This window comes from Oncorhynchus clarkii, chromosome 29 (genome assembly GCF_045791955.1).
Source record: "Oncorhynchus clarkii lewisi isolate Uvic-CL-2024 chromosome 29, UVic_Ocla_1.0, whole genome shotgun sequence".
Classification (NCBI taxonomy): domain Eukaryota; kingdom Metazoa; phylum Chordata; class Actinopteri; order Salmoniformes; family Salmonidae; genus Oncorhynchus; species Oncorhynchus clarkii.
Window position 1 is genome coordinate 14,363,660 of NC_092175.1, and position 236,099 is coordinate 14,599,758.

Genomic DNA, 236,099 nt, shown 5'->3' on the forward strand with positions numbered 1-236,099 from the left:
ACTAAGCAGAGGTGATTTGATGATGTTGACATGGCGCTGGAATAGTGGAGGCAGCTCCTGTTTTCTTTGCGACTTGCGGTAACTCTCTGTGGTTCTAAATCAATAGTTTAATGGTCTGTAAATGTCAGAAACATTAACTTGCTTGACCGTGCTGTAGGTCATGTAACTGTTGTTACATGCAATATGCTTTGTGGACTTCACCGGACAGAGGTTGCTATCCGATTTTGTGATAAAACAAAGGTGTGGTTGAATTTATTCTGCCACTGTGTCTTCTTATTGTCTCAGCGTTTAGGCCGACAGGCTATATCACGGTCGCAAGACATATGAACTAACAGGTTATAGAGCAAACAACGCAATCATCACAACACCGGTTGTAATATGGCTTTTTTTTTGCGGGGGTGGGGCTTGGCTTCCCCAGTGATATTTACCCACGCACCACTACTGACATCCACACTCATCATATTACATTGGTACCATGTGTGTAACACTCAATACGATGAGAGAGAATTGTGTGAGCTTCGCTCCTGTTGACACCCAGATCATTTTGATCTGAATTTCCAACCACATTTTAGCATGGAACCTTTTTTGCATAGTGGTGCTTTTCCATCAAGATCCCTGCACCAGTGTGTCGCCAGTGTCTTATGTTAAAGTAAGCTCTAGTGTTATTGTGTTTACATCAGAAGTTTGACACCAAAACTGCATTTCCAAAACTGGGGGTCGCGGCCTGATTTGAAAACGGGGTTGCGAGAGAAACTCTGAAAGAAATGTGTGGTTAAAGTAGTCCTGTCTAGCTAGCTAGCTTACAAATGTTGCTCATATTCTAATAACACTATCTACCCAGCATATAGTTTATAATATGACTGCCTTCATATATTTGATTTAAATAATCAACTTTGCTTACCTTATTAATAAATTGATAAATAACTCCTTTGTTAATCTAAGAGTGTATTCTTTTATTAAACACATTATTTCCTCTTGCATCTAGCTAGCATTTAGTTTGCAACAGCAAAGGTTTTGATGAACCTTGCTGTTTGCCACTCTGACCTCGGCAACAATGTTGCAAAATACGAATTCGATCTCCCCTTGCTATAGAGAGTTAGCAGTGTCAACGGTCAGCTAGTCATTTTTCTGATCAGGCAAAATCATGCAGCATTAATATGGATATAAATGTCAATGCAAAACAGCTAAATCAAATGAAAAGGGACCTAGTTAGTCATTTCAGAGTTTGATTTGGCTGGGTTAAGTTTTGTTAGCTGTTGTTTGCTCAAACCACATAACATAGGTTATTTGCTTTCACAGGGAATATACAGTACCAGTCAAAAGTTTGGACACACATACTCATTCAAGGGTTTTTCTTTATTTTTTCTTTATTTTTACTATTTTCTACATTGTAGAATAACAGTGAAGACATCACAACTATGAAATAACAAATATGGGATCATGTAGTAACCAAAAAAGTGTTGAACAAATCAAAATATATTTTATATATTTTATATATATATATTATAAAATATATATTTTTAGATTCTTCAAAGTAGCCACCCTTTGCCTTGTCAGCTTTGCACACTCTTGGCATTCTCTCAACCAGCTTCACCTGGAATGATTTTCCAACAGTCTTGAAGGAGATCCCACATATGCTGAGCACTTGTTGGCTGTTTATCCTTCGCTCTACGGTCCAACTCATCCTTGTCACCTATACTCCCTCTCTGCCCTCTAGGTCATCAGGCTACTGATTATCCCGCACACCTGTCACCATCGTCAAGCACACCAGCGCCTTATGTCACTCACCCGGACTCCATCACCTCCTGGATTATCTTCCCAATATCTATCACTACCCTTGGTTCTTTCCTCAGGTGTTTTTGACTCTGTTTCATGTCGATGCGTTGTTTGTGTTTCGTGTTAATTGTTTTGTTTATTTATTAAAACACTCACTCCCTGTACTTTCTTCCCGACTCTCAGCGCACTCGTTACAATCCCAAACCATCTCAATTGGGTTGAGGTTAGGTGATTGTGGAGGTCAGGTCATCTGATGCAGCACTCCATCACTCTCCTTCTTGGTCAAATAGCACAGCCTGGAGGTGTGTTGGGTCATTGTCCTGTTGAAAAGCAAATTATAGTCCCACTAAGCGCAAACCAGATGGGATTGGGGTATCGCTGCAGAATGCTGTGGTAGCCATGCTGGTTAAGTGTGCCTTGAATTCTAAATAAATCACTGACAGTGTCACCAGCAAAGCACCATCACACCTCCTCCTCCATGCTTCACGTGGCAACCACACATGCAGAGATAATCCGTTCACCTACTCTGCATCTCACAAAGACACGGCGGATGGAAACAAAAATCAAACATTTGGACTCATCAGACCAAAGGACAGATTTCCACCAGTCTAATGTCCATTGCTCATGTTTCAAGGCCCAAGCAAGTCTCTCCTTATTATTGTTGTCGTTTAGTAGTGGTTTCTTTGCAGCAATTCATCCATGGCCTGATTCACGCAGTCTCCTCTGAACAGTCGATGTTGAGATGTGTCTCTTACGTTAACTCTGTGAAGCATTTATTTGGGTTGCAATTTCTGAGACTGGTAACACTAATGAACTTATCCTCTGCAGCAGAGGTACCTCTGGGTCTTCCTTTCCTGTGGCAGTCCACATGAGAGCAAGTTTCATCATAGCGTCTCACCTTTATGCTAAGGGTCAAAATGCACTTTCAATGGGTTATGACTTCCAACACCACCCCAGCTATTCCTACTGAATCACTACATTGGTGGCAGGCAGTAGTGGGATAACCCCCCAGTCTCTCAGGCCTGTGTTGGACGTGATTTTCGTTTAGCTTGTTCGTAATCAGATATCTCTATCAATGCTGAGCTCTTTAATCACATTGTTGTTTGCTGATGTGTTTTCTTTCCCTAATGCACTGTATCATCTGTAGATGTTGACTCACATACTGTAATGAATGACATGCCTCTTAGCCTCTTAACTACTACCACACAAACACACACAGAGGTTAGGAGAATTGGGCACCGGAATCATTTGAAATAGTGATAAACAACTGAAAAACGGGTCTGTTTCATTTGAGGAAGTGAGTAATATGCGATGTCCCGGTGCTCGTTTACGCAATAATGATTTGTAGTCGTTACAGAAGATGGATGCAACCAGCTCCAAAGCCTTCAGAATTGGGTCAACATACTGTAAAGTATACATGGAATTGTTTTAAGAAGGTTATACCAAGGATGATTTTGCTATTTGATTTGGAATTGTAAGACCCCTTGAAGTATAAAAAATAAAATACAAAAAAAAATATTTGATGAACATTTTTCTTTGGCCTTACTGCTACAGTATTAGCTTATACAAGTGCATTGAATGACAGATTCACTACATGGAAGAACAGATAGTCCCTCCCAAAAAATTGGAAGGAAGTTTGTTCTGAAATGTCGCTCCTATTTCTGAGAGATATTAGAAATATCAGGAAATTGTATCATTTTTTAGATGTATTCAACCCCTTACTCTTGTCACTAAACAGGCTCTATATATACAGTACATTACAATCATACCTTATTTGTCACATGCCCCGAATATACACAGGTATAGTAGACTTTACAGTGAAATGCTTACTTACAAGCCCTTTACCAACCATGCAGTTTTAAGAAATAAGTGTTAAGAAAGTATTTAATAAAAGAAACTGAAGTAAAAAAGAGAAATTGAAAAATAAACAATTAAGGAGCAACAATAAAATAACAGAAGCGAGGCTATATACAGAGGCTACCGGTACAGAGTCGAGGCAATTGAGGTAATACTGTATGTAGGTAGAGATAAAGTGACTATGCATGGATAATAAACAGAGGGCAGCAGAAGCGTAAATATGGGGGTGGGGGAGGGGGATAATGCAAATAGTCCAGGTAGCCATTTGATTAGCTGTTCAGGAGTCTTATGGCTTGGGGGTAGAAGCTGGAAAGAAGCATTTTGGACCTAGACTTGGCGCTCCGGGTATCGCTTGCCATGCAAGTAGCATAGAGAACAGTCTATGACTAGAGTGACTGGAGTTTTTTCCCATTTTTAGGGCCTTCCTCTGACACCGCCTGGTATAGAAGTCCTGGATGGCAGGAAGCTTGGCCCCAGTGATGTACTGGGCCGTACGCACCACCCTCTGTAGTGCCTTGCGGTCAGAGGCTGAGCAGTTGCCATAACAGGCAGTGATGCAACGAGTCAGGATGCTCTCGATGGTGCAGCTGTAGAAAGTTTTGAGGATCTGAAGACCCATGCCAACTCTTTTCAGTCTCCTGACGGGGAATAGGCGTTGTCTTGCCCTCTTCACAACTGTTTTGGTGTGTTTGGACCATGATAGATTGTTGGTGATGTGGACACCAAGGAACTTGAAGTGCTCAACCTGCTCCACTACAGCCCCATCGATGAGAATGGGGGCGTGCTCGGTCCTCATTTTAATTTAGTCTTCAATCATCTCCTGTGTCTTGATCACGTTGAGGGAGAGGATGATATTCTGGCACCACACTGCCAGGTTTCTGACCTCCTCCCTATAGGTTGTCTCATCGTTTTCGGTGATCAGGCCTACCACTGTTGTGTCGTCGGCAAACCTTAATGATGGTGTTGGAGTCGTGCGTGGCCTTGCAGTCATGGGTGAACAGGGAGTGTTCCCCCCCCTGGGGGTCCACCGTGTTGTGGATCAGCATGGCATATTTTTTTTTATCCATTTTAGAATAGGGCTGTAACATAACAAAATGTGGAAAAGGGTAAGGGGTCTGAATACTTTCTGAATGCACTGTATTTACCCCAGTGGTCAAAATTGGTTGGAAGAGATATTTTCATTGTTTTTTGACTGTCTTTTCATCCAAAAAGTATTGTGTTCACATGCTGTTTTTTGTTATTTCCTGTCAATTCATGTCCAATTAAGATCCTGCTGAGGCAAAGATCCTGCAATGGCTTGTTGTATTGTATCTCCTTTGGTGCTTAGTAATGATCATAACAACTCAACGATATCGTTTAGATTTGGTTTTTATTTAATCCATGTAGATGTATTTTTTGAATCCATACTATCATTCACAGCATGCACTATGATCATGTTATTTTTCAATTTACCTGTGATTCCCCCCTTTCTGAGGAAGTGAAGGGAGATAAGTATTTATTTGTCATATTGAATATTGTGTTATGGTGCAATGCTCAATGGCCTGCTTCTTGACATTTGTACTATCATGTTGTCCACTAGGGTGTAGTGTCAACCAAGAGAATAATGCCAAATACAGCATGAGTGACAGGGACCAGTTCTGACAGGGGAGTCAAACTCAATTCCTGGAGGACCCAGTGTCGATGGGTTTTCACTCCTACCTTCTATTGGATTGATCAATTAAGGTAATTGATTGGTTGGGATTAGGAACTCCCCTGACCTTGTTAATAGGTCTTAATTGGACATTAATTGAAAGGAAATAACAAACACCCTATGAGCACAATACTTTTTGGTTGAAAAGACAGACAATTTTGATCACTGGGGTAAATACAGTGCATTCAGAAAGTATTCAGACCCCTTCCCTTTTTCCACATTTTGTTACGTCACAGCCCTATTTTAAATTTGTATTTTTTTTTTTTAATCCTCAATCTACACGCAATACCCCATAATGACAAAGCAAAAACAGGGTTTTTTAAATTTGCAAATGTATTTAAATAGAAAACAGAAATACCTTATTTACATAAGCATTCAGACCCTTTGCTATGAGACTTGAAATCGAGCTCAGGTGCATCCTGTTTCCATTGATCATCCTTTAGATTTTTCTGCAACTTTATTGGAGTCCACCTGTGGTAATTCCTTTGAATGGACATGATTTGGAAAGGCACACACCTGTTTATATAACGTCCCACAGTTGACAGCTCATGCATGTCAGAGCAAAAACCAAGCCATGAGATTTAAGGAATTGTCCGTAGAGCTCCGAGACAGGATTGTGTCGAGGCACAGATCTGCGGAAGGGTACCAAAACATTTCTGCAGCATTGAAGGTCCCCAAGAATACAGTGGCCTCCATTGATTGAACTCTTTGGCCTGAATGCCAAGCGTCACGTCTGGAGGAAATCTGGCACTATCCCTACAGTGAAATATGGTGGTGGCAGCATCATGCTGTGGGGATGTTTTTCAGCGGCAGGGACTGGGAGACTAGTCAGGTCCTCAGACTGCGACGACGGTTCACCTTCAAACAGGACAACCACTCTAAGCACCCATCCAAGACAAAGGCAGGAGTGGCTTCGGGACAAGTTTCTGAATGTCCTTGTGTGGCCCAGCCAGAACCCAGACCCCAGATCGAACATCTCTGGATAAATCTGAAAACAGCTGTGCAGCTCGAGAGGATCTGCAGAGAAAAATGGGAGAAACTCCCCAGATACAGGTGTGCCAAGCTTGTAGCGTCATACCCGAGAAGAATCAAGGCTGTAATCGCTGCCAAAGGTTCTTCAACAAAGTACTGAGTAAAGGGTCTGAATACTTATGTAATTGTGATTTCATTTATTCTTATATTTATAAATATGGAAACATTTCAAAAAACCTGTTTTTACTTTGTCATTATGGGGTAATGTGTGTAGATTGGGGGGGGGGGAACTATTTAATCCATTTTAAAATAAAGCTGTAGTAGCAGCTACAGCTGTAGCTGTAAAAAGTCAAGGGGTCTGAATACTTTCGAAATGCACTGTTAACTTATTTCACAGTTTTGTCTTAGTTCTCTTCTATGTAGACACATATATGAACAACTTGTTTTTGCTTTCTAATTGTATGTACAAAATCCGACAATAATTAGAGTTTAGTACATTTGCTAAATAAACTAAGATTGAAAAATATTGTAGACTATTCAGGCCTCTTTTTAGTTGTATTAATAGTCTGAGTTATGAGTGTTGATTTTACAGTAATCTCCTAAAGATGATCAGTAAATCCTCATATGCATAACATAAGACCTCACATTTTCCTCACTCACTTTCCTCATTAGCCAGAGAAGGAAATGTATTTTGGAATCTTATTGTCTTACCATGTTCCCTCCATTTTGAATCACACATTGGGTTTATAGTTTAATCATACTCTCTCCACAATTGAAAAAAAAAATGAAAGTACTAACTAACTACAGTCATTAGGAAGATTTCATAAGTTCCATCACAGGTTCCATCATCAATAAGGTATGTGAAGATTACTATGCTCTCCTAAAAGCATTGGCATTATGGTATACACTTCAAAGTGAGCTGTTATAACTCTTCAGAAGGTTACGATATCCTGTTCTCAAGAAAGACCAGCAGTTTCTAACAACAACCCACTTATCTTGCTACATGATCTTTTAGTCACCCACACATGACACTGATTTCCAGTTTGATAAGTACAGTATTTGGGTGGGGAATTTCAAACACACACGCTTTTGCTAATTTAGCACAAATCAGTTTAGAAATTAGTTTAGTTTCAATGAGTAACTCAGCGAGGGTCCTCTCTTCTTGTGTGCTGTACAGGGACCACCATTTTTAGACAGGGGTTAAAAATGAAGACATGTTCAAAATTAACCCTATACATTTTCATATGCCACTCAGTGATGTAGTAGTAAAAAAAAAATAGGTGGCTAAACTCCGATCTCCGATCATGTTGAAAAAAGTAACTCTTCCGATACTTTCAATGCATTCTTCTGCAAAAGGTGGGTAAACTGTTTGGCAAAGAAAAAGCCGAAAAACTGTGTTTACTTGCGTTAACCTGCAACTACAACACTGTGAGATGTGCCTCTAAATGCAACATTCCAGATCCAACCCAAAATGAGTATATTTACATTGTTCAAAAAGGTGCTTTCGGGCAACTTCTGCCACCAATCAACAATGAACATCAGATACAGTAACAAAAATACAAAAAGCTGAATTACTGTACAATGACTTCTTTACTTCTCCCCTGTCAGCAAGTGCAGCAGTTTTGAGTTTACAATGAAGAGAGTAGAGCACACTAAACAGGGACATTTCTGTGTTAAGGTTTCGGTTTTCTCAGAACCTTATCCAAGTGTGTGATCTCCTTTTATATGAAACCACATTTTAGTTAGAAATGACTTACTAATGGAAAGTATGATATGGAAGTGATAATATATTGGCCCTTCTCAACTGACTGGAATCAAGTTACTAGCTTGTCCTATTACTAGCTTGTTCAACCTCTCTTTTGTATCGTCTGAGATCCCTAAAGATTGGAAAGCTGCCGCGGTCATCCCCCTCTTCAAAGGGGGAGACACTCTAGACCCAAACTGATACAGACCTATATCCATCCTGCCCTGCCCTTTCTAAAGTCTTCGAAAGCCAAGTTAACAAACAGATCACCGACCATTTCGAAACCCACCGTACCTTCTCCACTATGCAATCCGGTTTCCGAGCTGGTCATGGGTGCACCTCAGCCATGCTCAAGGTTCTAAACGATATTATAACCGCCACAGCCGTCTTCATCGACCTGGCCAAGGCTTTCGACTCTGTCAATCACCGCATTCTTATCGGCAGACTCAACAGCCTTGGTTTCTCAAATGACTGCCTCACCTGGTTCACCAACTACTTCTCAGATAGAGTTCAGTGTGTCAAATCAGAGGGCCTGTTGTCCAGACCTCTGGCAGTCTCTATGGGGGTGCCACAGGGTTCAATTCTCGAGCCAACTCTTTTCTCTGCATATTTCAATGATGTCGCTCTTGCTGCTGGTGATTCTCTGATCCACCTCTACGCAGACGACACCATTCTGTATACATCTGGCCTTTCTTTGGACACTGTGTTAACAAACCTCCAAACGAGCTTTAATGCCATACAACACTTCTTCTGTGTCCTCCAACTGCTCTTAAATGCAAGTAAAACTAAATGCATTCTCTTCAATCGATCGCTGCCCGAACCCTCCCACCCGACTAGCATCACTACTCTGGACGGTTCTGACCGAGAATATGTGGACAACTAAAAATACATAGGTGTCTGGTTAGACTGTAAACTCACCTTCCAGACCGAGATTAAACATCTCCAATCCAAAATTAAATCTAGAATCGGCTTCCTATTTCGCAACAAAGCCTCCTTCACTCATGCTGCCAAACATACCCTCATAAAACTGACTATCCTACCGATCCTTGACTTCGGCGATGTCATTTACAAAATATCTTCCAACACTCTACTCAGCAAACTGGATGTAGTCTATCACAGTGCCATCCGTTTTGTCACCAATGCCCCATATACTGCCCACCACTGTGACCTGTATGCTCTCGTTGGCTGGCCCTCGCTACATATTCGTCACCAATCCCACTGGCTTCAGGTCATCTATAAGTCTGCTAGGTAAAGCCCCGCCTTATCTCAGCTCACTGGTCACCATAGCAACACCACCCGTAGCACGCGCTCCAGCAAGTATATTTCACTAGTCATCTCCAAAGCCAACACCTCTTTTGGCCGACTTTCCTTCCAGTTCTCTGCTGCCAATGACTGGAACGAATTGCAAAAATCACTGAAGCTGGAGTCTTATATCTCCATCACTAACTTTAAGCATCAACTGTCAGAGCAGCTTACCGATCACTGTACCTGTACACAGCCCATCTGTAAATAGCCCATATTGTTATTTTTTTTTGCTCTTTAGCACCCCAGTATCTCTACTTGCCCATCATCATCTGCATATCTATCCCTCCAGTGTTAATGCTAAATTGTAATTATTTCGCCACTATGTCCTACTTATTGCCTTACCTCCCTAATCTTACTACATTCACCCACAATGTATCTAGATTTTTCTATTGTGTTATTGTTACGTTCGTTGAAAGATGGATTGGACCAAGGTGCAGAGTGGTAGGCGTAAATGTTTCCTTTATTTTAAATTTCACCGAAAAAACAACAAAATACAAAACCGAACATATAGTTCTGCAGTGCTAGACAGCAACTATGCAAAAACAAGATCCCACAAACTAAAGGTGGAAAAAAGACTGCCTAAGTATGATCCCCAATCAGAGGCAACAATAGACAGCTCCCTCGGAACCATACCCGGCCAACAAAGAAATAGAAAAACTAGAATGCCCACCCAAATCACACTCCGACCTAACCAAATAGAGAAATAAAAAGGCTCTCTAAGGTCAGGGCGTGACAGTTATTGACTGTAAATTTTTTTATCCCATCCCTTTGTTGTTTTTGTCACAGTGCTTCACTTTATCTTGGCCAGGTCACAGTTGTAAATGAGAACTTGTTCTCAACTGACCTACCTGGTTAAATAAAGGTGAAATAAAATACAAATAAAAGGTTTGGGACTAATAGCTGATCCGACCAAGCAACGACCTTCGGTAGGGCATGCTCATGTTTTAGCTTCAAAATACCAGACCAATCAGCCAAAGAATGGCCACACAGAACCTGTTTAACAAAATCAAACATGCATTCTCACAGCACAAGAAGCAGACAGCACTTTGAGATATCAGCTGATGTAAGAAGGGCTATATAAATACATTTGATTTGATAGTAACAAGACCTTAAAGGGAAACAAAAAATAACCCCCATGAATTACAGTGAGTGTGTACATAGAACAGGTCAGATCTATTAACCTTGTCCCCTGTCTCAATTGCTGAGAGAGAACCGGCTGGATGACATTAGGTCTGTATCGGTAGGTATTGTAAGTAAGTGAACAATATATAACAGTTGAAAGGCCAACTTCCCTATTTTGGCCTATTTGTGTGTATACCCTTCATGTTGCGGTGAATTACTTTCTGACTGAGGTCATGAGGTCCAGTAGGGGCCTCTTCATGCTAACTGAAGCCTGTGAAGTGTGAATATGCCTCTTCCTGTGTGTCCTCACTGTAAGGACAGTTCAGCCCGGAAGAACACACAGTAGCCTACAGTAGGCCAGTGGAGGCTGGTGGGAGGAGCTATAGGAAGACGGGCCCATTGTAATGGCTGGAAGGGTATAAATGGAACAGAGTCAAACATGTGGTTTCCATATGTTTGATACCATTTTATTCCATTCCAGCCATTACAATGACCCCTTCCTCCTATAGCTCCTCCCACCAGCCACCACTGCAGTGCGTGTGTGTGTTTGTGTTTCAAGTTTTATAGTCCTATGTAAGGGATGCACATGGTATACACCGTCCAATGAGGGAACAATATTGCTCAGCCCTCTGTTTCCTGTAGTCCACAATCAACTCCTTTGTTTTGCTGACATTGAAGTAGAGGTTGTTGTCTTGGCACCACACTGCCAGGTCACTGACCTCCTCCCTATAGGCTGCCTCATCATCTTCGGTGATCAGGCCTACCACCGTCGTGTTGTCAGCAAACTTAATGATGGTGTTGGAGTCGTGCGCGGCCACGCAGTCGTGGGTGTACCCCTGAGGGACCCCGTGTTAAGGGTCAGCGTGGCGTATGTGTTGTTTCCTACCCTCACCAAAGTGTGTGCCCTCAGGCCTGGAGGGAAGCTAAAGCTACCCAAGAATAGTAAAGCCCCCTTTAATGGCTCAAATAGCCAAACAATCAGCCTGTTACCAACCTTTTAGTAAATCTCTGGAGAAAAAAAATAGTGTTTGACATGCCAGTGGCTTTGAGCAAAGCCAGTGTGTCTATGTATGCGAATGACTCAACACTATACGTCAGCTACTAAAGCAACTGAAATGACTGCAACAGTTTCAAAATGGGTGGCAAGGAATAAGTAAGTCCTAAATATTTCCGAAACTAAAAGCATTGTATTTTGGACAAATCATTCACTAAACCTCAACTTCATCTAATAATGAATAATGTGGAAATTGAGCAAGTTGATGTGACTAAACTGCTTGGAGTAACCCTGGGTTGTAAACTGTCATGGTCAAAACCTATTGATACAACAGTAGCTAAGATGGGGAGAAGTCTGTCCATAATAAATCACTGCTCTGCCTTCTTAACAACACTATCAACAAGGCAGGTCCTATAGGCCCTAGTTTTGTCGCATCTGGACTACTGTTCAGTCATGTGGTCAGGTACCACGAAGAGGGACTGAGGAAAATTGCAATTGGCTCAGAACAGGGCAGCATGGCTGGCCCTTAAAAGTACACATTATTAAAAGTAACATTAGTGACATGCATATACATCTCTCATGGCTCAAAGTGGAAGAGAGATTGACTTCATCACTACTTGTTTTTGTAAGAGGTGTTGACAAGCTGAATGTACAGAAATGTCTGTTTAAAATACTTGCACACAGCTCGGCCACCCATGCATACCCCACAAGACATGCCACCAGAGGTCTCTTCACAGTCCCCAAGTCCAGAACAGACTATGGGAGGCGCACAGTACTACATAGAGCCATGACTATATGGAACTATATTCCGCATCAGGTAACTGATGCAAGCAGTTGAATCAGATTTTTTAAAACCTGGTAAAAATACACCTTATGGAACAACGGGGACTGTGAAGAGACACAAACAAAGGTACAGACACATGTATACATTGCGATATTGTTGTATGGTGGTTTAAACATTTTGTGTTGTAGATATGCGGTGGTGTAACAATGTTACATGATGCACTGTTTTATATTTTGTTGTATATGTAATGTAAGTGCTTTAATATGTTTGGACCCCTTGGCAGCAGCTAATGGGGATCCCTAATAAATACAAATACAAATATTGTTCCTGGGGGAGGCCCGTCAGGAACTCAAGGATCCAGTTGCAGATGGAGGTGTCCAGGGCTCTGAGCTTGTTGTCGAACTTGGAGGGAACAACAGTGTTGAATGCTGAACTGTAGTCAAAGAACAGTACTTTCACATAGGTGTTCCTCTTGTCCCGATGTGTTACGTCAGCCTCGGAGAGAGAAAGCACCTGGTCGTACCAGGGAAGCGAGAGTCTTCCTGGATGGATCGGCATCGTCTGCCTCGAAGCAAGAATAAAATGTGTTAATGTCGTCTGGGAGGGAGTCATCGTTGGGCACCACACAGCTGGATTTGCATTTGTAGTCCGAGATGGCCTCAAACATCAATTCAAGTTTGAGTCTGTATTGTCTTTTTGCATCCCGAATGGATTTCCGTAGCTCGTACCTGCTTGCCTTGTATGTGTTGCGAGCCACAGAGTCATCTTGGTTTGTTCTGCTGCAGTACGGGTTCTAAGCATGGTACGAATATCTCCATTCATTCAGGAATTTTGGATGGGTTATGTCCGGATTGTTATTGGGGTACAACATCATCAACACATTTCCTAATGAGCAGAAAAACAAGGAAAATTTGGCCAAGTGGGGACATTTCCCCGGTCTCCACATGGAAAAAGTCAATTTTAGGCTTAGGGGTTAGGGTTACGGTTAGACTTAGTGTTAGTGTTATGGGTTCGGGGTTAGGAGTCAGGGTTAGGGGTTTGGGGTTACGGTTAGGTTAGGTTAAGCGTTAGGGTTAGGGATATGGAAAATAGGATTTTGAATGGGAATCAATTGTTTGGTCCCCACAAGAATAGTAAAACAAACGTGTGTGTGTAAATATATATACTGTGTGTGTGTGTGTGTTAATTTGTCAACTATTAAAACACTAAGACAATGTTCTGATGGATGGAGCGAGACATGATGTCCCAGATGTGCTCAATTGGATTCAGGTCTGGGGAACGGGCGGGCCAGTCCATAGCATCAATGCCTTCCTCTTGCAGGAACTGCTGACACACTCCAGCCACATGAGGTCTAGCATTGTCTTGCATTAGGAGGAACCCAGGGCCAACCTCACCAGCATATGGTCTCACAAGGGGTCTGAGGATCTCATCTCGGTACCTAATGGCAGTCAGGCTACCTCTGGCGAGCACATGGAGGGCTGTGCGGCCCCCCAAAGAAATGACACCCCACACGATGACTGACCCACCGCCAAACCGGTCATGCTGGAGGATGTTGCAGGCAGCAGAACGTTCTCAGACCCCATGTCATCATGTCTTCATGTCTCGCTCCATCCACCAACGCCACGTTGCACCACAAACTGTCCAGGAGTTGGCGGATGCTTTAGTCCAGGTCTGGGAGGAGATCCCTCAGGAGACCATCCGCCACCTCATCAGGAGCATGCCCAGACGTTGTAGGGAGGTCATACAGGCACGTGGAGGCCACACACACTACTGAGCCTCATTTTGACTTGTTTTAAGGACATTACATCAAAGTTGGATCAGCCTGTAGTGTGGTTTTCCACTTTAATTTTGAGTGTGACTCCAAATCCAGACCTCCATGGGTTGATAAATTTGATTTCCATTGATAATTTGTGTGATTTTGTTGTCAGCACATTCAACTATGTAAAGAAAAAAGTATTTCATAAGAATATTTAATTCATTCAGATCTAGGATGTGTTATTTTAGTGTTCCCTTTATTTTTTTGAGCAGTGTATATATATATATATATATATAGAGAGAGAGAGAGAAATTTGTCGAAGTGAGTAGTAGATAATTATGACTGTAAGCAATTTGAGTTAAACTTTTTTTTTGTTCACTTTAAGCACTTGCCCCTGCAAAGGTCTGTGCAAAGCTGTGACGCTCAGTGTTGTGTTATTAGTGGGTATTTGTTGTTTTTCAGAGAATTGCGAATACAATTCCTTGAAAGCAGAGAGAGAACTTGTTAGAAATCCTGAAATAGCTGAAACTTGGGCTATTTCTTTGTCTGAGTAACACTCAGTTCATACCAGTCATTTGTTCTGAATAGAAAAGAGAACTCATCCAGATAGATTTTCATTTTTTTCTCTCTCTTGCTCTCTTTCTGTGGGCTTGCGCATGTGGGTGGTGAGCACACATGAATGGTTAGCTACTGCTCATCAAGCCACTTCAACACCACACAGACCTTCTTGGCTGTCAGACACAAAACCAGTCAGACATCAAATATGGCTATGAATGTGATGCTGTGACTTGGAGCTCTATTCTATGAGACACAAAGACCAACAATGCATTTTCTGCACAAACCTCTGCCCTACTTACTCTTTGGTAAGTACTTTTCTTCTCATTTTGTGTTAGAACATTTTACAGAAAATTTAAAAATCTCCACATGAATTCTGTAAAAGTCTAAAGACTACATCTAAGAAATGTACATTTCCAGCACATGGTGTATCCCATCCTCCATTCCCCAATCTACTGTATGTCAATGAGGTTGTCTTTTGAACTATTTCCTCATTCTAGACTCCTCCACTCAGTATATCTAATTTTGAGTAAGCAGGTGTCCCAGGAATGATGACGATCTTCGATTATCTGTTACTGCTGTTTTGGTTACTGCTGTCTTGGTTACTGCTGTCTTGAATACTGCTGTCTTGAATACTGCTGTCCCTTTTTTTTAGGTGTTCTCTTTGAATATTTTACCACACTCTGTTCCCCTCTCCAAGTTTCTCCAGGTATGTTTGAACTATTCTTAGATAATGTCTTCCAGACAAAACACTGTTTAAAACAAAACATAAATGCAAAGGCGTGCATATATAGTGACATAGTGCATATATACATACATATGTGTGTGTACATACACATATATGTAGGTCCAGTGTTTTTTGGGGGGGTAACGTTAAAAGTAAGAAATGTGTTTTAATCAGTTTTGTGGAGTAGTGAACTATATGAAGTTCAAATAGTAATTATAATGCATTTTGCAGTAGCTTGGTGCTAAATTAACTAAACTAAAAACTTGGCAGTGTTTTCAGTAGTTCATTACTTTTGTGCCATGTAGCGGTGCAGCTAACTACTGGAACTACCTATTGCTATTTTGCAAAAAGAGAAGAAAATCTGGGTGAAATAGGCAATCATTTTCTTTGTTTTTCGGCATCAGACCTGCTTAATTCTCACTTGACACATACAGTGCCTTGCGAAAGTATTCGGCCCCCTTGAACTTTGCGACCTTTTGCCACATTTCAGGCTTCAAACATAAAGATATAAAACTGTATTTTTTTGTGAAGAATCAACAACAAGTGGGACACAATCATGAAGTGGAACGACATTATTGGATATTTCAAACTTTTTTAACAAATCAAAAACTGAAAAATTGGGCGTGCAAAATTATTCAGCCCCCTTAAGTTAATACTTTGTAGCGCCACCTTTTGCTGCGATTACAGCTGTAAGTCGCTTGGGGTATGTCTCTATCAGTTTTGCACATCGAGAGACTGACATTTTTTCCCATTCCTCCTTGCAAAACAGCTCGAGCTCAGTGAGGTTGGATGGAGAGCATTTGTGAACAGCAGTTTTCAGTTCTTTCCACAGATTCTCGATTGGATTCAGGTCTGGACTTTGACTTGGCCATTCTAACACCTGGATATGTTTATTTTTGAACCATTCCATTGTAGATTTTGCTTTATGTTTTGGATCATTGTCTTGTTGGAAGACAAATCTCCGTCCCAGTCTCAGGTCTTTTGCAGACTCCATCAGGTTTTCTTCCAGAATGGTCCTGTATTTGGCTCCATCCATCTTCCCATCAATTTTAACCATCTTCCCTGTCCCTGCTGAAGAAAAGCAGGCCCAAACCATGATGCTGCCACCACCATGTTTGACAGTGGGGATGGTGTGTTCAGCTGTGTTGCTTTTACGCCAAACATAACGTTTTGCATTGTTGCCAAAAAGTTCCATTTTGGTTTCATCTGACCAGAGCACCTTCTTCCACATGTTTGGTGTGTCTCCCAGGTGGCTTGTGGCAAACTTGAAACGACACTTTTTATGGATATCTTTAAGAAATGGCTTTCTTGCCACTCTTCCATAAAGGCCAGATTTGTGCAATATACGACTGACTGATTGTTGTCCTATGGACAGAGTCTCCCACCTCAGCTGTAGATCTCTGCAGTTCATCCAGAGTGATCATGGGCCTCTTGGCTGCATCTCTGATCAGTCTTCTCCTTGTATGAGCTGAAAGTTTAGAGGGACGGCCAGGTCTTGGTAGATTTGCAGTGGTCTGATACTCCTTCCATTTCAATATTATCGCTTGCACAGTGCTCCTTGGGATGTTTAAAGCTTGGGAAATCTTTTTGTATCCAAATCCGGCTTTAAACTTCTTCACAACAGTATCTCGGACCTGCCTGGTGTGTTCCTTGTTCTTCATGATGCTCTCTGCGCTTTTAACGGACCTCTGAGACTATCACAGTGCAGGTGCATTTATACGGAGACTTGATTACACACAGGTGGATTGTATTTATCATCATTAGTCATTTAGGTCAACATTGGATCATTCAGAGATCCTCACTGAACTTCTGGAGAGAGTTGCTGCACTGAAAGTAAAGGGGCTGAATAATTTTGCACGCCCAATTTTTCAGTTTTTGATTTGTTAAAAAAGTTTGAAATATCCAATAAATGTCGTTCCACTTCATGATTGTGTCCCACTTGTTGTTGATTCTTCACAAAAAAATACAGTTTTATATCTTTATGTTTGAAGCCTGAAATGTGGCAAAAGGTCGCAAAGTTCAAGGGGGCCGAATACTTTCGCAAGGCACTGTAGTTTTTGTCTTTACTAATAGGCTAAACAACACACTGAGTTATCACTTGACCCCAGAGTCATCTGTTCTTGCAATTTGTATTCTATGACATTGTAGATTTAGATATTATATTTTTTCCCGAAGTAGCGTACTATTATTTGAAAGTATCTTTAGTTAAGTAAACTATGTTTATCTTAAGGGTAGCTTTAGTGTAGCTTAACTTCTTCAAGTGTGAAGTAATTATTAAACTCAGCGAAAAAAGAAACGTCCCTTTTCAGGACCCTGTCTTTCAAAGATAATTAGTAAAAATCCAAATAACTTCACAGATCTTCATTGTAAAGGGTTTAAACACTGTTTCCCATGCTTGTTCAATGAACCATAAACAATCAATGAACATGCACCTGTGGAATGGTCGTTAACAGGTAGGCAATTAAGGTCACAGTTATGAAAACTTAGGACACTAAAGAGGCCTTTCTACTGACTTTGAAAAACACCAAAAGAAAGATGGCCAGGGTCCCTGCTCATCTGCGTGAACATGCCTTAGGCATGCTGCAAGGAGGCATGAGGACTGCAGATGTGGCCAGGGCAATACATTGCAATGCCTTACTGTGAGACACCTAAGTCAATGCTACAGGGAGACAGTATGGACAGCTGATCATTCTCACAGTGGCAGAGCACGTGTAACAACACTTGCACAGGATCGGTACATCCGAACATCACACATGCGGGGCAAGTACAGGATGGCAACAACAACTGCCCGAGTTACACCAGGAACGCACAATCCCTCCATCAATGCTTAGACTGTCCGCAATAGGCTGAGAGAGGCTGGACTGAGGGCTTTTCGGCTTGTTGTAAGGCAGGTCCTCACCAGACATCACCGGCAACAACGTCGCCTATGGGCACAAACCCACCATCGCTGGACCAGACGACTGGCAAAAGTGGTCTTCACTGACGAGTCGTGGTTTTGTCTCACATGGGGTGATGGTCAGATTTGTGTTTATCATTGAAGGAATGAGCGTTACACCGAGGCCTGTACTCTGGAGCGGGATCGATTTGGAGGTGGAGGGTCCGTCATGGTCTGGGGCAGTGTGTCACAGCATCATCGGACTGAGCTTGTTGTCATTGCAGGCAAGACATCCTCCTCCCTCATGTGGTACCCTTCCTGCAGGCTCATCCTGGCATGACCCTCCGCCATACTGCTCATTCGGTGCATGATTTCCTGCAAGACATGGCAGTGTTCTGCCATGGCCAGCGAAGAGCCCGGATCTCAATCCCATTGAGCACGTCTGGGACCTGTTGGATCAGATGGTGAGGGCTAGGGCCATTCCCCTCAGAAATGTCTGGGAACTTGCAGGTGCCTTGGTGGAAGAGTGGGGTAACATCTCATAGCAAGAACTGGAAAATCTGGTGGAGTCCATGAGGAGGTGCACCGCAGTACTTAGTATCTGGTGTGGCCACTAGCTGCATTGACTGTTACTGTTGATTGCGACCCCCCCCCCCCCCCCTTTGTTCAGGGACACATTATTCCATTTCTGTTAGTCCCATGTCTGTGGAACTTCAAACTTCAGTTTGTCTCAGTTGTTGAATCTTGTTACGTTCATACAAATACTTACACGTTACGTTTGCTGAAAATAAACGCAGTTGACAGTGAGAGGACGTTTATTTTTTCGCTGAATTTAGTTTGGTAAACTATGATTTGAAAGTAGCTTACCCAACACTAGTTTTAGTTGACCCATCACCCTCTTGCATGATTTCTGCAACAAAGCTGATCTTATTGTTGGCATTAGAGTAGGCACCCAAAGGACATGGGTGTGGACCCATGTTCCTGTAAGTGTTGTCTGGAAACTATGGTAAAAGCACAACACGATTTATATGGTATTTCTGTTATGGTAACACTGTTTCCTTTGTACAAAGTAGTTATTGCATCACCGTATACAGCGTACCTAGTATCTAAAGAGAGTTGTCATGGAAATTCTTACACAGGGACACTCAAAGTCAATCTTAAATTAATTTTTGTTTATTTGTCAGTGCGCTGGAGAGGTTCCAACCAACTCAATGCACCACAGTAGACGTCTGTCAGAAACCTCTGCCAGTGCAGTCCCAACAGTTGTTTTATATACGGCTATACACAGAGCTTATATTTGCATAATTAATTCATCATTACCGTTTTGTTCTATTCATGTGACCGACCAATACTGTTTCATAACATTTGACAGACCAACACCTCACGAGGTTTCTCCTCTCGAAGCCAAGATCTTGAAACTGAGATATCTTTCGTTTGTTCTCAAAACAAAGTCTGGGCGTACTGCCAAATTGCAGCTACTGATAGTTGTGATTTGTACAGTCAGCCACTTGCATGAACACAGATATTGCTTTATAGAACAGCACATGAATAGAACACAGTAATTAGTTATAAGAATAGCACAAACATAAAAATTCCCCTTACAGGGTCTTGGAAAATGTTTACTTTATATTTTGACATAATATCTGTTATTTCTTCTGTTTATTTATGGTGTCACATCATTAAATCTTTTGATACATGATGTATTGACAATACTGTACATTTCAGTGTCCTGTGGGTCCAAGAATATCTCTTCATATTACGGACACTGTGTCACATCCCAAGGTAATGACATAACCATTCCAACCACTAAGATTTTGTTCAGATACAGTTGAGAGGGTTGATAAATCTTTATTGTGACAATCTTGTTGCTCTTTTCAACCTTTCTTTTCAGAGGGAGTCCGTGAATTAGTTTGCTTTGTACCTATGGGCTTAAGTAGGAATGGCTGGGAATGTGTGTGGACACCTAGAAAGCATCTTGTCTACCAAACACACAGATACACACTCATTATAGAACAGTAAGTAGTATCAACAGAATTCAATAGCACAGTAATTTAAGTCTCTCTATGGTTGTATTGTATCATTGTAGACTAGACAAAATAGCAAAACATATACATAAAATAAATAATAAAATACTAAATCCTATTCCATTTGATATTCTTCACAGGAAAATGATTCACCATTGCAAAATGTATGCAAACATATCAGGTACATCTCAGACTTTTAATAATCTGTCAAAAAAGCGCAACATGACGGCTCATGTGTTTGACGAGAGTGATCCGAAGAGCTGCACAAAGAACGTTTTCAGAGGTTCACCTCAACAATTGGGTCTGTTTATGTTAATCATCTATGCATCTATTCCCTTCCATTATGTGACATAAGGATAGCCTATGGGTTTACAGCAAGCATAAGATGTGACCAGTCCTTTTTATCTATTGCTGAATCAAAATAGAGTATAACAATGATACGTTATCACATAGCCTATGTTGTCTTAACATTGCAGTTCGATGCGGCCCTCCATCTAACGTCGACTTAAATCGCCATTCAAGACAGCTGGATATCCAGGCCTCCTGGAGGAAGGAGGAGAACAAATATATTGCGCTGTACTCTGTGAGGTACAAGGACCTGAAGAGCCAGTCATGGAAAGAGGTGGGCTTTAAAAGTCAGATCTGAAAGGTACTGGCTACATGCAGCTAATAAAGAGATGCAGGTAATTGCCAAAATAAAGCAAACACTTGAGTAACTGGGCAACCACACACTTGTGGTTCCTGAGTTTATTAAGCAATTAACATCCCATCATGCTTTGAGTCATGTATACAAGTATCCCAGTTGCCCATTATTTTGGCTACCATGGCTAGAAGAAGACTTTGAAAAGGGGACTTCAAAGGACCATAGGGGGTTTAAATGATGTGTGTGTGCACTTTTGGTTTTACTACCATTCTGGGGACCAGAAGACATCACAAGGATAATAAAACAATGAAAATTTGGACAAGCGGGGACATTTCGCCAGTCCCCAAAAGGAAAAAGGCTATTTTAGGCTTAGTGGTTAGGTTTAGAGTTACAGTTATGATTATAATTAGAGTTAGGGGTTAGGGTTAAGAGTTAGGGGTTAGGGTTAAGAGTTAGGGGTTAGGGTTAAGAGTTAGGGATAGGCTAGGGATAGAATTAGAGATATGGGTTAGGATTAGTAAAAATAGGATTTTGAATGAGAATCAATTGTTTGGTTCCCACAAGGATAGAAAAACAATCATTCAAGCATGTGTGTGTGTGTGTCTCAGCCACCAGATCGAAACCCAATTGAACCCTTATGGGCGCCTGAGACAGCATTTTCCACCACCATCAACAAAACACCAAATTATGGAATTTCCCATGGAAGAATTGTGTCGCATCTCTCCAATAGAGTTCCAGAGACTAATGGAATCTATGCCAAGGTGCATTGAAGCTGATCTGGCTCGTGGTGGCCCAATGCCCTATTAAGACACTTAATGTTGGTGTTTCCTTGATTTTGGCCGTTATAAAATAGATTATAGACTTGAAACAAACTGGCATGAATAGTGAAACTCTTGGGGCCAGTTCACCGGTCACAAAATAAGACTAGTCCTGAACACAGATTAAGCCTAGTCATTGGAGAATCTTCATTGAAAATTCACTTCAGTCCAGGATTAGGCCTAATCTGTGTCCGGGAAATCTAACCTAGTTTTCCAAGACTGGAGAAGACCATGTAGGATATACAACTTTACACAGTTTTTTTCTCTTAAGGTATACTGACCTAACCTCTCATTTGTGTTCTCTATAGCCACCAGTGCAATCCAAAGATAGCAATAGGTGCTCTCTGGGTAATCTTAACTCCTCACTGTCCTATGTGGTGCAAATACAGTGTGTGGCCAACAACAAATGTACCCAGTGCCCCTGGAGCAAGAATTTCACTGTTCCACCTGGTGAGTTTACCTTTGACCTAAAGCTGCAATTTAGAAATCTTCAATGGTCTTACCAAAAATAGTCAATCAATTCTCTACTCTACTGATCTACTGACGTTCAACATCGAAAAACAACGTGTCCGTTTCATTGAATCTTTTTTAGAACTTACTGATAAGCCTGTCATTGAGATGGTAGAAGATTTTCCACAAACCAAAGGAAGTAGATTAGTGATCATAAAATGGAAGGTAACTTATACAATACTATGTTTGTTAGTTAACCTGCATGCTTCATAAACACAATATCTACAACAGCTGTAGGTATAAAGTAATACAATAGTTTATTGCACTACACTATACGTGACACATGTTGTATAAATCTATGGGTAGGCCTGTAACCTTGCACCGACAATTTGCATTCCAGTTTGCAGCCAGTGAGTTAGCGGAGGGCTACAGTGTGACAGTGGGGAAGGCCTCAGGAGAGGACCCCATTGAGGCCTTCAACACCAGCAGGACCCTACTCCGACTGGCCCTGTCTCACTCAGCCTACCACCTCACTATCACAGCCTTCAACAAGGCGGGGAACTCACCTGCAGCACAAAGGACTATACCTCCACTGGATGACAAAGGTAGAAATAGCTACCGTTATCTACCGTTATATAGCTACCGTAGCTACCGTTATCTACCATTACCCTCCAATATCGGGATCATACACTCAGGCCATGTTAGGATTTATTAACTATTTTTGCCTGAAGTATTATTAGTTAAGTTCAGTTTTTGCATCGGAAATGATTTACTAGTTGCTCTCCTGCTTAACAGTACACTGTTAAAATGATGTGTTTTGTAACATTAAAACTAGAGGCAACTGAGCTGCCCCCCCAGTGTTGAGACGAAACCTTAACTTCGCTGGAGTTTTGAAACGCATGGGTGTAAGGGGTTATGAGACATATTTAACATGTACTTAACCATTCACCCTAAAGTGTTCGGAACCATGACACGGTGTGTTGCAATACCACTTAATCAAGAATTGTGCAACACCTTGCAACAGACTAACGCGTAAAAGGTTGACAACACTATTATGGTGTTTCGAGTCCCGTTTAGTGCATAATTAGAACCCTTCTATTTTGGAGTCATTTCCTCTCTCCAAAGCTCCTAAGCATGGTGTTTTGTATTATGGTGTTTTGAATCCAAACAATGTAAATGGGAGTCTAGTTGAGTGAATTCCTTTTCTGTTGCCATTGCCACATACTTTCTTGGGTTGTTTTGGAGAGTATTACCTGAACGTTTGGTGTGTTCTTTCCTGAGTTTGTGAAGGACCTGAATACAGTGGTGGCGTACACAAACTTGCTTGTTTTTAATACTTGACCATAGAGTTTGCTAGATGGCACACCTGACTTGAGTCCCCTCCCTCCAAATCCATTTCCCAGACTGGGGGAATTCTAAACAGTAGGGCAGCACAGTGTTTGAAGTTCACATTTGGCCTTTAATAATCTAAACATTTGTCTTCTGATATGGGGGCCCAAGTTCCTCAAATGGTAAGTTGCTGTGTGGTTGAGTGTGACAAATTCCAGATCAATTTGCCATCTTACAGAATTCCTATTCCGACTTGAGATTTGAGTTGATTTAACATGGACTTAAACATGTTTTGACTTAAATCCATGTTTTATTGAGTCCATGCTAAGTCTACTTATCTCAAGTCTGAATTGGGTACCCAATGTGCTGAATGTAACAAGGGTGGTTCAGCACAACAGTTTAGTCCTGCAGACTGGCTGAGTAGACTAAGGGAGTGTTTTGATAAGCAGGAGACCTGGGTTCACATCAATCTTCTCACATAAAGGCATACTTTATACATGTTACCTCATGTTATCCCTGCTATAACTTACATAGCCCAAAACACTATGAATGTAACATCATTTATAATTTCACAATGGGCCTGGCAACTGTAGCCTATAATTAGTGCCCTAGGAAAAGTATTCATTTTGATCCCACTTTAAATGACGTGCCACTTATAAAGGTTTCATAAAGCCTTCATAAGCCTTCATAAGCACTACATAAAACAAAATAGGATTGTATGTGTTCACAACAATGCATAAACCAAGGATGACTAGTGTAGTCAGCGCACATGTGATGTGATTCGGCCTCCAATGAAATGGGTGGAGTAAAAGGCCAGCAACATGTATTATTTGGAGCCCCATGAAATGATACCATATATACATTCTACTGACCCTACTGAGTATTCCTTACAAAACTTTTACTGTAGCACCCATAATAGTTATTGCTCTTATAGGCTGACCAGACAGCTCATGTCGCAAAATAAATGTAGAAATCCATGTTATTCAATTATTGCACCCACACTGCTCGCGCACGCCAACGAGCGTCTGCATTGCCATGGGCTAAAATAGAAGTCGTTCCTATTTCTGAAACAGATCGCACTGCAAGTCCTGCCTCTCGTGGTACCCACGTGCCATCTCCTCATTGGTTATACCCATGTGGGTGATTGAAAGACGTAATGTTTTGCCAGTTGTCGTGGTAATACTATGAAAGTGTAGATGCCAATCACCATATAAGTTCAAAGATGAAAAAGCCTAGGAGGAGGAGAGAGGACTAGAAATTATTCAGTTGTGTGGATTAATTGTCGGAGTAGAGGACCTTGTGCATTTCAGGTAAAATAACAACTCAATGTTTATATCCCAGGACAAATTAGCTAGCAACATCAAGCTTGCTATATAGGACAAATTAGTTAGCAAGTGCAAGCTAACTAGCTAAATTGCCATACATTATTAATGCTTTTTGACCTGTCCCCAAATTAATGTCATTGGCTCAGAGTTTGTTTTGATATTTTAACCTGCGTGTCGTGATGGTGTTTGGTGTAGGGGGACAAAATAAATGTATGCACGATAGCGCACGATGGCGCACGTGCACAGCCGGTTTGGGTTCCGTGTAAGTCTATATGTATTCCATATTCCAAGGAAGTAGCTACTCTTCCTGGGGTCCAGCAAAATTAAGACAGTTTATACAATTTTAAAAACATTACCATACTTTCACAACACACTGTGTGCCCTCAGGCCCCTACTCCACCACTTCCACATATCTACAGTACAAAATCCGTGTGTGTGTACGCATGTGTCTGTGCCTGGTTTGTGTTACTTCACAGTCTATGTTATATAAGGTGCATATGTAACTGTCTTTTAAATTGAATTGAATTGCTTGCATCAGTTACTTGATGTGGAATCAGTTACTGAGTTCCATGTAGTCATGGCTTTATGTAGTACTGTGTGCCTCCCATAGTCTGTTCTGAACTTGGAGACTGAAGAGACCTCTTTTTCCCTTTTTGTGGCACCTAACCACATGACTGAACAGTAGTCCAGGTGCGACAAACCTAGGGCCTGTAGGACCTGCCTTGTTGATAGTGTTGTTAAGAATGTAGAGTAGCGCTTTATTATGGACAGACTTCTCCCCATCTTAGCTACTGTTGTATCAATATGTTTTGACCATGACAGTACAATCCAGGGTTACTCCAAGTAGTTTAGTCACCTCAACTTGCTCAATTTCCACATTATTTCCTCAATTTCCACATTATTTCTTACAATGTTTAAGTTTAAGGCTTAGTGAATGATTTGTCCCAAATACAACACTTTTAGTTTTAGAAATATTTAGGACTAACTTATTCCTTGCCACCCACTTGAAACTAACTGCAGCTCTTTGTTAAGTGTTGGTCAGTTCAGTCGCTGTAGTAGCTGACATGTATAGTGTTGAGTCCTCTGTATACACAGACACACTGGCCTTACTCAAAGCCAGTGGCATGTCATTAGTAAAGATTTTTAAAAGTAAAGGGCCTAGACAGCTGCCCTGGGGAATTCCTGATTCAACCTGGATTATGTTGGAGGCTTCCATTAAATAACGAAAACATGTGTTTTTCCGGCAGCAGACTATAATGTCAAAAGCTGCACTGAAGTCAAACAAAATAGCCCCCACAATATTTTTATCATCAATTTCTCTCAGGCAATCATCAGTCTATTTGTGTAAGTGCTGTGCTTGTTGAATGTTCTTCCGTATAAGCATGCTGAAAGTTTGTTGTCAATTTGTTTATGGTAAAATAGCATTGTATCTGGTCAAACACAATTTTTCCCAAAAGTTTACTAAGGGTTGGTAGCAGGCTAATTGGTATTTGAGCCAGTAAAGGGGGCTTAGGTAGCGGAATGACTTTTGCTTCCCTCCAAAACTGGGGCACACACTTTCTAGGAGACTTAAATTGAAAATATGGCAAATAAGAGTGGAAATATCATCTGCTATGTCCTAAGTCATTTTCCATCCAAGTTGTCAGACCCTAATGGCTTGTCAATGTTGATAGACAACAATAATTTGTTCACCTCTTTCACAATCACTTTACTGAACTCAAAATTGCAACGCTTATCTTTCATAATTTGGTCAGATATACTTGGATGTGTAGTGTCAGCGTTTGTTGCTGACATGTCATGCCTCAGTTTGCTAATCTTCACAATTAAAGAAATCATTAAAGTAGTTGTCAATGTCAGTTGGTTTTGTGATGAATGTTTTTACACTGCTGCTACTCTCTGTTTATTATCTATGCAGGGTCACTTTACCCCTACCTACATGTACAAATTACCTCAATTACCTCGACTAACCTGTACCCCCACACATTGACTCGGTAACGGTAAAATAAAATAACAATAGCGAGGCTACATATAGGGGATATGTAGCCTCGCTATTGTTATTTTATTGTGCAACATTTTTTACTTTAGTTTATTTAGTAAATATTTTCTTGAAACTGCATTGTTATTTAAGGGCTTGTAAGTAAGCATTTCGCAGTCACTTTTCTACTGTTACGTGGGGGACTTTTATTTAGAATATTTCAGAAATTCCATGACCCAGAAGTACTTTTGTAGTGTTGCTGACGAGAAGCAGATCATGTGATGAGTTCGCAAATCAAAGACCCACTTGTGCTACCATTGGACAGCAAAAAAACAAGTAAGTTAGCCTTTTATTTATTGTAATTTAAATTTGTTTGTTGTAGTTCAGTGTTGAATTAGATTGCATACTGTAGCTACCTCAATCGTTATTTCGGTGACTTCACAGCAATTGATAGTTAGCCAAGATTTTGCTAGCGAGCAGGCTCAGCGAAATACAAATCCCCCTAGATACAACCACATCTCATAGTCAAAGTCGTGCGATTTGTAAATGAAAGAGGAAAATAATAATACGAATTGAATGGAGTTTCCCATCATCCCATTAGAGTTTCTGGCGACTTTATTCAGATGGTGTGACAAAGGCATTTCCTAACAGAACTGCTAACTTTCTTTATTGTTACTTTTAAGGTTGGAACCAACATGCAGTACCTCCAGCAGGAAGATAGGCAAGAACCATTCGTCTGCCAGCTCAGGGACAAGCTACACTATTCACAGCCCTGTGTAATGTTCAATGTAATTGCTGGACTTTTTGAAACTTCATTTATTTGTATTGTTTAAAAAATGTACAAATAAAAGGAAATGTATGGTTTAAACAGGTCTTTAACATTTATTTGTTTTGGTTGTTAGTGACAATTCCCTAAGTGTTAATACATGTATGTGTGTTTACATCATTAAGCCTTTATGTATGCGTTATGATTATGACCAAATGTGTCTGACTTTATAGTAGGTACAGCGTCATATGATACAAGGCATCTATGTATGTGCTATGAATGACTAAAGGAGTCGGACTTTAAATTAAGTACGACGTCATGCGATACGTTTCCCTCAGGAGACTGAAAATATTTGGCGTGGGTCCTCAGATCCTCAAAATTTTCTACAGCTGCACCATCGAGAGCATCGTGACCGGTTACATCACCGTCTGGTATGGAAACTGCTCGGCATCTGACCGTAATGCGCTACAGAGGGTAGTGTGTACGGCCCAGTACATCACTAGGGCCAAGCTTCCTGTCATCCAGAACCTATAAAATAGGCGGTGTCAGAGTAGAGCCCATAAAACTGTCAGACTCCAGGCATCCAAGTCATTGACTGTTTAATCTGCTACCACACGGCAAATGGTAGCGGAGTGCCAATTCTAGGACCTAAATGCTCCTTAACAGCTTCAACCCCCAGCCATAAGACTGCTGAACAATTAATCAAATGGCCACCGGACTATTACATTGACCCCCCCCCTCCTCCATTTGTTTTGTACACTGCTGCTACTTGCTGTTTATTATCTATACATAGTCACTTCACCTCTACCAACTTGTACAAATTACCTCAACTAACCTGTATCCCCGGACACTGACTCGGTACCGGTACCCCCTGTATATAGCCTCCACACTGACTCGGTACCGGTACCCCCTGTATACAGCCTCGTTATTGTATTGTTATTGTGTTACTTTTTATTATACTATTTTATCCTTTAAAACTATTTTTTTACTTTAGTTGGTAAATGTTTTCTTAATTCTTCTTGAACTGGACTGTTGGTTAAGGGCTTGTAAGTAAGCATTTCACAGTGAAGTCTACTCTTGTTGTATTCGGCGCATGTGACAAAGTTTGATTTGATTTTGTTGTGTGCATGTTTGTGTATTGACGAACATGTAACTTGGTTCCAGAAGAAAGACGCATTCAATTTCGTTAGGGGGCTTTCATTAAGGTAATTGTTCCTTGGTGTAACGTCGTCCCCAGACTATTGCACACACTGCACATATAAGCCTGGAACATCAACCATTCAAAGTTGACCTTAGTGGGAGTGACCAGAGAATGGCTAAACCCGTATCTTCTTAAAATGTATTTTAAACCTAACCTTAACTAATGAAGGCCTAGTTTAATGTGTTGGTCCACCAGACCATTTGGGGCAGAAGTGTCTGGGAACAAGATTAGGTGTTATGTGACTAACATGACATCCCTTTAGAACGTGTGCCATCCTTCAGCACAACATGTCACCCATTATAAAGCACATGTCTATATCATATTCAACATAGTGGATTATGTCACATATGGCATTGGTGATTGTCACAGTCATGCCACATGTATGAACCCTTTATAAAGCATGACATACTTTAGGTGCTTTGTAACACATTTAACGTGCTGCTTATGAACGCTTAATGAAGCCTTAATAAGCTGAACATCATTTAAAGCGGGACCAAAAGGGTCAATTAAAATATTGTCTGAAAATCATCACCAATCAATATTTACAGTATAAAGAATTGGCATTTGAAAACCATGTGATTGTATAAGAGAGACGCAGTCTGCCATTTGTGTTTTGATGTTGCCTTCTACATGCACTGAAACACCAACAATGGTTTTCACAAGACTCTCAAAAAAAAGGTTCTACTAAGCTACATGGAACTGAAGGTCAAACTAAGGATCATTTTGCAACTTGATTTAGAATTTTAAGACCCCTTGAAGTATCTCCCAAAAATGTTGATAAAAAATTGTATTTGCCGTTATTGCTACGAGCCCATACAAACGCATTGAATAACAGATTCACTACATGGAACAATAGATAGTCACCCCTAAAATGTATTTATTTTTGGCACTTAAGTCTCCAAATACAGTACCAGTCAAACGTTTGGACACACCTACTCATTCAAGGGTTTTTCTTTATTTTTACTATTTTCTAAATTGTAGAATAATAGTGAGGACATCAAAACTGTTAAATAACAAATATGGAATCATGTAGTAACCAAAAAAGTGTTGAACAAATCAAAATATATTTAATATTTCAGATTCTTCAAAGTAGCCACCCTTTGCCTTGATGATAGCTTTGCACACTCTTGGCATTCTCTCAACCAGCTTCATGACGTAATCACCTGGAATGCATTTCAATTAACATGTGCGCGCCTTGTTAAAAGTTAATTTGTGGAATTTCTTCCTTAATGCTTCACAGTGAGAACCACACATGCTGACATCATCCGTTCACCTACTCTGCGTCTCACAAAGACACGGCGGTTGGAACCAAAAATCTCAAATTTGGACTCATCAGACCAAAGGACAGATTTCCACCAGTCTAATGTCGATTGCACGTGTTTCTTGGGCCAAGCAAGTCTCTTCTTATTATTGGTGTCCTTTAGTAGTGGTTTCTTTGCAGCAATTCGACCATGAGGCCTGCCTGACTCATGTAGTCTCCTCTGAACAGTTGGTGTTGAGATGTGTCTGTTACTTGAACTCTGTGAAGCATTTATTTGTGCTGCAATTTATGAGACTGGGATCTCTAATAGTTTGGGTCTTCCTTTCCTTTCTTGTGGCGCTCCTCATGAAAGCTAGTTTTTCATAGCGCTTGATGATGAAACACCACATCTCAGCTTAGGTGCACTACTTTTCATGGTTTCATGACACAATGATGGGGTTTCGAGTCTTTCTATTTTAACAGTGCTTGAAATCAGCCTGTTGAAGTGGGACATCTCAAAGACATCTCGGATGCAGGAGAAAGGACCTTGACGTGTTGTTTGGCTTGTCTCTACAGACTTATATGGGAGGCTGAACGTGACATTCAATGGCAACACGTCCTTCACTGTCTCCTGGGTGGATGACCTGATCAAAACCTACTCCTGCTTCTCAGTGGAGTGGTGGAGGAGAGGAGAGAAAGCTGCTCACAAGTCCTTCTATGAGGATGAGAACAACTATGAAGTCATACACTTGGAGGGTAGGGTACATACCTCTCTTCTGCGTTAACATGAAAGCAACAGTGGATTCACATATCCAGACACAGCATATTATTATAACCAGAACTACACATTGCATATGTTTGACAGATTTAAGCCGCCTACCCCCAGCTTGTCCTGATGAAAGATGTTTCCCCATTTAAAACCACTCTTGTTGCTTTTTGAATTATAGAGCCATTAGAGCTGTATAAGAAGTACACATTCACTCTGCACACAAGGCCACATAAAGAACCCTGCAACCTGAAGTTCATCAATAACAGCGAGAGCACCTATGGGAGCATCCAGTCCTTCTTCACTGAAGGATGTGAGTCTAAAATTAAACTGATTTTAAGACCACACTTAACATTTCCTTGGGGTTGTACTAGATTAAACCAGTGCTGGAGTAGAACACAAGGGGCATCTCATCGTCACACAAACACATACCATAAGCGCAGACACAGGGAGCCACTTCACTGCTGGTTGCAGTATAAGTACATTACACCTTAGCACCTGTATGTCTAAATCAAACAACCCTACCAATTAGTCATCAATACATTGCAATAAGATTCAGTGTCTTTTCCTCTCAGCCCCCATCAGTGCCCCAGGGAACATCAGCAGCAGTAATGTTAGCCAGAGTTCCATGGTGCTGGAGTGGACGGCTGTCCCCGAGGAGGACAATAGAGGTTTCCTGCTGGGCTACTTCCTCCATTACACAGAGAGGCTGCAGGACTGGACAGATACTGAACCAAGTAAGATTAATTGATGTGGTCTTTATTTGGATGCTCACAAACAGGTGCCAAGATGATGTTGGCCCAAGAGACGTGCAGTGAGTGAGTATTCATACAGTAGAATGTGAGCAGCGTGCGACTTCTCCTACTGTCTTTTCCATGTCACACGTAGACTGTTTCATAGTTTGTGACTAATATCTGATAAATATGTACACTTCTTTTTTTTTTTTTTTTAAGTTAAGCCTTCCTGCACACTAACAGATATTCTTACCACCACGTCTAGTTCCCGAAAGGCTAGAGTTTAAAACGAGAACCGTTGTTGAAGTGTTAACTTCCTTAAAATGATTCTTGTGAGGTTACTACTTCTTATTCTGAATGTGTCACTGACTTTAACTATTGGTGTTCTCGCTGCAACAGACATCACTGTGGATGCTGGTTCAACCAGCTATGAGTTGGTAGACCTACAGAGCAGTACTGTGTACCGGGTCCAGTTGTCTGCCTTCACTGGTGCAGGAATGGGAGTGAGAAGCTCAGCTGCATACTTTGAAACCAAACCTGAAGGTTTGCTTGTTGATCTATCAACAGTGGTTATATTGCAATTAACATCTCTGATATCCCACATTTTGAATGGCAGACCAGTACTGTCTTCTGTCCCTCCCCAGCATCCCTGACTGTGGGTGGTGTGATAGCGGGGGCCATTGTTGGAGTAACTTTACTCTTACTGGTGGTTCATCTCGGCTCTCAGTTGTTAAAAAGGTACAGTCGTCATGTTTCTAGGTCAAAGGTGTATTTATATCTATTCGTTTTGCTTTGTTCTTAACTGTTGTCCAGTGAAATTCAAGTGATGGAATTAATTACATGTCAACGTGTTGTATTTTCAGAGCAAAGAAACTACTTTGGCTAAATATCCCCAATCCAGGTAACAGCAATGCCATCCAGAAAATAGATGGGGTCTGCGATCTGGTAAGAAAATGATATAATAATGCAGGAGAGTTTCATAGCATTTTTACAGCATGTCTCAGATCATGCCCTGTTGCTGTTGGTTTTCTTCCGCCTCCGGGACAATAAAAATTGATTGATTCTCATAGGAACTCCTGGAGCTCATCAACCGACAGATGTTGAAGGAAGAGGAGGGGGACTCCAACAGTCTACACATTGTCAATGGAAGAGAAGAAATGTCTCCCGTTGGCAACCTCCATCGCAATGCTGACTCATGTCTACACCTCAACACAGACCATGGGGAGAGCCAAGGGCCTTCTCTGTCAACCATAGCCACAGACAGAGCTCAAGATCCAACTTCTGACACCATTACATCTATTCCCACAGACATGAGACAGACAGACCCTGTCCTCATCAGTACGGTGGCCCACCAGTGCCACCCGTTGGCCTTTCTAAGTGATTACACCACCATGGAACTCTTCCAACAGGCTATGCCACACTGTGTTCCAACCAATACATCGTCATCATCATTGTCATCATTGGAATCCCAGGATCAGTCAAGCCAGATCAGTCAAGCCAGATCAGTCAAGCCAGGCCAGAGTTAGATTACATCCACCAGACACAACGCAGCACCAGTCCATCTCTGAACACTAAGGTGGTTCTTTGAGAATGTTTACTGTAGATTCTAGAATCTGCTTTTCTCACTGAGATGCTGTGCAACCATTCTAGGCCTTTCTCTATGTAACAGAGCCACCGGCTGCCATCAGTGTCACCCTGTTAACCAGCATATTCTTAGGTGTTTGAGCGGTTCTGGACTGGTTCCGACTGACATGTTGGTGTAAAAAGCGCTCTGTTAACGCCGTAGGGTCCCGTGACCTATAATGCCAAAAAGCCTAATCTGCCTGCTCTCCGTATCCACTCTCTAAGCAGAGCTGACTTGAAGTGTCAGGTTTCAGACCCCACATTTGCATAGGCAGTGAGGTGTCACATTTCTGGCCTATTCAAACAATGAATTGATTATCTCTTCCCCTGAGCCCAGCTTGGGAGATGGCAAATGAACAGTGGACAGTCTAGCGAGGCCATCCATTATGGATTCATCTCACTGTGATATTCTCAGACGGATTTAGCGCTCTCAACACGATGGGATTGTCATAACTCTGGAATGAGAAAACGTTTAATGATGTAGGGGAACTCATAACAAACTCAAGCTGTTATCCGGTCAATACATGTATTGATAGCTGCTATGTGGTAGCCACAAGATAGTGTGTTGAGGGATTGTCCAAGAAGCAGACATTGCACAAGAGTGGCGTTGATTGACTGCTCTTTATATGAATGGGACTTTTTAATGGTTTTAAATGAAATCATGGATTAGAAACCATTTTATTCTCTGTTTATGTAAACTGGCATAGTGGACCTGTTTTGGTGTTTTCTTGATGGAGGAAAACGATGTCTCAGACGCCGCTGCTGAGACTTCCATAAGTGTTTAATTGGGTTGAGATCTGGGGACACACCCTTTAAAACACCCTATGCTCCTTTGAGACCCCTCTTACAAAGTCACTGAGATCTTGTCTTCTAGCCATGGTAGCCAAAATAATGGCCAACTGGACATTTTTATACATGACCCGAAGCATGATAGGATGTTAATTGCTTAATTAAGTCAGAATCCACACCTGTGAGGAAGCACCAGCTTTCAATATACATTGAATCTCTCATTTACTTCATTTTGGCAGTTACCTGTAGATACACTATATATACAAATGTATGTGGACACCCCTTCAAATTAACGTGATTTGTCATTTCAGCCACACCCGTTGCTGACAGGTGTATAAAATCGAGCACACAGTCATGCAATCTCCATTGACAAACATTGTCAGTAGAATGGCCTTACTGAAGAGCTCAGTGACTTTCAACGTGGCACTGTCACAGAATGCCACCTTTCCAACAAGTTAGTTTGTCAAATTTCAGCCCTGCTAGAGCTGCCCCGGGCCAACTGTAAATGCTGTTATTGTGAGGTGGAAACGTCTAGGAGCAACAACGGCTCAGCCGCGAAGTGGTAGGGCACACAAGCTCACAGTGCTTGAGGTGTCACTACAGACCCGGGTTCGATCCCAGGCGGTGTCACAGCCGACCAGGAGGCCCGTGAGGCGGTACACAATTGGCCCAGCGTAACCCGGGTTAGGGGAGGGTTTGGCCGGCAGGGATTTCCTTGTCCCATCGCGCTCTAACGACCCCTTGTGTTGGGCCTGGTCCCTACAAGCTGACTCCGGTCGCCAGCTGGACAGTGTTTCCTCTGATACGTTGGTGCGGCTGGCTTCCGGGTTAAGTGAACGGTGTGTCAAGAGGCAGTGCGGCTTGCAGGGTCGTGTTTTGGAGGATGCATGGCTCTTGACCTTTGCCTCTCCCGAGTCCGTAGGGGAGTTGCAACGATGGGACAAGACTATAACTACCAATTGGATACCAACAAATTGGGGAGAAAAGGGGGTAAAAGTACAACAACAAAAAATATATGTACTTCCTCGGTTGCAACACTCACTTACGAGTTCCAAACTGCCTCTGGAGGCAACGTCAGCACAACAACTGTTTGTCGAGAGCTTCATGAAATGGGTTTCCATGTCCGAGCAGCCGCAGAGCACGTCGGCTGGAGTGGTGAAAAGCTTGCCGCCTTTGGACTCTGGAGCAGTGGAAACGCATTCTCTGGAGTGACGAATTCCGCTTCACCATCTGGCAGTCCGACGGACAAATCTGGGTTAGGCAGATGCCAGTAGAATGCTACCTGCCCTAGTTCCAGTGAAGGGAAATCTTAATGCAACAGCATACAATGACATTCTAGATGCTTCTGTGCTTCCAACTTTGTGGCAACAGTTTGGGGAAGGCCCTTTCCAGTTTCAGCATGACAATGCCCATATGCACAAAGCAAGGTCCATACAGAAATGGTCTGTCGAGATCGGTGTGAAAGAACTTAACTTGACAGGCCTGCACAGAGCCCTGACCTCAACCCCATCAAACACCTTTTGGATGAATTGAAACGTCGACTGCGAGCCAGGCCTAATCGCCCAAAATCAGTGCCCGACCTCACTAATGCTCGTGGCTGAATAGAAGCAAGTTCTTACAGCAATGTTGTGCAATCTAGTGGAAATCCTTCCTAGAAGAGTGCAGGCTGTTATAGCAGCAAAGGAGGGATCAACTCCCTTTTAATTCCCATGATTTTGGAAAGAGATCTATCTATTAGAATATCGATGGCAAGACCTGAAATGGTTGTCTCGCAATGATCAACAACCTATTTGACAGAGGTTGAAGAATTTTGAAATTAATAAATGGGCAAATGTTGCACACTCCAGGTGTGAAAAGCTCTAAGAGAGTTACCCAGAAAGACTGCTTCTACATAGTATTGACTCAGGGGTGTGAATAGTTACAGTACCAGTCTAAAGTTTGGACACACCTACTCATTCAAGGGTTGTTCTTTATTTTTTACTATTTTCTACATTGTAGAATATTAGTTAAGACTTCAAAACTATGAAATAACACATATGGAATCATGTAGTAACCAAAAAAAGTGTTATGACAGCTTTGCACACTCTTGGCATTCTCTCAACCAGCTTCATGAGGTAGGCACCTGGAATGCATTTCAATTAACAGGTGTGCCTTGGTAAAAGTTAATTTGTGTAATTTCTTTCCTTCTTACTTCGTTTGAGCCAATCAGTTGTGTTGTGACAAGATAGGGGTGGTATACAGAAGATAGCCCTATTTGGAAAAAGTCCAAATTATGGCAAGAACAGCTCAAATAAGAAAAGCCAATTGGAACTCCATCATTACTTTAAGACATGAAGGTAGGTCAATCCGTAACATTTCAAGAACTTTTAAAGTTACTTCAAGTACAGTCTCAAAAACCGTCAAGCTCTGTGATGAAACTGTCTCTCATGAGGACCGCCACAGGAAAGAGAGACCCAGAGTTACCTCTGCTGCAGAGGACAAGTTCATTAGAGTTAACTACACCTCAGATTTCAGCCCAAATAAATGCTTCACAGAGTTCAAGTAACAGACAAATCTCAACATGAATTGTTCAGAGGAGACTGTGTGAATCAGGTCTTCATGGTCGAATTGCTGCAAAGAAACCACTACTAAAGGATACCAATAAGAAGAAGAAACTTGCTTGCGCCAAGAAACACGTGCAATGGACAGTAGACCAATGGAAAACTGTCCAATGGTTTGATGAATCCAAATTTGAGATATTTGGTTCCAAGAAGGAAAGTGATGGAGTGCTGCATCAGATGACCTGGCCTCCACAATCACCTGACCTCAACCCAATTGAGATAGTTTGGGATGAGTTGGACTGCAGAGTGAAGGAAAAGCAGCCAACAAGTGCTCAGCATATGTGGGAACTCCTTCTAGACTGTTGGAAAAACATTCCAGGTGAAGCTGGTTGAGAGAATGCCAAGAGTGTGCAAAGCTGTCATCAAGACAAAGGGTAGCTACTAATCTAAAATATATTTTGATTTGTTTAACACTTTTTTGGTTACTACATGATTCTATAATATGTGTTATTTCATAGTACAATGTAGAAAATAGTGAAAATAAAGAAAAACCCTTGAATGACTAGGTGTGGCCAAACTTTTTTTGACTGGTACTGTATGTTTATGAGATATTTCTCGTAAAAATGTAAAAAGAAAAACATGTTTTCACTTTGTGTTTATGGGGTATTGTGTGTAGATGGGTTAGAAAAAAAACTCCATTGAATCCATTTTGAATTCACACTAACACAACAAAATTAATGAAGTCAAGGGGTATGAATACTTTCTGAAGGCACTGTATGTATTTATTTATCCAGGGAAGTCATATTGAGATTTTTCAAATGGGCCCTGGCCAAGAAAAGCACCAAATTGTGTGTTACACAGAATTAGAAATAGCAGGAGTCATGATAAAAAAAAGGTATTGCGCCAGCAATGTTTCTACTGTGATTAAAATCCTCAATTGTAATAAAATGGTCAAGAGTTACAGGATGACGAGACAGCATTGCTAAAAGCACTCTTGGCTAAAAAAGGGCCTAAAATTGCCACGTTCATCATGATTTTCCCCCAAATTGTTTGTGATACAAATGTTTTTTCAACTTTTTCAAACATCCTTCCTCCCAATTAAGTTTATATGTGAGAATTGACAGAAAAATCTGAGATATCCCCCAAAAAATCCCCTCCTATGTCGTGAAATTTCCCTCTTGCCAAACTTAGACCTTGACCTTTAGCTTGCCTCACCTCAAACAAATTATTTGAACATCCTATTCTATTGCACGCCACATACTTTTTCTTTATTTCATACTTAAAGATTCCAAACAGATATTGCAGGCAAGTATGGGTGAGGCCTAAAACCTCTAAACTAGAGTATGGCTATGCGCAACACTGTTCAATCTACACACACATTGTACAAAACAACACTTGCAATGGCACGTCCCCATGTAAAAAAAAAAAAAAAAGTGTTAAAAGCAAGTATGCTGAACACCAAGTTAGCTGTCTGCAGATTGTTATCAATTCTAGAGATGAAGAGCGGAGTTTCACAGAGATATGATCTTTAGAGCTGTCAGTGAGAAGTAGGTCAGTGTTCCAAGACAGGCTCGGTGACATGCAGATAGTATGCTAATTTTCACAGTGATAATAAGCATTCAAACAAAAAGCTGAAGATTACAGTGAAGGACTACAATAAGACACAAATTCAGTGAACCACACTTACGATTAAGGCTGGATTTGGAAATCAGTAACTATACCACTATACCACCTACACTATACCGCCTTCTCACCTTCATAGGTTTGTGCTTGTACTCCATCCTCTCTTAATATCTGCTGCTCTTCATCCTGGAGGTGCACCTCTGCCTCCTCTCCATGCTGCCATACCTTGCTTTACTTTTTGTATTTCTTACTTCTGTAAACAGACAACACAACCATTAATAACCACCAGATTTATGTAGTCCTAGAAGAAAGAATTTTCTGTGCAAATTTCCCAGAGACCACCACAATGCATGGTTGAAGTTCCACACGTGTACCTCAAGTTATGATTTACACTCTATGAGCTTGCTTGTGGTGGTGTTAGGTGTTGTTGAGTGTTATGTTGAATGGTCCTGTTGTTCTACATGATTTTACTGTACCTCTTTAGTGAGGGAGATCTGGCTTACCTTCTGGGACTCCTAGAGCGATCCCTGCTTTTCCTTCCGTGTTCCCTGAAAATAATTCACACCAACAGATCATATAAATAACTGGGAGATTTTGTCAATATTTAGAGCTCTCAGACAAGCCTACTGATTTTGTCCAAATGTGTACATAACTTCAGACCCCATTTTCTATAGTGTTTTAGCTGAACAATTTAGCTGGCCTATTTTTATTCCATCAGTCTTGCCACACCCCATTTAAGATCTGTGTATAACTATAAATCAATTAGCAAGGAATCAGCTATATAGGGTTGGGCGATATTACGGTAGCATCGTCTATCGACGATGATTGGCAGCTATCATCAATGGTGACGACATTGTGATGTGACAGACGATGGTTTAGCCTATTTTAACTTGACTGGTGGCACTCAGTAAAGAACAGAGTCTCGCAGCACACAAGTGACATTCCGAGTAATTTGGCTATTCCTATTTTTCCTATTTTCCTATTTTAGCATGTAAATCTTGGTAGGGCAAACTCACCCCCAAATGTTTGGGGATGCATGCCAGCAAAGCCGCTACCCAACACTAAGCAATACATTAATTGCACTATAACGGTGACAGGTGGTGCTCACAAACTGTTAAGGCCTACATAAAGCTGTCCCAACAGCAGTCCCAGAACCTTACCACTGCTACACCTGGCGATCAGCGGAGCCTTGTCTGGCAGCGAAACAGTTCTTTCAGCCTCATTTACTGCCTTTAAAAAAACACAGCTGATATGGCTGACTTGCTTAAACAAATGTGGTTTCAACTGACAATTGAGATGTACAAACTATGGCATAAGGGGACATCGAGCGGAAAAGAGACAATCCATAATTTCGATTAAGACAATGAGTGAGCTAGGACGGACGTAGTCAAAGTAACTATTTGTTCGGCACTTTTTAAATGTACAGCAACATAACATGGGCTATTCTTACAGTATTCTCCCTGTACACCAAGTCAGAACAGTAGGATAAATAAAGGGGGCATATAAGCTGACAATTAAAGCTCTTACAAAATTTGATGACTACACTTCTCTAAAACAGGCTATAAGCTAAATGTGCACTACCAAGTCAGAACAGTAGACAAAATAGAGGTTTAACTTTATTTTACTATTTTCTACATTGTAGAATAATAGTGAAGACTATGAAATAACACATATGGGATCATGTGGTAATCAAAATATATTTGAAATTCTTAAAAATAGCCACCCGTTGCCTTGATGACAGCAGTAAGTTCACATTTCCTTCCATCCAAAATGCAAATTATACCTTGACATTCAGCGGGTGTCTTTTTTTTGTACGGGATCTCCTATATGGGCATTTAAAAAAAAAAAAGTTTTATCGTAGACATGTAATTTCACTGTAAATGGTATTACCTTTTAATGTGTTATGACCGCAACCAGTCATGCTTTCATCTGATTGTCAAACTTCATAAAGTATGTTACCTGCGCATGTTCATATATATATAAAAAAAAAAAAATCCACCATCCGAACTACGCATTGTGCACCCGCCATTTGAATTGTTTATTTTACCTTCAATTAATGAAGCAAGTCATTTAAGAACAAATTCTTATTTACAATGAGGGCCGAACCCAAACGATGCTGGGCCAATTGTGCGCCGCCCTATGGGACGAACCAGGGACTGCAGTGACGCGTCTTGCACTGAGATGCAGTGCCTAAGACCGCTGCGCCACTCGGGAGCCCAATGGAAAGGGACATCTACTACAAACACCATCAGTATAATGACATTCAGCCTACAAAGTGGCTTGTATTCATGGAGGATGCCAAGAGAAGCCAGGCTCCGTGTTTTATAATTTGCCATCAAATTTGCAAGAGGGTGAATCTATTTCACCAGAGAAAGCATCCAAGTGAGACAAACAGCGCCCCTCTGCTTTAGTATCTGTAGCCCATGTCTCTGATGTTTGGCCAAAAAGAATATGACGGCATCAGATACATACACATTCTAAAACAGAGGGGCGCAGTTTCGCTCGGATTCTTTCTCCGGTGAGATTGAGGAGTGGTCAAAATTAGGGGGGCGGGGGGGTCAATTCAGATTTCAGGGAGGGTTACGTTCTGTGGGTGTCACAGAGTAGACTGATTGATACCTATGGGTCTTGAGTCCATGAAATGGGGTAAGGCTATACATTGCAATAAGAACGTTCAATACGTACAATAGGCTGACTAGATGGAGCTGATTTCCCACAGTTAAAAGTCCAGCAATCAGAGCTAAGACGCTAATGTTTGTGGAAACTCTTCACAGTTGTGTTCAGTGGGTGTTACGGAGTAGGCTGACACCCCATTTCATGGACCCAAGATGCATATGTAATGTTGTACTTTGCATAAGTATGTCCCCAATGCAATGATGAAGTCTAATACAGCCACAGAGCAATTTCAACTGATTTATTTTACTTTGGTGTCAAATTAACTACTTGTCTTCTGTTCAATTTATTTAAAACAGAATTCCAACCTTTTTCAGCATTATCTAGTCCAAATATATTCTTAATCCTAATACATGGCTGTATTGTTTTAAGAAGCATTTCTTACAACTATCTTCAACATATTACTGTCACAGTCTCTGGCATGAGGAATTCAAGCCTTTGGGAAAGAAAGGAGAGAACGTCATTCAATGAAAAAAACTATTGTAAAGAGCATTAGTTTATTTCTTATTTTCCACAGGTTAACTCAGAAACAGTATTGTTATATACAAAATCAGGAATGTTGAATGAATGCATATCAATCATCTTACTGTAGCCGTTTCCAGAGAAACCTTTGAAATAGCTATACATTAAACGGGTTGTGTCTGCGTTGCAATTTATTGCTGGTTTTACAAACTCTGAGTGACTAATGCCATGATTAATTGATTTCTTAACTTTTTAAAAAAGTATTTACATTTTGATTAGTAATGTCTAAAAAGTCACAGGAGACTGAGCTAAATAAATAAAAACAAGGTGGGAGAATGAAGAGAAGACCAGTTTATCTTGGATATGGCAGACAGGTGACCCCCTAGGTTTTAGTCCCAGATTGTACAAGGTCTAAATATGACATTGACCCAAGAAATCTCATTAGATTGTTCCTATTCCCAGAAAGAAAGTAACACAGTGCCCACAACAAAATAGCACAAAAGCATAATTACAATGTTCTAATTTAAAACATGATGATCTTGCAAGGGGGAAATGCAGGAGAGAAACCTTAACAAGTCAATATGTTACCTCTCTAGGCTAACATTGTCCAATGACAAATATCTGCAGTTATGCGCGTGCCACTGGGTCTGCAGTTGCTAAATAAAAATGGTACAGTTTCATTTGGGGGCAATGCTCAGTTGGAATTCAAAATGGAAAAAAGGGGAGCAAACATTGACAATGTTTTCTATTCGAGTCACAAGTTGACAGTAACATGAGTATAATCTTTAGCTGTACGCATAAAGTAACATTGAATTACATGCATACCTTTTGGAATTTGCAAAGGATTTGGATAACGACATTGCCATTAAATGTGTGGGAAAAAAACAAAACAATGATCAATCTCTGATAAGCACTTTATATACGCTCTGTCACAATTCAGTGTTTGCATTACAATCGATTGACAAAAAAGGTTCAGTGGGGTAATAACGGGGTAATAACTTAGTAGAGATCTTTGAATTGGATTGTTTGCTTTCTATAGGAAATATTTCTAAAAGGTTTCCTGGATTCAATTTTCAAAATAGACAATTCATTGGGTGAATTCATGCAAACAACACATACATCTATAGACTGTTGATTACACCAAGTGGACATAGCGTAAAAGGTTTTAAATGCATTTTTATAACTTGACACTATCCAATTAGAAACATTACAAATGACTTTGCAGCTCGGATTGAGGTTATTTTACACTGGGGTAAAAGTTACTAATGTTTGCACAGATACACGTAACCAGTTGGTTTGAACAGTTTTCCGAGCAGTCAAGTTTGGGAAGGCCTGCAACTCATATGTAAGCCTAAGGCTGAGTGACGCAAGAGCATTCACTATTGTACAATGCAGACTTTTACATTTTACTTTCTTTGCTAAAAATGTAACTCCCCATGTTGTTTTTTCATTAGAAAAGATTCTTTACAATATAAAATCCTGTATAACAATCAGCGATCACTAAAAGGGTTTCTTCTTGCGTTTTTTTCCCCCTTTTATAGGTCTAAAAAAAATGCAATTGGATGTCTTTCTGAATGAAAATAAAGCCGCTGACTATTTCTATTAAACCATTGTGTCGAGTCACACGGGGTGTACTCAAGAAGAGAGCGTTTAGTTTGTTGTGAAGAGAAATATGTGAATATTGCTTGGGTCTCAGGGTAGTCACTCCCTCCACCCCCTTGTTCAAACAGTTCAAGGTCTATGGCACTTAACAGCTCAGTCCCCCCCAGCGTAGAGCAAAGAGTCCATGCATGAAACACTATCCCAACACAAAAAGAGAGTGAAAAACCTAGATTGATGTCTAAAAAATATGATTTTTATACACAAAAAGGCAAACTATGGTTGTTTTCCCACACTTAAACAAAAATATGTTAGACAGACATAAACCCCTTTTTAATCTCAAACCGTTTTGTGAGTGTTTTCTAGTTACCAGTGGCTGAGTTGAGGGAGAAGCCCTTTAAAATCTTACCAACATGAGTGGAAGGGGCCCAGAGACCAGGCCTAAACCTGCTCGGAGTCTTGAGTGGAAGGGGCCCAGAGACCAGGCCTAAGCCTGCTCGGAGTCTTGAGTGGAAGGGGCCCAGAGACCAGGCCTAAACCTGCTCGGAGTCTTGAGTGGAAGGGGCGGAGTCTGACAGGCTGCATTTCAAATCACACCCTATATCCTTTGTATATAGTGCACCACTAGTATGTAGCGCACTTTGGGGAATAGGGCATTACTCTCATCAGCACCTCCCAAACACCTGACCATGGTCTCAACACATGTTTTGGTGACCTGACATTACCACTCTGCCTCCTGACCCACTATCTCACATCCTGGCTAGGCTAATTAAGCCCAAGCAAAGACATTCCTCTATTGTTACTCCCAGTCAGTTTCCCCACAAAATAAATATCATGATCTGTTCCATATCCCAGTCCCAATTCCATTTCACATACGAAGAGTGTTTTACAGCATCCAAGTAGTCAGCAACCGGAGTAGCTGATTCAGTGACGGAGTGAGTGTCCTCGTCTGTCAGGAGTTCAGTGACGGCACAGGCAGGTCTTTTCAGGCGAGGGATATTCCAAGCCAGTGGTTCCACGGAGGCTTCTAAAACTGTTCCTAGACTGCGGACAGTATATAATAAATGTATGCAGTGTGTGGCTCACAGGCTTTATGGAGGCAGAAGAAATTCATTGTCCTTCTCAACTATCCACCATGTGCAGGACCTGGTCGAAAACTGTCACAATTGCAAGTAGGCGGGGGATTCTTAAACATTGTTCTGAAAGCGCAACCCAGCACTACATTCATCTCCACAAGAAAGCACATAACATTGTCCCCCAGATCAAATGTCGCCTAGGTCAAATAAGTGGTCTCAGCATCTATTAAATAAAATAAAAAATACATGATTTAAAAAGGAGGGCAGAGAGAGACAGACGGAGCCCTGCCCTCTAGTGGTCAACTACAGTTAATGCTCAACTACAGCAACTACAACTCCGGAATGATGTAGGAATATTATTTTCTTCAAAAAAATGAAAGTCTAACGATACAGAAAGCACTTTTTGTTGTTGTTGATCTCTGTGTCGTTGGAGCACACGCCGTCTCTGCAGCGCCCTCTGTGTAAAAAATAACCGGCTATCCCACAGTGACTTCTTCTTTAAGACGACTAAGTCGACAACGCATGCTTCCAGATGTTTGCTCCCCCTCCCCAGGTCCCTCTCCTCCCTCACTAAGTCCACTTGATGCAGTGGTTCGGCCCCCGTTATCCCAAAAGCTCTAGAAGGTTCTCTTCCCCATAAAGCAGTTCAGCTCTTTTATTTATAGACCAGGCTCCTCTGTATATAAAAACAAGAGGGATTGGAGGTCGTCGCTCCACAGTCCCGTCTGTCTCTCTCTACGCCGCCAACTCTCGGACGATGATCATATCCACAGTGGTGGGAAATGTCTTCAGCAGGGCCACGGCATTCCCATGGTCAACGTTCACAAAGCTATATCCGTTTGCCTGGGGGGAAACAAGGAGAGATATAGCTCAACACCGAGATGGCAACTTTGGCTCTGATGTGTATGGTATTTTGTACTAGGTAAACGTGTTCAGCAAATAATCGCTACAGTAAAGATTTATATTGATGGGGAAATAGAGGGAATGGTATTATTGGGTTCACCTGGAGGATCTTGTCTCCAGGCTGGAGTATCTTGGAGGCAGGTCCCTCAGGCTGGACCCTTGTCACAAAGATGCCCTGAGAGAGAAGAGAGAGACGAATCATGCCCATCTGGTTAACACTAGTGACGTTTCCTCACCGATTGTTTGCAAAATCTGTACAAATGCAGTAACAAGCTGAGTTGCTCTACGGTGAACTACTAACATAATGCAATGCTTAACTTAGAGGCCTCAATTGTGTAAGTGTTTAGAGTACATGTCACATGCAGTAGGCTGGAAAAATAGACAACACCATATTGCTATGGGAAAAAGAGGGCTGATGAGTGAACATACATTATCGTCCGGACGAAAAGGGTTTCCCCGTCCTCCTACTCCTCCTGATATACTGAACCCGAGCTCTGGGTTCTTCTCCACTTTGACACGAAACTGAAAAACAGACACCAGCAGACATTACCTTCACAGGGGACGTTACTTTGAATATGAGTCGCATACAGTACATTCGGAAAGACCCCTTCCCCCTTTCAACTTTGTTACGTTACAGCCTTATTCTAAAATGGATTAAATAAAAAAAAATGTTCCTCAATCTACACACAATACCCCATAATGACAAAGTTCTTGACATTTTTGCAAATGTACTAAAAATTAAAAACAGAAATACCTTATTTACATAACTAATTAGACCCTTTGCTATGACACTTTAAATCGAGCTCAGATGCATCCTGTTTCCATTGATCATCCTTTAGATTTTTCTGCAACTTTATTGGAGTCCACCTGTGGTAATTCCTTTGAATGGACATGATTTGGAAAGGGACACACCTGTTTATATAACGTCCCACAGTTGACGGGGCATGTTAGAGCAAAAACCAAGCCATGAGGTTGAAGGAATTATACGTAGAGGTCAGAAACAGGACTGTGTCTATGCACAGATCTGTGGAAAGGTACCAAAACATTTCTGCAGTATTGAAGGTCCCGAAGAACACAGTGGCCTCCATCATTCTTAAACGGAAGAAGTTTGAAACCACAAAGACTCTTCTTAGAGCTGTCCGGCCAAACTGAGCAATTTGGGGGAGAAGGGCCTTGACCCAATGGTCACTCTGACAGAGCTCCAGTGGTCCTCTGTGGAGATGGGAGTATCTTCCAGAAGGACAACCATCTCTGCCGCACTCCACCAATCAGGCCTTTATGGTAGAGTGGCCAGACGGAAGCCACTCCTCAGTAAAATGCACATGACAGCCTGCTTGGAGTTTGCCAAAAGGCACCTAAAGACTCTCAGACCATGAGAAACAAAATTCTCCATCCTTGATGTTTCCGAAATAAGTCTATATAACACACTGCCGTTGATAGAACAGAGAGATCCTTCATGAAAACCTGCTCCAGGGCACTCAAGACCTGACTGGGGTGAAGGTTCACCTTCCAACAGGACAATGACCCTAAGCATACAGCCAAGACAATGCAGGAGTGGCTTTGGGACAAGTCTCAATGTCCTTGAGTGGCCCAGCTAGAACCCGATCGAACATCCCTGGAGAGACCTGAAAATAGCTGTGCACTGACGCTCCCCATCCAACCTGACAGAGCTTGAGAGGATCTGCAGAGAAGATTGGGAGAAACTCCCCAAATACAGGTGTGCCAAGCTTGTAGCGTACCACCCAAGAAGACTCATGGCTGAAATCGATGCAAAAGGTGCTTCAACAAAGTATTGAGTAAAGGGTCTGAATACTTACGTAAATGTGTTATATATATATATATATATATATATATAAAAAATTAAAAAAAATGAGCAAAAAAATATATAAACCTGTTTTTGCGTTGTCATTATGGGGTATTGTGTGTAGATTGAGGAGGAAAAATCAATTTTAGAATAAGGCTGTAAATTAACAAAATGTTGGGTCTGAATACTTTCAGTCTAGCCAGTTAATTTATGTAATAAACAAACCACCATTAACAATTACTAAGTGTAATGCTATGCATGCTTTAACACAGTGGTCAACAACCCTATTCCTAGATGGTGTAGTTCAAGCTCAGCACTAAAACACACATATATGTTTGACCTAATCATCTTAGTTAATCAAGGTTTTGATGATGAATGAGGTTTGTAGTTGCGGGCTAAACACCCTATAGCTCTCCAGGAGTAGGGATAAGGAGCTTCGTTGAACTGTAACTCTCCATCCATCCACCCCCCCCCCACCCTACCTCCTGCTGCAGTGTGTCGTGGTCGGCCCGTGGTGGAGGGGGCCCCTGGGGCTGCTGGCCATGGGAGACCTTGAGCATCAGGTAGTCGATGAGCTGCTCTCTGGAGGGGTGGCGGGCCATGGGCGTCTGGCACGACGTCATCTGGCCACGCACCGGACCGCCCAGCTGACCGTTCAACGAAGGCACCTGGCAAAAACACACAGACAGACAGGTGTTGTTAGAGTTGACGTTCCAACAAAATTGATTAAAAAAAAGAGAGAAGAAGAAGACGTATCTAAAACGCTCACCAGACAATACACTTTAATGTTCAGCAGGGTTTGGGAATACACAGTACTCAAATTCATACTTTCACAGCACTTAGAACAAGAGAACAATAGACTAGGCTATAATCCAGCAAGAGAGAAAAAATAAGGGTAAGCTAAACTGCAGGCCCGGCATACAGATGAACATGTGACAGAACAAGAGTGCAAATTTCAGTAGAAGCTGCTGATTTACCAGCAGCAAGGTGCTCCGTCTAAAGCAGCAGGCCAGGGGGATTGGATCCACTGACTCATTGCCACTGCCCCCAAAGCAACAAAATCATGGAAATAATTGTCCTCTGACTAGTGTGGAGGATGAATTTCAGAGATGAATCAATGAGGTTTTATTAGATGGTGGTGGGATTTTTGGCAGGTTCCACTGATGTAGCTGGGCCGGCAAGGGTTAGGCTTTCTTCACTGTGACTTAGGGCAAATCTGAAATGACATCCTATTCACTATATACCATGTAATAGGATAGGCTAGACTAGGGCTCTTGTCTATAGAGGTACACTATATGTGCAATAGGTTCTTTACGGAGCGACTGAGGAGTCATTATCAATGCCGGGTCTGAAGGACCACAACAGAGTCCACTTCACCTTGGTAAACGTCGAGGTAGAATGTGAAAAAGTCGATATATAACCCCAGTTCAAAAACATTTGTCCTTAGTATTCCTATTCGACAGTGAGATCCATTTTCTCTCCGTATCTACATCCAGGCAGATAGACAGTAAGTCTAAGAACATTGAGTAAATTGAACTCAAGCAAAAAAATACATTGCGTTAGTGCGTTCGAAGGAGACATTTATATGAAAGGCCTCATCTAACGTCTGATAAGGACTTGCAGTCCGTATAATAAAATGGCTCTCTATGAGTCACGCTGTGGTTCTCCGTACGACATCTCTTGGAACAGACCATTTCAAATTCTCCCAGACAGCCGACTGACCTCATTCTGCGGCTCTGTCTGAGCCGGTTACTGAAAAGAGACAGTTGCGGTACCACCGGAGAACCTGCAGGTGGCAGGAGGAACTCCCCAAAATGTCTACATTTTTCTCAAATTCAATTCTCTCAGTGTAAATGGAATTTTATCTCAGTGTAAATGGAATTCTCTCTCAGTGTAAATGGAATCGCAAAAAAATGGGCCTGTTCTAATTATTTCACAGGTCATGGAAAGGGAGAGATTTCTGGATATCAAATATTTCAAATGAGCCTTTTCACATTCAGTCCTCAACTGAGAAGTTCATACGGAAACACTGTATACTGTACATACGGTAGAACTCCACTAATAGTCTTGCATATTACTCTATTAAATCGCAATTCCTCGACTAGTCCACGGACACCGTACCATACAGTCTCTAGCCTAGCGATGAAGGTCAAGAGCCCACTGGGGCCCGGACTGAGGAGCTTTACTACGCTGAGCTTCCCCCACCGTACTCCACCCAGCATAGCTATTAATAATACCAGTATAACAGACGCGGCGCTCCTCCAAACCTCACTGCGAGGCACCGGGGACCCTGGTGGAGGCAAGAGGGGCCACCGTGAGAATAGATAGGCCTGAACAATAATCTCTTTCAAGGCAGATCTTGTTAATTAGAACTCATTAAATCACTGGTGGGGAGGAGGATGGTGCTTCTAGGTACTGCTACTGGGTCAATATCTTAATTCTCAGCGAGCTAGCTCTACTCAGGGTATTGGGCTGGGGCAGGGCAACGTTCTACTTATAGCGGTAGAGAAAAAAGCGATGGGTCAGGGAATGCATGTGCTGAGATGGGACAGACAGGCACTTCCAGTTATGGTGGGGTTGTATGATCGATTTGTAGAATTATTGCCCTCGTTTTGTTAAATTACTCCAAACTGTATGTGCCTATGACTATTCCATGGGCTTTATGGTCTGCATTTCTAAATTATAGTAGCAAAACAAACCAATTTGAGGAGACCATCTTTGAGGAATGTGAAAATGATCAAACTAGTATTTGCCACATGTGCCGAATACAGCAAGTGTAGACCTGACCGTGAAACGCTTCCTTACAAGCCCTTAACCAACAGCGCAGTTCAAGAAGAAAACATTCACCAGGCAGGCTAAAATAAAAAAGGTCATCATTAAAAGTAACACAATAGGAAGACGGTTGATTGGTTCAGGGGTATCCTCTACATATAGTGTGCACTTACTTGTCGGAGGGTGTCCATGGTGTAGCCCTGCTGCCCTTGAGGTCCAAACACGTCATCCTGAAGAGGGAACCATGTCAGATGATTGGTAACAAAGCCCATGTCCTGTCTGTGACAAACACACCTCTCCTATTTTAGGCAAGTCCCTGAAGCCGTGTACTATTAGATAATGTTGAGGTCATTCTTCATTTTGAAGCTGAATTAGCCGTCCATGTTCTGGTCGAGGCTAATAATGTTTTGTCGCATGTTAGGTTAACAAAAAATCAAATATTTCTCCAGGTAATTCCAACACCCATGAAACGTACATCTATAGAGAACGTTCTTAACAATGAAGATGATTATTCCCTACGTCGGGCACTAGAGCCGAAAGTAGTGTCCTTTAGAGAATAAACAGAGGAAAGGAAACGACGATTCATGAAATCGTAAGACTACACGTTGAGTGGAAATCAGTAGGCCGCCATTTGACACCACGAATCAACCTAACACCCCCCCCCCACCCCCACCCCCCCCGTACTTACCTTGGACAAACACAGTGCTCATCGCCACAGAGAAGTGAAAAGGGTTATGAAGTGATCAACAGTGGGAGTGAAGAGGAGGCATTAAAGCGAGCTGATGACGATTGATGAGTCAGCGTGTCGTTAAAAAGGGGAGAATCAATAGTCAGCGTGTCGTTAAAAAGGGGAGAATCAATTTGATTGAGGAGGGAGGCACGCTACCTGATTGGAGTGCGTGGGTGGGTCTGGTGGATAAAGCCCTGGGATAAGTGAATTATAGGTTGGGAGGGAAACCTTGTTTAAAAAAGGGGGCATTTTGTACCGTGCAACATGCTAATATTATTATACTACTGCTCATGATCCCAGGTGATATTTATTTAGAACGTTTCGACCCTTAGGTCTTCATCAGGCATCCATATCCCAGGTGGGGGTGGAAGGTCCTGTATATAGGGGCAGTACAGTGACATCATGCCAATGATCATTTTGAAGGACTAACACAGTTGGAAAGCCTAAAACCAAAAGTAAAAGCAAAACATGTCCCATCATGCTTCACCCAATACTCACCATTGGGGGAAGGCATTTAAGGACATTAGCAGGAAGCACTAGTACATTATTGATACTGACCCACAATTGAAACCCATTTTTAAATATCCCCCACATATGGTTTTTAAAAGATCTCCAAACGTGAGAGATAGTATGGATAAATCTGAGTCCCCACCATAAGTCCCCACCATAGCAAAGGGAGAAAGGGGCAAGGTTCCGGAGGGTAATTACAAATGTGGCCAATGTGCTCAATGCAGATTTGGCCTGAGTTGGCCTACAATGAGTTATCCATGAGTTGGCCTACAATGAGTTATCCATGAGTTGGCCTACAATGAGTTATCCATGAGTTGGCCTACAATGAGTTATCCATGAGTTGGCCTACAATGAGTTATCCATGAGTTGGCCTACAATGAGTTATCCATGAGTTGGCCTACAATGAGTTATCCATGAGTTTGTCTACAACTCCAGCACCTGCGGAAAGTACCTGGATGTGCGATGTTCTTCAGCTTTTTTTTATACTATTAATCTACACATCCAACTGTACTATTCAACATGAATGTTATTTCACATCAGAGATGACACTTGTAGCATATACAACTAATCAAAGGCTTCCGACGCAATGTCGTCACTGGATAAATTAAATTCCTCGACGCCAAGCCAGTGAAATAGCTGTTCGGTATCTCACTGTCAATTGCATCCTACCATATGTCCTATAATGACACAAAGCCACTGCCTGACAGAAAATAGGTTCTTAGAGAGAATATCTTTATAAGGATAACAACACTGCTTCACCCCTACTACTGGTTGGATTAAGGTAGGCTACTTGTCTGCTGTAAATTGAGAGACTAGTTTAGCCAGGTCTCAATTGCTCTTTGAAAGATGCCCTTCTACAGCGCTAGGACTTTCCTCTACACGAATCCTTGATAGAGATTGTGAGTTTCCCTACAAACAGTTTGTGGTAGAGCGGACTAGTTTATGTGCACAGACAAAGGATGCCCCCTTTCAAACAAGTTAGGTTGCGTCACACTACAGCAAGGAGCTATACAGTTCAAAGCCCCTGTCCCAATAGTTCTAAATGGCATCCTTCCTTGAATCCTTCTGTGAAGTCATCCCAGATCTGAGGGTTGAAGCGATGGAAGCAAACAAGGTGGAGAAAACTTGTTTCCATCCAGCACAGATCAATGGCAACATCAAGGACTGAACATCACAAAAAGGCCACGCAACAAAATTATCAATCTTAACTGAGGAAGTCATTGTATTCTGAATGGAGCAACGAGGGAGCCAAGGATGCCTTTGAAAAGTATTGGAAAAGGGCCCCAAGCTGAAAAGCAGTATGAGGTAAGAATAAGATCTGCCTGGATAGGAGGCAGCTAGGAGCTAGGAGGCTGAGCTGTAGTCTAGCTCCAGTCCAGTCCAGTACTCACACAGTGGCCCTGGGCTCCATAGGGCCGTCCGTCTGCGGCAGCACTAAAGACCAGAGAGCCTTGGCTGCCAGAGTGGTGCACGTCCCGAGAGCTGCCGTAGTGGGAGCAGCTCAGCGGGGCGTAATTGGAATTATAGGACCGAGACAAGGCGTTCTGAACAGAGGAGGGCAACACACCACATTACATATACAGTAGGGTTTCCGTTAGCCGGTTATAGCCGGCTTTCGTCCAAAATATATTTTGTTAAACCGATAAATAAATAAATATTGACCCTGCCAATTGTCTGGGAGAAGAATAATAAATCCCATTGCAAAATAATGCTTTCTAGCCTATTCATTGATAGAAATACATTTGTCTGGTCATTTCTATCAATCTATAGGGCATCTTATTTATCTTATTTATCACATGCTTACAGCATACAGATACAGAGCCCTTGAGTGGAAAAATATATGTGATTTCTGTCATTCTGAGCACCGTGGGTGGACGCCCTAATCAGGTTACGCACCCAATCCATATGGGTCTGGTAAATTTCACCACATTAAAATGTTGTCGGTCAAAATGTCCGGGCGCCACATTTTCCTAACGGAAACCCTGACATGCAGCCAACACACACATATACAGGCAAGACGCGTACAATTGAGTGGGCATGCATTTCACTAAGTGGTAATGAATGATAAAACAATGGAAATAATATTGTTAATGTTAACATTCCACATGCTCTAACAGCAGGCAAGCATGCAGCGAATCACAAAACATTGGATTTCATACATCGAGTTAGTAGCAGCTTGTTTGCTTGTTACTCCAAACATACTGATGCAACATGGACATGCTGAAGAAACAATACGTGTAATACGTAGACCCTTGATAAGCCCAAACAAGTGCAAACTGTTTCAATTTCAATATGTAGCTTTCCAGTACAAAGCCGCTCCGTTTATCAGGAGTCGACTGCACTGCCACATGTTACAGTCAAACTCAGACCACAGAATCTGTTAACGTGGTTGTGTTCTTTAAGGAGATTTCAGCACGTAGCAACTTGATGCTCTACAATTTAATTAGGAAGGAAATGGAATAAAATTAGACGAATCTCGCTTGTGAACAAGTGATTAAATGGCATCTCCCGCATCATGTCTTCCTCTGTCTGTTCTGACGGGCCTCGAATAATTAAGGATCAAGTGAGTAATCTCTCCTTTTCAAACCGAGGCCATTCATTCCGCGTTCTAAGTCACCTCACTGATTAAACCATGCGTCTGCGATAACATCACGGCGGTCACTTTCATGTCTGCGTTCTAAAAAGGTGCCCACTGTGGTGATGAAGTGGACAAGGAGAATGCAGACTGTAGCCCCCCCCCCCTCAACCGGTGGTACCTAGGGAGCCACGTATTCATTACTTGTCCCATTCCTTTGCATAATTCTGAACTGACGTTCGAGGAATGGGACAAGTAACGAAGGTAAGAGAGTGAAAACAGAAACGCCACTATGATGTGGGTCATGAGGTTTCTGAATGGACGGTGTGAGGTCATCTCGGCAATGACGTGATCAAATCAAACGGACCTAATAACAACCTGGGCCGCTGACATCAGAACAGTGTGATGATCTTAACACGTTCTCAATCAAAAACACAGGTGACCTCTATTAGAGCTGGGACGATAAAAATCGGCACCAACCAAACCGACATTTATCGAGGACATTTTACTGCTTTCGACAATAATGATAAGTAGCCTTTACTAGGAATGAAATAAGTCTGCTAATATGGGCTATTGCTTACAGAACAATTGATAACTACCATATTCAAAGTAATTGTAGTAGTTTTAAAGATAATATAGACAATTAACTGGTGCACTTAATGGTATTCACTTTTTAACGTTGCGATAATTCAGTCAATGTAGAGAGAGATGGATTTTTGTCCATATCACCCATGTTTGACCTCTTATCGTGGCTATGCCTTTATATCATACTGGATTTCTCTTAGTGGCAATTAAGACTATTATTAAACATACTGAATGAAAAGTACAATCAAATGGATTGCTCATTAAATATTCATCAAATACTCTACCTTTTCCATCTTCTTGGCCTCGATGTGGCGCATCACCTGATCTCTCCAGTCCACCGGTACCCTTCCTCCTGCTCCCGGTCCTCCCGGCCCATCCAGCAACGAGTGCTCAGACTTCACCCTGGCGTTGGGCCTCTTGCTGGGGCTGACGTGCTGGTAGTTGAAATCGCTGACTGACATGGTCCTCTCGGGCAGCTCGTGGGGCTGTGGCCTGGAGCTCTGGGGCCTTGGGGTGCTGGGCCCGTCAATGCTGTAGGTACGGGCCGACAGAGGCCTCTGCATGGCCTGAGCCACGGCCAGCGGCCCCCGGCCCAGGGTGTGGATGTCCCTGTACGTCATGTACTCTCCCTCGGGCACCTGCATGCGCCGGGGGTCCCCCATGGAGGAACTGCTGCTGCTTTGCCTCTGAAGGGTGCCGCTCCGTGGCTGACCTCCGAGTGGCAGGTGTCTCTCCTTAGCCCACATATCACCGGGCGTGGGCCCCGTGGGCGGGCCTCTCTGCTGGGCCTGGAGGAGGTAGGGAGGAGCCTGGTTGCGGTTGGAGTAGTTGGTGTTGGCCAAAGAATGCTGGGGCGGAGGAAGGAAGCCCTGGTCGGGGAGGACGGGGGTCCTCTGGGTCCACAGGCCGTCTTTGGGCATGGTGCTGCTGGAGTACTGGACATTGTACTGGGGCGGCGGGCCCATGGCCATGCCAGAGGGGACGGGGTAGCGGCCGGTGCTGACGGGGGGCTTGGAGGAGCTGGAGAGCAGGTCGGAGGAGGAAGCTGAGGAACCGGAGTAGACCTGGAAGGGCTGGTCGTTGAGCAGGGAGGCTGACTTGCTGCGGACGATGCTCTGGCCCTGGGCTCCCGGGCCGGCTCCGGCCATCCTGCCCACAACGCCACCCTCATAGGAGCCCCCCTCAGCGTCCAAGGAGTACAGCTTCATCCCCCCCGCCTCGATGTTGGTGATGCTCTGAGCCTTCGCCACTACAGGAGGGGAGCATCGTTTCTCCGGGGACAGCTCCTCCGTGCTGCGAGACAGAGACATGTTGCTGCTGGCCGTCACGCCCGCAGAAGCCGTCCGCACCATCGACGTGGCAGAGTCCACCCTCATAGGCGACACAGCCAGTCCCTCGCTGGAGTGGCTATTGAAGTGGTCGCCCAGCTGGTTGCCGTTCTTCAAGTGGTCCGTGATGGGCGCCGTAGAGTTGTCATTGTTATAGGGGGGAGGCAAGTGGTTAAAGTCCTCCTTGGCGCTTGAGCCGTTCGGGCGGTCGTCTGGTTGGACCACCATGTTGTCCGGGTGAGGTGGCAGCTTGGCCAAATTCATGTTGATCTGGTCCCACTTGGTGTAGGCGTCACCCATGCCGTTGTTGTTGCCCTTCTCGATGAAGGCCAGCCTCTCCATGGACAGGTCATAGTCAACCACCATCTTCTCGGGCTTGGACTCGTAGCCCTGCTGGGTCTTCAGGAGGGCCTGCAGGGACGTGGCTGAGCCATTGCCGTTCTGGAGGAGAGGGGTGCTCTCCTTCCGCTGGTTCATGTTTACATCCTCTTGCCTGGAACAGGAAGCGCAACATATTGGTTTGTTGTTGTTGACGAGTATTGTGCCATACAGAGTATAAGGGGGCGGCGGCAGGTAGCCTGGTGGTTAGTGTTGGACTAGTAACCGAAAGGTTGCAAGTTCGAATCCCAGAGCTGACAAGGTACAAACCTGTCGTTCTGCCCCTGAACAAGGCAGTTAACCCACTGTTCCTAGGCCGTCATTGAAAATATGAATTTGTTCATAATTCGACTTGCCTTGTTCAATAAAAGGTCAAATAAAATAAAAAAATACAAATAAATAAGGAAACAAATAGACTACCACGCAGCTTAGCAGGAACCCCGGCATACATCCCAATGACTAGGAAATCCCACCGGCTTATTTACATTGAGTGTGAGCACACCTAATAGCAAGGAAATCACACCCTCCATCCTCAAGAAACCTAGAGAGGAACCATACTGCGCCCACCTGCTTTTGGGTAGGAAGGGCATCTTGGCCTCTCTCTCGGGGGTGCACAGGGAGTTGTCCTGGCTGCTGTCCGTGGTCAGAGACACAGAGTCCGACATGCGCGACGGGGACGAACAGTTGCTGTTGTTCTGATTGCTGTTGGCCACCGTCTCGTCCAGCAACGAGTCAGCGTCTTTACCGTCATCTGTCAGACGAAGAGAGGAGAACTCGGTCAGCGTGTACACATTGTTCTGACGGGCTTTACGACAATTTCGGGGGGTATACTACCAAGCGGTGTCCCCATGATGTAACAAACGTGTCAATACTACATAGAACTACTTAACTCAAATGAGGATTTGTCCATAAGTAACAACTTTGTTACATATGGACAAACCCTAACCTGAGTTAAGTACCAGCGTTCTAACCATGTACTACTTCTAGAGGTGGTGAATCCCGCAAGGAGCCGCTGGTCTGGGTGGTACCTTTTTTGTTCTTACTTAGGGCCACCACTTTGGGCTGGTTGATGGTAATCTCGATCAGAGGAGGTCTCATCTCCGCCATCTTCATCTCCTCCTCCTCAGACGAAAGCTCCTCGGAGTCCTGCAGAGAAAAAGACTTGACACACACACACACATTTATTTATAATTATTTTTTAAATCACAAAATAAATGTGCAAGGGTCATAATGTGTATGGCCAACGAGGTGTGTAGCATGTTTCCGTAGTAGCGTACCTCCAGGGTGTCCTCATGGTTCATGGTCCTGGTGTTGTCGGAGGTTCGGAGAGAGGTCTTCTGGGAGTTGTAGGATTCAGAGGTCTCCAGGGGTGCCGTGGAGTCCTGGACACAGACAGGCGCTTTGGGCTCCATCTCCACTGGCTTGCCGTTGGCACAGGGAGCCTCAATCACCTGGTTAAAACCCCAAAACAACAGAAGGTTATATAAAGGAGACGTGTTTCTATCACAAAAAAAGAGTCATTATTAGGTTACGTTATTTGTTACCCATTTAACACAACCGCGAATTCCTGTTGATCTCAGGTTTATTACGGCTGATTGTAATTCCACTAGTTTCCAATATATTATGTTTAACATATCAAATCAAATGAAAATATTTGAAAATACTTGTGAACATGTGGAGCAGTCTTTATTTTCTCTCATGCAATCGTCCAATACAACACCACAGGGTTCCTCAACTGGAGGCTCGCGGGTGACTTTATTTGCCCCCCCCAAAGTTTTCTGAGCAAAAAAAATGTATTAAAAAAAATTGTCCCGCAGCTGAATCTAGTTGATCCCTGCAATACACTGTATGTATACAAGTTGTTTGTTGTATTTACGGAAAGCAGAGAACTAGAAACTAGACTAGACAGTGTGTGTGTGTGTGTGTGTGTGTGTGTGTGTGTGTGTGTGTGTGTGTGTGTGTAGTTTGCATGTCTGCCAGTGTTTCCAGACAACAGGGCTCAGATGGAGGCCAACCTTGACTCCCACGTCCTGCACTCCCACATGGTTACGCTCGCTAGGTCTGGCATCCTTCCCTGACTCGTTGCCTGACTCGTCCTCCTTCAGCCTGTGGGCGACTGACTGGGCCGTCTTCACCATGTTCTTCAGCTCGTCTGGGTATGGTGTCGGGTAGCGCTTCAGGTTGCCCTCCTGGAAACACACACACATGCGTCACACACACACGTGCATAGTGGAGAGAGAACGCGACACGCGCATTAAAACCAGTGATCACAGAAGGTCCCTCGACCACGGGGTAGGAGGTCGGTAGGGAGGGGGAGTTGGGTTTGCCTGCCAAGCGGAGGTGACGCCACCGCTCCTCAGTCAGACTGACCGTTTGAAAGGCGGTGTGCCTTTTCCCGGCAGGCCAGCCCCCTCAGTCTGCTGGAGAGACACTGCAGCCAGGCGGCCATATTGTGCCAGTGGGAGACGGTGTGAGACGGCACAATTGGTGGGAAGGAAATGATTCAGAACCACCGCACCATGAGCTTCAGGCAGCTTCCATTTCACAACGAGACGGTAGACACCAAACAACTAAATGGAAATTCTGTAGAACTTGGGTGCAGGCACACACATCTCTCTTGAATACAAGGGACAAAGGGAAAGGCCAATCTTTTATGGGTTGTAGCTTGAAGCACAAGATGACTAACAGATCTAGGCTTCGTGCCAAATCGCACCCTATTACCCTATGCAGTGCACTACTTTTGACCAGAGCCCTATGGATTCTGGTCAAATACTGTGCACTAAATAGGGAATAGGGTGCCAGTTGGTACACAACCTAGATTTTCCATTATAAGAAGAGGAGATTGAAAAAAAGCTTGCGTTGGTGCCAGAAAGCCCATTTGTAACCCTTGCTCCAGTGTTTTAACAGCCTTAACAACTTAGTAATGAGAACTGTGTAATGTGCAAAAGCAATGAGAGTACAGAGCAGCGTTATTTGACCCTGGTTCTCAACGGGGCCAAATGGACATCGTTTGTCATCTCCTTTCATTAGCTTGCATTTGCATAGTGTCACCCTCAGTTTGTCATCCGCGCTAGCTACAATCTATAGCACAGCAAGTTAGAGTTTGTTTTTCTTGGCTGTGTGCATACACAAGGGTGTGTGCTTGTGTATGTGTTCGTTTGTGTCTATGCATGTGTGTGGGGTACTGACCCGTGGAGGCGTCTCCCTCTCATCCTTGTCCTCGTCACACTCGAAGGCCACCTGGGCCCGCTGCTTCCTCTGCTCCTCCCACAGGGAGGGGTTAAAGCTCTCGCTGTCAGAGCTGGGGATGTCTGGGGAGGAGAAAGACAACCAAACGTCAACCTTTATGCAGAATTCCAATGACATTTGTTAAACATACATCTAGAGATAAAATAATTGAGTAAAATATGAAACCTTAGAAGTTATGTACCACTAATTAAAATATTGTCCCCTGCCTAGAGTAGGTTTTTCAGTTTCCCCCCTGAAACCACATGGTATGCGGTATCAATATCACTTGATAGCCTCAAAAATGTGTGTTAGGTAAATTCATAGTGTTGACAAAACTGGTGGGAATTCTGTTTGTTTTTGACAGCTTAGCCCAGTCATGTTTCTGGACCAGTTTTCTCTAAGCCTGGGCTGCGTTTGAAGCAAAGATTCCACTTCAGAGTAGTACAAAAGTAGTCTTGCTAGGAAACAGATTAAGACGTTTTAGTCTCTCTTCCTCCAGAATCTATTTAGTTTCAATTTTGGAGATTTACCTCTGTCTAGGCAAACAATGGGAGCTACAAAAGGTAGTGCGTACAGCCTAGTACATCACAGGGGCCAAGCTTCCTGCCATCCAGGACCCGTATACCAGGCGGCGTCAGAGGAAGGCCCTAAAAATTGTCAAAGACTCCAGCCAACCTAGTCAGAGACGGTTCTCTCTGCTACCGCACGGTAATCGGTACCGGAACGCCAGTTCTAGGTACCAAGAGGATTCTAAACAGCTTTACCCCCCAAGCCACAAGACTCCTGAACATCTAATCAAATGGCTACCCAGACTTTCTACACTGCTGATACTCTGTTATTATCGATGTATAGTCACTTTAATAACTCTACTTACATGTACATATTACCTTAATTACCTCAACACCGGTGCCCCCGCACCGGTACACCCTGTACATAGCCTCGCTATTGTTATTTACTTTTTTTATTTTGGTATTTTCTTAAAACGGCATTGTTGGTTAAGGGCATGTAAGTAAGCATTTCACTGTTGAATACTATATTTCCTTCAGTGGTAGGTTTTTAAATCCAAAAGTAACATAACATGTAGCATATTTTCAGTATTTTCACGAGATTTAAATTTTCCCTGCAACTTCACCAGACAGCCTCTGTGTCAGACTTCATGGTAATTTGATCCGACTGCTATTTGTGGTGCAGAAAATATGAAATTGCCGCTATTGCGCTTGAAAAGGGCTCGGATTTCTTATGCGGCTTCCACAACACTTTTGACAACCCCTGGTCATTCCAATTAACGGGCTGAGTAGATCTGACGGGTGCCACAAAAACAGTGCACTGATAACGGATTCACTATTTCCCCTCCAAGAGCTAGCACCTGTGGCTCTCCTGAACACCGATTCTGCTTGTTCACTATAAAAAAAAAAGTCATAGGTGAGAAAGTCACTATGTTTTTGCTTCTCTTTGCACTTGATCTAGCTTGCATGGCGCAAGGAAACAAATGGAACTGTCCCAAAAGTACAAGCCATGTCCACCCAGCCCCGTTCAAAATGTCAAGCTAAATCAGCTAAAGAAAATATATATATTTTTTTAAATATCTAACCTGTAGTATCCTCGACCAACAGGAGGTCAGAGAGAGCAGGCTGGCTAACTGATGTAACAGTACACCTAGTGCCCCAGGTAACAGGTAGTGCCCAAGGTAACAGGTAGTGCCCAAGGTAACAGATGCAGAGAGGGAGGGGTAACGGATAGTGTTTCTACACGGTCCTCCTCCTCCTCAGAGTAGGCCGTGACTGACGTCGATGGTGGCCCAGTTCTATTCGATTGATGAACGTATTCGGAGGAGAAACGTGGCATTCGTGTATCTAAACACATACTATATAGATCCGTGAATACCTCGAGGAGAGATGCATTGTCGAGATGTTTGAACAGGACCGAGCCTACAGCAGATATTTTTAGTATTAGTCTAGGTTAGCAACACGCTGCTCGAGCCGCATGCGCATCAACCACCTTGCAACTTCCTGGCTATTTATAGATGTAATATATATATATATATATATATATATATATATATATGTATATATATATATATATATATATATATATGTCCAAACGTTTGACTGGCACAGTGTGTGTGTGTATATATATATATATAGTGCCTTGCGAAAGTATTCGGCCCCCTTGAACTTTGCGACCTTTTGCCACATTTCAGGCTTCAAACATAAAGATATAAAATTGTATTTCTTGTGAAGAATCAACAACAAGTGGGACACAATCATGAAGTGGAACGACATTTATTGGATATTTCAAACTTTTTTAACAAATCAAAAACTGAAAAATTGGGCGTGCAAAATTATTCAGCCCCTTTACTTTCAGTGCAGCAAACTCTCTCCAGAAGTTCAGTGAGGATCTCTGAATGATCCAATGTTGACCTAAATGACTAATGATGATAAATACAATCCACCTGTGTGTAATCAAGTCTCCGTATAAATGCACCTGCACTGTGATAGTCTCAGAGGTCCGTTAAAAGCGCAGAGAGCATCATGAAGAACAAGGAACACACCAGGCAGGTCCGAGATACTGTTGTGAAGAAGTTTAAAGCCGGATTTGGATACAAAAAGATTTCCCAAGCTTTAAACATCCCAAGGAGCACTGTGCAAGCGATAATATTGAAATGGAAGGAGTATCAGACCACTGCAAATCTACCAAGACCTGGCCGTCCCTCTAAACTTTCAGCTCATACAAGGAGAAGACTGATCAGAGATGCAGCCAAGAGGCCCATGATCACTCTGGATGAACTGCAGAGATCTACAGCTGAGGTGGGAGACTCTGTCCATAGGACAACAATCAGTCGTATATTGCACAAATCTGGCCTTTATGGAAGAGTGGCAAGAAGAAAGCCATTTCTTAAAGATATCCATAAAAAGTGTTGTTTAAAGTTTGCCACAAGCCACCTGGGAGACACACCAAACATGTGGAAGAAGGTGCTCTGGTCAGATGAAACCAAAAATTGAACTTTTTGGCAACAATGCAAAACGTTATGTTTGGCGTAAAAGCAACACAGCTGAACACACCATCCCCACTGTCAAACATGGTGGTGGCAGCATCATGGTTTGGGCCTGCTTTTCTTCAGCAGGAACAGGGAAGATGGTTAAAATTGATGGGAAGATGTATGGAGCCAAATACAGGACCATTCTGGAAGAAAACCTGATGGAGTCTGCAAAAGACCTGAGACTGGGACGGAGATTTGTCTTCCAACAAGACAATGATCCAAAACATCAAGCAAAATCTACAATGAAATGGTTCAAAAATAAACATATCCAGGTGTTAGAATGGCCAAGTCAAAGTCCAGAACTGAATCCAATCGAGAATCTGTGGAAAGAACTGAAAACTGCTGTTCACAAATGCTCTCCATCCAACCTCACTGAGCTCGAGCTGTTTTGCAAGGAGGAATGGGAAAAAATTTCAGTCTCTCGATGTGCAAAACTGATAGAGACATACCCCAAGCGACTTACAGCTGTAATCGCAGCAAAAGGTGGCGCTACAAAGTATTAACTTAAGGGGGCTGAATAATTTTGCACGCCCAATTTTTCAGTTTTTGATTTGTTAAAAAAGTTTGAAATATCCAATAAATGTCGTTCCACTTCATGATTGTGTCCTACTTGTTGTTGATTCTTCACAAAAAAATACAGTTTTATATCTTTATGTTTGAAGCCTGAAATGTGACAAAAGGTTGCAAAGTTCAAGGGGGCCGAATACTTTCGCAAGGCACTGTATATATATATATATATACACACACACACACACACACACACACACACACACACTGTACCAGTCAAACGTTTGGACACACCTACACATTCAATGGTTTCTCTTAATTTTTTGCTATTTTATACATTGCAGAATAATAGTGAAGATGACAAACGATTAAATAACACATAAAGAATGATGTTGTAACTAAAAAAAAGTGTTTAACAAATAAAAATATATTTGATAATTCTGCAAAGTAGCCACCCTTTGCCTTGATGACAGCTTTGCACACTCTTGGCATTCTCTCAACCAGGTCAGGAACAAAGGGACAATGTATCCAAGACCCCTTGATAAAGTTGCTTGGATTCCAAATTTGAGTTGTTGACCAATAGCATTACTGTTGCGTTAACCTTCAGGATGTTACCACACCAGAACCTACCCAGAGGTGTTAGACAATGGAGGATGGCAAGAACAACACAGAGAAGGCTGATTTTCTGAGAAGACAATAACACCTTTTCAATAGAGTGTAAAGAGTCACTTTGGGGGATGGGCTACCCTACACAGTATAATAAAATATTGATTACAATCAAACCTTCTGTTTGATTATAATAGTTGTATCTGGGTTTCATTATTCAATGTCTTGGCTTGATGTGGGTCTTTCAATTAATCACTGGAGAATAATATTTTCTTCGTTGGTAGGTTTATAAATCAAAAAGTAACATCTTTCCTGCAGCATATTTACAGTATTTTCACGAGATTAAATTCTCCCTGAAACTTCACCAGACAGCCGCTGTGTCAGATTCTGTGGTAATTTGATCCGACTGCTATTCGTGGTGCTGAAAATCAGATATAGCCTCGATCGAGCTTGTAAAGGGCTTGGATTTTATATGGGGCTCCCTTAATACATTTTTTTTGGGGGGGGGGGCTGGTCTAGGTTGTCTAGTGTAGGATGTATTGTAAAAGTGAACAGAGCCTACCCCACAGATAGTAGGCCTTAGTATTAGTCTAAGACTCGGTTGTCTAGTACTCACAGTCCTCTGTCCTGGTCTGCTGGGGGAACATGTAGTTGGTGAGAACTGTCTTGTGGGTTTCTTGATCCTCCTCCTTCTGCAGAGGGATGAGGGGCTTCGACTGTGGGGGGAGGGGAAAGAGACAATATAAGACCGTGCTATAAGAGTAAATGTTGAACATCCTTATGGCTTATGAAAACTGTCAGGAAAATGCAATTTCTTGACAAGTAATAGTTTGTCAAATAAGCAAGGGAGAGGACAGTCATTAGGAATCTAATCTGAATATGTATTCACTGGGGTTGTCACAAGTTACCACAGCCACAAAGTAAAAACAATCGTTTGCATTTTTGGTCTTCATTTAAGGTTAGGCATACAATTAGCAGTGTGGTTAAGGTTAGGTTTAAAATCACAATTTAAGAGAAATTGTAGAAATAGACAGAGTGTATGATGTTGTGGCTGTGGTAACTAGTAACACACATTCACTGGTGGAAATCATCCATTTAATTTGGTTTCCAAACCTACTAAAACCTTTGGACAGTAACATTAAGAGATGATCAGAGGTGTATTTCTTTGGAGGAGATCTAGTGTGGCAGGAGTAGGGCTGGGCAATATATCACATTTATTTGAATGTATGTTTTTACGTGATTTTCCAAATGCCTGTATCGCAAGAATCAAGTCATCTTTTTGTTTTTATGCGCCTTTATGTCCGCTAATTCTTGTGTTGTCTTTTTGGTCTCGTCTCCTTCGCTCCTTCTGTGCTGTTTGCACCTTCCCATTTACACCAGAGATTTGTACACCAGAGATTTGTATCTAGCGCTCATGTCTCCGCAGTATGTGAGAGAAGCTGGAGCGGAGCGTTCCCAATTTGACTGGAGCGTGGAGCGAGATTCCCAAAGGCTGGAGTGTCGGCCTCCTCGCCCTCTGCAATTTCGCTCCAGTAGCGCTCCCTTCACGAGCTCAGGGCATGCCCGGACCAGCCTGCATTTGTAGTCTACTTGTGTGCTGCTATAGCCCCTTGCTTTAGCTACTGTCATGGAGTTAATAAATATTTTCATAACGAAACTGATAAAAAAAACCACAGGTGCTAAATCAAGGTGACTTGAGGACCAAGAGCAAGAGAGGGAGTGTGGTGATGTAGTGTCCACAACTAAAGAATCATTGCGGAATCTGAAAGACAAGTATCCCAAAAGCATGATGGTGTACTTTCTAGATGCACATGCTAAAAGAAAGGAACAAGGTGGCTAGATAACTAAGCGTGTCATTGCAGCAAAGTATTTAAAAAACGTTTAGTTCAGAATCTAGTTTATCATGGTCAGAGTCTTTAGGTACCTTTTGGCAAACTCCAAGCGGGCTGTCATGTGCCTTTTATTGAGGAGTGGCTTCCATCTGGCCACTACCATAAATGCCTGATTGGTGGAGTGTTGCAGAGATGGGAGAACCTTCCAGAAGGACAACAAACTCTACAGAGAAACTCTGGAGGTCTGTCAGAATGACCACTGGCTTCTTGGTCACCTCCCTGACCAAGTCCCTTCTCCCCAGATTGCTCAGTTTGGCCGTGGTTCCAAACTTCTTCCATTTAAGAATGATGGAGGCCACTATGTTCTTGGGGAACTTCAATGCTGCAGAAATGTTTTGGCACTCTCCTCCAGATCTGGGCCTCAGCACAATCCTGTCTCGGAGCTCTATGGACAATGCCTTCAAACTCATGGCTTGGTTTTTGCTCTGACATGCATGAGCTGTCAACTGTGGGACCTTATATAGACAGGTGTGCGCCTTTCCAAAACATGTCCAATCAATTTAAATTTACCACAAGTTGACTCCAATCAAGTTGTAGAAACATCTCAAGGATGATCAAAGGAAACAGGATGCAGCCGAGCTCAATTTAAAGTCTCATAGCAAAGGGTCTGAATACTTCGGTAAATAAGTTCTAGTTTAGAATAAGGCTGTAACGTAACTAAATGTGGAAAAAGGGAAGGGGTCCGAACACTTTCTGAATGCACTGGAAACCACTCAACCAAAACATGCTTGTTTTGTTTTAGAGAGCGCTTCTCCCTCTCTGGTCAAATCTTCTCAGCACAGCGAACGGTCAGCGGCTTTTAGTTTTCAGCTTTGGAGAAAGGCCCTCTGTGCCATATGGTGTGTCTGCAGGATTAGACGCCATGGAAGTGTTTTATTACGTTTAATCTGAGTTTTTTTTGGCGGGTTGTACTGTGTCCAACGGGATTAGTCCATGGCTGGCTGTCGGGAGCTGTCGGGTTGCACCACTACACTTGGGTCGCTCGTTTTCTTGCCCCAGAAAATGACCACCAATCCCCATGCTTTCCACAATGACCACCATTGTCTGTGAGGTAACAGTGGGTAAAGCTATCGATGCCTCCGTCAGCATTGGCTGATTGTTAGGCGTAAAAAATCACAAGATGAAATATGCCATGGCGTGGTATCTGGAGTTACTGTAGGGGTTTTATTATGTTTTATTATGCCGTTTGAGAATTGACATGGAAGTGCACTGGCTCCCACACGTTTGAGAACATCTCAGAGACCACGTGTGTGTGTGTGTGTGTGTGTGTCATTCAATTACAGATTACAATTACAATTCTCATGACACTGCAGGGAAGCTTTAGAAACAACAGGGTACAACAAGCACCTTGATGGTCCATACAAACAATGAACAGAGATTTCCAAACAAGTAAAGAAATAAGCCTATATGGAATACAGTACAAAGCACTGAAAGCCCCTTAGTTGAGGTGAAAGCCAAGAGGCTGTGTACACACCTGGTTCTCAGACAGCCACATAGCAGTCATCTGGTTGAGCTTCGTGAAGCTGTAGGGAAGATTCCTCAACCTGGAGACACAAACAGAGAAAGAATTACAGTTAAAGTCACCCTGCACATTACCGACCTGAGAAAGATATGGGACAGATATCAACTGGCAACGAAAAGCACTATTTAGAGAATAGGCTGTAATATTACGCATCCATAACAACTTAACTTAAACCACACTTAATTGTACAGATACTGCTATCCAATATTAATAATGCCCCAAATCTTTAAGTGCTATTGTCTAACGTCTACAGGATAACTTTTTAAAGAGCACAGAGAATCGGATAGACTGTTTGTTGTGTCGTAAAAATTTCCAGTTAGATTTTTATTTGTTTCTTCCTGTGAAGCACATCGAGTTGCATTCCATGTCTGAAATATGCTGTATAAATAAAGCTTGATTTGATTACATCTTGAACAGGTAGGAAACAGGTGCTGTGTCAAATGTGTCTCCAAGGCCAAAGTGGGAATGAGAAATAAGTGGTCCTGGGGTAATAAACAGGTCTCTTTCTCGCTGTAAAAACTGGAGGATAGGAACTCATTTACAGCGGGTTACAGGGTTACTGCTGAGTCATGGTAAAATATATTTAGTGCTGCTGGCAGTGAGAGGACTGGAGCGGCTAGTGCGTCTGTGGCCATGCCTGGAAAAACACCTGGAAATAACCCCTATTCCTTCCTGATGGAGGTTTTGTGAGTGTCTGAAATCAATCCACTCAATCTTCCTGGTCCAAACGTTATCTTCCTGGTTCAAGGCTTTAACTCCTGTATCATTATTCACCAATTATTTACTTCCAGGGTCTCCGGGAGTTTGGGTAAGTGTGTGCAAAGTGGGGGAATGCATTCTGATGATTTTCTTCTCCATTGTTGACACACACACACACACACAGCGCGTGTGTGTTTCTTCAGCGCCTTATATAATCCACTTTGGTGGCGGACGCAACAGAGAGAGATTGCTCTGGTGCCAGCGCTGGTTCCAATAAGCTGGATGGACATGTTTTACAAGGCACCATGTGGCAACAGTAGAGTGGCTTTGCACAATAAAGGGAGCAGCTGGTAGACCGGTACCCATTTTAACTACTGCGTTAAACTGGTGTTTCGACTGTTCGAGTGCTCCAATGAAAACCCTCTGAGAACACCAGAACCAATGGGAAAAGTTAGAGGAGATCAGACTGATTTGAGTGATGTTCACAGCAACAACATAAGCGAAAGTTGCCGTAATACATTGTGTCGTCAAGTTCCACAAATTAAAGATTGGGTTAACGTGATGCTGTGAAGCTTGGGCTTTTGCCATAGTACCACATATGGATGTTCAACCATTTGTTTTATTCATAAACATCTCCATTTCAGCTGCATGTGAACCAGGCTAAGTAAAGTAAATACTGTGTGTGGAAATGTGTGACGCCTCCCTGGGGGAGGGGGGTTTAGAGCATATGCGTAGCCTCTCCTGCAGCGTCTGTGACTCTCCATTCAACCCTGACAAATGTGCTGCCTCCTCCCCACTAGGTCTACAGATTAATTTGCACTGCAGTCATATTTTCAACAATGCCTATACTCATTTGTAATCCATGTTTTATGTGATTAACGTTCCCCCATCTTAGCTGGGATAAGGAGTGTTGCGGGTTGAGAATGTTGGTGACGAGGGCCCAAACAGGAGTACAGGGGGGATGTGACATGGGAGAGTTGCGCCGAACCTGGATAAGACTGTGCGATGAAGAATGACAGACTTTCTCAATAAAAGAGGCCCCATCAACACTGGTCTCCTGCCTATCTGGCTGCTTTCCAGAATGCATCAACAATCTGACTGGACTGCCACCCGGCTGAGACGGGAGGAGTAGAGACAGGAGGCTAGACTCACTTGTTGTCACTGAGGTTGATGACCTTGAGCTTGGTCATGTCTCCCATCTCCTCGGGCAGAGACTCCAGCTTGTTGGAGTGCAGGAACAACACGGTGGCACTCTTCCAGCTGCCCATCTGAGTGATATGCAGATAAGAGGGATAGGACAAAGGGATAGGACATCAGCACACAGCTGGGGCCGGACACGATAAGTTGATGTGAAACACACACACACAATTGATGTTTTGTACATAAGCACACAGCACAGCGTGCACATAACAACACAAACCGACACTCGTAAACACACTGCGTGGGACTCCAATGCTCACCTCTGGGGGCAGCTGTGTGAGGAAGTTGTGGTCAGCGGCGAAGGTGCGTATGCTGACACACTGTCCGATGGAGGAGGGCAGAGCCTCAATCTCGTTAAAACTACAGTCCAGCTCATCCAGGGCTGCCAGCCTACCGAGGTGGAACAAGAGGAGGAAGAAGAAACAGAGGGAAAGGAATTGGACAGGCAGAGGAAGAGGAGGAGAGAAAATAGGTGTTTAGTGTGGAGAGGGCTTTGGTTGATTTATTCATTCTAGAGGCATTTTATCATGAGGGACAGGAGACAGCTTTATACCATAGTGAGGGAAGTCCTATAAAACTGTATTTTTCCTGCTCGAACTATCCAACAGTCCTTGGAATCTTTATCCCCTGTCAAATGTTCTATTTCTGACTGACTCAGCTACCATAACTATCTAGGACTGCACTACATGGCATATGACCCTTCATGAAAAAAAGAGTGAGCGATTATTCTGTGACTGGAAGACTCGCTGGAGAAGAGGGTACTCTATATCCAAAACTCTTCCATACTGTATCTGGTTCTCATTATTCTGTTTTTTTCATGCTAGCATACAAGCTAGCACACACTAAATATATATGGTGTTTTTATTCCAGCATTAATACAAAAAAGACATACTGCGTCTGCGGATAGATGTTTCACATGTGAAATTTAAGCTGGAGTTGAGCCAGAGTAGCCTCCGCTGAGGTCCCAACAACCGGATGTTCCGGTTATTGTCTGTGAGTATAACAGAACTGATGTTGCAGGCGAAAGCCTGAGAAAAATCCAATCCGGAAGTGCCTCCTGTTTTGAAAGCGCTGCGTTCCAATGAGTCACAATTGAGCAGTGAATGGGCTATCAACCAGATTACTCTTTCTCCGTATTCCCGAAGGTGTCTAAAGCATTGTGACGTAGTTTTACGCATTTATGTTGAAGAATACCCGTAAGCGGCTACATTGCGCAAGTGGTCACCTGATGCTCCCAGAGAGATTCTCGCGTAAAATACAGAGGTAGCCATTACTCCAATCGGTCCTACTGAAAAACGAATTGTCCTGATGGATATATTATCGAATAGATATTTGAAAAACACCTTGAGGATTGATTATAAACAACGTTTGCCATGTTTCTGTCGATATTATGGAGCTAATTTGGAATATTTTTTGCCGTTTTTGTGACTGCAATTTCCGGGCGATTTCTCAGCCAAACGTGAAGAACAAACGGAGCTATTTTGCCTACAAAAATAATATTTTTGGAAAAAAGGAACATTTGCTATCTAACTGGGAGTCTCGTGAGTGAAAACATCCGAAGCTCATCAAAGGTAAACGATTTAATTTGATTGCTTTTCTGATTTCCGTGACTAAGTTACCTGCTGCTAGCTGGACAAAATGCTATGCTAGGCTATCGATAAACTTACACAAATGCTTGTCTAGCCTTGGCTGTAAAGCATATTTTATATCTAGTTTCAGACGCTTATTATACGCAAGCTACATTAGATAAAGCCAGAGTAAGCATATGCGACTAAAAACGTTGCCATGCGACCAGCAGTTTCATTTTGGGAACACTGTGCACCCAATAGAATATCTCTCAGATAATAATTGTTGTAATGATAAGGCTTCGCTGTGCCATTGTTTCCGAGTGCCCTAAAGGGAAAAAAAGTGCAGATTCGTCAGTGTCATGGTTGCACCATTACTACAGCGAAAACAGCTGGCTTCTAGCCCAAACAGGGCAAAGGATCGGATCCATATTAACAAATAAAAACCTTCCTATAAAAACCACATTTTACATTCATAAACCATGTCGTGGGCCATTCTAAAACTACTTGCATGCCGCTAACAAAAATCGTGATTTTACACAAATGTAGAAACTTATATTCCACAAATGACTTTGTAAAATGATAAGACAGGTATTCGCATCAACATTTGAGCTTTTATAATAAACTGAAGTATTTACAGTGTTACATATTCATTTCTAGAGCACAACATGTTCTTCAAAAGTAGCTAGATTTCATATAGGCTATCTCAAAACAATTAAAATAAAGATTTGCTACTAACTACTATTTTGGGAGCACCAGTGATACCAATGAAAAATATTAATTTAGAACCCTGGCCACCAGTAGACCAGAAGGCATTGCAGGGGCGCTGCAATCAAATCAAATAATTGTATTTGTCATATGCTTCGTAAACAACAGGTGTAGACTAACAGTGAAATGCTTACTTAACTTCTCTAGGGTTGGGGGCAACATTCTCTAGGGTTGGGAGCAGCATTCTCTAGGGTTGGGGGCAGCATTCTCTAGGGTTGGGGGAGCATTCAGAATTTCGGATGAAAAGCATGCCCAAATTAACGGCCTGCTACTCGGGCCCAGAAGATAGGATATGCATATAACTGGTATATTAGGATAGAATACACTTTAAAGTTTCCAAAACTGTTAAAATAGTGTCTGTGAGTATAACAGAACTGATTTGGCAGGCGAAAACCTGAAACATGTGGTACCAGTACCGAGTCGATGTGCAGGGGTATGAGGTAATTGAGGTAGATATGTACGTACATCCACAGTATCAGTCAAAAGCTTGGACACACCTACTCATTCAAGTTTTTTTTTAAACATTTTAAAATTATTTTCTACATTGTAGAATAATAGTGAAGACATCAAAACTGCCAAGAGTGTGCAAAGCTGTCATCAAGGCAAAGGGTGGCTACTTTGAAGAATATAAAATATATTTAGATTTTTCAACACTTTTTTGGTCACTACATGACTCCATGTGTGTTATTTCATAGTTAGTTTTACAATGTAGAAAATAGTACAAATAATGAAAAACCCTGGGATGAGTAGGTGTGTCCAAACTTTTGACTGGTACTGTAGCTCGGGGTAAAGTGACAAGGCAACAGGATAGATAAACAGTAGCAGCAGCGTATGAGTAAAAAAAAACGGGTCAATGCAGATACTCCAGGTAGCTATTTGTTTAACTATTTAGTAGTCTTACGACTTGTGGGTAGAAGCTGTTCAGGGTCTTGTTGGTTCAAGTCTTGCTGTATTTATGCCGCTTCACACGAAGTAGCAGAGAGAACTGTCTGACTTGGGTTGCTGGAGTTCCTGGTATAGAGGTCTGGTATAGAGGTCATGGATTGTTTTATATTGAAACTTTATTTAACGAGGCAAGTCAGATAAAAAAAATTTTTGTTTACAATGACGGCCTAGGAACGGTGGGTTAACTGCCTTGTTCAGGGGCAGAACGACAGATTTTTACCTTGACAGCTCGGTGATTCGATCTAGCAACCTTTCGGTTACAGGCCCAACGCTCTAACCACAAGGCTAACTGCCGCCCCGATGGCAGGGAACTCGGCCCCAGTGATGTATTCCGCCTTGCGGTCGGATACCAAGCAGTTGTCATACCAAGTGGTGATGCAGCCAGTCAAGATCCTCTCAATGGTGCATCTGTAGAACTTTTTGAGGATCTGATGACCCACCATGCCAAAAACCCTTCCAGCCTCTTGAGGGGGAAGAGGTGTTGTCGTGTCTTCACGATAGTGTTGGTGTGTGTGGACCATGTTAATTCCTTAATGATGTGGACACCGAGGAACTTGAAGCTCTTGACCTTGAAGCTCTCGACCATCTACAGGCCCGTCAATGTGGATGGGGGCATGCTCATCCCTCAGTTTTCTGTAGTCCACAATCAGTTCCTTTGCCTTGCTGACTTTGAGGGAAATGTTGTCCTGGCCCCACACTGCCAGGTCACTGACCTCCTCCCTATAGGCTGCCACATCATCGTCGGTGATCAGGCTTTACCACCGGCATGTCGTCAGGAAACTTAATAATAGTGTTAGGTGAACAGGGAGTACAGGAGGGGACTAAGCATGCACCCCTGAGCGACCACCCCGTGTTGAGGGTCAGCGTGGCGGATGTGTTTTTGCCTACCCTCACCACCTGGGGGCGGCCCATCAGGAAGTCCAGGATCCAGTTGCTGATGGAGGTTTTTTGCCCCAGGGCCCTGAGCTTAGTGATGATCTTGGAGGGCACTATGGTGTTGAACACTGAGCTGTAGTCAATGAACAGCATTCTCACACAGGTGTTCCTCTTGTCCAGGTGGGAGAGGGCAGTGTGGAGTGCAATAGAGATTGCGTTATCTGTGGATTTGTTGGGGCGGTATGCGAATTGGAGTGGGTCCAGGGTGTCTAGGATGATGGTGTTGATGTGAGCCATGACCAGCCTTTGCAACCATTTCATGGCTACAGATGTGAGTGCTACGGGGTGATAGTCATTTAGACAGGTTACCGTGGTGCTCTTGGGGACTGCTTGAAACATGAACGTATTACAGACTGGGTCAGGGAGAGGTTGAAAATGTCAGTGAACAGCTGGTCAGCTCATGCTTTGAGTACGTGTCCTGCTGCAGCTGACCCTGTGCCTCAGTATGTGTGTACGCATGCATGGGTTGGGAAAAGGCAGAAATCTCCAAATCTACATTTCGCAGAAAAACGGACAATAAAGTTCTATTGAAAACAGAGAAGCTAGGAGAAAAGGCTGCATACGCAGCTGGGGATTTCTGCGCTATGAAAAATGTAAATGCATGCTTTTCCAAAGGCAAAGTAAGAGGGACCTGCTGCTTGCTGGCCAGTCACCAAAGGCTGTGGGATAAAAATAGCTGATAGAGGAGAACAACTTGTGTTCTAGTACTATCATTCCCTATATTCTCTATGCAGTGGTTCCCAAACTTTTTATAGTCCTGTACCCCTTAAAACTTTCAATCTCCAGCTGCGTACCCCCTCTAGCATCATGGTCACTCTCAAATGTTGTTTTTTGCCATCATTGTAAGCCTGCCACACACATACACTATACATTTATTAAAACGTGTGAGTTTTTGTCACAACCCGGCTCATGGGAAGTGACAAAGAGCTCTTATAGGACATGGGCACAAATAATAATAACCAATCATTTTGCACTTTATTTAGCCATCTTACATATAAAACCTTATTTGTTCATCGAAAATGGTGAATAACTCACCACGTGTTAACGAGCAGGGTGTGCTTGAAAGGATGCACATAACTCTGCAATGTTGGGTTGTATTGGAGAGAGTCTGTCTTAAATCATTTTCCACACAGTCTGTGCCTGTATTTAGTTTTCATGCTAGTGAGGGACGAGAATCCACTCTCACATAGGTACGTGGTTGCAAAAGGCATCAGTGTCTTAACAGCACAATTTGCCAAGAAACTCTGAGCGCAGCCCCATCCAGAAATCTGGCAGTGACTTCTGAATAAATTCAATTTTCAAAGAACCACTTGTTGCAATTTAGATGAGGCTCTGTTCTTCAGATATCAGTAAGTGGACTGAGGCAGGGCATGAAAGGGATAACAAATCCAGTTGTTTGTGTCATCTGTTTTGGGAAATGACCTGCATAGTTGCGCACCCAGCTCACTCAGATGTTTCGCTGTACCACATTTGACATTGTCCGTCAGCTTGAGTCAGGGAGTAACTGCTTCCATGCGCGTTACCACTCCACTATGTCTCCCTGTCATGGCTTTTGCATCATCAGTGCAGACAACACATCTTGACCACCAAAGTCCATTTGATGTCACAAAGCTGTCCAGTACTTAAAAAATATCCTCTCACGTTGTCCTGGTTTCCAATGGTTTGCGGAAGAGGAGGGCTTCCTTAATAGACCCCCCATAAACGCAACGGCCGTATACCAGGAGCTGTGCCAGGCCCTGTCACCCAGCTATAATGCATATAATTCACTGGCTTGTAATAATAAGCAGTAATTGTTTCAAAACATCTCCTGCCATGTCAGTGATGTGTCGTGAAACAGCGTTGTTTGATGAAGCCATTGTCTGTATAGTTTTTTGGGGCCTTTTCCCCCAAGCATTGTCCCAGCCATATCCACAGCAGCAGGTAGAATGAAGTCCTCCACAATAGTAAGGGGCTTGCCTGTCCTAGCCACTCGGTAGCTCACCATAAAAAACGCTTCTAGCCCCTGCTTAATAATGTTATCTGTTGCTTTTATACATGTCTTACTACTGTCTTCATTCTCGCTCAGAAAACTTGTGGCTTATTTTTACAAATGGTCATGTTTTGTTTCTGAATGTCTGAGTAAGACTGAAGGTTTCCCGTGAGAGAGTAATGGTTCATGTGATTGGATGTTAATTATTTGACTAGACTTGACATTGTATTGTTACTTCGCTGAACACTAGATGGTTTCATTTTATTTTGGGCAGTGAAACGAGACTACTCAGGCGAGAAAAATACCTCATCCAAATGTGTATACTGTTTGAAAACGTGAATGGAAAAAATGAATAATAATTGTGTGAATCACATTTGTATTTGGCGTACCCCCGACAGCATTGCACATAACCCAGTTTGGGAATACCTGCTCTATAGCAACCAAGTATAAAAAGAGGAATCTGATTCCCCTGCTCAGAAGTCAAGACCAGGGACAAACAAGAGTGTAGGACATCAAACACAACTCAAGATCTAAAGCAAATTCAATTAAATACAAGATTAAATGCATTTAATCAGTTTGCTTTACAATCCTGGTTTGGGATTAAACCACGGTTCCCCTTGCAATCACTTATTTATAATCCCGCCAAGAAACTTTTCCTAATCCTGGACCAGGAAATACAAGATAACATACTAATTGGCAATGTTGGGAAACAAAAACAAAAATGGACCAGAAGGGGAAAAAGAGAAAAGAGAAATGTCAAAAATACAGAAAAATTATAAACCAAGTTGCCAAGATCTTTAAACGCAATTTGGCTACCACACATACTATGTTGATGGTTTAAAATAATAATGTAATTTGTCTTTGTTGCTCCATACAGATGATCACGTCTGTAGTCAGAGTTCAAGTCTTACGTTGGTAAATTAGAGTGTGCGGCTTTTCCTTTTCTTCCACAGAGGTCAAATCTAAACTTGGTCAAGTCCCAGCCTGTATTGACTTCCGTGTTACCAGGAAACAGCAGTCAACTGCCAACAACTGGCCTAACCTGTCGTAAGTAGTTGAGTATTGGCGAAGCAGACTTAAACGGCGGCTTTAATCTGTCAATACGGTTTTAGGAGGTTCCTGGGGTCAGGGATTACCATTGCACCCATCCACAATAGAGCAGTCAGGATTTGTTCAATCACCTAAATCATTGGGAGTAACACCTCAACCTCTACAATCAATGTGAACCAATCAGGATGGGTCTGGTTGTTTTAAAACTATGGCAGTAGTAGTACTCACCCTCCGACAGAGTCGGGAAGATACATGAGCTGGTTCTCATCCACTTTCAGAGCGGTTAGTTTCTTCAGGGAGCCTGAGAGGGAGGGAGGGAGAGATGGAAGGAGGAAGAGGAGGAGGGAGAAGAGGGAGGGAGGGAGGGAAGGAGGAAGAAAGAGAAAAGAGGGGTAGAGAGTGAATAAGAGGGCGGTAGGACGAGCGAGATAAAGATAAAATAATACATTAGGTAACAGCACACTGCTACAGTGCACACACAAATTGATTCTGATTCTCTGCTAGATCACCAAAAGGTGTATGCATTACAGTAATGCAACAGATTAATAATTAATACCAGCAACAATACTGTAACTGGCTTTACGGCCATCGCTTGGGGCTTAATAAATTGCTTACTGAATCCAGCTGTACGCATTTGCTTCATCTTATTTTAATGGGAAAGCAAAGTATCTCCCATCAGAATGAGAGCTGAATGCTTAGACATAAAATTCCAAGAGGGCTATCATATATTTAGATGTTCAAACCATATCACCGTATAAATTAAAAAATGGCGGCTGGAACAGAAAACTGCTTTGGTGAAGAATCATGCTTCTGGAAGTCCACTTCTTCAATATGCATCCAGGTGAGTCATTCATTCCAGAATGAGATTCAATTAAAGCCAGTATTCCTCTTCGCCCCAGAATAACAACCAACGATGTCCATTAGACACACATCAACAATGGCATGGCAGAGGCCCCATGGTCTGGTCACTGGGCTTCGTCATACAGCCTTTATCACGAGGTAAAGAGATGGGCACTGTTTGTGTATTCATGCCGGTCTATCTGTTGGTCTTTGTCCATCTTTCGGTCTGTGGGTATATACAGTCTGTGTGTGTAGCCACTCACCTATGGATCCGGGCAGCTGTGTGAGTGCGTTGTTGGAGAGCAGCAGGTCCTGCAGGCTCTCACAGCCACAGATCTGCTCGTCCACCATCTCCAGGTTGTTCTTGGACACGTCCAGGTAGGACAGCTGCTTCAGAGAGCCCAGCCTCTGGAGAACAGAAACATGCGTGAGTACACACACACACACACACACACACACACACACACACACACACACACACACCACACACCACACACACACACACACACACAGCTATGTCTTACAATACTTGGGGACTTTAGGGGACCAAATATTGATTCCCATTATCCCGAACCCTGAAGCCTAAAAAAGCTAAATGTCCTCACTTCAAATCATTTTTGTTGGTTTACTATTCTTGTGAGGACTTCTGGTACTCAGAAGTATAGTCAAACGTGTACACACACACACGTGTACAAACAAACAGATCGACAAAAGTACAACCTAATATGAGCCTGCTTTCATGGAAATGAACGAAAGACAAAAGGAAAGGAGAAAGAATGGTCTGGCTGCCGTGTTTTGATGAGCGTTTGGTTTCTTAATTAAACAGTCATTTCAATGTCATTATAACAAACACTAGCGCAGTGAAATGCAGTGTACATCACAGCATTCCTAGGCATGGTTTATGAGGCATTCTTTAATAATGTTCTACAGTGAGGCCAGGCAGTATTCAGTAATCCTAATCTAGGGAGAGCCTGTGATTACGGGGTTGCTGTCGAAATGCTTGCGGCGCGCTAATGTTTTAATTATGACCTATTTATCAAACAAGCTGGCCATTTCCATGAGCGAAAAAGAGCGAGAGGCATTACGCAACACGTACTGATGACGACGAGCCACAGCAAAACAATTGTTTGGGTCACACAATGACGTCGAACCAACAGATTAATTGGTCTGTGGATCCGTCATTAGCGACATGACTCTTATGACGTTGGACAGGGAGCAAAACGTCTTTAATAAAATCGTACTGTGTTGGCTTTAACAGTTTTGAGTTAACACACAGTTTGTGTCTCTGGGGAATGTTTTACCACCATACTGTATGTAGGACAGGACAGATGGTGTGAAGGTGCACAGGAAGAATAAGCCTGTGGGGAGTTGAATGGCAGTTTATCATCTTACCCCTGGTAGGAACGTCAGTCTGTTTCCATCCATCCACAGCTCTTTGATTCCAGTGAGCTGCTCCAATACCTCAGGCTGGGGGTAGGGGCAAGAGAGGGAAAGAGAGTCGGGAAAGACAGTGAGACAATGGAAAGAAAGAGTGGGGAGAGCGAGAGACACAGAGAGAGGGACAGAAAGGGAGAGAAATGAGAGCTCAATTAATTTACAACCATTCAGGAAGCCAATGACTTTAGAGGACTGAGGTTCAGCCGAGGGCAGGACAGAGAGACACTCACCACTTCAGTGAACTCGTTACTCCCCAAGTCCAGCCTCTCCAACTGGGTGAGCTTGTGCATACTTCTGCAGAAAGAGAGGGAGAGAAAGAGATTGATGTTGAGCTAAGGAACTGGGAATAGTCAACCACAACAGCAGCATCAAAGGATTACCCTGCCATTCTGCAGGGTTACTTAGAAATCCTTTAAAAAAAAAATTGCCGCCATCTCCGTACAGAGATCGAATACAAAACATACATAGAAAATGTATGACGAGTTAATTATTGAGTATTATGTGTGAGTGTGTATGCACAGTGCCTATAGAAAGCCTACACACCCGTGACATTTTGCTGCCTTAAAACTAAATCTGAAAAGGGATTAAATAAATAAAAAAAATCCCTACAGATCTACACAACCTACTCCACATTTTCAAAGTGAACGAAAGTTAGAGAAAATGTTTTAAAAAAATAATAAAAAATATGACTGACATAATTGGATAAATCTCCATCCCCTGAGATAATTGGTGGAAGCACCTTTGGCAGCAATTACAGCTGTGAATCATTTGGTTCTACCAACTTTGCACAACTCTTAAGGCAACATACAGCCATTGTTAATGTCAAAATTGCTCAAGCATTAGGTTGGGAATCATTGACGGACAGCAATATTTAAACCTCGTCTCTGATTTTTAATCATATTTAAGTCAGGATTGAGAGTAGACCACTCAACACCTCTTGGCATGTCTTTGGCATAAAAATGTGTAGAATTGTCTTGCTGAAAAATACAACCACCCCAGGATTAGGTTTTCAGAAAACTGAGGCAGGTTTTCCTCAAACTCCTTTCATATTAGTTTTGATCCTGACAAACTCCCCAGTCCCTGCCGATGACAAGGATATAACATAACATAACATAACATGGTGCTGCCAACACAATACTTGAAAATAAAATAGGGTTTCACTCTGTGTTGTTGGATTTGACCCAACCCTGTAGTTTAGGCAAAAACGTTACATTATTTGCTGTGATGTCTTGCAGTATTACTTAACAGCCTTGTTGCAAACAGAATGGATCATTTGGATTGGAATTTTTATTTTTTTAAATTTTAAACACAGGCTTCTTTCTTTTCACTTTGTCATAGAGGCCAGTAACGGAGTGAATGCAATGTTGTTGATTCTTGAGTATTTCCAAGTATCATGGTGGCAGCATCATGTTATGGGTATGCGAGGTCAGTACAGGTGCATCAAAGCTGGGAACGAGACTGAAAAACAGCTTCTAACTCAAGGCCATCAGACTGTTAAACAGCCATCACTAGCACAGAGGCTGTTGCCCTATATACATAGACTTGAAATGACTGGCCACTTTAATAATTGGAACACTAGTGACTTTAATAATCTTCACATATTTTGCATTACTCATCTCATATGTATATACTGTATTCTATACTATTCTACTGTATCTTAGTCTATGTCACTCTGAAATTGCTCATCTAAATAGTTATATATTCTTCATTCCATTCTTTTACTTTAGATTGTGTGTATTTTAGATATTACTTGTTTTAATATTACTGCACTGTTGGAGACAGAAACACAAGCATTTCGCTACACCCGCAATAACATCTGCTAAAACACATGTATGTGATGCATAACATTTGATTTGATGCTCGTCATCGGCAAGGACTGGGGATCAAAATAAATATGAAAGGAGCAAAGTCCAGGTAAAGACATGCCAGAATGGCTTTCCAAGAGATGTTGAATGGTCTAGTCTCAGTTTTGCCCTAAATCTGCTTTAAAAGAATATTGATGTCAATCAACTATTACCAAGCAAATGTAATGAGCTTGAGCAAATTGACAAAAACAAATGGATATACACAGAGTATACAAAACATTAGGAACACCTGCTGTTTCAATAACAGACTTAACAGGTGAAAGTTATGCCTTATTGATGCCACTTGTTCACTCTACTTCAATCAGTGTAGATGAAGGGGAGAAAACAGGCAAAACAATGATTTTTAAGATTGTGTATGTGTGCCATTCAGAGGGTAAATGTGCAAGACAAAAAGTTTAAGTGCCTTTGACCGGTGTATGGTAGTAGGTGCCAGGAACACCGGTATGAGCGTGTCAATAACTGTAACGCTGCTTTCACGCTCAACAGTTTCCTGTGTGTATAAAGAATGGCCCACCACCCAAAGAACATCCAGCCAACTTGACAACTGTGGGAAGCATTGGAGTCAACATGGGCCAGCATCCCTGTGAAACACTGTAGACATCTTGAAGAGTCCATGCCCCAACGAATTGAGGCTGTTCTGAGGGCAAAAGGGGTGCAACTCAATATTATGAAGGTGTTCCTAATGTTTTATACACTCAGTGTATGTTGCCCTAAAAATTGTGCAAAGTTGGTCAAATCTTATTACAAATGATTCCCAGCTGCCAAAGGTGCTTCCACCAAGTATTAACTCAGGGGACTGAGACTTCCAATTATGATATTTCATTTTTATTTGTAATTTTTTTGTGTTAAATATTCATTCACTTTGAAAATGTGGAGTAGGTTGTGTAGCCCTGTAGGGGTAAAAAAATAAATATATATTTATTAACTTCTTAGGGCTGGGCTAGGCCCCTTTTTTCTCCACTTCCTGTCTGAATGACGTGCCCAAAGTAAACTGCCTATAGCTCAGGCCCTGAAGCCTGGATATGTATATAATTGGTACCGTTGGAAAGAAAACACTTTGAAGTTGGTAGAAACATTAAAAATAATGTAGGAGATTATAACACAATAGATATGAAAGAAGAAAATCCAAAGAAAAAAACAATTCAACTTATTTTTGGAGAGACCATCCTCTTAGAAATGCAAGAGTAAGACAATTAGCTCCCTGGATGCTATTCCTATGGCTTCCACAGGGTTGTCAGCAGTCTATGTTCAAGGTTTCAGGCTTGTAACTTCAAAAACAAATAAGAAATATCAGTTTTAGCAGAAGGACAGTCTTGGAAAATCGTGTTTGCGTGCGACATGAAGACATTACGCACCTGCTAAAATCATTTCCCTATTGAACATAGTTCTTTCCGTAAGAAATATTATAGTTTGATTACATTTTAGGATATCTGAGGAGTAAATATAAATATATTTTGACTTGTTGAAACAAAGTTTAGGGGTAGATTTTCAGATTCCTTTCTCTGCATGTTGAACGAGTGGATTACTCAAATCAATGGCGCCAACTAAATTTACTTTTTGGGATATAAAGAAGGATTTTATCTAACAAAAATGACACTACATATTATAGTTGGGACCATTCGGATGACAAATCAGATGAAGATTATCAAAAAGTAAGTGAATATTTAATCGTTATTTGTGAATGCATGAAACATGTGCCGGTGGACAAATATTTTGATGTGGGGCGCCATCCTCAAACAATCGCATAGCATGTTTTCACAGTAATAGCTACTGTTAATCAAACAGTGCTGTTAGATTAGCAAGAATTTAAGCTTTCAGCCAAAATAAGACACATGTACATAAATGTTTAAAATCCATAATATTTCTGATTATTTATTTGAATTGCGCACCCTCCAGTTTCCCCGGAAGTTGTCCCGCTAGCGGCTAACTTTCTATATGCACTGTATGTTAGTGATGTGCGGGTTAACTCATAACCCGCAGTCCCTGCGGTTATATCAGCGGGGTGGGCGGGTCTAAGGTAATGAAATATTGTGTTGATTAAGGGTGGGCTGGTTGAAAACCATTAAAAAAATCCATGAATGTATCATTCTTGCGCAAGTTCTAACTACAGGCTACATTGAGGTTCTCTTTCATTTTTTTTTTAGGTTATGTGGCATTAGTGCATAAGCCTAAGCTTTAGGGCCTAACTGTACACGAGCCAAATAGCCTTCACTCCAATCACCAAATGCTTCTGGGAACTAAAGAGGCAAAAAAAGACAATGTCAGAGTTGAATTCAATAAGAGAAAAGCTGTGAAATGAAGAGCTGAAAATAAAGAGAAGGGAGGGATAGAACAGTAATGTTTAGGAAAGATTTGGTGAAGTGGTAAAAGAGGACGATAGCAGTGCCAGCTACTGTACGTTAAGTGTGATGATTGTGAGGCGCTGTACAAATTCAACTGTCACATGACGGGGAAGTCATATTGACCTATGGCACGTCAAGGGGACCTGTAGCCTACTGTACCGATGGGTTAAATGGATACGGAAATCTGGACACTGACTGTAGGACTATAACCTCTTACATAGCCTTAATATGAACTCCTGCCGAATAAAGCATTACTTGCAGTAAAATGAATGATACACCAAATGTAGGTAAAATGTTCTCTCTGGAACAAGAGTGGAGAAATATGATTTTCTTCCAGCATCTTAAGAGAACAAAAATGTGCAGTAATATACCGTCTGTAGAGGTGCTATCTTTATCAGCATCATAAAAGCTGATAGCATGTCATCCACATAGAATATGCACCCAAGCTGAACTGAAATCTTATCAAAAACTTGTTGGGTCGATTTCAGAGCTTTCTATTTCCTTACAACCTGTCAAACGGATGTTATTTAAACATTTTGCACAGAAAATCTTTGCAGTTTTATTTTAAAAAAAGTTTGCTTTTGTATTTTCTCCTCAGTCCCTAAACGTCTTTGCACCACGAAAGAAGCAGAGATGACAGAGAACTTTACCGATGTCAACTAGATTGAAGCACTCATTCTATCGATTTATGACGGCCTGGTGAGCAAGGGTTAATTTAGTCTTCTAGGGCAACATACGAGGACAGAAGAGGAGCTGCATGAAATGTAATTATAGATTATACAAATTATAAGCAGAAACATATCTAAATCAGGCAAAATAAATCCTACACCCCCTGTCAATAAAAACATTCTGCAGTCTCTGACAGTACCTTACAGTGCATTTTCTATAATAGCGGGTTAGGGTCGGGACTCAGATTTTGTATGACGCTAGAAGCTTGGCACACCTGTTTTTCTTCTCTGCAAATCCTCTCAAGCTCTGTCAGGTTGGATGGGAAGCGTTGCTGCATAGCTATTTTCAGGTCTCTCCAGAGATGTTCGATCGGGTCCAAGCCCGGGCTCTGGCTGGGCCACTCAAGGATATTCAGAGACTTGTCCCGAAGCCACTCCTGCGTTGTCCTGGCTGTATGCTTAGGGTCATTGTCCTGTTGGAAGGTGAACCATCACCCCAGTCAGAGTCCTGAGCGCTCTGGAGCAGGTTTTCATCAAGGATCTCTCTGTACTTTGCTCCGTTCATCTTTGCCTCGATCATGACTAGTCTCCCAGTTCCTGCCGCTGAAAAACATCCCCACAAGCATGATGCTGCCACCACCACCCCTGTCATGTGCCTTTTACCGAGGAGTGGCTTTCGTCTGGCCACTCCACCATGAAGGCCTGATTGGTGGAGTGCTGCAGAGATGGGAGAAACTCTGAAGCTCTGTAAGAGCGACCACTGGTCATCTCCCTGACCAAGGCCCTTCTCCGCTATTGCTTAGTTTGGCTGGGCGGCCAGCTATAGGAATTATCTTGGTGGTTCTAAATTTCTTCAATTTAAAAAGGAGGAAGGCCACTGTGTTCTTGGGGACCTTCAATGCTGCAGAAATGGTATCCTTCCCCAGATCCATGCCGACACAATCCTGTGTCTATGGACAATTCCTTCAACCTCATGGCTTGGTTTTTGCACTGACATGCACTGTCAACTGTGAGACCTTATATAGGCAGGTGTGTGTCTTTCCAAATCATGTCCAATCAATTGAATTTACCACGGTGGACTACAATCAAGTTGTAGAAACATCTCAACGATGATCAATGGAAACAGGATGCACCTGAGCTCAATTTCGAGTCTCATAGCAAAGGGTCTGAATACTGATGTAGATAAGGTATCGGTTTTTTATTTTGAATAAATTTGCAAAAAAGATTATATAAACCTGTTTTCGCTTTGTCATTATGGGGTGTGTAGATTGATGAGGAAAAAACAATTGAATCCATTTTAGAATAAGGCTGTGACGTAACAAAATGTGGAAAAAGTGAAGGGGTCTGAATACTTTCCGAATGCACTGTATGTGTATGCAAACTTTCACCTAGTGTCCCTGTAGTCTAGTTTCTTAAAATAATAAAACAATAAATACTGCTTTATATCACACAAGGGCCCTGTTATAGTAGGCTCACTCCCAGGTCTCCTTCTTACCCATTTAAGGCCGATTTCGTCACAGGAAAAAGCATCGCAAACATTTGACACAGATATGGTTATGTTACACCAGGGGGCCATGAAAAATGTTATGACACATGCCAAAGACATTTGTTCAAATAACGTCCTGGAATTGATGCTGGTCTAACTTTACTCCATATCCAGGCTTGCTTTTCATTCAGAGTTTTATCGATTTCTAACAAATTGGCAGCAATAGATTTTCAGGTCTGGGGGAATTCATATGCATCTAGTGACAGACTTGTGGCAAGATATTGATGGGCGATTTAACAACCATGAGATCATCTGGCCAACATCCATCCCACTTCACTGACAGGTGCTACAGATCCATGCTGTGTCGATCGACGCATATAGATACAGGAGAACTGGACGCTATACGACATAAGCTAAATTACATGAGTATAACATAACATGTTATTGCATGTGTTACTAAGACAAACAAAATCTAAACACGACCTATAACACGAGACAAAATGTGATATAGGCAATGGTTTCTCAGTGAGGATAAACCTCTAGGGTTGCGTCGCAAATGGACCCTATTCCCCTTATAGTGCACTACTTCTGACCAGAGCCCTATGGGGCTCTATGAAGGGATTAAGGTGCCATTTGGAACACAGCCCTAGTCCTCAAAACACTCGTCAAACCAAACGCAGCTCGGCGCTAGCCTTGATAGTTACGCGCTTCCCCCCATGGAGGCTGTTTTGTCTTCACTGCTCCTCAAAACATCCCACTTTAATCCATACCATGTACCTGTCTGTACAATCAAACTACACAACGAGCCGGTTTCATGGCAATCTCTGGGTTTGGTGTAGTAATAAATGTTGGGGTCAATATGAAAACATGGCCTGTGTATTCGGACCGTGATATGGAGAAGGAAGGCTTGATGAAAGCATGTGTTCCTGCTCTACCAGGCTCTGTTTCAGAGCTGCTGTCAGAGACACTGGGTTTGGTACAGGGTCCCAGAGGAATAAGTGAGTAAGAAGAGGAACGCGTGACGGTGCTTTCGTCAAAAAGCGTCTGGGGTAAGATGAGTGTGTGGGTGCGTACGTGCAGTTGTGTGTGTGTGTGTGTGTGTGTGTGCGCCCTAGCATTTTGTGTGTATGTGTTTATTTATATCCAGGGATGTTTGTGCGTCTCTGGCATCCATCCTGCCATTAGGCCTTCTGTTTGTCAGAGCTCCAGCCCCTAACAGGCCTGGCTGTTGTCTCAGACACAGAACACAGAGGACCAGTCAGCTAGGGGACAACAGAAGAACTGGACCTAGATACACCGGATAGGCTTCAATTAGACAGAGATAGAGGAGAGACACAGAGACAGGGTAGAGAAAGAGAGCAAGGTAACGAGACCGAGCAGAGGGGAAGAGCGAGACAGAAAGAGAAAGGGAGACTTCAAAACCACCTGCGGCCCTCTGGATCCTCTTAATAATCATCGTTTTTAATGTGAAAGAAGAGGCTTTCAAAAGATGAAACGGAACAGGAGCTACGGTTAGAATTTCATGATTTTTACATGACTTCACGACTTTTAACCACATTTCCATGATCAACAAATAGGCGGCGTAGCTATGCAAGTATAAAAAAGTAAGCAAACATGTGGTATCAACACTGGGAGGCTAACCTCTGATCCCATGTATCTCCTGTTGCTGTGCAAGGCACTTAACCCCCCCCCCAACAAAGTAGAATACATGTTAGGTAACTATATAAAACATGTGGTCAGTCAGCTTGGAGAGCTACTGCTCAAACACATCAGTGTCATTTTATCGAGGTCTGGTTGAGCAGCTCATTTCTGAAATGTGGTTTGTTAGAGGGGGACTGGAAAGAAACCCAGCACACAAAGTAGCTCTCCTGGAGGATGGTTGACCACCCTTGTTGTAAAACATTGCAACATTACAACTGAATCCATTTTATGCCTTTATAAAATCATTTCTTCATTCAATGTATCAAAGTTCAAATGGCTACAGAAGGCAAAAAATATTTTAATACAGCTGAAGCAAGCCCACTTTTTTTTTGTTTTCTTCCAGGAACTGCTCCCTTATAGTACAGTCAACTGTATCTTAACTACCTTAGAAGTGTTTTGTGTGCAGGCTGACTAGCATCTACTGAGCTGCAATACATTGGAAGCCCAAATCAACTGGAAGTATTGCTGCCACATAATCCAAAAAAGGCTACATCCAATAATGTTTCAAAATATTACTGTTCGTGATTCAAAAATTTGATTAAACTTGAGCAGAATCCCAAGGAACACAATGGCGAAGTGAGCTGTTTGTTTTGTTGGTTAAATTATTCATTTGAATCGTTCCAAAAAGGAAATCAACTTTGTATGGCCTTACAGTATTTGCGAGTGTCAGTGTAAAGTTTTTGGGAAAATGACAAAAAAATGAATACATGCTAATAATAGCTAAACCGATAACTAGTCAGGCTACAATATACACTAAACAAAATTATAAATGCAACAATTTCCAAGATTTTACTGAGTTACAGTTCAAATAAGGAAATCAGTTCATTAAAATAAATGCATTAGGCCCTAATCTATGGATTTCACATGACTGGGAATACAGATATGCATCCGTTGGTCATAGATACCTTAAAAACAAAAGTTGGGTGTGGATCAGAAAACCAGTTAGTATCTGGTGTGACCACCATTTGCCTCATGCTGCAGGACACATCTCCGTTGCATTGAATTGATCAGGCTGTTGATTGTGGCCTGTGGAATGTTGTCCCACTCCTGTTCAATGGATGTGTGAAGATGCTAAATATTGGCGGGAACTGGAACACGCTGTCGTACATGTCGATCCAGAGCATCCCAAACATGCTCAGTGGGTGACATGTCTTGTGAGTATGCAGGCCATGGACAGTTTCAGCTTCTAGGAATAGCGACATGGGGCCGGCCGTGCATTATCATGCTGAAACAAGAGGCGATGGCGGCGGACGAATAGCACAACAATGGGCCTCAGAAACTCGGCACGGTTTCTCTGTGCATTCAAATTGCCATCGATAAAATGCACTTATGTTAATTGTCCATAGCTTATGGCTGCCTATACCATAACCCCACTGACACCATGGGGCACTTTGTTCACAGCATTGACATCAGCACACCGCTTGCCCACACAACGCTATACACACTGTCTGCCATCTGCCGGCCCCAGTTGAAACCGGGATTCATCCATGAAGAGCACACATCTCCAGTGTGCCAGTGGCCATTGAAGGTGAGCATTTGCCCACTGAAGTTAGTTACGACGCCGAACCGCAGTCCGGTCAAGACCCTGGTAAGGAGGACGAGCCCCCAGACGGTTTCTGACAGTTTGAGCAGAAATTATTTGGTTGTGCAAACCCACAGTTTTATCAGCTGTCTGGGTGGCTGGTCTCAGTCGATCCCGCAGATGAAGAAGCCAAATGTGGAGGTCCTGGACTGGTCGAGGTTACATGTGATCTGCGGTTGTGAGGCCAGTTGATCAGCTTTAATATTGTTGATAGAAGCCACAGTGTAATTGTCTGCATCATTTCCAATCCCCTATATACTTTTTGGTAAATATATATATTTGTTTTATTATTTTCCCGGTAACCCCATCATCCCTAATTGGAGTAAACTAACAGACAAAAATACTTAGGCTTCTACTACCTGGTTATACATACTATATACAGTGCATTCAGAAAGTAGTCAGACCTCTTGACTTTTTCCACATTTTGTTAATTTACAAATCCTAAAATGTATTAAATAAAAAGGGTTTTCTTCAATCTACACACAATACACCATAATGACAAAGCAAAAACAGGTTTAGATTTTTTCTCTCAAATGTATTAAAAATAAATAAATCACATTTACATAAGTATTCAGACACTTTACTCAGTACCTTGTTACAGCACCTTAGGCAGCGATTATAGTCTTCTTGGGTATGACGCTATAAGCTTGGCACAACTGTATTTGGGGAGGTCCTCCCATTCTTCTCTGCACTGCAGATCCTCTCAAACTCTACCAGGTTGGATGGGGAGCGTCGCTGCACAGCTATTTTCAGGTCTCTCTAGCGATATTAGATCGGGGTCAAGTCCAGGCTCAGGCCGGGCCACTCAAGGACATTCAGAGACGTCCCGAAACCACTACTGCGCTGTCTTGGCCGTGTCTGAGGTCCTGAGTGCTCTGGAGCAGGTTTTCAACAAGGATATCTCTGTACTTTTCTCCATTCATCTTTTCCCCAATCCTGACTAGTCTCCCAGTCCCTGCTGCTAAAAAACATCCCCACAGCATGATGCTGCCATCAGCATACTCCACCATAGGGATGGTGCCAGGTCTCCTCCAGATGTGACGCTTGGCATTCAGGCCAAAGAGTTCAATCTAGGTTTCATCAGACCAGAGAATCTTGTTTCTCATGGTCGGAGAGCCCTTTAGGTGGCTTTTGGCAAACTCCAAGCGGGCTGTTGCGCATTTTACTAAGGAGTGGCTTCCGTCTTGCCACTATCATAAACGCCTGATTGCAGCACTCCACCAGAGACGGCTGTCGTTCTGGAAGGTTCTCCCATCTCCACAGAGGAACTCTGGAGCTCTGTCAGAGTGACCATCGGGTTCTTGATTACCTGCCTGACCAAGGCTCTTCTCCCCAAATTGCTCAGTTTGACCAGGCGGCCAGCACAAGGAAGAGTTTGGTGGTTACAAACTTCTTCAATTTAAGAATGATGGAGGCCACTGTGTTCTTGGGGACCTTCAATGCTGCAGAAATTGTTTGGTACCCTTCCCCAGATCTGTGCTTCGACACAATCCTGGAGCTCTATGGACAATTCCTTCAACCTCATGGTTTGGTTTTTGCGCTGACATATCAACTGTGGGACCTTTTATATAGACAGGTGTGTGCCTTTCCAAATCATGTCCAATCAATTGAATTTACCACAGGTGGACTCCAATCAAGTTGTAGGAACATCAAGGATGACCAATGGAAACAAGATGCAGTTGAGCTCAATTTCGAGTCTCATAGCAAAGGGTGTGAATACTTACGTAATTTATTTTTTCTATATTTGCAAAAATGTTTTTATTTTATTTTTTTTTTTTTAACTTTTTGCTTTGTCATTATGGGGTACTGTGTGTAGACTGACAAGAAAATAAATGAATGCATTTTAGAATAAGGGTTTAACATAAAATGTGGAAAAAGTCAAAGGGTCTGAATACTTCTGCAACATGCTCTGGTTAGGCCTAAAATTAGCCAATGTGACCCATCAGAAGTGCCATGGTGTTTCCTTGGCATCTCTATATAGCTGACCATCGATGTACAGTTTATCAAACACCCTAGAGACGCTGCCCATCAATATACAGAACCAGTCAAAAGTTTGGACACACCTACAAGGGTTTTTCAGTTTTTTAAAACTATTTTCTAAATTGTAAAATTATAGTCAAGACATCAAAACTATGAAATAACACACATGGAATCATGTAGTATTTTGTAATCATGTAGTATCATGTGGTATTTTAGATTCTTCAAAGTTACCACCTTTGCATTGATGACAGCTTTGCACAATCTTGGCATTCTCTCAACCAGCTTCACCTGCTTTTCCAACAGTCTTTAAAGAGCTCCCACATATCATGAGCACTTGTTGGCTGCTTTTCCTTCATTCTATGGTCCAACTCCACCCAAACCATGTCAATTTGGTTGAGGTCGGGTGATTGTGTAGGCCAGATCATCTGACGCAGCAATCCATCACTTTCAGTCTTGGTCAAATAGCCCTTACACAGCCTGGAGGCGTGTTGGGTCATTGTCCTGTTGAAAAACAAATGGCTAGTCCCACTATGCCCAAACCAGATGAGATGGTATATCGCTGCAGAATGCTGTGGTAGCCATGCTGGTTAAGTGTGCCTTGAATTCTAAATAAATCACTGACAGTGTCACCAGCAAAGCACACCCACACAGCTCCTCCATGCTTCTGCGGAGATCATCCATTCACCAACTCTGTGCCTCACAGACATAGCGGTTGGAACCAAAAACCTCACATTTGGACTCATAAGACCAAAAGGACCGCTTTCCACCAGTCTAATGTCCATTGTTCGTCTTCTTGGCCCAAGCATCTATTCTTCTTATTGTTGTCCTTTAGTAGTGGTTTCTTTGCAGCAGTGATTCAATCAGTCTCCTCTGAACAGTTCATCTTGAGACGGGTTTGTTCATTGAACTCTGAAGCATTTATTTGGGCTGCAATTTATGATGCTGCTAACTCTAATGAACTTATCCTCTACAGCAGAGGTAACTCTGGGTCTTCCTTTCCTGTGGCGGTCCTCATGATTGCCAGTTTCATCATAGCGCTTGATGGTTTTGCGACTGCACTTGAAGAAACTGTCAAAGTTGTTGAAATGTTCTGAATTGACTGACCTTCGTGCCTTAAAAGTAATGGACTGTCATTTCTCTTTGCTTAATTGAGCGATTATCTCCATAATATGGACTTGGTCTTTTACCAAATAGGGCTTCTGTATACCACCACTACCTTGTCACAACACAACTGATTGGCTCAAACGCATTAAGGAAAGAAATTCCACAAATTATCTTTTAACAAGGCACACCCGTTAATGGAAATGCATTCCAGGTGATTACCTCATGAAGCTGGTTGAGAGAATCACAAAAGTATGCAAAGCTGTGATCAAGGCAAAGGTTGGCTACTTGAAGAATCTCAAATATAAAACATATACACTGCTCAAAAAAATAAAGGGAACACTTAAACAACACAATGTAACTCCAAGTCATTCACACTTCTGTGAAATCAAACTGTCCACTTAGGAAGCAACACTGATTGACAATAAAGTTCCCATGCTGTTGTGCAAATGGAATAGACAACAGGTGGAAATTATAGGCAATTAGCAAGACACCCCCAATAAAGGAGTGGTTCTGCAGGTGGTGACCACAGACCACTTCTCAGTTCCTATGCTTCCTGGCTGATGTTTTGGTCACTCTTGAATGCTGGCGGTGCTTTCACTCGAGTGGTAGCATGAGACGGAGTCTACAACCCACACAAGTGGCTCAGGTAGTGCAGCTCATCCAGGATGGCACATCAATGCGAGCTGTGGCAAGAAGGTTTGCTGTGTCTGTCAGCGTAGTGTCCAGAGCATGGATGCGCTACCAGGAGACAGGCCAGTACATCAGGAGACGTGGAGGAGGCCGTAGGAGGGCAACAACCCAGCAGCAGGACCGCTACCTCCACCTTTGTGCAAGGAGGAGCACTGCCAGAGCCCTGCAAAATGACCTCCAGCAGGCCACAAATGTGCATATGTCTGCTCAAACGGTCAGAAACAGACTCCATGAGGGTGGTATGAGGGCCCGACATCCACAGGTGGGGGTTGGGCTTACAGCCCAACACCGTGCAGGACGTTTGGCATTTGCCAGAGAACACCAAGATTGGCAAATTCGCCACTGGCGCCCTGTGCTCTTCACAGATGAAAGCAGGTTCACACTGAGCACGTGACAGATGTGACAGATGTGAGTCTGGAGATGCCGTGGAGAACGTTCTGCTGCCTGCAACATCCTCCAGCATGACCGGTTTGGCGGTGGGTCAGTCATGGTGTGGGGCGGCATTTCTTTGGGGGTGTGGGGTGTCATGGTGTGGGGTGGCACCTCCATGTGCTCGCCAGAGGTAGCCTGACTGCCATTAGGTACCGAGATGAGATCGTCAGACCCCTTGTGAGACCATATGCTGGTGCGGTTGGCCCTGGGTTCCTCCTAATACAAGACAATGCTAGATCTCATGTGGCTGGAGTGTGTCAGCATTTCCTGCAAGAGGAAGGCATTGATGCTATGGACTGGCCCGCCCGTTCCCCAGACCTGAATCCAATTGAGCACATCTGGGACATCATGTCTCGCTCCATCCACCAACGCCACGTTGCACCACAGACTGTCCAGGAGTTGGCGGATGCTTTAGTCCAGGTCTGGGAGGAGATCCCGCAGGAAACCATCCGCCACCTCATCAGGAGCATGCCCAGGCGTTGTAGGGAGGTCATACAGGCACGTGGAGGCCACACACACTACTGAGCCTCATTTTGACTTGTTTTAAGGACATTATATCAAAGTTGGATCAGCCTGTAGTGTGGTTTTCCACTTTAATTTTGAGTGTGACTCCAAATCCAGACCTCTGTGGGTTGATAAATTTGATTTCCATTGATCACTTTTGTGTGATTTTGTTGTCAGCATATTCAACTATGTAAAGAAAAGTATTTAAGTATTTAATAAGAATATTTCATTCATTCAGATCTAGGATGTGTTATTTTAGTGTTCCCTTTATTTTTTTGAGCAGTGTATTTCAATTTGTTTAACAATTTTTTACTATATGATTCCGTGTGTTATTCCATAGTTCTGATGTCTTCACTAGTAAAAATAAAGAAAAACCCTTGAACGAGTAGGTGTCCAAACTTTTGACTGGTACTGTACAGTTTATCAACCACCATAGATAGAGAAGCTTCTACTCATTTGTCTGCATTTTTTATTTATTTTTTACATTGGGTAAAGTATTTTCCTTCTTTCTCTGATTTCTTTACGGAGGTGGTCGTTCATTCCATAGTTTGTGCCTTTGAGCTGACTTCCTTTCTTTGTACCTTGATTTTCTGCTGGAAGTGCTGAAAACAAGCTACTATGGGGCACGGGCCATGGTGGGATGTGCTTTCTATTCTATGTACTTGTGAAAATGTAATTCATTGTAGCTGGTCTAGTGAAATTGTCAGATCAGTAGATATGAACTTGTGCACAGACGCCTCACGGTTTCTAGATTTAACCTTTTCAGTGCCAGAGAATATTAAGTTATCCCCTCATACTGCGTATCTAGCACGGTCTCTTGAAGGACTCTGTTTACTTAGATTTCCAATTTGTCAACAGTGCCCCTTAGCGTTTTATTCTCTTTGAGCATATCCTCAAGTTGTTTGTTACTGAAAGCGATGGCAATGTTGAAGTCAGCTAGGTTCTTTCTCAATTCATCTAAAAACAGACAGCTTTTGAGTTATGGAGACCAGAACACTTACTTTGGACGCGTTGACGTCATCGCCAGTGGAGTTGTTTAAATCCACCGTGTCACTGGATGAGTTCCTAAATCTTTTGGCAGGCTTTATGGCAGAGATCCCGGTGTCTTGGTTATTATGGCCAGCCTGAGTTAAGGAATCCCCGCAATCCATGTCGCAGTCGGAATGGTAGTATTGGTCAATGAAAGATTCCAGATCCCACAGGCTGTCATGTGATTTATCCAGCTTCTCCAGTTTGGGTAAGCTCAAAGTTGTTAATAGCACATTTTCTGGATTTTTTTGCACACTGCAAGGTATTGGTAAACTTTCATTAGTAGGGTTTGCAGGAGAACTGCCTATTGCAATATAACATATTTATCAGAAATGTTTGTATTTTGGAGTGCCGCTCCGCCATGCTGCTTACCTGCTCCTCCCGTACGGTTGTACGTACTGCCAATTTTTCTAAAACGACGTTGGAGACTGCTTATGGTAGAGAAATTAACATTCAATTCTCTGGCAACAGCTTTGTAGTCAGCATGCCAATTGCGCGCTCCCTCACACCTGTCAGGTGGATGGATTATCTTGGGAAAGGAGAAATGCTCACTAAAAAGGGATGTAAACTAATTTGTGAACAGAATTTGAGAGAAATAAGCTTTTTGTGGCTATGGACCATTTCTGGGATCTTTTATTTCAGCTCATGAAACATGGGACCAACACTTTACATGTTGCTTTCATATTTTTGTTCAGTAAAAAAGATGGACTTCACATTAATCAAAATACTCAACTTAATTGAGCGAACAGTAGGCCTAAAAGCCTATCTTATTGGCATCAGCTGAGAGCATCGGCCATATCCCTGGTGAGCGCGCACTGCGCATATCCACTCTATCATTGTTGGGTCAGTGCCACATAAAAGTTGGTTTTCGGACAATCATTTCCTCCTCCAGTTTAGATGAACGTCATTCTAAGTCGTCTCTCTCCTTCTCATTGGCCTCTTATATGGACATTGTTTTTATTGATCTGTTTATCAGTGTCAGCAGAGTAGGCTACCCTGTAATTTGCCATAATAAAAACAGATTCTGCTTATGTCTCCAGTCATATAAAGTGAACTATAACTGCATGAAATGTGTTTTTCCTGTGCAAAGAAAAACTTCTGATATAGCCTATAGCCCAGGTCTCTACACTATACACGCTCAGCCATGCATTGAACAGTCTTTTTTGCAAACAGTGATTGAGTTCTATTATTTGCCTAAAGTATGACTATCCAATCTACTCATCACATAAGTCTGTAAATGTGATGACGCATGGAATGCTTTATTATAAAAAGGTGCATTCTTTTAAATGGTGAAAATGTACTTCCCCAAACTTAACTCACGCTCCGCCTGCAAAGGCTAGTGATTTAGCTGTTCATTACTCGTCTTGTTGGCTGAGGAAAAGTAAACGTGGACAGTTATTCTAACAGCTTCAAAGTGAGCGGTAAGGACACACGGCGTTGCATCCTCGACTTGCATGTTCTGTTAAGATTAATTACCATAATCTAAATGCGAGTTCGGTCATTCTGAACACCGTGGGTGGGCGCCCTAATCCGGTTACGCACCCAATGCATATGGGTCTGGTAAATTAAAATTCCATACGGTGAAATTCAATGCCACAGAGAAAAAGTGAGAGAGACTGAGAAAGCAAGAGTGTGTAGGGGAGAGAGGGAGAGAAAAGAGAGAGCGAGATAGAGGACAATAGAAAGGCACTTGTCCTTTTTTCTCCCTCCCACAAACATGGTTGCTCACAAAGAGCCACCTCTTGTTCGTCCGTGGACTGTGAGCTGTGAGGTCTGCAAGGGCTTTGATATGGGGAAAACAACATGTGAAACAGAGACAGAGAAAACTTACTTTGGCAGCATCTTTAACTGGTTCTCTCTCAGCTCCAGGATCTGCAGTTTAGTCAACCTGAGGGAGAGTGAGAGAGGAAGAGGAGAGCGAGAGATAGAATACAAGTCAATGACATAACACTCACTGTGTATACTCAAAGTGAAATCTATTGACCAGCCTTCAGGGACATGGGATAGTGTTGTTTTACTGGATGGTTTTGTCTAAAAACAAAGGCTTATCCTGGAGCTGGATCACTGGGGCCTGACCAACGATGTGAGCCATACAGATATGTAATTCAAGATTCCACATGACTCCTGCTAGTTTGAAACCCAGCTGTGATTCAGCTGTAAAGTGGGGGAACTGAGCCCAAGAGAAAGCTACATAAGGTCAGTAGCAAGGTTGCCTCCCATGTCATAAACCTATATGATCTAGCCATGATTACATACTATATCTTACAGTAAGTTCGGAAAGTATTCAGACCCCTTCCCCCTTTCCAGATTTTCTTACGTTACAGTCGTATTCTGAAATTGGTTTCATAAAAAAAATTCCTCAGTCTACACACAATACCCCATAATGCCAAAGCGAAAACAGGTTTGTAGATTTTTTGCAAATGTATTACAAATTAAAAAAACTGAAATACCTTATTTACATCAGTATTCAGACCCTTTGCTATGAAACTAAAAATTGCGCTCAGCTGCATCCTGTTCCCATTGATCATCGTTGAGATGTTACTACAACTTGATTGGAGTCCACCTGTGGTAAATTCAATTGATTGGGCATGGTTTGGAAAGGCACACACCTGTCTATATAAAAGGTCCCACAGTTGACAGTGCATGTCAGAGCAAAAACCAAGCCATGAGGTTGAAGGAATTGTCCGTAGAGCGAGACAGGATTGTAAAAGAGGCACGGATCTGGGGAAGGATACCAAAACATTTCTGCAGCATTGAAGGTCCCCAAGAGCACAGTGGCCTCCCGAGTGGCGCAGCGGTTTAAGGCACTGCATCTCAGTGCTAGAGGCATCACTACAGACCCTGGTTCGATTCCAGGCTCTATCACAACCGGCCGTGATTGAGAGTCCAAATAGAGCGGGGCACAATTGGCCCATTGTCATCCGGGTTAGGACGTCATTGTAAATGAAAATTTGTTCTTAACTGACTTGCCTGGTTAAATAAAGGTTAAATAACATTTTAAAAAATACATTCTTAAACGGAAGAAGTTTGGCACCATCAAGACACGCCCGGCCAAACTGAGCCATCAGGGGAGAAGAGCCTTGGTCAGGGAGGTGACCAAGAAGAGTTCTTGGTCACTCTGACAGAGCTCCAGAATTCCTCTGTGGAGATGGGAGAACCTTCCAGAAGAACAACCATCTCTGCAGAACTCCTCAGTAAAATGCACACAACAGCCTTGCTTGTAGTTTGCCAAAAGGCACCTAAGATTCTCTGTTCTGATGAAACCAAAATTGAACTCTTTGGCCTGAATGCCAAGCGTCACGGGACAATGTCCGTGAGTGGCCCAGCCAGAGCCGGGACTTGAACCCATTTCGAACATCTCTGGAGACCTGAAAAAAGCTGTGCAGCGACGCTCCCCATCCAACCTGACAGAGCTTGAGAGGATCTGCTGAGAATAATGGGAGAAACTCCTCAAATACACGTGTCAAGCTTGTATCATCATACCCAAGAAGACTTGACGCTGTAATCACTGCCAAAGGTGCTTCAACAAAGTACTGAGCAAAAGGTCTGAATACTTATGTAAATGTGATTTAAGTTGTTTTATGTTTTTTTTTATACATTTGCAAAAAAATCTACAAAACTATTTTTGCTTTGTCATTATGGGGTATTGTGTTTAGATTCATGAAAAGAAGAAAAATAACAATTGAATCCATTTTAGAATTAGGCGGTGTAAAGTAACAAAATTTGGAAAACGTAAAGGGGTCTGAAAACTTTCCAAATGCACTGTACATACAGTTGTGATCTTCACCCTGGGAGAGATGAGTTATATGATAAAGAGTTAGTCTATAGAGACAGGGGAGTGTGGAAGTTGAAGCAATTGAAGAAGAAAGAGGGTTCTAGCAGTTGATTTTATCTCAAACTTTAACATCACACTGCATTCATACACATATTGGTTCCTCTGACTTCTAACCTCACACACACACAAACTGCAACACACACAACTGCAACACACACACGCTACTGCAACACACGCAACTGCAACGCACACACAACTGCAACGCACGCACGAACAACTGCAACGCACAACTGCAACGCACGCACGCACGCACGCACAACTGCAACGCACGCACAACTGCAACGCACGCACAACTGCAGCGCACGCACAACTGCAACGCACGCACAACTGCAACGCACGCACAACTGCAACGCACGCACAACTGTAACGCACGCACAACTGTAACGCACGCACATTCCCAGTTTAAAACATTTCCATGGGGAGGTTAAGGTCCCCAACTCTGAAGATGAGATAAGAAAACATGGATTCATGCCCGTCATTCCAACATCACTATAAGGTAACAGCTTCCTGTCTCGAGGGAATAACCTACCTTGTCATGCTATTTTTTGTGACTAAAATTTCACCCCTTGAATCCATTTTCAATACCTGCCTGCTTCCTTGCATGTAAGCACTTGTGTACTTTAAGGCCAACAAATGCAGTGTATTTGCTTTTGGAGGTTTGCTCCCCTTATGCCCTCAGAACAGCCTCAACTTGTCGGGGCATGGACTACAAGATGTCGAAAGCGTTCCACACGGATTCTGGCCCTTGTTGACTACAATGCTTGTCACACTCGTGTCAAGTTGGCTGGATGTCCTTTTGGTGGTGGACCATTCTTGATACAGACGGGAAACTGTTTAGGGTGAAAAATCCAGCAGCGTTGCAGTTCTTGACGCATAACCCGTTCAAAAGGCACTTAAATATTTTTGTCTTGCCCATTCACCCTCTGTCTCAAGGCTTAAAAATCCTTCTTTAACCTGTCTCCTCCCTTCTAAACTGACTGAAGATTTAACAGGTGACAATAATAAGGGATCATAGCTTTCACCTGGATTCACCTGGTCAGTCTATGTCATGAAAAATGGCATGTTCCTAATGTTTTGTACAGTCAGTGTATATGAATTGTGATTGATTGATTGATTGACTGATGTCTTACCTGCCGAAGCTGGCTGGAAGGAACTCGAGGAAGGCGTCATTCAGGTAGAGCTGTGACAGGCTGAGGAGCTGGGTGAAACCCTCTGGGAGCCTGCAGGGGAGACAGGAGCAACATGAACCCGTCACTAACATAAATCACTAACATTGTAAAGACAGAGGAAATAAAACTGGAGACACGCACAGGAGCCGGACGAAACAATACAGGCCATTAGTTGTAGGACAGTGTTATTTTTCTATTTTTAAAAGAACCATAAAAAAAGAGACAAATTACTGTATCTACGCACATCTCGGCTAAATGTGGCATAGGAGTCGGGCAGAAAACTATATCAATAAAACTCAAATCAAAGTTTAATGGTCACGTACACAGTTTGGCACACGTTTTAGCAGGTGCAGCGGAACGCTTGTTACACTAGCTCCTAACAGTACAGAAGAAAAATGCAAAAAAGTACACAAATGTCACGCAAATAGACAATAAGAGGTTTTATTATTTTACAAAAAAGTATTGTGTGTCCAGTGTCCAAGACAATTTCCCCTTTGGGAACACTAACGTTTATCTTATCTTTGTAATGGAAAGTATATGTCTGCCAACTTTTTGCTGTTCCCAAGAAATATCCTTTTTTGAACCATCTTGCTTTGAATATGATCTTTACTCATTGTCAGTGGTAGCATTAGCTCAAATGAAAATCACATTTGACAAGAGCAAACATTCACTTCAGTCAGTGAGAACAATGAACACGAGGGGCCTTATTTCGTGACTGGTCTAGCCAAAGGTGTTTACGAAATGAACATTTCAAGGCCGTAGTCATATCCTTCGGCGTGTGTAGGTAAATACACAGGTGTGGCTTTTAAAGTATTTGAACCGAACTTACTTGGAGATGGGATTCACACTCGCTTCAACGATAGCCAGGACTTTGCAGTTCTTGATATTTTCTGGAAACTCCTGGATACCTAGAACACGAAGCAGATGTACAGTTACATCATGTCAACATTTAGGGGGTTTAATTATTTAACCATGTTACAATTCCTGGGGGATATTTAACAGAGCAGTATCAAAACATCTCCCTATCTCATAGATCTAAAGAGCAATATCGACTTGATCGTATAACTTATTCAATATTTTCAATATCCCACATTCAACTCCGGCTTGTTTTTCTTTTATAAACAGGAAAATCAACCGCTTCTACAGTAGCCTATACATTGCCTTCAGAATGTATTCATACCCCTCAACTTATCCCACATTTTGTTGCCTTACAGCCTGAATTCAAAATGGAGTCAATTGATTTTATTCCTCACCCATCTTCACGCAATACCCCATAATGACAAAGTAAAAACATGTTCAAAGAAATGTACTGAAAATGAAATCTCATTTAAGTGTTCACACCCCTGAATCAATACATGTTAGAATCACCTTTGGCAGAGATTACAGCTGTGAGGTGGTCTGGGTAAGCGTAAGAGTTTTGAACACCTGGATTGTACAATATTTGCACACTATTCTTTTAAAAAATTCTTCAAGCTGTGTCAAGTTGGTGGTTGATCATTGCTAGACAGCCATTCTCAAGTCTTGCCATAGAGTTTCAAGAAGATTTAAGTCAAAACTGTAAATAGGCCACTCAGGAACATTAAATGTCATCATGGTCAACTACTTCAGTGAGTATTTGGCCTTATGTTTAAGGTTATTGTCCTGCTGAAAGGTGCATTTGTCTCCCAGTTTGTTAGAAAACATTCCTCTAGGATTTTGCCTGTGCTTAGCTCTATTCCATTTATTTGTATCCTACAAAACTCCCTAGTCCTTGCCTATGACAAGTATATCCATAACATGATGCAGCCACCACCATGATTGAAAATATGAAGAGTGGTACTCAGGACATTGTTACATTTCTTTGCCACACTTTTCGCAGTTTTATTTTAGTGACATATTGTAAACAGTTTTGTAATATGTTTTGTCCTGTACAGGCTTCCTCCTTTTCACTCTGTCATTTAGATTAGTATTGTGGAGTAACTACAATGTTGTTGTTCCATCCTCAGTCTTCACCCATCACAACCATTAAACTGTTAAGTCAACATTGGCCTCATGGTGAAATCCCCGAGCAGTTTCTTTCCTCTCTGGGAACTGAGGACACCTGTATCTTTGTAGTGATGGGTGCATTGATACACCATCCAAAGTGTAATTAATAACTTCACTATGCTCAAACGGATATTCAATGTCTGATTTTTTTTAAATTTTAATATTTAACTAGCAATAGGTACCCTTCTTTGTGAGGCATTGGAAAACCTCCTTGGTCTTCATGGATGAATCTGTGTTTGAAATTCACTGCTCGATTGAGGGACCATACAGATGTGTGGGGTAAACAGATGAGGTAAAAAAAATCATGTTAAACACTATTATTACCTACAAAACGAGTCCATGCTCCCGAGTGGCGCAGCAGTCGAAGGCACTGCATCTCAGTGCTCGAGGCGTTACTACAGACAACCTGGTTCGATTCCACACTGCATCACAACCAGCAGTGATTGGGAGTCCCATAGGGCAGCGCACAATTGGCCCAGCGTCGTCCGGGTTTGGCCGTCATTGTAGGCCGTCATTGTAAATAAGAATTTGTTCTTAATAAACTGACTTGCCTAGTTAAATAAAGGTTAAATTACAAAAATAAATTATAACATTTAAGCAAATGTCTTACTCCTGAACTTATTTAGGCTTGCCATAACAAGGGGTTGAATACTTACTGACTAAAGACATTTCAGCTTTTCATTTTTAACACATTTCTGATAATTACACTGTGTGTTGGCCAATGACACAAAATGTAAATGTAATACATTTTAAATGCAGGCTGTAACACAAGGGGTATGAATACTTCCTGAAGGCACTGTATATGATTGTATGTGAATATTTATCAAAAATAGCAGGCTAACATATTGATCTTGATTTGTGAATTGCCTATCCCTCAGAACCCACATCTAATGTGTTGACACAAAACATACAGATGTACGCCATCATTTTCCATTTAGACCAGGGATGGGCAACTGGCCCCCACCCCCAAATGTTTCCTATCCCTGATTTAGGCCAACATTTAAAAAAAGATACCCTCCAATCTTTGTAAAGCATGTTGACAAATGTTTCAATAAGTGGTGGGCAGAGGATAACATTTTTTTTTGTTTTGTTATGATGTGTCAAGAAAACTTTGAATTATTATGAAAAGGGGATCATGCAGCAGGAGAGTGGCGTAGACTAGTACCAGCCAGCCAATCAGTCAGTTAGTCCTCTGTGAGAAGTGTCTGGTCTTAGCTCTGCATTACAGCGCCTGAGCTGCACCTTTCCTCTGTAAACAACCACAGGGCTGAGTGCTCGAGGAGTTGACACATTAGCAGAAAGAAGCTGACAGAGTGTGTCTGGCAGTTCTCACCAAAAACATCCGCTCGACAGTGGCTCAACTCGAGGGGGGGGGGGCGGGTCGTGAGCATGTCTCAAGGTTTATTTCCATATACTTTGATTCGTGTTCACAACACTTAGCCCTGAGTACTAGGTGAAGGAGGGTAAGCTTCTATTAAGTAAACAGACATGGCCTTAAGTCACTAAAAACTCCCCAGATGTTCCTTACTCTGTTTGATTAGTCTGGTACGGACTCCACTGTGGTGGATGGACACAAAATACCAAGTGGAGATCAAGAAACAATATGGTGCTACTTTACTTTCTTTGCTACTTGTTTATTTAGCTGCCCGTCCCTCAGTGCACTGGAGCAGTAGAACAGAAAATGGTGTGCGTGTGTAGCAGTGTGTGTTTGAGAATGTCTGTGTGCTGAGGCTGGACTCTGATCTTTCAGTTTCGATCAGAGATAATGCAATAACTGTAATAAAGGCAGTACGAGTCATTGTCTCAAAGCACAGCAATCTGAAGGGACTGGCCATTACAGCATTTATATCAAACTCAACAGTGCTCAAATGAACAGGTGGCAGATTATTTGGGAATAGTGTTCTAGTTGTTTTTCAGATATGATATTTTTCCCCAATCACGACAGCTAGATGAAGTGAACAAACTGAAAAACTAAATGTCACTCAATAGTAAACGTGTGCTGATGCAACTCTGCGGTTTTAGAATCTTAGAGAACGTCTGGGAGGCCCGTATTTGGTGTTAATCCCATTTGATCAATCCAGAAGCCATCAACACATACACATGCTTTCTCTCACACTGACAACTAGCAGTGAGCGGCTCCTCCATTAGACTGGAGATGAGAGACAGCTCTGGGGAGCTTCATTCACAGTTGGCACCGGTTCAGTCTCAAATGACACCCTACGTAGTGCACCACTATTATATACATTTTGGCCAGTTGTTGTAGGTAGGTGCTAGGCCTACATATTCTAGTGTACAGAATCATTTGCAGGCCTCAGCTTGTCCTGTCATAACTTCCTTGTATTTTAGTGTTTTTTTTACACAAGGGCTTTGTCAGCGGTGTGATCTTCTGTTGGGTGTAAAAAATAAAATAAAAAGTGGTGAAACGGGCACTTCTGTGAGGCATTGAAACTTTTAAGGGTTTTCTTTGTTTTAACTTCTCAATTTAAAAAATGGAGGAATGATGGTTGAACCGACACAGAGACACTTTTTACATAATCTAATCCACTTTATGTTTCAGTAATTTTCTTTGACAACAGAGGGACACTAAGGGGCAATTAGTTAAGTAGACTGAACATCCCACTGCTGATAAGACACTGACTTGCACACAAACTTAAAACAACGGTAATTCAACGGCAGGGCTTTTTCACTTTCAAGCTGGCCGGTATGGTCTGGTCTCTTCCAGTCTAGCACGCGAGTCTAGTCCAGAGACGGTAGAAACAGTCTCAAACTATTATTGAACCATCCATCTCTAACTAGCCATTGTCAACTTCAACATTCTTTAGTCATACTGCACAAATATGGAGAAGCGGGATGGCTCTTCAGTCAAAATCCACTTTTCAGAATGAGTGGCTTGATAAGTGATGGATAGGCCTAAAATAAAAGTTGAATGGGAGACAGCAGTCATTCTAAACATAAACACCGTACCCAAAGGGGCTAAGGGGTAGGCTGCAACTCCTTAAAAGACCTCAACAAAATTATATTATGTTATTGATCTGGTCATACAGTGCTTTTGTATTGAATGAATGGTCATTCTTGTCATATTATTTTTGAAAGAGTGGTCATTCTGGTCATTGAGCTTACTGTTCTTGCTGACGTCCAGCTCCCTGAGATTGACGAGGTTGGCGATGGCCGCAGGCAGCACCGTGAGGTCATTGTCTGGCATGCTCAGCCTGTGGAGCAACTGGCAGTTGAACAGTTGCTATGGAGGGAGGAAGAGAGAGAACGGGAGAAAGAGCGAGAGATAGGGAGAACGAGAGAGAGGGTGGGGAATAAGACAAGTTGACTTCGCAGCATGACTCAGCCAGGACTCTGGCTTGTAAAGGAAGCTGCAGCTCATTCACAGCCAAGCATCAAGTCGCTGGGCCCCAGCAGCCAGCCGATGCTGACTTCGTTACAACACACTTGGAGAATTATAGACTGATTGAGTGTGTGGGGAGAGGGGTAAGCACAGGGCAGTACTGTGGATTGGCTCCGTTCTATCGGCAGGATATTCTCGCCTTATATAACCACTACAATCATCCCTTGGTAATGTACTCCGTGTTGTAAGCAGCAGGAGGAAAAAAGGCCCAACTGACATCAGAGGGCGCAACTTGATCAAGTCCTACAGCCTGGTGCCGTCCTTACGGACTGATTTCATTGTGTCACTCTACTGAGATAGTGTTTGCCAGGGAGTGGTCACTGCAATTTGGAAAGGTTCATGTTTCTAAACCATTAAATACACATTACAGGACCACCTTTGTTTATAAAAAAAAAAATGATCAGGGTATTTGGGTGTGTATCATTCTGAAATGATCATGAACACATCCATCTGTGTGTGTCTGCGTCCTACTTTGGGCAGTTCCTCGATCTGGTTGGCGTCCAGGTAGAGCTCCTCCAGGGTCTTCTCCAAGCTGAAGATCTCCTTGGGCACAGTCTCCAGGCTGCAGTGGGAGTAGTCCAGAGACGTCACCGCCTCCTCCTCCCCCCGCAGGCAGCGGCACGGCACCAGACGCACAAACAGGTTCCGCTTGCTCGACATCCTCAGGCACTGCAGAGAGAGGGAGAGGAGAGTCAGGTGTCAAGACAGCCCAGTGAACTACTGGTGCATCTTGGGGCTAAAGCTACTACAGCTAACGTCCTAAGGCAAGAGAGAAATGTCAGAGGGAGAGTGTCAGATTGAAGAAATTGAACTAGTGGGCAGGTAAGGCAGGTTTTTTTTTGTGATTACCTACCAGCTTATGAAAAAAAAAAACTACTAACATTTTGAAAACATCTACTGCAGAATTTATTTTGCTATAAAATGTCATGCTTCTATTTTTATTCACAAATGCGAGTGAAATGCTTGCACTCTGGAGCCCTGACTAAATCGCCAGCCTGGGCACTAGATGTTTGAGTGCTCTGGAAAAAAAACAGTAAAAAATAACTGTTTTTATGGCCATCCCTAGTATGGCTCCACTCGGTGCTTCAATAACAGTCCAAGACGTTTAACCAAAACGTACAAAGACGATCTAAGGGCGAAGGCAGCGTCCGTTATGATCTGCTAGTTTTCCACAGCCGCCCTGAACTATGGGCATAAATTGCACTGGAAGCAGTTACATAACAGGGCTGGCAGAATTATCGCGTAACCGACAATTATTAACAACCGTGAGCTTACATTTTTTTTGTCATAATTGGCTTAATACATTATTTGAGTATTTTTATATTCAAGTTAATAGTTTACTCAAACACAGTTTTTCATTTTTACATAAAGTGGGTACATTTGGCAATAATTTTACGAGCAGAACGGCACGGTCAGGAGGAGATGCTTCATTTCCAAAACGTCCAAGCGATCAAAACCATTCGGCTTTGAGACAGGGGTGTCACCAAATCTGTGTGGTATTCACTAGGTATGTCTTAGCAAAGATGCATTAGTGGCGCAGCGGTCTAAGGCACTGCATCTCAGTGCTTGCGGCGTCACTACAGACACCGTGGTTTGAACCCAGGCTGTATCACAACCGGCCGTGATTGAGAGTCCCATAGGACGGTGCACAATTGGCCCAGCGTCGTCCGGGTTTGGCCGGTGTAGGCCGTCATTATAAATAAAAATGTGTTCTTAACTGACTTGCCTAGCCATATAAAGATTATGTTTTCTATTTTACAAACTACAAAAACATCTCACAAATAATTAATTATGACAATAACCATGGCCATTTGCTCGTTACCCAAGATTCCATAATCGTCACAACCCTATTACATAGACTAATCGTTTGTTCTCCGAGACCATATTGACACATAAGCAGGATCTGCAACGCATTATCATTTACATCTGTGTTGTGTTGAAAGTGCTGGAGCAAAAGGGCCGGCTATCATCAACACAATGCCCTCTGAGCGTTGTTTAGTATGGAAACACATTGCAGATAAACGGGCCCCTTTAAAATCTCTTCAGAAAGAGAGCTGTGTACATTTTGGTACAGAACGTCACTAGATAATGAAAGCAAAGCTCTTCAACAGGTTTCACATTACTTTCAATAAAGCTACAGAGCCACAGCACGGTAGTGGCACTCATCTGGCCCAGAGAAGAGACCTAATCTGGACAAGCAAAGCATACCTCATGGATATGCCTCCCCACTCCCCATTATTTTACCGGAGGTATAAACAGTGAGCTGGCACTTGAATTTGCATATAGATTACTCTGTTGCTCGTCAGTGCACTGACAATGCATCTCCATTTAGACACTAAGCCTAAGGCAAACATATGAAAAGGTCAGAGCAGTGTTTTCTACAAGCAGCCAGCCAGACAGACAAAGTAGCCAGCCAGACAGACAAAGTAGCCAGCCAGGCTCCCTGTGTTAAGACATTTTTGTCAAACAAACTATTTTGGTTTCCTCTGGTACATTCTAATGCCTAGATTCCGTCCGAAACACATAGCAACATTTTGGAATACTTAATTGAGTTTGAGTACCTCCCAGATTGGAGAAAGGAGTTGTGGTCTTGTGTTTACAATTTAAATTGACAAATTGTGACGGCAGTTCTTCAAACGACAAAACGGGTTTCTAAAATAAACAGAACAGATGTTCAATTAAGTTCTGGGTCAATGCCTGTTAAGAGAAGAGACAAAACCTCAATTAAATTCCTGAAAGAAGTTCAACAAGTGTTTTCAACTCTGTGAATTGCGGTACGTCATTTTGTTTAATTAAAAAGACTTGTTTTGCAACTGACCCACAGATTTCTTATTAAAGAATCCTGTAAGAGTCTGCCGACTTCCACAGGCTTCAAGCTTCCTTTTAAGAGCCATTTTCTCAGTTACCTGCGATACAGGTATGATTGAAGAATGAAGCAGGTGTTAGTCATGGGCTTTGCTACCCAGAAAGCAGCAGTTGATGGCTCCATTGTCAACACTTTGACCGCAATCAGTAGATCTATATCAATGTCTTTAAAAATACCATAGGCCTATAAGTATAGTTAGCTTTTAAAACATTTCTTGGCTGTTAAAAGTCAAATAGTTATCCTAATTTCAGCTTGTGACAAAACAATCAAGTATAGTGTGGAGAATCATTGTACCATCTAAACCGCTGTGAAATATATTTTCCATAACCAAAAATATTGTATTTTCAGCTGTTTGAAGCTGGTCTACAGAACCGAAAGTAAAAGACACAAAAACTAAACGTAAGAACGGAAAGCATAGAAATAGCACACACGGAACAGATCTACCGCTTCTTAGATGAGAATGACAGATCTACAACTCACATTTCCAAAATGTCATAAATATGCCTCTGATTAATTGTTTTATTTATTATGCTTTCAGATACAAAATGTCAAATACATGTCAACAATCCTTCCTCCAAAAGGACCATTCTATGGATTAAATGTTGTGAAAAATCTAAGAAAACACTGGTTTTGTGAAGAATCAGGGCCTTCCTCCTTGGAAAACTGCTTAGGCAAAGTTTAACAAAACAGCACTTGAGAACGGACTAAATTGACGCCAGCTAACCATCTAGGGGACTGCTCAGAATCATCTCCGGGACCCAGTGCCGTTCCGAGGACCTGAGGTTGAGGAACATCTAGCAGGTGAAGGTTGAAAATAGCGTCATCAGCTCATTGTGAGGCCAGAAGGCAAAATCAAAATCTCAGCTATTTCTTCCTCCACTAATGGCTGTATTATTGCAAACTCTGCCATTGTGAGAGCCTCTTGTTCGAAATGTTTTATTATAGAGCAGTTCCTGTTGGAAGGCGTCCAAAGAAACACCACTTTCAGTCAGGCAGAGCAAGCAGCATCTACAGCAGCTCAATACGGCAGAAGGCTGCAGGCTTAATTGTGTTGTATTGAAGGATAAACAGAAACAACGTTGTGACGCAAGTCATCCTCCAGAGAATCCAGTCCTTGACTATCGCACTTTGTCATGAAACAACAGTTGGCCCAGGTATGAAACGGCTGACGCTCGACTACTCCTCAAATCAGGAAACTAAAAGGAAACTGCTGGGCGGATTATAAAGAAACATGTGAACGGCTTACGCTTTCTTCCCAATGCGCGCTCTGCACTCGCTTCTTTGAAGGGGCCACAAGATTCACAGTGGATATTATTGGTCTGATGACAGAGTTGGCTATGGCTGGGGGGCTTTATGGCAGTCCAGAGTACAGTATTGCACTATGGAATGTACTCTGGTCAACGGAGGCCTTGTTCACTGGAGTGCGTGGAGAATGTGACTTACTCCCGCTTCATCTTCATCAGCGCACCGCATCGTAGCACAACATGTCCGACTCAGTCAGTGAGTCAGTGAGTGAGTGATGTAGGGCTAGTGCATGGCCATCTCTAATAGCCTGTAGAGACATGGGGCTGTCACAGCCCACCATGCTCTCCTGGGTTAGAGAAACTGAACAAGACTTCCACTGCCACCACTCCTCACTGGATTACCTACAAATCACACTAATAGTTCAGGGGGGGAAAGTGAGCAGAACAGAGTTAGTGAAATAAAAAGTGTGAGAACGAGGCAAGTTAAGAGAGTTAAGTTGCAAGTGCACAATTTGGGAGAAGGGCGGAAAATCGTAGCCAATGAGTGCGTGAGTACAAGTAATAGGCTAGTACGCAAGTCTGAGAGACAGAGACAGAATTGAGTAGCCTATAATAAGCGGGAACGAGAAGGCCTAAATGAGTGAAAGCGGGCCCGTCTCAGGGGGCCTCTCCTAGAGCTGGGCGATACGGACCAGAATCCATATCGCAATGAGTGTAACCATTTTTTAAAATAATGATGAAATCAGCCATCAATAATTGTTTGGTGAGGTGCTAGAGCTGGGCGATACGGACCAAAAGTATTATCGTGATAACTACAAATTTTGCACAATAAAAATACACGTGTATTTCTTTTTATTTTTTAAATATGTTTTATTTTTTTAATAAACATGTTTTAAATGGACAGTTATTTTAAAATTAGCAGTAGGGCTCTAGACCATCCCCCAGTAAGCTGGTAGCCTATGATTCAAAAAGTAAGCTAATTCATCTAACATATTCAGGGAATGCATAATTTACATTTTGATGTGCAGCCTTACAAAATAGGATCCAGATATATTTTTGGCTTTTCAGAGAATTTGACCACATCGGGAAGTGGGAACTCAAAACACTTAGCTAGATTGCTAACTCTAAATATGATATTGTTGCTATATATATATATATATATATATATATATATATATATATATATATATATGATATAAATGTATGTTGTTTTATGATGATACCATCTATCTTTTCATATTTGTGCAAATCTTTCTAAAACAGAACACACCAATCAATCGATAATCAATCAACGAAGAGGGAAGAATATGTAGGCTATAAGAATATGTTGAAGGCTGGCTGTATAGCGTGCAGATGACTGAACTGCTCACTTTTGTGTCTGCAGGTATACAGACAAGTAGGCATAAAAGGTATGTCAATTGGTATGTTATGCAGATCACATGTACCATCCTCCGCCCTTACCTCTTCAAATAAATTCTCATAGGCCTCGACATTATGGTATGTGTATGAAAACCATTATGAAAACATTTTTTTCATTACCACAAAAACCAAGGTATGAATACTGTTGTGTGCATGTTTTGTTAAACATCTGTATAATTACTGTTTGATGAATATAACAGGAAACCTGTTTGATCACCATGCACTGGAAGATCATTCTGACTATGGATACGGAGAACGTCAACAAGCCAGAGGAAAGGTGAAAGGGGGATACCTAGTCAGTGGTACAACTGAATGCCTTCAGGATATACCCATTGGACTTGGGGCTCTGCTGGGAGTTTACCTCATATTTGCATGTTTTTATTCTGCTTTGCAACAAAAATCATAATAAACATTACCAACTAAAATATTGTGTTATTGTTGTGTGTATTAATAATAATTATAATTATTATGGCGGGGGTAGTTCAGAAACTAACCCCAAAAGGTTCTTCAAAAAGGTTATTCCCAGGATCCATTGAGGGGTTCTTTGAAGAAGCATTTTAAAGGGTTCTTCCAACTTATAGGGGTTCCCCCCAGTTTCAATTTGAAGAACCCCTAAAAGGATAGACCAGGCACCTTTTCGAGTGTAAGAGGTGAGAAATACATGATAGACCTCACAAAAAGCTGTGACTCTCCTTTCTCTAACTAGAACTGCATGTTGAGCAACGGTCAAATGCTTGTGCTTCCCAGAATGCTTTTCTCCGTCCTCCGTGCGCAGCGACAAAAGGGAGCAAGAGATGCTCGCTCACGCAGCAGCCAACAGCGAAACAGGGACGGGCAGATATTTTTGTAGCATAGGCTATTACCGTTGACCAAATAATAGTTTTAGAACAATCTGCAGGAACGTCGTGTAGCAAATTCACAGACATACGCAAAACGTCTCGGTAAAAGGAAGGTAATGTCGGTGTCTGTAATTTTTGGTTTATTGCTCTAGCCTCTCCTTATCAGTCAAAATAACACACACACACACACACACACACACACACACACACACACACACACACACACACACACACACACACACACACACACACACACACACACACACACACACACACACACACACACACGACTGGGCCTCTGACGTCTGCACACACTGAGGGCCAAACAGAGGGAAATGATTGCGTGCCTCAAGGATAAGAGGTCAAACTTAAAATGTATGCATGCATGACCAAGCCTTAGATAAAAGTGTCTGCTAAATTGCATATATGATTCTATATTATGAATGCATTCAATTACTACTGTTACCGGGGTTTCCCAGGGAACCCATGCACCAGTCTGTACTATCCAGATACTAATCACCATGCCTCGTTCTACACACTTTCTCCTTCTGTAATCTCTATACTGACCTACTGTTACTGGCATCTAGCCGTATCATCATGGTTGTTATTTACCAGGGGCTTTCCCAGATAAGTCGGCCTGTCAGGACCCAATCATTGGAGGACCGAGGCATATTTACTATTAGACTGTCAGCCATCAGCAGCTGTTGCGTTGATTTCACACACGAGCACACACACAACCCTAAGGGCCTGTCAGCATCCTACATTGTGAGTAATCAGGTATATCAGAGGAGAACAGTGTGTGTGTGTGGAGGTCTGGACTCCATTCACTTCACAGCATGATGGAGTAGCTGGCTGACTACTTATAAGGCTATTCATGACGCAGAGAGCCTTCGCGACGTGAGGAAGAGGGACGCGTGTGAACGGCAGAGAGAAGGAAACGTCATGTCAAAAGGAAGGCAGCGCGCGAAGAGATGACGAACATACTTCAATCGCAGAGGTGAGACTGGACTTCAGGAGGGGCGGATACAGAAACTAAAGCAGGTGAATAGAGGATTAGGTTACAAACAGGGGGGGGGGGGGGGGGGGGGGGAGCGAAGTACACTGAAGAGGAGCCGGTGGATTGGGGAAGGGAATAGGCTAAGGCTAAGCTACAGTGTTAGCATAGCGAGAGAGCCTTAATCAGAGTTAGTGCTAGCTAGCTCCCTGGGAGGATATGCTGCCTGATAGGCTGCTCTCATTAACAAGAAACGTATGCTGCCTGTTGCCTCACCACAGTGCAACATACGTCTTTTCTATGGTTTAGCTAGCCTCTGGGGGCTGATGCAACCTTCAATACTTGCTCCGGCCCTAGTCCACAAAACTTTCCCCAGGCCTTGCCTTTGGAGAGAGCCTTCATGTTCAGAGCATTTCCAGACATGCTAAGCTCTCGGTATTAACAGGTTTTCCCTCTACGTACTCATTTACATGTCTACAGTAGCCCTCATCCTCCACACCTACTGCAGCCCTCATTGTCCACATACAACACCCATTCTGCCAGCCACATTCTATTAAAAATCCCCAAAACACTTCTTTCCAGCTCGCTGCGGCTAGCGACTTGAAAAGAGCTGCAACAAACACTCAAACCGGACCGTTTTATCTCAATCTCTTCATTCAGACTCAATCATGGACACTCTTACTGACAGTTGTGGCTGCTTCGCGTGATGTATTGTTGTCTCTACCTTCTTGCCCATTGCGCTGTTGTCTGTGCCCAATAATGTTTTGTACGGCTGCCATGTTGTGTTGCTACCATGCTGTGTTGTCATGTGTTGCTGCCTTGCTATGTTGTTGTCTTAGGTCTCTCTTTATGTAGTGGTGTCTCTTGTCGTGATGTGTGTTTTGGCTTATTTAAACATATATATTTTTTATGAATCCCAGCCCCCGTCCCCGCAGGAGGCCTTTTGCCTTTTGGTAGGTCATCATTGTAAATAAGATGTTGTTCTTAAACTGACTTGCCTAGTTAAATAAAAACAAATATATAATAAACATTTTTTTTTATTTTTTTTAAGTAGTACGTGTGTCAATAATAACTGCGTTAAGTAACAGTGGAGTGGCTCAAGTGAGAGGTGTGTCAATGGTCTCTTTTTAAAGCCCCAGGCCACAGGCATACAAACTCCTTGCAGGCCTCTGCGTGGTTGGTTGTGTAGGTTTGTGTTCGTCTCTGTATGCTTGTGTCTGTCACTGGTCCAGTGTAATGGTGAATGAACTGGGTCAAAGGGCAGGTCCTTAGTCTCCCCCATCTCTCCTCCTCTCCTCTCCTCAGAGCAGTAAAAGCTCTTCCCCCTTCAGACAGTAACCCATGTCTCGCAGGTGAGTGGCGTCGTCATGGCAACTGATGTTAGGGGCGGCTAAAGAGACCCCCCCCCCTTGAGTCACACATACACAGTGTGGTAGAAACCTGCTTTGTGTTGAAAGAGTGAGATCCTTCAGTTCACATTCTTCCAACCTACCCTGGTGATGTTGACTATTTTCAGTGTTAAACACAGTCAATTATTTAAGCTAGGACACGGACACATACAAAACGCACACACAAAAATTGGCACCTGCTGTAGTTGTCTTATCCAAACATAGCTCAAGTGGCCAATAAAGCTGGTGAATTAGAAAAGGTGGTAGCTAGGTGAGAGGCAGGAGGAGGAGAACGAGCGATTATCTCCCACTGCAGTACTCTGCCATCAGACAGACATGTCCCCGGTGCCAGAGTCAGTGGTCTGGACAGAGAGGGCGGGGTGATAAAGGAGGCAGGAGGGGCTGCAGCTGACCTGGAACCTGAGCAGATAGAGAGAGCTTCCTGTCTCCAGGGCTACCATTCATCTCCCCATCTCTCACTGTCTGTGTGTTCATGTTCACACGCACTCTGGGCATGTGCAGACCTCCCAACAGTCTCTGCCGGCCAACTGAGACTCGCTGACCCACTTCAAGTTCATCCACTGAAATACACTGGGAACCAATTAGAAAACACTCCGGTTAGCTCTCTCTCGCTCCCTCTCTCTCACCTAACCTTACCTAACCTTAGGGGGAGCTAGGGATTCATTTGCGACTGGGTGTCCCTGGCTGGTTCCCGAAATGGCACCCTATTCCCTTTACAGTGCCATAGTTTTGAACAGGGCCTATCAGGAATAGGCTGCCATTTGGGACCCGTCTGAGCTGTTCAAATGAGAGAAGGGAAGTAGTCGGTGAATAGCGCGTGTTTGTGTGTAGAGCGGAAATGTGAGGCGCACAGGGTCTGATGTGACAGGATAGCGTTATTTATAGAAGGTAGTAGCACTTATCTGGTTAATATGCTAGAATGTGATTAGACTAGAAGTCTTGCAGTCTTATGGAAGGAGCTTTATGATCCTGATTCTGTAGGCTGCTGCAGGAATGCTGCCTGCCTGCTGGGTCAATGACAAAACTCGTCACCCAGAGAATTAGGCCCAAAGAAAAGAGAAAAAGAAAGTTGAAAAAAAAAAAAAACACAAAAAAATAATCCTACGGTGGGAGGGAAGGAGAGGAAAGAAAAGGCTGCTTCCTCAATGTGAAGGAACAGCGGCGGGCCAATGGCTAGGAGGCCTGGCTAGCTGCCATGTAGTTTCATGATTTCACCGCAGACAATGCAGTCTTCTTGATAATGAACTTGGTCACAAACACTGTAGTACGCCTCCACTGAAACGTCTGTCAACGTCTGTCTGAAGTAGAAACAGTATAGCGGCCAGGTTAAAGCCAAGCTGACGTTGAACAAAATCAAAATGCAACTAATGTTAGGTGACATTAGATCAGGCCTACTTGTCGAGGTTGCGATCTCATCACACAGGTGTGCGTGTCACCTCGGTCGCCCGGTGTGCGTGTCACCTCGGTCGCCCGGTGTGCGTGTCACCTCGGTCGCCCGGTGTGCGTGTCACCTCGGTCGCCCGGTGTGCGTGTCACCTCGGTCGCCCGGTGTGCGTGTCACCTCTGCACTGGATTCACCCTCAGCGGGCACCGCAGGAGAGGTGCAGGCAGCTCCTCAACAATTCAGGGATGATATTGGGTTAGGGAGGTCCACACACACACACGGTAGGCCTACTACTAAACACACGGTACACACACACACATCCAGCTCTTCCTCGGCTTATGACTCTGGCCAAGAAAACGACCGCACTCAAGTCTCCACTGAGGCACTTGACAACGTGGGAATGCACTAGAAAGGCCCCAGAGTGGAGAAAATAGAAGTGACTTTCAATGGAAATGGGTGGAAAGATGACACTGTTGTAGGTATCAGTGGCAGCAGCATGGGGCCGAGGGGAACCGGCTCTTCCAGTTTCCAAGGTTTTGGTTCTCACCAGTGTCCTCGATTCTCTGCGGTCTTATGGGACCGGGGAGAACAAAACCATTATTGTTTTTCTTTGAATCTCTGGTGCAATGAGGCTTAGTAATCGGATCTTGGTGACAAACACAAAGGGCGGGGGGCGAACTGAAATGAAATCGAAACTGCAGAAATGATAATGGACGTATATTCATAGAGTTTGACTGCTCTAATAATCCCTGTGCACCGTCAACGGATCTACATTTATCCTGCTTCTTGATTGTCCAGCGCTTTAATAATCACTAGACAGTCAGGGAACATAGAAAATTCCCAAAACGTTGACAATGCGGCCCAGAGGAAAAATGAGTTCGACACCCCTACTTTAAAAGCCTCTTTCCTCCCCCTCTACAGTTCACATACACACTAACCTTCTCACGCCGGGCTAGCTAGAAGACTAGATTATCTCTCCCTCACACACGGACTCTTGATACATGCGCATATCTCTTTATGATTGAGTTCTCCATTGGAATGTTTTCACTAACATCATGTCTTGGTTCTGTCACTCACTGGCACAACATGTTTATGTATCTCTCATTCGCTCTCTCCCCTTCCTCCCTTCTCCCCCCCCTCGGTCTCTCTTGCTAGGATCTGGCAACGGTCCTTCCTTCAGTATCAGAAAGGTCTTGGAACACTCGGTTTTAACTGAGGATGTAGTCGGCCGGCTACTGCAGGACTGATCATTATGAAAGCAAAAACCACAGGCTAATGTTGCAGCACACATCACTCTGGGCCATCCTTGATTATGCCATTCCATACGGCCCAACTAACAGCCATCCTCATATAAAACACAACGTACCCTACCTTACAAGATAACAGTGATGGGGGAAAAAAAAAAAAAATCTACACAGTTCCATATTGGGATATTATTTTTGACAATATCGCAATATTTCTGCACTAGATTGCTGTACCTGCACCAAAACAAGGCACTTTAATTTCCATGACTGATGAAAACGTGTTTTGTCATGGCTCACTCGTCCCTCTGCAGCAGACATATGGTGAGAAATATGCTTGTGACATCGAATCGTGTATATAAAAAAAATACTTCACAGTATCGAATCGCAATACATATACAATCGTGAGAATCGCAATACATATCGCATCGGACACCGAAATATCAGGATATAATTTTCATGCGGTCGCTGGCAATTCCAAGCCCTAGAAGATAAGATGTCCAATACTGCCTAATTTGAGCAGCAAATTCACCTGGGTACGTCTTCATTTGAATTCCCTTTGAGATGCCTATCATAATTATTCTGTTCAATAACTCCCAGTACGTTAACGCTGCTTTAGATATGCATGGCCCCGGGCAGAGGAATGCAGCCTTATATCTTTCACCTTATTGGTTCAGTCTCTCAAAGCTCTGGGGTCACCAGGATGTCATAGCAGCCCCTGAGACTGGAAATACACAGGCACAGGATCGGCTAATCAAACATAAACACTGCATGTTTGATTGACAGCCTGTCAGGCTTTTTTATAGGCTTAGAAGACCCACAAATACAGATTGAATTCCAATGCTAAAAAAGCACTTCACATTGCAATGGAGAGAATTCGCCTCATCCACCACAATGCAACACCAACCTGAAGCCTCTCAAGCTAGCTAGTCAAGCTACATCTTTATTAGCAACACAGGAGGATTTGCCCACTACCCAGTGGGTCCTTTTGACCAACATTTGGGGAAACACCAGTGTCAGTCCTAAATCAAGTTAGAGGCAAAATAACAAGACCATGGTAAACACATGGTCTTGTTATGCTCACTTGGTAAAGAAAATGTGTGTGTGTGTATTTGCTTTCTAAATGGCAGAAACATGAGAGCATTGGCCAATCACACCATGTCCAAAGGCCAAAGACAAAAATATGAGATAAGAGAGCACGTTAAATCGCACTGGATATCATCCACAGATCTAAATGTCAAAGTGGAGTCTCTACTGCACAGATAGCCTACGCTGCACAACACAAACTGGGCCCTTCATTTGTTAGAGCAATGCAATATGAAATGCAGCTTTTAAAAGAGCATTAAAACGACATTAAAAACAAACAAGTAAATGACAAACAAGTAAATACAAAAATCATGAGGCGGCCACCAACCTGTTTCTTTTCCTGAGATGGCAAAATGTTTAGGCCTAGTTTGCAGATTAACATGCATAGGACACACCTGGTTTCTTAATCGTGGTCCTGGGGACCCAAAAGGTTGTGTACACAACCGTTCAAACATTTGGGGTCACTTAAAAATGTCCTTGTTTTTGAAAGAAAAGCGCATTTCTTGTCCATTAAAATAACATGAAATTGATCAGAAATACAGTGTAGACATTGTTAATGTTGTAAATGACAACTGTAGCTGGAAATGGCTGATTTTTAATGGAATATCTACATAGGCGTACAGAGGCCCATTATCAGCAACCATCACTCCTGTGTTCCAATGGCATGTGGTGTTTTGCAATTATGTTAGCAGAGCTGAAAACTGTTGTCCTGATTAAAGAAGCAATAAAACTGTTCTTCTTTAGACTAGTTGAGTATCTGGAGCATCAACATTTGTGGGTTCGATTACAGGCTCAAAATGTCCAGAAACAAATAACTTTCTTCTGAAACACGTCAGTCTATTCTTGTTCTGAGAAATGAAGGCTACTCCATGTGAGAAATTGCCAAGAAACTGAAGATCTCATACAACGCTGTGTACTACTCTCTTCACAAAACAGCGCAAACTGGCTCAAACCTGAATAAAAACAGGAGTGGGAGGCCCCGGTGCACAACTGAGCAAGAGGACAAGTACATTAGTGACTAGTTTGAGAAACAGAGTCCTCAACTGGCAGATTCATTAAATAGTACCCGCAAAACACCAGTCTCAACATCAACAATGAAGAGGTGACTCCAGGATGCTGGCCTTCTAGGCAGAGTTACTCTGTCCAGTGTCTGTGTTCTTTTGCCCATCTTAATCTTTTATTGTTATTGGCCATATGGCATTTTCTTTGCAACTCTGCCTAGAAAGCCAGCATCCCAGAGTCGCCTCTTCACTGTTGACGTTGAGACGGGTGTTTTGCGGATTCAAATGATCAACTCATCAAGCCTCTGGACCTGGGTCTGAGTGGAATCAGGTGTGTAACGGACAAAAACAAAAATATACATCGCTTTGGGTCCCCAGGAGCAGGATTAAGAAACACTGATGTAAAGTTGAGCGAAGCCACTTGGGTGTGTGACTCTGTGACCACTTCCTATGTGAGACGAGCAGACAACGGCGAGAGCGCGAGCTCCGGTGAACAACACTAGGCTGAGCATGCAGCATGGGAGCTCAACCTTTAGACCGGTTTCACTTTTGTTCTCCACCACAAAATACCAGTAACAAATGCCAGTTTCAAAGAAAAACGAGTGTGTACAATGGATGGGTATTTGGGTACCCATCCCTAGTAATATTGGGTACTCAATATTGAGTACTCAAGTACTCAAGTACAGATACACTAAAAACATAACATTTTCACTGGACTTGACATAGCCTAGCCCAGGGGTAGGCAACTAGATTAAGCCGTGGGTCAGGGGGCCTGAACAGAATTAGAATAATTTGTACACTGCAAATTGATCACCACTAAGCCCAAAAATATATTATTATTTTTTAAATACAATATCTTAATAACATTGAGATATGATCACATCATCTCTCAACTTTCCTTCAATTCTGACCAGTTTCCCAGTCCTTGCCGATGAAAAACATCCCCACAGCATGATGCTGCCACCACTATGCTTCACTGTGGGGATGTGGTTCTCTGGGTGGTGAGAGGTGTTGGGTTTGCACCAGGCAGCGTTTTTCTTGATTGCCAAACAGCTCAATTTGAGTCTCATCTGACCAGAGTACCTTCTTCCACCTCCTTTGCCTGGTCCGTCAGTTTTGGTGGGCGGCCCTCTCTTGGCAGGTTTGTCGGGTTGCCATATTCTTTCCATTTTTTAAAAATGGAGCTCTTTGGGATGTTCAAAGTTTCTGACATTTTTTTATAACCCAACCCTGATCTGTACTTCTCCAACAACTTTGTCCCTGACCTGTTTGGAGAGCTCCTTGGTCTTCATGGTGCCACTTGCTTAGTGGTGTTTCAGACTCTGGGGCCTTTCAGAACAGGTGTGTATATATACACTGAGATCATGTGACAGACCATGTGACAATCAGATTGCACACAGGTGGAATATTATTTAACTAATTATGTGACTTCTGAAGGTAATTGGTTGCACCAGATCTTATTTAGAGGCTTCATAGCAAAGGGGGTGAATACATATGCACACACCACTTTTCCGTCTAGTATTTTTTTTGAAAGAAGTTTGTCTTTTTCCACTTCACAAATGTAGACTATTTTGTAAATGTCCATTACATGAAATCCAAATAAAAATCTATTTAAATGACAGGTTGTAATGCAATAGGAAAAACACCAAGGGGGATGAATACTTTTTCAAGGCACTGTAATCTGACATATGGAATTGTTTTAAGATCAAATCAACGTTTGTCAAGTGCAACAAATACAACAGGTGTAGTAGACCTTACAGTGAAATGCTTACTTACAAGCACTAAACAATGCTGCGGGAAAAAAAATTGAAAAAAAAGGTGTGTGTGTGTAGGTAAGTAAAGAAATAACACAGTATAAAGACATTTGAAAAAAGAGTAGCAAGGCTATATACAGAGACCTGTTAGTCAGGCTTATTGAGGTAGTATGTACCTAATACAGTGGGGAGAACAAGTATTTGATACACTGCTGATTTTACAGGTTTTCCTACTTACAAAACATGTAGAGGTCTGTAATTTTTATCATTAGGTACACTTCCAACTGTGAGAGACGGAATCTAAAACAAAAATCCAGAAAGTCACATTGTATGATGTTTAAGAAATTAATTAGCATTTTATTGCTTGACATAAGTATTTGATCACCTACCAACCAGTAAGAATTCCAGCTCTCACAGACCTGTTAGTTTTTCTTTAACCTGTTGCGTCGACCAAACCCGGATCCGGGATTCTATTTACAGACCTAAGCTCATTACCATAACGTAACGTTAACTATTCATGAAAATCGCAAATGAAATGAAATAAATATGCCATCTCTCAAGCTTAGCCTTTTGTAAACAACACTGTCGTCTCAGATTTTCAAAATATGCTTCTCAACCATAGGAAAACAATAATTTGTGTAAAAGTGGCTAGCTAGCGTAGCATTTAGCGTTAGCATTAGCGTTAGCATCCAGCACGCAAGATTTCAACAAAAACATAAAAGCCTTCAAATAAAATAATTTACCTTTGAAGAACTTCGGATGTTTTCAATGAGGACTCAGTTAGATAGCAGATGCTCAGTTTTTCCAAAAAAGATTCTTTGTGTATTAGAAATAGCTCCGTTTTGTACATCACATTTGGCTACCAAAAAAAAAACGAAAATTCAGTCCTCAAAACGCGAACTTTTTTCCAAATTAACTCCATAATATCGACTGAAAACATGGCAAACGTTGTTTAGAATCAATCCTCAAGGTGTTTTTCACATATCTCTTCAATGATATATCGTTCGTTGAAGCATGGTTTCTCCCCTCAATCAAATGGAAAAGTACAAGCAGCTGGCGTTTGCGCACCGAATTCCACGCAGGACACCAGGCGGACACTTGGAAAATGTAGTCTCTTATGGTCAATCTTCCAATGATATGCCTACAAATACGTCACAATGCTGCAAACACCTTGGGGAAACGACAGAAAGTGTAGGCTCATTCCTTGCGCAATCACAGCCATATAAGGAGACAATGGAAAACAGAGCTTCAGAGAATCTGCTCATTTCCTGCTTGACGCATCATCTTGGTTTCGCCTGTAGAATGAGTTCTGGGGCACTTACAGACAATATCTTTGCAGATTCTGAAACTTCAGAGTGTTTTCCTTCAAAAACTGTCAAGAATATGCATAGTCGAGCATCTTTTCGTGACAAAATATCGCGCTTAAAACGGGAACGTTTTTTATCCAAAAATGAAATAGCGCCCCTAGAGATCCAACAGGTTAAGAAGCCCTCCTGTTCTCCACTCATTACCTGCATTAACTGCACCTGTTTGAACTTGTTACCTGTATAAAAAGACACCTGTCAACACACTCAATCAAACAGACTCCAACCTCTCCACAATGGCCAAGAACAGAGAGCTGTGTAAGGACATCAGGGATAAAATTGTAGACCTGCACAAGGCTGGGATGGGCTACAGGAAAATAGGCAAAGAGCTTGGTGAGAAGGCAACAACTGTTGGCACAATTATTAGAAAATGGAAGAAGTTCAAGATGACTGCCAATCACCCTCGGTCTGGGGCTCCATGCAAGATCTCACCTCGTGGGGCATCAATGATCATGAGTAAGGTGAGGGATCAGCCCAGAACTACACTGCAAGACCTGGTCACTGGCCTGAAGAGAGCTGGGACCACAGTCTCAAAGGAAACCATTAGTAACACACTACGCCATCATGGATTAAAATCCTGCAGCGCACGCAAGGTCCCCCTGCTCAAGACAGCGCATGTCCAGGCCCGTCTGAAGTTTGCCAATGACCATCTGGATGATCCAGAGGAGGAATGGGAGAAGGTCATGTGGTCTGATGAGACAAAAATAGAGCTTTTTGGTCTAAACTAAACTCGCGGTGTTTGGAGGAAGAAGAAGGATGAGTACAACCCCAAGAACACCATCCCAAGTGGAAACATGATGCTTTTCTGCAAAGGGGACAGGACGACTGCACCGTACTGAGGGGAGGATGGATGGGGCCATGTATCGCGAGATCTTGGCCAACAACCACCTTCCCTCAGTAAGAGCATTGAAGATGGGTCGTGGCTGGGTCTTCCAGCATGAAAACGACCCGAAACACACAGCCAGGGCAACTAAGGAGTGGCTCCGTAAGAAGCATATCAAGGTCATGGAGTGGCCTAGCCAGTCTCCAGACCTGAACCCAATAGAAAATCTTCGGAGGGAGCTTAAAGTCTATTGCCCAGCGACAGCCCCGAAACCTGAAGGATCTGGAGAAGGTCTGTATGGAGGAGTGGGCTAAAAATCCCTGCTGCAGTGTGTTTCAAACCTGGTCAAGAACTACAGGAAACATATGATCTCTGTAATTGCAAACAAAGGTTTCTGTACCAAATATTAAGTTCTGCTTTTCTGATGTATCAAATACTTATGTCATGCAATAAAATGCAAATTAATTACTTAAAAATCATACGTGATTTTCTGGATTTTTGTTTTAGATTCCGTCTCTCACAGTTGAAGTGTACCTATGATAAAAATTACAGACCTCTACATGCTTTGTAAGTAGGAAAACCTGCAAAATCAGCAGTGTATAAAATACTTGTTCTCCCCACTGTAGGTATCGTTAAAGTGACTATGCATATATGATGAACAGAGAGTAGCAGAAGCGTAAAAAGAGGGGTTGGCGGGTGGTTGGACACAATGCAGATAGCCCGGTCAGCCAATGTGTGGGAGCACTAGTTGGTCATGCCAATTTAGGTAGTATGTACGTGATTGTGTAGTTAAAGTGACTATGCATATAAAATAAACAGAGAGTAGCAGCATCGTAAAATATGGGTTGGGGGGTGGCATATAATGCAAATAGTCTGGGTAACCATTTGGGGTTTTTAACCATTTTTAGGGCCTTCCTGACACCGCCTGGTGTAGAGGTCCTGGATGGCAGGCAGCTTTGCCCCAGTGATGTACTGGGCCGTACGCACTACCCTCGGAAGTGCCTTGCGGTCGGAGGCTGAGCAATTGCCGTACCAGGCAGTGATGCAACCGGTCAGGATGCTCTCGATGTTGCAGCTGTAGAACCTTTTGAGGATCTCAGGACACATGCCAAATCTTTTTAATTTCCTGAGGGGGAATAGGTTTTGTCGTGCCCTCTTCACGACTGTCTTGGTGTGTTTGGACCAATCTAGTTTGTTGTTGATGTGGACACCAAGGAATTTGAAGCTCTCGACCTGCTCCACTACAGCCCCGTCGATGTGAATGGGGACATGCTCGGTGCTCCTTTTCCTGTAGTCCACAATCATCTCCTTAGTCTTGGTTACGTTGAGGGATAGGTTGTTATTCTGGCACCACCCGGCCAGATCTCTGACCTCCTCCCTATCGGCTGTCTTGTCGTTGTCGGTGATCAGGTCAACCACTGTTGTGTCATCAGCAAACTTAATGGTGTTGGAGTCGTGCCTGGCCATGCAGTCGTGGGTGAACAGGGAGTACAGGAGGGGACTGAGCACGCACCCCTGGGGAGCTCCAGTGTTGAGGATCAGCGTGGCAGATGTGTTGCTACCTACCCTCACCACCTGGGGGAGGCCTGTCAGGAAGTCCAGGATCCAGTTACAGAGGGAGGTGTTTAGTCCCAGGATCCTTAGCTTGGTGATGAGCTTTGAGGGTACTATGGTGTTGAACGCTGAGCTATAGTCAATGAACAGCATTCTCACATAGGTGTTCCTTTTGTCCATGTGGGAAAGGGCAGTGTGGAGTGCAATAGAGATTGCATCATCTGTTGATCAGTTTGGGCGGTAAGCAAATTGGAGTGGGTCTAGGGTTTCTGGGATAATGGTGTTGATGTGATCCATTACCAGCCTTTCAAAGCACTTCATGGCTACGGACGTGAGTGCTACGGGTCTATAGTCATTTAGGCAGTTTGCCTTTATGTTCTTGGGCACAGGGACTATGGTGGTCTGCCTGAAGCAGATGGTCATACTATGAATAATTTAGCTATTTGATTTGACATTTTAGGACACTTTTAGGTATCAAAATATTATATACTATTATTTGATAAAATAGAATTTGGCCTTTATTACTACAGCCAGAGAAATGCATTGAATAGCACATTCAAAAATGGCAAAAAATACAGTAAAAACATGTATCATAATCAAAAAGGTTTTGAAGGTTTTGAAGCTCAGGAAATATATATATTATTTTACACATATACTACATGCCCAAAGTATTTTGACACCTGCTTGCTGCTATAACAGCCTCCACTCTTCACGGGAAGGCTTTCCACTAGATGTGGGAACATTTCTGCGGGGACTTGCTTCCATTCAGCCACAAGAGCATTAGTGAGGACAGTCACTGATGTTAGGTGATTAGGCCTGGCTCGCAGTCGACGTTCCAATTCATCCAAAGGTGTTTCGATGGGGTTAAGGTCAAAGCTCTGTGTAGGCCAGTCAAGTTGTTCCACACCAATCTCAAACCATTTCTGTATGGACCTCGCTTTTTGCACGGGGACATTGTCATGCTGAAACAGGAAAAGGCCTTCCCCAAACAGTCGCCACAAAGTTGGAAGCACAGAATTGTCCAGAATGTCATTGTATGCTGTAGCGTTAAGATTTCCCTTCACTGGCACTAAGGGGCCTAACTACTCCACCAACAGTTGGCACCACGCATTGGGGCGTGACACACACGTGAGCACACCCATCTCTCACTCCCTTACGCCCACCATCTCTTTCTCTGTCACTCTTTTCTCTCACACCGGCTTCACCCTGTCTTTTAGACCCAGGCCTGGGCAGAAAAAGAGAGCAAAGCGTGGTGCTGTGCTCTTGTGCTATATTGGTCATAAATAGCAGCCTGTTTAAAAAAGCCCTCCTGCCGGGAAGTCTTTAATTAAACATGCAATGAAGTTAAAACGGCAAGCAATGAGCGGGGTTCGTGCAGAAACAAACGCCTACGGGCTCAAGTGAGACACCCATAAACAAGGACCTCAGCTGCTTTCAACAGCAAGGTCATCATAACAAAAAAGGGCTTTCGGGAAACTAATACTCAAGTCCATTTTCAGGGGAAGTTGTGTGAGAGCAGTGAAGGAGAAACATCTTTCACCAGCAGCTAGAGGCAGACAGTACGTCACCATGAGACAAAACGGACTACCAGAACACTGCCGATGGCTTGAATGCCAGAACGTTTGTCCTGGCTATGGCTCTTCTTCAGTTAAAAACATATATCATGCATTACAGCAGGGTTCCCCATCTGGCCCAGTTCTCTGAGTATTTTTTATTATTATCGTTGGACATAAAAGACTTGAGTTTTTACACCAGCAAATCAGCTCCAAGTGGTTTTAATTTTGGAAAGTATTCCCGACACATAAGAGTCATATATGTGATTGTACAAAGGTTTGGAATGATTATGTTTTAGTCAAATATTATATCTGTTTGGGTTTCTTGTGGTCAATTTGTAGTCTACAAATGATTTGTAATTATGGTCCGACCCCTGACCATCTGCTCAAGAAAAAGTTGATGATCCCTGTCCTACATTTTCTCTATTTTTAGAGCAGACCTCCAAAACACTAATATATGGAGTCACATTCATGTAGCCTAGAGTCACAGAGCGAGCAGACATTAGTAACACCAAGATGACCAAACAAACTAGGGTCAAGAGAGAAAGTGACATTTCAGGCAGAGGGACCAGCACCTCGCCTGAGGTCACTGTGTACTCCCTGGGACCTGACCTCCCAACATCCTCCCGGCTTAGATATTACGACTGCATACACATGATATGACAGTCTCAGACCTTGCCTGGCTGGCTTGTTTTGAATTCCAGCGCAGGAGGGCAGACTGCTGTCAGTGTATGAGTGCCACCAGTCAGGGATATGAGTGGGAGTGGTCAAGAGCTCAGTGCGGAATACAGGCGGGCAGTGACATCTTAATCATCTGGGTAGAAATATGATGTGGAAGAGTTACCAGCAGCGTGGGAGAGAGGGGCCCACCTTGCCTCAGGCTCATATGTCACCGATTACCTGAGGAGATCTTATCTGATGATTCACTCCTACACAGGGGAGAGAGGGGTGTGTGTGTGTGTGTGTGTGTGTGTGTGTGTGTGTGTGTGTGTGTGTGTGTGTGTATGTATCTCTGCATTTGGGCAAGACTGAATAAGATCTGTAAACCAGACAAAGGAGTCCCTTCCCCACCAATCAAAACATCCCAAAACCCTGTACTGTTGCTCCACCTTGTCAGAGCTAAGGCTGAGGAGAGACTCGACTACCCCGGGATGGATCGAAATTTGAAAGCAGCTTCCCCTGTGATGATGCCTTGTAGGTGAGTGAGAGCGAGATGCAGTTCAGAAGTGTGTGTGAGAGAGAGTGAGAGAGAGAGACATAGTTCCCCCAGTCTTTGTAGTTAGGTCAGACACATTCAGGTCAAGTCAACGCTTACAACATCACACAAGAATCCTGCAGAGTAGAAGACCAGAAAATGGCTTATATATCCCCCAATGTCTAGTTTGAAATCACGTAGGCTACTTTTAAAACGCTTTATGAAGCACTGACACTGTCGTCGTTTTGCCTGATCGTCGACAACACAAAGCGCTACAGTCTCCATAAATAGCCTAGCATCTGTTGGAGCAACAGTGAATATTTAACGACCAATCGAATGAACCGCTCCATGTGAGACACCAAAACATGGCACCAAACACACAACTCTTCTCCCATCAATGGCTTTATAAAACAAGGATTTTACTGTTGACTGTCAACACACCTACAATGAGACATCTCTCCCAATCAAGGCCATTACACTGAAAAGATAACAAATAACACTCAAAGCTTTAAAAAAGGGCTCTTTGTTTACGGCCATCAAAGCTGTGCAGACAGAGATATACTTCATTTATCCCTCTGTATCCATTGAAATGCATTCATTATCCAAGTAATTTCTCATTCCAAACTTCAGCCTTCAGGAATTTGCTGCATTTGAAAAGCAGCAGTGATACGGTCTGTATTCTTAATGTCCCAGGGTGCATTTGCATGACATGGTTTGTATGGGCATCAGGTTGCATCGTGACTTCCCTTGGACTCTCACAATACGGATTAGCATGAGGTTTATCATTCCTTTATCATTTGGGTGAAGACGGTAAGTCAAGAAGCCCAAACCAATCCTATGATGAGCATTGCTGTGTGAATGAGGCGGGTTAAGTCCTGTAATTGTCTCCATGTAGCTACAGCCTGTGGCCTGTGCTTGCACAGCTCTGTAATCATGTGCTAGCCCTGCTGTGCCACAGGAGTGAAAGGGGCCATTAGACCACGACGAACACTGTACTCAGGGAAAATGGCTGGAATGTACGGACTAATTTCCCTTTTCAAGGAGGGAATCCCTGTTCTATCTAGAGTCTGAATCTCTCTGCGTCGCGAGGATCGAAATCTAGGCCAAGTCCAGTGGTTCCAAATGAATCAGTTGATTACAGCATGGTGTTTTGCAACAGTTGCAGTGCGTTGGATTCCTGCATGGGTCATACTGAACTCAATACATGTGCAAGTTGCTTTGGAAAAAACAACCATACCTCAGCTAATGCTTTGGGGTGGACAGAACATGATTCAGCTACCTTTTCTGTGAACTTGTGTGAGAGATCCAGGAAATCCCTGTGATGTTACAGGGAGAGAGTGACGTTACAGGAAATGAGGGATTAGGCTAGGTAATAACCCAGAGCTTTAGAACCAGTTCGCTAAGAACCAAGGATCAAGTTTGAAAGCTTGCCTAGCTACCCAGACTCCTTGCCCTGGCCAAACACTATGCCACGCCCACAGACGTCAGTTCCTTCTCTGCAATGAGTCTGTATCTGAGTACATGTCCGACCTTTCACCAAATGCAAATTCATTCAGGGCCGTCTGATTGGTCCAGAAACCGATCGGTTGGGCCTGAGCCCAAGCACACGAGGGTAAAGCTTTGACACTGATTCGTTAGACTACCCCTCGTCACCACAAACGACTAAAAGATGGCAGTCTCAGACTAAAGTCTGTAGCGAACCACAGAGCAGCAGAATTTAGTGTGAGGAGTCAGGCTTATGGAAAGCCTAGGTGGTTAGAAAAAGTTACGCAAAAACAAAACAAAAAAGCCCAGTAATAGGGAATAGGGTGCTATTGCCATTAATAAAAGAGAGAAGTGGGTTTTGTCCAAATCACGAGGGTTAATGGAACATCATTCCGTCTCGCTCTGTCATGTACAGTTCAAGTGCTGACGCCTGAGGCTGATACGTCAACAACTTGGTGGAGACATCAAAAAAAAACATATGCTGCTACCACTAACAGGAAGTGAAGACAGAACAGGTCTTCAGATGTCTCCTGTCTGACTGTAACATGCAAAAGAGTAGCAGAGCCCCTTTAACCATTAATAACTGGTAAATCAGATATTTCTATTAAATCTGCCCAATCGTCAAGGCAGGGTTTCCTTAGCAATGGGTCGGGACCCAAAATGGGCCCTGGGCACGCGATAGGTGTGTTGCGAGTAATGAGAATGCATCTATAAAATCACACTATTCCTTCTTAATGCAAGTTGTTGGAAGACAATTTGGGTCACAGAAGGACAGTACATTTTTCATTTGGGTATTAATCTAAAAAATAAAATAAAAAGTTTAAACTATTGGAGGCTGTGTAATCTGACCCAAGTTCTGTGTTTAGAACCTCTACCGTGAGCAAGTAGTAAAGGTTGAAAACATGAGCTTCGGGCCGGAGACCCGATTTGTAGAGGCGCACCAGTCAAGATGCGGAGAGGAGTGGAGCAGGATACTGAGCAGCAGAGAGGAGAGTAGGCAGTTAAGGCATAGGTCAAGGAAAGGAAGAGAAGATTAGCTAGAGGAGGAAGCATGACAACAGCCATAACACGAGGGAACACATTCTCTGTCTCTCTTTTTCTTTATTTCTTGCAGTCTAACTTTTTCTTCCTGTTCTTGCTCTCCCTCTCTGCCGACACAGGTTTGATGACAACTCTCTCACTATGTCCAGTGACTGGTGTGGGTAGGCTATATGCTACCTGAACTAGTTGTGCAGGCGTTCCCAAACTTTGGGCTGTAACCCCATTTTGATATTTAAAAAAATGGTTTGTACCCCACCATGTAAAATAATTGATGTAATCAAAAGGCCAATGTAAAAAAAATAAAAAAAATTGGGGCTATGACAGTCTATTACAAATCAGTCTGGCAGTACCTCAATCTGAAGGAAGTATGGTTTGATGTGACTGAAATGCATCTGAAAACCTATTGGAAAGAAGATCAGCAAGCCATAATTGTGTATTATATTCTGTGCAAAAAAATGATAATGATTGAAAGTAAACGGCCTATTTCTCAGGACCAGATGCTAGAATACGCATATAATTAACAGATTAGGATAGAAAACACTCTTAAGTTTCCAAAACTGTCAAAATATTGTCTGTGAGTAGAACAGAACTGATATTGCAGGCAAAACCCTGAGAAAAATCAAACCAGGAAGTGGCCTCTATTTTGAAAACTCCATGTTCCATAGCCTCCCTTTGCTCCATTTAAAGGGATATCAACCAAATTAATTTTCCTATTGCTTCCTCAAGGTGTCAACAGTCTTCATACATAGTTTCAGGCTTTTATTTTGAAAAATGAGCCAGAACGATAACATCGCGTCAAGTGGTCACATGAGTTTTGCGAGTTTGGATAGGTATAGCTTTTCCCTCTCACACCGTGAAAGACATTTGCAGTTGATATATTATCGATTATATATTTTAAAAACAACCTGAGGATTGATTATAAAAAACGTTTGACATGTTTCTGTGGACATTACGGATATTATTTGGAATTTGTCTGCGTTGTCGTGACCGCTCTTTCCTGTGGATTTCTGAACATAATGCGCTAAACAAACGGATATAAAAATAATCTTTATGGAACAAAAGGAACATTTGTTGTGTAACTGGGAGTCTCGTGAGTGAAAACATCCGAAGATCAAAGGTAAACGATTCATTTGATTGCTTTTCAGATTTTCGTGACCAAGCTTCCTGATGATAAGTGTACTTAATGTTTTGTCATGCGATCGATAAACTTACAAACGCTTGGATTGCTTTCACTGTAAAGCATAATTTCAAAATCTGAGACGACAGGTGGATTAACAAAAAGGCTAAACTGTTTGCAATATTGCACTTGTGATTTCATGAATATGAATATTTTTAGTAATATTATTTGACTGAGGCGCTATGCTATTCAGCGGTTGCTGATGACAATTATCCCGCTTAAGGGATGGGTAGCGTCAAGAAGTAAAAACGTTCAAAAGATAGTCATATTTGTAGGAAGAAAACCGAAACTCTGGTTATTACAACCACACCTAGCGGCTACCGGAGGTTACTAACGTACCCTGTTTTTTGGGGGTTGTTTTTTTGCAAGATCCCATTTGCTAATGGGGTCACGACACTTAGTTTGGGAAACTCTGTATTAGGGGGGGGGTGAATCATTATTTCCTGGTTGGCTATGAGTCAAAAGGAAGAACAATCATCACACAGGGATTCACTGCCTTGTTTGTCAAAGGGAAGGCCTTCGGTCTGTCAACTTAAAACTAGTGATAAAACAACCTCTGAGGTAAAGCAACATGATGACCACCAAGCTTACATAGAAGCAGCCCAGAGTGGTTTATGGATGATATGAAACTTCAACACTATTCAGAGCAGTAGGAGCAGACAAGGGAAGGCCTAGACAATATCCATGTAGGCACTGCTAAAAAAAAAAAAGAAAGTAGGTAAATGTACAGCCTAACAAATGGCATCACCACCATATTCTGTCGTGACACATTTCTCTTGTCAATTAGCCTATATGGGGAAAATAACACACACTGACCTACACCTGACCTCTGTTGGGAGTCTGGCTTGGACACATACTTCCGTAAGGTCCACGGCATATCTCCCCCCCACACCACACCACACACTAGCAAGCACGCAATCACAAGCAAGCAAACACACGCAAGTATCGGCAGAAACCAAATCCGGGGACACAGAAAAGCAGACTTCCAGTGGGAACAGATTAACTGCTTCAAATTAATTTAGCAGGGTAAGGAAAGACACTTGCAGTTTGCACAGTCAGAATCTATATCCAAAAGTCTAGAAAGCCCTCACACTAATCCATCAGGTAAAACGGATACAAACTAATTCACCTGAAATGTATCCAGCCTGTCCACCACACGCTATTGCTAGCCAGTTTGCACATTCAGTTTGGACATTCATGCATTGATTCAAACATGTAAATATTCAACATACAGATAAGTCTTGGGCCTAGTATAAAATGCAAGATAAACCAGGTGCCACGTTATTTGCCAGTTCCTTCCAGATAAGCAGCACAGCTAGCTCCGTCTGTCGTCTCTCATTGCATGTGGCCTCGGCCTTATCGACCGAGCATACAGTGACAGGGCACAGTTAATTTGTGTATCACCCATGTTCATGCATTCAAACAAGAGGCCTCAATGTTGGATGCAGATTAGGTTACACTACACAAAGGTAACTCAGTGAAAAAGTCAGGCTAAGACATACACAGGCTCGTTCTACCACCACATTGCTGCTGTGTGTTGCTTTCAAGCAATTGAAAAGCCGTCTAACAATTACGTCTGCAATTCACACCTGCACACACACTTTATCTTGGCACGTTTCTTCCACCCACTGTTTGGCGTACCCCCCCCTCCCCCAAGACGTTTAATGTGTTTCAAGCCAAGCTGCAGGGAAAGCGATCCCTCCATAGGACAGAGCTCAACAACATGGCAGTCAAAAAAAACACAAAAAAAGCCACAACGCCACGTCTGGTTAATATCGAACAGTGTTGAGGCCAGGCCAGGCCAGGCACCCTCCTGCAATGGAAAATGCACTGGAAGGGAGCATAGGGAAGAAGTGTGTTGGGATTAATGTTGTCATCACAGAGGAGCTGCTGCTGTTCTGAAGCTTATAATGCACAGGCATTCATCAGCACAGTGCACCCCCAGCATTCAACCTGGATCTCAACCAGCCATTTTCTCCATTTCTTTCTCCACCACATGTTCGTTGCGTAGGTCTTTTTCGCTCCCCTATTTCCATTTCTCACTCTGCCTCCATTGTCCTTTTCTGGCACTCTTTCATCTCCCACTTTTTCCCTCTCTCTCGTGCTTTTCCTCGTTGTCCTTTCTCTGCTCTTTCTTCCTACCTTTCTCTCCCACTATCACTCTCTCTCAGCAGCCCAGCACTTAGCCAACAACGAGGCTACACTTCCCTGTTTGAAGTTAAACAGTGGCTTAAGAGGATTTATTGATCTCTGGAGAAGCCGGCTGCGTTTGATGTTCTGTTCTACACTTGATCCAAGCAACGTAGTGCAGGTATTTGTTGATTAAAAAAGGGAGCGAGAGCGCCAGGAGTCTAAAATGTGCTATTGAAACACCAACATTGATGAAAGGGACAAGGAACTCATCAACCAACCATCCAAATGTTATTTATTTAGAAATCTTCTCTTGAAGTGCTTCACAGTGACCCGGCCTACATGAGTCTTCCTTCCTCATATAGGCCTGAGCCATGAGTCTACTCTTTTGTCAGAGTGTTTGATCTCCCGTACAGCCTCATTCATTAGGGCTGGTGGGGCTCTGAAGAGGGGCCGACTGGAAAGCAGCCCCAGTTCAACTGGGCACTCTGGAACAGGCCTACATGGAGAACCTCTGGCCCGGGCAGACAGGCTAATTTCAGCTGCTGCCCCAGTTACAACAATAACAGTTCTGTAGTGTAGACTACAGTACCATCTGCCTGGATCAGACTCCGTGGGCGGCAGGGAGAGAAAGGCAGAGAAATGGTGCATGGAACATAATCCTGCTTTGGTCCAAAAGAGAGTCTGCTGTTTCACTTGGAATGGGTCACAATAAGAGAAATAGCCTTTCTCCAGACCTCAGATAAATGAATCAGGAATGTTACTAGGAAAAATACCTTTTTGGTCAGTAATGAATGACAGGTTTGGACCAGTTCTTGACAAGCTGTCAACCAGGCAAGTTATTGACTAAATAGATGTAAAAAATCAAATAAAAAAAAATATATATTTAACCATTAATTAACTAGGCAAGTCAGTTAAGAACAAATTCTTATTTTCAATGGAGAACGGTGGATTAACTGCCTTGTTCAGGGGCAGAACGACTATTTTTACCTTGTCAGCTCGGGGATTTGATCTAGCAACCTTCCGGTTACTGGCCCAACGCACTAACCACTAGGCTACCTGCCTCCCAATGTAATACCTTTGTTACTGATGCAATCTTTCTATCACAATGTGCAATCTGCGTATCCCTCTATAAGCATACTAGGGATAGCACAATTACTGTATAACCGTGTAACCGACGGTTACGGATGAAGACTCATGAAAATAAAATAACCGTCAAAACCGTTTCCTTTTTTTTATAAACCACTGTCTGAAGACGGGACGGCCGGGCATTTGAGGTAGTTTTTGAAATAACATGGACTCTACTGTGATGAAACTTTGTTGCAAAAAGCAAGGTGTTGTAGCAAACGATAATAGCACACGTAGAATGTTCATTTAAATTATGAGCCATTTACCAGAGCCATATACTTACGGGGTGGGGGTGTTCGTAAATTCACTCTGTATTTTTGGACACCGATTTGGCAATTTAATTTTTTTTACACCTTTATTTAATCTTTAATTAACTAGGCAAGTCAGTTAAGAACACATTCTTATTTTCAATGACGGCCTAGGAACGGTGGGTTAACTGCCTTGTTCAGGGGCAGAACGACAGATTTTTTCCTTTGTCAGCTCGGTGATTCAATCTTGCAACCTTACAGTTAACTAGTCCAACGCTCTAACCACCTGCCTCTCATTGCACTCCACGAGGAGACTGCCTGTTACGCGAATGCAGTAAGCCAAGGTAAGTTGCTAGCTAGCATTAAACTTATCTTAGAAAAAACAATCAATCATAATCACTAGTTAACTACACATAGTTAATGATATTACTAGTTTATCTAGCGTGTCCTGCGTTGGAACACCCTACATTCATTGTCTACTTTCCTTTTCTTTGAAATATAGATATATATATATATATATATATATTTATTAATTTTTTTGCCATAATCGATGTGGTGCGTATTCGTGAAAAAGGACTGTCGTTGCTCCAATATGTACCTAACCATAAACATCAATGCCTTTCTTAAAATCAATACACAGAAGTATATATTTTTAAACCTACATATTTAGCTAAAAGAAATCCAGGTTAGCAGGCAATATTAACCAGGTGAAACTGTGTCACTTCTCTTGCGTTCATTGCACGCAGTCAGTGTATATTGCAACAGTTTGGGCTGCCTGATATGCCAGAATTTTACTTAATGATGACATAACATTGAAGGTTGTGTAATGTAACAGGAACATTTAGACTTAGGGATGCCACCCATTAGATAAAATACGGAACGGTTCCGTATTTCATTGAAAGAATAAACGTCTTGTTTTCAAGATAGTTTCTGGATTCGACCATATTAATGACATAAGGCTCGTATTTGTGTGTGTCATTATGTTATAACTAAATCTATGATTTGATAGAGCAGTCTGACTGAGCGGTGGTAGGCACCAGCAGGCTCATTAGCATTCATTCCAACAGCACTTTCGTGCGTTTCAGCCAGCAGCTCTTCGCAATGCTTCAAGCATTGCGCTGTTTATGACTTCAAGCCTATCAACTCCCGAGATTAGGCTGGTGTAACTGATGTGAAATGGCTAGCTAGTTAGCGGGGTGCGCGCTAATAGCGTTTCAAACGTCACTCGCTCTGAGACTTGGAGTGGTTGTTCCCCTTGCTCTGCATGGGTAACGCTGCTTCGAGGGTGGCTGTTGTCTATGTGTTTCTGGTTCGAGCCCAGGTAGGAGCGAGGAGAGGGACGGAAGCTATACTGTTACACTGGCAATACTAAAGTGCCAATAAGAACATCCAATAGTCAAAGGTATATGAAATACAAATGGCAGAGAGAGAAATAGTCCTATAATTCCTATAATAACTACAACCTAAAACTTCTTACCTGGGAATATTGAAGACTTATGTTAAAAGGAACCACCAGCTTTCATATGTTTTCATGTTCTGAGCAAGGAACTTAAACGTTAGCTTTCTTACATGGCACATACTGCACTTTTACTTTCTTCTCCAACACTGTTTTTGCATTATTTAAATCAAACATTGAACATGTTTCATTATTTATTTGAGGCTAAATGGATTTTATTGATGTATTATATTAAGTTAAAATAAGTGTTCATTCAGTATTGTAGTAATTGTCATTATTACAAATAAATACATTTAAAATATATATTTTCGAAATAAAAAAAATACATATATAAAAAAAAAAATGGGTATCATCTTTTTTTGGTCCTCCAATAATCGATATCGGTATTGACGTTGAAAAATCATAAATCGGTCGACCTCTACTCTGAACACTCCGAGAGCGAAACACTGTGCACTTACAAAAAAGCCAATCTGACAACCCTGAATTTACGAATGCCCAGATCGCACTCTGACACTCCAGATTGAATTTACGAACACACCCCTAAACACTCAGTTTTAGTATTAAAGAATATACATTCCCTATGGCCGCCAGTCCACCCATTATACCATCAAAACTTCAGGGTTTTGTGCCATTTGAACAGTTATTATAGAAAGCTTGGTCATTTGGTTGGCAAATTACCGTCATCTAAAATTACACGACCATCACAGCCCTAAAGCATACAATCCAGTGTTCCACTATATGCATTCAGCAGCTGTATGTAGATACAGTGCCTTGCGAAAGTATTCGGCCCCCTAGAACTTTGCGACCTTTTGCCACATTTCAGGCTTCAAACAAAGATACAACACTGTATTTTTGTGTGAAGAATCAACAACAAGTGGGACACAATCATGAAGTGGAACGACATTTATTGGATATTTCAAACTTTTTTAACAAATCAAAAACTGAAAAATTGGGCGTGCAAAATTATTCAGCCCCTTTACTTTCAGTGCAGCAAACTCTCTCCAGAAGTTCAGTGAGGATCTCTGAATGATCCAATGTTGACCTAAATGACTAATGATGATAAATACAATCCACCTGTGTGTAATCAAGTCTCCGTATAAATGCACCTGCACTGTGATAGTCTCAGAGGTCCGTTAAAAGCGCAGAGAGCATCATGAAGAACCCGGAAAACACCAGGCAGGTCCGAGATACTGTTGTGAAGAAGTTTAAAGCCGGATTTGGATACAAAAAGATTTCCCAAGCTTTAAACATCCCAAGGAGCACTGTGCAAGCGATAATATTGAAATGGAAGGAATATCAGACCACTGCAAATCTACCAAGACCTGGCCGTCCCTCTAAACTTTCAGCTCATACAAGGAGAAGACTGATCAGAGATGCAGCCAAGAGGCCCATGATCACTCTGGATGAACTGCAGAGATCTACAGCTGAGGTGGGAGACTCTGTCCATAGGACAACAATCAGTCGTATATTGCACAAATCTGGCCTTTATGGAAGAGTGGCAAGAAGAAAGCCATTTCATAAAGATATCCATAAAAAGTGTCGTATAAAGTTTGCCACAAGCCACCTGGGAGACACACCAAACATGTGGAAGAAGGTGCTCTGGTCAGATGAAACCAAAATTGAACTTTTTGGCAACAATGCAAAACGTTATGTTTGGCGTAAAAGCAACACAGCTGAACACACCATCCCCACTGTCAAACATGGTGGTGGCAGCATCATGGTTTGGGCCTGCTTTTCTTCAGCAGGGACAGGGAAGATGGTTAAAATTGATGGGAAGATGGATGGAGCCAAATACAGGACCATTCTGGAAGAAAACCTGATGGAGTCTGCAAAAGACCTGAGACTGGGACGGAGATTTGTCTTCCAACAAGACAATGATCCAAAACATAAAGCAAAATCTCCAATGGAATGGTTCAAAAATAAACATATCCAGGTGTTAGAATGGCCAAGTCAAAGTCCAGACCTGAATCCAATCGAGAATCTGTGGAAAGAACTGAAAACTGCTGTTCACAAATGCTCTCCATCCAACCTCACTGAGCTCGAGCTGTTTTGCAAGGAGGAATGGGAAAAAATGTCAGTCTCTCGATGTGCAAAACTGATAGAGACATACCCCAAGCGACTTACAGCTGTAATCGCAGCAAAAGGTGGCGCTACAAAGTATTAACTTAAGGGGGCTGAATAATTTTGCATGCCCAATTTTTCAGTTTTTGATTTGTTAAAAAAGTTTGAAATATCCAATAAATGTCGTTCCACTTCATGATTGTGTCCCACTTGTTGTTGATTCTTCACAAAAAAATACAGTTTTATATCTTTATGTTTGAAGCCTGAAATGTGGCAAAAGGTCGCAAAGTTCAAGGGGGCCGAATACTTTCGCAAGGCACTGTATATAGGTTTGTGTCTGTGTCCTCAGACAAGTTTGCTGTCACTCAGTCAGAACGCGCACCGGCGGTTCATCGTTTTCCTCTACCCTCGCCCGCTTGTTAGATATTATGGACATTAATAGCTTGACGATCATCCTATGGTCCTCAGACACTTGATCTAAAGATGTACCTTACATGAATAGCCAATCCCTGCAAAACGGTTCATGATAGTGCTAACAGGAGGCAACAACAATCTAAATGATCAGATCAAAACATCTGAGAAGTGATAGGGTAAAATCATGACGCAAAGTGAGTAGATTACGATACTTATCCTACTACTCGCCATACCTCTAGTAAAGAAGTTGTGTGACCAAGTGTGGATGAGTGCATTGAATGATTGATCTCCATCAATATGACCTTTTTGACTTGGGCTGGCGTTATCGCCTCGCTATTACAGCCGTTAACAGCCATTCGACCCACTGACTAATAGGCTACCAGCTCACTAACGATACAGTGGCTTATAAATCAAGAGTTCCTCTTGGGCCACAGCTATAAACAGTACAGTTCGCAATCATGCAAGGACGGAGAAGGACGACAAGACATCGTCTAATGTAACCATTTTCTCACAGGGCCTGAGAGGCTACAGTACTGTAGCATGTTACAGTACAGTATATGTACTCCACAAACGTAACCATTTCCTACAGGGCTAACTTCAGTTGAACATGAGGCAGGTGCTAGTTAACCTATCAACCACCAAGCAGACTATTGGCCATAGATTACACCTCTACATTCGACTGTTTTCAAACACAAAATTACCCCCTGCTGCCGACCAGTGGGGCTTGACACTACACAGAGTCAAGGTGACAGTAATCAATAGGCTTTAGATAGTGAATAGATGAATAGTCATTGTGGTGTTTATATACAGAGGCTTACACAGATAGCCTTCAACTTCAAGTCACAGTGACCATTGATTTGGTGATTTACCTTTATCCCACAAGTCAAATGATCATACAAATAGACATCCTTATTTCTAAACAGAGAATCAGTGCTATATTTCAAAGAAACACACCAAATGGTCTACTAGAGTAACACATGATGCAAAAACGTGGGATGGGGTCAGTTTGCAATTAGGTGGTTTGGCTCTTGAAAGCATTTTTAAACCTCCTGCGACACTAGGTTTTCTGAAAGAACTCGCAAAAGGTTTTTATGCGACAGCAGTATAGCATAAGCACAGGTTCTCCTTGCAATATGTCTACCCTGGGCTTGGTTATTAGCAGAGAGCTTAACCCCGACACTGTGTTGATTGAAGAGTGTGTCGGCGTGTATTAAGAGTGTGTAGGTAGGCCCACATTTGCATTCGAGTGGTTACATCCTCTTCCTCTTGGTGATCTTACAGATCCATGACGATCAGTTTTCACTACCTGAGAACATTAGACTGATACTCCCAGAGGAGAGTGATACACCCAGAGGGCTGCTTTTTCTGTTGGTGTGTTCATGCAAAACATGAGTAAAACCTGACAAGCGTCAACAAGAGCAGTATCCCACCCTGTTCCCCTGGCGCCCAAAAGATAGTGCACATCTGACACGTTGGCCGATCAAACACAGGGTAGGAAGCTCTTCTGCATCACTCAAACCAGCATCATGTTTCCTCTCAGAGAGGGGAGAGGGAGAGCGTAGTTTTATCTCGGCCCTGATTGTGTTGATCCCCTTTTCAAACAGCTGCACGCATCACAAGCGGTGGCGGAAATGAAAGACTTAGCAACGGGGTCTTGAATCAGACCTCTTTAGGTGAGCTATCACAGAAACTAGAAAGTCACCCTTTCCAGGACTTGTTGCATATTCCATATGCTTGACAAAGCTAAAGTTAGACCAGTAACCAAGCAAAGCTATCTAGGATTATATAATCAAATTTTTTTTTGCCCGATTCAGTTTGGTCTTTCCCAAATTCCTTTCCCCCCCCCCCATTTAGTTTTTCTAGGTTTCCGTTTCCCCCATTTTTAGTTTTTTTTTTGCGCTCAAAAATCACACTAATTAAATAGAAGAAAAACGAACAAAATTGGATGTTCTAAGTCTACAACAATCCTTAAACCACATCAGGAGACAACGTTTGAGTAGGGATGTGACAAATAAAATTTAAGAAAATGGACCAGTTCTCCATTAAAATTATAAAAACACATCATACAATTGCATGTCAAATCCTATTGTGTGGTGTGACCGCTAGGGGGAATGAAGTTATACCGCAATTATACAGTAGACAACATCTGGAATCTGCATTGAGCAAGCAAAATCTTGTCACAGACATCCGTTGATTCATGTTGACCATAGCGTTCCTTCCATTTATTATGTGCATTAGCAACTCAAAAACAATAAATAAACCTAGCCAGGTGATCAGTTATTCTCCCTACATTCACTCTTTCCTCAGTTACTTGACTCTTAAATTTAGATCCAACCACTCATTAATTGAATCAGATGGCTCTTTCATCACAAAACCCACTGATATTGCCAACTATTTTAATTACTTTTTTCATTTGCAAGATAAGCAAACTTAGGCAAACTCAGCAACAAACACTGACACTACACATCCAAGTATATCTGAGAAAATTATGAAAAGTCAAGAAATGTACTTTTGAATTCCGTAAAGTCAGTGTGGAAGATGTAAAAAAAAGTATTGTAGTCTGTTGACAAGCCACCGGGGTCTGACAATAGATGGAAATTACTGAGGATAATAGCGGACGATACTGCCACATCTTCAATTTAAGCCTACTAAAAAGTGTGTGCCCTCAGGCCTGAAGGGAAGCAAAAATCCTTCCACTACCCAATACTAGTAAAGCCCCCTTTACTGGCTCAAATAGCTGACCAATCAGCCTGTTACCAACCCTTAGTAAACTTCGGGAAAAACATTATTTGACCAGATACAATGCTATTTTACAGTAAACAAATTGACAACAGACTCTCAGCACGCTTACAGGGAAGGACACTCAACAAAGCACAGCACTTAGCCAGTCATCAGTCATTTGTGTGAGAGAAATTGATGATAAAACAATTGTGGGAGCTGTCTTCTTAGACTTTAGTGCAGCTTTTGACATTATTGATCATAGTCTGCTGATGGAAAAACTTGGGTGTAAAGCAATAACACCACCTGCTATAATGTGGATAAAGAGTTACTTGTCTAACAGAACACAGAGGGTGTTATTTAATGAAAGCCTCTCAAACATCATCCAGGTAGAATCTGGAATTCCCCAGAGTAGCGGTTTAGGCCCCATCCTATTTTTACTAATGACATGCCACTGGCTTGTGTGTCTATGTATGCGGATGACTCAGCACTATAAACGTCAGCTACTACAGTGCCTGAAATGACTGCAACACTTAACAAATAGCTGCTGTAAATTTTGGAATGGGAAGCAAGGAATAAGTTAATCCTAAATATGTCCAAAACTAAAAGCATTGTATTTGGGACAAATCCTTCACTAAACCTCAACTACGTCACATAATGGATAATGTGGAAATTGAGCAAGTTGAAGTGACTAAATTGCTTGGAGTAATCTTGGATTGTAAACTATCATGGTCAAAAAAAATATTGATACAACAGTAGCTAAAATGGGGAGAAGTCTATCCATAATAAAGCGCTGCTCTGCCTTAACAACAACACTAGTAACAAGGTAGGTCCTACAGGCCCTAGTTTTGTTGCAACTAGACTACTGTTCAGTAGTGTGGTCAGGTGCACATGCATACGCACACATTGTGATATTGTTGTATGGTGGTTTTGAACATTTTGTGTGGTGGTGTAGGGATGTTATATGATGTACTGTTTCATCTTTAGCTCATTCAGTACAAACATAGATCACTGTTGTATCTTTTATTTTATATGTTATGTGGGTGCTTTGGTGTGTTTGGACCCCAGGAAGAATGGGGATCCCTAATAAAGACAAATCTACACCAGGGGTTCCCAAACTTTTGATATCTGAAAATTCTCATGACCACCAACCATGTGGGAAAAAAAACGTAATTTGCAAAACATTAACATTATTTCTGATTGTATTCTCAACTCACCATCATATACTTTTAATGTGGTGCTATGAAAGTAAATTGCAAATTAGTCTGACAATGTATCTTATCTCACGACCACTAATGAGATGGGTGTGCTTTTTTTTTTTTTTTAAGTTCCCCCTTTATAATTTTCCCCTAATCCGACCACCCTCCCCTAACGTGAATAAACTAAATGGACAACACCACTTAGGCTTCTATTTCAAACGTATAGATAATTTGTCCTTTGTTTGTTTTTAGTCCCATCCTTCAGCTACCCTCAACCCCTCCCATCTATCTCTGAAGCCCACCCAGTTTTGATTTCTATTTGCCATAGTTTTATCAACTGTGCCGTTTCAAAAGATCTGAACCTATATACATTTCACGCACACAGTATATTTTTACATTCGTTATCTTGTTATTTTTAGTCCCACCCTTCAGCTACCCACAACACTCCATCTCTGAACACCATGCAGTTTTGATTTCTATTTGCAATATATTTTTCAGAGATGGGTGTAGTTGATGCATGATGCGTCTGAGCTTCTCAAAGTCATGGGGTTTGGTCGACAGTGCACACCATCTCTCCTGTCACATACAACATGGATCGATATTTGTTTTTAATGCAGAAGAGAGCACTGAAATCGCGTACCATGAGTTTTAATGCGCAGAGGGAGAAGGCACAGTATTCCCTTTGAGTCAGTAGCCAAAACCCCTCCATAGATACCCATGAATGTGTTGTCTACAGCATTTGGTCACGACAGCTCGATCTGCTGCTCGATGACTGTCATTTCAACAGTCAGGATCACTGTCAAAACGATTTCGCTGATTCGGTCACGCATCCTTAGATTTTTTTTGTATTTCCCCTGCATGCTTGCGTTCAGTTCATTCAGTTCCCAAATATGTCTGTTACATAGGCAAGGAGACACATTTTCTTTTAAATTACACAGAAAGTCTGTTTTTTTACTTCCATTGCAAATGACAATAGTCCCTCTCTCAATTTAAAAAATCTTACTAACAATCCCCCTCGAAAACCACCAAGCCTCAGTGTGAAATAGAACATTGTCATGGTCTGATCCCATATCTCCACATAGTTTTGTAAACAGGAGTGCGCAATGTAGTTTGCGATCAAAGTTACCTGCAGCATATTCCAAGATGGCGTAGCAGTGGGATGTCTGTTTTGATTGTCTTGTCCCGTCTGTTTATATATTGTTTTTCTTCGTATGTATTTTTTAAAATTTTTAATCTCAATTTCCATCTACAGACTGGACATACTCTCCTGCAACCCGCCAATGTGGTATGGATCTGCTATTTTTTATACTTTAGAACCGGAACTCCCTTCAGAAGCTAGCCAGCTAACTAGCTACTAGTCAATTAGCCACTGCTAGAGTTCATCACCGATAACCCGGACATCTGCCAGCCTCAGCCCGGTCAATTCCTGCCAGTCTGCACAGCACGAAATTAACCCAGAGCATATCGGACTGCTTTTCTCTACCACGTCTTTGGATTCCTACCGCAAGCTCTGAACCTTTACTCCGGATCATCGCAGCTAGCTAGCTGCTATCCGACTGGCTACTCCTGGCTAACGTCTCGGTCCCGAAGCAAGCACCAGTTAGCCTTGAGCTAGCCTCAAGCCAGGCCCATCTCCCGGCTAGCCAAAGAGATCCATCAGACAATTCCTGGGCTTCAATACCTCTTGACAATTGGCCTGGACCCTTTGCTGCCGACACGGAGCCTCGCCGATCAATCACTACTGGTCTGCCGAAGTAACCGTCCAAGGGAGTTTCAACAGGCTCTCCCGTTGCGACGTCCCCGAGGCCCATCTGCTAGCCGCCTAGCAACTCACTGGACCCTATGATCACTCGGCTACACATGCCTCTCCCGAATGTCAATATGCCTTGTGTATTGCTGTTTTGGTTAGTGATTATTGTCTTATTTCACTGTAGAGCCTCCAGCCCTGCTCAATATGCCGTAGCTAGCCCTTTTGTTCCACCCCCTACACATGCGGTGACCTCACCTGGCTTAAATGGTAACTCTAGAGAACAAAAACCTCTCTCCGTCACTAAATGCCTAGGCTTACCTCCACTCTACTCACATCCTACCATACCCTCGTCTGTACATTATGCCTTGAATCGATTGTTCCGCGCCCAGAAATCTGCTCCTTTTACTCTCTGTTCCGAACGTACTAGACGACCAGTTATTTTAGCCTTTAGCCATACTCTTATCCTACTCCTCCTTTGTTCCTCTGCTGATGTAGAGGTTAACCCTGGCCCTGCAGCCCCCAGCATTACTCCCGTTCCCCAGGCGCTCTCATTTGTTGACTTCTGTAACCGTAAAAGCATTGGTTTCGTGCATGTTAACATTAGAAGTTTGTTTTATTCACTGCTTTAGCACACTCCACCAACCCGGATGTCCTAGCCATGTCTGAATCCTAGCTTAGGAAGGCCACCAAAAACCCTGAAGTTTCCATCCCTAACTATAAAATGTTCTAACAAGATAGAATTACCAAAGGGGGCGGAGTTGCAATCTACTGCAGAGATAGTCTGCAGAGTTCTGTCATACTACCAGGTCTGTGCCCAAACAATTCAAGCTTCTACTTTTAAAAATCCACCTTTCCAGAAACAAGTCTCTCACCGTTGCCACTTGTTATAGACACCCTTCAGCCCCCAACTGTGCCCTGGACACCATATGTGAATTGGTCGCCCCCCCATCTATCTTCAGAGTTCGTACTGTTAGGTGACCTAAACAGGGACATGCTTGACACCCCGGCCATCCTACAATCTAAGCTAGATGCCCTCAATCTCACAAATTATCAAGGAACCTACCAGGTACAACCCTAAATCCGCAACCATGGGCACTCTCTTAGATATCAACCTGACCAACTTGCCCTCTAAATACACCTCTGCTGTCTTCAACCTGGATTTCAGCGATCACTGCTTGCATGTGTAATGGGTCCCCGGTCAAACGACCACCCATCATCACTGTCAAACGCTCCCTAAAACACTTAAGCGAGCATTCCTTTCTAATCGACCTGGCCCGGGTATCCTGGAAGGATATTGACCTCATCCCGTCAGTAGAGGATACTTGGTTGCTCTTCAAAAGTGCTTTCCTCTCCATCTTAAATAAGCATCCCCCATTAATTTTTTTTAGAACTAAGAACAGATATAGCTCTTGGTTCACCCCAGACTGCCCTTAACCAGCACAAAAACATCCTGTGGCGTTCTGCATTAGCATCGAACAGCCCCCGCGATATGCAACTTTTCAGGGAAGTCAGGAACCAATATACTCAGCCACTTAGCTTTCCTAAGGCTAGCTTTTCAAACAGAAATTTGCTTCCTGTAGCACTAATTCCCCCCCCCAAAATGTGTGACACTAAAGTCCATGGAGAATAAGAGCACCTCCAGCTGCCCACTGCACTGAGGATAGGAAATACTATCACCACCAATAAATCTACAATAACCGATCATTTCAAAAAGCATTTTTCTATGGCTGGCCATGCTTTCCACCTGGCTACCCCTACCAACTTGCCAAACCCCCCCCCAGCTTCTCCTTCACCCAAATTCAGACAGCTGATGTTCTGAAAGAGCTGCAAAATCTGGACCCCTACAAATCAGCTGGGCTAGACATTCTGGACCCTCACTTTCTAAAATGATCTGCCGAAATTGTTGCAAACCCTATTACTAGCCTATTTAACCTCTCTTTTGTACCGTCTGAGATCCCTAAAGATTGGAAAGCTGCCGCAGTCATCTCCCCCTTCAAAAGGGGGAGATACTCTAGACCCAAACTGTTATAGACCTATATCCATCCTGCCCTGCCTTTCTAAAATTTGCGAAAGCCAAGATAACAGATCACCGACCATTTCAAATCCCACTGTACCTTCTCCACTATGCAATCTGGTTTCCGACCTGGTCATGGGTGCACCTCAGCCACGCTCAAGGTCCTAAACGATATCATAACCACCATCGATAAAAGACAGTACTGTGCAGCCGTCTTCATCGACCTGACCAAGGCTTTCGACTCTGTCAATCACCGCATTCTTTCGGCAGACTTAATAGCCTTGGCTTCTCAAATGACTGCCTCGCCTGGGTCACCAACTACTTCTCAGATGGAGTTTGGTGTGTCAAATCGGAGGGCCTGTTGTCTGGACCTCTGGCAGTCTATGGGGGTGCCACAGGGTTCAATTCTCGGGCCGACTCTTTTCTCTGTATATATCAATGATGTCGCTCTTGCTGCTGGTGATTCTCTGATCCACCTCTACAACACTCCTTCCGTGGCCTCCAACTGCTTTTAAATGCCAGTAAAACTAAGTGCATGCTCTTCAAACAATTGCTGCCTGCACCCTCCCGCCCGACTAGCATCACTACTCTGGACGGTTCTGACCTAGAATGTGGACAACTACAAATGTCTAGGTGTCTGGTTAGACTGTAAACTCTCTTTCCAGACTCACATTAAGCATCTCCAATACAATATTAAATCTAGAATCGGCTTCCTATTTCGCAACAAAGCCTCCGTCACTCATGCTGCCAAACATGCCCTCGTAAAACTGACTATCCTACCGATCTTCGACTTCATTTACAACATCGTCATTTCCAAAATAGCCCCTAACACTCTACTCAGCAAACTGGACGTAGTCTATCACAGTGCCATCCGTTTTTTTACCAAAGCCCCATATACTAGCAACCACTTCGACCTGTATGCTTTCGTTGGCTGGCACTCACTACATACCTGTCGCCAAACCCACTGGCTCCAGGTCATCTATAAGCCTTTGCTAGGTAAAGCCCCTCCTTATCTCAGCTCACTGGTCACCATAGCAACACCCACTCATAGCACACGCTCCAGCAGGTATATTTCACTGGTCATCCCCAAAGCCAACACTTCCTTTGGCCACCTTTCCTTCCAGTTCTCTGCTGCCAATGACTGGAACGATTTGCAAAAATCTCTGAAGCTGGAGTCTTACATCTCCCTCTCCAACTTTAAGCAGCAGCTTACTGATCACTGAACACAGCCAATCTGTAAATAGCACACCCAACTACCTCATCCCTATATTATTACATAACCTCTTGCTCTTTTGCACCCCAGTATCTCTACTTGCACATCATCATCTGCACATCACTCCAGTAGTAATGCTAAATTGTAATTATTTTGTCTCTATGGCACATGTATTGCCTACCTCCCTACTCTTCTACATTTGCACACACTGTACATCAATTTTTTTTTCAATTTTTCTTTCCTATTGCGTTATTGACCGTACGTTTGTTTATGTGTAACTCTGTTGTTTATGTCGCACTGCTTTGCTCTATCTTGGCCAGGTCGCAGTTGTAAATGAGAACTTGTTCAACTGGCCTACCTGGTTAAATAAAGGTGAAATAAAAAATATATTTTTTAAATCTCAGAGTTCTGCGCTAAGCTCTTTTGCCGCCAGCTTCTCTCGGTGTATCCATTATAGCTCAGTGGGTGTATCATAAAATGTATCCATATGGCAGAGGGAGACAAATTCATAACTAGAGTGCAGAGGCCAGCCTTCCGTCCCGCCATAGATGGAGCCCCATCTGTGCAAAAGCCCGCCATTCGATCCCATTGAATCTGTTTTTCGTCAATATAGCCAAGCAGCACATGAACATCACCATTGCCATTTCATGCACGGTTATCATGATAACAATGTGTTCTCGCGAATAGAATCCCCCGACATGTAGAGAAAACAAAAGTCAATGAATGGGCATCTCGGCCCTCACAGCTAACATCAGGTGGGGAGATTGAGTTCTTCAGTCAGTTTCCTCTTGATTGCTAGCTAGAGCATAAATTCCTAGTTTAACAGTGTTATCTGACAACAGTATTGATGCGAGTTTCTGCGTCTCTGCCTCCCCACACATTGTTTACACCATATTAATTGCGGCCAGTAATATCAGTCTCTGCAATAGTGTGTGGTTTCATAGCGTAGTGGGCTTAGCCAATTACCGTGGGAATGATTCAAGTGAAACGGTCAAGTGCCGTCTTTTCCCCATGATCTAAGAGCGCTCTCTGGTTGAATTTAAAATGTTGGATTTGAATAATTTTTTATTTAGATTAAGGTTAACCACATTACAATGACTGAGTCAAAAGATGTTACAATGTTAAATCAGGATTTTGGAAATTCTCCCGCGACCCCATTTTCATATCAGGTGACCCCACATTGGGTCTTCACCCCTAGTTTGAGAACAGCTGTTCTACACACACACGTACTGCACACCCAAGCTCCCATAAGCCTACGGAAATGACTGCCTATGCAAACATTTTTTAAATGAAAGGATACACAAAAACTGTAGACAAGCTACATTGCTTGCCAAATCACAACAGCTATATCACACATTCAAAATGGACTGGTTGATTAAAGTAGGGAATATATTTATCTACCTCTACCACTCCAGTATCCTTGCACATTGTAAATATGGTATTTGCACTGACCCCAGAACTGTATATATAACAAATACAAATATAAAACACACACACACTTTAACCCTACATATATGTACATGGCTACCTCAATTACCTCATACCCCTGCACATCGACACCGCACTGGTATATTTAGAACATGAATTAATTTTCTAATAACTTCAATACAACGGATTTCCTACTAAGTTCAACAAATACTTAAATATTGTTGAATTCTGTTTTAATGTCTGGATTCTGTTAACACTGATTTTATGAGGCCCTAGCTATGCAGACTAGGCTATAGAGAATCCCTGGATTGCATTGTTACAGGAAGGATCTGGGAAAGGTAGGCACTTGGATAACAAATGGAGGTTGTCCAAAAAAAACGCTTCTTTATCATTCAATGCCACCATTGTTCAGAGTCACGATGTTATCCAGAGCCATGTTGTACAGAGCACGGATCAAGGTCAAGCCCAGTAGGTTGCTTATCATCTCTGTATGACTTATCGTAGCCACACATGGCTTTAACCAGCAAATCGGGAATGTTGACTATAGTAAACAGGAAAATATAAACATGGGCGGTCTACACTGCAATGCTTTTCTTACCTTGTCATTTATGACCTAGGCCCCTGGATCCCAGCTGATGGCAGGTGAGAGACCCAACAGCAGCACAGGTGCTTATCTGGAGAAGGGAATAAGCAGATTTGCTGTGTTAAGTACAGATGCACTTACGGTAAATCTTGTCAATCTAAGCGTTAAGACTAAATTACCTGTTATTGGCCCATTACCCATATATTATTAGTAGGGTTTTTACATTTTAGAGGCCCCCCTGTTGGCCGTAGTGACAAAATGTTGCTTTTTTAAAAGCTACTTTCATGCAATTCTACACATTTTGTCATGCGGTGGAGAGAAAAATGTACCGTTTTGTAATTTCCTTCAATTCTACAGTTTATGCTATCTGAGTGACTCAAACATTAAAACAAAATCAACAGGGGCCCCATGCCATGAATTTTTGATTCTCCCTGGCTGTCTAGCTTTTCTTTTAGGGATTGTCAGTTCTCAAAGATGGTCTCATAAAAAATATATAGGTCCATTATCTTTTCTACATATCTGGTTTTAGTCATTTAGGTTTACAATTGAGTTGTTTTTTCTATGCAGAAAAAAACCCTGATTAGGCAGGATTATCTGAGCCAAGTTATCTTTATCTACTTAAACCAATATGGAGAAAGATAGGGGAGTCTGATGTAAGGCTTTTGAAAAAGATCTCATAGTAACACTAGGTGTCCAGGATTTCACCATCCCCCACTCTGAAGCTGGGGCGGCAGGTAGCCTGGTGGTAAGAGCGTTGGGCCAGTAACCGAAAGGTTGCTGGATCGAATCCCCGAGCTGACAATGTAAGAATATGTCGTTCTGCCTCTGAACAAGGCAGTTAACCCACTGATCCCCGGCAGGCCGTCATTGTAAATACAAATTTGTTCTTAACTGAAAGCTCTGAGGCAGTGCATATGTCTACATTTAATTTGGTGTCGCTTTGTATATTGACTTTTGTGAGCCCCCCCCCCACAAATTGAAATTCTACAATAAACTTAAAACATACAAAATAACCTATATCTTGGGCAACAATTACATTTATAAAACAGAAAGGTAAGCTGTGTTTACAATTTGATTCAATAGTCATTGTAACCTAATAAGCTATCTTTACTGCATGCATGCGAGCTAAATAGAATGTAACTAGCCCATTATTATTATTATTGTTGTAAGGACATGCCTGAATACAGTATTGGTGAATGAAACATTTGTGAGACGTCAGATGGATGACAATAGCTCTATTATTATGACTAAGGCAGGGAGCGGGACGAGAAATATGCATGACATCGTAGGCAAACAACTGGATTGCGGCATTATTTTAACTTGTCACAAAGAAATATATCCTGTTTGACAAAGAACCTCTAGTTCAAAACGAGTCAGAAAACTTTTATTCTGAATAAAGCATATCGCAGTATGATAATCCTCCACTGTTGTTGTGGGCAAATTAATGATACTATCCTATTCCATTATGGTGGAATAACTAGGCTTTTTTTAGGCTACATATGTGGTTTGTCATCTCAAAAAACATTGCTAGATTAGCTGTATGTTCAAGATTGGGGCTAAAGGATGCTTTATCCTAAACTACATTATGAAAATATATCCAAACACCTCTTGGAAAGCCATAGGAATAAAGTAGCATTAAAATACACAGCCTAGTGTAGACTAGAGTGTAGCCAGTAAGGCCCATACTGTGGATAGACACTACACAGTGTAGAACATCCACACAGGATGGGGCTCAACAGTACACATGGATATTTCTGCCATTGAAAGTATACATTTTGGGGGGGGTGGAAAAACCCTTTCAGTGTAAACTTAAAGCAGATATTAAGTATGTAGAAGATATAGTGGACCTAGATATTTGTAAATAATATAATCGTTAAGAACTAACAAACACCAAAATAAAGAATTTAAAAATTCCCATAACAATTTAGCAGAATTTATTAGAAAAATAACAGCATTAGCCATTGCAAAATGCATAGAGTTGCAGAAAATTTGCTTCTCTCAGCTACATGGATTTTTCTGTAGAATTTAAGGAAATTGGCACAAAAAAAGCCAGCCCACTACCTAAGCCCCTTTTTGATGCAGAAAAAACCCTGGGATGATAATGATCATTCCTCTTGGCCCAGCGTAGCATGCCCTACATCAGGCCAGTATTGTCTGCCTGTTCATGTCATTGCGGCCCGTGGCCTTGCCAGCTGATCTGACACAAACCCAAATCAGCCCTGGGCTCATCCCCACCCCCCGACTATCCCTGTGCCGATACAGCACAATGGAGCTACAGTGCAACCCAACGCAGTGTGTGTATGTGTGTGAGGGGTTTTAATTGCACACAGGCCCTGACTCTCACAGTCAGCTGAGCACACTATTGGGCTGCATCATCGCCACTTATTACATTCTGCTCCACTTCCTCCGTAGAGCTTTTATGTCTGTCATGTATTATGGATTTACTATGGCAACACACACGCAGCATCCATTTATAGGCCTACAGAATACACACACAGTGCATGTATATGCAAAAACACAAGAACTCACGTATGCACCACTCGTAGGTGCACACTCACAAGTACAATGGGGTTACTGTAGTACTCTCCCTTTGGTGTGCTGTGAAGTGAATAAGAGCCTGTCTGCCTGACCTGCACCTAGCAGACACCATCACATACACAGGGCAGATCATTAGAAAGACTGGAGCAGTGGAGGACACAGTGTGGTGAGGGGAAGAGCAGGAGATAGCCACCATTACAATGGACGCAGTGTGTACCGCATAGGCCTGTCTGTCATTCCTGGCACGTGTTTCGGCTACATGTAATATTGTGGTGTGCTTATGCATAAATATGCTCCTAGAATGTCTCTCTGTGTAGGCACTACATATAAAATAAGGATGTGGGTTTGTGAATATGTAACAGCCATGCAGTAGTAGTGAAAAGGGGAGGAAGGGAGAGAGAGAGGGAGCGTGAGTGAGACAGATGTTCTCTAAAGTGGGTCACAGAGGCAGGCAAATTAGTAGGGAGAGGCAGAGTGCACAGATGTGAGTTCAATTTGACAGACTGGCATGTCAAATGTTTCACAAACTGACACCTCCCAACAAATATTAGGGTTATATTATAAAGTCAACAAAATATTGCGAATCACCTACCAAGAATGTTTTTTTGGCTGAAATTAAACGGGCTACTGGCTACTTTTCAAAATGCGCATTGAGGCATAATCGGATGGTGTGGCGAGCGATGGCAAACAACCAGCACATCAAACAGAATATTCAGCACAAGATGCTGAATTCAACATCATTGCGCACAGTCTATTGAAAATGAAATCAGGCACAGATTCAGAATGGTGTGAGATGATAAGAGGAGGAATGGAACTAGGAGTCATCACATCAATCTAATGGTTAGTTCTGACACTGTCATCTGTGAGATAATCGTTAATTTAGCCCAACACAGCCAAGTGAAGGGGATTTTGTTTTGCCTCTTTCAACAACAACTTGTGTATAGCTACCAAGGCTTTCACCCCTCTAACACACATCATTATTTTCTACAAACAGACGCAAACAAATCTCTCAATGCCTCAATGGCTCATTTCTGTATACAAACAAATCAAATTCTCTTCTCCATTTTTGTCCCAGTATCACTCTCTGAAATGTCTTACAAAAGACACTTACGGTAAAGCACACCCAAAGGAAGCCCAGAATTGCAAAAAAATGGGCCGCCATTTAACGTTAGCATCAATATTTCTGAGAAAACTATAGTGCTACATCGTCCGCTTTTCACTTATCTGCTCAGACATAGGTCTATCCATAAACGTACCGTTTTTTACTGTATAGAATCCTGCTGTTGGCCATTTTAATCAAACAACCCAGTCTCCTCAGCAACATACGGGTCAATGCCTGTAGATGAGCTGTCCTGGTCTGACCCAGGGTTTCCGTTGGGTCTGAGCGGAGCGACTGGTGTTTAACACCATCATGTGTCCGAGTCCTACAGAGAACAAGGCTCTATCCTCACAAACCCAACAACCGTTTCCATCCCTGCTGACTTGGCACACAAAATGAAAACCTTTTTAAAATGTTGATTGCTCTTTCCTCCTTCGGCAACCCGAACACAACCACCCGCCCACAGCAATGAGAAAATCGCATTCCACAAACTCCAGTGAATTACTGCCCTGGTTTTAAGACACCTGCTCCTGCACTGCTCCTGCATGGGGTGGGAGTTAAGTTAGGGAGCTGGAGCTATGAGGTTTCCATTTACACCAGCCAGCCATCAAGTGAAACTGGCCAAATGCCATTCTCTTGACTCAGGGACAATAGCAGTAGGCCTACAGTATGTACTTCAAATCGACTTGGGGTTTAATAGGCTGAACACCTTAAAGGGCATTTGTTTACTCAGTGCAGAGTGTAATCTCAACTAGTGATGCACTGATATGACAATTTTTGGCCGATACCCAATATTTTCCTTGCAAAAAAACCCCCAAAAAACAATACCGTTAACAGATAAACATTTTAGTGGCCTTTTAAGCATTCTAGTACAGTTAAATAGTTAACACACGCGGACACAGCGGTCTAAGGCAATGCATCTCCGTGCAAGAGGCGTCACTACAGTCCCTGGTTCGAATCCAGGCTCTATCACATCTGGCCGTGATTGGGAGTCCCATAGGGCAGCACACAATCTGCCCAGCGTCATCCGGGTTTGGCCGGGGTAGGCAGTCATTGTAAATAAGAATTTGTTCTTAACCGACTTGCTTAGTTATAAAAAAAGGTTACACACACCAAAAAATGATTTTGTTGGCATTTACGCATGTCCCCATTACCAGTAAAACATTATCAAACCTATTTCTTTCACTTACTTGCTGTGCTGTTTCGTTGTTCATTTCTTCAGTTGTTTCACTCTCAACCAGGATTTCTATAGAACGCCGTTTGGGTCTTTACGCGTCAAAAAATATAATTTTATTTTGAAGGCAAACAACAAATTCCACTATTGTGCCTAATCCTTATTGTGGCTAGCTCCACAACAGATAACCCGTCCGGTCGAGCCTCACTAGCCAGATGATGCTAGCTGGCGGCTTATAACATTAGCTTTGAGAAACAGGGTTAAGTAGCTGGCTAGCTATTTATTTTCATGAACTGAAGTTCAATTTCAATAGGCAAACAACAAGTGGCAACCTAGCTAATACTTTCTACTGGTCATTGTTTTCAGGCTGGTTGTATTGGTGCTAGCTAGGTACCAAGCTAGCTACCCCAGAAGTTGCGGTCAAACAAAAGATGCTTTATTACCAACTCGGAAATTTTAAAACACATCGTTCGTGGCGGGTGCTTGCAGACTTTTTTGTAGCTTTGACAGTGGTACTGCATCTTTTTTGACACGCAAAGACCCAAACGGGGTTCCATAGAATGCATGTCGTGAAGCTAATAGCAGTGACTATTACTGTGCAACTCTGTTAGGGCAACATCAGACTAAATAGTGTACTTGGTAGTGTGTACCGGTGCTCGACCAGGCGGCGAAAGCCCACATCACCCACGACAGAGAACGGTTGATTGTCAAGGACAATGAATCCCATTATCTTGGATTTAATGGATTTTGCCTTTGGAGTTGTCTCGCTAAAATGTTACTCTTTCAAATGACTGCTTGACTTGTTGACTGCTCGATCCACACAGCAGACATTGTGGGCTAGTTTAGGAATGCTGTGTTGCACGTATAGCGCAACATTTTACGTGCCGTCATTACGTAATGTACCTACGTTATATAGGTGCGCATGTCGGCTTTGACATCGGTTTTGCACATCGGGCGTTAAACTAGACATTGGCCGATACCAATGTTGGCATTTTCTAGCAATTACGGTATGTTCACCGATATATCGTGCATCTCTACTCTCAACCCTGTGAGTGTATGCAGGCTTTTGACTACGTCGAGCTTAGCGCTATACCACCAACTAATTGTTGAGACCTAGTGCTGGGGCTGGGACAAAATCCCCCACGGACACTGCAGCCCACCGAGACCGGGAGCAAAAAGTAACTGTCATTGTGTCCCACTATGCATATGTATTGGTTTTGTTGACAAAGCCACACAACCCAGTGAACATAGAGATAAAAGCATTCTCTTGGGCCTCCTGATGACTTCCAGTTTGAGAAATGTCAGTTAACTGGCTGTTGATGAGTTGAACAAAGGGCAGATGTAAGGGGAATCAGTGAAAGGGGTGGACAGTGAACTTGACAATGTCAAAGCCAAAATGACTGAAATAGGCCCCATTTCTAGAGAGGAGCCACAGGGGAACAGTCACTGATGTGCTACAGGGGGGACATTTATACATTAGCAGTCGAAAAGGCCAGACCCTACTCCCTATAGATGATGAATGGGGTTTCAATGTCATTTCTAAAGTGATTCAGATTAAAGAGAGTGTGGGAGAGAGAGCAGGGAGTGTGGGAGAGAGAGCAGACTTGTGCTTATTCTTAAGGACGCAGATAGAAAAATCCAAAGGTTCCAAAGCTGCTGTCACAGGCAGCAGAAAAATGGGTGATAGATACACTGAATCAAAATATAATTTGTGCACACACAATTTGAGGGAAATAAGGTTTTTGTGAGTATGGATAATTTCTGGGATCTTTTATTTCAGCTCATGAAACATGGGACGAACACTTGATATGTTGCATTTATATTTAACATGTTATAGATATTTTTGTTATACAGTACCAGTCAAAAGTTTGGACAGCTACTCATTCAAGGGTTTTTCTTTATTTTTACTATTTTCCACATTGTAGAATAATAGTGAAGACATCAAAACTATTAAATAACACATACAGAATACTTCCATTTTTGCAGTAATGCTGCAATTAGTTGGTTGTAATTTTGAGTTGAGCAGACATTTCCATATATTGTTGTTGTTTGCTGCATGTGACCTATCTCCACCAGTCCTATTTATGATATAATTTCCAAAGATAAATTTTTATGAAAAATATTTTAAAAATATCAAAAACAAGACATTTCTAAGTGACCACAACTCTTGAATGGTAGTGTAGAACTTTTCAAAGAAACGTGGGTCATCATTATTTGGTCCGTAAAGGTTAATGAGCCATATTCATTTATGGCCCAATAATATATTTAAAATAATCCATCTACCATTCAGATCTGTTTCGACAATTCGCACATACTGATCAAAATTACTGTTAATGAACATCACCCCTTTAGAGTTTATTTGCCCATGGGAGAAGTATTTCACCCCCTAGTCCTTTTTCCACACAACTTCATCTAAAATTGTTGAATGAGTTTCCTGTAAACAATAGCTATATTACTTCTTTAAGCCAGGTAAATATTGTTAGTCTTTTCTTACTATCTCCTAAGCAATTACAATTACAACTGGATGTACTTATTTCACCAATTACCATAATGAGATACAAGTTTCAAATCTATTTTTCATAATACAGTGCCTTGCGAAAGTATTCGGCCCCCTTGAACTTTGCGACCTTTTGCCACATTTCAGGCTTCAAACATAAAGATATAAAACTGTATTTTTTTGTGAAGAATCAACAACAAGTGGGACACAATCATGAAGTGGAACAACGTTTATTGGATATTTCAAACTTTTTTAACAAATCAAAAACTGAAAAATTGGGCGTGCAAAATTATTCAGCCCCCTTAAGTTAATACTTTGTAGCGCCACCTTTTGCTGCGATTACAGCTGTAAGTCGCTTGGGGTATGTCTCTATCAGTTTTGCACATCGAGAGACTGACATTTTTTCCCATTCCTCCTAGCAAAACAGCTCGAGCTCAGTGAGGTTGGATGGAGAGCATTTGTGAACAGCAGTTTTCAGTTCTTTCCACAGATTCTCGATTGGATTCAGGTCTGGACTTTGACTTGGCCATTCTAACACCTGGATATGTTTATTTTTGAACCATTCCATTGGAGATTTTGCTTTATGTTTTGGATCATTGTCTTGTTGGAAGACAAATCTCCGTCCCAGTCTCAGGTCTTTTGCAGACTCCATCAGGTTTTCTTCCAGAATGGTCCTGTATTTGGCTCAATCCATCTTCCCATCAATTTTAACCATCTTCCCTGTCCCTGCTGAAGAAAAGCAGGCCCAAACCATGATGCTGCCACCACCACGTTTGACAGTGGGGATGGTGTGTTCAGCTGTGTTGCTTTTACGCCAAACATAACGTTTTGCATTGTTGCCAAAAAGTTCAATTTTGGTTTCATCTGACCAGAGCACCTTCTTCCACATGTTTGGTGTGTCTCCCAGGTGGCTTGTGGCAAACTTTAAACAACACTTTTTATTGATATCTTTAAGAAATGGCTTTCTTCTTGCCACTCTTCCATAAAGGCCAGATTTGTGCAATATAGGACTGATTGTTGTCCTATGGACAGAGTCTCCCACCTCAGCTGTAGATCTCTGCAGTTCATCCAGAGTGATCATGGGCCTCTTGGCTGCATCTCTGATCAGTCTTCTCCTTGTATAAGCTGAAAGTTTAGAGGGACGGCCAGGTCTTGGTAGATTTGCAGTGGTCTGATACTCCTTCCATTTCAATATTATCGCTTGCACAGTGCTCCTTGGGATGTTTAAAGCTTGGGAAATCTTTTTGTATCCAAACTTCTTCACAACAGTATCTCGGACCTGCCTGGTGTGTTCCTTGTTCTTCATGATGCTCTCTGCGCTTTTAACGGACCTCTGAGACTATCACAGTGCAGGTGCATTTATACGGAGACTTGATTACACACAGGTGGATTGTATTTATCATCATTAGTCATTTAGGTCAACATTGGATCATCCAGAGATCCTCACTGAACTTCTGGAGAGAGTTTGCTGCACTGAAAGTAAAGGGGCTGAATAATTTTGCACGCCCAATTTTTCAGTTTTTGATTTGTTAAAAAAGTTTGAAATATCCAATAAATGTCGTTCCACTTCATGATTGTGTCCCACTTGTTGTTGATTCTTCACAAAAAAATACAGTTTTATATCTTTATGTTTGAAGCCTGAAATGTGGCAAAAGGTCGCAAAGTTCAAGGGGGCCGAATACTTTCGCAAGGCACTGTATATGTTTGTAAATGTACCATTAAAAAGTACCACACTGTAGTGATTGAGTGTCCATAAAGCTGTACCATATTAGCATTGCTACTAAGTAACACTCCAATTGTTATCCACTATTCCACCCGCTAAAGCCCCTTGCCATCCCAAGATGGGATGTCCTCCCAGTGACCGGCATTCTACCACCGACCCCTCCCCCCATGAAAGGCCAGGACCCATCCTTCAAAAAGAGCACACAGTGCCACCCACAGAATAGAAGCAGATCAACCGCTAAAAGCCTTTCCAATGCTCTCACCTCAATTTGCTTTATAAATAGTTTTTAACTCTGTTTTATTTATAACCTAACACTAACAGACAACTAGAAAAAGCTCAAACAGACAGCTGAACAGAAAGACATATGCACACAAGCAGTTATTTAAAAACCTTCTTCATATGCCGAGTCTCCTTACACATCTGGACAGCCAATACATCTCTGATGCTAGACAGGACTTCAGTGATGTATGTTCTTTCTCACTTCATCGGACCTCGGCGCAAATTCGTCACTCCTCCCCAACTCATGGCTGTCCTGTTGACTTGTACCAGACTGTGGACCTTCTCCTTTCCATAGGAAGCCTGATGTCAAATAATAACATGTTTGGACAGAATGTAAACATTCTGCATTCCCTTCTCTCCCTCAGTCCCACGAACAAGGATTTCAAGTTTAGAAGCCAGAACCCATCAGTAGCGATTAAAACACTACACCCAGATGGTTGAATATCTTAATTTCCATCATTAACAATGAATATGCGTAATAATATCGACCCGTAGCACTAACATCTGTAGCCATGAAGTGCTTTAAAAAAGGCTGGTCATGGCTCACAACACCATTATCCCAGAAACCCTAGACAAACTCCAATTTGCATACCGCCCCAAGAGACCCACAGATGATGCAATTTCCATTGCACTCCATACCGCCCTTTCCTTTGCTGTTCTGGGATTTATTTGCGCTTTTCGCACCAAAGTACGTTCATCTCTAGGAGACGGAACGCATCTCCTTCCTGAGCGGTATGATGGCTGCGTAGTCCCATGGTGTTTATACTTGCGTACTATTGTTTGTACAGATGAACGCGGTACCTTCAGGCGTTTGAAAATTGCTTTTTTGATTTTCCCATGATGTCAAAAAAAGAGGCACTGAGTTTGAAGTTAGGTATTGAAATACATCCACAGGTACACCTCCAATTGACTTGAATTATGTCAATTAGCCTATCAGAAGCTTCTAAAGCCATAACATCATTTTCTGGAATTTTCCAAGCTGTTTTAAAAAAAAGGCAGAGTCAACTTAGTGTATGTAAACTTCTGACCCACTGGAATTGTGATACAGTGAATTTTAAGTGAAATAATCTGTCTCTAAACAATTGTTGGAAAAATGACTTGTGTCATACACAAAGTAGATGTCCTAACCGACTTGACAAAATGATTTGTGGACTGGTTGAAAAATGAGTTTTACTGACTGCAAGCTAAGTGTCTGTAAACTTCGACTTCAACTGTATGTGAGAATGCTATTCATTGATTACAGCTCAGCATTCAACACCATAGTGCCCTCAAAGCTCATCACTAAGCTAACACCTTCCTTTGCAACTGGATCCTGGACTTCTTGACGGACCACCCCCAGGTGGTAAGGGTAGGTAATAACACATCTGCCACACTGATCTTCAACACGGGGGCCCCTCTCCTCCTGTACTCCCCGTTCACCGATGACTGCATGGCCAAGCATGACTCCAACACCATCTTTAAGTTTGCTGACGACACAGGTGGCAGGCCTGATCACCTACAACGACGCGACAGCCTATAGGGAGGAGGTCATAGACCTGGCCATGTGGTGCCAGGACAACAACCTCTCCCTCAAAGTGATCAAGACAAAAGGAGATGATTGTGGACTACAGGAAAAGGAGGACCGAGCACGCCCCCAGTCTCATCGACGGGGCTGTAAGGGAGCAAGTTGAGAGCTTCAAGTTCCTTGGTGTCCATATCACCAAACTATCATGGTCCAAAACACACCAAGATAGTCGTGAAGAGGGCATGACAATGCCTATTCCCCCTCAGGAGACTGAAAAAATTTGGCATGGGTCCTCAGATCGTCAAAAAGTTCTACAGCTGGCCTCCCGGGTGGCGCAGTGGTCTAGAGACTCTGATGTGCCACCAGAGACTCTGGGTTCGAACCCAGGCTCTGTCACAGCCAGCTGCGACTGGGAGGTCCATGGGGCGACGCACAATTGGCCTAGCATCATCCGGGTTAGGGAGGGTTTGGCCGGTAGGGATATCCTTGTCTCATCGCGCACTAGTGACTCCTCTGGCGGGCCGGGCGCAGTGCACGCTAACCAGGTCGCCAGGTGCACAGTGTTTCCTCCGACACATTGGTGCGGCTGGATTTCGGATTGGATGCGCGCTGTGTTAAGAAGCAGTGCGGCTTGGTTGGGTTGTGTTTCGGAGGACCTTCGTCTCTCCCGAGCCCGTACGGGAGTTGTAGCGATGAGACAAGATAGTAACTACTAACAATTGGATACCACGAAATTGGGGAGAAAAGGGGGTAAAATTTAAAAAATAAGAAGTTCTACCATTGGGAGCATCCTGACTGGTTGCATCACTGCCTGGTATGGGAACTGCTCAGCCTCCGACTGCAAGGCACTGCAGAGGGTAGTGCGTACAGCCTAGTACATCACAGGGGCCAAGCTTCCTGCCATCCAGGACCCGTATGCCAGGCGGTGTCAGAGGAAGGCCCTAAAAATTGCCAAGGACTCTAGACTGTCTCTATGCTATCACATGGCAAGTGGTACCAGAGCGCCAAGTCTAGGTCCAAAAGACTCATGAACAGCTAATCAACAGCTAATCAAATGGCTACGTTATTCTTCTTAATTTTTATTTTTTAATAGGCATTTTCTTAATAAAACTGGGTTGTTGTGGCTGGCTATAGGGCTTGTCAGTAAGCATTTCAATAATGTTTTATTCGGCGCATGTGACAAATCAACATTTTATTTGATTGTTACCTATAAATCAGGATTGCCATTGCATTTTTCTCAAGCAGATCCTTACCCCCTAGCAACAGATGTGGGCTACACACACACAACCCCTCTCCCCACAATCAACTACAAGTTCAGATGCTCAATGGTTGTTACATACCAGAGCCCAACTCAAGGAAGGACTTGATTTACAAATGCATATAGTTACAGCTGTTTGAGAAAGCACGCAGGATTGAGCAGAAATGGGGAGATTTGATTTACCAATGTCAAGTCCTAGGTGATGAGATCAGATACCACCCCTTCCCCTGAAAAACACACACACACAGGCCTCCATTGTAACCATTTTCCCAAGCCTCTCAGATCTTTATTTTGTGCCACCAGGGTCACAATAATATGCCCCTTCTCTGATTGTCTGAATGTGACCACCTCCCCATGGGTTACTGCAGCCAGTGTTGCCAGCACTGCCACAACCGGAATCCCCACCAGCTAGGTACAAGGTTGTCATTAGCAGCTTTGAGAATGTCCTTGTATATTATGCTCTCCCATCAGAGGGATCTGGCTTGGTAGAACCAACCCTGCCAGGCAGGCTCAGAATCTTGAGGGGGCTGTGCTGCTCAGTAGGCCTCTGTCCACATTCCTCTTTATGTTTTGGCTGCATATAGCCAATTTACAGGAAGTTCATAAAACAGATAAGGACTTCTCTTTAGTGTATGGGTCGCTCAGGTGGGTGTCTAGGGTATAGGGTTGGGGACCGTTCCATCATGATAGGACAACAAATAAATAAAATTAGATGTATAATTTATATAGAAATGTATATCCCTCAGCTGCACAAAATTGTGTTGCCTGTTTTCGTAATATTTCAAATCAATACATTTCTCAAACCTTATGATTTGTTTAGTTATCCAGATTGAATGTTACGATTATATGAAGTGCTAATATATAGTCTAACTATATATATATATATATATATATATATATATAACTATAGTCTAACAAATATTGAATATTACGATTTTATCTTGAGGAAATCTGCACCGCTGTGTTCAGTCCGCCATCTTTTTTTCGAGAGCCAAGTCTGCCTACAGCCTACCCTAGTACTTTGTGATAATATGCAGACCATAACTCAAAATATGTTGATTGACACAAAAACTTTATTAAATTTACTTAAATTGTTCCCTCTTTCACGTCTCTCCCAAAGATGATCTATTGCCAGCAGCGTCTGAAAAGCATATTCCTCACGTCCTCTCTTCTCGCCTCCGTCAGAGGGGAGGGACCAGTGGCTTCCTCATCCAATGGATTTTGAGAATGAGGAGGCTGCAAGGAGTATGCAATTGAGATTCTCCCTGTTGGTATGCATGTGAGAGAGAGAGAATAGAACTCCGATGGGCCACACTCTTGTCTCGTTAATGATGTCATTACTGGTTACAGCGCACACTATAATAAAATAAGGTACTTCTATACAAAAGGTTGTTGATCAGTACATTAAAATAAGTCCCAAATTGAAGAGAAAGACATTTTCATAGGGATACAGATGACATCAGCCAAAACCACCTCAATAACTCAATGCATGCACACTCCTATTGAATATGCATTCACCTGTATTGTGAATAGGCCTAGGCTACATCTTGATTTACCCAGTTAATCAATAGAGATACCATTATGTTACATTGTATAATTTATTCATTAGGCTAATGCATACATCAAAGTCAAAAGTCTGGTATCGTGACAACACTAGTCTCATGTGAGTGAATTTATTTAACAAGGAGTTGAAATCCACTTAATTGTTGTGTGGCACATTATTTTCTTCTGTTGTGTTTCATAGGCCTATAGCCAGCCACGAAGTCGCGCTCACAGGCCATTTACTGTTCTTTGATTGATGACAGAACAGCTCGTGTTTACAAAAAGGTGTCAATCTCCTTCAACCAAATTCTTGTTTGTATTTTCCTAGGATTTGAATCCCATGTCAAGACTTTCCAGTGACTGGTCGGTGTAGCCTAGTGATGGATAGTTTTCGAACTAACGTCTCCTTCTAAACAGATCTGTGATGAACTGAACCAAATTGCATTGAGAGAGCCATTGATTTGGCTCCCTAATAATTTATGAAAACAGATGAAGATGTTGAATCTGGAGGCCTCCCAAGTGGCACAGCGGTCTAAGGCACTGCAGTGCTTGAGGCGTCACTACAGATCCGGGTTCGATCCCAGGCTGTATTGCAGCCAGTAAACGGGAGACGCACAATTGGCCCAGCATCATCCGGGTTAGGGGAGGGTTTGTACGGTGTGTTTCCTCTGACATATTGGTGCAGCTGGTTTTCGGTTTAAGTGAGCAGTGTGTCAAGAAGCAGTGCGGCTTGGCAGGGTCGTGTTTCGGAGGACGTATGGCTCTCGACCTTCGCCTCTCCCGAGTCCGTACGGGAGTTGCAGTGATGGGATAAGACTAACTACCAGATGGATTTCACGAAACTGGGAAGGTATGTGAACCCCTAGGCTAATGACTTCTCCAAAAGCTAATTGGAGTCAGCTAACCAGACGTGGAATCAATGAGACGAGATTCGAGATGTTGGTTAGAGCTGCCCTGCCCCGTAAAAAAAAAAAAAAATTTGAGTATGCCATTCACAAAAGGCATTGACTGATGTCCGAACCATGCCTCGAACAAGAGATCTCAGAAGACCTAAGATTAAGAATTGTTGACTTGCATAAAGCTGGCAAGGGTTACAAAAGTATCTCTAAAAGCCTTGATGTTCATCAGTCCACAGTAAGACAAATTGTCTATAAATTGAGAAAGTTCAGCACTATTGCTACTCTCCCTAGGAGTGGCCGTTGTGCAAAGATGACTGCAAGAGCACAGCACAAGAAGGCTCAATGAGGTTAAAAATGATCCTAGTATCAGCTAAAGACTTACAGAAATCTCTGGAACATGCTAACTTCTCTGTTGACGAGTCTACAATACGTAAAAACTAGAAGAAGCCACTACTGTCCCCCCCCATTGATGCCTGTCTGAAGTTCGCAAAAGAGCACCTGGATGTTCCACAGCGCTAATGGCAAAATATTCTGTGGACAGACGAACTGTAAAGTATGGTGGAGGAAGCATCATGGTTTGGGCTGCTTTGCTGCCTCAGGGCCTGGACAGCTTGCCATCAGACAGAAAAAAAATATTCCCATGTTTATCAAGACATTTTGAAAGAGAATGTAAGGCTGTCTGTCTGCAAATTGAAGCTCAACTGAAGTTGGGTGATGTAACAGGATGACCCAAAACGCAGAAGTAAATCAACAACAAAATGGCTTTAACATAAGAGTCTTGACCTCAACCCGATTGAGATGCTGTGACCTCGAGAGTGGTTCACACCATACATTCCAAGAATATTGCTGAAACGAAAGTTTTGTAAAGAGGAATGGTTCGAAATTCCTTTTGACCATTGTGCAGGTCTGATTCGCAACTACATAAAACATTTGGTTTAACCAGTTATAACCAGTTATTAAATCCAAGGGTTCACATACAATGAAGATATATAATTGTGTGTTTAATTAGATCAAGCAGACTATCTATTGTTGTGACTTAATTGAAGATCTGATCAAATTATGACCAATTTATGCAGAAATCCAAGTAATTCCAAAGGGTTCACATACTTTTTCTTGCCACTGTATATTGATAGGCCTACTGATTTGATTAAAATTGTCGACAACAGAGTAGTCAATTGCTGCTTTCTGTGTAGCAAAGCACATGTTTAACACCTGCTGAATTTTTCAATCATACATGTAGGTCTATTCATGGGCGTCTGACTTTGTATAAAAATGGGGGCGCACAATCTGGCAAGGGTCTAGGGGTCTTCCCCCTGAAAATGGTTGAAAGAGTAGACTAGATTTAGTTGTCACAAATTCAAAGGGTAGACGAGTAATCTAGTTGGAAAAACTAGTCTAATCTATCACCTTCCCTCAAAAGTCCCACCCACAGTGATTGATCAACAAGTCTGACTCTGAAACCCTACCAACTCCGTGACTCACAAACATCCTGCCCCATTTTTTTTCAAAAGTAACAATTGTCCCAGAAATGTCACTTAACAGAATGCTAACAAGTACTAAGGCATTCTCATAGCGGATGCTAGGTAAATGCTAATGAGCGCATGTAAACATTTACTGTTAGGACAGAACACCCAGCTCATAAAGTTATGCAGGTATCTCAAAAACACACAGTTTGCAGCACACACTCAAAACAAACATTAAGCAGCAGGGATCTTAATCCAGAAGGGGATTGTATTTGCTGCTCTTAACAAGAAGCTTAAACTGGCATGCTAACAGAAACCAGATGGACAGAATTTATTTGGCACATCTTAGACAGCTAACTTAGTTATAATCTATATAGCTGACAAACAGTCGTGAATTTCATACAAGTGTAAACTGATCTCACTTAAGTTCTGCTGCAGGAGTGACTTACCTTTGCTCATTGTGCTTTTTTGTAAACAAACACGTGACTGGCTCAAATCGCTTTTTTGGGAACCCCGAAACCCTAGTATACTGCCCAAGCCCCATTTTTCAGAACATTTTATTGCAAAGTCATGTCTTTCTAGTCAATATCACAACACATTTTACCAATCAGTGAGGTAAAGTTGTTAAAATATTCAATAATTTAGCAGTGTTTTTCAGATGGAATCACCAATATTGAGCTCGTTCTGCAACCCCCCCCCCCCCCCCAGTGAATACACTAACACTCGAGAGAAAAGGTTCCGTACATCTTAATAGAAACATTCCATTGCACTTACACACTCACTCAGACCCGACGCATTGCTCTGTAGTAATGGATCTGGAGGATGCGTCTAAATATTTCCTTTCCAGGGGGAGAAAAAGATCAGGTCATTGCGAAGCAGAAGATGGCTCCATGGAAAATGCCATAAATCACTACGGTAAGGTTTGACTGGTGAGAGGGGCCTTAACTTCTATGCATCATTGTTGCCGTGTCAGCTTTTTGCCATGCTGAGGAAGCAATGAATCTAGAACTATTTGTTGAGAGAGAGCGAGTGCTAAAATAGAGGCACAACAACCAATTATGTCCAGAGATAGAAACACTGAGCAAGGCAAAGGGAAAATACATGGAGTGTGTTTACAACAACATTGTCAGGGACATAACATCTTGTTCTGAGTGTCTAGCTTTGTATTGCTCCACCGATATCCTATTTTGTAAATGCCCTTTGATATTCTTCTGTGTTGTTTTGCAACTACAGAGTGACATGCATGGGTGGTTAGAGCAATACAGCCCAACACACGTTCTTGGTCATCAAGCAAGACAATATCAACATCTTCCTCAAATCAGAAATGTGGGAGTCTGCCAAAAATAGCCACAACGTCTTCCATTGGAGAATAGTGTGTTGGGTTTAGTGGAAAATCTTGGCGAATTCAAGTCAATTTCACATGAAATCTCTCTACATAATCCTCTTACACAGCTGGTTATTTGCACAGGCGAGCCAGTGGAACTGGCATGATCAAAGATGGGCTTACACCCATAGAAATAGAATGAATAGAGTGGGCGTCCCCATTCACATCAATGATAGCATAATGGTTGGACTGGTGGCCATTGTGAGCAGAGCCATATAAATAGAGAGTTAGGCCAGGTTTTAGAACAGCCGACATGTTAGAACCCATATAAAACTTTATTCTTGAAATGTTGGCGATGTAACAATACGAGAGCGCCTATGACAGTTCCCTAAGAAATTACCCGCTGTAAACAAGCAAAACAGAGCAGCGAATTTAACATACATTTGTATTGATTAGCATTTGGGATAATGCATATCCAAGTCTTTACTGTGTTGTAGTGTCAACAAATTGCATATCTGGGTCTTTCTATAAATAAAAATGGGGCCAACGTGCTGACATTAGGATCAACATTTCAAAATGGGTTGAAACAACAACAAAAATATATATTTTCCATGCAGTACCACATGTACTTAGAGGAATAAAATGTAATATATGCAAACTGACCCACAACTCCACCTATACACAGTGAATAGTCCTGAGCCTGAATATACAAAACATTAAGAACATTTTCCTAATATTGAGTTGCACAATCCATATCTACATTTTCTCAAGGCTTAAAAATCTTTATTTAACCTGTCCCTTCATCTTCACTAATTGAAGTGGATTTAACAAGTGATATTAATAAGGGATTCACCTGGTCAATCTGTCATGGAAAGAGCATGTGTTCATAAATACATGATCAAGTCAAATTCAAGGACATTTTCAAGCACTTATGTCATTTTCAGGGACCTCATGTTATACAATTGTATAATTTATATAATTCTACATAAGGCCTAATATAGAACCCCTCCATCCCCACAAAAAGCATGAAAAAAGCATAAAAAGAAAAAGTAGGCCATTACCACTAAGAATAATTCATGTTATAGACCTTGACAATGCATTGATAATCAAATTATTATTACGTTCTAAAATATGTGACAATGATATGGACATTGGCTCCAGAAAGATCGCCATGCCTGCATCCAATGTGGCCAACGCAGGCACACATAATAAATCCATGAATAGCGGTAGCATTAATCTCACCATCACTGTTTTCATAATGTGAAAGTGGCCAAAAACCAGGTTCCCTTTTTTAATGGAGGGATGTACGGAAAGCCAAGTTGAAGTCAACATGTGTTGTCGTCCTCATAACAACCACGTGATTTAACTGCAACAGAGTAGCGCAACACCCTTCAATTAAAGCGGCGAGAAACAAACTAAAGCGGCCACATCTCTCACAAAAACTGTAAAAAAATATATATTTTGTTTTAAATCGTGGAGCAAGAACTTCTAAATTGGCTACAATAATTACAAGGACTTTTCAAGCACCAAATTGAGGAAATGTCTGATTTTAAAGGTAGGCCCATTCCAGTAAACTACTTCAAGCCAGGTATTGTTTAAAATTGCAGGTCTAACATGGAAAACAAAATGTCATGTTATTTCATTACCAGATGAATAAGCCCACTAGGCTACGTAATTTGTAATCATTATATCCAGAATAATTCATAGGAATAGCGTTGAGTGTTGCTCAATAGTCTATTTTACACAATTGCGCAGTGTCCAATCCGAGACACAAAAACATGAAATCATTACCTTGATATTTTCTCTGTTAAATCTAATGACAACCTGCTGTAAATCAAGCAGAAAACAGATTATCAACAATTGGCTAGGGATATTAGATCCAACATGGATCCAGCCACAAACCGTCTTCACCGGCATAATGAATGAGACACCAATATATTCTGGACATTCCTCGCAAACACCTTTTTTCAGCATCACATGCGCCATCACAACTGCTGTTCATCCCTTGACAGTCATTCGGAAAATTCCTACCTAGATCTGATGACGATGTGTGAAAATATCACAACGTAACTAATCAGCTGGACACCAGATACACATCCAACAAGTATTACGCAGAAGTATTGAAGAACCACTTTATTGTTAGTATCAATATAGGTTTTAAATATCAAGGTGACTCGTTCGTTTAGAAGCATACGATTTTGCAATCCGATATATTATTTTGGATTTGTGTGCCCCATCCCCACAACATACTGCTGCTGTGTCATTTTGGGAACATGATGAGCATGAGGGGTAAGGGAAAATATATAGTATGCATGGAAACCATCCTAATTATCTAATGTAAATGTGCATTATGTAACACTTTCACCTACAATAGTAATTAGCCTAATGTAAGCCCTGCCTATGGCTTCAAAATCTAAGTGGAAAATGAATTAATCATAGAAACATTTCAATTGTAATAGGTAGGGCCCTAACGAGTTTATTTTCAGAGACAAAACGGGCTGAATCACTGAGTCAGCCAGGTGTCGGGAACATATCCTCTTTGTTCAACACCATCAGAACAAGACATCTTGTCTCGTGGAACATGAAAGCAGGAATAGTGATACAAATTAGAAATACAATTTAAATCGAATTACATATCGGGATATTATTTGACGATACACCGTATCTTTTTGACAATATCGCAATATTATTTTTGAGCTAGTTGACTAACTGCACCAAAACTCAGTATTTTCCCTTCCTTTCTCCATATTTTTACATTTCGAGCCAATCCGTTGTCAGCACTTTAATTACCATGACTGATCAAAGCCATGAGAAAACAAGTTCTCTCTTGTCCCTCGGGAGAAGACATATGGTGAGCAATATGTTTGGAATATCAAAATGCAAAAATCACATTCATGAATTGCAATACATACCATATCGGCACCTAAGTATCGTGATAATACTGTATCGTGAGGTCCCTTGCAATTCCCATCCCTAAGCAGGAAGTAAACAAAAAGGTGAACAAAAAAGTTGAGATGGGGGAAGAGTACTTCCATATTGAGTCAATGTGGAGGTATTGGTTCTATTTGAATAAAAATTAATGAAAGCAAGAACAGATAATTATTTTGTTTAGGCTACATGTGGCTTTGGCTATCATCTAGAGCAGTGGTCACCAATAGGTCGATCGCGATCTTCAAGACATTCTTAGTTGTTTACCAAACATTTCTGAAGAAAAGCCAATGATAAAGGCATTAAAGGCCTGCGCTGTTGGCAGTAGGTGCACTTGATTCAAAAGCCCTGCACATCGGGTAGGCAGTGTTCCCATTTTGAATCATTTCATTAGTCTGAAAAGAAGATGAGAGAAAAAAAAAGTGAGAAAAAAAATAGCCTGACCGGGAGATCTGTGGCTAAATCGAATGGCCCACACAGTAGGCACAATCAGATAGCTTAAATCACTATGCCTACAGCTTCCACGACCCCGGCCACAGCAAAGTTTGATACCAGCCTACATGAGATTTCATAACTTTTAAAACCATGACCAGAGAGCGACTCAAAGAATACAGCAAAGAGCTGCTGTTTTTATGAGTGAGTTCATGTCTAAGTTTTTAATTCAGCACTGTCACTGTTTTTATTCAACACTATTACAAAACATGCCTCTCCCTACTTCCACTCGCGCTGCAATGAATGAGTAGTCAAGTGTATCGATAGCCCTGCGTTTTCATAAGGAAGAAGGTGTCCCCTCTCTCTGGTCAGCCTCATCGGAAGAAAGGAAGGAGAGCAGGGACCATGAGAGGCGGACCATCCGCTGCTCTCTACGCTGAGACTTCAGTGCATTCAAGACAACTGGGAACTCCAAAAATAAAAAATAAAAGCGAACCGGTCATCCAATCCAAGTCGGAAACTCTGGCATCTTTCCAGAGCTCAGACTTTCTGACCTGAAAATCACTGACGTCATGATTTGACCTCTTTCACTTGACCTCAGTCATTTTCTATTAAAAAAGGTATCTTTACTTTTACTAAAGAATGACAATTGGGTACTTTTTCCACCACTGCCAAAATACAAGTGGCCCACTTCCTTATAGCAAGGCTTGGTTGGTCAAATCTGATTATACAATCAAATCACCCTCAAACTTTATCTTATTAAACCTTGCATTGGTAACCGGTATGAACATGCCAGGAAAGGAAATGCTACAGCCTACACTTTGCCTACAAGACTACAACAAAATCATGGTCAGTCTCAAACCAAAAGCACAATCAATCTTACCAATGAGCCAAGTCAAAGAACAAATAATTCAACATGGGCCAAATTTGAATTGGCTGTTCTACAGGAATGCAATCTGAGAGGGAGCTGAGGACCATTGTGTGTAATATGCTCACTCACGTCTACTGCTGTACATTGCTATGAAATTCTAAACTACCTGTAAGAGGATGGTGCTGTTACCAAGAAGCTTAAACTTACAGGCTAACAGAAACCAGATGGACAGAATTTTTTTGGCACATCTTAGATAGCTAACGTAACAGTTATAATCTATATAGCTGACAAACAGTAGTGAATTTCATACAAGTGTAAATTGATCACCTCACTTAAGTTCTGCTGCAGGAGTGACTTACCTCACAAAGCTCTCATTTCGCTCCTTGTGCTTTTTTGTAAACAAACGTGACTGGCTCAAATTGCTGTTTTGGGAAACCATCCCATGTCTTTTTCCAAATACCCTGGTATACCGCCCAAGTCCCATTTTTCAGCACTCGAGAGAAAGGGTTAAAAACAGACCCTGTTAATGAGAGGACTTGACCAGTGTTACCTGAACTGTGCCTTGTCTTGCATTTTCCCTTTACCAGGATGACTCAGGATGTCAAATCAACAGGATCACCTTTGGACAGTTCTAATAACCTGAGGTGTTAGTTTGGCCTGGGTAAGTGTGTGTGTGCTGGTGCCGAGTAGTCAGCCTGATAATCCAGTGAAGATGAGCCTGCCTACTAAGAGCCTACAATCCCCTGAATCAACCTTATCTTGTTAGCTAGATTCATCACCTGCTAATTGCCTAAACTCACTAACCGTAAAAGCAACACAAAGCAGTCATTTTTAAAAAAGACAGGTTTTACTTGGCATAGACAAAGCATATGGTGACTCACAGATAAAGCTTGTAATGGCCTACTTATCCAGGGTAAATACAAAATCATAGATGTTTGCATATTAAAAAGAAATTCACAGCTTCATGGTTTTATAAAATGTTAACCTCCCATTTTAAAATCCCAGAGTCATTGTAGGGTTCCGGTCTAGCTAGCTAATCATTCTAGAATGACATTGGATAGCTCCATTTTTAACACTAAGGTTACCATATCAGATAAATCCGTCGTGAGATTAGCCTCATTAAAATACATTATCAAAACCAGCAGATCGAAGTTAGCCTGGGATTCTAGCTAATCGTATTAGTAAAGGTGAAAGCTAATGAAAATGCCAAGATGTCGAGTACAGGTCAAGACATCTGTCCTAAAACACGAACTGAAGGTATTCGGCAAATGAAGTGATGAACAACATGCATTTAATCTCGTTATTTACAGTTCTTTGTCCTCTTATTTCCTTCCGCATTATACTGATTGTCAATAAAGAGGACTCGTGCCTTTATCTGTCACGCCTATGGAACGACTGCATTATCCAATACGTTAGCCAGCATGAAACATTGTCATATAGTAATTAATTGGGTTGTTGGTCGCCTACTAGCTAGTAGGGTTACCTAGTTAACACAGAAAGTACACGGTAGATTTGACATTGCAGTTTAGGAAAACAAAACAATAGTAATTGTCATAGTGATATTCCAGTCTGTAAAACTAACAACCTAACAGCATATCGCTAACTAGCCAAAGCCATTCCATTAGTAATTGTGAGTTTGCCAACACTTTCGTAAGGAAATCCACCTGTGAAGAGTGCAAGTTAGCGAGAACACACACACGCCAACCGCTAGTTTGCTAGCTAGCTAACACGTTACAACAGTGGTTATGGTATAACAAGTGTCGTTAACTGACTTCACTTACCGTAAAATGATGTCGAATTAGTTATATAGTCCAGAAATTGCTGAAAAAACACGAAACTTTTAAACTGTATCAATTCGCTGGCCGACTACGTTTTCCCCTTCAAGGATCCACTCAAAGTACACTTAGCGTTAGCTAGCTAGATAACTGGCTAGCTATCCAGTTAGCAAACGCATTCTTTCGCGAGAGACCAATCCCCTCGAAAGTTGTTTAGCATTCCGAGTTTGCGTCTCGCTGAAAAACAGTGTCCAGTGTGTCAGACAATAAACAAAAAGTAATGACTAAAATAAAACGGGGGACACAAGTATTCGATTTGATAAGATATTTGGGTTAAAAATATTAAAAAAGGAACATTAAAATGAATCCAAAATGTCCACAACAGCCAATGAAATTGCTACAGGCAACAACAACAAAATCCACCACCACGAAAGAAGAATCCTTTCCTCTGAAGAACGCTGCGCCGAAATGTTTTCAATCCTAATCTCCCGTTATTTTTGCCATTCAAAAAATTATACAATACATCTTGTTTGTAGCAAGAACACGCTACAATTCACGACGAAACACAGAGTTGGCCACAGACTGTCAAGCCAACACCAGTGTATGCTGCTGTATCGTTGGCCCAGTCAGTAAATCCAGTGGGGGCAACGACAACCCTGCATCTGATGGACATGTTGATGTAACCAATGGAATGGGTGTATCAGTCGTTCGTAAATTATGTTCACCAATACGCTTTGTGGAGAGGTAGCTAGGACATATTTTACAGTATATTGTTCGCTGTTGTGATACTTACTGCTCACAATTACTTGGAAGGTTATTTTAGATGTTATTTTACAACAGAAAACAATGTACATTTGTTGTTGTGTGAACAAGACTTGCATTAGGTCCATTGAGGGATATGCACATGACAAAGGGGTACAGTCACTCAAACAGAGTAAAGTGATGATAGTGATGGAATGTGCCACTGATGCATAATCATAATCGAGTTATTTTCCCTCCCTTCTTTGATGTAATAACCGCTGATACCATTTGAATAGATTAAAGTAATTATCCAATGATCCCCTGTGAAGATAGATTGGGAAATAAGCGTTGTTTTGACATGACAAATAATTACTCCCAAATACAACAGAGAGACTGAAGAACATCAATGTAGCTACAAGTGCAAAAGCATATACTGCATTTGAACGAATATGTTTTAGACGTCACCTTGTGGGCAAATTCGATTTCAAATTGTGATTTTTCTACGATGTTCCAGCCTTTAGCCAAAGAGTGGTCTCCCAGACGAGGATTACATCTACCTCTGGACTGAAAAGCACGCCCAACTGAGAATCTCCATTGAAGTGCTTTTTAGTTAAGGCTTAATCTTGGTCCCAACCCTGGAAACTGACCGTAATGTACAATGGTCAGTATAATGTGATGATGTATGATGTTTTGTCTCCCCCTTGTGGACACACACACACACACACACACACACACACACACACACACACACACACTCACAAAACAGTATTTGTATTAATTAAGGATCCCCATTAGCTGCTTCCTGGGGTCCAAACACATTAAGGCACATTTAAAAAAAAAAAAAAAAAAAAAACAGTACATCATATAATGTCATTACACCATTACACCACTCCCTGTATAACAAGACTTTGTGGCCTCACACAGTTTCCACTTCATCAAGTTCGCTGACCCCTTACAAAAAAGATTGCAGTTTTGAAACTGTAGTAAAATTGCAGTAACTGCAGTTGACTGAGGTATTTTGGATGCAGTAATTGCAGAATACTGCACCGTAAGTGCAGTTACACTGCAAAATTACAGCAGAATTTGTATTTTATTTTGGACGCAGTATTTTCAGCTCTACTGCACACTACTGCCGTTAAACTGCAGTTATACTGTACTCTGACTGCAATCTTTTTTCATAAGGGACAACACGACAGTAGTAGGCCTGATTACCAACAACGACGAAAGAGCCTAGGCACTCTGACGGCATGGTGCCAGGTAAACAACCTCTCCCTCAACGTCAGCAAAACAAAGGAGCTGATTGTGGACATCAGGATGATCCAGGCTGGGCATGCTCCCATCCTCCTCAACGAGACTTCCGCGGAGTCTGTCAAAAACGTCAAGTTCCTTGGCATAGACATCTCAGAGGAGCGGAAATGGTCAAACGACACAGACACTGAAGTAACTCTGCCTGTCCTCGAGGGCCCTCACAGTGTTCTACAGGAGCATCATTGAGAGCATACTGTCGGGCTGCATCACAGCCTGGTACAGCAACTCCATCACCGCTGGAGCAATGGATTTTTTCGGGACACTCTTCTGTACAGCCCAGCTGTGTGGAATGTACGGCTTGAAGTGGTCCTATGGACAGATACTCCAACCTCCGCTGTGGAGCTTTGCAGCTCCTTCAGGGTCATCTTTGGTCTCTTTGTTGCCCCTCTGATTAATGCCCTCCTTGCCTGGTCCGTGAGTTTTGGTGGGCGGCCCTCTCTTGGCAGGTTTGTAGTGGTGCCATATTCTTTCCATTTTTTAATAATGGATTTAATGGTTCTCCGATGGATGTTCAAAGTTTCAGATTTTTTTTTATAAACCAACACTGATCTGTACTTCACCACAACTTTGTCCCTGACCTGTTTGGAGAGCTCCTTGTTCTTCATGGTGCCGCCTGCTTGGTGGTGCCTCTTGCTTAGTGATGTTGCAGACTCTGGGGTCTTTCAGGACAGGTGTATATATACTGAGAGCATGTGACAGATCATGTGATACTTAAATAAAGTCCACCTGTGTGCAATCTAACTAATTATGTGACTTCTGAAGGTAATTGGTTGCACCAGATCTTATTTAGTGCCTTCATAAAAAAGGGGGTGAATACATATGCATGCACCACTTTTCAGTTAAACATTTTGTAGAATGCTTTGAAACAAGTCATATTTTTTCCTTTCACTTCACCAATTTGGACTATTTTGTGTATGTCCATTACATGAAATCTAAATAAAAATGAATTTAAATTACAGGCTGTAATGAAACAAAATAGGAAAAACGACAAGCGGGTGAATACACAAGCATTTCGCTACACTCGCATTAACATCTGCTAACCATGTGTATGTGACAAATAACATTTGATTTGATTTGATTTGAATACTTTTGCAAGGCACTGTAATATTACACACGTGGTAGCATTCAAAGATGCTTGCCAATCAAAGGGAACTTGCAGGCTTAAATTCTCTTTCTTCTTAAAACTATAGATGCATAAAAAAAGGAATATGGTAACTCAAGATGAATGGTGAGTGGACTGGATTGACTGTGCCATACCTTAGGATTCATTATTCCTCTCTATTTTAAAACGACTGACAAAGATGCCCATGGAGTAGACCTCGGTCCACAGGTAGCCATAGTACTGGCCATTGTAGCCCCCTGCCAAGTGACTGAAACTGGTTGTCATATTAGTGCCTGGAGGGAAAGTAATACTTTTGTGTTCTTTGAGAACAATACATCCTTACAGGAGGAACATTGCTTTAAATTGTCCATTCATATTTGAATTAAAATGGCATTATATTGTCACTGGTGTGAGACCTGGAGTAGCGGGGATCCCCAGGATGTCTTGGTAGTGCTTGGAGAACACCCTGACAGTGTCCGCTTGGGACTTGGTGTGCAGAGAATGGTCCACTTTACTGAGCACTACCTGATGCTGGTTCATCAGGTAGTGGGAGTGGGAGTATATTGGATGTCAAGTTATTTTATGGTTTTTTAACAAATATTTTAGATTTGAAGGGAACAGACATGCATGCTATCCAGTAGATATATACAGTACAATAGATCCAGTAGGATAGATCCAGTAGGATAGATGCACTACTTATGTCTTAGTTAACTTATTACATATGAATGGGTGAATTGGTGGAGAGGTTTCTACATGTGTGACATCTGACCTGTATTGGCGACTCGGGAGGAAATGAGTTTGTTGAGCAGATTGTCAGAGATGGGGTTACTTCTCCCATACCCAGTTCTCCAGTATCTGAAATGAGACCTCCACAAAGTCTGTCTCTCCAAGGGTCCCACTGAACTCTGAGAACGTCATCCAGGGAGGGATTCATGGAGATTAGAAAACACTGTCGATTTTCAGGACCAGGCTGGTGATTATTGCGTCGAGGGTCAGTGTTGAATGTGCACCCAATGTGCCTACCCTGGAGCAGAGCTTGTGCATGATGTGGCCAAACTCACGGAAGAAGGTCTCCAGCAGAGAGGGCAAGCATTTCGTAGGCTTGGTTAAGTTGGCCACCACGGTCACTGCCAGCATCCTACGTTTCCCATCAGCCCACCGACAGCCGGACTGGAGCCCGCAGAAAGGACACAAGATCAACGATTCAAAATCAAGCACGGTGTGAATCATGCTCTGGACCTTATAATTAGCCACAATAGTATGATATCTGCTACGGAAGCTTTGAACAAAGCAACTAGCTCTGCATCCCTACCAGGAGTGTACAACTATAGCCCCAATAGCCCCATACAGTCCTGCTGATGTTCATTCTTCCGTGGCCTTTCAGCTGGACTATCTGGGATGCAGGTTCAAGTAGAACTGGCCAATCTTCTCCCCGGTGGCCGTGTCCAGTACGGAGTAGAGGCTGACGTTGTCGTATCACACGTGGGCGTTGTTTACCCTCTTGAAGGTGAGCCCCAGCAGGTCCTGTTAGATACTGAGCAGCCCCTCCGTCACCACCTCGGGAAGAAAGTACTCGATCAGCTTGTCCTTGTCCGCGGCAAACTTCACCTGCTCCACCTGGTTCATGTAGTAGGGCATGTCCCAGGCATTGATCTGTCCATCAAAGGCTTTTCACCGCATTGCACAGTCCCTGTTCTTCAGGGCCAGGATGTACTTCCTTTCCTTCAAGCACACCGGCTTCAGTTTCTCCTAGAACTCACCTGTAAAGTAGAAGACGTGGAAATGATATCAACATGGAGTGGATGCTACCTCACCTCGATTCCAATTAGCTGTTTAATTTTAAAGTTTCTTTCCACAATTTGTGATTATAGTGCTAGAAAAGTTATTGAAGCACAGAGGCTGCTGACTCATAAACATATTCCGGATCTGACTATTGGTAAGACATTACATATTTATTAAATATCTATTGCATTTATATCTGAATACTGTGTAATACAGCTCTACATTGATTTATTGATAGGCCATGAATACAGAAAGCATGCCACGTGTTGGTATTCAAGTACATTCTTGGCGTGGGTACTCATTGCTAGTAGCTGTGCCACCTTTGACCTCAGCTCAATCAGCTGCTCCAAAATGACTGTGTTAAACCTGCAACAAGACGTAAAACATTAAACTTTCAGGAAGTCTGGCACATGTGGTCATAAATACTGCATGTTGACTTCTATGAGAACTCTCTGAACTCTATCAATACATTTTTGAGACTTGAGAACAAGGGTATTCAACAGCATAAACTTGTCGTGGGGATAGAAATAGATGGTCCTGAAATAGATGGATAAACTTTTAAAAAATTAAACAAATTATAGGGTGCCTGGATTTCTGAAGGAACTGCACCCCTTGGCACCCTTATAATTCCAAACTTTGTTATAGTAGATGCCAAGTGGCATACCAACATTGCAGATTTAAAAGATCAATCAACCAACCAAACAAACAATAAATCAATGAATAAAACAATATATTAATCTATTATCAATATGATTTGTAGAGCACTTTTGTACAAGTGGACCAATAGCAGGAGGTTACCTCCTTACACCTGCTGTAAAAAGCAGTCTCCATCTTCCTCTTCATTTTTATTTATTTATTTATTTCACCTTTATTAAACCAGGTAGACTAGTTGAGACAAGTTCTCATTTACAACTGCGATCCGGCCAAGAATAAAGCAAAGCAGTTCGACACATACAACAACAGAGTTAAACATGGAATAAACAAACATACAGTCAATAATACAGTAGAAACAAATCTATATACAGTGTGTGTGTCACGTCCTCGCCATAGAGAGGCTTTTATTCTCTATTTTGGTTAGGCCAGGGTGTGACTAGGGTGGGCATTCTAGGTTCTTTATTACTTTGTTTTTGACAGAGTGTGGTTCCCAATCAGAGGCAGCTGTTTTTCGTTGTCTCTGAATGGGAACCATACTTAGACAGCCTTTTTCCCACCTGTGTTTTGTGGCTAGTTAGTTTCTGATTAGTGTCTGCACCTGACAGAACTGTTTCGGTTTTTGACTTTGTTATTTTGTTCTAGTGTTTTTTTGAGAAATAAAATATCATGAACACTTAACACGCTGCGCTTTGGTTCGATCATCATTCCGACGAGAGCCGTGACAGAACTACCCTCCACAAAAGGACCAAGCAGCGTGGTCATGGCGGAGAAGGGATCCTGGGCACGGGAGAGAAGGGAGTTTAGGAGATCGTGGACATGGGAGGAGATCATGGCAGGCGACAAAAGCCTGCCATGGAAACAGGCGGAGGCAGATAGAGAGGAGCGGAGAGATCAGGAGTTACGGTAGAGACGGGAGCACGAGAGGCAACCCCCCAAAAAATGTAGGGGGGGGGCACACGCATTGGCGAGCGGGGCAAGCGGAGTTGGTCATGGTTCCAGTGCCATGTTTTACGGTTTTACGCACCGTGCTTTCAGTGCACTGTCACAGCCCGGTGCGTGCAGTACATGCTCTCCGTACCAGCCGCATAAAGAGGGGTATCCAGCCAGGAAGTGTGGTGCCGGCTCAGCGCTCCTGGTCTCCAGTGCGCCTCCTCGGACCAGGATATCCTGCGCAGAGGCTGCGCAAGCTGTCTTTGGTGTGCCTGCACAGCCCAGTGCGTCCTGTGCCAGCGCCTCAAATGTGCCGGGTTAAAGTGGTGATTCAGCCAGGAGGGGTTGTGCTAGTGTAACGGATGTGAAACGGCTAGCTTAGTTAGAGTGGGCGCTAAATAGCGTTTCAATCAGTGACGTCACTTGCTCTGAGACCTTGAAGTAGTAGTTCCCCTTGTTCTGCAAGGGCCGTGGCTTTTGTGGAGCGATGGGTAACGACGCTTCGTAGGTGTCAGTTGTTGATATGTGCAGAAGGTCCCTGGTTCGCGCCCGGGTATGGGCGAGGGGACGGTTTAAATTTATACTGTTACACTAGCTCTAAGCTCCAGACCTCCAGTGTGCTTTCAAAGCCCAGTGCATCCTGTGCTGGTGCCCCGCACTTGCTGGATTGATGTGGGTATCCAGCCAGGACGGGTTGTGCTTGCTCCACGAACCAGGCCTCCAGTGTGTCTCTCCAGCCCGGTGAGTCCTGTGCCTGCTCCACGGACCAGGCATCCTGTGTGTCTCTCCAGCCCGTGGAGTCCTGTGCCTTCTCCACGGACCAGGCCTGCAGTGTGTCTCCCCAGCCTGGTGAGTCCGGAGCCTCTGGCGACGGTCCCCAGCGATGATCGGCGGCCCGGTTCCTCCAGTGAAGGTCAATGCACCAAGGCCGCCACCAAAGCAGAGGGATCTGCGGGCGGAGGGGGGTCTACGTCCCGACCTGGAGCCGCCGCTGTGAAGGGATGCCCTCCCCTTTAGAGTCAGGTTTTGCGGCCAGAGTCCGCACCTATGGGGGGGGGGGGTACTGTCACGCCCTGGCCATAGATAGGCTTTTATTCTCTATTTTGGTTAGGCCAGGGTGTGACTAGGGTGGGCATTCTAGGTTCTTTATTTCTTTGTTTTCTATTTCTTTGTTGTTGACAGAGTGTGGTTCCCAATCAGAGGCAGCTGTTTTTCGTTGTCTCTGAATGGGAACCACACTTAGGAAGCCTTTTTCCCACCTGTGTTTTGTGGGTAGTTAGTTTCTGTTTAGTGTCTGCACCTGACAGAACTGTTTCGGTTTTTGACTTTGTTATTTTGTTCTAGTGTTTTTTTGAGAAATAAAATTACATGAACACTTACCACGCTGCGCTTTGGTCCAATCCTCATTCCGACGAGAGTCGTGACAGTGTGCAAAATAGGCCATGATGGCAAAGTAATTACAATATACCAATTAAACACTGGAGTGATTGATGTGCAGAAGATGAATGTGCAAGTAGAGATACTGGGGTGCAAAGGAGCAAGATAAATACAGTATGGGGATGAGGTAGTTGGATGGGCTATATTACAGATGGGCTATGTACAGGTGCAATGATCTGCGAGCTGCTCTGACAGCTGGTGCTTAAAGCTAGTGAGGGAGATATGAGGCTCCAGCTTCAGTGATTTTTGCAGTTTGTTCCAGTCATTGGCAGCAGAGAACTGGAGCGTACAGGTCGCAATGATGTGTAGTATATAGGGCTTTGGTGACAAAACGGATGTCACTGTGATAGACTGCATCCAATTTGTTGAGTAGAGTGTTGGAGGCTATTTTGTAAATGACATCGTCGAAATCGAGGATCAGTAGGATGGTCAGTTTTACGAAGGGTATGTTTGGCAGCATGAGTGAAGGATGCTTTGTTGCGAAATAGGAAGCCGATTCTAGATTTAATTTTGGATTGGAGATGCTTATGTGTGAGTCTGGAAGGAGCGTTTACAGTCTAACTAGACACCTAGGTATTTGTAATTGTCCACAAGTCAGAACCGCCCAGAGTAGTGATGCTGGATGGGCAGGCAGGTGCGGGCATGATCGGTTGAAGAGCATGCATTTAGTATTTATTACTTGCATTTAAGAGCAGTTTGAGACAACGGAAGGAGAGTTGTATGGCGTTGAAACTCGTCTGGAGGTTTGTTAACATAGTGTCCAAAGAATGGCATCAGAGGATAGTGGTGAGGGTATGCCAGTCACCTTGTAATGTCTGTCCGCTGTCTTCTCCAGCCCATTCAGATAGCTATCCGCTAAAAAGCAAGAGTCAAAACCCAAATATTCTGAGAACATGGGAAGGATATATGAGGAATACATGACAAGGATATGACTACAAGGATATACACAGAGGACAAAACATTAGGAACACCTTCCTAATATTGAGCTGCACCCCCTTTTGCTCTCAGAACAGCCTCAATTCATCGGGGCTTAGACTCTACAAGGTGTCAAAAGCGTTCCACAGGGATGCTTGCCCATGTTGACTCCAAGTGCTTCCCACAGTTGTGTCAAATCGGCTCTGGATGTCCTTTGGGTGGTGGACCATTCTTGAAACACACCGGAAGCCCCGATGAATTGAGGCTGTTCTGAGAGCAAAAGGGGGTGCAACTCAATATTAGCAAGGTGTTCCTAATGTGTTGTCCTCTCAGTGTATATAGCCTGAGTGTGAAAAACCCAGCAGTGTTGCAGTTCTTGACATACTCAAACCAGTGCACCTGGAACCTATTACCTTACCCCGCTCAAAGGCACTTAAATATTTTGTCTTGACCATTCACCCTCTGAACGACACACATACACAATCCATGTCTCCAATTATCTCAATGCTTACAAATAATTATTTAACCTGTCTTCTCCAATTAATCTACACTGATTGAAGTGGATTTAACAGGTGACATCAATAAGGGATCATAGCTTTCACCTGGATTCACCTGGACAGTCTGCCATCGAAATAACAGGTGTTCCTAATGTTCTGTCCACTCAGTGTATGAAGGACAATCATGAATAGTTCTTTCATTTATTTTAGTTCTGGTTCTGCTTGCTTAGTTTGTTTTCACTGAATGTTAGTCGTTGTTTCTACGTCATTCAGATTTTGGTTGAAGTTGATTGAGAGTTCACTGAGTTTTGACAATCATATGATTTCCATGAGAGAGAAAAAATAGTCACATTGGTATGAGAACTCTACAGTGTTGAAAAGTGTAGACCATTACACTTTTAGCTCTGCAAACCACATAACAGCCACATTTCAAATTTTCAACACTTAAGTGCCACTGAGAAATCCTGTCCCTTATGTACAGTATGTGAAACTCCAAAGCTTGTATCACCTTCTGTATATCCTTTGAAAAAAGCAATCATTTTCTCTTCCCTAATGTGATAGGACGGTCTAAGAATCTCTTGGCCTCAGGCATTAGAGTGTCCAGCTGCTTCTCCTGCAAGAAAACATCAGACCACTCTCTGAGGATGCACTTGTACCAAGTTGGCAGCATATTCAATATTTCTCATCTGTCCCATTGAACTGTGGCGCAATTTCTGTATGTGTGTGTGTGTGTGTGTAGTTCTGTCAGTCCGCCAGGTGTCCACCTCAGGCAGGCGTTGGAGCAGTACCTAGACAGCTTCCAGGGCCATGTGACAGTTAGGACTTCATCTGGACTCATTGAAACTACTTAAAGACAAATTCTATTTTGGTATTTGTTTCATTAGTCCAAGTGCAAAAGGCATCATGACGGCTGTATTTCTGTATATTGGAAGTTTTTTTTTTCAACATTTTGTTATGTTACAGCCTTATTCTAAAACATTTTAAATTCATTTTTCCCTCATAAAGCTACACACAATACCCCAAAATGACAAAGCAAAAACGTTTTTTTTTTAAGAAATGTTTGCAAATGTATTACAATTAAAAACGGAAATATAACATTTACATAAGTATTCAAACCCTTTACTCAGTACTTTGTTGAAGCACATTTGGCAGAAATTACAGCCTCGAGTCTTCTTAGGCATGGCACTACAAGCTTGGCACACCTGTATTTGGGGAGTTTCTCCCATTCTTCTCTGAAGATCCTCTCAAGCTCTGTCAGGTTGAATGGGGAGCGTCGCTGCACAGCTATTTTCAGGTCTCTCCAGAGATGTTCGATCGGGTTCAAGTCCAGGCTCTGGCTGGGCCACTCAAGGACATTCAGAGATTTGTCCCGAAGCCAATCCTGCATTGTCTTGGCTGTGTGCTTAGGATCATTATCCTGTTGTAAGATAAACCTTCACCCCATACTGAGGTCCTGAACACTCCGTTCATCTTTCCCTGGATCCTGACTAGTTTCGCAGTCCCTGCCGCTGAAAAGCATCCCCATAGCATGATGCTGCCACCACCATAGGGATAGTGTCAGGTTTCCTCCAAACGTGACGGTTGGCATTCAGGCCAAAGTGTTCAATCTTGTTTCTCATGGTCTGAGTCTTTAGGTGCCTTTTGGCAAACTCCAAGCGGGCTGTCATATGCTTTTTACTGAGGAGTGGCTTCCGTTCAGCCACTCTTCCATAAAGGCTTGATTGGTCGAGTGCTGCAGAGATGATTGTCCTTCTGGAAGGTTCTCCCATCTCCACAGAGAAGCTCTGTCAGAGAGGCCATCGGGTCCTCCCTGACCAAGGTCCTTCTCCCCCGATTGCTCAGTTTGGCCAGGCGGCCAGCTCTATGAAGAGTCTTGGTGGTTCCAAAGTTCTTCCATTTAAGAATGAGGCCACTGTGTTCTTGGGGACCTTCAATGCTGTAGAAATTTGTTGGTACCATTCCTGAGATATGTGCCGACACAATCCTGTCCTTTGACCTCATGGCTTGGTTTTTGCTCTGACATGCACTGTCAACTGTGGAACCTTATATAGACAGCTGTGTGCCTTTCCAAATCATGTCCAATCAATTGAATTTACCACAGGTGGACTCCAATCAAGTTGTAGAAGTATCTCAAGCATGATCAATGAAAACAGGATGCACCTGAGCTCAGTTTTCGAGTCTCATAGCAAAGGGTCTGAATACTTATGCAAATAAGGTTTTTATTTGTAATACATTTGCAAACATTTCTAAAAACCTAAAAACATTTCTAAAAACCTGTTTTTTCGCTTTGTCATTATGAGGTATTGTGTGTAGATTGACGAGGGAAAAAAATATTTCATACATTTTTTTAATAAGGCTATAACGTAACAAAATTAGGAAAAAGTCAAGGGGTCTGAATACTTTCTGAATGCACTGTATCTTGAAAACTTAATTGCTAAAATGCTAAACATTTTGGGCCTATATCAGCAATGGACTAATAGTTTATTGGTGGAGTTTTCCTTTAAGTACAAAGGGTAATAAATAGTCTGGAGAAAACACTGTCTCCTCTCAGTGCTTTGGCAGTACACCCTCTTCCAGATGATTAATCCAAATAATTTGATTGATAATGACATAATGTTTCATTATGTTGATGACTAGTTGAGTATGTATGATATGTGAACATGATAGTTAGTGGAGTAACAGGGGTTTTAACCAGGATCAAGCCACTTGGCATCAGCTGCTGCCAGACCGTAATCAGGTCAAATTACAACTGTAGGCTAAATATAAACCAGTGGTATCAAATGAGGCACATTTAGAATGAATGAACTCTAGCCAAAGCCAACAACGTAACACCTCAAAATAAAAATGATTTTACTCCTGCTCCATTTTTTATCATAAATTATTTTGGCTATGTGTGTATGTGTGTATGTGCATATTGTACTTATAATAATAGTTAGTTCATAGGTACTTAAAGGAAGGATTCACCCATTTTGAATGTTATATAATTTTGGGGCATTTCTGAGCAATGTTGGGGGTCATTTCATGTTTATCTGAGCTATTGCCGTTCAAGCAGGCAGAAATACTGTAGAAATACTGTATATGATGAAACACTTCTTTCTGGCCAGTATTGCAAGTTGTTATTAACTACACTCTAACAACTGTCAATGTTTCCCTAGCACTACACACGCCCGAACAAGGAGAGGCATCGACTTCGGCAGAAGTCGTGACACCAGGTTTAAAAAAATAAAAATAAAACCCTATTTTCTACATTGTAGAATAATAGTGAAGACATCAAAACTATGAAATAACACATGTAGTAACCAAAAAAGATTTAAACAAATCCAAATATATTTTATACTTGAGATTCTTCAAATTAGCTACCCTTTGCCTTGATGACAGCTTTGCACACAGTACCACAGTAGGAGTCACAATACCAAGCAGTCAAACAAGGAAATGGTTCCAATCGTTTTTCCACCGGTCATTCCACGGATTTCAGAACTCGGTCCACCAGAAAGTGGAAAGCAACACTTTTGCAGTTCTACTACTTGAGGTCTTTCAAAAAAAAGCAGCGTTAGAAAGGATTACCTATACATAATGACCAGCTCATGCTATATACAGAAGCGAGCTACATGGCAAATCAATCCGAACTCATCTCTCGGCATGTCCAGCCCATCCATTATCTCAGCCAATCACAGCTAGTGGGAAGTTTCCTGCCTTTTTCCATGGCTAAACCAACTTGGCTCGTAATTTAACCATTTTATCTGTATTTACAGATGGCATACAAGTTTGTTATTAAGGCCACATAAGGTTCACAAAAATAGAGTATCACAGTATCATAATACCCATAAAACCTAGCAGTCAAACAAGGAAATGGTACCAATAATTTTTCCACCATAAATTTTTCCCATCGGGCATTTTAGAAATGCTTAAAATATGGGTTGTGTTTCGTGTTGGCTTACACTGGAGTGATGTTTTGATAACCGTGTACATCTCTTTAGGTCAAGATGACTTTTATCAATATATTTGCATGTATTTACCCCCCCAAATGAAATGCTAATTAGCTGCTAATGTGGCAATCATAAAGAACTACACATGCCATGATGATCTGGACGAGACTGCTGAATCGAGGCAATGTGAAAAATCTCTGGATTAACTGTCTGTTAGCTAAATTTTGTGATGAATATATTGGCTAAATTTCTTTCACAGCACAATGCTGTGAACTGTCTTGTGACAATTTGAAATTGACACAATACCTGTTAGCAAAGTTATCAGCTAGAGATGACGTGCAGAAGCTTGCAGGGATTTGTAGTCTTGCATGATGTCTACTTTGATGCTAATTAGCGTTTGCGAATATGAGAGTAAATAGAGACGAATATATTGATAAAAGTCTCCTTGTCTGAGAGATTTACATGGTTATCAAATTGTCACACCACAGTAAGCCTACACGAAACACAGCCTTTATTTTAAGTGTTTCTAATATTCCCAAAGGGAAAAATGAATGGTAGAAAAACGATTGGACCACGATTGGACCCATTTTCCTGTTTGACAGCTAGGTTTTGTGGGTATTATGACACCTCCACTGTGGGGCTCTATTCATGTGGAATTAACAAACACAACCACGACTTTAACAATAGCCTACTTGCACAGCGTTCGACACACTACAATTCGTACCGAAAACATGATAGCAGCAAGTTCATGACGTTTTCTACGTGCAATTCGCAAAACCCTCTCTTATTCAACCTCTCCCCTTCACAGCTCCAGTAGTGCTACTGAATTGGTTTACTTCCGTTGTAAACTGCGCAGGCGCCAGAGATGCGCTCAATCAGAGAAGTTCTCATGACGCGATAGCAGGGACAGCTGCAAAATATTTCAGGTAGGTGGGCGCACTGGGCGGGGTCGTCGAATGGCATCCCTTGACTCAATGTTGTTATTTACAATGTTACAGTACTATATTTAGAAGGATAGGAATGAGCAGTGGAGCTGGCTTTGTTTTTCTCCCTTGCATAGGCAGCTTTATGATAGCGATGCTCTGCCATTATAGGTTGCAGACTGCACTGCATGGGTAGAGAGACGCACGGTCGGTGATGATCAGGGAAGATAATGTATTTGGACACGCTATGTACATGATAAATAAATGTCTGTCATCAAAGACTGCTATTTACTTTAGATAAGGATGCATTAGGTTGACATGGGATGAAAATCTCAAGTCCCTACTGGCATTAACAGCTACACCGCATCATCCCATGTCATCACTACATCTTTTGTTATGAGGCTGATGTCAACAGAACAGAGGGCTAGAGTTGCCTTGCTTTGAAATGTCAAACAAGCATGATGATACATTTTAGGGTTTTACAATTTATGCACGGTTGCAAAACTGTCAATGATACAATAGAGGTAATTCATTCAAATGTATGTTTGTATTATGCCATTCCAAACATTGATTGTGTCATAATTTATTACAGTGCAATGTCAAGAAATATCCCATATTCTCATATCTAATAATATGGGTAAATATGGGTTCCCTGTTGTGTAGGTTATGTATCATTTATAATGGCACACCTGGTTGTGCTTGATGTTTCTGCAGTACTACTGTACAGTAATGCAAGATCCTCAGTATTAGTATTGTAAATATGTTTCACCATCCCAAATTAAAATGAGTAGACAATAGATATGAAAAGACTACCAAATCCCCACGCTAAACATGTGTATCACATAGAAATCTGAATTATGTTGAATAATCTGAAGGAATCATGATTACTGAACTGTAAAACACATTTCAGTTGAAGGCATTCATTGGTGCAATTGACTAGGTATCCCCCTTTCCCTTACTCATACAGAATGGCTTATACACACACTCAACTCCCCTCTTGAGTTGTCTTGGAAACAGACCTGCTTACCACAGGCAGTATTGTATTATATTTGGTGCAATGTATTATCAACTTGGCTCCAATGTACCACATTACAGTGGCTTGAGCTAATCATACCGTAAGGGAGTCCAATAACAATAGAACTGTCATAAAAAAAACACATTTGTGACACTTATTCTAGTTTGAATGAACGCTACAGCCTCTCAATGTGTGGGATTCTATTCTATGTATCCCTAAATGCTGTAATATTTTTTTTGCAGCAAAATGGCAGTGGAGAAGCGCTTGGCATTCTCTATTGTGCAGTTCCTGCGAGATCAAACTCACTGTGGCGCTTTGAATTCCGATGAGCAGGAAAGCCTCGAAGGTAGATCAGCTTAGGATCGCTGTCCGATCACAACGTTTCTTAAAACCGCTTATGAAAATACTGTACCCTGCTCTCTCCAATTCAGGGATTTGTTAACTTTGTTGGTGACTCAGTTGTGGGTGGACTACAATAACATGTGCACTGTCGTCTTATCAATTAGACCCACAGATAACTGCCAAAAGAAAATAAACACCTACATAAATGGTCATAATAGGGTGTTGGGCCAAGACGAGCCACCAGAACAGCTTCAATATGCATTGGCATAGATGCTACAAGTGTCTAGAACTCTCTTGGAGGGATGCGACATCATTCTTCCACAAGAAACTCCATCATTTGGTGTTTTGTGGATGGTGGTAGAAAACGCTATCTCAGCCACCACTCCAGAATCTCCCATAAATATTAAATTGGGTTAAGATCTGGTGACTGAGACAAACACACACAACAACGACTTTAAAACACCCTATTCTCCTTTGAGACCACTCTTTCAAAGTCACTGAGATCTCTTCTTCGAGCCATGGTAGCCACAATAATGGGCAACTGGGCATTTTTATACATGATGCCTAATCATGGGATGGGATGTTAATTGCTTAATTAACTCAAGAACCATACCTGTGTGGAAGCACCTGCTTTCAATATATAATTTGCATCCTTCATTTACGCAAGTGTTTCCTTTATTTTGGCAGTTACCTGTATAACAATAAAATAAACAGCTCAGTGTTGACTATTGTGTTATTACAACACAATTGTTTCCCCTTGTAGTTGCAATACAATGTTTGGAGACCACCTTCAAGATCAACTCCAGTGACTGTCATCTCGCAGCACCACAACCTCTCACTGAAATATTCCTCAATTCTCTCCTCAAGGTGGGGTTACTCTCTGATTCTCTACCTTATTTCAAACTCTTTTACCTTAACTACAACATCAACTTGTCTGTGTGCAGTTCATCAATCATTATCAAATCAGTAACCTCACAATCAGTAAACTAAGATGATGTATAATGTATATTAGGCTTTATTGATATCTTACTTTATCTGTCATTGTATTTTCCTCAGAATGATCAGAATAATCCGGTGCCACCAGAGACGTCCCCATCACCAGAAGACACAGAGAGGGCAGAACAACTGAAGAATGAAGGTACCTGGCACTGTTTTAATATGTAGTGTAGACGTATGATAAATACACTTTGGATGAGTGCAAACTCAGTTTAAGTGCACTTCCGTTTTCCTTCAGATTGACATTGTTTTGTAATGTTGTAAATTCTGATAGTAGACGTAACCTGTTTATCAGGCTGAACTAAAACAGCATTTCATTTTCAGGGAATAATCACATGAAAGAGGAGAACTACAGCTGTGCGGTGGAATGCTACTCAAAAGCCATCAATCTGGACCTCCGAAACGCTGTCTACTACTGTAACAGGTACACACAACCGCTTCTGAAATGGAGAAGTATCAACACTGTATTCAAATGAGAAATATATAACACAACACCTAAATTAAGTCTGTATCTATTGTGTTTTTATACCAACTATATTGCTAATTATTGTGTACAACTGTGACAATAACTCATGTTATTCTTGTACTATACATAGATAATGCAGTCACAGTTACAGTACTGTCTGAGCTGAAAGACATAGTGGCATACACATCTGGTGAACCAGACTACTAGACAGGCACACAGCTGCTGCAGCCTTTGCATGTGCCTGCCTTATTGATCTGAGTGCAAATAAATAAACCTGAGCGTCTGGCTGCTGCTGCTGTTGTCATCACCGCAGGGCTGCCGCCCACAGTAGACTGGGTAACTATACAGAAGCAACGGGGGACTGTGAAAGGGCCATAGGGATTGACCCCAGCTACAGTAAAGCCTATGGGAGAATGGGGTGAGTTAGACATGGGAGAGTAGTGGAAATGTTGTTTACAATGTCTAGTCATGTATCATTTGAGGAATATGGTATTGCTTTTTGGAACTTTGTTAACAGAGCAATAGCAGTATCTGATGATAATGCAAGACATTTGGCTTGAAAATAGCTATTGTTTTGCTCTGGAGTTAAATTTACTGCACTTCTCCAATGTCTCTTATTCCCTGTGTGTCTCTAGATTGGCATTTACTGCTATGAATAAGTACCCAGAGGCCATCTCCTACTTTAAGAAAGCTCTGGTGTTAGATCCAGAGAACGACACCTACAAATCCAACCTGAAGATTGCTGAGCAGAAGCAAAAAGAGGCAGTCAGTCCTGTAAGTAGTGCTGTTTTACCTCCTTGTGTGATTTCATATCTGAAGGTCAATCTAAAAAAAACACATGTAATAATATATCATTACTCCCCTACAAATACTGTCACTACAGCTCCAATAATGGACACTTTATTTACATGTGAACACAACTCTAGATTTCTTCATGTAATATTAAATGTGTATCTTATATCCCACGGGTATTCAAGTATGTCAAGATATCCCAATTGTGTCAACAGCTTTATCAGACACATTTAATATTCCTGCTTTTAGCAGTGGTACAAAATTATATCATACTGAACCTACAGACGGATTTATCTTGTCCGATTCAGCGTCAAACTGTACTATGAAACAAAGAAAAATTATATAAAGAATGATAGTCAAACGCTTTGGAGCACCTGAAATTAAATTTGAAGCAAAAAGTCAAACTTGGCTCCATCATTCATTGAATCGGATGGCTCATTCAACACAAAACGCACTGGTATTGCCAACTTCTTTAATTCTTTTTTCATTGGCAAACATAGACATGACAACAACAAATTCTGAACCTAAATGACCAAATTATGAAAGACAAGCATTGTTATTTTGTTGTCGATCAACAATGACAAGCCACCTGGGTCTGACAACTTGGATGGAAAATGACTGAAGATGATAGCGGATGATATTGCCACTCCTATTTGCCATCTCTTCAATCTACATGAAAGTGTGTGCCCTCAGGCCTGAAGGGAAGCAAAAGTCATTTCGCTACACAAGAATAGCAAAGCACCCTTTACTGGCTCAAACAGCCCACCTATCACCCTGTTACCAAACCTTAGTAAACTTTTTGAAAAAAAAAAGTTTGACCAGATACAATGCTATTTCACAGTAAACAAATTAACAACAGATTTTCAGCACGGTTATAGCAAAGAGCATTCAACATGTACAGAACTTACACAAATTACTGATGATTGGCTGAGAGAAAATTATATTACAAATATTGTGGAAGCTGTTTTGTTACTCAGTGCAGCCTCTGACATTATCAATCATAATGACTTTATGACTTTAGATCCCTTGCTATAATATGGATAGAAAGTTACCTGTCTAACAGAACACAGAGGGTGTTCTTTATTGGAAGCCTCTCCAACATAATCTAGGTTTAGTGAGGCATTCCCCAGGGCAGCTGTCTAGGCCCCTTCATTTTTCTGTCTTTACTAATGACCTGCCACAGGCTCTGAGTAAAGGTCCTACAGGCACTAGGTTTGTGGCACTTGGACTACTATCAAGTCATGTGGTCAGGTGCCACAAAGAGGGACTTAGGAAAATTACAATTGGCCCAGAAGAGGGCAGCACACCTGGCCTTTAAATGTACATGGAGAGCTATGTGTACACTGGCTCAAAATAGAGGAGAGATTGACTCCATCACTACTTGTATTTGTGAGAAGTATTGACATATTGAATGTTCCGAGCTGTCTGTTTAAGCTACTAGCACACAGCTCAGAAACCCATGCATACCTCACAAGACGCCAGAGGTCTCTTCACATTCCCCAAGTCCAGAACAGACTATGGGAGGCGTACAGTACTAAACTACCGGTCAAAAGTTTTAGAACAACTACTCATTCAAGGGTTTTTCTATTTTTACAATTTTATACATTGTAAAATAATAGTGAATACATCAAAACTATGAAATAACACATATGGAATCATGTAGTAACCAAAAAAGTGTTAAATAAATAAAAATATATTTGAGATTTGAGATTCTTCAAATAGACGCCCTTAGCCTTGATGACAGCTTTGCACACTCTTGACATTCTCTTTTCCACCTTCATGAGGTAGTCACCTGGAATGCATTTCAATTAACAGGTGCGCCTTCTTAAAAAGTTCATTTGTGGAATTTCTTTCCTTCTTAATGCGTTTGAGCCAATCAGTTGTGTTGTGACAAGGTGGGGTGTATACAGAAGATGGTCTTTTACCAAATAAGTCCAAGAACAGCTCAAATAAGAAAAGAGAAACGACAGTCCATCATTACATTAAGACATGAAGGTCAGTCAATACGGAACATTTCAAGAACTTTTAAAGTTTCTTCAAGTGCAATCGCTGAAACTGGCTCTCATGAGGACCACCACAGGAATGGAAGACCCAGAGTTACCTCTGTTGCAAAGGATAAGTTCATTAGTTACCAGCCCCAGAAATTGCAGCCCAAATAAATGCTTCACAGAGTTCAAGTAACAGACATCAACTGTTCAGAGGAGACTTTGTGAATCAAGCCTTCATGGTCGAATTGTTGCAAATAAACCACTACGAAAGGGCCTCAATAAAAGAGACTTGCTTGGGCCAAGAAACACGAGCAATGGACATTAGACCGGTAGAAATGTGAGATTTTTGGTTCCAACCGCGGTGTGTTTGTGAGACGCGATGTGGGTGAATGGATGATCTCCGTAGTGTATTTCCCACCGTAAAGCATGGAGGAGGAGATGTTATGGTGTGGGGGTGCTAACCCTAACCCTGTGATTTATTTAGAATTCAAGGCACACTTAAGCAGCATGGTGACCACGGCATTCTGCAGTGATACTCCTTCCTATCTGGTTTGGGCTTAGTGGGACTATCATTTGTTTTTCAACAGTATAATGACCCAACACACCTCCAGGCTATGTAAGTGCTATTTTACCAAGAAGGAGAATAATGGAGTGCCGCATCAGATGACCTGCCCTCCACTATCCCCCAACCTCAACCAAATTGAGATGGTCTGGGATGAGTCAGACCGCAGAGTGAAGGAAAAGCAGCCAACACGCACTCAGAATTTGTGGGAACTCCTTCAAGACAGTTGCAAATGCGTTCCAGGTGAAGCTGGTTGTGAAAATGCCAAGAGTGTGCAAAGCTGTCATCAAGGCAAAGGCTGGCTATTTGAATATTCTCAAATATACAGTTGAAGTTTTACATACACCTTACATCACCTTACATTTAAACTTAGTTTTTCACAATTCCTGACAATATATATATATGTATATATATATATTTTTTGTTTTGTTTTGAATTTTACCCCTTTTTTTCTCCCCAATTTCGCGGTATCCAATTGTTGTAGTAGCTACTATCTTGTCTCATTGCTACAACTCCCGTACGGGCTCGGGAGAGACGAAAGTTGAATGTCATGCGTCCTCCGATACACAACCCAACCAGCCGTACTGCTTCTTAACACAGCGCAAATCCAACCCGGAAGCCAGCCGCACCAATGTGTTGGAGGCTACACCGTCCACCTGGAAACCTTGGCTAGCGCGCACTGCGCCCGGCAAGGAGATCCCTACCGACCAATCCCTCCCTAACCCGGACGACGCTAGGCCAATTGTGCGTCGCCCCACGCCCTCCCGGTCGCGGCCGGTTACGACAGAGCCTGGGCGCGAACCCAGGGACTCTGATGGCACAGCTGGCGCTGCAGTACAGCGCCCTTAACCACTGCGCCACCCGGGAGGCCTGTTCCTGACAATTAATCCAAGTAAAAATTCCCTGTTTTAGGTCAGTTAGGATCACCACTTTATTGTGTGAAATGTCAGGATAATAGTAGAGAGAATGATTTCTTTCAGCTTTTATTTATTTCATCACATTCCCAGTGGGTCAGAAGTTTACATACACTCAATTTGTATTTGGTAGCATTGTCTTTAAATTGTTTAACTTGGGTCAAACGTTGTGGGTAGCCTTCCACAAGCTTCCCACAATAAGTTGGGTGAATTTTGGCCCATTCCTCCTGACAGAGCTGGTGTAACTGAGTCAGGTTTGTAGGCCTCCTTGCTCGCACACACTTTTTCAGTTCTGCCCACAAATTTTCTATAGGATTGAGGTCAGGGCTTTGTGATGGCCACTCCAATACCTTGGCTTTGTTGTACTTAAGCCATTTTGCCACAACTTTGGAAGGATGCTTGGTGTCATTGTCCATTTGGAACCCATTTTCGACCAACCTTTAACTTCCTGACTGATGTCTTGAGATGTTGCTCAATATATCCACATAATTTTACTTCGTCATGATGCCATCTCTTTTGTGAAGTGCACCAGTCCCTCCTGCAGCAAAGCACCCCAACAACATGATGCTGCCACCCCCGTGCTTCACGGTTGGGATGGTGTTCTTCGGCTTGCAAGCATCCCCTTTTTTTCTCCAAACATAACGATGGTAATTATGGCCAAACAGTTCTATTTTTGTTTCATCAGACCAGAGGACATTTCTCCAAAAAGTTGCAAACCATAGTCTTGCTTTTTTATGACGGTTTTGTAACAGTGGCTTCTTCCTTGCTGAGCGACCTTTCAGGTTATGTCGATATAGGACTCGTTTTACTGTGGATATAGATACTTTTGTACCTCTTTCCTCCAGCATCTTCACAAGGTCCTTTGCTGTTGTTCTGTGATTGATTTGCACTTTTCGCATCAAAGTACGTTCACCTCTAGGAGACAGAACACGTCTCCTTCCTGAGCGGTATGACGGCTGCATGGTCCCATGGTGTTTATACTTGCGTACTATTGTTTGTACAGATGTACGTGGTACCTTCAGGCGTTTGGAAATTGCTCCCAAGGATGAACCAGACTTGTGGAGGTCTACAATTTTTTTCCGAGATCTTGGCTGATTTCTTTTGATTTTTCCATGATGTCACGCAAAGAAGCACTGAGTTTGAAGGTAGGCCTTGAAATACATCCACAGGTACACCTCTAATTGACTCAAAGTATGTCAATTAGCCTGTCAGAAGCTTCTAAAGCCATGACATTATTTTATGGAATTTTCCAAGCTGTTTAAAGGCACAGTCTTAGGGTATGTAAACTTTTGACCCACTGGAATTGTGAAACAGTAAATTATAAGTGAAATAAGCTGTCTGTAAACAATTGTTGGAAAGATTGTCATATGTCATGCACAAATTAGATAACAACAAACAACAAATTGTTAACAAGAAATTTGTGGAGTGGTTGAAAAACGAGTTTTAATGACTCCAACCTAAGTATATGTACATTTCTGACTTCAACTGTGTATTCCACATCAAGTACCTCATACAAGCAGTAAAATCTGATTGAAGAAACTGATAAAAATACACCTTATGGAGTGTGAAGTGATGGGGACTGTGAAGAGACACACACACACAGGCACAGACACACACACAATAACAAACGTACTATACACATATGCCTTGCTAGGCAGCAGCTAATAGGTATTCATAATAAATACAAAATGAAGCCTTTGAATGTTTGCTTGTTATAGATAGCTACGGGACTGGGATTTGACATGGCCAGCCTCATCAACAACCCTGCCTTCATCAGCATGGTAAGACTATAATTAGTGCTGGGCTGGAACAAACACCTGCACACAACATGTACAGTGCATTCAGAAAGTATTCAGACCCCTTCCCCACATTTTGTTACGTTACAGCCATATTTAAAAATTAATTAAATAAATACAAATTCTCATCAATCTACACACAATACTCCATAATGACAGTGAAAACAGGTCTATACTTTTTTTGAGCTCAGGTGCATCCTGTTTCCATTGATCATCTTTGAGATGTTCCTACAACTTGATTGGCCTCCACCTGTGGTAAATTCAATTGATTGGATATGATTTGGAAAGGCACACATCTGTCTATTTAAGGTCCCATAGTTGACAGTGCATGTCAGAGCAAAATCCAAGCCATGAGGTCGAAGGAATTATCCGTAGAGCTCCGAGAAGGATTGCGTCGAGGCACAGATCTGAGGAAGGGTACCAAAAAGTGTCTGCAGCATTGAGGGTCACCAAGAACATGGTGGCCTTGATCATTCTTAAATGGAAGAACTTTGGAACCACCAAGACTCTTCCTAGAGCTGGCCAAACTGAGCAATCGGGGGAGAAGGGCCTTGGTCAGGGAGATGACCAAGAACCCAATGGTCCTTCTGACTGAGAGTTTCCCAGTGGAGATGAGAGAACCTTCCAGAAGGACAATCATCTCTGCAGCATCACCAATCAGGCCTTTATGGAAGAGTGGCCAGACATACTCCTTAGTAAAACGCACATAACAACCAGCTTGGAGTTTGCCAAAAGGCACCTAATAGAGACTCGGACCATGAGAAACAAGATTCTATGGTCTGATGAAACCAAGATTCAACTCTTTGGCCTTAATGCTTAGCGTCACGTCTGGAGGAAACCTGGCACCATCCCTACGGTGAAGCATGGTGGTGACAGCATCATGCTGTGGGGATATTTTTCAGCGGCATGGACTGGGAGACCAGTCAGGTTCGAGGGAAAGATGAACCGAGCGATCCTTGATGAAAGCCTGCTCCAGAGCGCTCAGGGCCTCAGACTGGGGCAAAGTTTCACCTTCCAACCGGACAAAGACCCTAAGCGCACAGCCAAGACAACGCAGGAATGGCTACGGGAGAAGTCTCTGAGTGTCCTTGAGAGGCCCAGCCAGAGCCTGGACTTGAACCCGATCGAACATCTGGAGAGACCTGGAAATAGCTGTGTAGTGACGCTCCCCTTTCAACCTGACAGAGCTTCAGAGGATCTGCAAGGAAGAATGGGGGAAACTCCCCAAATACAGGTGCCAAGTTTGTTGCACCAAAGATTGATGTGTGTAGATTGATGAAAAAAACACAAATTTAATCCATTTTAGAATAAGACTGTAACAAAACAAAATGTGAAAAAAGTCAAGTGGTCTGAATACTTTCCGAATGCACTGTACCTGGGTGGAAATAGATGTTGTTTTCCTTAATGTACTTTAGGTGCACTTAAACTGTACACCAGATGCGGGGGGTGGGAGTATGCACTTTTGGGACTATGCTATTGGTTCTATTACATCAGAAAAGTAAATCAGGCTCACCTGCAATATTTGAAAGAAAATAAATACTATATTCGACCCAGGTATGACGCACATTGCAGTCTCTCCAGGGCCAAGGCCATCCCTGGTCTAGACAAATCCTAGACACAGATTCCTCATACTTCTTTTATGAGTGTTTGTGATACAGTTACTAGTGGAGAATGCTTCCTAAAATTAACCGCATACCTTACACAGTTGGCCTGGTCAAGGGGCCTGGGGACATTCAAGGCATTGATCATGACTAGTTGATTGAACGGGGTGGCTGATGGAATGCCTGACAGGCAGAGAGTGCATGTCATTATAAGCATTCCAATCCTACATGGCAGCAGCTGGGCTGAATGATGAATAGTTTTACTAGACAGCTGTAAATTTGGTACCAGCACTAAGTAGTCACGCCACTTGAGAATGCATCTGGTTCCCCATCAACGCTGTTAATTAATTGTCATTTTCACACATTTAAATGGGTGACATGGTGATTGGCTTTGTGTGTATTTACAGGCCGCCAGTGTGATGCAGAACCAGCAAGTGCAACAGCTGTGAGTGTTCGGCATGTTTCAGCATACCCAGGGCTGGGGCTCAATAGTGTGAGGCATCCTTTCCTCATCTCGGTTCCTTCATCTGCACTGATCTGGATGAATAAATAGGTGAAAGCCACCCCACTGAATCTATCGAGACACAGCCCATCAATATAACCCCTACCTACTGTATATGTACAGTACATAGCTACCTCAACTACCTCATTCCCCTGCACATCGACTTGGTACTGGTACTCCCTGTATATAGCCATGTTATTTTCTACTCCCCATATACACTACCGTTCAAAAATTTGGGGTCACTTAGAAATGTCCTTGCTTTTGAAAGAAAGCACTTTTTTTTGTCCGTTATGAAATTGATCAGAAATACAGTGTAGACATTGTTAATGTTGTAAATGACTATTGTAGCTGGAAACTTATGATATTTAATGGAATATCTACATAGGCGTACAGAGGCCCATTATCAGCAACCATCACTCCTGTGTTCCAATGGCATGTTGTGTTAGCTATTCCAAGCTTATCATTTTAAAAGGCTAATTGATCATTAGAAAACCCTTTTGCAATTATGTTAGCACAGCTGAAAACGGTTGTTCTGATTAACGAAGCAATAAAACTGTCCTTCTTTAGACTAGTTGAGTATCTGGAGCATCAGCATTTGTGGATTCGATTACAGGCTCAAAATGGCCTCGTCAGTCTATTCTTGTTCTGAGAATATAAGGCTATTCATGCGAGAAATTGTCAAGAAACTGAAGATCTCGTACAATGCTGTGTACTATTCCCTTCACAGAACAGCACGAACTGGCTCTAACCAGAATAGAAATAGTGGGAGGCCCCGGTGCACAATTGAGCAAGAGGACAAGTACATTAGAGTGTCTAGTTTGAGAAACAGATGCCTCACAAGTCCTCAACTGGCAGCTTCATTAAATAGTACCTGCAAAAGACCGGTCTCAACGTCAACAGTGAAGAGGCGACTCTGGGATGCTGGCCTTCTAGGCAGATCTTGGCAATTTCTCACATGGAATAGCCTTCATTTCTCAGAACAAGAATAGACTGACGAGCTTCAGAAGAATGTTCTTTGTTTCTGGCCATTTTGAGCCTGTAATCGAACCCACAAATGCTGATGCTCCAGATACTCAACTAGTCTAAAGAAGAACAGTTGTATTGTTTCGTTAATCAGAACAACAGTTTTCAGCTGTGCTAACATAATTGCAAAAGGGTTTTCTAATGATCAATTTGCCTTTTTAAAATTATAGATTTAGATTAGCTAACACAACTTGCCATTGGAACACAGGAGTGATGGTTGCTGATAATGGGCCTCTGTACGCCTATGTAGATATTCCATAAAACATCTTCCGTTTCCAGCTACAATAGTCATTTACAACATTAAAAATGTCTTCACTGTATTTCTGATCAATGTAATGTTATTTTAATAATCCTGTTAGAATTTCTTGAAAGTCAGAATGTAGGATTTACTGTTCAATTGTACTCAGATTTGTTTCAAGTTTTTGTCATAAAATGGCATGTGACACATGTTTATAACTGTCTTTTGGGTTCTCTCCCTCTGTGGGCAGTATGTCTGGGATGATGTCCAATGCAGTTGGGGGTCCAGCAGCAGGAGTGGGAGGACTGTCGGACATCTCCAGCCTGATTGAAGCGTACGGCAGCACCATAGTGCTATTACTGTAACATACACAGGGACTCTCTGTTTATGACATTAGGGCTCTAATTACACATTTAAATAAGCATCAGACACATCAAGAATTAGTGAGGTTTAATTTGGACTAAATGATCATGAATTTACCTTGACATTTTAAATTATTTTAGAAGTTTATTTTGAAATATTTGATGTAGGATGCTACATCCTAGTTCTTTCACAAGCTGCCTGACACAAGGAGTACATAAGTAAAGCAGAGAAACACTCAATTCTAACTCCCCTGGTCTCTCTCTGTTTGCAGTGGTCAGCAGTTTGCCCAGCAGATCCAGCATCAGAACCCAGAGTTGATCGAACAGCTGAGGAACCACATCCGCAGCCGCTCCTTCAGTGGCAGCGCTGAGGAGCACTCGTGATCCACACAGGTCTGTGTACTACAACACAGAGGTTAGGGCTCGCTCTTAGAGTGCATCTCCATAGTCTAATAAAGAGGCGTCCTCCCCTTCATGTGCTCTAATGGAATGGTGAGAATTAGCATGGAGATTGTGGTGGATTTGATGCCACCTGTCCAGTTATATCATAGCAGAGACCTGATTGTACATGTGCGCTTTTGTTTTACTGGCAATAGATGGATCAGGATCTGCATATTAAACTGTTATTACCATGTTGTTACACAAGGTGAAAAGGACATTGAAGGCATGTAAATGTTTCTTACCTTCAGCGTTTATGTTTCAATAAAGGAAGGGCAACCATATGATGTGATTACAATCTCTACACCCATTCCTTAAACTCACATCACCGACAGAGCTGGAATGAAGGGACCGATGGGGACGATGGCACTTCACTGGGACTGGGTCTTCAGAGAGGAGAGGAAACATTTTACACACCCAATCAGGAGACAGAGTATCTAACACATTCTATGTACACTGAACAAAAATATGAACACATGTAAAGTGTTGGTCCCATGATTTCATGAGGTGAAATCAAAGATCCACAAAATGTTCCATATGCACAAAATAGCTTATTTCTCTAAAATGTTGTGTACAAATTTCTTTACTTCCCTATTAGTGAGCATTTCTCCTTTGCCAAGATGATCCATCCACCTGACAGGTGTGGCATGTCAAGAAATGGCATGGTCATTACACAGGTGCACCTTGTGCTGGGGACCATAAAAGGCCACTCTAAAACGTGCCGTTTTGTCACACAACACAATGCCACATATTTCTCAAGTTTTGAGGGAACGTGCAATTGGCATGCTGACTGCAGGAATGTCCACCAGAGCTGTTGCCAGAGAATTGAATGTTAATTTCTCTACTATAAGCCACCTCCAATGTCATATTTGAGAATTTGGCAGTATGTCCAATCGGCCTGACAACCGCAGACCACATGTATGCCAACATGTGGGCGAGTGGTTTGCTGATGTCAACATTGTGAACAGAGTGCTCCATGGTGGCGGTGAGGTTATGGTATTGGCAGACATAAGCTATGGAAAACGAACACAATTGCATTTTGTAGATGGAAATTTGAATGCACAAAAATAATGTGACGAGATCCTGAGGTCCATTATGAAGCCTATTTTTTCTTTTAGGTATATGTGACCAACAGATGCATATCTGTATTCCCAGTCATGTGAAATCCATAGACGGGTCTAATGAATTTATTTCAATTGACCGATTTCCTCATATGAACTGTAACTCAGTAAAATCAATTAAATTGTCTTTTATATTTTTGTTCAGTATAGATGATACCCAATCAGGAAACAGAGTTTCAAACACATTCAAGACACCCAATTAGTTTCAAATACATTTCCACCAAACATTGTGCACAGTTCTAGAGACCCACATTAAATAAAGTTTATTTGTCACGTACACAGATTAGCAGATGTTAAAGCAGGTGCGGCGAAATGCTTGGTTTTTAGCTCCAGCAGTGCAGTAAATGCCTAACAGTATAATACTAATACACAAAAAAGAAGAGACAGAAAAACAAGAAATTAAGAAATCATAACAAGGATTATTGCAAATGGATTTGTGTTTTTCTATTTTGTTTGTATATTGTGTTGTAGTAGCAATGTCCTAACCATTGCCCTGTTCTTATACTGAATTACAGATCCTTTGTTCCTCTGAAAGATTTCACTGATCCAACAGAATTGTATGTAGAAGAATGCAGGGGTGTATTCAGTGAGGGGAAACCAGATAGAAATTAAATGAATAGAGCGGATATAATTCCCTATTCTACATGACAGGCAATTGTACCTGGTCTACACAATACAGTTCTATGTTAACGTTCTGTAACATTGCACCTGCAAGTACCAGGATTTGATTTATTCATATTTCTTGTAGTAATTGCCTTGATGAGGGGAAGGAATTAAGGAAGGGGAGAAATTGAGGAAGGAGTTAAGGAATGAGAGTAAAGGGATGAAGAAATTAAGGAGAGAAAGGGAGAAAATAATTAAGAAAGGTGCGAAAAGGGATTAGAGAAAGGAGGAAGGAATTAAGGAAGGTGTGAAAGGGAGGAAAGGATTATTAAGGAAGAACTGAAAGGGATAAAGGATGCATGTGTGAAGTATTTGAACAGGGAGCACGTATTCCTTTTCTCATGATTACATGACAATTATACACGACAGAAGGGTTACATTGTTTTCTATTCTACCATGTTCAAACTGTTATTTTTGTACCAAATATTTTGCTGTAGTTGCTGTTGGGTCAAACAAAGGGCCGAAGCCTTGATCATGTGGAATTCTAGCATTGCTTTCAATAGTAATTATCTGACTGCTAATTTGACAATAGTGTCTTTGAAAGTATGTTTTGTGTCTGCAGCCCAACACCCCTGTATTTACAATCATAGCAAACATGTCAATGCCATTTCCCTTTTGATTCAGTTTCATTTCCACATAGCTAAAGCAATGTTGATAGCTAGTATAAGACTCATTCAGTCTTGTTGATTTTGCATGCTCTTCCATCTGATGTGTCAGACAAGCTAATGAATATGCTTGTAAAACAAAGCAGCATCATGTTTTGTCCAAAAATATGTCTCAATAAAATGTATTACAATTGATAGCTGTTGAAAGTCTTGTTGTGAAATCATAATGAAATCGCTTCAGAGGCAGATTTGTACAATACCTTGAGTGTGTAAAGTTGCCACGAGTGTAGAAAGCTGTCAAGGCAAAAGGTGGCTACTTTGAAGAATCTAAAAAATATTTAGATTTGTTTAACACTTTTTTGGTTACTATATGAATGACTACATATGTGTCATTTCCTAGTTTTGATGTCTTCACTATTATTCTACAATGTAGAAAATAGTAAAAATAATGAAAAACCTTTGGATGAGTAGTTCTGGGAAAGGGCACCAAAACATTTCTGCAGCATTGAAGGTCTCCAAGAACACAGAACACTTCTTAAATGGAGGAAATTTGGTACCACCAAGACTCTTCCTAGAGCTGGCCGCCTTGCCAAACTTAGTAATCAGGGGAGAAGGGCCTTGGTCAGGGAGGTGACCAAGTACCCAATGGTCACTCTGACAGAGCTCTCGAGTTCCTCTGTGGAGATGGGAGAACCTTCCAGAAGGACACCCATCTCTGCAGCACTCCACCAATCAGGCCTTTATGGTAGAGTGGCCAGACAGAACCTACTCCTCTGTAAAAGGCACATAACAACCCACTTGGAGTTTGCCAGAAGGCACCTAAAGGACTCAGACCATGAGAAACAAGATTCTATGGTCTGATGAAACCAAGATTCAACTCTTTAGCCTGAATGCCAAACATCACGTCTGGAGGAAACCTGGCACCATCCCTACAATGAAGCATGGTGGTGGCAGCATCAGGCTGTGGGGGTGTTTTTCAGTGGAAGGTACTGAGAGACTAGTAAGGATCGAGGGAAAGATGAACGGAGCAAAGTACAGAGAGATTCTCAATGAAAACCTGCTCCAGAGCACGCACGACCTCAGACTGGGGGCGAAGGTTCGACCTGAAGCACACAGCCAATACAACGCAGGAGTGGCTTCGGGACAAGTCTCTGAATGTTCCTGAGTGGCCCAGCCAGAGCCTGGACTTGAACCCGATTGAACATCTCTGGAGAGAACAGAAAATAACTGTGCAGCAATGCTTCCCATCCAACCTGACAGAGCTTGAGAGGATCTGCAGAGAAGAATGGGAGAAACTCCCCATACATAGGTGTGCCAAGCTTGTAGCATCATACCCAAGAAGACTCAAGGCTGTAATAGCTGCCAAAAGTGCTTTAAAAAAGTGCTGAGTAAAAAGGTATGAATACTTATGTAACTATAATATTTGTTTTTAATAAGTTAGCAAAAATTCCAAATATCTTTTTTTGCTTTGTCATTATGTGGTATTGTGTGTAGATTGAGGGAAAAAAAAATACAATTTTAGAATACAGATGTAACCTAATAAAAAGACATGGGGTCTGAATACTTTCCGAAAGCACTGTATATAGTGCACCATACATGTTTTTATAGTGAAAGCACAACCAACCATGGATTAAATTACCACTTTTATTCACATTTAAAATCCAGATTTTTTTTGCAAAGAAAACATTAAAAACATAACATCTGTTAAAACATGATAACATTGGGGTGTGTACTGTAAGGTGATAGTATAGGTGCAGAGTTTGGAAGTTGGTGCATGGAGATTTGAGATTTATAGTGCTGGGTTCTAGAAGGGTCTGGAAAGGTCTTAGCTCTCCCGGCTCATGTATGGACAGACCACACACACCTGTGCAATGTCATCGTATTCATACGTCCTCTTCAGAAATGAGTCAGTTAGTCTCAGGCCGGATATACTCTGAAATATAATAAAATGGTAATTAGTTATGATTATCATCAGTAATATATTTTGAACTATTAACAGTCAAAGTGAGACGTAACATAATATCATAAAGGGTCATATGCTTTGTGGGTAACACTATAAAAGCATCCAGGTATGATGCATTGTGATGCAGTTACAATGCATTGTAAAACTTGTCATGGAGCATGTATGACCCCATTTAGGCCAATTTAATGTTTCATGGATTTATTGTCAAGGCGAGCGAGTAAATAAAACATTGAAAAGTGGACCTTCTTGCTAAAATACTATAGCAAACGTAGTTCAACAGCTAGTGACCTAATCAACAGATTTTAGCCTCTTGGGGAAGATAAAAGAGGCAAAGTTCAGCCATAATCCGTGAGGAAGTTGTGTCTCTCTCTTTACTGGAGGCTTGAGGACATTCTTTTTGCTATAATATTGCAACTTTTTCATTTTTCAGATGCCATTTTTATTTTTGGGAAAAGTGAAGTGGGGCATTCGTTAAACATGTAATTAAAATGGTATGGCCTTATAATATATTTTAATCATCTCACAATGACCACACACTAAATAACAGCCAGTTTGAGGCAGTTGAAAATGTTATGGATCGAGGGACATAACATATTATAAGCCTTGTTAAAAAGACAAAACAAATATTGTATTACATGCTTGTGACAACTATTAAAGCTTGATGCCTCTCTGCTTTAACCTAAGGGTTACCAAGTATTATAACGTGAATAACTTTAGAAATACCTGCAGTCCCTGGACAGAGGAGAGGAGTTTGAGGGGCAAAGCGAGTGAGGCACTGGGGCTGACTTTGCCTAGCTGTCTCCCTGATACACCACACCAGTGGATGGAGCAGGTGTTACACATCTCCAGCACCAGGTCCATGGTCCTCTCACTGCAACAACACACACAACCAGCCTGGTTACACATCGGTATGTTCTTTAACCAAGCCATCTGACTGTCGGTTGTCATTTCTTCTTGTACATAAATGAAATTGTATGACAATGACAGACAGGGGAGTAGACTAAAGCATATAGAGATCAGTACATGCGTATAGCAGAGTTGAGGTCAATTCCATTTCAATTCATTTTTAATTGAATTCAGTCAAGTGAATTGAAACGCTATATAACCCCACCCCTGATGTACAATAATATTTGAGGAGTCTGTACGACTATACCTGCAGTTGGTGATCTTACAGGTGATGTCGAAGGGTTCCTCTAGATTGACGGTGTCTGGGATCATCTCCAGCGATAGCCTGACGTCTCCGTAACCTGGAGCCTGGTGGCGACAAGAGGGGAAAAAATAAATACCTTGATGAAGGTTGACTGAGACCGAAACGTTGGTACGTACATTTTCCTGGATTTACCGCCTACAATTTTGGACCGATTTTCTTCATGTTAGGCTAACAAGAAGGGCATCATCTGGGACCATGGTTGAGGCCACTTTAGATTGCACTGTGTTTTGTACTTTGTTCAATTTTCCGCTTTTTGTGTTTTTGGGTGGTCGTTTGGTTGATACGCAATTTGTGATGCAATTGTAGGCCAATTTGGAAACCGTGTAGAATGACTGCATTTCCCAATTGAGAATATCTTCAAATCAAATTTTATTGGTCACATACACATATTTAGCAGATGTTATTGCGGGTGTAGCGACATGCTTGCGTTCCTAGCTCCAACAGTGCAATAGTATATAACAATTTACAACAATACACACAAATCTAAATTAAAATAATAAAATTAAGAAATATATAAATATTAGGATGAGCAATGTCAGTAGCATTGACTAAAATATAGTAGGATAGAATACAGTATATACATATGAAATAAGTAAAGCAGTATGTAAACATTATTAAAGTGGCCAGTGATTCCATGTTTAGGGGTGGCAGGTAGCCTAATGGTTAGAGCGTTGGGCCAGTAACCAAAAGGTTCCTGGATTGAATCCCCGGGCTGACAAGGTAAAAATCTGTCGTTCTGCCCCGGAACAAGGCAGTTAAACCCACTCTTCCCCGGTAGGCCGTCGTTGTAAATAAGAATTTGTTCTTAACTGACTTGCCTAGTTAAATAAAGGTTAAATGCGTATATAGGGCAGCAGCCTCTAAGGTGCAGGGTTGAGTAACCAGGTGGTAGCCAGCTAGTGATGGCTATTTAACAGTCTGATTGCCTTGAGATAGAAGCTGTCTCTCAGTCCCAGCGTTGATGCACCTGTATTGACCTCACCTTCTGGATGGTAGAGGGATGAACAGGCTGTCGGGTGGTTGATCTCCTTGATGATCTTTTTGGCCTTCCTGTGACATTGGGTCCTGTCGGGCAAGCAATGTGCCCCCGGTGATGCGTTGGGCAGACCGTACCACCCTCTGGAAAGCCCTGCGGTTGCAGTTACCATACCAGGCGGTAATACTCCCCGACAGGATGCTCTCAATTGTGCATCTGTAAAAGTTTGTGAGGGTCTTAGAAGCCAAGCCAAATTTCTTCAGCCTCCTGAGGTTGAAGAGACGCTGTTGCCCCTTCTTCACCACACGGTCTGTGTGGGTGGACCATTTCAGATTGTCAGTGATGTGTACGCTGAGGAACTTGAAGCTTTTCACCTTCTCCACTGCGGTCTCGTTGATGTGGATAGGGGCGTGCTCCCTCTGCTGTTTCCTGTAGTCCACGATCAGCTCCTTCATTTTGTTGACGTTGAGGGAGAGGTTATTTTCCTGGCACCACTCCGCCAGGGCCCTACCCTCCTCCCTGTAGCCGTCTCGTCATTTTTGGTAATCAGGCCTACTAATGTGTCCTCTGCAAACCTGCTGATTGAGTTGGAGGCCTGCGTTGCCACGTATGGGTAAACAGGGAGTACAGGAGGGGCCAGAGCACACACCCTTGTGGGGCCCCTGTGTTGAGGATCAGCAAAGTGGAGGTGTTGTTTCCTACCTTCAACAACTGGGCGCGGCCCGTCAGAAAGTCCAGTTGCACAGGGCAGGGTTCAGGCCTAGGGCCCCAAGCTTAATGATGAGCTTGGAGGGTACTATGGTGTTGAAGGCTGAGCATTTGTCAATGCTGCAAATACAATCATCTTGAGCTTTGCTATTTTCATTGTAATTCTCCAATGAGTCACATTCAGCAACATCCCAGGTATGACTGACAAAAACAATGACAGCATCAACACCACCACTCAACATCATCACCAATACTAAACATCACCACCACTCAACAAATAACCACAAAGACAGCATTGAGACTGAGAATGTCCTGTTATGCAACAACCATACTGTATACTGTGACTAGGAATCATATACTCTAACTGATAATGTACGGGTACCATTCTCTGTAGCTGGCTTGTCTGCAGCCTTCCTCTTTCTCCTAAGTTGGTCTTCCACACAATGTCCAGTTTGCCGATCACCGTCACGCCCTTGATGATGCCCGCCTTCTCTGCAAACTCTGGTTTGGGCTTCAGACAGTAGAGATACTGGCGCGTGTCCATGGGCTGCAAGTAAGACATCTTCCCAAATGTAGACGTTCTGGAACACAGTCAGGGTGGAGAAGTCTGAAAACCTATTATCTTTGACATATAGTGGGGGCGTCTCCAGCTACACTGACAAAACCTGGCCAAGCGAATGCTGTATTTTGTAAGCAGCATAGTTTCCAAATCAGAAGTCATACAGCTTTCCCTTCCTAAATGTTTTAACAAAAAAAAAGCAGTAAAATAACAAAGTACTGACACTAGAAACTCGGTTCCCCTTTATTTTACTGCACAATCAAAACAAAGCTAAAGTGTGTGTGTGTCTCCCTTACCCTTCGTCCTCAGTCTCCACTGTGTTGAGCTCAGCGACGTTGTACATCATGGAGGGCTCCAGGGATACTTTCTCCATGAACATGGACGACGTGGTGATGTTCTGGATCTGGGCCTCCAGGAACACCTCGTCTGTCTGGGGTCAGGGGTCGGCGCTAACGTTAGACGCCAATACTAACTAGAGGAACACCTCAAAGGATCTAACTGGGCAGCACTTCGACTTCAATCCCCTTTCAATGTACTTATATTGGCCACTCAAGGGGATATTGTAGATTTAAATTTGGGCCTAGTGTGCGTCACATTTTTCTGCTCACATGTAATTTATACAGGTAGAATCTGGAAAACACCACAAAGTACCTGCATAATTTAGGCATGTACTGTATGAATGTGCCTGAAATGTTACACATTAGAATCCCAGTAAGACAGGGTTTTTGTTTCTTTGTCAGCCCTATGAAAAAAATCAACCAGTGGGGCCCAAATGGAGTACAAAAGTCTGCTCAGTTTACCTTTGAGGAGTGGATTAGTACTGAACTGAACAGAGGAGTGCTCCGAGATTAGTTCATGCCTTTAATCCAAAGGCTAGTGATTAAGTAGGGACCACAGTCAGTAACATTCTGCCAGACTGACAGATTGGGGTTGTTGTTACAGAGCAGAGCACCTCTACTTCCCATCTCCCATGCCGAGCCTGACCAGCCATCCACCCAACCCAAACCCTCAGATCTGACACATCTCAAATAGCACCTTATACCCCATGTAGTGCAGCTATTTTTGGCCATAGCTTTATGTGAACAATGTTTCACTTGATCAGATCTATTTGGACTCTTGAAAGAGTTTCTTTCAGTTAAAAGAGTGAAATAATATACATTTACAAATCAGATTTATAAAATCACCAACTCCATAAACATCATTCAAATGTACAGCCCTTTACATAAGAGATATCATTCAAATCTACATTCTGAATCCAATCATTCAAAAGAAGTGTTAAAATGGAAACCCCACTACAATCATACAGACCTAGGCTTTGTCTGAAATTGTACCCTATTCACTATAGTGCACTACTTTTGACCAGAGCCCTAAGTAGTGAACTATATAGGGAATAGGGTACCATTTCACAGCCCTACACCAATTTTGTCTAGGGCTGAGAAAGTCCTGTGAGAGATGAGTTAGCAAGAGGGAAAAATCACCGAAGAGGAAAAATCAGAGCAACGGCAAAACAGTGGAAAAAGCATTTCATGGACTTTTATTAACGCAGCATGATACCTCTGATTTCCTTGCGAAAAGTAATAGCTCTCTAGTCCGGCTGAAACCAAACTTGAAATCTTCCTGACTTCACAGTCTGGAAAGTTTATTTTGATGTTTTCGGCATGATGCGTTGATATTGAAGGGGCCTGTGCTTTTTTACTGATTGAGCGAGAAAGACATGGAGGAGAACCAAACACCCACATTGACAGCCCCACACAGCTCCCAACCGCTGCCCCCTTCCAATACAACTATTGGATTTTAAAATCCAAACAACTAAGAAGGTCTCAACCCCCCAGATTTTTTTTTTTTTTTGAGAGAGAGAACCAATCAAAGCTCAAGCCAATTTCTGTGCAAATATTGTACCATCAACGGGCTCTTGTCCAGAGCAGTGTGTCACAGCTCTCCCTCGCATCAGCCAGGCTACTGTACCATTTAGTTTTCTACAGACTTTTATTCCCCACAATAGCGTGTTAACTTCCATGCATGCCTTTTAATTATTTTGCCTTTGCTCTTGCTCATTTCCTACAGAAAGAGACAGACATTGCTGCAACAAAAATGATTAAGAAAGCGAGGGTTAAGAGCAGTGAAAACAGAAAAAACTATTACCACAGAACTGAGGTCACTCTAATGGAGAAAACAAAAACACAAGAGACAATAAACAAATGAAGGTTACATGTCAAATGAAAGTGACAATACATCTGATGCTCTAGCGAATGAAAGTATGAAACAGTACTATGAGAGAAAATCAGAACATTTTACTATATGCGTCACCAATGGAAAATGCCTGACCATGGAATGAAACATGACATACAGCAAACAATTTGTATGTCAAATTAAAAACCAATTGCTGAATTGATAGTGGAAATTTATGGAGAAAAGGTGTGACTATGTATGAGTGAAGATGGCTAAAGTATGTTGACAAAGGTGGAAGGTGGAAAGTTGAATATGCTGGTAAGATGACTATTTGTCATTGTTTTGGTACAGGTAATAAAACAGTGAGGTACAGTGCCTTGCGAAAGTATTCGGCCCCCTTGAACTTTGCGACCTTTTGCCACATTTCAGGCTTCAAACATAAAGATATAAAACTGTATTTTTTTGTGAAGAATCAACAACAAGTGGGACACAATCATGAAGTGGAACGACATTTATTGGATATTTCAAACTTTTTTAACAAATCAAATACTGAAAAATTGGGCGTGCAAAATTATTCAGCCCCCTTAAGTTAATACTTTGTAGCGCCACCTTTTGCTGCGATTACAGCTGTAAGTCGCTTGGGGTATGTCTCTATCAGTTTTGCACATCGAGAGACTGAATTTTTTCCCCATTCCTCCTCGCAAAACAGCTCGAGCTCAGTGAGGTTGGATGGAGAGCACTTGTGAACAGCAGTTTTCAGTTCTTTCCACAGATTCTCGATTGGATTCAGGTCTGGACTTTGACTTGGCCATTCTAACACCTGGATATGTTTATTTTTTAACCATTCCATTGTAGATTTTGCTTTATGTTTTGGATCATTGTCTTGTTGGAAGACAAATCTCCGTCCCAGTCTCAGGTCTTTTGCAGACTCCATCAGGTTTTCTTCCAGAATGGTCCTGTATTTGGCTCCATCCATCTTCCCATCAATTTTAACCATCTTCCCTGTCCCTGCTGAAGAAAAGCAGGCCCAAACCATGATGCTGCCACCACCATGTTTGACAGTGGGGATGGTGTGTTCAGCTGTGTTGCTTTTACGCCAAACATAACGTTTTGCATTGTTGCCAAAAAGTTCAATTTTGGTTTCATCTGACCAGAGCACCTTCTTCCACATGTTTGGTGTGTCTCCCAGGTGGCTTGTGGCAAACTTTAAACGACACTTTTTATGGATATCTTTAAGAAATGGCTTTCTTCTTGCCACTCTTCCATAAAGGCCAGATTTGTGCAATATACGACTGATTGTTGTCCTATGGACAGAGTCTCCCACCTCGGCTGTAGATCTCTGCAGTTCATCCAGAGTGATCATGCGCCTCTTGGCTGCATCTCTGATCAGTCTTCTCCTTGTATGAGCTGAAAGTTTAGAGGGACGGCCAGGTCTTGGTAGATTTGCAGTGGTCTGATACTCCTTCCATTTCAATATTATCGCTTGCACAGTGCTCCTTGGGATGTTTAAAGCTTGGGAAATATTTTTGTATCCAAATCCGTCTTTAAACTTCTTCACAACAGTATCTCGGACCTGCCTGGTGTGTTCCTTGTTCTTCATGATGCTCTCTGCGCTTTTAACGGACCTCTGAGACTATCACAGTGCAGGTGCATTTATACGGAGACTTGATTACACACAGGTGGATTGTATTTATCATCATTAGTCATTTAGGTCAAAATTGGATCATTCAGAGATCCTCACTGAACTTCTGAAGAGAGTTTGCTGCACTGAAAGTAAAGGGGCTGAATAATTTTGCACGCCCAATTTTTCAGTTTTTGATTTGTTAAAAAAGTTTGAAATATACAATAAATGTCGTTCCACTTCATGATTGTGTCCCACTTGTTGTTGATTCTTCACAAAAAAATACAGTTTTATATCTTTATGTTTGAAGCCTGAAATGTGGCAAAAGGTCACAAAGTTCAAGGGGGCCGAATACTTTCGCAAGGCACTGTAAGTGCAGCTGGGAGAAAGAGAGAAACAAACATACCTCTGCATTGTAGAACTTGGTTTTGACGTCGAGCGGCTTCAGAACCTGATTGAGAATACATTGCAAGCTAAATGATGCAAATGTCTCAAATGATTTCCAAAACGATTCCTCCATTCAACAGCCATAAAAAAAATAAAAAATCTTCCTTCACAACAACAAAAAATATAGCCATTTATCTCTGGTAACAAAAAAAATACTTAAATCCATGAGCCAACAAATTTGATTTAAAACAGTCTTATACAAAAAAGTATTACTGGAGAAGTTAGATTTAGTTTCATTGTGTGACTCAGAGTAGATCCCGTCTGAGACTGAGGATAGTAGGTAGTGAGATTGTTCGGTAGTCAAAAGCCAAAGCTAGTGTGCTATTGCCTTTTTACATTGACATTTTAGTTCATTAGCAGATGTGGACCAGTGACATTGTTCAGGGTTGAGGTCTGCTCTTCCAATATAACTCAGTGAGGGGGAATGGGAGAGTTCAAATAAAGGATGCTTTGAAACTCACCTGAAATTTGAAGAACTTCCTGAAGTACAGCTTCTCTCCGGCCTGTGTGGTATAACTGACTGCACAAACCAAACTGGAGTAGAGACACAAATTCTTTGCATTTTAGCACTCAAATCATCTCCTATGCATCTTTGCAGATGTGTTGATGTACATCTGCCCCATAGCTGTGTCTAGAAGTGACACCCTTTCCCCAGAATTATATAGAGCACTGATCAAAAGTTGGGTACTATATGGGGAATAGGGTGTCATTCCAGATTGACTCCATGTCAGAAAAGAAAACGTACATGTGAGTCCCAATCTCTTTGACTTCATGGTGGATGACATCATCAACGCAGGACTCAGGCTTCAGCTCTGTGACTGCGTTGTTGGACGCTGATAGGTTTAACCTCTGAGAGCTGGTCTGCAGGTCTGCCTGTAAGACATAACAAAAAAAGAGAGGGATTTCACTTAAAGGAGTGTGAATAGGACAAGTGGATTCATCAGAGATGAAAGATGCTTCCATTGGATTGATGTAAATCTGTATTGTACCTTGACTAGTATGTCCTTGACCACCTGGCTGCTGTCATTGTGCACACTAACGTAACTCGAGAAGGTCTCGCCAAGGAAAATATTTCTGTGCAGAGGAAAGTTAGTACGCAAGTGTCACACACAAAGACAAGGGACTACACACACAAACAATGCCCACTGAAGACCAGAAACAACACTTTTCTTTTCAGTGAAAATTATTAATGTATGGTATATATCTCCATATACAGTGCATTCGGAAAGTATTGACTTTTTGACCCCTTTCATATTTCATTAAGTTACAGCCTTATTCTAAAATGGATTAAATACATTTGTTTCCTCATCAATCTACACACAATACCCCATAATGACCAAGTGAAAACAGTTTTTTTTTGTGTGTGTGTGTGTGTGTGTGTGTGTGTGTGTGTGTGTGTGTGTGTGTGTGCAAATGCATAAAAAAATAAAACAGAAATACCTTATTTACATACATTTTCAGACCCTTTGCTATGAAACTCAAAATTTAGCTCAGGTAAATCCTGTTTCCATTGATCATCCTTTAGATGTTTCCACAACTTGATTACAGCATTGAAGGTCCCCAAGAACACAGTGGCCTCAATCATTCTTAAATGGAAGAAGTTTGGAACCACCATGACGCTTCCTAGAGCTGGCCGCCCTGCCAAACTGAGCAATCGGGGGAGAAGGGCCTTGGTCAGGGAGTTGACCAAGAACCCAGTTGTCACTCTAACAAAGCTCCAGAGTTCCTCTGTGGAGATGGGAGAACCTTCCAGAAGGACAACCATCTCTGCAGCACTGCACCAATCAGGTGTGTCTGGTAGAGTGGCCAGATGGAAGCCACTCCTCAGTAAAAAGGCACATGACAGCCCGCTTGGAGTTTGCTAAAAGGCACCTAAAGGACTCTCAGACCATGAGAAACAAGATTCTCTGGTCTGATGAAACCAAGATTCAACTCTTTGACCTGAATGCCAAGCGTCATGTCTGGGGGAAGCCTGGTGGTGTCAACATGTTATGGGGATGTTTTCAGAGGCAGGGACAGGGAGACTAGTCAGGTTCGAGGGAAAGATGAACAGAGCAAAGTAGAGAGAGATCCTCGATGAAAACCTGCTCCTGAGCGCTCAGAACATCAGACTGGGGCGAAGGTTCACCTTCCAACAGGACAACGACCCTAAGCACACAGCCAAGATAACGCAGAAGTGGCTTTGGGACAAGTCTCTGAATGTCCTCGAGTGGCCCAGCCAGAGCCGGGACTTGAACCCGATCGAACATCTCTGGAGAGAAAACTCAAGGCTGTAATTGTTGGTGCCTCAACAAAGTACTGAGTAAAGGGTCTGAATACTTATGTAAATGCGATATTTCAGTTAAAGTTTTTAGAAATTAGCAACAAAAAACAACATGTTTTTGCTTTGTCATTATGGGGTATTGTGTGTAGATTGATACATTTTAGAAATAAGGCTGTAATGTACAAGTGTGTAAAGTATAGGGGTCTAAATACTTTCCAAATGCACTGTATACTTCCACTACCAAAAATGGAGAACACCATTGTGTTCATGAGAGTCTCAGCATTCAATCGATTGGTTTCTAGGCCAAACCGTTTGGACGCTACAGACGTTTTTGTGAGAAGACCGATTTCTGGGATGTCGCATGGTCTGACAAATACCGCTCTAGCTCTGCTACCTTTCACCACAGAAGCAGAAGGGTGATGTCAGCGAAAAAGGTCAAGGGGTTACGAATTGCAACGCTGTTGGGTTTTTCACACTCAACACTTTCCCCGTGTGTTTCAAGAATTGTCCACCACCCAAAGGACATCCAGCCAACTTGGCACAACTGTGAGAAGCACTGGAGTCAACATGGGCCAGCATCTCTGTGGAACGCTTGACACCTTGTAGAGTCCTTTCCCCCGACAAATTGCTGTTCTCAGGGCAATATTAGGAAGAACGTTCTAAATGTTTTGTACATTCAGTGTAAACTGCTTCTCTAGACGTTTCATCCTGTTCTATATACGTAAAAGGGTTCAAAAGGCTGTTGTAGTGTTTATTACCCAAAGTTCTGAGGTAGTGTGAGCATCTCTCCCAGCATTAAAGCCTCTGCTCCTTTAATAGTGGATGGATCCTCCTTCATGAGCCGACCAAACAAATCTCCTGTAGAATGCACGCGCACACACAATCGTCAGGTCTCATCAGATTTCCCATCATGTTAGTTTTGTAAATGAAATATTGATGATCAATGTCAATATTCTAAATCTCTGAGTAAAAGGCTGCCTTCAGAGGAGCAGTGTGGAAGATACGAGAGCTGGGTGGCATAAAAACGATCACAATTTATTTTCTGTCTCTGAAATATAGTGTTCTAGTCGTTCATCTTGATTTACGGCTATGCCTTCATTTAATTTCTCCACCCTGGTATAAATAGCGTCCCTACCCAGAAGTGTCACTGTGATTTATGGGTTCCGTGGCGTTGGGTTACCAGCGCAGTGCTCACATTGCAGTAGGCAGGCCTCCAAAATGAAAAACACTAAATTATCATCGCGGGACAATGCATATTTATCTACATCACAACATCCATGTAAATGTGCTGGGTTTAGCCAAAAGCTAATGTGCACCCGTAGTCCCTGGGCAGGTAAGTGCCTTTACACAGCCCACTATACCAATACTCACTAAAACAATACATTACATCTAGTATTATATAATTATATAATCAGTTTACCTGAATTGCCTTGTGAAAACCTAACACTATAATACAATTTTCTATAAAACTTAGCTAGTCATGTTGACAATAGAACAAGCTTTCAAATGATGCCCACCTGACGTAGATTGTGATTTATAATGGACCGTTTTTGGAACGGTAATTGTGTGATGGCTGGGATGCAGGGTTGTGTTCAATACAACTACAAGTGTGCTTGCTGTAGTTCCTCAACAGCACAGCTGGGAGAGCTCAAAAAAGCCCCTTATATAGTTGAGTCATAAAAGTGCATTGAAATTATTTAAGAAATGTGCACACTTTGGAGAGCTGTGGCCACTTGGAGACACCAGTTAGTCCTTTCACTCAAACACTTGTAATTTTTTTCTCTTATGTTCCACCTACAACACATTTTCCAGGAATATTCTTATCATGCAACTGAATGGATCCAGAGAATTTTCAAATTTCATTAACAACAAATGCAGTGAAAAGTACAGTAAATATAAAATGCACATAAAATCAGTGTAATATTTGGATTCAGTCTTGTGAACGGTTGTGTCGTCAGCCTAGTCAATTTTGCATAATCTCCAAATGGTTCCCTTTCAATTGGTACCATGGTTATGCATATGCGTTTCATATTTCTTCTGTAAGAAACAGAAACAGTCATATCCATATAGGCCAATTCCCACAAGTGTAAAGAGTTAACACATATTTTTATTTGATTTATTTCACCAGGTAGGTCAGTTGAGAACAAGTTCTCATTTACAACTGCGACCTGGCCAAGATAAAGCAAAGCAGTTCGACACATACAACAACACAGAGTTACACATGGAGTAAACAAACATACAGTCAATAACACAGCAGAAAAAAGTCTATATACATTGTGTGCAAATGAGGTAAGATAAGGGAGGTAAGGCAATAAATAGGCCATAGTGGCAAGGTAATTACGATATAGCAATTAAACACTGGAGTGATAGATGTGCAGAGGATGAACGTGCAAGTAAAGATACTGGGGTGCAAAGGAGCAAAATAAACAAATAAATACAGTATAGGGATGAGGTAGTTGGATGGGCTATTTACAGATAGATCATTGCACCTGTACATAGCCTGTGAGCTGCTCTGACAGCTGGTGCTTAAAGTTAGTGAGAGAGACAAGAGTCTCCAGCTTCAGCGATTTTTGCAATTCGTTCCAGTCATTGGCAGCAGAGAACTGGAAGGAAAGGTGGCCAAAGTAGGTGTTGGGTTTGGAGATGACCAGTGAAATATACCTGCTGGATATCGTGCTGCGGGTGGGCGCTGCTATGGTGAGCAGTGAACTGAGATAAGGTGGGGCTTTACCTAGCAAAGACTTGTAGATGACCTGGGTCCAGTGGGTGTGGCGACGAGTATGAAGCGAGGGCCAGCCAACGAGAGTGTACAGGTTGCAGTGATGGGTAGTATATGGGGCTTTAGTGACAAAACGGATGTCACTGTGATAGACTGCATCCAATTTGTTGAGTAGAGTGGTGGGGGCTGTTTTGTAAATGACATCGCCGAAGTCAAAGATCAGTAGGATAGTCAGTTTTTACAAAGGTATGTTTGGCAGCATGAGTGAAGGATGCTTTGTTGCGAAATAGGAAGCCGATTCTAGATTTAATTTTGGATTGGAGATGCTTAATCTGGGTCTGGAAGGAGAGTTTACAGTCTAACCAGACACGTAGGTATTTGTAGTTGTACACATATTCTAGGTCAGAACTGTCCAGAGTAGTGATGCTGGACGGGCAGGCAGGTGCGGGCAGCGATCGGTTGAAGAGCATGCATTTAGTTTTACTTGCATTTAAGAGCAGTTGTAGGCCACGGAAGGAGAGTTGTATGGCGTTGAAGCTCATCTGGAGGTTAGTTAGCGCAGTGTCCAAAGAAGGGCCAGAAGTATACAGAATGTTGTCGTCTGCATAGAGGTGGATCAGAGAATCATCAGTAGCAAGAGCGACATCATTGATGTATACAGAGAAGAGAGTCGGCCCAAGAATTTAACCCTGTGGCACCCCCATAGAGACTACCAGAGGTTCAGACAACAGGCCCTTCAATTTCACACTCTGAACTCTATCAGAGAAGTAGTTGGTGAACCAGGCGAGGCAGTCATTCGAGAAACCAAGGCTGTTGAGTCTGCCAATAAGAATGTGGTGATTGACAAAGTCGAAAGGCTTGGCCAAGTCGATGAATACAGCTGCACAGTATTGTCTCTTATCGATGGCGGTTATGATATTGTTTAGGAGCGTGGCTGAGGTGCACCCATGTCCAGCTCGGAAGCCAGATTGCATAGCGGAGATGGTACGGTGGGATTCGAAATGGTCAGTAATCTGTTTGTTAACTTGGCTTTTGAAGACCTTAGAAAGGAAGGGTAGGATAGATATAGGTCTGCCGCAGTTTGGATCTAGAGTGACCGCGGCAGCTTTCTAATCTTTAGGGATCTCAAACGATAAGAAAGAGGTTGAACAGGCTAGTAATAGGGGTTGCAACAATTTTGGCATATCATTTTAGAAAGAGAGGGTCCAGATTGTCTAGCCTGGCTGATTTGTAGGGGTCCAGATTTTGCAGCTCTTTCAGAACATCAGCTGTCTGGATTTGGGCGAAGGCGAAATGGGGAAGCTTGGGCCAGTTGCTGTGGGGGGTGCAGGGCAGTTGACCGGGGTAGGGATAGCCAGGTAGAAAGCATGGCCAGCCGTAGAAAAATGCTTATTGAAACTCTCAATTATCGTGGATTTAAATCGGTAGTGACAGTGTTTCCAAGCCTCAGTACAGTGGGCAGCTGGGAGGAGGTGCTCTTATTCTCCATAGACTTTACAGTGTCTCAGAACTTTTTTGAGTTTGTGCTACAGGATGCAAATTTCTGTTTGAAAAAGCTAGCCTTAACTTTCCTAACTGCTTGTGTATATTGGTTCCTAACATCCCTGAAAAGTTGCATATCACGGGGGAATTTCACTGAATGAATATAGGATTGCGTGCAGTTTTGTCATAAATGATGTACCCACGGGTCGTGAAATGTAGAATACGGCATCTGTTTTTCTGTCTGAGTAATACGGATTTCAAAGAGAAACATGACATGTGAATGTGTTGGTACGGGCCGGGATTTAAATAGCACTACATCAATGTTTTTACCATAGGCTCACTGTGAGCTTGACATTATAATATATAATAAATATCTATACGCACAGTGCCTTCTGAAAGTAATAAAAACCCTGGACTTTTTCCACATTTTGTTGTGTTGCAAAATGGGATTCAAATTGATTGAATTGTCATGTCAACGATCTACAAAAAATACTCTGTCAGAGTGGGAGAAAACTTCTAACACAGTAAAACACTAATATATGTTGATTAGATAAGTATTCAACCCCAGTCAATACATGTTAGAATCACCTTGGCAGCGATTACAGCTGTGAGTCCTTTTGGGTTAAGTCTAAGAGCTTTGCACACCTGGGTTTGTACAACATTTGCCCATTATTCTTTTTAAAACTTTTCAAGCTCTGTCAAGTTGGTTGTTGATCATTGCTAGACAGCCATTTTCAAGTATTGCCATAGATTTTCAAGACAATCTAAAGATAGACTCAAAGATATTACGTAGGTGCACAGAGTGAACAGCAACAACTAAGAGCGTTGAAGCACGTGGCTAAACTTCTCAGCCATTTTGGTCCCATGCCTACCACGCTGTAACAGAGTGAAGCGAAGCGTGCACATGCGCAGATACTGGGTGTGACTGTGTGAGAGCCAAGCCTTGCATCTCGCTCATCGCAATATCTGCGGTGCTGCTCGTGGCAACCTCATTTAGCAGAGTCTACCTTTCAGTCAAAACTGTAACTAGGCCACTCAGGAACATTCAATGTCGTCTTGGTAAGTAACTCCAGTGTATATTTGGCCTTGTGTTTTAAGTTACTGTTCTGCTGAAAGGTGAATTTGTCTCCCAGTGTCTGGTGGAAAGCAGACTTAACACATTTTTCCTCTAGGATTTTGCCTGTGCTTAGCTCTATTCAATTTATTTTTATCCTAAAAAAAAAAAACTCACTAGTCCTTGCTGATGACAAGTATACCCATAACATGACGCAGCCAACACCATGCTTGAAAATATGAAGAGTGGTACTCAGTGATGTTTTGGATTTGCCCCGAACATAGCTCTTTGTACTCAGGACAAACAATTCATTTCTTTGAAATGTTTTTTGCAGTATTACTTTAGTGCCTTATTGCTAACAGGATGCATGCTTTGGAATATTTGTATTATGTACAGGCTTCCTTCTTTTCACTCTGTCATTTAGGTTAGTACCCAGCTAGCATGTAATGTTTTGAGAACCATGTTTCTTAAGAGCTTGGTGAGAGTATGGTTGTGCTATGGTTATTTAGCATACATCCTTCCCACATATTTCTGGGAATGGTGCAGGATAGCTGTTTGGCTTTGGAATATTCTCAGCACATTTAAGGAACTTGACAAAACAAACGTTTTCTTTAACAGAATGTTTCCTAAAAGTTCAAACATGGTTGCATCTCATTTAAATTTGGGTAATGTTCTAGGAATGTTCTGCAACTGGTTTGACATTGGGAATGTTCTCCAATAGTGGAAATGTCCGTACTTCAGCATAACATTTTCTACAGGTTTCCTCATGGTTCCATTTAAAGTCATATTCACAGAACATAAAAATAAAAATAAACTTTCAATAAAGACCACAAGAAAACCTTCTTTGAACCTTACTAATGTTATTTAAAAACATACATTCCATTCTCAGCATCAACAAAACTTTTTTTGTCCTTTATATTGTTGAGTGAGTTCAGGTGTGTTGGCCGCACCACTAATTGGCCACAACTATCACAGCCATTAAACTCGGTAACTGTTTTAATTGGCCTCATGGTGAAATCCCTAAGCGATTGTCTTTCTCTCCGGAAGGATGCCGGTATCTTTGTAGTGACTAGGTGTATTGATACACCATTGAAAGCTTAATGAATAACTCCACCATGCTCAAATGGATATCCTTTTTTTCTCTTTTTTTTTTTTACCCATCTACCAAAAGGTGCACTTTTTTGCAATGCATTGGACACCCTTCCTGGTCTTTGTGATTGAATCTATGCTTGAAATTCACTACTCGACTGAGGGACCTTACAGATAATTGTATGTGTGGGGTACAGAGATGGGGTAGTCATTCAAAGTCCACGCATCTTTTTATGTGACTTGTTAAGCAAATCTTCACTCCTGAACTTGTTTAGGCTTGCCATAACAAAGGGGTTGAATGCATATTGACTCAAGACTTTTTAGCTTTTCTCTGTTCTATATTGATATGCCGGTCATTTATTTTGAATTACAGCTGCAAAGAATATTGGATAGGCCTAACAAAGATTATACAATTCTACTACATGTTGGCAGTAAAATAAACCAAGATGCTTACCTGGGAGGTCTCGATCTTCACACGTCACTGGCATGTTAGTGAAGAGTGTGGGTTTTGTTAACCGCATCACTGTGAAAGGCAAAGGATAAAATAGATAAAATAGTTCAGTTAGGGTAAGGCTAGTTTACTTGCTTGCAATTCTAGATCAAAATTCCATGTTAACATGAAATAACATGCTATTTGACACTTTAAAGAGCAACTGCCTTTATTTCACTTCTAGTGTCTCATGGTGGACAAACATCATTAACCGAATGTGGAATAGGTCAGGAAACACACCTGCAACACTATCTTGTTTCTCTAATCAGCAACAGAAAAACACACGTGCCAATCGACGTATTCAGTGGCTCTTTAATTTGGTTTAGGTTAAAAATCGCACTTGGTTCATTGGTAGTCGCTAGATGCGGTTGTAATAAACAGAGTGGTTTCTGGCTCCATCTTTTGAACTGTTTAAGCATCAAAATATTATGACCCCATCACTGAAAGATAAGGAACACATATATACAGTACCAGTCAACTGTTTGGACACACCTACTCATTCAAGGGTTTTTCTTTATTTTTACTATATTCTACATTGTAGAATAATCAAATCAAATCGTATTTGTCACATACACATGGTTAGCAGATGTTAATGCGAGTGTAGCGAAATGCTTGTGCTTCTAGTTCCGACAATGCAGTAATAATCAACAAGTAATCTAGCTAACAATTCCAAAACTACTGTCTTGTACACAGTGTAAGGGGATAAAGAATATGTACATAAAGATATATGAATGAGTGATGGTACAGAGCGGCATAGGCAAGATACAGTAGATGGTATTGAGTACAGTATATACATATGAGATGAGTATGTAAACAAAGTGGCATAGTTAAAGTGGCTAGTGATACATGTATTACATAAAGATGCAGTAGATGATATAGAGTACAGTATATACATATACATATGAGATGAATAATGTAGGGTATGTAAACATTATATTAGGTAGCATTGTTTAAAGTGGCTAGTGTGTTGGCAGCAGCCACTCAATGTTAGTGGTGGCTGTTTAACAGTCTGATGGCCTTGAGATAGAACCTGTTTTTCAGTCTCTCGGTCCCAGCTTTGATGCACCTGTACTGACCTCGCCTTCTGGATGATAGCGGGGTGAACAGGCAGTGGCTCGGGTGGTTGTTGTCCTTGATGATCTTTATGGCCTTCCTGTGACATCGGGTGGTGTAGGTGTCCTGGAGGGCAGGTAGTTTGCCCCCGGTGATGCGACCTCACTACCCTCTGGAGAGCCTTACGGTTGTGGGCGGAGCAGTTGCCGTACCAGGCGGTGATACAGCCCGACAGGATGCTCTCGATTGTGCATCTGTAGAAGTTTGTGAGTGCTTTTGGTGACAAGCCGAATTTCTTCAGCCTCCTGAGGTTGAAGAGGCGCTGCTGCGCCTTCTTCACGATGCTGTCTGTGTGGGTGGACCAATTCAGTTTGTCTGTGATGTGTACGCCGAGGAACTTAAAACTTACTACCCTCTACACTACTGTTTCATCAATGTGGATAGGGGGGTGTTCCCTCTGCTGTTTCCTGAAGTCCACAATCATCTCCTTAGTTTTGTTGACGTTGAGTGTGAGGTTATTTTCCTGACACCACGCTCCGAGGGCCCTCACCTCCTCCCTGTAGGCCGTCTCGTCGTTGTTGGTAATCAAGCTTACCACTGTTGTGTCGTCCACAAACTTGATGATTGAGTTGGAGGCGTGCGTGGCCACGCAGTCGTGGGTGAACAGGGAATACAGGAGAGGGCTCAGAACGCACCCTTGTGGGGCCCCAGTGTTGAGGATCAGCGGGGTGGAAATGTTGCTGCCTACCCTCACCACCTGGGGGCGGCCCGTCAGGAAGTCCAGTACCCAGTTGCACAGGGCGGGGGTCGAGACCCAGGGTCTCGAGCTTGATGACGAGCTTGGAGGGCACTATGGTGTTAAATGCCGAGCTGTAGTCGATGAACAGCATTCTCACATAGGTATTCCTCTTGTCCAGATGGGTTAGGGCAGTGTGCAGTGTGGTTGAGATTGCATCGTCTGTGGACCTATTTGGGCGGTAAGCAAATTGGAGTGGGTCTAGGGTGTCAGGTAGGGTGGAGGTGATATGGTCCTTGACTAGTCTCTCAAAGCACTTCATGATGACGGAAGTGAGTGCTACGGGGCGGTAGTCGTTTAGTTCAGTTACCTTAGCTTTCTTGGGAACAGGAACAATGGTGGCCCTCTTGAAGCATGTGGGAACAACAGACTGGGATAGGGATTGATTGAATATGTCCGTAAACACACCAGCCAGCTGGTCTGCGCATGCTCTGAGGGCGTGGCTGGGGATGCCGTCTGGGCCTGCAGCCTTGCGAGGGTTGACACGTTTAAATGTTTTCCTCACGTCGGCTGCAGTGAAGGAGAGTCCGCATGTTTTAGTTGCGGGCCGTGTCAGTGGTACTGTATTGTCCTCAAAGCAGGCAAAAAAGTTATTTAGTCTGCCTGGGAGCAAGACATCCTGGTCTGTGACGGGGCCGGTTTTCTTTTTGTAATCTGTGATTGACTGTAGACCCTGCCACATACCTCGTGTCTGAGCCGTTGAATTGAGATTCTACTTTGTCTCTATACTGACGCTTAGCTTGTTTGATTGCCTTGTGGAGGGAATAGTTACACTGTTTGTATTCGGTCATGTTTCCGGTCACCTTGCCCTGATTAAAAGCAGTGGTTCGGGCTTTCAGTTTCACGCGAATGCTGCCATCAATCCACAGTTTCTGGTTTGGGAATGTTTTAATCGTTGCTATGGGAACGACATCTTCAACGCACGTTCTAATGAACTCGCTCACCGAATCAGCGTATTCGTCAATGTTGTTGTCTGACGCAATACGAAACATATCCCAGTCCACGTGATGGAAGCAGTCTTGGAGTGTGGAGTCAGATTGGTCGGACCAGCGTTGAACAGACCTCAGCGCGGGAGCTTCTTGTTTTAGTTTCTGTCTGTAGGCAGGGATCAACAAAATGGAGTCGTGGTCAGCTTTTCCGAAAGGAGGGCGGGGCAGGGCCTTATATGCGTCGCGGAAGTTAGAATAGCAGTGATCCAAGGTTTTTCCAGCCCTGGTTGCGCAATCGATATGCTGATAAAATTTAGGGAGTCTTGTTTTCAGATTAGCCTTGTTAAAATCCCCAGCTACAATGAATGCAGCCTCCGGATAAATGGATTCCAGTTTGCACAGAGTCAAATAAAGTTTGTTCAGAGCCATCGATGTGTCTGCTTGGGGGGGAATATATACGGCTGTGATTATAATCAAAGAGAATTCCCTTGGTAGATAATGCGGTCGACATTTGATTGTGAGGAATTCTAAATCAGGTGAACAGAAGGACTTGAGTACCTGTATGTTGTTATGATCACACCACGTCACGTTAACCATGAAGCATACGCCCCGCCCCTCTTCTTACCAGAAAGATGTTTGTTTCTGTCTGCGCGATGCATGGAGAAACCAGCTGGCTGCACCTACTCCGATAGCATCTCTCCAGTGAGCCATGTTTCCGTGAAGCAAAGAACGTTAGTCTCTGATGTCCCTCTGGAATGCTACCCTTGCTCGGATTTCATCAACCTTGTTGTCAAGAGACTGGACATTGGCGAGAAGAATGCTAGGGAGTGGTGCACGATGTGCCCGTCTCCGGAGTCTGACCAGAAGACCGCTCCGTTTCCCCCTTTTACGAAGTCGTTTTTTTGGGTCGCCGGCTGGGATCCATTCCGTTGTCCTGGGTGAAAGGCAGAACACCGAATCCGCTTCGGGAAAGTCATATTCTTGGTCGTACTGATGGTGAGTTGACGCTGCTCTTATATTCAGTAGTTCTTCTCGACTGTATGTAATGAAACCCAAGATGACCTGGGGTACCAATGTAAGAAATAACACGTAAAAAAACAAAAAACTGCATAGTTTCCTAGGAACGCAAAGCGCGGCGGCCATCTCTGTCGGCACCGGAAGAGGATAATAGTGAAGACATCAAAACTATGAAATAACTAGCCACAGGGTGGGTGTCATTTCAATCATAGATATATAATGAATAGAATGGACCGATCATTCAGACCACTGCAATTTAGCTGGTACTCCATTGTAATTTTTACTTTAATTACTACCACAAAGGCGGCCGCCGGTCCACCCAATGTCGAATGTCAACTTAAATGGTTATGCCTATTTTATTATCTATATTTCTATGATTTCAATAGGTTTCCTATGGAGGATTGACAGTATAATTTAAAACAACAGATATTCCCATTAAAGTCAACATTCTCTGATGTGGTACCATTTGAAAGTTAAAATGTTATTTCCGTTTTAGTACATTTATCAGCCAAAACATGACACCCACCCTGTATTCAAGAACATGTCGTGTCTCAACCAATGGCGGGGACAACACAAAACCCTCAGATGATGTAAAATGGGGTCTAAGCTACAACATATGTTAATTTAAAAAAATCTAGCGTTTTAGATCATTGATGTTTAAGGTTATAAAAGTATTTTTTCCTAGAAAAAAAAAATATATATATATATATATATATATAGTTTGACAACCCTGTTTGTAAACTTTTAGATTTGATCAAATCTCAACCATTTATATTTTCCAGTGATGAAGCCATGGATGTCTCATGGTATTGTGGGGTATGCAAAATTCTTCAAAAGGCAAATATGAATGGAAGTTTTGGTTCAAATCAAAAGGAGTGATGTCAAAATGTTTTTTAATTCAAATGGATTTACCCACACAAGGCATGGAACAATGTGTAGAATTGCAGGAAATTAGCTATAACACTGCAACATTTTTTCTCAGCCAACAAAACAGTTTGAAGGCGCATGGGTTTAAGAGGTGAACAGTTTGAAGGTGCATGGGTTTAAGAGGTGGGGGTTTGTTACAACACCAATAAATGACAATATCAATCCAGACCTTTGCCACCTAACAAATGTGTGACCGAACCTTCTCAAAAAGTAATTGGGTAGCTACCCCAGCTCTATATGATGATGCAAATCCTCTTATTTTACAATGGTAATACCAAATGATAACTTCACCTTTCATCTGTGATAATATTCGGGAAACCCTAATACCTGTAACACATACCCTAACAAAGATGGCGGCGTAAACATTGCAGCAAAAAATGTATAATTTAATAACGGAGCCTTTTCTAAATTCAAACAAACCCCCTGCAACTAGCAATGGAAGTTTAGAAGACACTTGTTGTCTTCCAAGTCGGGAATTGAGGAAGTGTCATCAAGTAATGGTAGGTGGAAAATTCTCTGTGCTATGCTTTACACTACCTAAGTAACAACAGCTATCCTCCAGCTAAAACAGTAGTAATGGTAACCAAACTCAGCAAAAAAAAGAAACGTCCCTTTTTCAGGACCCTGTCTTTCAAAGATATTTGGATTTTTATGAATTAACTTCACAGATCTTCATTGTAAAGGGTTTAAACACCGTTTCCCATGCTTGTTCAATTAACCATAAACAATTCATGAACATGCACCTGTGGAACAGTCGTTAAGACACTAACAGCTTACAGACGGTAGGCAATTAAGGTCACAGTTATGAAAACTTAGGACACTAAAAAGAGGCCTTTCTACTCACTCTGAAAAACACCAAAAGAAAGATGCCCAGGGTCCCTGCTCATCTGAGTGAACGTGCCTTAGGCATGCTGCAAGGAGGCATGAGTACTGCAGATGTGGCCAGGGCAATAAATTGCAATGTCCGTACTGTGAGACGCCTAAGACAGCGCTACAGGGAGACAGGACAGACAGCTGATCGTCCTCGCATTGGCAGACCACGTGTAACAACACCTGAACAGGATCGGTACATCCGAACATCTCACCTGCAGGACAGGTACAGGATGGCAACAACAACTGCCCGAGTTACACCAGGAACGCACAATCTCTCCATCAGTGCTCAGACTGTCCGCAACAGGCTGAGAGAGGCTGGACTGAGGGTTTGTAGGCCTGTTGTAAGGCAGGTCCCCACCAGACATCCCCGGCAACAACGTCACCTATGGGCACAAACCCACCATCGCTGAACCTGACAGGACTGGCAAAAAGTGCTCTTCACTGACGAGTCGCGGTTTTGTCTCACATGGGGTGATGGTCGGATTTGCCTTTATCATCGAAGGAATGAGCGTTACACGTTACGATTTCGAGGTGGGGGGGTCCATCATGGTCTGGGGTGGTGTGTCACAGCATCATCGGACTGAGCTCGTTGTCATTGCAGGCAATCTCAACACTGTGCGTTACAGGGAAGACATCCTGCAGGCTCATCCTGCATCCTGTGGTACCCTCCTGCAGGCTCATCCTGACAATGCCACCAGCCATACTGCTCGTTCTGTGCGTTATTTCCTGCAAGGCAGGAATGTCAGTGTTCTGCCATGGCCAGGGAAGAGCCCGGATCTCAATCCCATTGAGCACATCTGGGACCTGTTGGATTGGAGGGTGAGGGCTAGGGCCATTCCCCCCAGAAATATCCGGGAACTTGCAGGTGCCTTGGTGGAAGAGTGGGGTAACATCTCACAGCAAGAACTGGCAAATCTGATGCAGTCCATGAGGAGGAGATGCACTGCAGTACAAACGTCTTGTAACTACCCATCCCGGATCCGGGAGCGTTGTCATCAACTACAGTAATTAGCATAACGCAACGGACAAAAAAAGGACAAAGATTTTCTAGAAAATGTTCATATTCATGAAATATAGTGAAACACAGCTTAGCCTTTGGTTAATCACCCTGTCATCTCAGATTTTGAAATTATGCTTTACAGCCAAAGCAAGACAAGCATTTGTGTAAGTTTATCGATAGCCTAGCATAGCATTATGCCTAGCTAGCAGCAGGCAACCTGGTCACGAAAATCAGAAAAGCAATCAAATTAAATCGTTTACCTTTGATGAGCTTCGGATGTTTTCACTCACGAGACTCCCAGTTAGATAGCAAATGTTCCCTTTTCCCCAAAAATATTATTTTTGTAGCCGAAATAACTCTGTTAGTTCTTCACGTTTGGCTGAGAATTCGACCGGAAATTGCGGTCACGACAACTCCGAAAAATATTCCAAATGAGCTTGTTGCAAACGTTGTTTATAATCAATCCTCAAGGTGTTTTTCAAATATCTATTCGATAATATATCCACCGGGACAGCTGTATTTTCAGTAAGACCGGGAGGAAAAATAGCTACCTCTGTCTATTACGCAATAATTACTCTGAGAGCCCTCAGCCGGACACTTACGCAATGTAGTCCCTTACGCTCATTCTTCAACATAAAGGCGTGAAACTACGTCAAAATGCTGTAGACACCTTGGGGAATACGAAGAAAAAGGAATCTGGTTGATAGCCCATTCACTGCTCAATAGAGACGCATCGGAACGCAGAGCTTTCAAAACACGAGTCACTTCCTGATTGGATTTTTCTCAGGCTTTCGCCTGCAATATCAGTTCTGTTATACTCACAGACAATATTTTTGCAGTTTTGGAAACTTTAGAGTGTTTTCTATCCTAAGCTGTCAATTATATGCATATTCTAGCATCTTGTCCTGACAAAATAGCCTGTTTACTTTGGGAATGTCATTTTTCCAAAAATGAAAATAGTGCCCCCTAGATTCAACATTAATGCAGCTGGTGGCCACACCAGATACTGACTGTTACTTTTGACCTCCCCTTTCTTCAGGACACATTGTTCCATTTATATTAGTCACATGTCTATGGAACTTGCTCAGTTGTTGAATCTTATGTTCATACAAATATTTACACATGTTAAGGTTGCTGAAAATAAACGCAGTTGACAGTTTCTGTTTTGCGGCGTTTAGTAGCCAAATAGGTATAGCTCGGAAGACATTATCCAATATTAGCTAAATAAATGATACATAGCTCGATTACAGTTATCCCAATAATGGACTAAAGCAGCCTAATGTTACTCCTTATAGGCCAAGGACCTCACATGCTCTGTTTAAATGGGCAAATTTGCTCTGGAAGTCAAAACAGCCAAATACTCTAAACATGAATCGATTCTCAATTGCGGTACAGTTCTAGAAAAATAAATCCTTCTACTTTTAAATTACATCAAAAATAATTTCACAAATGCAAAACACACTTACCGTTAGGTTCTAATTGAAATGTACTGATTCACGTTGCCATACTATAACTCACAAATTACTTTACATGTATAAGGATATAGATATGTTGGGTCAATGAAGGGTATATGGGAACTAGGTGTATGGAAAGTTATTAAGTTACTAGAAACATCTTCTGTTCCATGTTTCTGATGAGGGAGGCGAAAGGCAACTAGGGAGGAGTGAGGAATGTGTCGAGGTCAAATCAACAGATGAAGTGAGAAGAAACCTCTGGGAGGCGGGCAAGAGAGGCCCACTACAACGACTCTACTACTGCAGTACTATCTCACACACACACTTCCACGAAGGTTTTAGTAACAGACAGGGCTGTGACTACACCAATGAGAGGAACCAATTCAATTCCTGCCTAGCAACAGAGATGTATTGGTTGTCTAGATGTGTAAGGAGTTGTGTAATCATGTCTTGGCTTTGTAGCTGTATGACCCAGTGGGTGAATAAACTTGGTTTGAGCTATTTCTAGTTGTCCGTTTGAGGTTTACTCAGTTTGTTCAGAACATAACAGTTGGCGTTGTCGGCGTGATTCACCACGATTTAGTGTCGAACTGGAGAGTCCGAATCAGTGGAACAGGAGCCGGCACATTTAAACAAGGTAGGCAAAGTTCCTACTACTTACTACTCATTCTGACATCTTGGGGAGATGGATAGCGACCTAGAAAGCCTGAGATTATTCAGTAGTCCCAATGTGTTACGATCGGTCGTAGATTTAGGGTCGGTCGTAGATTTTAGTCCCGAACAGGCAACGGGTGTGGAACCAATTTTGGGGTTAGATAATCTATGCAAAATGCCATGGGAATGGATTCTAAAAAGATAACAAGTTCAAATTGGCACGTCCAAACATTCCTTGCAAGCTCAGAAAATCGTGTTTTCTTTTAATCACGTGAGACACTTTATTCCATCTTATTCTGAATTATAGAATTGACTAAAGGGAGGAGGGGTCCTCACGAGGAATTAGAGTGGAGTTAATATTATGAGTAATTGTTTGTAGCGTTAAAGAAACAATTGTAATTAGAGTGTAGTAATATTGTGAGTTATTGTTTGTAGCATTAAAGAAACAATTGTAATTGTAAAGTTTAAAAAAGCAATTGTGTCAAGCGCCAGCATTGGGGTTACCAAACCTAAAATTACCTTTAAAAATGTTGTTAATGAGTAGATCTGTCTCAATTTAGTGAATATTAAATCTTAAAATAGTATACATTAATGAGTGTGAAAAAAATGGTGAATATCCAACAGAGGTTGGTAATAGTACTTACAGTAAACGTTGGGGTTAGGGTTGCAAAGGGTCGGAAACTTTCCGGAAATGTCCATGTGCAACCCTAGTTGAGGTAGATTAAAACACAAACGATTAAAGAGTGGAGGGAGGACAGTGGCCTCTCTGTGAACAGAAGTTATGTTTTGTTTTGTCTGTAGTTCTGTTACTGATTAAGACTTGGCAAAGAGAAAACTAAAGGAATGTACATTTTCCCTTTGAAATGTATCCAGAGGCTGTTCCCTTGGGAGAGTAGTTAGTAATATTCTGCAGTTCTTTTAAGTATAAAAGGTACCCAGCTCCCAATCAAGTTAGGCCTGGCCATGTTTGTTTTTGCCCTGTGTTACCACACACACATCAGCACACGCACACACAACCCATCTGTTCTGAATATTTGTTAGTGATGTTAATACTGAATTTGATTTATGGGGTCTTTTTATTCAGTTTTAGTGGGGGGTTTTCACAGGTTAGAAAGGATGCACCTTAAAAGGGAACAAAATTGTCTGAAGTATCTATTTTCTGAATTTTGGTTGCATTCTTCACTTCTCTTGATAAGAAATGTGCTGAAAAACCCAAAGTAAACCTGGTACACAAAATGTTTGAAATGTCTTTAAATAATATCTGAGGTACAAGGGTAGAGAAGGGAAAGAAACACTTACTGGGACTGAATGACCTCTGACCTTTGTTCTGACTTTCTGGTGTGGCCTGATCACCCTCACTTGAAGCATTGGGTGAGATTTAAATGTGATATCTAAACACTAACGATTAGGAAAAAGTTTATAATATAGCAATAGTCATATTCGGACCATGAGAAGGGCAGAGAGCGCTGCCCCTGAATGAGGGACACCTGTCTCTAGTCTATTTTACTATTCCTTGAATTACCTAGTGGGATTCAATCAAGTAAAAATTCACTTATCAAAGGTTGTAATTCTAATTTAATTTGTTATCTCGATTTAACAGGCAATGTTGTTGTTTATTTGGATGTGAGTCATGTGTTGTGATAGTTACTCCAAATGGATTGAAGTTCTCACCACCTCGAGTGATATACAGCGCATTCAGAAAGTATTTAGACACCTTGACTTTTTCCACATTGTTACGTTACAGCCTTATTCTACAATTGATTAAATTGCTTTTTTTAATCATCAATCTACACATAATGACAAAGCAAATTTTTTTGCAAATGTATTAAAAACTAAAAACTGAAATATCACATTTACATAAGTATTCAGACCATTTACTCTACTTTGTTGAAGCACCTTGGGCTGAGATGAATGCTTGGAGTCTTCTTGGGTATGAAGCTATAAGCTTGGCACACCTGTATTTTGGGAGTTTCTCCCATTCTTCTCTGCAGATCCTCTCAAGCTCTGTCAGGTTGAATGGGGAGTGTTGCTGCACAGCTATTTTCAGGTCTGTCCAGAGATGTTCGATCAGGTTCAAGTCCCGGCTCTGCCTGGGCCACTCAAGGACATTCAGAGATTTGTTCCGAAGCCACTCCTGCGTTGTCTTGGCTGTGTGCTTAGGGTCGTTGTCCTGCTGGAAGGTGAAACTTTGCGCCATTCAGGTCCTGAGCGCCCTGGAGCAGATTTTCATCAAGGATCTCTCTGTACTTTGCTCAGTTCATCTTTCCCTCAATCCTGATTATTCTTCAGGTCACTGCTGCTGAAAAACATCCCCACAGCATGATGTTGCCACCACCATGCTTCACCGTAGGGATGGTGCCAAGCTTCCTCCAGACATCACGCTTGGCATCCTAGCCAAAGAGTTCAATCTTGGTTTCATCAGACCAGAGAATCTTGTTTCTTGTGGTCTGAGTCTTTAGCTGCCTTTTGGCAAACTCCAAGCAGGCTGTTATCTGCCTTTTACTGAGGAGTGGCTTCCATCTGGCCACCATAAAGGCCTGATTGGTGGAGTGCTGCAGAGATGCCGGTCCTTCAGGAAGGCTCTCCCATCTCCACAGAGGAACTCTAGACCTCTGTCAGAGTGACCATCCGGTTCTTGGTCACCTCCCTGACCAAGGCCCTTCTCCCCTGATTGCTCAGTTTTGCTGGGCGGCCAGCTCTAGGAAGCGTCTTGGTGTACCAAACGTCTTCCATTTAAGAATGATGGAGGCCACTGTGTTCTTGGGGACCTTCAATGCTGCAAAAAAATGTCATACCCATGGTATATGGTCTGATATACTACGGCTGTCAGCCAAATCAGCATTCAGGACTCAAACCACCTAGATTATAATTGATTTTATAAAACATTATGTTTCTTTCCCATTATGTATTTATCAGAGTTATTGACCTCTCAATAAGCCAGATTCGAGTAACTTACATTGTGTTTCTGAAACTTGATGCAGCAGCCTGCAGCGCTATCAATCGGAAATGGGCAGCTCGTGGTGCTGAAAGTAGGCAGCTGAAAGTATGCAAATTCGAGTAGGCATAATTAATTTAAACTGTCTTCATTGTAATTGGAATTTACTAGCAACAAGAGGGTTTTGTGTTGGTGCCTATTTCTTCCTATTTAATACATAAGATCTAGGACTACCTGTTTGAAAGAAGAGATTAGGCTATAGGCTGCTACATCCATACATCCATCCATTTGCCAGTCAATTCCTCCACACACCATGCACCCTTTAAATAGCCTACCTCCATGTAAGTGAAGGGCTTTTAAGTAAAATCCAAAACTCGAATTGAGGGGGTATGAGAGGGTATGCTATAGGCCTAACTTTAATTAAAGAAAATGTCAAAAAGCACAAGCTTACCCCTTGTTAATTTAAGTTTAAAAAAATAAAATGGATTCCGATTACATAAAGTGGACCGAGATGCTTTATGCTAGAAACAAGCTGTAAAATACCCAGGAAAGACATTACTCCCATACTGCATATAGGAATATCATTGTTTCGTTTCTTTTACATTCAGAAGCTGATGCCTCAATCACACTGTCAGTGTCAATGCATTTTGGTACACCAGAAGTATATTTATTTCCAATGGAATGCTGCATTTGCCTAGCAGCATTAGTTTGCAGAGGCAGTTGCAGTGCGTTCTGTGTGGTGCATACGTTGGATTTATCAAACGTATGCATCAAATTGTATGCGTAGACAGCTTTACAGAAATGGTAGAAGGTGAATGTTGAACTTTTGTTGCATACATACAATATATATACACAAAAGTATGTGCACACCCCTTCAAATTAGTGGATCCGGCAATTTCAGCCACACCTGTTGCTGACAGGTGTATGAAATCAAGCACACAGCCATGCAATCTCCAGAGACAAACATTGGCAGTAGAATGGCCATACGGAAGAGCTCAGTGACTTTCCAACAAGTCAGTTCATCAAATGTTTGCCCTGCTAGAGCTGCCAAGGTCAACTGTAAGTTTTGTTATGGGAAGTGAAAATGCAACAACGGTTCAGCCGTGATGTGGTAGGCCATGCAAGCTCACAGAGCGGGACCGCCAACTGCTGAAGCACGTAAAAATCATCTGTCCTTGGTTGCAATACTCACACCAGAGTTCCAAACTGCCTCTGGAAGCAACGTCACAACAATAACTGTTAATCGGAAGCTTCATGAAATGGGTTTCCATGGCTGAGCAGACGCACACATGCCTAAGATCACCACGCACAATGTCAAGTGTCAGCTGGAGTGGTGTAATGCTGGCCGCCATTGGACTCTGGAGCAGTGGAAATGCATTCTCTTGAGTGATGAATCACGCTTCACCATGTGGCAGTCCAACGGACAAATCTGAGTTTGGCAGATGCCAGGAGAACGCTACCTGTTCAAATGCATAGTGCCAACTGTAAAGTTTGGTGGAGGAGGAATAATATCTGGGGCTGTTTTTCATGGTTTAGGCTAGGCCCCTTAGTTACAGTGAAGGGACATTTTAACACTACAGCATACAATTACATTCTAGATGATTCTGCGCTACCAACTTTGTGGCAACAGTTTTGGGAAGGCCCCTTCCTGTTTCAGCATGACAATGCCCCCGTGCACAAAGCGAGGTCCATACAGAAATGGTTTGTTGGGATCCATGTGGAAGAACTTGACTGGCCTTCACACAGCCCTGACCTCAACCCCATTGAACACCTTTGGAATTAATTGGAACGCCAACTGCAAGCCAGGCCTAATCACCCAACAGCAGTGCCCAACCTCACTAATGCTCGTGGCTAAATGGAAGTAAGTCCCCACGGCAATGTTTCGACATCTAGTGGAAAGCCTTCACAGGAAAGTCGGGGCTGTTATAGCAGCAGCTCCATAACTTCATATTAATGCCCATGATTTGGAATGAGATGTTCAACGAGCAGGTTTCCACATACTTTTGGTAGTTTATCTAGATGATGCTGCATACCATTTTGCACAATGACAGTAAGTGTGATTGAGGCGTGAGCTACAACCTTCTATAGCTGAGGAGACAAAAAAAATGGACTTTACTTGGTAAGCAATGTAATTCTGTCATTATCAATTGATTAAGCTATTCACTTTCTGTACAATAGACAATGTTTAAACCCAGACAGCTTTTAGGGAAATACTTGTGACCTTCTCTCGTTGGGTTAAACTACAGAAGAAGAATAGCCAGCAGTTAAAGTTTACATTTTTCTGCATTGTTAGGCCTCTGTCTGGGGTGGAAAGGTAGGCCTAACTTTTGAAAGTATCATGCCCAGATTCCCAATGATGTCTCAGATTTAATTATTTGCAAACAGGGAACGTTTTGTTGCAAACAAGACACAATTATTTGAAATATGACAAAATGAACATATGTCTATCTCTATCTCTATGTCCATTCTAATCCTGTAATTTCGGTAACTTGTGTGGTATTAAAGCATTCTGCTAATGTGTAAAAGTACATGAAATGTTTATAAAAATGTTTTTTTTTTATTGGACCTGAAAATACGATAATAGATCAAGGCAATGCTTTTACTATAAACAAGATCTTTCCACCCCAACTCTTGTCCACGGTGGTTCGCGAACCCACAACCTTCTGTCCTGTGCGCTATCAACATTGTGATGTAAGGCTTACAAGACCAAGACTAGTTTCTAAAACTGCATATCTAAGGCTCTAGACATAGTTTGCAATTTGTGCATGATATGGCAAATTATGTGACAGAATATTGGTAACGTTAACGTTTGATAGTAGCTAGCTAATGTTAACAGTCGTTACGCTAATAAGGTTGGCTCTCGGAAGAAGAAAAAAGACAACTAAAACAGCTTGCTGTTGATTAGGGGTTACTCGATACTAGCTACGCATTTAGCTAGTTTGTTCATCATATTCTTATTTGACGTTTACTTGGCATCTATGTTAGCCACACATTAGCAATTAAGTTAATTGTCAGTCTCAGATGTAAACAACCTCTTCTTTTCAGATATCAACATAACGGACAAATCAAACGCGACCCAAATGAGTATATTGCTTAAGTATATTGTTTTAAACAATGTTATCATATATTTAACTCAGTAAAATACCTTTCAATGCAAGTAGATGCTCTTGTTTTGCCTGATTTACTTCCATTATGTCTGGAGTTCGGTTGAACTTTCACCTGGTCGTTACAACAGCCACAAATCGCTAAACCCCGCCTATTTCTACAATTGATCTTCTTAAAATATGATTTTAAATTTAGCCACACTGCTAACCTTATGCCTAATCCTAACCTTAAATTAAGACCAAAAATATATTTTTAGTTTTCATGCATTTTTACGATATAGCCACAAAGTTTCTGTACTGTCTTTGATATAGCCAGAGAGGAAGAGGCGAAGCGAAAGGGATAACAGGGACCAAAATCTGTCTTCTCCAGCTGGTGGCGTTAATTTTGCTCACCAAGCGAGGAGTTTTTGCCAATTTCGACTTTGTGGCTGTTGTAACTAGTGACAACCCTTTCATCTCGCAATATCAGTCCCCGTGATAGCATTGTGGTACACAGGTGTCACGTCAAATTTCACGTCCCTACCTTAAACTAGTGATGGGTCTTTCGCGAATAAGTCTAAGAGCAGGATCACATATCAGAATAGCCGAATCTATTTATAAAAATATATACAAATTAAGATATGAATAATAAAAATATTTAAATGAATATAATTAATTAATTCAAAGAACGAAAAAAAAATAATAATAATATAGGCCTAAATGCTCAAGCGCACACACATTCGTTCTGACTGTCAGCTCAGACTAACAGCCTCACCTGTTGTTCCTGTCAATCAGACACGCAGTGTCAACCAATGAACCAACCGTGCGTGAGGGACGGCGGAGCCAACTCACTCACAGTCACACACTTAGCAGCCGAGGAGAGAGGAAGCACAGCTGTGAAAACAACAGCTGGAAAATGAGTCATCAATGCCGAACAACAATCGTTCGGTGGCCTGCAACTGCTCTCAAACGCTAGTAAAACTAAATGCATACTCTTCAACGCACCCGACCGCTCGACAAGCATCACTACTCTGGACGGTTCTGACTTAGAATATGTAGACAACAATTAATACCTACAGTTGAATTCGGAAGTTTACATACACCTAGGTTGTAGTCATTAAAACTCACTTTTCAACCACTCAACCACTCAAGTCGGTTAGGACATCTACTTTGTGCATGACACAAGTAATTATCACAACAATTGTTTACAGACAGATTATTAAAGCTTGGTCGCAAATGGGTCTTCCAAATGGACAATGACCCTAAACATGCTTCCAAAGTTGTGGCAAAATGCCTTAAGGACAACAAAGTCAAGGTATTGGATTGGCCATCACAAAGCCCTGACCTCAATCCCATAGAAAATGTGTGGGCAGAACTGAAAAAGTGTGTGCGAGCAAGGCCTACAAACCTGACTCAGTTACACCAGCTCTGTCAGGAGGAATGGGGCAAAATTCACCCAACTTATTGTGGGAAGCTTGTGGAAGAATACCCAAAATTTTTGACCCAAGTTAAACACTTTAAAGGCAATCTTACCAAATACTAATTGAGTGTATGTAAACTTCTGACCCACTGGGAACGTTATTAAATAAATAAAAGCTGAAATAAATCATTCTCTCTACTATTATTCTGTCATTTCACATTCTTAAAATAAAGTGGTGATCCTAACTGACCTAAAACAGGGAATTTTTACTAGGATTAAATGTGAATTGTGAAACTGAGTTTAAATGTATTTGGCTAAGGTGTATGTAAACTTCCGACATCAACTGTAGGTGTCGGGTTAGACTGTAAACTCTCCTTCCAGACTCATATTAAGCATCTCCAATCCAAAATGAATTCTAGAATCGGTTTCCTATTTCGCAACAAAGCCTCCTTCACTCACGCTGCCAAACATACCCTAGTAAAACTGACTATCCTACCGATCCCGACTTCGGCGATGTCATTTACAAAATATCCTCCAACAGTCTACTCAGCAAACTGGATGCAGTCTATCACAGTCCCATCCATTTTGTCACCATATACCACCCACCACTGCGACTTGTATGCTCTCATCGACTGGCCCTCGCTACATATTCGTCGCCAGACCCACTGGCTCCAGGTCATCAATAAGTATTTTCTAGGTAAAGTCCCCCCTTATCTCAGCTCACTGGTCACCATAACAATACCCATCCATAGCACGTGCTCCAGCAGGTATACCTCACTGGTCATCTCCAAACCCAACACCTACTTTGGCCACCTTTCCTTCCAGTTCTCTGCTACCAATGACTGGAACGAATTGCAAAAATCGCTGAAGTTGGAGACTTATATCTCCCTCACTAACTTTAAGCATCAGCTATCTGAGCAGCTTACAGATCGCTGCAGCTGTACACAGCCCATATGTAAATAGCCCATCCAACTACCTACCTCATCCCCATATTGTTTTTCTTCAATTTTTTTGCTCTTTTGCACACCAGTATTTCTACTTATACATCATCATCTGCACATCTATCACTCCAGTGTTAATT

General features: G+C 42.3%; 5 protein-coding genes, 1 long non-coding RNA gene and 2 pseudogenes across 13 annotated transcripts; 4 read left to right on the forward strand and 4 right to left on the reverse strand.

Moving 5' to 3' along the window:
• Positions 1-20,403: 20,403 nt before the first annotated feature.
• On the forward strand, positions 20,404-22,956 carry LOC139388143 (interleukin-31 receptor subunit alpha-like). Its single transcript, XM_071134724.1, has 7 exons — positions 20,404-20,464; positions 20,658-20,816; positions 21,479-21,585; positions 21,951-22,092; positions 22,235-22,317; positions 22,493-22,697; positions 22,928-22,956. The coding sequence occupies exons 1-7, from the start codon at positions 20,404-20,406 to the stop codon at positions 22,954-22,956; spliced, it is 786 nt and encodes a 261-aa protein (XP_070990825.1).
• A 4,849-nt stretch (positions 22,957-27,805) lies between these two features.
• LOC139388144 (uncharacterized) lies at positions 27,806-32,255 on the forward strand. Its single transcript, XM_071134725.1, has 7 exons — positions 27,806-27,944; positions 30,505-30,684; positions 30,876-31,007; positions 31,270-31,431; positions 31,828-31,971; positions 32,073-32,147; positions 32,242-32,255. The coding sequence occupies exons 1-7, from the start codon at positions 27,806-27,808 to the stop codon at positions 32,253-32,255; spliced, it is 846 nt and encodes a 281-aa protein (XP_070990826.1).
• Positions 32,256-32,291: 36 nt separating this feature from the next.
• LOC139388681 (uncharacterized) lies at positions 32,292-33,727 on the forward strand. Its single transcript, XR_011629306.1, has 2 exons — positions 32,292-32,373; positions 32,499-33,727. It is a non-coding gene; the product is annotated as an uncharacterized lncRNA (long non-coding RNA).
• A 7,427-nt stretch (positions 33,728-41,154) lies between these two features.
• LOC139388647 (erbin-like) lies at positions 41,155-171,125 on the reverse strand. Of its 4 annotated transcripts, none has more exons than XM_071135435.1 (27): positions 170,495-171,125; positions 147,198-147,273; positions 103,883-104,080; positions 103,135-103,252; positions 98,819-98,897; positions 97,951-98,040; positions 94,817-94,873; positions 77,833-77,896; positions 77,558-77,632; positions 76,429-76,573; positions 75,554-75,626; positions 68,353-68,482; positions 68,045-68,160; positions 66,146-66,215; positions 63,396-63,495; positions 58,588-58,709; positions 57,414-57,587; positions 56,676-56,849; positions 56,442-56,559; positions 55,966-56,149; positions 53,977-55,513; positions 51,924-52,076; positions 49,466-49,522; positions 47,003-47,188; positions 45,146-45,238; positions 44,817-44,891; positions 41,155-44,656 (listed from the first exon to the last, which is right to left on the reverse strand). In XM_071135435.1, exons 3-27 carry the CDS (start codon positions 104,069-104,071, stop codon positions 44,549-44,551), a joined length of 4,287 nt encoding a protein of 1,428 aa, XP_070991536.1. In that variant the 5' UTR covers positions 104,072-104,080; positions 147,198-147,273; positions 170,495-171,125; the 3' UTR covers positions 41,155-44,548. The 4 variants fall into 4 exon arrangements, with proteins under 4 accessions (XP_070991536.1, XP_070991535.1, XP_070991538.1 ...); XM_071135434.1 differs by having other exon boundaries at positions 56,427-56,559; XM_071135437.1 differs by lacking the exon at positions 51,924-52,076.
• Positions 171,126-172,705: 1,580 nt separating this feature from the next.
• Positions 172,706-174,938, reverse strand: LOC139388145 (neurolysin, mitochondrial-like; annotated as a pseudogene).
• A 292-nt stretch (positions 174,939-175,230) lies between these two features.
• LOC139388146 (neurolysin, mitochondrial-like) lies at positions 175,231-180,524 on the reverse strand (annotated as a pseudogene).
• Positions 180,525-185,963: 5,439 nt separating this feature from the next.
• Positions 185,964-200,318, forward strand: LOC139388137 (small glutamine-rich tetratricopeptide repeat-containing protein beta-like). Its single transcript, XM_071134720.1, has 10 exons — positions 185,964-186,064; positions 186,824-186,927; positions 187,117-187,198; positions 187,381-187,480; positions 187,836-187,940; positions 188,158-188,296; positions 193,497-193,559; positions 195,583-195,620; positions 197,189-197,272; positions 197,573-200,318. Exons 1-10 carry the CDS (start codon positions 185,965-185,967, stop codon positions 197,682-197,684), a joined length of 927 nt encoding a protein of 308 aa, XP_070990821.1. The 5' UTR covers position 185,964; the 3' UTR covers positions 197,685-200,318.
• A 1,395-nt stretch (positions 200,319-201,713) lies between these two features.
• On the reverse strand, positions 201,714-233,760 carry LOC139388648 (trafficking protein particle complex subunit 13-like). Of its 5 annotated transcripts, none has more exons than XM_071135439.1 (14): positions 233,661-233,715; positions 228,225-228,287; positions 218,842-218,910; positions 212,802-212,901; positions 210,770-210,854; positions 210,526-210,653; positions 210,242-210,314; positions 209,740-209,784; positions 207,686-207,703; positions 205,840-205,973; positions 205,367-205,565; positions 203,244-203,344; positions 202,814-202,961; positions 201,714-202,060 (listed from the first exon to the last, which is right to left on the reverse strand). In XM_071135439.1, exons 1-14 carry the CDS (start codon positions 233,704-233,706, stop codon positions 201,953-201,955), a joined length of 1,317 nt encoding a protein of 438 aa, XP_070991540.1. In that variant the 5' UTR covers positions 233,707-233,715; the 3' UTR covers positions 201,714-201,952. The 5 variants fall into 5 exon arrangements, with proteins under 5 accessions (XP_070991540.1, XP_070991542.1, XP_070991541.1 ...); XM_071135441.1 differs by lacking the exon at positions 233,661-233,715 and adding an exon at positions 230,537-230,596; XM_071135443.1 differs by lacking the exon at positions 228,225-228,287 and adding an exon at positions 230,537-230,617 and having other exon boundaries at positions 201,715-202,060; positions 233,661-233,698.
• Between the last annotated feature and the right edge of the window lie 2,339 nt (positions 233,761-236,099).

Excerpts from the sequence above, each read along its gene's own strand:
- LOC139388143 (XM_071134724.1), top strand. The coding sequence starts at position 20,404 with ATGACGGCTCATGTGTTTGACGAGAGTGATCCGAAGAGCTGCACAAAG. Across the intron at positions 22,093-22,234 it reads GAATTTCACTGTTCCACCTG|AACTTACTGATAAGCCTGTC; the intron begins GTGAGTTTACCT and ends AATCTTTTTTAG. Across the intron at positions 22,698-22,927 it reads ACCTCCACTGGATGACAAAG|AGGCAACTGAGCTGCCCCCC; the intron begins GTAGAAATAGCT and ends CATTAAAACTAG.
- LOC139388144 (XM_071134725.1), top strand. The coding sequence starts at position 27,806 with ATGCGATACGTTTCCCTCAGGAGACTGAAAATATTTGGCGTGGGTCCT. Across the intron at positions 27,945-30,504 it reads AAACTGCTCGGCATCTGACC|ACTTATATGGGAGGCTGAAC; the intron begins GTAATGCGCTAC and ends TTGTCTCTACAG. Across the intron at positions 31,432-31,827 it reads CTGGACAGATACTGAACCAA|ACATCACTGTGGATGCTGGT; the intron begins GTAAGATTAATT and ends TCGCTGCAACAG.
- LOC139388647 (XM_071135434.1), bottom strand. The coding sequence starts at position 104,071 with ATGTCGAGCAAGCGGAACCTGTTTGTGCGTCTGGTGCCGTGCCGCTGC. Across the intron at positions 66,216-68,044 it reads ATCAACCTCAGTGACAACAA|GTTGAGGAATCTTCCCTACA; the intron begins GTGAGTCTAGCC and ends TTGTGTCTCCAG. Across the intron at positions 63,496-66,145 it reads TGTGGCTGTCTGAGAACCAG|TCGAAGCCCCTCATCCCTCT; the intron begins GTGTGTACACAG and ends CTCCCCCCACAG.
- LOC139388137 (XM_071134720.1), top strand. The coding sequence starts at position 185,965 with ATGGCAGTGGAGAAGCGCTTGGCATTCTCTATTGTGCAGTTCCTGCGA. Across the intron at positions 187,199-187,380 it reads AGAACAACTGAAGAATGAAG|GGAATAATCACATGAAAGAG; the intron begins GTACCTGGCACT and ends TTTCATTTTCAG. Across the intron at positions 195,621-197,188 it reads AACCAGCAAGTGCAACAGCT|TATGTCTGGGATGATGTCCA; the intron begins GTGAGTGTTCGG and ends CTCTGTGGGCAG.
- LOC139388648 (XM_071135439.1), bottom strand. The coding sequence starts at position 233,706 with ATGGAAGTAAATCAGGCAAAACAAGAGCATCTACTTGCATTGAAAG. Across the intron at positions 210,855-212,801 it reads ACACTACCTCAGAACTTTGG|AAATATTTTCCTTGGCGAGA; the intron begins GTAATAAACACT and ends TCCTCTGCACAG. Across the intron at positions 202,962-203,243 it reads TGTAAGATCACCAACTGCAG|TGAGAGGACCATGGACCTGG; the intron begins GTATAGTCGTAC and ends GTGTTGTTGCAG.